This window comes from Anser brachyrhynchus, assembly GCF_964034855.1.
Source record: "Anser brachyrhynchus genome assembly, contig: SCAFFOLD_92, whole genome shotgun sequence".
NCBI lineage: Eukaryota > Metazoa > Chordata > Aves > Anseriformes > Anatidae > Anser > Anser brachyrhynchus.
In genome coordinates this window covers 62,329-350,686 of record NW_027663549.1, presented here as the reverse complement: position 1 = coordinate 350,686, position 288,358 = coordinate 62,329, and the positions used below count along the sequence as shown (strand labels likewise).

Below are 288,358 nucleotides of genomic sequence, written 5' to 3'. Positions count from 1 at the left end.
CTCCAGAGAGTGCACTGGCACCACTGGGGATGCAGTGCAGTGAGTCCAGAGAGTGCACTGGCACCACTGTGGATGCACTGCAGTGAGTCCAGAGAGTACACTGGCACCACTGGGGATGCACTGCAGTGAGTCCAGAGAGTGCACTGGCACCACTGGGGATGCAGTGCAGTGAGTCCAGAGAGTGCATTGGCACCACTGGGGATGCAGTGCAGTGAGTCCAGAGAGTACACTGGCTCCACTGGGGATGCACTGCAGTGAGTCCAGAGAGTGCACTGGCACCACTGGGGATGCACTGCAGTGAGTCCAGAAAGTGCACTGGCACCACTGGGGATGCAGTGCAGTGAGTCCAGAGAGTGCACTGGCACCACTGGGGATGCACTGCAGTGAGTCCAGAGAGTGCACTGGCACCACTGGGGATGCAGTGCAGTGAGTCCAGAGAGTGCACTGGCACCACTGGTGATGCACTGCAGTGAGTCCAGAGAGTGCACTGGCATCACTGGGGATGCACTGCAGTGAGTCCAGAGAGTGCATTGGCAAAATTGGGGATGCAGTGCAGTGAGTCCAGAGAGTGCACTGGCACCACTAAGGAAGCACTGCAGTGAGTCCACAGAGTGCAATGGCACCACTGGGGATGCAGTGCAGTGAGTCCACAGAGTGCATTGGCCCACACTGGGGATGCAGTACAGTGAGTCCAGAGAGTGCAGTGGCACCACTGGGGATGCAGTGCAGTGAGTCCAGAGAGTGCTGTGGCATCACTGGGGATGCAGTGCAGTGAGTCCAGAGAGTGCACTGGCACCTCTGGGGATGCAGTGCAGTGAGTCCAGAGAGTGCACTGGCACCACTGGGGATGCACTTCAGTGACTCCAGAGAGTGCTCTGGCACCACTGGGGATGCAGTGCAGTGAGTCCAGAGATTGCACTGGCACCACTGGGGATGCACTTCAGTGAGTCCACAGAGTGCACTGGCACCACTGGGGATGCACTGCAGTGAGTCCAGAGAGTGCACTGGCACCACTGGGGATGCAGTGCAGTGACTCCAGAGAGTGCACTGGCACCACTGGGGATGCAGTGCAGTGAGTCCAGAGAGTGCACTGGCACCACTGTGGATGCACTGCAGTGAGTCCAGAGAGTACACTGGCACCACTGGGGATGCACTGCAGTGAGTCCAGAGAGTGCACTGGCACCACTGGGGATGCACTGCAGTGAGTCTAGTGAACGCACTAGAACCACTGGGGATGCAGTGCAGTGAGTCCAGAGAGTACACTGGCTCCACTGGGGATGCACTGCAGTGAGTCCAGAGAGTGCACTGGCACCACTGGGGATGCACTGCAGTGAGTCCAGAAAGTGCACTGGCACCACTGGGGATGCAGTGCAGTGAGTCCAGAGAGTGCACTGGCACCACTGGGGATGCACTGCAGTGAGTCCAGAGAGTGCACTGGCACCACTGGGGATGCAGTGCAGTGAGTCCAGAGAGTGCACTGGCACCACTGGTGATGCACTGCAGTGAGTCCAGAGAGTGCACTGGCATCACTGGGGATGCACTGCAGTGAGTCCAGAGAGTGCATTGGCAAAATTGGGGATGCAGTGCAGTGAGTCCAGAGAGTGCACTGGCACCACTAAGGAAGCACTGCAGTGAGTCCACAGAGTGCAATGGCACCACTGGGGATGCAGTGCAGTGAGTCCACAGAGTGCATTGGCCCACACTGGGGATGCAGTACAGTGAGTCCAGAGAGTGCAGTGGCACCACTGGGGATGCAGTGCAGTGAGTCCAGAGAGTGCACTGGCACCACTGGGGATGCAGTGCAGTGAGTCCAGAGAGTGCACTGGCACCACTGGTGATGCGGTGCAGTGAGTCCAGAGAGTGCTTTGGCACCACTGGGGATGCACTGCAGATACTCCAGAGAGTGCACTGGCAACACTGGGGATGCACTGCAGTGAGTCCAGAGAGTGCACTGGCACCACTGGGGATGCACTGCAGTGACTCCAGAGAGTCCACTGGCACCACTGGGGATGCGGTTCAGTGAGTCCAGAGAGTGCACTGGCACCACTCAGGTTGCAGTGCGGTGAGTGCAGAGAATGCACTGGCACCAATTGGGATGCAGTGCAGTGAGTCCAGAGAGTGCACTGGCACCACTGGGGATGCACTGCAGTGAGTCCACAGAGTGCACTAGCACCACTGGGGATGCAGTGCAGTGAGTCCAGAGAGTGCACTGGCACCACTGGTGATGCACTGCAGTGAGTCCAGAGAGTGCACTGGCACCACAGTAGCTGCAGTGCAGTGACTCCAGAGAGTGCACTGGCACCACTGGGGATGCAGTGCAGTGAGTCCAGAGAGTGCACTGGCACCACTGGGGATGCAGTGCAGTGAGTCCAGAGAGTGCACTGGCACCACTGGGGATGCAGTGCAGTGAGTCCAGAGAGTGCACGGGCTCCACTGGGGATGCACTGCAGTGAGTCCAGAGAGTGCACTGGCACCACTGGGGATGCAGTGCAGTGAGTCCAGAGAGTGCACTGGCACCACTGGGGATGCACTGCAGTGAGTCCACAGTGTGCACTGGCACCAGTGGGGATGCAGTACAGTGAGTCCACAGAGTGCACTGGCACCACTGGGGATGTACTTCAGTGAGTCCAGAGAGTGCACTGGCACCACTGGGGATGCAGTGCAGTGAGTCCAGAGAGTGCACTGGCACCACTGGGGATGCAGTGCAGTGAGTCCAGAGAGTGCACGGGCTCCACTGGGGATGCACTGCAGTGAGTCCAGAGAGTGCACTGGCACCACTGGGGATGCAGTGCAGTGACTCCAGAGAGTGCACTGGCACCACTGGGGATGCACTGCAGTGAGTCCAGAGAGTGCACTGGCACCACTGGGGATGCAGTGCAGTGAGTCCAGAGATTGCACTGGCACCACTGGGGATGTACTTCAGTGAGTCCAGAGAGTGCACTGGCACCACTGGGGATGCAGTGCAGTGAGTCCAGAGAGTGCAGTGGCACCACTGGGGATGCAGTGCAGTGAGTCCAGAGAGTGCACTGGCACCACTGGGGATGCAGTGCATTGAGTCCAGTGAGTGTACTGTCAACACTGGGGATGCACTGCAGTGAGTCCAGAGAGTGCACTGGCACAACTGAGAATGCTCTTCAGTGAGTCCAGAGAGTGCACTGGCAACCCCGGGGATGCACTGCAGTGAGTCCAGAGAATGCACTAGCACCACTGGGGATGCAGTGCAGTGAATCCAGTGAGTGCACTGGCACCACTGGGGATGCAGTGCAGTGATTCCAGAGAGTGCACTGGCACCACTGGGGATGCATTGCAGTGAGCCCAGAGAGTGCACTTGCACCACTGGAGATGCAGTACAGTGAGTCTAGTGAATGCACTGGAACCACTGGGGATGCAGTGCAGTGAGTCCAGAGAGTGCACTGGCACCACTGGGGATGCAGTGAAGTGAGTCCAGAGAGTGCACTGGCAAAACTGGTGATGCACTGCAGTGAGTCCAGAGAGTGCACTGTCATCACTGGGGTGCAGTGCAGTGAGTCCAGAGAGTGCACTGGCACCACTGGGGATGCAGTGCAGTGAGTCCAGAGAGTGCACTGGCACCACTAGGGATGCAGTGCAGTGAGTCCAGAGAGTGCACTGGCACCACTGGGCATGCAGTACAGTGAGTCCAGAGAGTGCACTGGCACCACTGGGGATGCAGTGCAGTGAGTCCAGAGAGTGCTCTGGCACCACTGGGGATGCAGTGCAGTGAGTCCAGAGAGGGCACTGTCACCACTGGGGATGCAGTGCAGTGAGTCCAGAGAGTGCACTGGCACCACTGGGGATGCAGTGCAGTGAGTCCAGAGAGTGCACTGGCACCACTGGGGATGCAGTACAGTGAGTCCAGAGAGTGCACTGGAACCAATGGGGATGCAGTGCAGTGAGTCCAGAGAGTGCTCTGGCACCACTGGGGATGCAGTGCAGTGAGTCCAGAGAGTGCACTGGCACCACTGGGGATGCAGTGCAGTGAGTCCAGAGAGTGCACTGGCACCACTGGGGATGCAGTGCAGTGAGTCCAGAGAGTGCACTGGCACCACTGGGGATGCACTGCAGTGAGTCCAGAGAGTGTACTGGCACCACTGGGGATGCGGTTCAGTGAGTCCAGAGAGTGCACTGGCACCACTCAGGTTGCAGTGCGGTGAGTGCAGAGAATGCACTGGCACCAATTGGGATGCAGTGCAGTGAGTCCAGAGAGTGCACTGGCACCACTGGGGATGCACTGCAGTGAGTCCAGAGAGTGCACTGGCACCACTGAGAATGCACTTCAATGAGTCCAGGGAGTGTACTGGTACCACTGGGGATGCACTGCAGTGAGTCCACAGAGTGCACTAGCACCACTGGGGATGCACCTCAGTGAGTCCAGAGAGTGCACTGGCACCACTGGTGATGCACTGCAGTGAGTCCAGAGAGTGCACTGGCACCACTGGGGATGCACTGCAGTGAGTCCAGAGAGTGCACTGGCACCACTGGGGATGCAGTGACGCGAGTCCAGAGAGTGCACTGGCACCACTGGGGATGCACTGCAGTGAGTCCAGAGAGTGCACTGGAACCACTGGGGATGCAGTGCAGTGAGTCCAGAGAGTGCACGGGCTCCACTGGGGATGCACTGCAGTGAGTCCAGAGAGTGCACTGGCACCACTGGGGATGCAGTGCAGTGAGTCCAGAGAGTGCACTGGCACCACTGGGGACGCACTGCAGTGAGTGCAGAGAGTGCACTGGCACCACTGGGGATGCACTGCAGTGAGTCCACAGTGTGCACTGGCACCACTGGGGATGCAGTACAGTGAGTCCACAGAGTGCACTGGAACCACTGGGGATGCAGTGCAGTGAGTCCAGAGAGTGCTCTGGCACCACTTGGGATGCAGTGCAGTGAGTCCAGAGAGTGCACTGGCACCACTGGGGCTGCAGTGCAGTTAGTCCAGAGAGTGCACTGGCACCACTGGGGATGCAGTGCAGTGACTCCAGAGAGTGCACTGGCACCACTGGGGATGCACTGCAGTGAGTCCAGAGAGTGCACTGGCACCACTGGAGATGCAGTGCAGTGAGTCCAGAGATTGCACTGGCACCACTGGGGATGTACTTCAGTGAGTCCAGAGAGTGCACTGGCACCACTGGGGATGCAGTGCAGTGAATCCAGTGAGTGCACTGGCACAACTGAGAATGCACTTCAGTGAGTCCAGAGAGTGCACTGGCAACCCCGGGGATGCACTGCAGTGAGTCCAGAGAATGCACTAGCACCACTGGGGATGCAGTGCAGTGAATCCAGTGAGTGCACTGGCACCACTGGGGATGCAGTGCAGTGATTCCAGAGAGTGCACTGGCACCACTGGGGATGCACTGCAGTGAGCCCAGAGAGTGCACTTGCACCACTGGAGATGCAGTACAGTGAGTCCAGTGAATGCACTGGAACCACTGGGGATGCAGTGCAGTGAGTCCAGAGAGTGCACTGGCACCACTGGGGATGCAGTGCAGTGAGTCCAGAGAGTGCACTGGCAAAACTGGTGATGCACTGCAGTGAGTCCACAGAGTGCACTGGTACCACTGATGGTGCAGTACAGTGAGTCCAGGGAGTGCACTGGCACCACTGGGGATGCACTGCAGTGAGTCCAGAGAGTGCACTGGCACCACAGTTGATGCAGTGCAGTGAGTCCAGAGAGTGCACTGGCACCACTGGGGATGCACTGCAGTGAGTCCAGAGAGTGCACTGGCACCACTGGGGATGCAGTGCAGTGGGTCTAGTGAGTGCACTGGCACCACTGGGGATGCAGTGCAGTGAATCCACAGAGTGCACTGGCACCACTGGGGATGCAGTGCAGTGAGTCCAGAGAGTGCACTGGCAGCACTGATGATGCAGTGCAGTGAGTCCAGTGAGTGCACTGGCACCACTGGGGATGCAGTGCAGTGAGTCCAGAGAGTACACTAGCACCACTGGTGATGCACTGCAGTGAGTCCAGAGAGTGCACTGTCATCACTGGGGATGCAGTGCAGTGAGTCCAGAGAGTGCACTGGCACCACTGGGGATGCACTGCAGTGAGTCCAGAGAGTGCACTGGCACCACTGGGGATGCAGTGCAGTGAGTCCAGAGAGTGCACTGGCACCACTGGGCATGCAGTACAGTGAGTCCAGAGAGTGCACTGGCACCACTGGGGATGCAGTGCAGTGAGTCCAGAGAGTGCTCTGGCACCACTGGGGATGCAGTGCAGTGAGTCCAGAGAGGGCACTGTCACCACTGGGGATGCAGTGCAGTGAGTCCAGAGAGTGCACTGGCACCACTGGGGATGCAGTGCAGTGAGTCCACAGAGTGCACTGGCACCACTGGGGATGCAGTACAGTGAGTCCAGAGAATGCACTGGAACCAATGGGGATGCAGTGCAGTGAGTCCAGAGAGTGCTCTGGCACCACTGGGGATGCAGTGCAGTGAGTCCAGAGAGTGCACTGGCACCACTGGGGATGCAGTGCAGTGAGTCCAGAGAGTGCACTGGCACCACTGGGGATGCAGTGCAGTGAGTCCAGAGAGTGCACTGGCACCACTGGGGATGCACTGCAGTGAGTCCAGAGAGTGCACTGGCACCACAGGGGATGCAGTGCAGTGAGTCCAGAGATTGCACTGGCACCACTGGGGATGCACTTCAGTGAGTCCAGAGAGTGCACTGGCACCACTGGGGATGCACTGCAGTGAGTCCAGAGAGTGCACTGGCACCACTGAGGATGCCCTGCAGTGACTCCAGAGAGTGCACTGGCACCACTGGGGATGCAGTGCAGTGAGTCCAGAGAGTGCACTGGAACCAATGGGGATGCAGTGCAGTGAGTCCAGAGAGTGCTCTGGCACCACTGGGGATGCAGTGCAGTGAGTCCAGAAAGTGCACTGGCACCACTGGGGATGCAGTGCAGTGAGTCCAGAGAGTGCACTGGCACCACTGGGGATGCAGTGCAGTGAGTCCAGAGAGTGCACTGGCACCACTGGGGATGCACTGCAGTGAGTCCAGAGAGTGCACTGGCACCACAGGGGATGCAGTGCAGTGAGTCCAGAGGTTGCACTGGCACCACTGGGGATGCACTTCAGTGAGTCCAGAGAGTGCACTGGCACCACTGGGGATGCACTGCAGTGAGTCCAGAGAGTGCACTGGCACCACTGAGGATGCACTGCAGTGACTCCAGAGAGTGCACTGGCACCAGTGGGTATGCAGTGCAGTCAGTCCAGAGAGTGCACTGGCACCACTGGGGATGCACTGCAGTGAGTCCAGAGAGTACACTGGCACCACTGGGGATGCACTGCAGTGAGTCCAGAGAGTGCACTGGCACCACTGGGGATGCACTGCAGTGAGTCTAGTGAACGCACTAGAACCACTGGGGATGCAGTGCAGTGAGTCCAGAGAGTACACTGGCACCACTGGGGATGCACTTCAGTGAGTCCAGAGAGTGCACTGGCACCACTGGGGATGCACTGCAGTGAGTCCAGAAAGTGCACTGGCACCACTGGGGATGCAGTGCAGTGAGTCCAGAGAGTGCACTGGCACCACTGGGGATGCACTGCAGTGAGTCCAGAGAGTGCACTGGCACCACTGGGGATGCAGTGCAGTGAGTCCAGAGAGTGCACTGGCACCACTGGTGATGCACTGCAGTGAGTCCAGAGAGTGCACTGGCACCACTGGGGATGCAGTGCAGTGAGTCCAGAGAGTGCACTGGCACCACTGGGGATGCTGTACAGTGAGTCCACAGAGTGCACTGGCACCACTGGGGATGCAGTACAGTGAGTCCAGAGAGTGCACTGGCACCACTGGGCATGCAGTGCAGTGACTCCAGAGAGTACACTGGCACCACTGGGGATGCACTGCAGTGAGTCCAGAGAGTGCACTGGCACCACTGGGGATGCACTGCAGTGACTCCAGTGAGTGCACTGGCACCACTGGGGATGCAGTGCAGTGAGTCCACAGAGTGCACTGGCATCACTGGGGATGCACTGCAGTGAGTCTAGTGAACGCACTAGAACCACTGGGGATGCAGTGCAGTGAGTCCAGAGAGTACACTGGCACCAGTGGGGATGCACTTCAGTGAGTCCAGAGAGTGCACTGGCACCACTGGGGATGCAGTGACGCGAGTCCAGAGAGTGCACTGGCACCACTGGGGATGCAGTGCAGTGAGTCCAGAGAGTGCGCTGGAACCACTGGGGATGCACTGCAGTGACTCCAGAGAGTGCACTGGCACCACTGGGGATGCACTGCAGTGAGTCCAGAGAGTGCACTGGCAGCACTGGGGATGCAGTACAATGAGTCCAGAGAGTGCACTGGCACCACTGGGGGTGCACTGCAGTGAGTCCAGAGAGTGCACTGGCACCACTGGGGATGCAGTATAGTGAGTCCAGTGAGTGCACTGGCACCACTGGGGATGCAGTGCAGTGAGTCCAGAGAGTGCACTGGCACCATTGGGGATGCACTGCAGTGAGCCCAGAGAGTGCACTGGCACCACTGGAGATGCAGTACTGTGAGTCCAGTGAATGCACTGGCACCACTGGGGATGCAGTGCAGTGAGTCCAAAGAGTGCACTGGAAACACTGGGGATGCAGTGCAGTGAGTCCAGAGAGTGCACTGGCACCACTGGGGATGCACTGCAGTGAGTCCAGAGAGTGCACTGGCACCACTGATGATGCAGTACAGTGAGTCCAGAGAGTGCACTGGCACCACAAGAGATGTAGTGCAGGGACTCGAGAGAGTGCACTGGCACCACAGGTGATGCAGTGCAGTGAGTCCAGAGAGTACTCTGGCACCACTGGTGATGCACTGAAGTGAGTCCACAGAGTGCACTGGCACCACTGGGGATGCAGTGCAGTGGGTCCAGAGAGTGCACTGGCACAACTGGGGATGCAGTGCAGTGAGTACAGTGAGTGTACTGGCACCACTGGGGATGCACTGCAGTGAGTCCAGAGAGTGCACTAGCACCACTGGGGATGCAGTGCAGTGAATCCAGCGAGTGCACTGGCACCACAGGGGATGAAGTGCAGTGAGTCCAGAGAGTGCACTGGCACCACTGTTGATGCACTGCAGTGAGCCCAGAGAGTGCAGTGGCACCACTGGAGATGCAGTACAGTGAGTCCAGTGAATGCACTGGAACCACTGGGGATGCAGTGCAGTGAGTCCAGAGAGTGCACTGGCACCACTGGTGATGCAGTACAATGAGTCCAGTGAGTGCACTGGCACCACTGGGCATGCAGTGCAGTGAGTCCAGAGAGTGCACTGTCACCAATGGGGATGCACTTCAGTGAGTCCAGAGAGTGCACTGGCACCACTGATGATGCAGTCCAGTGAGTCCAGTGAGTGCACTGGCACAACTGGAGATGTAGTGCAGTGACTCGAGAGAGTGTACTGGCACCACTGGGAATGCACTGCAGTGAGTCCAGAGAGTACACTGGCACCACTGGGGATGCAGTGCAGTGAGTCCATTGAGTGCACTGGCACCACTGGGGATGCAGTGCAGTGAGTCCAGAGAGTGCAGTGGCACCACTGGGGATGCAGTGCAGTGAGTCCAGAGAGTGCACTGGCACCACTGGGGATGCGGTGCAGTGAGTGCAGAGAGTGCACTGGCACCACTGGGGATGCAGTGCAGTGAGTCCAGAGAGTGCACTGGCACCACTGGGGAAGCAGTGCAGTGAGTGCAGAGAGTGCACTGGCACCACTGCGGTTGCAGTGCAGTGAGTCCAGAGAGTGCACTGGCACCACTGGGGAAGCAGTGCAGTGAGTCCAGAGAGTGCAGTGGCACCACTGGGGATGCAGTGCAGTGAGTCCAGAGAGTGCACTGGCACCACTGGGGATGCAGTGCAGTGAGTCCAGAGAGTGCACTGGCACCACTGAGAATGTACTTCAGTGAGTCCAGAGAGTGCACTGGCACCACTGGGGATGCAGTGCAGTGAGTCCAGAGATTGCACTGGCACCACTGTGGATGCAGTGCTGTGACTCCAGAGAGCGCACTGGCACCACTGGGGATGCAGTGCAGTGAGTCCAGAGAGTGCACTGGCACCACTGGGGAAGCAGTGCAGTGAGTCCAGAGAGTGCACTGGCACCACTGGTGATGCACTGCAGTGAGTCCAGAGAGTGCACTGGCACCACTGGGGATACAGTGCAGTGAGTCCAGTGAGTGTACTGGCACCACTGGGGATGCACTGCAGTGAGTCCAGAGAGTGCACTGGCACCACTGAGAATGCACTTCAGTGAGTCCAGAGAGTGCACTGGAACCACTGGGGATGCACTGCAGTGAGTCCAGAGAGTGCAGTGGCACCACTGGGGATGCAGTGCAGTGAGTCCAGAGACTGCACTAGCACCAGAGGGAATGCACTGCAGTGAGTCCAGAGAGTGCACTGGCACCACTGGGGATGCGGTGCCGGGAGTCCAGAGATTGCACGGGCACCACTGGGGATGCAGTGACGCGAGTCCAGAGAGTGCACTGGCACCACTGGGAATGCACTGCAGTGAGTCCAGAGAGTGCACTGGCACCTCTGGGGCTGCAGTGCAGTGAGTCCAGAGAGTGCACTGACACCACTGGGGATGCAGTGCAGTGAGCCCAGAGAGTGCACTGGCACCACTGGGGATGCAGTGCTGTGACTCCAGAGAGTGCACTGGCACCACTGGGGATGCAGTTCCGTGAGTCCAGTGAGTGCACTGGCACCACTGGTGATGCAGTATAGTGAGTCCAGTGAGTGCACTGGCACCACTGGGGATGCAGTGCAGTGAGTCCACAGAGTGTACTGGCACCACCTATGATGCAGTGCAGTGAGTCCAGAGAGTGCACTGGCACCATTGGGGCTGCAGTGCAGTGAGTCCAGAGAGTGCACTGGCACCACTGGGGATGCACTGCAGTGACTCCAGAGAGTGCACTGGCACCACTGGGGATGCACTGCAGTGAGTCCAGAGAGTGCACTGGCACCACTGGGGATGCACTGCAGTGAGTCCAGAGAGTGCACTGGCACCACTGGGGATGCACTACAGTGAGTCCAGAGATTGCACTGGCACCACTGGGGATGCAGTGCAGTGAGTCCAGAGAGTGCACTGGCACCACTGGGGATGCAGTGCATTGAGTCCTGAGAGTGCACTGGCACAACTGGGGATGCACTTCAGTGAGTCCAGAGAGTGCACTGACACCACTGGGGATGCAGTGCAGTGAGTCCAGAGAGTGCACTGGCACCACTGGGGATGCACTGCAGTGAGTCCAGAGAGTACACTGGCACCACTGGGGATGCAGTGCAGTGTGTCCAGAGAGTGCACTGGCACCACTGGGGATGCACTTCAGTGACTCCAGAGAGTGCACTGGCACCACTGGGGATGCAGTACAGTGAGTCCAAAGACTTCACTGGCACCACTGGGGATGCAGTGCAGTGAGTCCAGAGAGTGCACTGGCACCACTGGGGATGCAGTGCAGTGAGTCCAGAGAGTGCACTGGCACCCCTGGGGATGCAGTGCAGTCAGTACAGTGAGTGCACTGGCACCACTGGGGGTGCAGTACAGTGAGTCCAGAGAGTGCACTGGCACCACTGGGGATGCAGTGCAGTGAGTCCAGAGAGTGCACTGGCACCACTGGGGATGCAGTGCAGTGAGTCCAGAGAGTGCGATGACACCACTGGGGATACAGTATAGTGAGTCCAGTGAGTGCACTGGCACCACTGGGGATGCAGTGCAGTGAGTCCAGAGAGTGCACTGGCACCACTGGGGATGCACTGCAGTGAGTCCAGAGAGTGCACTGGCACCACAGATGATGCAGTACAGTGAGTCCAGTGAGTGCACTGGCACCACTGGGGATGTAGTGCAGTGACTCGAGAGAGTGCACTTGCACCACTGGGGATGCACTGCAGTGAGTCCAGAGAGTGCACTGGCACCACTGGAGATGCACTGCAGTGAGTCCAGAGAGTGCACTGGCACCACTGGGGATGCAGTGCAGTGAGTCCAGAGAGTGCACTGGCACCACTGGGGATGCACTGCAGTGAGTCCAGAGAGTGCACTGGCGCCACTGGGGATGCAGTGCAGTGTGTCCAGAGAGCGCACTGGCACCACTGGGGATGCAGTGCAGTGAGACCAGAGAGTACACTGGCACCAGAGGGAATGCAGAGAAGTGAGTGCAGAGAGTGCACTGGCACCACTGGGGATGCAGTGCAGTGAGTCCAGAGAGTGCACTGGCACCATTGGGGATGCAGTGCAGTGAGTCCACAGAGTGTACTGGCACCACCCTTGATGCAGTGCAGTGAGTCCAGAGAGTGCACTGGCACCACTGGGGCTGCAGTGCAGTGAGTCCAGAGAGTGCACTGGCACCACTGGGGATGCAGTGCAGTGAGTCCAGAGAGTGCACTGGCACCACTGGGGATGCCCTGCAGTGAGTCCAGAGAGTGCACTGGCACCACTGGGGATGCAGTGCAGTGAGTCCACAGAGAGCACTGGCACCACTGGGGATGCAGTGCAGTGAGTCCAGAGATTGCACTGGCACCACTGGGGATGCAGTGCAGTGAGTCCAGAGAGTGCACTGCCACCACTGGGGATGCAGTGCATTGAGTCCAGAGAGTGCACTGGCACAACTGGGGATGCACTTCAGTGAGTCCAGAGAGTGCACTGACACCACTGGGGATGCAGTGCAGTGAGTCCAGAGAGTGCACTGGCACCACTGGGGATGCACTGCAGTGAGTCCAGAGAGTACACTGGCACCACTGGGGATGCAGTGCAGTGTGTCCAGAGAGTGCACTGGCACCACTGGGGATGCACTTCAGTGACTCCAGAGAGTGCACTGGCACCACTGGGGATGCAGTGCAGTGAGTCCAAAGACTTCACTGGCACCACTGGGGATGCAGTGCAGTGAGTCCAGAGAGTGCACTGGCACCACTGGGGATGCAGTGCTGTGACTCCAGAGAGCGCACTGGAACCACTGGGGATGCAGTGCAGTCAGTCCAGTGAGTGCACTGGCACCACTGGGGGTGCAGTACAGTGAGTCCAGAGAGTGCACTGGCACCACTGGGGATGCACTGTAGTGAGTCCAGACAGTGCACTGGCACCACTGGGGATGCAGTGCAGTGAGTCCAGAGAGTGCACTGGCACCACTGGGGATGCAGTGCAGTGAGTCCAGAGAGTGCACTGGCACCACTGGGAATGCAGTGCAGTGAGTCCAGAGAGTGCACTGGCACCACTGGGGCTTCAGTGCAGTGAGTCCAGAGAGTGCACTGGCACCACTGGGGATGCACTGCAGTGAGTCCAGAGAGTGCACTGGCACCACCGGGGATGCACTGCAGTGAGTCCAGAGAGTGCACTGTCACCACTGGGGATGCAGTACAGTGAGTCCACAGAGTTCACTGGCACGATTGGGGATGCAGTACAGTGAGTCCAGAGAGTGCACTGGCACCACTGGGCATGCAGTGCAGTGAGTCCAGAGAGTGCACTGGCACCACTGGGGATGCACTTCAGTGACTCCAGAGAGTGCACTGGCACCACTGGGGATGCAGTGCAGTGAGTCCAAAGACTTCACTGGCACCACTGGGGATGCAGTGCAGTGAGTGCAGAGAGTGCACTGGCAGCACTAGGGATGCAGTGAAGTGAGTGCAGAGAGTGCACTGGCACCACTGGGGATGCAGTGCAGTGAGTCCAGAGAGTGCACTGGCACCACTGGGGATGCACTACAGTGAGTCCAGAGAGTGCACTGGCACCACTGGGGATGCAGTGCAGTGAGTCCAGAGAGTGCACTGGCACCACTGGGAATGCAGTGCAGTGAGTCCAGTGAGTGTACTGGCACCACTGGGGATGCACTGCAGTTAGCCCAGAGAGTGCACTGGCACCACTGAGAATGCACTTCAGTGAGTCCAGAGAGTGCACTGGCACGACTGGGGATGCACTGCAGTGAGTCCAGAGAGTGCACTAGCACCACTGGGGATGCAGTGCAGTGAATCCTGTTAGGACACTGGCACCACTGGGGATGCAGTGCAGTGAGTCCAGAGAGCTCACTGGCACCACTGGGGATGCAGTGCAGTGAGTCCAGAGAGTGCAATGGCACCACTGGTGTGCAGTACAGTGAGTCCAGAGAATGCACTGGAACCACTGGGGATGCAGTGCAGTGAGTCCAGAGAGTGCACTGGCAGCACTGGTGATGCAGTACAGTGAGTCCAGTGAGTGCACTGGCACCACTGGGCCTGCAGTGCAGTGAGTCCAGAGAGTGCACTGGCACCACTGGGGATGCACTGCAGTGAGTCCAGAGAGTGCACTGACACCAACGATGATGCAGTACAGTGAGTCCAGTGAGTGCAATGGCACCACTGGGGATGTAGTGCAGTGACTCGAGAGTGTGCACTGGCACCACTGGGGATGCAGTGCAGTGAGTCCAGAGAGTACACTGGCACCACTGGGGATGCAGTGCAGTGAGTCCAGAGAGTGCACTGGCAGCAGTTGGGATGCAGTGCAGTGAGTCCAGAGAGTGCACTGGCACCACTGGGGATGGACTGCAGTGAGTCCAGAGAGTGCACAGGCAGTACTGGGGATGCAGTGCAGTGAGTCCAGAGAGTGCACTGGCACCACCGGGGATACAGTGCAGTGAGTCCAGAGAGTGCACTGGCACCACTGGGGATGCACTGCAGTGAGTCCAGAGAGTGCACTGGCACCACTGGGGATGCAGTGCAGTGAGTCCAGAGAGTGCACTGGCACCACTGGGGATGCAGTGCAGTGAGTCCAGAGAGTGCACTGGCACCACTGGGGATGCACTGCAGTGAGTCCAGTGAGTGCACTGGCACCACTGGGGATGCAGTGCAGTGAGTCCAGAGAGTGCACTGGCACCAGTGGGGATGCACTGCAGTGAGTCCAGTGAGTGCACTGGCTCCACTGGGGATGCAGTGCAGTGAGTCCAGAGAGTGCACTGGCACCACTGGGGAAGCAGTGCAGTGAGTCCAGAGAGTGCACTGGCACCACTGGGGATGTAGTGCAGTGAGTCCAGAGAGTGCACTGGCACCACTGGGGATGCACTGCAGTGAGTCCAGAGAGTGTACTGGCACCACTGGGGATGCAGTTCAGTGAGTCCAGAGAGTGCACTGGCACCACTGGGGATGCACTGCAGCGAGTCCAGAGAGTGCACTGGCACCACTGAGAATGCACTTCAGTGAGTCCAGAGAGTGCACTGGCACCACTGGGGATGCACTGCAGTGAGTCCAGAGATTGCACTGGCACCACTGGGGATGCTGTGCTGTGACTCCACAGAGTGCACTGGCACCCCTGGGGATGCAGTGCAGTGAGTCCAGAGAGTGCACTGGCACCACTGGGGATGCACTGCAGTGAGCCCAGAGAGTGCACTGGCACCAGTGGGGATGCACTGCAGTGAGTCCAGTGAGTGCACTGGCACCACTGGGGAAGCAGTGCAGTGAGTCCAGAGAGTGCACTGGCACCACTGGTGATGCAGTTTAGTGAGTCCAGAGAGTGCACTGGCACCACTGGGGATGCAGTGCAGTGAGTCCAGAGAGTGCACTGGCACCACTGGGGAAGCAGTGCAGTGAGTCCAGAGAGTGCACTAGCACCACTGGGGATGCACTGCAGTGAGTCCAGAGAGTGCACTGGCACCACTGGGGATACAGTGCAGTGAGTCCAGTGAGTGTACTGGCACCACTGGGGATGCACTGCAGTGAGTCCAGAGAGTGCACTGGCACCACTGAGAATGCACTTCAGTGAGTCCAGAGAGTGCACTGGCACGACTGGGGATGCACTGCAGTGAGTCCAGAGAGTGCACTAGCACCACTGGGGATGCAGTGCAGTGAATCCTGTTAGGACACGGGCACCACTGGGGATGCAGTGCAGTGAGTCCAGAGAGCTCACTGGCACCACTGGGGATGCAGTGCAGTGAGTCCAGAGAGTGCAATGGCACCACTGGTGTGCAGTACAGTGAGTCCAGAGAATGCACTGGAACCACTGGGGATGCAGTGCAGTGAGTCCAGAGAGTGCACTGGCACCACTGGGGATGCAGTACAGTGAGTCCAGTGAGTGCACTGGCACCACTGGGCCTGCAGTGCAGTGAGTCCAGAGAGTGCACTGGCACCACTGGGGATGCACTGCAGTGAGTCCAGAGAGTGCACTGACACCAACGATGATGCAGTACAGTGAGTCCAGTGAGTGCAATGGCACCACTGGGGATGTAGTGCAGTGACTCGAGAGTGTGCACTGGCACCACTGGGGATGCAGTGCAGTGAGTCCAGAGAGTACACTGGCACCACTGGGGATGCAGTGCAGTGAGTCCAGAGAGTGCACTGGCAGCAGTGGGGATGCAGTGCAGTGAGTCCAGAGAGTGCACTGGCACCACTGGGGATGCACTGCAGTGAGTCCAGAGAGTGCACTGGCATTACTGGGGATGCAGTGCAGTGAGTCCAGAGAGTGCACTGGCACCACCGGGGATACAGTGCAGTGAGTCCAGAGAGTGCACTGGCACCACTGGGGATGCAGTGCAGTGAGTCCAGAGAGTGCACTGGCACCACTGGGGATGCAGTGCAGTGAGTCCAGAGAGTGCACTGGCACCACTGGGGATGCAGTGCAGTGAGTCCAGAGAGTGCACTGGCACAACTGGGGATGCACTGCAGTGAGTCCAGTGAGTGCACTGGCACCACTGGGGATGCAGTGCAGTGAGTCCAGAGAGTGCACTGGCACCAGTGGGGATGCACTGCAGTGAGTCCAGTGAGTGCACTGGCTCCACTGGGGATGCAGTGCAGTGAGTCCAGAGAGTGCACTGGCACCACTGGGGAAGCAGTGCAGTGAGTCCAGAGAGTGCACTGGCACCACGAAGGATGCACTGCAGTGAGTCCAGAGAGTGCACTGGCACCACTGGGGATGCACTGCAGTGAGTCCAGTGAGTGTACTGGCACCACTGGGGATGCAGTTCAGTGAGTCCAGAGAGTGCACTGGCACCACTGGGGATGCACTGCAGCGAGTCCAGAGAGTGCACTGGCACCACTGAGAATGCAGTGCAGTGAGTCCAGAGAGTGCACTGGCACCACTGGGGATGCAGTGCAGTGAGTCCAGAGATTGCACTGGCACCACTGGGGATGCTGTGCTGTGACTCCACAGAGTTCACTGGCACCCCTGGGGATGCAGTGCAGTGAGTCCAGAGAGTGCACTGGCACCACTGGGGATGCACTGCAGTGAGCCCAGAGAGTGCACTGGCACCAGTGGGGATGCACTGCAGTGAGTCCAGAGAGTGCACTGGCACCACTGGGGAAGCAGTGCAGTGAGTCCAGAGAGTGCAGTGGCACCACTGGTGATGCAGTTTAGTGAGTCCAGAGAGTGCACTGGCACCACTGGGGATGCAGTGCAGTGAGTCCAGAGAGTGCACTGGCACCACTGGGGAAGCAGTGCAGTGAGTCCAGAGAGTGCACTAGCACCACTGGGGATGCACTGCAGTGAGTCCAGAGATTGCACTGGCACCACTGGGGATACAGTGCAGTGAGTCCAGTGAGTGTACTGGCACCACTGGGGATGCACTGCAGTGAGTCCAGAGAGTGCACTGGCACCACTGAGAATGCACTTCAGTGAGTCCAGAGAGTGCACTGGAACCACTGGGGATGCACTGCATTGAGTCCAGAGAGTGCAGTGGCACCACTGGGGATGCACTGCAGTGAGTCCAGAGAGTGCACTGGCACCACTGGGAATGCACTGCAGTGAGTCCAGAGAGTGCACTGGCACCTCTGGGGCTGCAGTGCAGTGAGTCCAGAGAGTGCACTGACACCACTGGGGATGCAGTGCAGTGAGCCCAGAGAGTGCACTGGCACCACTGGAGATGCAGTACAGTGAGTCCAGTGAATGCACTGGTAGCACTGGGGATGCAGTTCAGTGAGTCCAGTGAGTGCACTGGCACCACTGGTGATGCAGTATAGTGAGTCCAGTGAGTGCACTGGCACCACAGGGGATGCAGTGCAGTGAGTCCAGAGAGTGCACTGGCAACACTGGGGATGCACTGCAGTGAGTCCAGAGAGTGCACTGGCACCACAGATGATGCAGTACAGTGAGTCCAGTGAGTGCACTGGCACCACTGGGGATGTAGTGCAGTGACTCGAGAGAGTGCACTTGCACCACTGGGGATGCAGTGCAGTGAGTCCAGAGAGTGCACTGGCACCACTGGTGATGCACTGCAGTGAGTCCAGAGAGTGCACTGGCACCACTGGGGATGCAGTGCAGTGAGTCCAGAGAGTGCACTGGCACCACTGGGGATGCACTGCAGTGAGTCCAGAGAGTGCACTGGCGCCACTGGGGATGCAGTGCAGTGTGTCCAGAGAGTGCACTGGCACCACTGGGGATGCAGTGCAGTGAGTCCTGAGAGTGCACTGGCACCAGAGGGAATGCAGAGAAGTGAGTGCAGAGAGTGCACTGGCACCACTGGGGATGCACTGCAGTGAGTCCAGAGAGTGCACTGGCACCACTGGGGATGCAGTGCAGTGAGTCCACAGAGTGTACTGGCACCACCTGTGATGCAGTGCAGTGAGTCCAGAGAGTGCACTGGCACCATTGGGGCTGCAGTGCAGTGATTCCAGAGAGTGCACTGGCACCACTGGGGATGCACTGCAGTGAGTCCAGAGAGTGCACTGGCACCACTGGGGATGCACTGCAGTGAGTCCAGAGAGTGCACTGGCACCACTGGGGATGCACTGCAGTGAGTCCAGAGAGTGCACTGGCACCACTGGGGATGCACTACAGTGAGTCCAGAGATTGCACTGGCACCACTGGGGATGCAGTGCAGTGAGTCCAGAGAGTGCACTGGCACCACTGGGGTTGCAGTGCATTGAGTCCTGAGAGTGCACTGGCACCACTGGGAATGCACTGCAGTGAGTCCAGAGAGTGCACTGGCACCTCTGGGGCTGCAGTGCAGTGAGTCCAGAGAGTGCACTGACACCACTGGGGATGCAGTGCAGTGAGCCCAGAGAGTGCACTGGCACCACTGGAGATGCAGTACAGTGAGTCCAGTGAATGCACTGGTAGCACTGGGGATGCAGTTCAGTGAGTCCAGTGAGTGCACTGGCACCACTGGTGATGCAGTATAGTGAGTCCAGTGAGTGCACTGGCACCACAGGGGATGCAGTGCAGTGAGTCCAGAGAGTGCACTGGCAACACTGGGGATGCACTGCAGTGAGTCCAGAGAGTGCACTGGCACCACAGATGATGCAGTACAGTGAGTCCAGTGAGTGCACTGGCACCACTGGGGATGTAGTGCAGTGACTCGAGAGAGTGCACTTGCACCACTGGGGATGCAGTGCAGTGAGTCCAGAGAGTGCACTGGCACCACTGGTGATGCACTGCAGTGAGTCCAGAGAGTGCACTGGCACCACTGGGGATGCAGTGCAGTGAGTCCAGAGAGTGCACTGGCACCACTGGGGATGCACTGCAGTGAGTCCAGAGAGTGCACTGGCGCCACTGGGGATGCAGTGTAGTGTGTCCAGAGAGTGCACTGGCACCACTGGGGATGCAGTGCAGTGAGTCCTGAGAGTGCACTGGCACCAGAGGGAATGCAGAGAAGTGAGTGCAGAGAGTGCACTGGCACCACTGGGGATGCACTGCAGTGAGTCCAGAGAGTGCACTGGCACCACTGGGGATGCAGTGCAGTGAGTCCACAGAGTGTACTGGCACCACCTGTGATGCAGTGCAGTGAGTCCAGAGAGTGCACTGGCACCATTGGGGCTGCAGTGCAGTGATTCCAGAGAGTGCACTGGCACCACTGGGGATGCACTGCAGTGAGTCCAGAGAGTGCACTGGCACCACTGGGGATGCACTGCAGTGAGTCCAGAGAGTGCACTGGCACCACTGGGGATGCACTGCAGTGAGTCCAGAGAGTGCACTGGCACCACTGGGGATGCACTACAGTGAGTCCAGAGATTGCACTGGCACCACTGGGGATGCAGTGCAGTGAGTCCAGAGAGTGCACTGGCACCACTGGGGTTGCAGTGCATTGAGTCCTGAGAGTGCACTGGCACAACTGGGGATGCACTTCAGTGAGTCCACAGAGTGCACTGACACCACTGGGGATGCAGTGCAGTGAGTCCAGAGAGTGCACTGGCACCACTGGGGATGCACTGCAGTGAGTCCAGAGAGTACACTGGCACCACTGGGGATGCAGTGCAGTGTGTCCAGAGAGTGCACTGGCACCACTGGGGATGCACTTCAGTGACTCCAGAGAGTGCACTGGCACCACTGGGGATGCAGTGCAGTGAGTCCAAAGACTTCACTGGCACCACTGGGGATGCAGTGCAGTGAGTCCAGAGAGTGCACTGGCACCACTGGGGATGCAGTGCAGTGAGTCCAGAGAGTGCACTGGCACCACTGGGGATGTAGTGCAGTCAGTCCAGTGAGTGCACTGGCACCACTGGGGGTGCAGTACAGTGAGTCCAGAGAGTGCACTGGCACCACTGGGAATGCACTGTAGTGAGTCCAGACAGTGCACTGGCACCACTGTGGATGCAGTGCAGTGAGTCCAGAGAGTGCACTGGCACCACTGGGGATGCACTGCAGTGAGTCCAGAGAGTGCACTGGCACCACTGGGGATGCACTGCAGTGAGTCCAGAGAGTGCACTGGCACCACTGGGGATGCACTGCAGTGAGTCCAGAGAGTGCACTGGCACCACAGATGATGCAGTACAGTGAGTCCAGTGAGTGCACTGGCACCACTGGGGATGTAGTGCAGTGACTCGAGAGAGTGCACTTGCACCACTGGGGATGCACTGCAGTGAGTCCAGAGAGTGCACTGGCACCACTGGGGATGCACTGCAGTGAGTCCAGAGAGTGCACTGGCACCACTGGGGATGCAGTGCAGTGAGTCCAGAGAGTGCACTGGCACCACTGGGGATGCACTGCAGTGAGTCCAGAGAGTGCACTGGCGCTACTGGGGATGCAGTGCAGTGTGTCCAGAGAGTGCACTGGCACCACTGGGGTGCAGTGCAGTGAGACCAGAGAGTACACTGGCACCAGAGGGAATGCAGAGAAGTGAGTGCAGAGAGTGCACTGGCACCACTGGGGATGCAGTGCAGTGAGTCCAGAGAGTGCACTGGCACCACTGGGGATGCACTGCAGTGAGTCCACAGAGTGTACTGGCACCACCCTTGATGCAGTGCAGTGAGTCCAGAGAGTGCACTGGCACCACTGGGGATGCAGTGCTGTGACTCCAGAGAGCGCACTGGCACCACTGGGTATGCAGTGCAGTCAGTCCAGTGAGTGCACTGGCACCACTGGGGGTGCAGTGCAGTGAGTCCAGAGAGTGCATTGGCACCACTGGGGATGCACTGCAGTGAGTCCAGAGAGTGCACTGGCACCAACGATGATGCAGTACAGTGAGTCCAGTGAGTGCAATGGCACCACTGGGGATGTAGTGCAGTGAGTCCAGAGAGTGCACTGGCACCACTGGGGATGCACTGCAGTGAGTCCAGAGAGTGCACTGGCAGTACTGGGGATGCAGTGCAGTGAGTCCAGAGAGTGCACTGCCACCACCGGGGATACAGTGCAGTGAGTCCAGAGAGTGCACTGGCACCACTGGGGATGCACTGCAGTGAGTCCAGAGAGTGCACTGGCACCACTGGGGATGCACTGCAGTGAGTCCAGAGAGTGCACTGGCACCACTGGGGATGCACTGCAGTGAGTCCAGAGAGTGCACTGGCACCACTGGGGATGCACTGCAGTGAGTCCAGAGAGTGCACTGGCACCACTGGGGATGCACTACAGTGAGTCCAGAGATTGCACTGGCACCACTGGGGCTGCAGTGCAGTGAGTCCAGAGAGTGCACTGGCACCACTGGGGATGCAGTGCATTGAGTCCTGAGAGTGCACTGGCACAACTGGGGATGCACTTCAGTGAGTCCAGAGAGTGCACTGGCACCACTGGGGATGCAGTGCAGTGAGTCCAGAGAGTGCACTGGCACCACTGGGGATGCACTGCAGTGAGTCCAGAGAGTACACTGGCACCACTGGGGATGCAGTGCAGTGAGTCCAGAGAGTGCACTGGCACCACTGGGGATGCACTGCAGCGAGTCCAGAGAGTGCACTGGCACCACTGAGAATGCACTTCAGTGAGTCCAGAGAGTGCACTGGCACCACTGGGGATGCAGTGCAGTGAGTCCAGAGATTGCACTGGCACCACTGGGGATGCTGTGCTGTGACTCCACAGAGTGCACTGGCACCCCTGGGGATGCAGTGCAGTGAGTCCAGAGAGTGCACTGGCACCACTGGGGATGCACTGCAGTGAGCCCAGAGAGTGCACTGGCACCAGTGGCGATGCACTGCAGTGAGTCCAGTGAGTGCACTGGCACCACTGGGGAAGCAGTGCAGTGAGTCCAGAGAGTGCAGTGGCACCACTGGTGATGCAGTTTAGTGAGTCCAGAGAGTGCACTGGCACCACTGGGGATGCAGTGCAGTGAGTCCAGAGAGTGCACTGGCACCACTGGGGAAGCAGTGCAGTGAGTCCAGAGAGTGCAGTGGCACCACTGGAGATGCAGTGCAGTGAGTCCAGAGAGTGCACTGGCACCACTGGGGATGCAGTGCCGGGAGTCCACAGAGTGCACTGGCATGATTGGGGATGCAGTACAGTGAGTCCAGAGAGTGCACTGGCAGCACTGGGCATGCAGTGCAGTGAGTCCAGAGAGTGCACTGGCACCACTGGGGATGCACTTCAGTGACTCCAGAGAGTGCACTGGCACCACTGGGGATGCAGTGCAGTGAGTCCAAAGACTTCACTGGCACCACTGGGGATGCAGTGCAGTGAGTGCAGAGAGTGCACTGGCACCACTGGGGATGCAGTGAAGTGAGTGCAGAGAGTGCACTGGCACCACTGGGGATGCACTGCAGTGAGTCCAGAGAGTGCACTGGCACCACCGGGGATGCAGTGCAGTGAGTCCAGAGAGTGCACTGGCACCACTGGGGATGCAGTGCAGTGAGTCCACAGAGTGTACTGGCACCACCCTTGATGCAGTGCAGTGAGTCCAGAGAGTGCACTGGCACCATTGGGGCTGCAGTGCAGTGAGTCCAGAGAGTGCACTGGCACCACTGGGGATGCAGTGCAGTGAGTCCAGAGAGTGCTTTGGCAGCACTGGGGATGCACTGCAGTGAGTCCAGAGAGTGCACTGGCACCACTGGGGATGCAGTGCAGTGAGTCCAGAGAGTGCACTGGCACCACTGGGGATGCACTACAGTGAGTCCAGAGATTGCACTGGCACCACTGGGGATGCAGTGCAGTGAGTCCAGAGAGTGCACTGGCACCACTGGGGATGCAGTGCATTGAGTCCAGAGAGTGCACTGGCACAACTGGGGATGCACTTCAGTGAGTCCAGAGAGTGCACTGACACCACTGGGGATGCAGTTCAGTGAGTCCAGAGAGTGCACTGGCACCACTGGGGATGCACTGCAGTGAGTCCAGAGAGTACACTGGCACCACTGGGGATGCAGTGCAGTGTGTCCAGAGAGTGCACTGGCACCACTGGGGATGCACTTCAGTGACTCCAGAGAGTGCACTGGCACCACTGGGGATGCAGTGCAGTGAGTCCAAAGACTTCACTGGCACCACTGGGGATGCAGTGCAGTGAGTCCAGAGAGTGCACTGGCACCACTGGGGATGAAGTGCTGTGACTCCAGAGAGTGCACTGGCACCACTGGGGATGCAGTGCAGTGAGTCCAGAGATTGCACTGGCACCACTGGGGATGCTGTGCTGTGACTCCACAGAGTGCACTGGCACCCCTGGGGATGCAGTGCAGTGAGTCCAGAGAGTGCACTGGCACCACTGGGGATGCACTGCAGTGAGCCCAGAGAGTGCACTGGCACCACTGGGGATGCAGTGCAGTGAGTCCAGAGAGTGCACTGGCACCACTGGGAATGCAGTGCAGTGAGTCCAGAGAGTGCACTGGCACCACTGGGGCTTCAGTGCAGTGAGTCCAGAGAGTGCACTGGCACCACTGGGGATGCACTGCAGTGAGTCCAGAGAGTGCACTGGCACCACCGGGGATGCACTGCAGTGAGTCCAGAGAGTGCACTAGCACCACTGGGAATGCAGTGCAGTGAGTCCAGAGAGTGCACTGGCACCACTGGGGATGCACTTCAGTGACTCCAGAGAGTGCACTGGCACCACTGGGGATGCAGTGCAGTGAGTCCAAAGACTTCACTGGCACCACTGGGGATGCAGTGCAGTGAGTGCAGAGAGTGCACTGGCAGCACTGGGGATGCAGTGAAGTGAGTGCAGAGAGTGCACTGGCACCACTGGGGATGCACTGCAGTGAGTCCAGAGAGTGCACTGGCACCACTGGGGATGCACTACAGTGAGTCCAGAGAGTGCACTGGCACCACTGGGGATGCAGTGCAGTGAGTCCAGAGAGTGCACTGGCACCACTGGGAATGCAGTGCAGTGAGTCCAGTGAGTGTAATGGCACCACTGGGGATGCACTGCAGTTAGCCCAGAGAGTGCACTGGCACCACTGAGAATGCACTTCAGTGAGTCCAGAGAGTGCACTGGCACGACTGGGGATGCACTGCAGTGAGTCCAGAGAGTGCACTAGCACCACTGGGGATGCAGTGCAGTGAATCCTGTTAGGACACTGGCACCACTGGGGATGCAGTGCAGTGAGTCCAGAGAGCTCACTGGCATCACTTGGGATGCAGTGCAGTGAGTCCAGAGAGTGCAATGGCACCACTGGTGTGCAGTACAGTGAGTCCAGAGAATGCACTGGAACCACTGGGGATGCAGTGCAGTGGGTCCAGAGAGTGCACTGGCAGCACTGGTGATGCAGTACAGTGCGTCCAGTGAGTGCACTGGCACCACTGGGCCTGCAGTGCAGTGAGTCCAGAGAGTGCACTGGCAGCACTGGGGATGCACTGCAGTGAGTCCAGAGAGTGCACTGGCACCAACGATGATGCAGTACAGTGAGTCCAGTGAGTGCAATGGCACCACTGGGGATGTAGTGCAGTGACTCGAGAGTGTGCACTGGCACCACTGGGGATGCAGTGCAGTGAGTCCAGAGAGTACACTGGCACCACTGGGGATGCAGTGCAGTGAGTCCAGAGAGTGCACTGGCAGCAGTGGGGATGCAGTGCAGTGAGTCCAGAGAGTGCACTGGCACCACTGGGGATGCACTGCAGTGAGTCCAGAGAGTGCACTGGCAGTACTGGGGATGCAGTGCAGTGAGTCCAGAGAGTGCACTGGCACCACCGGGGATACAGTGCAGTGAGTCCAGAGAGTGCACTGGCACCACTGGCGATGCACTGCAGTGAGTCCAGAGAGTGCACTGGCACCACTGGGGATGCAGTGCAGTGAGTCCAGAGAGTGCACTGGCACCACTGGGGATGCAGTGCAGTGAGTCCAGAGAGTGTACTGGCACAACTGGGGATGCACTGCAGTGAGTCCAGTGAGTGCACTGGCACCACTGGGGATGCAGTGCAGTGAGTCCAGAGAGTGCACTGGCACCAGTGGGGATGCACTGCAGTGAGTCCAGTGAGTGCACTGGCTCCACTGGGGATGCAGTGCAGTGAGTCCAGAGAGTGCACTGGCACCACTGGGGAAGCAGTGCAGTGAGTCCAGAGAGTGCACTGGCACCACTGGGGATGCAGTGCAGTGAGTCCAGAGAGTGCACTGGCACCACTGGGGATGCACTGCAGTGAGTCCAGAGAGTGCACTGGTACAACTTGGGATGCAGTGCAGTGAGTCCAGAGAGTGCAGTGGCACCACTGGTGATGCAGTTTAGTGAGTCCAGAGAGTGCACTGGCACCACTGGGGATGCAGTGCAGTGAGTCCAGAGAGTGCACTGGCACCACTGGGGAAGCAGTGCAGTGAGTCCAGAGAGTGCAGTGGCATCACTGGGGATGCACTGCAGTGAGTCCAGAGAGTGCACTGGCACCACTGGGGATGCAGTGCCGGGAGTCCAGAGAGTGCTTTGGCACCACTAGGGATGCAATGCAGTGAGTCCAGAGAGTGCACTGGCACCACTGGGGATGCAGTGCAGTGAGTCCAGAGAGTGCGATGGCACCACTGGGGATGCAGTGCAGTGAGTCCAGAGAGTGCACTGGCACCACTGGGGATGCAGTTCAGTGAGTCCAGAGAGTGCACTGGCACCACTGGGGATGCAGTACAGTGAGTCCAGAGAGTGCACTGGCATGATTGGGGATGCAGTGCAGTGAGTCCAGAGAGTGCACTGGCACCACTGGGGATGCACTTCAGTGACTCCAGAGAGTGCACTGGCACCACTGGGGATGCAGTGCAGTGAGTCCAAAGACTTCACTGGCACCACTGGGGATGCAGTGCAGTGAGTCCAGAGAGTGCACTGGCACCACTGGGGATGCACTGCAGTGAGTCCAGAGAGTGCACTGGCACCACTGGGGATGCACTGCAGTGAGTCCAGAGAGTGCACTGGCACCACCGGGGATGCAGTGCAGTGAGTCCAGAGAGTGCACTGGCACCACTGGGGATGCACTGCAGTGAGTCCAGAGAGTGCACTGGCACCACTGGGGATGCAGTGCAGTGAGTCCAGAGAGTGCACTGGCACCACTGGGGATGCAGTGCAGTGAGTCCAGAGAGTGCACTGGCACCACTGGGGATGCACTGCAGTGAGTCCAGTGAGTGCACTGGCACCACTGGGGATGCAGTGCAGTGATTCCAGAGAGTGCACTGGCACCAGTGGGGATGCACTGCAGTGAGTCCAGTGAGTGCACTGGCTCCACTGGGGATGCAGTGCAGTGAGTCCAGAGAGTTCACTGGCACCACTGCGGAAGCAGTGCAGTGAGTCCAGAGAGTGCAGTGGCATCACTGGGGATGCAGTGCAGTGAGTCCAGAGAGTGCACTGGCACCACTGGGGATGCAGTGCAGGGAGTCCAGAGAGTGTACTGGCACCACTGGTGTTGCAGTTCAGTGAGTCCAGAGAGTGCAGTGGCACCACTGGGGATGCAGTGCAGTGAGTCCAGAGAGTGCACTGGCACCACTGAGAATGCACTTCAGTGAGTCCAGAGAGTGCACTGGCACCACTGGGGATGCAGTGCAGTGAGTCCAGAGAGTGCACTGGCACCACTGAGAATGCACTTCAGTGAGTCCAGAGAGTGCACTGGCACCACAGGGGAAGCAGTGCAGTGAGTCCAGAGAGTGCAGTGGCACCACTGGTGATGCAGTTTAGTGAGTCCAGAGAGTGCACTGGCACCACTGGGGATGCAGTGCAGTGAGTCCAGAGAGTGCACTGGCACCACTGGGGATGCAGTGCAGTGAGTCCAGAGAGTGCACTGGCACCACTGGGGATGCAGTACAGTGAGTCCACAGAGTGCACTGGCATGATTGGGGATGCAGTACAGTGAGTCCAGAGAGTGCAGTGGCACCACTGGGGATGCAGTGCAGTGAGTCCAGAGAGTGCACTGGCACCACTGGGGATGCACTTCAGTGAGTCCAGAGAGTGCACTGGCACCACTGGGGATGCACTGCAGTGAGTCCAGAGAGTGAACTAGCACCACTGGGGATGCAGTGCAGTGAATCCTGTTAGTACACTGGCACCACTGGGGATGCAGTGCAGTGAGTCCAGAGAGTGCACTGGCACCACTGGGGATGCAGTACAGTGAGTCCAGTGAATGCACTGGAACCACTGGGGATGCAGTGCAGTGAGTCCAGAGAGTGCACTGGCAGCACTGGTGATGCAGTACAGTGAGTCCAGTGAGTACACTGGCACCACTGGGGATGCAGTGCAGTGAGTCCAGAGAGTGCACTGGCACCACTGGGGATGCACTGCAGTGAGTCCTGAGAGTGCACTGGCACCAACGATTATGCAGAACAGTGAGTCCAGTGAGTGCAATGGCACCACTGGGGATGTAGTGCAGTGACTCGAGAGAGTGCACTGGCACCACTGGGGATGCACTGCAGTGAGTCCAGAGAGTACACTGGCACCACTGGTGATGCAGTGCAGTCAGTCCAGTGAGTGTACTGGCACCACTGGGGATGCACTGCAGTGAGTCCAGAGAGTGCACTGGCACCACTGAGAATGCACTTCAGTGAGTCCAGAGAGTGCACTGGCACCACTGGGGATGCACTGCAGTGAGTCCACAGAGTGCACTAGCACCACCCGGGGATGCAGTGCAGTGAGTCCAGAGAGTGCACTGGAACCACTGGGGATGCAGTGCAGTGAGTCCAGAGAGTGCACTGGCACCACTGGGGATGCACTGCAGTGAGTACAGAGATTGCACTGGCACCACTGGGGATGCACTGCAGTGAGCCCAGAGAGTGCACTGGCACCAGTGGGGATGCACTGCAGTGAGTCCAGTGAGTGCACTGGCACCACTGGGGAAGCAGTGCAGTGAGTCCAGAGAGTGCAGTGGCACCACTGGGGATGCACTGCAGTGAGTCCAGAGATTGCACTGGCACCACTGGGGATACAGTGCAGTGAGTCCAGAGAGTGTACTGGCACCACTGGGGATGCACTGCAGTGAGTCCAGAGAGTGCACTGGCACCACTGAGAATGCACTTCAGTGAGTCCAGAGAGTACACTGGCACCACTGGGGATGCACTGCAGTGAGTCCAGAGAGTGCACTGGCACCACTGGGGATGCACTGCAGTGAGTCCAGAGACTGCACTGGCACCAGAGGGAATGCACTGCAGTGAGTCCAGAGAGTGCACTGGCACCACTGGGGATGCAGTGCAGTGAGTCCAGAGAGAGCACTGGCACCACTGGGGATGCAGTGCAGTGAGTCCAGAGAGTCCACTGGCACCACTGGGGATGCAGTGCAGTGAGTCCAGAGAGTGCACTGGCACCAGTGGGGATGCACTGCAGTGAGTCCAGTGAGTGCACTGGCACCACTGGGGATGCAGTGCAGTGAGTCCAGAGAGTGCACTGGCACCACTGGGGAAGCAGTGCAGTGAGTCCAGAGAGTGCAGTGGCACCACTGGGGATGCAGTGCAGTGAGTCCAGAGAGTGCACTGGCACCACTGGGGATGCAGTGCAGTGAGTCCAGAGAGTGCACTGGCACCACTGGGGATGCAGTGCAGTGAGTCCAGAGAGTGCACTGGCACCACTGAGAATGCACTTCAGTGAGTCCAGAGAGTGCACTGGCACCACTGGTGATGCAGTGCAGTGAGTCCAGAGATTGCTCTGGCACCACTGTGGATTCAGTGCTGTGACTCCAGAGAGCGCACTGGCACCACTGGGGATGCACTGCAGTGAGTCCAGAGAGTGCACTGGCACCACTGGGGATGCACTGCAGTGAGTCCAGAGACTGCACTGGCACCAGAGGGAATGCACTGCAGTGAGTCCAGAGAGTGCACTAGCACCACTGGGGATGCACTGCAGTGAGTCCAGAGAGAGCACTGGCACCACTGGGGATGCAGTGCAGTGAGTCCAGAGAGTCCACTGGCACCACTGGGGATGCAGTGCAGTGCGTCCAGAGAGTGCACTGGCACCACTGGGGAAGCAGTGCAGTGAGTCCAGAGAGTGCAGTGGCACCACTGGGGATGCAGTGCAGTGAGTCCAGAGAGTGCACTGGCACCACTGGGGATGCAGTGCAGTGAGTCCAGAGAGTGCACTGGCACCACTGAGAATGCACTTCAGTGAGTCCAGAGAGTGCACTGGCACCACTGGTGATGCAGTGCAGTGAGTCCAGAGATTGCACTGGCACCACTGGGGATGCTGTGCTGTGACTCCACAGAGTGCACTGGCACCCCTGGGGATGCAGTGCAGTGAGTCCAGAGAGTGCACTGGCACCACTGGGGATGCACTGCAGTGAGCCCAGAGAGTGCACTGGCACCACTGGGGATGCAGTGCAGTGAGTCCAGAGAGTGCACTGGCACCACTGGGAATGCAGTGCAGTGAGTCCAGAGAGTGCACTGGCACCACTGGGGCTTCAGTGCAGTGAGTCCAGAGAGTGCACTGGCACCACTGGGGATGCACTGCAGTGAGTCCAGAGAGTGCACTGGCACCACCGGGGATGCACTGCAGTGAGTCCAGAGAGTGCACTAGCACCACTGGGAATGCAGTGCAGTGAGTCCAGAGAGTGCACTGGCACCACTGGGGATGCACTTCAGTGACTCCAGAGAGTGCACTGGCACCACTGGGGATGCAGTGCAGTGAGTCCAAAGACTTCACTGGCACCACTGGGGATGCAGTGCAGTGAGTGCAGAGAGTGCACTGGCAGCACTGGGGATGCAGTGAAGTGAGTGCAGAGAGTGCACTGGCACCACTGGGGATGCACTGCAGTGAGTCCAGAGAGTGCACTGGCACCACTGGGGATGCACTACAGTGAGTCCAGAGAGTGCACTGGCACCACTGGGGATGCAGTGCAGTGAGTCCAGAGAGTGCACTGGCACCACTGGGAATGCAGTGCAGTGAGTCCAGTGAGTGTAATGGCACCACTGGGGATGCACTGCAGTTAGCCCAGAGAGTGCACTGGCACCACTGAGAATGCACTTCAGTGAGTCCAGAGAGTGCACTGGCACGACTGGGGATGCACTGCAGTGAGTCCAGAGAGTGCACTAGCACCACTGGGGATGCAGTGCAGTGAATCCTGTTAGGACACTGGCACCACTGGGGATGCAGTGCAGTGAGTCCAGAGAGCTCACTGGCATCACTTGGGATGCAGTGCAGTGAGTCCAGAGAGTGCAATGGCACCACTGGTGTGCAGTACAGTGAGTCCAGAGAATGCACTGGAACCACTGGGGATGCAGTGCAGTGGGTCCAGAGAGTGCACTGGCAGCACTGGTGATGCAGTACAGTGCGTCCAGTGAGTGCACTGGCACCACTGGGCCTGCAGTGCAGTGAGTCCAGAGAGTGCACTGGCAGCACTGGGGATGCACTGCAGTGAGTCCAGAGAGTGCACTGGCACCAACGATGATGCAGTACAGTGAGTCCAGTGAGTGCAATGGCACCACTGGGGATGTAGTGCAGTGACTCGAGAGTGTGCACTGGCACCACTGGGGATGCAGTGCAGTGAGTCCAGAGAGTACACTGGCACCACTGGGGATGCAGTGCAGTGAGTCCAGAGAGTGCACTGGCAGCAGTGGGGATGCAGTGCAGTGAGTCCAGAGAGTGCACTGGCACCACTGGGGATGCACTGCAGTGAGTCCAGAGAGTGCACTGGCAGTACTGGGGATGCAGTGCAGTGAGTCCAGAGAGTGCACTGGCACCACCGGGGATACAGTGCAGTGAGTCCAGAGAGTGCACTGGCACCACTGGCGATGCACTGCAGTGAGTCCAGAGAGTGCACTGGCACCACTGGGGATGCAGTGCAGTGAGTCCAGAGAGTGCACTGGCACCACTGGGGATGCAGTGCAGTGAGTCCAGAGAGTGTACTGGCACAACTGGGGATGCACTGCAGTGAGTCCAGTGAGTGCACTGGCACCACTGGGGATGCAGTGCAGTGAGTCCAGAGAGTGCACTGGCACCACTGGGGATGCACTGCAGTGAGTCCAGTGAGTGCACTGGCTCCACTGGGGATGCAGTGCAGTGAGTCCAGAGAGTGCACTGGCACCACTGGGGAAGCAGTGCAGTGAGTCCAGAGAGTGCACTGGCACCACTGGGGATGCAGTGCAGTGAGTCCAGAGAGTGCACTGGCACCACTGGGGATGCACTGCAGTGAGTCCAGAGAGTGCACTGGTACAACTTGGGATGCAGTGCAGTGAGTCCAGAGAGTGCAGTGGCACCACTGGTGATGCAGTTTAGTGAGTCCAGAGAGTGCACTGGCACCACTGGGGATGCAGTGCAGTGAGTCCAGAGAGTGCACTGGCACCACTGGGGAAGCAGTGCAGTGAGTCCAGAGAGTGCAGTGGCATCACTGGGGATGCACTGCAGTGAGTCCAGAGAGTGCACTGGCACCACTGGGGATGCAGTGCCGGGAGTCCAGAGAGTGCTTTGGCACCACTAGGGATGCAATGCAGTGAGTCCAGAGAGTGCACTGGCACCACTGGGGATGCAGTGCAGTGAGTCCAGAGAGTGCGATGGCACCACTGGGGATGCAGTGCAGTGAGTCCAGAGAGTGCACTGGCACCACTGGGGATGCAGTTCAGTGAGTCCAGAGAGTGCACTGGCACCACTGGGGATGCAGTACAGTGAGTCCAGAGAGTGCACTGGCATGATTGGGGATGCAGTGCAGTGAGTCCAGAGAGTGCACTGGCACCACTGGGGATGCACTTCAGTGACTCCAGAGAGTGCACTGGCACCACTGGGGATGCAGTGCAGTGAGTCCAAAGACTTCACTGGCACCACTGGGGATGCAGTGCAGTGAGTCCAGAGAGTGCACTGGCACCACTGGGGATGCACTGCAGTGAGTCCAGAGAGTGCACTGGCACCACTGGGGATGCACTGCAGTGAGTCCAGAGAGTGCACTGGCACCACCGGGGATGCAGTGCAGTGAGTCCAGAGAGTGCACTGGCACCACTGGGGATGCACTGCAGTGAGTCCAGAGAGTGCACTGGCACCACTGGGGATGCAGTGCAGTGAGTCCAGAGAGTGCACTGGCACCACTGGGGATGCAGTGCAGTGAGTCCAGAGAGTGCACTGGCACCACTGGGGATGCACTGCAGTGAGTCCAGTGAGTGCACTGGCACCACTGGGGATGCAGTGCAGTGATTCCAGAGAGTGCACTGGCACCAGTGGGGATGCACTGCAGTGAGTCCAGTGAGTGCACTGGCTCCACTGGGGATGCAGTGCAGTGAGTCCAGAGAGTTCACTGGCACCACTGGGGAAGCAGTGCAGTGAGTCCAGAGAGTGCAGTGGCATCACTGGGGATGCAGTGCAGTGAGTCCAGAGAGTGCACTGGCACCACTGGGGATGCAGTGCAGGGAGTCCAGAGAGTGTACTGGCACCACTGGTGTTGCAGTTCAGTGAGTCCAGAGAGTGCAGTGGCACCACTGGGGATGCAGTGCAGTGAGTCCAGAGAGTGCACTGGCACCACTGAGAATGCACTTCAGTGAGTCCAGAGAGTGCACTGGCACCACTGGGGATGCAGTGCAGTGAGTCCAGAGAGTGCACTGGCACCACTGAGAATGCACTTCAGTGAGTCCAGAGAGTGCACTGGCACCACAGGGGAAGCAGTGCAGTGAGTCCAGAGAGTGCAGTGGCACCACTGGTGATGCAGTTTAGTGAGTCCAGAGAGTGCACTGGCACCACTGGGGATGCAGTGCAGTGAGTCCAGAGAGTGCACTGGCACCACTGGGGATGCAGTGCAGTGAGTCCAGAGAGTGCACTGGCACCACTGGGGATGCAGTACAGTGAGTCCACAGAGTGCACTGGCATGATTGGGGATGCAGTACAGTGAGTCCAGAGAGTGCAGTGGCACCACTGGGGATGCAGTGCAGTGAGTCCAGAGAGTGCACTGGCACCACTGGGGATGCACTTCAGTGAGTCCAGAGAGTGCACTGGCACCACTGGGGATGCACTGCAGTGAGTCCAGAGAGTGAACTAGCACCACTGGGGATGCAGTGCAGTGAATCCTGTTAGTACACTGGCACCACTGGGGATGCAGTGCAGTGAGTCCAGAGAGTGCACTGGCACCACTGGGGATGCAGTACAGTGAGTCCAGTGAATGCACTGGAACCACTGGGGATGCAGTGCAGTGAGTCCAGAGAGTGCACTGGCAGCACTGGTGATGCAGTACAGTGAGTCCAGTGAGTACACTGGCACCACTGGGGATGCAGTGCAGTGAGTCCAGAGAGTGCACTGGCACCACTGGGGATGCACTGCAGTGAGTCCTGAGAGTGCACTGGCACCAACGATTATGCAGAACAGTGAGTCCAGTGAGTGCAATGGCACCACTGGGGATGTAGTGCAGTGACTCGAGAGAGTGCACTGGCACCACTGGGGATGCACTGCAGTGAGTCCAGAGAGTACACTGGCACCACTGGTGATGCAGTGCAGTCAGTCCAGTGAGTGTACTGGCACCACTGGGGATGCACTGCAGTGAGTCCAGAGAGTGCACTGGCACCACTGAGAATGCACTTCAGTGAGTCCAGAGAGTGCACTGGCACCACTGGGGATGCACTGCAGTGAGTCCACAGAGTGCACTAGCACCACCCGGGGATGCAGTGCAGTGAGTCCAGAGAGTGCACTGGAACCACTGGGGATGCAGTGCAGTGAGTCCAGAGAGTGCACTGGCACCACTGGGGATGCACTGCAGTGAGTACAGAGATTGCACTGGCACCACTGGGGATGCACTGCAGTGAGCCCAGAGAGTGCACTGGCACCAGTGGGGATGCACTGCAGTGAGTCCAGTGAGTGCACTGGCACCACTGGGGAAGCAGTGCAGTGAGTCCAGAGAGTGCAGTGGCACCACTGGGGATGCACTGCAGTGAGTCCAGAGATTGCACTGGCACCACTGGGGATACAGTGCAGTGAGTCCAGAGAGTGTACTGGCATCACTGGGGATGCACTGCAGTGAGTCCAGAGAGTGCACTGGCACCACTGAGAATGCACTTCAGTGAGTCCAGAGAGTACACTGGCACCACTGGGGATGCACTGCAGTGAGTCCAGAGAGTGCACTGGCACCACTGGGGATGCACTGCAGTGAGTCCAGAGACTGCACTGGCACCAGAGGGAATGCACTGCAGTGAGTCCAGAGAGTGCACTGGCACCACTGGGGATGCAGTGCAGTGAGTCCAGAGAGAGCACTGGCACCACTGGGGATGCAGTGCAGTGAGTCCAGAGAGTCCACTGGCACCACTGGGGATGCAGTGCAGTGAGTCCAGAGAGTGCACTGGCACCAGTGGGGATGCACTGCAGTGAGTCCAGTGAGTGCACTGGCACCACTGGGGATGCAGTGCAGTGAGTCCAGAGAGTGCACTGGCACCACTGGGGAAGCAGTGCAGTGAGTCCAGAGAGTGCAGTGGCACCACTGGGGATGCAGTGCAGTGAGTCCAGAGAGTGCACTGGCACCACTGGGGATGCAGTGCAGTGAGTCCAGAGAGTGCACTGGCACCACTGGGGATGCAGTGCAGTGAGTCCAGAGAGTGCACTGGCACCACTGAGAATGCACTTCAGTGAGTCCAGAGAGTGCACTGGCACCACTGGTGATGCAGTGCAGTGAGTCCAGAGATTGCTCTGGCACCACTGTGGATTCAGTGCTGTGACTCCAGAGAGCGCACTGGCACCACTGGGGATGCACTGCAGTGAGTCCAGAGAGTGCACTGGCACCACTGGGGATGCACTGCAGTGAGTCCAGAGACTGCACTGGCACCAGAGGGAATGCACTGCAGTGAGTCCAGAGAGTGCACTAGCACCACTGGGGATGCACTGCAGTGAGTCCAGAGAGAGCACTGGCACCACTGGGGATGCAGTGCAGTGAGTCCAGAGAGTCCACTGGCACCACTGGGGATGCAGTGCAGTGCGTCCAGAGAGTGCACTGGCACCACTGGGGAAGCAGTGCAGTGAGTCCAGAGAGTGCAGTGGCACCACTGGGGATGCAGTGCAGTGAGTCCAGAGAGTGCACTGGCACCACTGGGGATGCAGTGCAGTGAGTCCAGAGAGTGCACTGGCACCACTGAGAATGCACTTCAGTGAGTCCAGAGAGTGCACTGGCACCACTGGTGATGCAGTGCAGTGAGTCCAGAGATTGCTCTGGCACCACTGTGGATGCAGTGCTGTGACTCCAGAGAGCGCACTGGCACCACTGTGGATGCAGTGCTGTGACTCCAGAGAGCGCACTGGCACCACTGGGGATGCACTGCAGTGAGCCCAGAGAGTGCACTGGCACCAGTGGGGATGCACTGCATTGAGTCCAGTGAGTGCACTGGCACCACTCGTGAAGCAGTGCAGTGAGTCCAGAGAGTGCACTCGCACCACTGGGGATGCACTGCAGTGAGTCCAGAGAGTGCACTGGCACCACTGGGGATACAGTGCAGTGAGTTCAGTGAGTGTACTGGCACCACTGGGGATGCACTGCAGTGAGTCCAGAGAGTGCACTGGCACCACTGAGAATGCACTTCAGTGAGTCCAGAGAGTGCACTGGCACCACTGGGGATGCACTGCAGTGAGTCCAGAGAGTGCAGTGGCACCACTGGGGATGCACTGCAGTGAGTCCAGAGACAGCACTGGCACCAGAGGGAATGCACTGCAGTGAGTCCAGAGAGTGCACTGGCACCACTGGGGATGCGGTGCCGGGAGTCCAGAGAGTGCACTGGCACCACTGGGGATGCAGTGCAGTGAATCCAGTGAGTGCACTGGCACCACTGGGGCTGCAGTGCAGTGAGTCCAGAGAGTGCACTGGCACCACCGGGGATGCAGTCCAGTGAGTCCAGAGAGTGCAGTGGCACCACTGGGGATGCAGTGCAGTGAGTCCAGAGAGTGCACTGGCACCACTGAGAATGCACTTCAGTGAGTCCAGAGAGTGCACTGGCACCACTGGGGATGCACTGCAGTGAGTCCAGAGAGTGCAGTGGCACCACTGGGGATGCACTGCAGTGAGTCCAGAGACAGCACTGGCACCAGAGGGAATGCACTGCAGTGAGTCCAGAGAGTGCACTGGCACCACTGGGGATGCGGTGCCGGGAGTCCAGAGAGTGCACTGGCACCACTGGGGATGCAGTGCAGTGAATCCAGTGAGTGCACTGGCACCACTGGGGCTGCAGTGCAGTGAGTCCAGAGAGTGCACTGGCACCACTGGGGATGCAGTCCAGTGAGTCCAGAGAGTGCACTGGCACCACTGGGGATGCAGTGCAGTGAGTCCAGAGAGTGCACTGGCACCACTGGGGATGCTCTGCAGTGAGTCCAGAGAGTGCACTGGCACCACTGGGGATGCAGTACAGTGAGTCCACAGAGTGCACTGGCACCACTGGGGATGCAGTGCAGTGAGTCCAGAGAGTGCACTGGCACCACTGCGGATGCACTGCAGTGAGTCCAGAGAGTGCACTGGCTCCACTGGGGATGCAGTGCAGTGAGTCCAGAGAGTGCACTGGCACCACTGGGGATGCAGTGCAGTGAGTCCGGAGAGTGCACTGGCACCACTGGGGATGCAGTGCAGTGAGTCCAGAGAGTGCTCTGGCACCACGGGGGATGCGGTGCCGGGAGTCCAGAGAGTGCTTTGGCACCACTAGGGATGCACTGCAGTTACTCCAGAGACTGCACTGGCACCACTGGGGATGCAGTGCAGTGAGTCCAGAGAGTGCACTGGCACCACTGGGGATGCAGTGCAGTGAGTCCAGAGAGTGCACTGGCACCACTGGGGATGCAGTGCAGTGAGTCCAGAGAGTGCACTGGCACCACTTGGGATGCAGTACAGTGAGTCCACAGAGTGCACTGGCACCACTGGGGATGCAGTGCAGTGAGTCCAGAGAGTGCACTGGCACCACTGGGGATGCAGTACAGTGAGTCCACAGAGTGCACTGGCACCACTGGGGATGCAGTACAGTGAGTCCACAGAGTGCACTGGCACCACTGGGGATGCAGTGCAGTGAGTCCAGAGAGTGCACTGGCACCACTGGGGATGCAGTGCAGTGAGTCCAGAGAGTGCACTGGCCCCACTGGGGATGCACTGCAGTTACTCCAGAGACTGCACTGGCACCACTGGGGGTGCAGCGCAGTGACTCCAGAGAGTGCACTGGCACCACTGGGGATGCGGTGCAGTGAGTCCAGAGAGTGCACTGGCACCACTCAGGGTGCAGTGCGTTGAGTCCAGAGAATGCACTGGGACCAATGTGGATGCACTGCAGTGAGTCCACAGAGTGCACTGGCACCACCTGTGTTGCAGTGCAGTGAGTCCAGAGAGTGCACTGGCACCACTGGGGATGCACTGCAGTGAGTCCAGAGATTGCACTGGCACCACTGGGGATGCAGTGCAGTGAGTCCAGAGAGTGCAGTGGCACCACTGGGGATGCAGTGCAGTGAGTCCAGAGAGTGCACTGGCACCACTGGGGATGCAGTGCCGGGAGTCCAGAGAGTGCTTTGGCACCACGAGGGATGCACTGCAGTTACTCCAGAGAGTGCACTGGCACCACTGGGGATGCAGTGCAGTGAGTCCAGAGAGTGCGATGGCACCACTGGGGATGCAGTGCAGTGAGTCCAGAGAGTGCACTGGCACCACTGGGGATGCAGTTCAGTGAGTCCAGAGAGTGCACTGGCACCACTGGGGATGCAGTACAGTGAGTCCACAGAGTGCACTGGCATGATTGGGGATGCAGTACAGTGAGTCCAGAGAGTGCAGTGGCACCACTGGGGATGCAGTGCAGTGAGTCCAGAGAGTGCACTGGCACCACTGGGGATGCACTTCAGTGACTCCAGAGAGTGCACTGGCACCACTGGGGATGCACTGCAGTGAGTCCAAAGACTTCACTGGCACCACTGGGGATGCAGTGCAGTGAGTGCAGAGAGTGCACTGGCACCACTGGGGATGCAGTGAAGTGAGTGCAGAGAGTGCACTGGCACCACTGGTGATGCAGTTTAGTGAGTCCAGAGAGTGCACTGGCACCACTGGGAATGCAGTGCAGTGAGTCCAGTGAGTGTACTGGCACCACTGGGGATGCACTGCAGTTAGCCCAGAGAGTGCACTGGCACCACTGAGCATGCACTTCAGTGAGTCCAGAGAGTGCACTGGCACGACTGGGGATGCACTGCAGTGAGTCCAGAGAGTGAACTAGCACCACTGGGGATGCAGTGCAGTGAATCCTGTTAGTACACTGGCACCACTGGGGATGCAGTGCAGTGAGTCCAGAGAGCTCACTGGCACCACTGGGGATGCAGTGCAGTGAGTCCAGAGAGTGCACTGGCACCACTGGGGATGCAGTACAGTGAGTCCAGTGAATGCACTGGAACCACTGGGGATGCAATGCAGTGAGTCCAGAGAGTGCACTGGCAGCACTGGTGATGCAGTACAGTGAGTCCAGTGAGTACACTGGCACCACTGGGGATGCAGTGCAGTGAGTCCAGAGAGTGCACTGGCACCACTGGGGATGCACTGCAGTGAGTCCAGAGAGTGCACTGTCACCACTGGGGATGCAGTACAGTGAGTCCACAGAGTGCACTGGCACGATTGGGGATGCAGTACAGTGAGTCCAGTGAGTGCACTGGCACCACTGGGGATGCAGTGCAGTGAGTCCAGAGAGTGCACTGGCACCACTGGGGATGCACTTCAGTGACTCCAGAGAGTGCACTGGCACCACTGGAGATGCAGTGCAGTGAGTCCAAAGACTTCACTGGCACCACTGGGGATGCAGTGCAGTGAGTGCAGAGAGTGCACTGGCACGATTGGGGATGCAGTACAGTGAGTCCAGAGAGTGCACTGGCACCACTGGTGATGCAGTATAGTGAGTCCAGTGAGTGCACTGGCACCACTGGGGATGCACTGCAGTGAGTCCAGAGAGTGCACTGGCAGCACTGGGGATGCACTGCAGTGAGTCCAGAGAGTGCACTGGCACCACAGATGATGCAGTACAGTGAGTCCAGTGAGTGCACTGGCACCACTGGGGTTGTAGTGCAGTGACTCGAGAGAGTGCACTTGCACCACTGGGGATGCAGTGCAGTGAGTCCAGAGAGTGCACTGGCACCACTGGGGATGCACTGCAGTGAGTCCAGAGAGTGCACTGGCACCACTGGGGATGCAGTGCAGTGAGTCCAGAGAGTGCACTGGCACCACCAAGGATGCACTGCAGTGAGTCCAGAGAGTGCACTGACACCACTGGGGATGCAGTGCAGTGTGTCCAGAGAGTGCACTGGCACCACTGGGGATGCAGTGCAGTGAGTCCAGAGAGTGCACTGGCACCAGAGGGAATGCACTGCAGTGAGTCCAGAGACTTCACTGGCACCACTGGGGATGCACTGCAGTGAATCCAGAGAGTGCACTGGCACCACCTGTGATGCAGTGCAGTGAGTCCAGAGAGTGCACTGGCACCACTGGGGATGCACTGCAGTGAGTCCAGAGAGTGCACTGGCACCACTGGGGATGCAGTACAGTGAGTCCAGAGAGTGCACTGGCACCACTGGGGATGCACTGCAGTGAGTCCAGAGAGTGCACTGGCACCACTGGGGATGCAGTGCAGTGTGTCCAGAGAGTGCACTGGCACCACCTGTGATGCAGTGCAGTGAGTCCAGAGAGCGCACTGGCACCACTGGGGATGCAGTGCAGTGAGTCCACAGAGTGCACTGGCACCACCTGTGATGCAGTGCAGTGAGTCCAGAGAGTGCACTGGCACCACTGGGGATGCACTGCAGTGAGTCCAGAGAGTGCACTGGCACCACTGGGGATGCACTGCAGTGAGTCCAGAGAGTGCACTGGCACCACCTGTGATGCAGAGAAGTGAGTGCAGAGAGTGCACTGGCACCACTGGGGATGCAGTGCAGTGAGTCCACAGAGTGCACTGGCACCACCTGTGATGCAGTGCAGTGAGTCCAGAGCGTGCACTGGCACCACTGGGGATGCACTGCAGTGAGTCCAGAGAGTGCACTGGCACCACTGGGGATGCACTGCAGTGAGTCCAGAGAGTGCACTGGCACCACTGGGGATGCACTGCAGTGAGTCCAGAGAGTGCAATGGCACCACTGGGGATGCACTGCAGTGAGTCCAGAGAGTGCACTGGCAGCACTGGGGATGCACTACAGTGAGTCCAGAGATTTCACTGGCACCACTGGGGATGCAGTGCAGTGAGTCCAGAGAGTGCACTGGCACCACTGGGGATGCAGTGCAGTGAGTCCAGAGAGTGCACTGGCACAACTGGGGATGCACTTCAGTGAGTCCAGAGAGTGCACTGACACCACTGGGGATGCAGTGCAGTGAGTCCAGAGAGTGCACTGGCACCACTGGGGATGCAATGCAGTGAGTCCAGAGAGTACACTGGCACCACTGGGTATGCAGTGCAGTGTGTCCAGAGAGTGCACTGGCACCACTGGGGATGCAGTGCAGTGTGTCCAGAGAGTGCACTTGCACCACTGGGGATGCAGTGCAGTGACTGCAGAGAGTACACTGGCACCACCGGGGATTCACTGCAGTTAGTCCAGAGAGTGCACTGGCACCACCTGTGATGCAGTACTGTGAGTCCAGTGAGTGCACTGGCACCACTGGGGATGCAGTGCTGTGACTCCAGAGAGCGCACTGGCACCACTGGGGATGCACTGCAGTGAGTCCAGAGAGTGCACTGGCACCACTGGGGATGCAGTGCAGTGAGTCCAGAGAGTGCACTGGCACCACTGGGGATGCAGTTCAGTGAGTCCAGAGAGTGCACTGGCACCACTGGGTATGCAGTACAGTGAGTCCACAGAGTGCACTGGCATGATTGGGGATGCAGTACAGTGAGTCCAGAGAGTGCACTGGCACAACTGGGGATGCACTTCAGTGAGTCCAGAGAGTGCACTGGCACCACTGGGGATGCACTTCAGTGACTCCAGAGACTGCACTGGCACCACTGGGGATGCAGTGCAGTGAGTCCAAAGACTTCACTGGCACCACTGGGGATGCAGTGCAGTGAGTCCAGAGAGTGCACTGGCACCACTGGGGATGCAGTGAAGTGAGTGCAGAGAGTGTACTGGCACCACTGGGGATGCACTGCAGTGAGTCCAGAGAGTGCACTGGCACCACCGGGGATGCAGTGCAGTGAGTCCAGAGAGTGCACTGGCACCACTGGGGATGCACTGCAGTGAGTCCAGAGAGTGCACTGGCACCACTGGGGATGCAGTGCAGTGAGTCCAGAGAGTGCACTGGCACCACTGGGGATGCAGTGCAGTGAGTCCAGAGAGTGCACTGGCACCACTGGGGATGCACTGCAGTGAGTCCAGTGAGTGCACTGGCACCACTGGGGATGCAGTGCAGTGAGTCCAGAGAGTGCACTGGCACCAGTGGGGATGCACTGCAGTGAGTCCAGTGAGTGCACTGGCTCCACTGGGGATGCAGTGCAGTGAGTCAAGAGAGTGCACTGGCACCACTGGGGAAGCAGTGCAGTGAGTCCAGAGAGTGCAGTGGCACCACTTGGGATGCAGTGCAGTGAGTCCAGAGAGTGCACTGGCACCACTGGGGATGCAGTGCAGTGAGTCCAGAGAGTGTACTGGCACCACTGGGGATGCAGTTCAGTGAGTCCAGAGAGTGCACTGGCACCACTGGGGATGCAGTGCAGTGAGTCCAGAGAGTGCACTGGCACCACTGAGAATGCAGTTCAGTGAGTCCAGAGAGTGCACTGGCACCACTGGGGATGCAGTGCAGTGAGTCCAGAGAGTGCACTGGCACCACTGGGGATGCAGTGCCGGGAGTCCAGAGAGTGCTTTGGCACCACTAGGGATGCACTGCAGTTACTCCAGAGAGTGCACTGGCACCACTGGGGATGCAGTGCAGTGAGTCCAGAGAGTGCGATGGCACCACTGGGGATGCAGTGCAGTGAGTCCAGAGAGTGCACTGGCACCACTGGGGATGCAGTTCAGTGAGTCCAGAGAGTGCACTGGCACCACTGGGGATGCAGTACAGTGAGTCCACAGAGTGCACTGGCATGATTGGGGATGCAGTACAGTGAGTCCAGAGAGTGCACTGGCAGCACTGGGCATGCAGTGCAGTGAGTCCAGAGATTGCACTGGCACCACTGGGGATGCACTTCAGTGACTCCAGAGAGTGCACTGGCACCACTGGGGATGCAGTGCAGTGAGTCCAAAGACTTCACTGGCACCACTGGGGATGCAGTGCAGTGAGTGCAGAGAGTGCACTGGCACCACTGGGGATGCAGTGAAGTGAGTGCAGAGAGTGCACTGGCACCACTGGGGATGCACTGCAGTGAGTCCAGAGAGTGCACTGGCACCACTGGGAATGCAGTGCAGTGAGTCCAGTGAGTGTACGGGCACCACTGGGGATGCACTGCAGTTAGCCCAGAGAGTGCACTGGCACCACTGAGCATGCACTTCAGTGAGTCCAGAGAGTGCACTGGCACGACTGGGGATGCACTGCAGTGAGTCCAGAGAGTGAACTAGCACCACTGGGGATGCAGTGCAGTGAATCCTGTTAGTACACTGGCACCACTGGGGATGCAGTGCAGTGAGTCCAGAGAGCTCACTGGCACCACTGGGGATGCAGTGCAGTGAGTCCAGAGAGTGCACTGGCAACACTGGGGATGCAGTACAGTGAGTCCAGTGAATGCACTGGAACCACTGGAGATGCAGTGCAGTGAGTCCAGAGAGTGCACTGGCAGCACTGGTGATGCAGTACAGTGAGTCCAGTGAGTACACTGGCACCACTGGGGATGCAGTGCAGTGAGTCCAGAGAGTGCACTGGCACCACTGGGGATGCACTGCAGTGAGTCCTGAGAGTGCACTGGCACCAACGATGATGCAGTACAGTGAGTCCAGTGAGTGCAATGGCACCACTGGGGATGTAGTGCAGTGACTCGAGAGAGTGCACTGGCACCACTGGGGATGCAGTGCAGTGAGTCTAGAGAGTACACTGGCACCACTGGTGATGCAGTGCAGTGAGTCCAGAGAGTGCACTGGCACCACTGGGGATGCAGTGCAGTCAGTCCAGTGAGTGTACTGGCACCACTGGGGATGCACTGCAGTGAGTCCAGAGAGTGCACTGGCACCACTGAGAATGCACTTCAGTGAGTCCAGAGAGTGCACTGGCACCACTGGGGATGCACTGCAGTGAGTCCAGAGACTGCACTGGCACCACTGGGGATGCAGTGCAGTGAGTCCAGAGAGTGCACTGGCACCACTGGGGATGCACTGCAGTGAGTCCAGAGATTGCACTGGCACCACTGTGGATGCAGTGCAGTGAGTCCAGAGACTTCACTGGCACCACTGGGAATGCAGAGAAGTGAGTGCAGAGAGTGCACTGGCACCACTGGGGATGCAGTGCAGTGAGTCCAGAGAGTGCACTGGCACCACTGGGGATGCAGTGCAGTGAGTCCAGAGAGTGCACTGGCACCACCTGTGATGCAGTGCAGTGAGTCCAGAGAGTGCACTGGCACCAATGGGGCTGCAGTGCAGTGAGTCCAAAGAGTGCACTGGCACCACTGGGAATGCACTGCAGTGAGTCCAGAGAGTGCACTGGCACCACTGGTGATGCAGTACAGTGAGTCCAGAGAGTGCACTGGCACCAGTGGGGATGCACTGCAGTGAGTCCAGAGAGTGCACTGGCACCACTGGGGATGCACTTCAGTGAGTCCAGAGATTGCACTGGCACCACTGGGGATGCAGTGCAGTGAGTCCAGAGAGTGCACTGGCACCACTGGGGATACAGTGCATTGAGTCCAGAGAGTGCACTGGCACAACTGGGGATGCACTTCAGTGAGTCCAGAGAGTGCACTGACACCACTGGGGATGCAGTGCAGTGAGTCCAGAGAGTGCACTGGCACCACTGGGGATGCACTGCAGTGAGTCCAGAGAGTGCACTAGCACCACTGGGGATGTGTCCAGTGAGTCCAGTGAGTGCACTGGCACCACTGTGGATGCAGTGCAGTGAGTCCAGAGAGTACACTGGCACCAGTGGGGATGCAGTGCAGTGAGTCCAGAGAGTGCACTGGCACCACTGGGGATGCAGTGCAGTCAGTCCAGTGAGTGCACTGGCACCACTGGGGGTGCAGTACAGTGAGTCCAGAGAGTGCACTGGCACCACTGGGGATGCACTGCAGTGAGTCCACAGAGTGCACTGGCACCACTGGGGATGCAGTGCAGTGAGTCCAGAGAGTGCGCTGGAACCACTGGGGATGCAGTGCAGTGAGTCCAGAGAGTGCACTGGCACCACTGGGGATGCAGTGCAGTGAGTCCAGAGAGTGCACTGGCACCAGTGGGGATGCACTGCAGTGAGTCCAGTGAGTGCACTGGCACCACTGGGGATGCAGTGCAGTGAGTCCAGAGAGTGCACTGGCACCACTGGTGATGCAGTGGAGTGAGTCCAGAGAGTGCAGTGGCACCACTAGGGATGCAGTGCAGTGAGTCCAGAGAGTGCACTGGCAGCACTGGGGATGCAGTGCAGTGAGTCCAGAGAGTGCACTGGCACCACTGGGGATGCAGTTCAGTGAGTCCAGAGAGTGCACTGGCACCACTGGGGATGCAGTGCAGTGAGTCCAGAGAGTGCACTGGCACCACTGAGAATGCACTTCAGTGAGTCCAGAGAGTGCACTGGCACCACTGGGGATGCAGTGCAGTGAGTCCAGAGATTGCACTGGCACCACTGGGGATGCAGTGCTGTGACTCCAGAGAGCGCACAGGCACCACTGGGGATGCAGTGCAGTGAGTCCAGAGAGTGCACTGGCACCACTGGGGATGCACTGCAGTGAGCCCAGAGAGTGCACTGGCACCAGTGGGGATGCACTGCAGTGAGTCCAGTGAGTGCACTGGCACCACTGGGGAAGCAGTGCAGTGAGTCCAGAGAGTGCAGAGGCACCACTGGTGATGCAGTTTAGTGAGTCCAGAGAGTGCACTGGCACCACTGGGGATGCACTGCAGTGAGTCCAGAGAGTGCACTGGCACCACTGAGAATGCACTTCAGTGAGTCCAGAGAGTGCACTGGCACCACTGGGGATGCACTTCAGTGAGTCCAGAGAGTGCACTGGCACCACTGGGGATGCACTGCAGTGAGTCCAGAGAGTGCACTGGCACCACTGGGGATGCAGTGCTGTGACTCAAGAGAGTGCACTGGCACCACTGGGGATGCTAGGCCTAGGAAGTGCTGGGGAAAGAACGTTAGGTTTACTCCTGTAAATATTACCCCGAAGTGGGCTTTTGCTCATGTTTGGTGTAGGGTAAACCCAGTGAGTAGTGGGAATCAGTGAGTAAATCCTGCTAGAATGGCAAAGACGGCGCCTATGGATAGGACGTAGTGGAAGTGGGCAACTACGTAGTACGTGTCGTGCAGGGCGATGTCTAGGGAAGAGTTTGCAAGAACGATTCCTGTTAATCCTCCGATGGTAAATAGGAAGATAAATCCTAGAGCTCATAGTATTGGGGGGGTCTCATTTGATTGTTCCTCCGTGCAGGGTGGCTAGTCAGCTAAATACTTTGATTCCGGTAGGGATGGCAATGATTATAGTGGCTGATGTAAAGTAGGCTCGGGTATCAACGTCTATTCCTACTGTAAACATGTGGTGAGCTCAGACGATGAATCCTAGGAAGCCGATGGATAGTATGGCTCAGACTATTCCCATGTAGCCGAAGGGCTCCTTTTTGCCTGAGTAGTACGTGACTACGTGTGAGATGATTCCGAACCCCGGTAGGATCAGAATATAGACTTCTGGGTGTCCGAAGAATCAGAATAGGTGTTGGTACAGGATTGGGTCTCCTCCTCCAGCGGGGTCGAAGAATGTGGTGTTTAGGTTTCGATCAGTTAGTAATATTGTAATACCGGCGGCGAGTACGGGGAGTGATAGAAGGAGTAGGATGGCGGTAATTAGTACGGATCAGACAAATAGTGGGGTTTGGTATTGTGAGAGTGCGGGGGGTTTTATGTTGATGGCTGTGGTGATAAAGTTGATGGCCCCAAGGATGGAGGAGATACCGGCTAAGTGGAGTGAGAAGATAGCCAGGTCTACTGAAGCTCCGGCGTGGGCAAGGTCACCTGCTAGGGGAGGGTAGACAGTTCAGCCTGTGCCGGCGCCAGCTTCTACAGTGGATGAGGCTAGTAGGAGGAGGAATGATGGGGGGAGGAGTCAAAAGCTTATGTTGTTTATTCGCGGGAATGCTATGTCGGGGGCACCGATTATGAGGGGGACTAATCAGTTGCCGAATCCTCCGATCATGATGGGTATGACTATAAAGAAGCTTATTACAAAGGCGTGAGCGGTAACGATTACATTGTAAATTTGGTCGTCGCCTAGGAGAGTTCCTGGTTGTCCTAGTTCTGCGCGGATTAATAGGCTGAGTGCGGTGCCGACTATTCCTGCTCATGCCCCGAAGATGAGGTACAGGGTGCCAATATCCTTATGGTTAGTGGAAAATAGTCATCGGTTGATGAAGGTGACGGGTAAGATGGCTGAGTGTTGAAGCGTTAGGCTGTAGTCCTTTTTACAGAGGTTTAATTCCTCTTCTTATCGGCTCTGTAGTGAAATTCATGTTGAGTTGCAAGCTCATCGATGCGCACTAGGGTGCGTCAGGGTCTTTGTAGGCAGAAGCCAATTGGTTTAGGCATTTAGCTGTTAACTAGAGTTTTGTGGGATCGAAGCCCATCTGTCTAGGGAGGCTTTAGCTTAATTAAAGCGTCTGACTTGCATTCAGAAGATACAGGTTAATATTCTGTAAGTCTTAATGTGCAGAAACTAAGAGGGTTTAACTCTTATTTAAGGCTTTGAAGGCCTTCGGTTTGGGGTGTTATCCTAAGTTTCTAGACAATGGCATGTATTATTGGGGACAGGGGAAGTAAGAGGATTGATAGTGAGGCAAGGACCGCAGTAGGTGTGCTTGGGGCTTTGCTAGTGTATCATTGTTTTATGTGGTTAGAGGAGTTGGGGGGAAGGGTAATTGTTGAGTGGTATGCGAGGCGTAGGTAGAAGAAGAGGCTGAGCAGTGATAGCATGGCAATTGCCATGGCTGCTGGTGTTATTTCCTGTTTAGTTAGTTCTTGGATGATAAGTCACTTTGGTATAAAGCCTGTTAATGGGGGGAGGCCTGCTAGGGATAAAAGTACTAGTATTAGGGTGGCGTTTAGCACTGGGGTTTTTGTTCATGAGGTTGTGATCATGGATAGGTTAAGGGCTTTGATTTTGTTAAGGGCTAGGAATACGGCTGATGTTATGATTGTGTATAGGTAGAAGGTAAGTAAGGCCAATTTGGGGCTGTAAACTAGGATGATGGCGATTCAGCCTAAGTGGGAGATGGACGAGAAGGCTAGGATTTTGCGTGTTTGTGTTTGGTTCCGTCCTATTCAGCCTCCTAGTGCTGTTGAGGCTAGGGCCATGGCGGTGAGTAGAGCTGGGTCGAGGGATTTGGATGTTAGTAGGAGCAGGGTTAGTGGGGGGAATTTTATGAGGGTCGAGAGTAGCAGGGCTGTTATTAGTGGCGATCCTTGTAGTACTTCTGGGAATCAGAAGTGAAATGGCACTAGGCCCAGTTTAATAGCGATTGCTGCTGTCAGTAGTAGACAGGAGGTTGGGTGGTTTATTTGTGTGATGTCTCATTGGCCGGTGACTCAGGCATTGGTTATGCTAGAGAATAGGACCAGGGCGGAAGCAGCTGCTTGGGTTAGGAAGTATTTCGTTGCGGCTTCTACTGCTCGTGGGTGGTGGGATTTGGCAATTAGGGGAATGATGGCTAGTGCGTTGATCTCCAGTCCTGTCCAGGCCAGAACTCAGTGGTTGCTGGAAATTGTGATTGTGGTGCCCAAGATGAGGCTGAAGGTTATGATTGGGGTCGCGTAAGGGTTCATTAGTAGAGGAGGGGGTTAAACCATCATTTTCGGGGTATGGGCCCGATAGCTTGATTAGCTGACTCTACTAGAAAATAATATAAGGGAAGTATGGAGAATTTTGATTTCTCTTGTGTGGGTTCAATTCCTACTTTTCTAAGGTCAACAGGAAATGAGAGGGCTGTTATACCTCTATGTTCACTTTATCATAGTGACCCTTTGTAGTTCAGGCACATTTCCTTATGTAAGGAGGTAGGCCTGCATAGCAGATAGGTATGCTGATGTGTCAGAGGCACAGAGCTAGTGTGAGGGGTAGGAAGTTTTTTCATAGTAGGTGCATTAGTTGGTCATATCGGAATCGTGGGTATGAAGCTCGGACCCATAAGAAACCAGAAGATAGTAGGAGGACTTTTGTGGCTAGGATGACGGGGAATAGTTCTGTGGGTGGCCCTAGGGCGCTTGGGTTTAGGAATATGATGGCTGTAAGTGTATTTATTAGCATAATGTTCGCATATTCAGCTAGGAAGAATAAGGCGAAGGGTCCTGCGGCGTATTCAACGTTAAACCCTGAGACTAGCTCAGATTCGCCCTCTGTGAGGTCAAAAGGAGCTCGGTTTGTCTCTGCTGGGGTGGATACGTATCATATTATTGCTAGGGGTCATGAGGAGAAAATGAAGTATAGAGGCTCCTGTGCGACGGCAAAGGAGCTGAGTGTGTAGCTTCCGCTTAGTATGATTATTGATAGCAGGATTATGGCCAGTGTCACTTCGTATGAAATGGTCTGTGCTACTGCCCGTAGGGCTCCGATTAGTGCGTATTTTGAGTTCGAGGCTCAGCCTGATCATAGGACTGAGTAGACGGCTAGGCTTGACATGGCTATTAGGAAGAGAACTCCGAGGTTTAGATCTGCTAGGGGAAATGGGAGTGGTAGTGGTGCTCAAGTGGTGAGGGCTAGGACAAGGGCTAGTATTGGTATCAGAATGAATAGAAGTGGGGAAGAGGTAGAGGGTCGGATGGGCTCTTTGGTAAATAGTTTCAGTCCGTCCGCAAATGGTTGAAGTAGGCCAAAAGGCCCGACAACGTTAGGGCCTTTGCGGGATTGTATGTAGCTTAGGATTTTCCGTTCTACTAGGGTTAGGAAGGCTACGGCAATCAGGATTGGGATGATGTATAGGAGGGATATAACGAGGCAGCTTAGTGTTGTTATTTGAATCATGGGTGAAGCTAGGGAGAGGATTTGAACCTCTGGGGAAAGGGCTTAAGCCTTCTGCACTTGCCGGGCTCTGCCACTCTAGCTGGTCCTTTTCTAGGATTGAAAGTGGTGGGGGAAGGCCCTCTTCACGGTTTAGTTGGTTTCACTGCTTAGAGGGGGGGGGGGCGTGCTTGTGGTATTGGCCCCACTTTCCCGGTCCTTTCGTACTGGGGAGAGTGTGTCATAGATAGAAACCGACCTGGATTGCTCCGGTCTGAACTCAGATCACGTAGGACTGTTAATCGTTGAACAAACGAACCCTTAATAGCGGCTGCACCATTAGGATGTCCTGATCCAACATCGAGGTCGTAAACCCCCCTGTCGATATGGGCTCTTGAGGGGGATTGCGCTGTTATCCCTGGGGTAGCTTGGTCCATTAATCAATTATATTGGGTCTGGTCACTGTTAGCACTTTGAGGGGTAGCTCTAGGTAAAGAGGTATGGTCTTGTTTTTGGAGGATTTGTTCTCCTCCAAGGTCGCCCCAACCGAAAAATATCGACCAGGCTCTGCGATGGTAGTGGCCCCAGTGGGGTTGATTGAGGATTCGCGGTGGTCGTTGATTTTTAAGTTCCACAGGGTCTTCTCGTCTTATGTTCACATCCCCGCTTTTGCACGGGGAGATCAATTTCACTGATTATCTGTGAGAGACAGTTAAGACCTCGTTTAGCCATTCATACAAGTCTCGATTTATGGGACAATTGATTGCGCTACCTTTGCACGGTTAGGATACCGCGGCCGTTAAACCTAAGTCACCGGGCAGGCATCACCTTCAATACTTGTTTAATTTGCTGAAGGCTATGTTTTTGGTAAACAGTCGGGCCTTATTAATTTGCCGAGTTCCTTTCACAGATTTTAATCGCTCTTATAGGCGCTCCTGAGTCGGGTTAACAGGGTTAGTTAATACGTGGTCTTGTAGGGGTTTTTGTATCTGTCTAGGTCTGTTAATAATGTTTCTATGTAAGCTTGCGCCGTTAGAGGGGTGTGGCCCTGTACATGAGGGGCCTAGGATGATTCCTAGGATTGTTATGAGGATGGCAGCGGTTTTGGTGATAAGGGGTATGGTTATTGGGGGGGTTTTGGTTGGTGTGATGAAAGAGGTAATGATTATTCCTGCTGTAATGCTGCCTAGGGCGAGTCGGGTTAGGGGGGCGGTGATTAGTGGGTTGTTTTCGTTTATTGATACTATTGGGGGGATTCGGGTTTGTCCAGCTTGGACTAGGATGGTTATGCGGATGCTGTAGGTTGCGGTGAATGCTGTGGCTATAAGGGTTAGGAGTAGGGCTCAAGTATTTAGGTATGATGTGTTTAAGCTTTCGATGATGAGGTCTTTTGAGTAGAATCCGGCTAGGAATGGGGTTCCTATCAGCGCCAGGTTTCCGATGGTTAGGCAGGAAGTAGTGACTGGGAGTATTTTCTGTAGGCCTCCTATCTTTCGGATATCTTGTTCTCCGTTTAGGTTGTGGATGATAGACCCTGAGCATAGGAATAGTATGGCTTTAAAGAAGGCATGGGTTGAGATGTGTAGGAAGGCTAGTTGTGGGAGGTTTAGTCCGATAGTGACTATTATTAGTCCTAGTTGGCTGGATGTTGAGAAAGCAATGATTTTTTTGATGTCATTTTGGGTTAGGGCGCATGTGGCAGCGAATAGGGTTGATAGAGCACCTAGGCATAGGCAGGCAGTTAGGGCTGTCTGGTTGGTGGCTAGCAGGGGGTGCATGCGGATGAGCAGGAAGATTCCGGCTACTACTATGGTACTGGAGTGCAGTAGGGCTGATACTGGGGTGGGGCCTTCTATTGCTGCGGGCAGTCATGGGTGGAGTCCAAATTGGGCGGATTTTCCTGCGGCTGCGAGGATTAATCCTATGAGGGGGAGGATTGGGGTTTGGTGGGGGTGTACGGCTTGTTGGATCTCTCAGGTGTTGAATGTTGAAGCTAGTCATGCTATGCTCAGGATCAGTCCGATGTCTCCGATTCGGTTGTAGATTACGGCTCGTAGGGCGGCGGTGTTGGCATCTGCTCGGCCTTGTCATCAGCCGATGAGAAGGAAGGACATGATTCGTACTCCTTCCCAGCCTACGAATAGGAGGAATATGTTGTTTGCGGTTGTTAGGAGGAGTATGGCGACTAGGAATGTCAGTAGGTAGGTGAAAAATTTTGTTACGTATGGCTCTGAGGCCATGTATCATATGGCGAATTGTAGGATTGATCATGTTACAAATAGGGCGATTGGAAGAAATGTTATTGAGTATTGGTCTATTTTTAGGCTCAGGGGGATTTTAAAGTTTATAATGAATTTTCACTCCCAGTGGCAGGTGACAGATTCTACTCCCGAGTAGATGAATGCGGTTGTAGGGGCTAGGCTAATTAGGAATGCGGTTTTAACAGCGCGGGTGGTGGCTTGTGGGGTGTTTTTAAAGTTTTTAAATAGAAATGGCAGGATGATTGGGGTTAGGAGGATTGTCAGCGTGAGTAGTGTGAGGGAGTTGATTAGTAGTGTGGGGTTCACTACTTTTACTTGGATTTGCACCAAGATGGGTGGTTCCTAAGACCAGTGGATTGCTGTTATCCTTTAAAAGTAAGGGGGCTGAGGTTTTAGGCTCAGATGTAAGAGTTAGCAGCTCTTGTTGGTTAAACCCTCCCCTCGGCAGGTAAGAAGGTTTGAACTTCTATTCTTAGAATCACAGTCTAATGTTTGGTTTAAACTATACTTGCATGAGGGGATTCCGGAGATCAGTTCGGGTTTGAGGATTAGGAGGAATATTGGGATAATGTGGAGTGTTATGAGCAGGTGTTCTCGCGTGGTTGAGTTTTGCATAGATGTGATGTGGGAGGGGATTGAGCCTCGTTGGGTCATTAGTAGTATGAATAAGGTGTAGGAGGCGGTTAGTAGGGTTGCGATTCCTGTTAGGATGATCGTGAAGGCAGATCAGTTGAATAAGGTGATTATAATGGTTAGCTCTGCTATGAGGTTTGTTGTTGGGGGTAAGGCTATGTTTGTTAGATTGGCCAGCAATCATCAGGTAGCTATGAGTGGTAGGAGAGGTTGTAGGCCTCGTGTGAGTAGTAGAATTCGGCTGTGCGTACGTTCATAGTTTGTGTTGGCTAGGCAGAATAGTATGGAGGAAGTTAGTCCATGGGAAATTATTAGGATCATTGCCCCTGAGAATGATCAGTGGGTTTGGATTATTCCTGCGGCGATAACTAGGCCTATGTGGCTAACGGATGAATAAGCGATTAGTGATTTTAGGTCTGTCTGTCGTAGGCAGATTGAGCTAGTCATTAGGGCGCCTCATAGGGCCAGGGTTAGGAAGGGGTAGTGCAGGAGGTTGGACAGTGGGCCCATAAATAGAGTGACTCGTATAATTCCGTATCCTCCTAGCTTTAGTAGTAGGGCGGCGAGGAGTATTGAGCCTGCGATGGGTGCTTCTACGTGGGCTTTTGGCAGTCAGAGGTGTAGGCCGTATAGTGGGGCTTTTACTATGAATGCTATGAGCAGTGCTAGACCTGATAGTATTCCTGTCCATGAGGTGGATAGGGTTGGGTGGGTTAGTTGTAGGGTTGGCAGGTGCAGGGTGCCAATTTTCACGTATAGGTGTATGATTGTGATTAGCAGGGGTAGAGAGCTTACTGGCGTGTAGAATAGCAGGTAGATGCCAGCGCTTAGGCGTTCTGGTTGGTTCCCCCATCGGGTGATTAAGATTAGGGTGGGAATGAGGGTTGCTTCAAATGAGATGTAAAATAGTGCTAGTTCTGTGGTGGAAAAGGCTAGTAGGATGAATGGCTGGACTGCGACTAAGGTTGAGATAAAGATTCGTTTGCGTTGTAGGGGTTCTTGTTGCAGGTGGTTTTGGCTTGCTATGATTATGAGTGGGAGTAGTCAGCAGGATAGTACTAGGAGGGGGGATGAGATTTGGTCAATTCCTGTTCAGTTGGATAAAAATTTGTAGGGGTAGTAGGTTGGGATTAATCACTGTAGGCTTAGGGCAGCGATTAGGAGGCTGTATAAGGTGGTGTTAGTCCATAGAAATTTTGGTGGAGACAGCAGGGCTGTTGGAAGAAGTATGATTGTGGGTAGGATGATTTTTAGCATTGCAGGAGGTTTAGGTTGTGTAGATGGTCGGAGCCATGTGTGCGGGTGGAGGCTACTAGGATGGCCAGGCCTGTGCCCGCCTCACACGCTGAGAAGGTTAGCATGAGAATTGGTACCATGGTGAATGAGGAGACTTGGTTTTCGATGGATCATATTGATAGGCCTACGAATATCGATAATATTATGCTTTCAAGGCATAGTAGGGCGGATACTAGGTGGGTTCGGTGGAAGGCTAGTCCTAGTCCGCTGAAAATGAAGGCTGAGTAGAAGCTTAAATGTAGGGGCGACATAAGAAAGTCACAGGGTTGGCTGTAATCTGCTGGGTCGAAACCAGCTATCTTTTTGGTTAGACTAACTTTCTGTTATTCTGCTCATTCTAGGCCCCCTTGAATTCACTCGTAGGCCAGTCCGAGTGTTAGGAGAAGGAGGATCACTACAGTTCAGGTGAGGGTCATTAGGGGGGATTGGAGTTGGACGGCTCATGGCAGGGGGAGTAGGAGGGCGATTTCTAGGTCGAATAGGACGAACAGGATGGCTACTGAGGAAGAATCGGACTGAGAATGGTAATCGAGCAGATCCAAGTGGGTCGAATCCACATTCGTACGGTGAGAGTTTCTCTGAGTCGGGGTTTATTTGGGCGAGTCAGAAGTTTAATGCGGTTAGGGCGGCGCTTAGGATTGATGATAGGGCGAATATGAACATGAGTGCGTTCATTGCTCTCCTCTGGGTTTATACCAGATTCTAGAGATTGGAAGTCAATTGTAATTAATATACTAGAAGAGCAAGATCCTCATCAGTAGATGGTTATGTAGAGGAATAGTCAGATGACGTCTACGAAGTGTCAGTATCAGGCTGCTGCCTCGAATCCGAAGTGGTGGTCTGATGTAAAGTGGAACTTGATCAGTCGGAAGAGGCAGACGGTCAGGAAGGAGGATCCGATGATTACGTGGAGTCCGTGGAATCCAGTGGCAACGAAGAAGGTAGATCCGTAGACGCTATCGGCGATTGAGAATGGGGCTTCGTGGTATTCTATTGCTTGTAGGGCTGTGAAGTAGAATCCCAGGAGGATCGTTAGGGTTAGGGCGTGGATGGCGTGTTTTCGGTTTCCTTCTGTGATGCTGTGATGGGCTCACGTTACGGTAACGCCTGAGGCTAGTAGGATGGCTGTGTTTAGTAGGGGGACTTCTATCGGGTTGAGTGGTTTAATTCCTGTTGGGGGTCATTGGCCTCCTAGTTCTGGGGTTGGGGCCAGGCTCGAGTGGAAGAACGCTCAGAAGAACCCTAAGAAGAAGAATGCTTCGGATGTGATGAAAAGGATTATGCCGTATCGTAGGCCTTTTTGGACTGTGGGAGTGTGATGGCCTTGGAAGGTGCTTTCTCGTACAATGTCTCGTCATCATTGGAGTATTACTAGGAGTATTGAGATGAGGCCTAGGGTTAGTAGTATGGATGAGTTGTAGTGGAATCACATGATTAATCCTGAGGTTGTGAGTAGGGCGGCGGCTGCCCCGAAGATTGGTCAAGGGCTTGGGTCAACTATGTGGTATGAGTGTGCTTGGTGTGCCATTAGATGTTTTCTTGTAAGTATAGGCTTAGAAGGAGCACGAAGACGTAGGCCTGGATTATGGCTACTGCTACTTCTAGGATGGTTAGGAGTAGTAGGATGATTATTGTTAGGATGGATACTGCAGGAAGGGTGGGTATTAATGCAATGGAGGCTGTAGAGATGAGTTGGATGAGTAAGTGTCCTGCTGTAAGGTTGGCTGTAAGGCGGACTCCGAGGGCTAGGGGGCGGATTAGTAGGCTGGTTGTTTCGATCAGGGTTAGTGCGGGGATTAGGGGTGTAGGGGTACCTTCGGGTAATAGGTGGGCTAAAGAGGCTGATGGTTGGTTTCGTAGGCCTGTTAGTAGTGTGGCGAGCCATAGTGGGAAGGCTAGGGCTATGTTCATAGATAGTTGGGTGGTTGGGGTGAATGTATATGGAAGGAGGCCTAGAAGGTTGATTGTAAGAAGTATGATTATTAGGGATGTAAATATTATGGCTCATTTGTGGCCATTTTTGTTGAGTGGGACTATTAGTTGTTTTGTGATTAGGTGAAGGAGTCATGTTTGGATAGTAGAAAGGCGGTTGTTGATTCATCGGTTGTTTGGGTACGGGAATAGTAGGGCTGGGAAGAGTAGGGATAGTAGGATTAAGGGGATGCCGAATAGATTGGGGCTGGAAAATTGGTCAAAGAAGCTTAGGTTCATGGTCAGGATCATGGTGTGGGTTTGGTAGTGAGGGAGGTCTTATTTGATGGGGGGTTGGTTGTGGTGAAGGCTAGTAGTTTTGGTTGGATGAGGAGTGCTAGGGTTAATCAGGTTATAATTATGATTGAAAATCATGGTGCGGGGTTAAGCTGTGGCATATCATTAAGGAGGGGGAAGTCCCTCTTTGGCTAGCTTAAAAGGCTAGTGCTGTTGCATAGCTTCTTAATGATTAGGATGATGATAGAAGGGACGATCAGGCCTCGAAATGTGGGAGTGGGGTTGATTCTACTACAATGGGTATGTAGCTGTGATTAGCCCCGCAAATTTCTGAGCATTGTCCGTAAAAAATCCCAGGCCGGGTGGTAATGAATGAAGTTTGGTTTAGTCGGCCTGGGATTGCGTCTGTTTTAACTCCGAGCGTTGGGACTGCTCAGGAGTGGAGTACGTCTCCTGCAGTAATGATCACGCGGATGGGGGATTCTATTGGGATAACTACGCGGTGGTCAACTTCTAGCAGTCGGAAGTGGCCGTTGGGTAAGTCTGGGGTGGGCACTATGTAGGAGTCGAATGATAGGTCTTTGAAGTCTGTGTATTCGTAGCTTCAGTATCATTGGTGGCCGATGGCTTTTAGGGTGAGGTCTGGTTCATCGATTTTGTCCATTATGTAGAGGATTTGTAGGGATGGGAGGGCGAGGAGTACCAGGACGATAGCAGGTAGGATTGTCCAGATCAGCTCTACTTCTTGGGCGTCTACAGCATTGGACGAGAGTTTTTCTGTTAGTATGTGGGCTAAAAGGTAGAGAACTAGGCTGCAGATAGCTAGGGCAACGATTAGGGCGTGGTCGTGGAATTCAACGAGTTCTTCTATGATGGGTGATGAGGCGTCTTGGAATCCTAGTTGGGAGTGGTTGGCCACATGAGATGTACAGGATTTTTACCTGTGATTTAGTCTTGACAAGGCTATGTAATTGGTTTACTAACGTCTCATAAGAAAGAAGCATGAGCGGTTAATGCAGTTGGCTTGAAACCAGCATGTGAGGGTTCGATTCCTTCCTTTCTTGTACTTGGACGAAGGCCGGTTCCTCGAAAGTATGGTATGGGGGAGGGCAGCCGTGGATTCATTCAACGTTTGTGGTAGTTAGTTCTGGTTGTAGGACTTTTCGTTTGGCCGGAAAGGCTTCTCAGATGATGAATATTAGTATGATTACGGCTACTATTGAGATTAGGGAGCCGATGGAGGAAATGGTGTTTCATAGTGTGTAGGCGTCGGGATAGTCCGAGTATCGTCGGGGTATTCCTGCTAGGCCTAGGAAGTGCTGGGGGAAGAACGTTAGGTTTACTCCTGTAAATATTACCCCGAAGTGGGCTTTTGCTCATGTTTGGTGTAGGGTAAACCCAGTGAGTAGTGGGAATCAGTGAGTAAATCCTGCTAGAATGGCAAAGACGGCGCCTATGGATAGGACGTAGTGGAAGTGGGCAACTACGTAGTACGTGTCGTGCAGGGCGATGTCTAGGGAAGAGTTTGCAAGAACGATTCCTGTTAATCCTCCGATGGTAAATAGGAAGATAAATCCTAGAGCTCATAGTATTGGGGGGGTCTCATTTGATTGTTCCTCCGTGCAGGGTGGCTAGTCAGCTAAATACTTTGATTCCGGTAGGGATGGCAATGATTATAGTGGCTGATGTAAAGTAGGCTCGGGTATCAACGTCTATTCCTACTGTAAACATGTGGTGAGCTCAGACGATGAATCCTAGGAAGCCGATGGATAGTATGGCTCAGACTATTCCCATGTAGCCGAAGGGCTCCTTTTTGCCTGAGTAGTACGTGACTACGTGTGAGATGATTCCGAACCCCGGTAGGATCAGAATATAGACTTCTGGGTGTCCGAAGAATCAGAATAGGTGTTGGTACAGGATTGGGTCTCCTCCTCCAGCGGGGTCGAAGAATGTGGTGTTTAGGTTTCAATCAGTTAGTAATATTGTAATACCGGCGGCGAGTACGGGGAGTGATAGAAGGAGTAGGATGGCGGTAATTAGTACGGATCAGACAAATAGTGGGGTTTGGTATTGTGAGAGTGCGGGGGGTTTTATGTTGATGGCTGTGGTGATAAAGTTGATGGCCCCAAGGATGGAGGAGATACCGGCTAAGTGGAGTGAGAAGATAGCCAGGTCTACTGAAGCTCCGGCGTGGGCAAGGTTACCTGCTAGGGGAGGGTAGACAGTTCAGCCTGTGCCGGCGCCAGCTTCTACAGTGGATGAGGCTAGTAGGAGGAGGAATGATGGGGGGAGGAGTCAAAAGCTTATGTTGTTTATTCGCGGGAATGCTATGTCGGGGGCACCGATTATGAGGGGGACTAATCAGTTGCCGAATCCTCCGATCATGATGGGTATGACTATAAAGAAGCTTATTACAAAGGCGTGAGCGGTAACGATTACATTGTAAATTTGGTCGTCGCCTAGGAGAGTTCCTGGTTGTCCTAGTTCTGCGCGGATTAATAGGCTGAGTGCGGTGCCGACTATTCATGCTCATGCCCCGAAGATGAGGTACAGGGTGCCAATATCCTTATGGTTAGTGGAAAATAGTCATCGGTTGATGAAGGTGACGGGTAAGATGGCTGAGTGTTGAAGCGTTAGGCTGTAGTCCTTTTTACAGAGGTTTAATTCCTCTTCTTATCGGCTCTGTAGTGAAATTCATGTTGAGTTGCAAGCTCATCGATGCGCACTAGGGTGCATCAGGGTCTTTGTAGGCAGAAGCCAATTGGTTTAGGCATTTAGCTGTTAACTAGAGTTTTGTGGGATCGAAGCCCATCTGTCTAGGGAGGCTTTAGCTTAATTAAAGCGTCTGACTTGCATTCAGAAGATACAGGTTAATATTCTGTAAGTCTTAATGTGCAGAAACTAAGAGGGTTTAACTCTTATTTAAGGCTTTGAAGGCCTTCGGTTTGGGGTGTTATCCTAAGTTTCTAGACAATGGCATGTATTATTGGGGACAGGGGAAGTAAGAGGATTGATAGTGAGGCAAGGACCGCAGTAGGTGTGCTTGGGGCTTTGCTAGTGTATCATTGTTTTATGTGGTTAGAGGAGTTGGGGGGAAGGGTAATTGTTGAGTGGTATGCGAGGCGTAGGTAGAAGAAGAGGCTGAGCAGTGATAGCATGGCAATTGCCATGGCTGCTGGTGTTATTTCCTGTTTAGTTAGTTCTTGGATGATAAGTCACTTTGGTATAAAGCCTGTTAATGGGGGGAGGCCTGCTAGGGATAAAAGTACTAGTATTAGGGTGGCGTTTAGCACTGGGGTTTTTGTTCATGAGGTTGTGATCATGGATAGGTTAAGGGCTTTGATTTTGTTAAGGGCTAGGAATACGGCTGATGTTATGATTGTGTATGGGTAGAAGGTAAGTAAGGCCAATTTGGGGCTGTAAACTAGGATGATGGCGATTCAGCCTAAGTGGGAGATGGACGAGAAGGCTAGGATTTTGCGTGTTTGTGTTTGGTTCAGTCCTATTCAGCCTCCTAGTGCTGTTGAGGCTAGGGCCATGGCGGTGAGTAGAGCTGGGTCGAGGGATTTGGATGTTAGTAGGAGCAGGGTTAGTGGGGGGAATTTTATGAGGGTCGAGAGTAGCAGGGCTGTTATTAGTGGCGATCCTTGTAGTACTTCTGGGAATCAGAAGTGAAATGGCACTAGGCCCAGTTTAATAGCGATTGCTGCTGTCAGTAGTAGACAGGAGGTTGGGTGGTTTATTTGTGTGATGTCTCATTGGCCGGTGACTCAGGCATTGGTTATGCTAGAGAATAGGACCAGGGCGGAAGCAGCTGCTTGGGTTAGGAAGTATTTCGTTGCGGCTTCTACTGCTCGTGGGTGGTGGGATTTGGCAATTAGGGGAATGATGGCTAGTGCGTTGATCTCCAGTCCTGTCCAGGCCAGAACTCAGTGGTTGCTGGAAATTGTGATTGTGGTGCCCAAGATGAGGCTGAAGGTTATGATTGGGGTCGCGTAAGGGTTCATTAGTAGAGGAGGGGGTTAAACCATCATTTTCGGGGTATGGGCCCGATAGCTTGATTAGCTGACTCTACTAGAAAATAATATAAGGGAAGTATGGAGAATTTTGATTTCTCTTGTGTGGGTTCAATTCCTACTTTTCTAAGGTCAACAGGAAATGAGAGGGCTGTTATACCTCTATGTTCACTTTATCATAGTGACCCTTTGTAGTTCAGGCACATTTCCTTATGTAAGGAGGTAGGCCTGCATAGCAGATAGGTATGCTGATGTGTCAGAGGCACAGAGCTAGTGTGAGGGGTAGGAAGTTTTTTCATAGTAGGTGCATTAGTTGGTCATATCGGAATCGTGGGTATGAAGCTCGGACCCATAAGAAACCAGAAGATAGTAGGAGGACTTTTGTGGCTAGGATGACGGGGAATAGTTCTGTGGGTGGCCCTAGGGCGCTTGGGTTTAGGAATATGATGGCTGTAAGTGTATTTATTAGCATAATGTTCGCATATTCAGCTAGGAAGAATAAGGCGAAGGGTCCTGCGGCGTATTCAACGTTAAACCCTGAGACTAGCTCAGATTCGCCCTCTGTGAGGTCAAAAGGAGCTCGGTTTGTCTCTGCTAGGGTGGATACGTATCATATTATTGCTAGGGGTCATGAGGAGAAAATGAAGTATAGAGGCTCCTGTACGACGGCAAAGGAGCTGAGTGTGTAGCTTCCGCTTAGTATGATTATTGATAGCAGGATTATGGCCAGTGTCACTTCGTATGAAATGGTCTGTGCTACTGCCCGTAGGGCTCCGATTAGTGCGTATTTTGAGTTCGAGGCTCAGCCTGATCATAGGACTGAGTAGACGGCTAGGCTTGACATGGCTATTAGGAAGAGAACTCCGAGGTTTAGATCTGCTAGGGGAAATGGGAGTGGTAGTGGTGCTCAAGTGGTGAGGGCTAGGACAAGGGCTAGTATTGGTATCAGAATGAATAGAAGTGGGGAAGAGGTAGAGGGTCGGATGGGCTCTTTGGTAAATAGTTTCAGTCCGTCCGCAAATGGTTGAAGTAGGCCAAAAGGCCCGACAACGTTAGGGCCTTTGCGGGATTGTATGTAGCTTAGGATTTTCCGTTCTACTAGGGTTAGGAAGGCTACGGCAATCAGGATTGGGATGATGTATAGGAGGGATATAACGAGGCAGCTTAGTGTTGTTATTTGAATCATGGGTGAAGCTAGGGAGAGGATTTGAACCTCTGGGGAAAGGGCTTAAGCCTTCTGCACTTGCCGGGCTCTGCCACTCTAGCTGGTCCTTTTCTAGGATTGAAAGTGGTGGGGGAAGGCCCTCTTCACGGTTTAGTTGGTTTCATTGCTTAGAGGGGGGGGGCGTGCTTGTGGTATTGGCCCCACTTTCCCGGTCCTTTCGTACTGGGGAGAGTGTGTCATAGATAGAAACCGACCTGGATTGCTCCGGTCTGAACTCAGATCACGTAGGACTGTTAATCGTTGAACAAACGAACCCTTAATAGCGGCTGCACCATTAGGATGTCCTGATCCAACATCGAGGTCGTAAACCCCCCTGTCGATATGGGCTCTTGAGGGGGATTGCGCTGTTATCCCTGGGGTAGCTTGGTCCATTAATCAATTATATTGGGTCTGGTCACTGTTAGCACTTTGAGGGGTAGCTCTAGGTAAAGAGGTATGGTCTTGTTTTTGGAGGATTTGTTCTCCTCCAAGGTCGCCCCAACCGAAAAATATCGACCAGGCTCTGCGATGGTAGTGGCCCCAGTGGGGTTGATTGAGGATTCGCGGTGGTCGTTGATTTTTAAGTTCCACAGGGTCTTCTCGTCTTATGTTCACATCCCCGCTTTTGCACGGGGAGATCAATTTCACTGATTATCTGTGAGAGACAGTTAAGACCTCGTTTAGCCATTCATACAAGTCTCGATTTATGGGACAATTGATTGCGCTACCTTTGCACGGTTAGGATACCGCGGCCGTTAAACCTAAGTCACCGGGCAGGCATCACCTTCAATACTTGTTTAATTTGCTGAAGGCTATGTTTTTGGTAAACAGTCGGGCCTTATTAATTTGCCGAGTTCCTTTCACAGATTTTAATCGCTCTTATAGGCGCTCCTGAGTCGGGTTAACAGGGTTAGTTAATACGTGGTCTTGTAGGGGTTTTTGTATCTGTCTAGGTCTGTTAATAATGTTTCTATGTAAGCTTGCGCCGTTAGAGGGGTGTGGCCCTGAGTTACTTATTTTAGCATTAATTCTCCTATATTCATAGGTTGACCTGTTTGTGATAAGGGAATCATCTTATTTTGGTATTTTTAGGTGGTGGAGCTTTGACGCACTCTTTTTTGATGGCTGCTTTAGGGCCCACGGTAGGATCAGTAGTAAGAATTATCCGCTAGTCGAGGTTGTGTCCTTTTTTAATGGAGCTGTCCCTCCATTAAATAGCTCTTAATCATCTCATTAGGGTTCAGGATGTCCGGTAGGGAGGATTAAGGGGGAACTTAGATTCGTTTCACAGGTAACCAGCTATCACCCAGCTCGGTTGGCTTTTCACCTCTACTGACAAGTCATCCCACTCTTTTGCAACAGAGACGGGTTCGCTCTCTTTAACTGCTTGAAAGTAGCTCGCTTGGGTTTCGGGGGGGCAAACTTTAGTTCACTTTGCTTGGTTGTTCTCGCTAAACCATGATGCAAAAGGTACAAGGGTTGATCTTTGCTGTCTGTCGCTTTGATTGTTTCACTGCTATTTCATCTTTCCCTTACGGTACTGGGGTCTCTATCGCGTCTAAGTGTCTTTTCTATCGCCTATACTAAGACTGTAAAATGCTTTAGTTTAATTAGTTTAGTAAATTCTTTAGTTTTGGTGTACTATTTGTGTGGTTGAGCTAGAGGGGGGGCTTCAAGACGATCCGGTCTAGTAGATATCTTTCAGGTGTAAGCTGAGTGCTTTGGTGTTATAGCTACGTCTTGATATTCTAAGTACACCTTCCGGTACACTTACCTTGTTACGACTTACCTCATCTTCAGCGTATTTATGGTATTAGTTATGTGGGATGTGGCTTTTGAGGAGGGTGACGGGCGGTATGTACGTGCCCCAGGGCCGGCTTAAAGTAGGCTCTATTGTCCCACTTTACTGCTAAATCCGCCTTCCAGAAGTGGTTTCACGCTTCTTTCCGTGTGCCCTATGAATGGGGAATGTAGCCCATTTCTTCCACTCCATAGGCTATACCTTGACCTGTCTTATTAGCGGGGTGCTATTGTGTCCACTGTTGTGCTCTCATTCGAGGTGGGCTGGCGACGGCGGTATGTAGGCTGTGTTGGCAAGGGGTGGTTGGGTTAATCGGGGATTATCGATTGTAGAACAGGCTCCTCTAGGTGGGTTTGGGGCACCGCCAAGTCCTTAGAGTTTTAAGCGTTTGTGCTCGTAGTTCTCTGGCGGATACTTCGGTAAAGTAAGTATCAAGATTTAGGGCCAGGCATAGTGGGGTATCTAATCCCAGTTTGGGCCCTGGCTTTCGTGGGTTTAAATCAGTCGTTAGTTCCTAAGATCATCTTAATGGTGTGTTTAGGTGCATCTTGGGCTTATGACAGCTCAGTTGCATTTTGATCTTAGTTAGCTAGGATAGGCATTTTACCACTCTTTACGCCGTGTCAATAGGACGGTTGATTTGGGTTTCTTGTATGACCGCGGTGGCTGGCACAAGATTTACCAACCCTTGAAGTTAGGCTGTTGCTATAACTAAGTCAAGTTTGCACTCATTGCTTAATGTTAATTACTGCTGAATACCCGTGGGGGCGTGGCTTAGCGAGGCGTCTTGGGCTACTACTTGGGTGTGCCTGATACCCGCTCCTCAAGGCCTGTATGGGGGTAGGTGGTCGAGGGCGTTTACACTGGGGCGCGGATACTTGCATGTATATATTTAGCAAAAACCAACCGTAAGGTTAGGACTAAGTCTTTTGTCCGCAGGCATGTTTTATGCCATCTTGGCAACTTCAGTGCCATGCTTTGTGTTAAGCTATGTGGACGGGGGTGTGGTTAGCTGATAGTTGAGTGGTGAGTGAGAGTGAAGTATATGAAATTATTGCTTGTGTTTACTATTTTTAGTACTGGAGTTTCTCTAATAAGTTTAAGTTATTTTGTATGTGTTTGTGTGTATATATACATCGTTCCGATGATGTCATGGAAGGGATGATTAATGGAGTTTTAGAGGTAGTTTGCTGGGATTGGGCGATGAAGGTTTATGCTACATGGTGGTTAGCGAAAGTTTACTGGTTTAGTTTGTGAAGCGCAGGGGTTGCGCTTAATGATTTGTTGTTTTGTGCTATGTCCAACGAGCATTCATCCAATAGCCCCATTTAACCCGGAGGGTGGAGGTAACATTAACTGAATGTGGTCAAAGTGCATCAGTGTCAGGATGATTCCCCATATACGCCAACCGTCTCATCGAGGGACCCTTGAAATATAGGATAGGCCGTGAGGCAGGTGTGTCCAGGCTTAGATTGTGGGACCCCCGAGATCACTGGGAATAGCCACCTGTGAGGTAACCCCGGAAAAAATAAGAGGAACCAGAGGCGCCAAAAAGCTGGAACATGCCGCGATTACGCATTGAGAAGGTGAAAGTACTCACAGATGCCACTTTGAAGGGCAAGGAGGGGTGAGTGAACCCAATGGATGGCCCTGACCGAGGAACCAGAGGCGCAAAAATGTGAGGAGGGCGAGGGGTTTAGGGGGAACGTATGGGCCTGAAGCTAGTCATACCGGACATTATGTGCAACGGGTTGCTGATTTCACGTGAGGAGTACGATTAATAAATCCGTCTGATACGAACTGCATGAGATATGTGGTGGAGAGTTGTTGTTGGAGCATGTCCTGTGAGCATTCATTAAAATGGGGTCTTGTTATGCGCTTGAGTGGAGTTGTATTGGGTGTTGTGGGGTATGGTCCTAGAACATTCATGCCGGGTGGTTTGGTAGGAGTGTGTTTAAGGGTTTAATGGCCGTGTACATGTATGGGTTTAGCACCTGCTTATAAGATAGTCCGTATATAATGTATATTACTGGTACTATAGTATGTATGTATATGGGGTATATAAATTTATGCACGAATATGCATAACCAAATACCCCCGCCTCGGGGGGGGAGGGAGGGGGGGTTAAGCATAATGGCATAGATGGGGTAGAATTATTGGGGGCTTGCGGTTAGTTCCTGTAGTTGAGAACAATGGCGGCTTTTCGAGCCGCAGGCCTCGGGTAGTGTCCGGGCAGGAATAATGACTTATTTTATGTTTTTTTTAGGGATTTGCTTTGCGGTGGGTGTTTTGGGTGTGGCGTCGAATCCTTCGCCGTATTATGGGGTTGTTGGTTTGGTGTTAGCGTCTGTGGCGGGGTGCGGGTGGTTGCTGGGCCTTGGGGTTTCGTTCGTGGCTTTAGTGCTGTTTATGGTGTATTTGGGGGGTATGCTGGTGGTGTTTGTTTATTCAGTAGCTTTAGCAGCGGAGCCTTTCCCTGGGGCTTGGGGGGATTGACGGGTGATTGGATGTGCAGTAGCGTTTGTGGCAATTGTTTTTGGGGGGTTGGTGTTTGGGGGTTTATGGGGGCTTGGAAGTTCGGGGTTTCTACTGTGAATAATGTTGGGGTGTTTGTTGTTCGGTCGGATTTTAGTGGAGTTTCCATGTTTTATTCACATGGGGCAGGGATGTTTTTAGTGGCGGGTTGGGGGCTGTTGTTGACTTTGTTTGTTGTATTGGAGCTTGTGCGGGGGTTGTCACGGGGTGCTATTCGGGCGGTTTAGGGATTAGGGTCAGAGAATAGTTTATTGAAAATGCCAGCTTTGGGAGCTGGAGATAAAGGTTTGAGTCCTTTTTTTCTGAGTTTGGGGTACTCTAAGAAGTGGTAAGTCTTCAATCTTTGGTTTACAAGACCAATGTTTTTATAAACTATTAGAGTATTTAGCAGTTGAGTATTTTGTTTTCTAGGGCGCTTGCGGCGGGGAGGAGAAATAGGAGGATAGTGAAGTAGGCGATTGAAGCGAGTTGGCCGATGATGATGAATGGGTGTTCGACGGGTTGGCTTCCTACTCATGTTAGGACGAGGAGGTCGGCGACTAGTACTCAGAATAGGAGCTGGGAGAGTGGTCGGAATGTTATTGCTCGTTGTTTTGATTTGTGCAGGAATGGGATTAGGAATAGGATCAGTACGGAGGCGGCCAGTGCTAATACGCCTCCTAGTTTATTTGGGATTGAACGTAGGATGGCGTAGGCGAATAGGAAGTATCATTCTGGCTTGATGTGTGGTGGGGTTACTAGCGGGTTTGCTGGGGTGAAGTTTTCTGGGTCTCCCAGGAGGTTAACCGCTCATGCTTCTTTCTTATGAGACGTTAGTAAACCAATTACATAGCCTTGTCAAGACTAAATCACAGGTAAAAATCCTGTACATCTCATGTGGCCAACCACTCCCAACTAGGATTCCAAGACGCCTCATCACCCATCATAGAAGAACTCGTTGAATTCCACGACCACGCCCTAATCGTTGCCCTAGCTATCTGCAGCCTAGTTCTCTACCTTTTAGCCCACATACTAACAGAAAAACTCTCGTCCAATGCTGTAGACGCCCAAGAAGTAGAGCTGATCTGGACAATCCTACCTGCTATCGTCCTGGTACTCCTCGCCCTCCCATCCCTACAAATCCTCTACATAATGGACGAAATCGATGAACCAGACCTCACCCTAAAAGCCATCGGCCACCAATGATACTGAAGCTACGAATACACAGACTTCAAAGACCTATCATTCGACTCCTACATAGTGCCCACCCCAGACTTACCCAACGGCCACTTCCGACTGCTAGAAGTTGACCACCGCGTAGTTATCCCAATAGAATCCCCCATCCGCGTGATCATTACTGCAGGAGACGTACTCCACTCCTGAGCAGTCCCAACGCTCGGAGTTAAAACAGACGCAATCCCAGGCCGACTAAACCAAACTTCATTCATTACCACCCGGCCTGGGATTTTTTACGGACAATGCTCAGAAATTTGCGGGGCTAATCACAGCTACATACCCATTGTAGTAGAATCAACCCCACTCCCACATTTCGAGGCCTGATCGTCCCTTCTATCATCATCCTAATCATTAAGAAGCTATGCAACAGCACTAGCCTTTTAAGCTAGCCAAAGAGGGACTTCCCCCTCCTTAATGATATGCCACAGCTTAACCCCGCACCATGATTTTCAATCATAATTATAACCTGATTAACCCTAGCACTCCTCATCCAACCAAAACTACTAGCCTTCACCACAACCAACCCCCCATCAAATAAGACCTCCCTCACTACCAAACCCACACCATGATCCTGACCATGAACCTAAGCTTCTTTGACCAATTTTCCAGCCCCAATCTATTCGGCATCCCCTTAATCCTACTATCCCTACTCTTCCCAGCCCTACTATTCCCGTCCCCAAACAACCGATGAATCAACAACCGCCTTTCTACTATCCAAACATGACTCCTTCACCTAATCACAAAACAACTAATAGTCCCACTCAACAAAAATGGCCACAAATGAGCCATAATATTTACATCCCTAATAATCATACTTCTTACAATCAACCTTCTAGGCCTCCTTCCATATACATTCACCCCAACCACCCAACTATCTATGAACATAGCCCTAGCCTTCCCACTATGGCTCGCCACACTACTAACAGTCATGTTTAACCATGTACGTGCCCCAGGGCCGGCTTAAAGTAGGCTCTATTGTCCCACTTTACTGCTAAATCCGCCTTCCAGAAGTGGTTTCACGCTTCTTTCCGTGTGCCCTATGAATAGGGAATGTAGCCCATTTCTTCCACTCCATAGGCTATACCTTGACCTGTCTTATTAGCGGGGTGCTATTGTGTCCACTGTTGTGCTCTCATTCGAGGTGGGCTGGCGACGGTGGTATGTAGGCTGTGTTGGCAAGGGGTGGTTGGGTTAATCGGGGATTATCGATTGTAGAACAGGCTCCTCTAGGTGGGTTTGGGGCACCGCCAAGTCCTTAGAGTTTTAAGCGTTTGTGCTCGTAGTTCTCTGGCGGATACTTCGGTAAAGTAAGTATCAAGATTTAGGGCCAGGCATAGTGGGGTATCTAATCCCAGTTTGGGCCCTGGCTTTCGTGGGTTTAAATCAGTCGTTAGTTCCTAAGATCATCTTAATGGTGTGTTTAGGTGCATCTTGGGCTTATGACAGCTCAGTTGCATTTTGATCTTAGTTAGCTAGGATAGGCATTTTACCACTCTTTACGCCGTGTCAATAGGACGGTTGATTTGGGTTTCTTGTATGACCGCGGTGGCTGGCACAAGATTTACCAACCCTTGAAGTTAGGCTGTTGCTATAACTAAGTCAAGTTTGCACTCATTGCTTAATGTTAATTACTGCTGAATACCCGTGGGGGCGTGGCTTAGCGAGGCGTCTTGGGCTACTACTTGGGTGTGCCTGATACCCGCTCCTCAAGGCCTGTATGGGGGTAGGTGGTCGAGGGCGTTTACACTGGGGCGCGGATACTTGCATGTATATATTTAGCAAAAACCAACCGTAAGGTTAGGACTAAGTCTTTTGTCCGCAGGCATGTTTTATGCCATCTTGGCAACTTCAGTGCCATGCTTTGTGTTAAGCTATGTGGACGGGGGTGTGGTTAGCTGATAGTTGAGTGGTGAGTGAGAGTGAAGTATATGAAATTATTGCTTGTGTTTACTATTTTTAGTACTGGAGTTTCTCTAAGTCCTAGGACTAGGAGGAAATGGTGTTTCATAGTGTGTAGGCGTCGGGATAGTCCGAGTATCGTCGGGGTATTCCTGCTAGGCCTAGGAAGTGCTGGGGGAAGAACGTTAGGTTTACTCCTGTAAATATTACCCCGAAGTGGGCTTTTGCTCATGTTTGGTGTAGGGTAAACCCAGTGAGTAGTGGGAATCAGTGAGTAAATCCTGCTAGAATGGCAAAGACGGCGCCTATGGATAGGACGTAGTGGAAGTGGGCAACTACGTAGTACGTGTCGTGCAGGGCGATGTCTAGGGAAGAGTTTGCAAGAACGATTCCTGTTAATCCTCCGATGGTAAATAGGAAGATAAATCCTAGAGCTCATAGTATTGGGGGGGTCTCATTTGATTGTTCCTCCGTGCAGGGTGGCTAGTCAGCTAAATACTTTGATTCCGGTAGGGATGGCAATGATTATAGTGGCTGATGTAAAGTAGGCTCGGGTATCAACGTCTATTCCTACTGTAAACATGTGGTGAGCTCAGACGATGAATCCTAGGAAGCCGATGGATAGTATGGCTCAGACTATTCCCATGTAGCCGAAGGGCTCCTTTTTGCCTGAGTAGTACGTGACTACGTGTGAGATGATTCCGAACCCCGGTAGGATCAGAATATAGACTTCTGGGTGTCCGAAGAATCAGAATAGGTGTTGGTACAGGATTGGGTCTCCTCCTCCAGCGGGGTCGAAGAATGTGGTGTTTAGGTTTCGATCAGTTAGTAATATTGTAATACCGGCGGCGAGTACGGGGAGTGATAGAAGGAGTAGGATGGCGGTAATTAGTACGGATCAGACAAATAGTGGGGTTTGGTATTGTGAGAGTGCGGGGGGTTTTATGTTGATGGCTGTGGTGATAAAGTTGATGGCCCCAAGGATGGAGGAGATACCGGCTAAGTGGAGTGAGAAGATAGCCAGGTCTACTGAAGCTCCGGCGTGGGCAAGGTCACCTGCTAGGGGAGGGTAGACAGTTCAGCCTGTGCCGGCGCCAGCTTCTACAGTGGATGAGGCTAGTAGGAGGAGGAATGATGGGGGGAGGAGTCAAAAGCTTATGTTGTTTATTCGCGGGAATGCTATGTCGGGGGCACCGATTATGAGGGAGACTAATCAGTTGCCGAATCCTCCGATCATGATGGGTATGACTATAAAGAAGCTTATTACAAAGGCGTGAGCGGTAACGATTACATTGTAAATTTGGTCGTCGCCTAGGAGAGTTCCTGGTTGTCCTAGTTCTGCGCGGATTAATAGGCTGAGTGCGGTGCCGACTATTCCTGCTCATGCCCCGAAGATGAGGTACAGGGTGCCAATATCCTTATGGTTAGTGGAAAATAGTCATCGGTTGATGAAGGTGACGGGTAAGATGGCTGAGTGTTGAAGCGTTAGGCTGTAGTCCTTTTTACAGAGGTTTAATTCCTCTTCTTATCGGCTCTGTAGTGAAATTCATGTTGAGTTGCAAGCTCATCGATGCGCACTAGGGTGCGTCAGGGTCTTTGTAGGCAGAAGCCAATTGGTTTAGGCATTTAGCTGTTAACTAGAGTTTTGTGGGATCGAAGCCCATCTGTCTAGGGAGGCTTTAGCTTAATTAAAGCGTCTGACTTGCATTCAGAAGATACAGGTTAATATTCTGTAAGTCTTAATGTGCAGAAACTAAGAGGGTTTAACTCTTATTTAAGGCTTTGAAGGCCTTCGGTTTGGGGTGTTATCCTAAGTTTCTAGACAATGGCATGTATTATTGGGGACAGGGGAAGTAAGAGGATTGATAGTGAGGCAAGGACCGCAGTAGGTGTGCTTGGGGCTTTGCTAGTGTATCATTGTTTTATGTGGTTAAAGGAGTTGGGGGGAAGGGTAATTGTTGAGTGGTATGCGAGGCGTAGGTAGAAGAAGAGGCTGAGCAGTGATAGCATGGCAATTGCCATGGCTGCTGGTGTTATTTCCTGTTTAGTTAGTTCTTGGATGATAAGTCACTTTGGTATAAAGCCTGTTAATGGGGGGAGGCCTGCTAGGGATAAAAGTACTAGTATTAGGGTGGCGTTTAGCACTGGGGTTTTTGTTCATGAGGTTGTGATCATGGATAGGTTAAGGGCTTTGATTTTGTTAAGGGCTAGGAATACGGCTGATGTTATGATTGTGTATAGGTAGAAGGTAAGTAAGGCCAATTTGGGGCTGTAAACTAGGATGATGGCGATTCAGCCTAAGTGGGAGATGGACGAGAAGGCTAGGATTTTGCGTGTTTGTGTTTGGTTCCGTCCTATTCAGCCTCCTAGTGCTGTTGAGGCTAGGGCCATGGCGGTGAGTAGAGCTGGGTCGAGGGATTTGGATGTTAGTAGGAGCAGGGTTAGTGGGGGGAATTTTATGAGGGTCGAGAGTAGCAGGGCTGTTATTAGTGGCGATCCTTGTAGTACTTCTGGGAATCAGAAGTGAAATGGCACTAGGCCCAGTTTAATAGCGATTGCTGCTGTCAGTAGTAGACAGGAGGTTGGGTGGTTTATTTGTGTGATGTCTCATTGGCCGGTGACTCAGGCATTGGTTATGCTAGAGAATAGGACCAGGGCGGAAGCAGCTGCTTGGGTTAGGAAGTATTTCGTTGCGGCTTCTACTGCTCGTGGGTGGTGGGATTTGGCAATTAGGGGAATGATGGCTAGTGCGTTGATCTCCAGTCCTGTCCAGGCCAGAACTCAGTGGTTGCTGGAAATTGTGATTGTGGTGCCCAAGATGAGGCTGAAGGTTATTATTGGGGCCGCGTAAGGGTTCATTAGTAGAGGAGGGGGTTAAACCATCATTTTCGGGGTATGGGCCCGATAGCTTGATTAGCTGACTCTACTAGAAAATAATATAAGGGAAGTATGGAGAATTTTGATTTCTCTTGTGTGGGTTCAATTCCTACTTTTCTAAGGTCAACAGGAAATGAGAGGGCTGTTATACCTCTATGTTCACTTTATCATAGTGACCCTTTGTAGTTCAGGCACATTTCCTTATGTAAGGAGGTAGGCCTGCATAGCAGATAGGTATGCTGATGTGTCAGAGGCACAGAGCTAGTGTGAGGGGTAGGAAGTTTTTTCATAGTAGGTGCATTAGTTGGTCATATCGGAATCGTGGGTATGAAGCTCGGACCCATAAGAAACCAGAAGATAGTAGGAGGACTTTTGTGGCTAGGATGACGGGGAATAGTTCTGTGGGTGGCCCTAGGGCGCTTGGGTTTAGGAATATGATGGCTGTAAGTGTATTTATTAGCATAATGTTCGCATATTCAGCTAGGAAGAATAAGGCGAAGGGTCCTGCGGCGTATTCAACGTTAAACCCTGAGACTAGCTCAGATTCACCCTCTGTGAGGTCAAAAGGAGCTCGGTTTGTCTCTGCTAGGGTGGATACGTATCATATTATTGCTAGGGGTCATGAGGAGAAAATGAAGTATAGAGGCTCCTGTGCGACGGCAAAGGAGCTGAGTGTGTAGCTTCCGCTTAGTATGATTATTGATAGCAGGATTATGGCCAGTGTCACTTCGTATGAAATGGTCTGTGCTACTGCCCGTAGGGCTCCGATTAGTGCGTATTTTGAGTTCGAGGCTCAGCCTGATCATAGGACTGAGTAGACGGCTAGGCTTGACATGGCTATTAGGAAGAGAACTCCGAGGTTTAGATCTGCTAGGGGAAATGGGAGTGGTAGTGGTGCTCAAGTGGTGAGGGCTAGGACAAGGGCTAGTATTGGTATCAGAATGAATAGAAGTGGGGAAGAGGTAGAGGGTCGGATGGGCTCTTTGGTAAATAGTTTCAGTCCGTCCGCAAATGGTTGAAGTAGGCCAAAAGGCCCGACAACGTTAGGGCCTTTGCGGGATTGTATGTAGCTTAGGATTTTCCGTTCTACTAGGGTTAGGAAGGCTACGGCAATCAGGATTGGGATGATGTATAGGAGGGATATAACGAGGCAGCTTAGTGTTGTTATTTGAATCATGGGTGAAGCTAGGGAGAGGATTTGAACCTCTGGGGAAAGGGCTTAAGCCTTCTGCACTTGCCGGGCTCTGCCACTCTAGCTGGTCCTTTTCTAGGATTGAAAGTGGTGGGGGAAGGCCCTCTTCACGGTTTAGTTGGTTTCATTGCTTAGAGGGGGGGGGCGTGCTTGTGGTATTGGCCCCACTTTCCCGGTCCTTTCGTACTGGGGAGAGTGTGTCATAGATAGAAACCGACCTGGATTGCTCCGGTCTGAACTCAGATCACGTAGGACTGTTAATCGTTGAACAAACGAACCCTTAATAGCGGCTGCACCATTAGGATGTCCTGATCCAACATCGAGGTCGTAAACCCCCCTGTCGATATGGGCTCTTGAGGGGGATTGCGCTGTTATCCCTGGGGTAGCTTGGTCCATTAATCAATTATATTGGGTCTGGTCACTGTTAGCACTTTGAGGGGTAGCTCTAGGTAAAGAGGTATGGTCTTGTTTTTGGAGGATTTGTTCTCCTCCAAGGTCGCCCCAACCGAAAAATATCGACCAGGCTCTGCGATGGTAGTGGCCCCAGTGGGGTTGATTGAGGATTCGCGGTGGTCGTTGATTTTTAAGTTCCACAGGGTCTTCTCGTCTTATGTTCACATCCCCGCTTTTGCACGGGGAGATCAATTTCACTGATTATCTGTGAGAGACAGTTAAGACCTCGTTTAGCCATTCATACAAGTCTCGATTTATGGGACAATTGATTGCGCTACCTTTGCACGGTTAGGATACCGCGGCCGTTAAACCTAAGTCACCGGGCAGGCATCACCTTCAATACTTGTTTAATTTGCTGAAGGCTATGTTTTTGGTAAACAGTCGGGCCTTATTAATTTGCCGAGTTCCTTTCACAGATTTTAATCGCTCTTATAGGCGCTCCTGAGTCGGGTTAACAGGGTTAGTTAATACGTGGTCTTGTAGGGGTTTTTGTATCTGTCTAGGTCTGTTAATAATGTTTCTATGTAAGCTTGCGCCGTTAGAGGGGTGTGGCCCTGAGTTACTTATTTTAGCATTAATTCTCCTATATTCATAGGTTGACCTGTTTGTGATAAGGGAATCATCTTATTTTGGTATTTTTAGGTGGTGGAGCTTTGACGCACTCTTTTTTGATGGCTGCTTTAGGGCCCACGGTAGGATCAGTAGTAAGAATTATCCGCTAGTCGAGGTTGTGTCCTTTTTTAATGGAGCTGTCCCTCCATTAAATAGCTCTTAATCATCTCATTAGGGTTCAGGATGTCCGGTAGGGAGGATTAAGGGGGAACTTAGATTCGTTTCACAGGTAACCAGCTATCACCCAGCTCGGTTGGCTTTTCACCTCTACTGACAAGTCATCCCACTCTTTTGCAACAGAGACGGGTTCGCTCTCTTTAACTGCTTGAAAGTAGCTCGCTTGGGTTTCGGGGGGGCAAACTTTAGTTCACTTTGCTTGGTTGTTCTCGCTAAACCATGATGCAAAAGGTACAAGGGTTGATCTTTGCTGTCTGTCGCTTTGATTGTTTCACTGCTATTTCATCTTTCCCTTACGGTACTGGGGTCTCTATCGCGTCTAAGTGTCTTTTCTATCGCCTATACTAAGACTGTAAAATGCTTTAGTTTAATTAGTTTAGTAAATTCTTTAGTTTTGGTGTACTATTTGTGTGGTTGAGCTAGAGGGGGGGCTTCAAGACGATCCGGTCTAGTAGATATCTTTCAGGTGTAAGCTGAGTGCTTTGGTGTTATAGCTACGTCTTGATATTCTAAGTACACCTTCCGGTACACTTACCTTGTTACGACTTACCTCATCTTCAGCGTATTTATGGTATTAGTTATGTGGGATGTGGCTTTTGAGGAGGGTGACGGGCGGTATGTACGTGCCCCAGGGCCGGCTTAAAGTAGGCTCTATTGTCCCACTTTACTGCTAAATCCGCCTTCCAGAAGTGGTTTCACGCTTCTTTCCGTGTGCCCTATGAATGGGGAATGTAGCCCATTTCTTCCACTCCATAGGCTATACCTTGACCTGTCTTATTAGCGGGGTGCTATTGTGTCCACTGTTGTGCTCTCATTCGAGGTGGGCTGGCGACGGCGGTATGTAGGCTGTGTTGGCAAGGGGTGGTTGGGTTAATCGGGGATTATCGATTGTAGAACAGGCTCCTCTAGGTGGGTTTGGGGCACCGCCAAGTCCTTAGAGTTTTAAGCGTTTGTGCTCGTAGTTCTCTGGCGGATACTTCGGTAAAGTAAGTATCAAGATTTAGGGCCAGGCATAGTGGGGTATCTAATCCCAGTTTGGGCCCTGGCTTTCGTGGGTTTAAATCAGTCGTTAGTTCCTAAGATCATCTTAATGGTGTGTTTAGGTGCATCTTGGGCTTATGACAGCTCAGTTGCATTTTGATCTTAGTTAGCTAGGATAGGCATTTTACCACTCTTTACGCCGTGTCAATAGGACGGTTGATTTGGGTTTCTTGTATGACCGCGGTGGCTGGCACAAGATTTACCAACCCTTGAAGTTAGGCTGTTGCTATAACTAAGTCAAGTTTGCACTCATTGCTTAATGTTAATTACTGCTGAATACCCGTGGGGGCGTGGCTTAGCGAGGCGTCTTGGGCTACTACTTGGGTGTGCCTGATACCCGCTCCTCAAGGCCTGTATGGGGGTAGGTGGTCGAGGGCGTTTACACTGGGGCGCGGATACTTGCATGTATATATTTAGCAAAAACCAACCGTAAGGTTAGGACTAAGTCTTTTGTCCGCAGGCATGTTTTATGCCATCTTGGCAACTTCAGTGCCATGCTTTGTGTTAAGCTATGTGGACGGGGGTGTGGTTAGCTGATAGTTGAGTGGTGAGTGAGAGTGAAGTATATGAAATTATTGCTTGTGTTTACTATTTTTAGTACTGGAGTTTCTCTAATAAGTTTAAGTTATTTTGTATGTGTTTGTGTGTATATGTACATCGTTCCGATGATGTCATGGAAGGGATGATTAATGGAGTTTTAGAGGTAGTTTGCTGGGATTGGGCGATGAAGGTTTATGCTACATGGTGGTTAGCGAAAGTTTACTGGTTTAGTTTGTGAAGCGCAGGGGTTGCGCTTAATGATTTGTTGTTTTGTGCTATGTCCAACGAGCATTCATCCAATAGCCCCATTTAACCCGGAGGGTGGAGGTAACATTAACTGAATGTGGTCAAAGTGCATCAGTGTCAGGATGATTCCCCATATACGCCAACCGTCTCATCGAGGGACCCTTGAAATATAGGATAGGCCGTGAGGCAGGTGTGTCCAGGCTTAGATTGTGGGACCCCCGAGATCACTGGGAATAGCCACCTGTGAGGTAACCCCGGAAAAAATAAGAGGAACCAGAGGCGCCAAAAAGCTGGAACATGCCGCGATTACGCATTGAGAAGGTGAAAGTACTCACAGATGCCACTTTGAAGGGCAAGGAGGGGTGAGTGAACCCAATGGATGGCCCTGACCGAGGAACCAGAGGCGCAAAAATGTGAGGAGGGCGAGGGGTTTAGGGGGAACGTATGGGCCTGAAGCTAGTCATACCGGACATTATGTGCAACGGGTTGCTGATTTCACGTGAGGAGTACGATTAATAAATCCGTCTGATACGAACTGCATGAGATATGTGGTGGAGAGTTGTTGTTGGAGCATGTCCTGTGAGCATTCATTAAAATGGGGTCTTGTTATGCGCTTGAGTGGAGTTGTATTGGGTGTTGTGGGGTATGGTCCTAGAACATTCATGCCGGGTGGTTTGGTAGGAGTGTGTTTAAGGGTTTAATGGCCGTGTACATGTATGGGTTTAGCACCTGCTTATAAGATAGTCCGTATATAATGTATATTACTGGTACTATAGTATGTATGTATATGGGGTATATAAATTTATGCACGAATATGCATAACCAAATACCCCCGCCTCGGGGGGGGAGGGAGGGGGGGTTAAGCATAATGGCATAGATGGGGTAGAATTATTGGGGGCTTGCGGTTAGTTCCTGTAGTTGAGAACAATGGCGGCTTTTCGAGCCGCAGGCCTCGGGTAGTGTCCGGGCAGGAATAATGACTTATTTTATGTTTTTTTTAGGGATTTGCTTTGCGGTGGGTGTTTTGGGTGTGGCGTCGAATCCTTCGCCGTATTATGGGGTTGTTGGTTTGGTGTTAGCGTCTGTGGCGGGGTGCGGGTGGTTGCTGGGCCTTGGGGTTTCGTTCGTGGCTTTAGTGCTGTTTATGGTGTATTTGGGGGGTATGCTGGTGGTGTTTGTTTATTCAGTAGCTTTAGCAGCGGAGCCTTTCCCTGGGGCTTGGGGGGATTGACGGGTGATTGGATGTGCAGTAGCGTTTGTGGCAATTGTTTTTGGGGGGTTGGTGTTTGGGGGTTTATGGGGGCTTGGAAGTTCGGGGTTTCTACTGTGAATAATGTTGGGGTGTTTGTTGTTCGGTCGGATTTTAGTGGAGTTTCCATGTTTTATTCACATGGGGCAGGGATGTTTTTAGTGGCGGGTTGGGGGCTGTTGTTGACTTTGTTTGTTGTATTGGAGCTTGTGCGGGGGTTGTCACGGGGTGCTATTCGGGCGGTTTAGGGATTAGGGTCAGAGAATAGTTTATTGAAAATGCCAGCTTTGGGAGCTGGAGATAAAGGTTTGAGTCCTTTTTTTCTGAGTTTGGGGTACTCTAAGAAGTGGTAAGTCTTCAATCTTTGGTTTACAAGACCAATGTTTTTATAAACTATTAGAGTATTTAGCAGTTGAGTATTTCGTTTTCTAGGGCGCTTGCGGCGGGGAGGAGAAATAGGAGGATAGTGAAGTAGGCGATTGAAGCGAGTTGGCCGATGATGATGAATGGGTGTTCGACGGGTTGGCTTCCTACTCATGTTAGGACGAGGAGGTCGGCGACTAGTACTCAGAATAGGAGCTGGGAGAGTGGTCGGAATGTTATTGCTCGTTGTTTTGATTTGTGCAGGAATGGGATTAGGAATAGGATCAGTACGGAGGCGGCCAGTGCTAATACGCCTCCTAGTTTATTTGGGATTGAACGTAGGATGGCGTAGGCGAATAGGAAGTATCATTCTGGCTTGATGTGTGGTGGGGTTACTAGCGGGTTTGCTGGGGTGAAGTTTTCTGGGTCTCCCAGGAGGTTAACCGCTCATGCTTCTTTCTTATGAGACGTTAGTAAACCAATTACATAGCCTTGTCAAGACTAAATCACAGGTAAAAATCCTGTACATCTCATGTGGCCAACCACTCCCAACTAGGATTCCAAGACGCCTCATCACCCATCATAGAAGAACTCGTTGAATTCCACGACCACGCCCTAATCGTTGCCCTAGCTATCTGCAGCCTAGTTCTCTACCTTTTAGCCCACATACTAACAGAAAAACTCTCGTCCAATGCTGTAGACGCCCAAGAAGTAGAGCTGATCTGGACAATCCTACCTGCTATCGTCCTGGTACTCCTCGCCCTCCCATCCCTACAAATCCTCTACATAATGGACGAAATCGATGAACCAGACCTCACCCTAAAAGCCATCGGCCACCAATGATACTGAAGCTACGAATACACAGACTTCAAAGACCTATCATTCGACTCCTACATAGTGCCCACCCCAGACTTACCCAACGGCCACTTCCGACTGCTAGAAGTTGACCACCGCGTAGTTATCCCAATAGAATCCCCCATCCGCGTGATCATTACTGCAGGAGACGTACTCCACTCCTGAGCAGTCCCAACGCTCGGAGTTAAAACAGACGCAATCCCAGGCCGACTAAACCAAACTTCATTCATTACCACCCGGCCTGGGATTTTTTACGGACAATGCTCAGAAATTTGCGGGGCTAATCACAGCTACATACCCATTGTAGTAGAATCAACCCCACTCCCACATTTCGAGGCCTGATCGTCCCTTCTATCATCATCCTAATCATTAAGAAGCTATGCAACAGCACTAGCCTTTTAAGCTAGCCAAAGAGGGACTTCCCCCTCCTTAATGATATGCCACAGCTTAACCCCGCACCATGATTTTCAATCATAATTATAACCTGATTAACCCTAGCACTCCTCATCCAACCAAAACTACTAGCCTTCACCACAACCAACCCCCCATCAAATAAGACCTCCCTCACTACCAAACCCACACCATGATCCTGACCATGAACCTAAGCTTCTTTGACCAATTTTCCAGCCCCAATCTATTCGGCATCCCCTTAATCCTACTATCCCTACTCTTCCCAGCCCTACTATTCCCGTCCCCAAACAACCGATGAATCAACAACCGCCTTTCTACTATCCAAACATGACTCCTTCACCTAATCACAAAACAACTAATAGTCCCACTCAACAAAAATGGCCACAAATGAGCCATAATATTTACATCCCTAATAATCATACTTCTTACAATCAACCTTCTAGGCCTCCTTCCATATACATTCACCCCAACCACCCAACTATCTATGAACATAGCCCTAGCCTTCCCACTATGGCTCGCCACACTACTAACAGTCATGTTTAACCATGTACGTGCCCCAGGGCCGGCTTAAAGTAGGCTCTATTGTCCCACTTTACTGCTAAATCCGCCTTCCAGAAGTGGTTTCACGCTTCTTTCCGTGTGCCCTATGAATAGGGAATGTAGCCCATTTCTTCCACTCCATAGGCTATACCTTGACCTGTCTTATTAGCGGGGTGCTATTGTGTCCACTGTTGTGCTCTCATTCGAGGTGGGCTGGCGACGGCGGTATGTAGGCTGTGTTGGCAAGGGGTGGTTGGGTTAATCGGGGATTATCGATTGTAGAACAGGCTCCTCTAGGTGGGTTTGGGGCACCGCCAAGTCCTTAGAGTTTTAAGCGTTTGTGCTCGTAGTTCTCTGGCGGATACTTCGGTAAAGTAAGTATCAAGATTTAGGGCCAGGCATAGTGGGGTATCTAATCCCAGTTTGGGCCCTGGCTTTCGTGGGTTTAAATCAGTCGTTAGTTCCTAAGATCATCTTAATGGTGTGTTTAGGTGCATCTTGGGCTTATGACAGCTCAGTTGCATTTTGATCTTAGTTAGCTAGGATAGGCATTTTACCACTCTTTACGCCGTGTCAATAGGACGGTTGATTTGGGTTTCTTGTATGACCGCGGTGGCTGGCACAAGATTTACCAACCCTTGAAGTTAGGCTGTTGCTATAACTAAGTCAAGTTTGCACTCATTGCTTAATGTTAATTACTGCTGAATACCCGTGGGGGCGTGGCTTAGCGAGGCGTCTTGGGCTACTACTTGGGTGTGCCTGATACCCGCTCCTCAAGGCCTGTATGGGGGTAGGTGGTCGAGGGCGTTTACACTGGGGCGCGGATACTTGCATGTATATATTTAGCAAAAACCAACCGTAAGGTTAGGACTAAGTCTTTTGTCCGCAGGCATGTTTTATGCCATCTTGGCAACTTCAGTGCCATGCTTTGTGTTAAGCTATGTGGACGGGGGTGTGGTTAGCTGATAGTTGAGTGGTGAGTGAGAGTGAAGTATATGAAATTATTGCTTGTGTTTACTATTTTTAGTACTGGAGTTTCTCTAAGTCCTAGGACTAGGAGGAAATGGTGTTTCATAGTGTGTAGGCGTCGGGATAGTCCGAGTATCGTCGGGGTATTCCTGCTAGGCCTAGGAAGTGCTGGGGGAAGAACGTTAGGTTTACTCCTGTAAATATTACCCCGAAGTGGGCTTTTGCTCATGTTTGGTGTAGGGTAAACCCAGTGAGTAGTGGGAATCAGTGAGTAAATCCTGCTAGAATGGCAAAGACGGCGCCTATGGATAGGACGTAGTGGAAGTGGGCAACTACGTAGTACGTGTCGTGCAGGGCGATGTCTAGGGAAGAGTTTGCAAGAACGATTCCTGTTAATCCTCCGATGGTAAATAGGAAGATAAATCCTAGAGCTCATAGTATTGGGGGGGTCTCATTTGATTGTTCCTCCGTGCAGGGTGGCTAGTCAGCTAAATACTTTGATTCCGGTAGGGATGGCAATGATTATAGTGGCTGATGTAAAGTAGGCTCGGGTATCAACGTCTATTCCTACTGTAAACATGTGGTGAGCTCAGACGATGAATCCTAGGAAGCCGATGGATAGTATGGCTCAGACTATTCCCATGTAGCCGAAGGGCTCCTTTTTGCCTGAGTAGTACGTGACTACGTGTGAGATGATTCCGAACCCCGGTAGGATCAGAATATAGACTTCTGGGTGTCCGAAGAATCAGAATAGGTGTTGGTACAGGATTGGGTCTCCTCCTCCAGCGGGGTCGAAGAATGTGGTGTTTAGGTTTCGATCAGTTAGTAATATTGTAATACCGGCGGCGAGTACGGGGAGTGATAGAAGGAGTAGGATGGCGGTAATTAGTACGGATCAGACAAATAGTGGGGTTTGGTATTGTGAGAGTGCGGGGGGTTTTATGTTGATGGCTGTGGTGATAAAGTTGATGGCCCCAAGGATGGAGGAGATACCGGCTAAGTGGAGTGAGAAGATAGCCAGGTCTACTGAAGCTCCGGCGTGGGCAAGGTCACCTGCTAGGGGAGGGTAGACAGTTCAGCCTGTGCCGGCGCCAGCTTCTACAGTGGATGAGGCTAGTAGGAGGAGGAATGATGGGGGGAGGAGTCAAAAGCTTATGTTGTTTATTCGCGGGAATGCTATGTCGGGGGCACCGATTATGAGGGAGACTAATCAGTTGCCGAATCCTCCGATCATGATGGGTATGACTATAAAGAAGCTTATTACAAAGGCGTGAGCGGTAACGATTACATTGTAAATTTGGTCGTCGCCTAGGAGAGTTCCTGGTTGTCCTAGTTCTGCGCGGATTAATAGGCTGAGTGCGGTGCCGACTATTCCTGCTCATGCCCCGAAGATGAGGTACAGGGTGCCAATATCCTTATGGTTAGTGGAAAATAGTCATCGGTTGATGAAGGTGACGGGTAAGATGGCTGAGTGTTGAAGCGTTAGGCTGTAGTCCTTTTTACAGAGGTTTAATTCCTCTTCTTATCGGCTCTGTAGTGAAATTCATGTTGAGTTGCAAGCTCATCGATGCGCACTAGGGTGCGTCAGGGTCTTTGTAGGCAGAAGCCAATTGGTTTAGGCATTTAGCTGTTAACTAGAGTTTTGTGGGATCGAAGCCCATCTGTCTAGGGAGGCTTTAGCTTAATTAAAGCGTCTGACTTGCATTCAGAAGATACAGGTTAATATTCTGTAAGTCTTAATGTGCAGAAACTAAGAGGGTTTAACTCTTATTTAAGGCTTTGAAGGCCTTCGGTTTGGGGTGTTATCCTAAGTTTCTAGACAATGGCATGTATTATTGGGGACAGGGGAAGTAAGAGGATTGATAGTGAGGCAAGGACCGCAGTAGGTGTGCTTGGGGCTTTGCTAGTGTATCATTGTTTTATGTGGTTAGAGGAGTTGGGGGGAAGGGTAATTGTTGAGTGGTATGCGAGGCGTAGGTAGAAGAAGAGGCTGAGCAGTGATAGCATGGCAATTGCCATGGCTGCTGGTGTTATTTCCTGTTTAGTTAGTTCTTGGATGATAAGTCACTTTGGTATAAAGCCTGTTAATGGGGGGAGGCCTGCTAGGGATAAAAGTACTAGTATTAGGGTGGCGTTTAGCACTGGGGTTTTTGTTCATGAGGTTGTGATCATGGATAGGTTAAGGGCTTTGATTTTGTTAAGGGCTAGGAATACGGCTGATGTTATGATTGTGTATAGGTAGAAGGTAAGTAAGGCCAATTTGGGGCTGTAAACTAGGATGATGGCGATTCAGCCTAAGTGGGAGATGGACGAGAAGGCTAGGATTTTGCGTGTTTGTGTTTGGTTCCGTCCTATTCAGCCTCCTAGTGCTGTTGAGGCTAGGGCCATGGCGGTGAGTAGAGCTGGGTCGAGGGATTTGGATGTTAGTAGGAGCAGGGTTAGTGGGGGGAATTTTATGAGGGTCGAGAGTAGCAGGGCTGTTATTAGTGGCGATCCTTGTAGTACTTCTGGGAATCAGAAGTGAAATGGCACTAGGCCCAGTTTAATAGCGATTGCTGCTGTCAGTAGTAGACAGGAGGTTGGGTGGTTTATTTGTGTGATGTCTCATTGGCCGGTGACTCAGGCATTGGTTATGCTAGAGAATAGGACCAGGGCGGAAGCAGCTGCTTGGGTTAGGAAGTATTTCGTTGCGGCTTCTACTGCTCGTGGGTGGTGGGATTTGGCAATTAGGGGAATGATGGCTAGTGCGTTGATCTCCAGTCCTGTCCAGGCCAGAACTCAGTGGTTGCTGGAAATTGTGATTGTGGTGCCCAAGATGAGGCTGAAGGTTATGATTGGGGCCGCGTAAGGGTTCATTAGTAGAGGAGGGGGTTAAACCATCATTTTCGGGGTATGGGCCCGATAGCTTGATTAGCTGACTCTACTAGAAAATAATATAAGGGAAGTATGGAGAATTTTGATTTCTCTTGTGTGGGTTCAATTCCTACTTTTCTAAGGTCAACAGGAAATGAGAGGGCTGTTATACCTCTATGTTCACTTTATCATAGTGACCCTTTGTAGTTCAGGCACATTTCCTTATGTAAGGAGGTAGGCCTGCATAGCAGATAGGTATGCTGATGTGTCAGAGGCACAGAGCTAGTGTGAGGGGTAGGAAGTTTTTTCATAGTAGGTGCATTAGTTGGTCATATCGGAATCGTGGGTATGAAGCTCGGACCCATAAGAAACCAGAAGATAGTAGGAGGACTTTTGTGGCTAGGATGACGGGGAATAGTTCTGTGGGTGGCCCTAGGGCGCTTGGGTTTAGGAATATGATGGCTGTAAGTGTATTTATTAGCATAATGTTCGCATATTCAGCTAGGAAGAATAAGGCGAAGGGTCCTGCGGCGTATTCAACGTTAAACCCTGAGACTAGCTCAGATTCACCCTCTGTGAGGTCAAAAGGAGCTCGGTTTGTCTCTGCTAGGGTGGATACGTATCATATTATTGCTAGGGGTCATGAGGAGAAAATGAAGTATAGAGGCTCCTGTGCGACGGCAAAGGAGCTGAGTGTGTAGCTTCCGCTTAGTATGATTATTGATAGCAGGATTATGGCCAGTGTCACTTCGTATGAAATGGTCTGTGCTACTGCCCGTAGGGCTCCGATTAGTGCGTATTTTGAGTTCGAGGCTCAGCCTGATCATAGGACTGAGTAGACGGCTAGGCTTGACATGGCTATTAGGAAGAGAACTCCGAGGTTTAGATCTGCTAGGGGAAATGGGAGTGGTAGTGGTGCTCAAGTGGTGAGGGCTAGGACAAGGGCTAGTATTGGTATCAGAATGAATAGAAGTGGGGAAGAGGTAGAGGGTCGGATGGGCTCTTTGGTAAATAGTTTCAGTCCGTCCGCAAATGGTTGAAGTAGGCCAAAAGGCCCGACAACGTTAGGGCCTTTGCGGGATTGTATGTAGCTTAGGATTTTCCGTTCTACTAGGGTTAGGAAGGCTACGGCAATCAGGATTGGGATGATGTATAGGAGGGATATAACGAGGCAGCTTAGTGTTGTTATTTGAATCATGGGTGAAGCTAGGGAGAGGATTTGAACCTCTGGGGAAAGGGCTTAAGCCTTCTGCACTTGCCGGGCTCTGCCACTCTAGCTGGTCCTTTTCTAGGATTGAAAGTGGTGGGGGAAGGCCCTCTTCACGGTTTAGTTGGTTTCATTGCTTAGAGGGGGGGGGCGTGCTTGTGGTATTGGCCCCACTTTCCCGGTCCTTTCGTACTGGGGAGAGTGTGTCATAGATAGAAACCGACCTGGATTGCTCCGGTCTGAACTCAGATCACGTAGGACTGTTAATCGTTGAACAAACGAACCCTTAATAGCGGCTGCACCATTAGGATGTCCTGATCCAACATCGAGGTCGTAAACCCCCCTGTCGATATGGGCTCTTGAGGGGGATTGCGCTGTTATCCCTGGGGTAGCTTGGTCCATTAATCAATTATATTGGGTCTGGTCACTGTTAGCACTTTGAGGGGTAGCTCTAGGTAAAGAGGTATGGTCTTGTTTTTGGAGGATTTGTTCTCCTCCAAGGTCGCCCCAACCGAAAAATATCGACCAGGCTCTGCGATGGTAGTGGCCCCAGTGGGGTTGATTGAGGATTCGCGGTGGTCGTTGATTTTTAAGTTCCACAGGGTCTTCTCGTCTTATGTTCACATCCCCGCTTTTGCACGGGGAGATCAATTTCACTGATTATCTGTGAGAGACAGTTAAGACCTCGTTTAGCCATTCATACAAGTCTCGATTTATGGGACAATTGATTGCGCTACCTTTGCACGGTTAGGATACCGCGGCCGTTAAACCTAAGTCACCGGGCAGGCATCACCTTCAATACTTGTTTAATTTGCTGAAGGCTATGTTTTTGGTAAACAGTCGGGCCTTATTAATTTGCCGAGTTCCTTTCACAGATTTTAATCGCTCTTATAGGCGCTCCTGAGTCGGGTTAACAGGGTTAGTTAATACGTGGTCTTGTAGGGGTTTTTGTATCTGTCTAGGTCTGTTAATAATGTTTCTATGTAAGCTTGCGCCGTTAGAGGGGTGTGGCCCTGAGTTACTTATTTTAGCATTAATTCTCCTATATTCATAGGTTGACCTGTTTGTGATAAGGGAATCATCTTATTTTGGTATTTTTAGGTGGTGGAGCTTTGACGCACTCTTTTTTGATGGCTGCTTTAGGGCCCACGGTAGGATCAGTAGTAAGAATTATCCGCTAGTCGAGGTTGTGTCCTTTTTTAATGGAGCTGTCCCTCCATTAAATAGCTCTTAATCATCTCATTAGGGTTCAGGATGTCCGGTAGGGAGGATTAAGGGGGAACTTAGATTCGTTTCACAGGTAACCAGCTATCACCCAGCTCGGTTGGCTTTTCACCTCTACTGACAAGTCATCCCACTCTTTTGCAACAGAGACGGGTTCGCTCTCTTTAACTGCTTGAAAGTAGCTCGCTTGGGTTTCGGGGGGGCAAACTTTAGTTCACTTTGCTTGGTTGTTCTCGCTAAACCATGATGCAAAAGGTACAAGGGTTGATCTTTGCTGTCTGTCGCTTTGATTGTTTCACTGCTATTTCATCTTTCCCTTACGGTACTGGGGTCTCTATCGCGTCTAAGTGTCTTTTCTATCGCCTATACTAAGACTGTAAAATGCTTTAGTTTAATTAGTTTAGTAAATTCTTTAGTTTTGGTGTACTATTTGTGTGGTTGAGCTAGAGGGGGGGCTTCAAGACGATCCGGTCTAGTAGATATCTTTCAGGTGTAAGCTGAGTGCTTTGGTGTTATAGCTACGTCTTGATATTCTAAGTACACCTTCCGGTACACTTACCTTGTTACGACTTACCTCATCTTCAGCGTATTTATGGTATTAGTTATGTGGGATGTGGCTTTTGAGGAGGGTGACGGGCGGTATGTACGTGCCCCAGGGCCGGCTTAAAGTAGGCTCTATTGTCCCACTTTACTGCTAAATCCGCCTTCCAGAAGTGGTTTCACGCTTCTTTCCGTGTGCCCTATGAATGGGGAATGTAGCCCATTTCTTCCACTCCATAGGCTATACCTTGACCTGTCTTATTAGCGGGGTGCTATTGTGTCCACTGTTGTGCTCTCATTCGAGGTGGGCTGGCGACGGCGGTATGTAGGCTGTGTTGGCAAGGGGTGGTTGGGTTAATCGGGGATTATCGATTGTAGAACAGGCTCCTCTAGGTGGGTTTGGGGCACCGCCAAGTCCTTAGAGTTTTAAGCGTTTGTGCTCGTAGTTCTCTGGCGGATACTTCGGTAAAGTAAGTATCAAGATTTAGGGCCAGGCATAGTGGGGTATCTAATCCCAGTTTGGGCCCTGGCTTTCGTGGGTTTAAATCAGTCGTTAGTTCCTAAGATCATCTTAATGGTGTGTTTAGGTGCATCTTGGGCTTATGACAGCTCAGTTGCATTTTGATCTTAGTTAGCTAGGATAGGCATTTTACCACTCTTTACGCCGTGTCAATAGGACGGTTGATTTGGGTTTCTTGTATGACCGCGGTGGCTGGCACAAGATTTACCAACCCTTGAAGTTAGGCTGTTGCTATAACTAAGTCAAGTTTGCACTCATTGCTTAATGTTAATTACTGCTGAATACCCGTGGGGGCGTGGCTTAGCGAGGCGTCTTGGGCTACTACTTGGGTGTGCCTGATACCCGCTCCTCAAGGCCTGTATGGGGGTAGGTGGTCGAGGGCGTTTACACTGGGGCGCGGATACTTGCATGTATATATTTAGCAAAAACCAACCGTAAGGTTAGGACTAAGTCTTTTGTCCGCAGGCATGTTTTATGCCATCTTGGCAACTTCAGTGCCATGCTTTGTGTTAAGCTATGTGGACGGGGGTGTGGTTAGCTGATAGTTGAGTGGTGAGTGAGAGTGAAGTATATGAAATTATTGCTTGTGTTTACTATTTTTAGTACTGGAGTTTCTCTAATAAGTTTAAGTTATTTTGTATGTGTTTGTGTGTATATGTACATCGTTCCGATGATGTCATGGAAGGGATGATTAATGGAGTTTTAGAGGTAGTTTGCTGGGATTGGGCGATGAAGGTTTATGCTACATGGTGGTTAGCGAAAGTTTACTGGTTTAGTTTGTGAAGCGCAGGGGTTGCGCTTAATGATTTGTTGTTTTGTGCTATGTCCAACGAGCATTCATCCAATAGCCCCATTTAACCCGGAGGGTGGAGGTAACATTAACTGAATGTGGTCAAAGTGCATCAGTGTCAGGATGATTCCCCATATACGCCAACCGTCTCATCGAGGGACCCTTGAAATATAGGATAGGCCGTGAGGCAGGTGTGTCCAGGCTTAGATTGTGGGACCCCCGAGATCACTGGGAATAGCCACCTGTGAGGTAACCCCGGAAAAAATAAGAGGAACCAGAGGCGCCAAAAAGCTGGAACATGCCGCGATTACGCATTGAGAAGGTGAAAGTACTCACAGATGCCACTTTGAAGGGCAAGGAGGGGTGAGTGAACCCAATGGATGGCCCTGACCGAGGAACCAGAGGCGCAAAAATGTGAGGAGGGCGAGGGGTTTAGGGGGAACGTATGGGCCTGAAGCTAGTCATACCGGACATTATGTGCAACGGGTTGCTGATTTCACGTGAGGAGTACGATTAATAAATCCGTCTGATACGAACTGCATGAGATATGTGGTGGAGAGTTGTTGTTGGAGCATGTCCTGTGAGCATTCATTAAAATGGGGTCTTGTTATGCGCTTGAGTGGAGTTGTATTGGGTGTTGTGGGGTATGGTCCTAGAACATTCATGCCGGGTGGTTTGGTAGGAGTGTGTTTAAGGGTTTAATGGCCGTGTACATGTATGGGTTTAGCACCTGCTTATAAGATAGTCCGTATATAATGTATATTACTGGTACTATAGTATGTATGTATATGGGGTATATAAATTTATGCACGAATATGCATAACCAAATACCCCCGCCTCGGGGGGGGAGGGGGGGGGGGGTTAAGCATAATGGCATAGATGGGGTAGAATTATTGGGGGCTTGCGGTTAGTTCCTGTAGTTGAGAACAATGGCGGCTTTTCGAGCCGCAGGCCTCGGGTAGTGTCCGGGCAGGAATAATGACTTATTTTATGTTTTTTTTAGGGATTTGCTTTGCGGTGGGTGTTTTGGGTGTGGCGTCGAATCCTTCGCCGTATTATGGGGTTGTTGGTTTGGTGTTAGCGTCTGTGGCGGGGTGCGGGTGGTTGCTGGGCCTTGGGGTTTCGTTCGTGGCTTTAGTGCTGTTTATGGTGTATTTGGGGGGTATGCTGGTGGTGTTTGTTTATTCAGTAGCTTTAGCAGCGGAGCCTTTCCCTGGGGCTTGGGGGGATTGACGGGTGATTGGATGTGCAGTAGCGTTTGTGGCAATTGTTTTTGGGGGGTTGGTGTTTGGGGGGTTTATGGGGGCTTGGAAGTTCGGGGTTTCTACTGTGAATAATGTTGGGGTGTTTGTTGTTCGGTCGGATTTTAGTGGAGTTTCCATGTTTTATTCACATGGGGCAGGGATGTTTTTAGTGGCGGGTTGGGGGCTGTTGTTGACTTTGTTTGTTGTATTGGAGCTTGTGCGGGGGTTGTCGCGGGGTGCTATTCGGGCGGTTTAGGGGTTAGGGTCAGAGAATAGTTTATTGAAAATGCCAGCTTTGGGAGCTGGAGATAAAGGTTTGAGTCCTTTTTTTCTGAGTTTGGGGTACTCTAAGAAGTGGTAAGTCTTCAATCTTTGGTTTACAAGACCAATGTTTTTATAAACTATTAGAGTATTTAGCAGTTGAGTATTTTGTTTTCTAGGGCGCTTGCGGCGGGGAGGAGAAATAGGAGGATAGTGAAGTAGGCGATTGAAGCGAGTTGGCCGATGATGATGAATGGGTGTTCGACGGGTTGGCTTCCTACTCATGTTAGGACGAGGAGGTCGGCGACTAGTACTCAGAATAGGAGCTGGGAGAGTGGTCGGAATGTTATTGCTCGTTGTTTTGATTTGTGCAGGAATGGGATTAGGAATAGGATCAGTACGGAGGCGGCCAGTGCTAATACGACTCCTAGTTTATTTGGGATTGAACGTAGGATGGCGTAGGCGAATAGGAAGTATCATTCTGGCTTGATGTGTGGTGGGGTTACTAGCGGGTTTGCTGGGGTGAAGTTTTCTGGGTCTCCCAGGAGGTTAACCGCTCATGCTTCTTTCTTATGAGACGTTAGTAAACCAATTACATAGCCTTGTCAAGACTAAATCACAGGTAAAAATCCTGTACATCTCATGTGGCCAACCACTCCCAACTAGGATTCCAAGACGCCTCATCACCCATCATAGAAGAACTCGTTGAATTCCACGACCACGCCCTAATCGTTGCCCTAGCTATCTGCAGCCTAGTTCTCTACCTTTTAGCCCACATACTAACAGAAAAACTCTCGTCCAATGCTGTAGACGCCCAAGAAGTAGAGCTGATCTGGACAATCCTACCTGCTATCGTCCTGGTACTCCTCGCCCTCCCATCCCTACAAATCCTCTACATAATGGACGAAATCGACGAACCAGACCTCACCCTAAAAGCCATCGGCCACCAATGATACTGAAGCTACGAATACACAGACTTCAAAGACCTATCATTCGACTCCTACATAGTGCCCACCCCAGACTTACCCAACGGCCACTTCCGACTGCTAGAAGTTGACCACCGCGTAGTTATCCCAATAGAATCCCCCATCCGCGTGATCATTACTGCAGGAGACGTACTCCACTCCTGAGCAGTCCCAACGCTCGGAGTTAAAACAGACGCAATCCCAGGCCGACTAAACCAAACTTCATTCATTACCACCCGGCCTGGGATTTTTTACGGACAATGCTCAGAAATTTGCGGGGCTAATCACAGCTACATACCCATTGTAGTAGAATCAACCCCACTCCCACATTTCGAGGCCTGATCGTCCCTTCTATCATCATCCTAATCATTAAGAAGCTATGCAACAGCACTAGCCTTTTAAGCTAGCCAAAGAGGGACTTCCCCCTCCTTAATGATATGCCACAGCTTAACCCCGCACCATGATTTTCAATCATAATTATAACCTGATTAACCCTAGCACTCCTCATCCAACCAAAACTACTAGCCTTCACCACAACCAACCCCCCATCAAATAAGACCTCCCTCACTACCAAACCCACACCATGATCCTGACCATGAACCTAAGCTTCTTTGACCAATTTTCCAGCCCCAATCTATTCGGCATCCCCTTAATCCTACTATCCCTACTCTTCCCAGCCCTACTATTCCCGTCCCCAAACAACCGATGAATCAACAACCGCCTTTCTACTATCCAAACATGACTCCTTCACCTAATCACAAAACAACTAATAGTCCCACTCAACAAAAATGGCCACAAATGAGCCATAATATTTACATCCCTAATAATCATACTTCTTACAATCAACCTTCTAGGCCTCCTTCCATATACATTCACCCCAACCACCCAACTATCTATGAACATAGCCCTAGCCTTCCCACTATGGCTCGCCACACTACTAACAGGCCTACGAAACCAACCATCAGCCTCTTTAGCCCACCTATTACCCGAAGGTACCCCTACACCCCTAATCCCCGCACTAATCCTGATCGAAACAACCAGCCTACTAATCCGCCCCCTAGCCCTCGGAGTCCGCCTTACAGCCAACCTTACAGCAGGACACTTACTCATCCAACTCATCTCTACAGCCTCCATTGCATTAATACCCACCCTTCCTGCAGTATCCATCCTAACAATAATCATCCTACTACTCCTAACCATCCTAGAAGTAGCAGTAGCCATAATCCAGGCCTACGTCTTCGTGCTCCTTCTAAGCCTATACTTACAAGAAAACATCTAATGGCACACCAAGCACACTCATACCACATAGTTGACCCAAGCCCTTGACCAATCTTCGGGGCAGCCGCCGCCCTACTCACAACCTCAGGATTAATCATGTGATTCCACTACAACTCATCCATACTACTAACCCTAGGCCTCATCTCAATACTCCTAGTAATACTCCAATGATGACGAGACATTGTACGAGAAAGCACCTTCCAAGGCCATCACACTCCCACAGTCCAAAAAGGCCTACGATACGGCATAATCCTTTTCATCACATCCGAAGCATTCTTCTTCTTAGGGTTCTTCTGAGCGTTCTTCCACTCGAGCCTGGCCCCAACCCCAGAACTAGGAGGCCAATGACCCCCAACAGGAATTAAACCACTCAACCCGATAGAAGTCCCCCTACTAAACACAGCCATCCTACTAGCCTCAGGCGTTACCGTAACGTGAGCCCATCACAGCATCACAGAAGGAAACCGAAAACACGCCATCCACGCCCTAACCCTAACGATCCTCCTGGGATTCTACTTCACAGCCCTACAAGCAATAGAATACCACGAAGCCCCATTCTCAATCGCCGATAGCGTCTACGGATCTACCTTCTTCGTTGCCACTGGATTCCACGGACTCCACGTAATCATCGGATCCTCCTTCCTGACCGTCTGCCTCTTCCGACTGATCAAGTTCCACTTTACATCAGACCACCACTTCGGATTCGAGGCAGCAGCCTGATACTGACACTTCGTAGACGTCATCTGACTATTCCTCTACATAACCATCTACTGATGAGGATCTTGCTCTTCTAGTATATTAATTACAATTGACTTCCAATCTCTAGAATCTGGTATAAACCCAGAGGAGAGCAATGAACGCACTCATGTTCATATTCGCCCTATCATCAATCCTAAGCGCCGCCCTAACCGCATTAAACTTCTGACTCGCCCAAATAAACCCCGACTCAGAGAAACTCTCACCGTACGAATGTGGATTCGACCCACTTGGATCTGCTCGATTACCATTCTCAGTCCGATTCTTCCTCAGTAGCCATCCTGTTCGTCCTATTCGACCTAGAAATCGCCCTCCTACTCCCCCTGCCATGAGCCGTCCAACTCCAATCCCCCCTAATGACCCTCACCTGAACTGTAGTGATCCTCCTTCTCCTAACACTCGGACTGGCCTACGAGTGAATTCAAGGGGGCCTAGAATGAGCAGAATAACAGAAAGTTAGTCTAACCAAAAAGATAGCTGGTTTCGACCCAGCAGATTACAGCCAACCCTGTAACTTTCTTATGTCGCCCCTACATTTAAGCTTCTACTCAGCCTTCATTTTCAGCGGACTAGGACTAGCCTTCCACCGAACCCACCTAGTATCCGCCCTACTATGCCTTGAAAGCATAATATTATCGATATTCGTAGGCCTATCAATATGATCCATCGAAAACCAAGTCTCCTCATTCACCATGGTACCAATTCTCATGCTAACCTTCTCAGCGTGTGAGGCGGGCACAGGCCTGGCCATCCTAGTAGCCTCCACCCGCACACATGGCTCCGACCATCTACACAACCTAAACCTCCTGCAATGCTAAAAATCATCCTACCCACAATCATACTTCTTCCAACAGCCCTGCTGTCTCCACCAAAATTTCTATGGACTAACACCACCTTATACAGCCTCCTAATCGCTGCCCTAAGCCTACAGTGATTAATCCCAACCTACTACCCCTACAAATTTTTATCCAACTGAACAGGAATTGACCAAATCTCATCCCCCCTCCTAGTACTATCCTGCTGACTACTCCCACTCATAATCATAGCAAGCCAAAACCACCTGCAACAAGAACCCCTACAACGCAAACGAATCTTTATCTCAACCTTAGTCGCAGTCCAGCCATTCATCCTACTAGCCTTTTCCACCACAGAACTAGCACTATTTTACATCTCATTTGAAGCAACCCTCATTCCCACCCTAATCTTAATCACCCGATGGGGGAACCAACCAGAACGCCTAAGCGCTGGCATCTACCTGCTATTCTACACGCCAGTAAGCTCTCTACCCCTGCTAATCACAATCATACACCTATACGTGAAAATTGGCACCCTGCACCTGCCAACCCTACAACTAACCCACCCAACCCTATCCACCTCATGGACAGGAATACTATCAGGTCTAGCACTGCTCATAGCATTCATAGTAAAAGCCCCACTATACGGCCTACACCTCTGACTGCCAAAAGCCCACGTAGAAGCACCCATCGCAGGCTCAATACTCCTCGCCGCCCTACTACTAAAGCTAGGAGGATACGGAATTATACGAGTCACTCTATTTATGGGCCCACTGTCCAACCTCCTGCACTACCCCTTCCTAACCCTGGCCCTATGAGGCGCCCTAATGACTAGCTCAATCTGCCTACGACAGACAGACCTAAAATCACTAATCGCTTATTCATCCGTTAGCCACATAGGCCTAGTTATCGCCGCAGGAATAATCCAAACCCACTGATCATTCTCAGGGGCAATGATCCTAATAATTTCCCATGGACTAACTTCCTCCATACTATTCTGCCTAGCCAACACAAACTATGAACGTACGCACAGCCGAATTCTACTACTCACACGAGGCCTACAACCTCTCCTACCACTCATAGCTACCTGATGATTGCTGGCCAATCTAACAAACATAGCCTTACCCCCAACAACAAACCTCATAGCAGAGCTAACCATTATAATCACCTTATTCAACTGATCTGCCTTCACGATCATCCTAACAGGAATCGCAACCCTACTAACCGCCTCCTACACCTTATTCATACTACTAATGACCCAACGAGGCTCAATCCCCTCCCACATCACATCTATGCAAAACTCAACCACGCGAGAACACCTGCTCATAACACTCCACATTATCCCAATATTCCTCCTAATCCTCAAACCCGAACTGATCTCCGGAATCCCCTCATGCAAGTATAGTTTAAACCAAACATTAGACTGTGATTCTAAGAATAGAAGTTCAAACCTTCTTACCTGCCGAGGGGAGGGTTTAACCAACAAGAGCTGCTAACTCTTACATCTGAGCCTAAAACCTCAGCCCCCTTACTTTTAAAGGATAACAGCAATCCACTGGTCTTAGGAACCACCCATCTTGGTGCAAATCCAAGTAAAAGTAGTGAACCCCACACTACTAATCAACTCCCTCACACTACTCACGCTGACAATCCTCCTAACCCCAATCATCCTGCCATTTCTATTTAAAAACTTTAAAAACACCCCACAAGCCACCACCCGCGCTGTTAAAACCGCATTCCTAATTAGCCTAGCCCCTACAACCGCATTCATCTACTCGGAATCTGTCACCTGCCACTGGGAGTGAAAATTCATTATAAACTTTAAAATCCCCCTGAGCCTAAAAATAGACCAATACTCAATAACATTTCTTCCAATCGCCCTATTTGTAACATGATCAATCCTACAATTCGCCATATGATACATGGCCTCAGAGCCATACGTAACAAAATTTTTCACCTACCTACTGACATTCCTAGTCGCCATACTCCTCCTAACAACCGCAAACAACATATTCCTCCTATTCGTAGGCTGGGAAGGAGTACGAATCATGTCCTTCCTTCTCATCGGCTGATGACAAGGCCGAGCAGATGCCAACACCGCCGCCCTACGAGCCGTAATCTACAACCGAATCGGAGACATCGGACTGATCCTGAGCATAGCATGACTAGCTTCAACATTCAACACCTGAGAGATCCAACAAGCCGTACACCCCCACCAAACCCCAATCCTCCCCCTCATAGGATTAATCCTCGCAGCCGCAGGAAAATCCGCCCAATTTGGACTCCACCCATGACTGCCCGCAGCAATAGAAGGCCCCACCCCAGTATCAGCCCTACTGCACTCCAGTACCATAGTAGTAGCCGGAATCTTCCTGCTCATCCGCATGCACCCCCTGCTAGCCACCAACCAGACAGCCCTAACTGCCTGCCTATGCCTAGGTGCTCTATCAACCCTATTCGCTGCCACATGCGCCCTAACCCAAAATGACATCAAAAAAATCATTGCTTTCTCAACATCCAGCCAACTAGGACTAATAATAGTCACTATCGGACTAAACCTCCCACAACTAGCCTTCCTACACATCTCAACCCATGCCTTCTTTAAAGCCATACTATTCCTATGCTCAGGGTCTATCATCCACAACCTAAACGGAGAACAAGATATCCGAAAGATAGGAGGCCTACAGAAAATACTCCCAGTCACTACTTCCTGCCTAACCATCGGAAACCTGGCGCTGATAGGAACCCCATTCCTAGCCGGATTCTACTCAAAAGACCTCATCATCGAAAGCTTAAACACATCATACCTAAATACTTGAGCCCTACTCCTAACCCTTATAGCCACAGCATTCACCGCAACCTACAGCATCCGCATAACCATCCTAGTCCAAGCTGGACAAACCCGAATCCCCCCAATAGTATCAATAAACGAAAACAACCCACTAATCACCGCCCCCCTAACCCGACTCGCCCTAGGCAGCATTACAGCAGGAATAATCATTACCTCTTTCATCACACCAACCAAAACCCCCCCAATAACCATACCCCTTATCACCAAAACCGCTGCCATCCTCATAACAATCCTAGGAATCATCCTAGGCCCCTCATGTACAGGGCCACACCCCTCTAACGGCGCAAGCTTACATAGAAACATTATTAACAGACCTAGACAGATACAAAAACCCCTACAAGACCACGTATTAACTAACCCTGTTAACCCGACTCAGGAGCGCCTATAAGAGCGATTAAAATCTGTGAAAGGAACTCGGCAAATTAATAAGGCCCGACTGTTTACCAAAAACATAGCCTTCAGCAAATTAAACAAGTATTGAAGGTGATGCCTGCCCGGTGACTTAGGTTTAACGGCCGCGGTATCCTAACCGTGCAAAGGTAGGGCAATCAATTGTCCCATAAATCGAGACTTGTATGAATGGCTAAACGAGGTCTTAACTGTCTCTCACAGATAATCAGTGAAATTGATCTCCCCGTGCAAAAGCGGGGATGTGAACATAAGACGAGAAGACCCTGTGGAACTTAAAAATCAACGACCACCGCGAATCCTCAATCAACCCCACTGGGGCCACTACCATCGCAGAGCCTGGTCGATATTTTTCGGTTGGGGCGACCTTGGAGGAGAACAAATCCTCCAAAAACAAGACCATACCTCTTTACCTAGAGCTACCCCTCAAAGTGCTAACAGTGACCAGACCCAATATAATTGATTAATGGACCAAGCTACCCCAGGGATAACAGCGCAATCCCCCTCAAGAGCCCATATCGACAGGGGGGTTTACGACCTCGATGTTGGATCAGGACATCCTAATGGTGCAGCCGCTATTAAGGGTTCGTTTGTTCAACGATTAACAGTCCTACGTGATCTGAGTTCAGACCGGAGCAATCCAGGTCGGTTTCTATCTATGACACACTCTCCCCAGTACGAAAGGACCGGGAAAGTGGGGCCAATACCACAAGCACGCCCCCCCCCTCTAAGCAGTGAAACCAACTAAACCGTGAAGAGGGCCTTCCCCCACCACTTTCAATCCTAGAAAAGGACCAGCTAGAGTGGCAGAGCCCGGCAAGTGCAGAAGGCTTAAGCCCTTTCCCCAGAGGTTCAAATCCTCTCCCTAGCTTCACCCATGATTCAAATAACAACACTAAGCTGCCTCGTTATATCCCTCCTATACATCATCCCAATCCTGATTGCCGTAGCCTTCCTAACCCTAGTAGAACGGAAAATCCTAAGCTACATACAATCCCGCAAAGGCCCTAACGTTGTCGGGCCTTTTGGCCTACTTCAACCATTTGCGGACGGACTGAAACTATTTACCAAAGAGCCCATCCGACCCTCTACCTCTTCCCCACTTCTATTCATTCTGATACCAATACTAGCCCTTGTCCTAGCCCTCACCACTTGAGCACCACTACCACTCCCATTTCCCCTAGCAGATCTAAACCTCGGAGTTCTCTTCCTAATAGCCATGTCAAGCCTAGCCGTCTACTCAGTCCTATGATCAGGCTGAGCCTCGAACTCAAAATATGCACTAATCGGAGCCCTACGGGCAGTAGCACAGACCATTTCATACGAAGTGACACTGGCCATAATCCTGCTATCAATAATCATACTAAGCGGAAGCTACACACTCAGTTCCTTTGCCGTCGCACAGGAGCCTCTATACTTCATTTTCTCCTCATGACCCCTAGCAATAATATGATACGTATCCACCCTAGCAGAGACAAACCGAGCTCCTTTTGACCTCACAGAGGGTGAATCTGAGCTAGTCTCAGGGTTTAACGTTGAATACGCCGCAGGACCCTTCGCCTTATTCTTCCTAGCTGAATATGCGAACATTATGCTAATAAATACACTTACAGCCATCATATTCCTAAACCCAAGCGCCCTAGGGCCACCCACAGAACTATTCCCCGTCATCCTAGCCACAAAAGTCCTCCTACTATCTTCTGGTTTCTTATGGGTCCGAGCTTCATACCCACGATTCCGATATGACCAACTAATGCACCTACTATGAAAAAACTTCCTACCCCTCACACTAGCTCTGTGCCTCTGACACATCAGCATACCTATCTGCTATGCAGGCCTACCTCCTTACATAAGGAAATGTGCCTGAACTACAAAGGGTCACTATGGTAAAGTGAACATAGAGGTATAACAGCCCTCTCATTTCCTGTTGACCTTAGAAAAGTAGGAATTGAACCCACACAAGAGAAATCAAAATTCTCCATACTTCCCTTATATTATTTTCTAGTAGAGTCAGCTAATCAAGCTATCGGGCCCATACCCCGAAAATGATGGTTTAACCCCCTCCTCTACTAATGAACCCTTACGCGACCCCAATCATAACCTTCAGCCTCATCTTGGGCACCACAATCACAATTTCCAGCAACCACTGAGTTCTGGCCTGGACAGGACTGGAGATCAACGCACTAGCCATCATTCCCCTAATTGCCAAATCCCACCACCCACGAGCAGTAGAAGCCGCAACGAAATACTTCCTAACCCAAGCAGCTGCTTCCGCCCTGGTCCTATTCTCTAGCATAACCAATGCCTGAGTCACCGGCCAATGAGACATCACACAAATAAACCACCCAACCTCCTGTCTACTACTGACAGCAGCAATCGCTATTAAACTGGGCCTAGTGCCATTTCACTTCTGATTCCCAGAAGTACTACAAGGATCGCCACTAATAACAGCCCTGCTACTCTCGACCCTCATAAAATTCCCCCCACTAACCCTGCTCCTACTAACATCCAAATCCCTCGACCCAGCTCTACTCACCGCCATGGCCCTAGCCTCAACAGCACTAGGAGGCTGAATAGGACTGAACCAAACACAAACACGCAAAATCCTAGCCTTCTCGTCCATCTCCCACTTAGGCTGAATCGCCATCATCCTAGTTTACAGCCCCAAATTGGCCTTACTTACCTTCTACCTATACACAATCATAACATCAGCCGTATTCCTAGCCCTTAACAAAATCAAAGCCCTTAACCTATCCATGATCACAACCTCATGAACAAAAACCCCAGTGCTAAACGCCACCCTAATACTAGTACTTTTATCCCTAGCAGGCCTCCCCCCATTAACAGGCTTTATACCAAAGTGACTTATCATCCAAGAACTAACTAAACAGGAAATAACACCAGCAGCCATGGCAATTGCCATGCTATCACTGCTCAGCCTCTTCTTCTACCTACGCCTCGCATACCACTCAACAATTACCCTTCCCCCCAACTCCTCTAACCACATAAAACAATGATACACTAGCAAAGCCCCAAGCACACCTACTGCGGTCCTTGCCTCACTATCAATCCTCTTACTTCCCCTGTCCCCAATAATACATGCCATTGTCTAGAAACTTAGGATAACACCCCAAACCGAAGGCCTTCAAAGCCTTAAATAAGAGTTAAACCCTCTTAGTTTCTGCACATTAAGACTTACAGAATATTAACCTGTATCTTCTGAATGCAAGTCAGACGCTTTAATTAAGCTAAAGCCTCCCTAGACAGATGGGCTTCGATCCCACAAAACTCTAGTTAACAGCTAAATGCCTAAACCAATTGGCTTCTGCCTACAAAGACCCTGACGCACCCTAGTGCGCATCGATGAGCTTGCAACTCAACATGAATTTCACTACAGAGCCGATAAGAAGAGGAATTAAACCTCTGTAAAAAGGACTACAGCCTAACGCTTCAACACTCAGCCATCTTACCCGTCACCTTCATCAACCGATGACTATTTTCCACTAACCATAAGGATATTGGCACCCTGTACCTCATCTTCGGGGCATGAGCAGGAATAGTCGGCACCGCACTCAGCCTATTAATCCGCGCAGAACTAGGACAACCAGGAACTCTCCTAGGCGACGACCAAATTTACAATGTAATCGTTACCGCTCACGCCTTTGTAATAAGCTTCTTTATAGTCATACCCATCATGATCGGAGGATTCGGCAACTGATTAGTCCCCCTCATAATCGGTGCCCCCGACATAGCATTCCCGCGAATAAACAACATAAGCTTTTGACTCCTCCCCCCATCATTCCTCCTCCTACTAGCCTCATCCACTGTAGAAGCTGGCGCCGGCACAGGCTGAACTGTCTACCCTCCCCTAGCAGGTGACCTTGCCCACGCCGGAGCTTCAGTAGACCTGGCTATCTTCTCACTCCACTTAGCCGGTATCTCCTCCATCCTTGGGGCCATCAACTTTATCACCACAGCCATCAACATAAAACCCCCCGCACTCTCACAATACCAAACCCCACTATTTGTCTGATCCGTACTAATTACCGCCATCCTACTCCTTCTATCACTCCCCGTACTCGCCGCCGGTATTACAATATTACTAACTGATCGAAACCTAAACACCACATTCTTCGACCCCGCTGGAGGAGGAGACCCAATCCTGTACCAACACCTATTCTGATTCTTCGGACACCCAGAAGTCTATATTCTGATCCTACCGGGGTTCGGAATCATCTCACACGTAGTCACGTACTACTCAGGCAAAAAGGAGCCCTTCGGCTACATGGGAATAGTCTGAGCCATACTATCCATCGGCTTCCTAGGATTCATCGTCTGAGCTCACCACATGTTTACAGTAGGAATAGACGTTGATACCCGAGCCTACTTTACATCAGCCACTATAATCATTGCCATCCCTACCGGAATCAAAGTATTTAGCTGACTAGCCACCCTGCACGGAGGAACAATCAAATGAGACCCCCCCAATACTATGAGCTCTAGGATTTATCTTCCTATTTACCATCGGAGGATTAACAGGAATCGTTCTTGCAAACTCTTCCCTAGACATCGCCCTGCACGACACGTACTACGTAGTTGCCCACTTCCACTACGTCCTATCCATAGGCGCCGTCTTTGCCATTCTAGCAGGATTTACTCACTGATTCCCACTACTCACTGGGTTTACCCTACACCAAACATGAGCAAAAGCCCACTTCGGGGTAATATTTACAGGAGTAAACCTAACGTTCTTCCCCCAGCACTTCCTAGGCCTAGCATCCCCAGTGGTGCCAGTGCACTCTCTTGAGTCACAGCACTGCATCCCCAGTGATGCCAGTGCACTCTCTGGACTCACTGCAGTGCATCCCCAGTGGTGCCAGTGCACTCTCTGGACTCACTGAAGTGCATCCCCAGTGGTGCCAGTGCACTCTCTGGACTCACTGAAGTGCATTCTCAGTGGTGCCAGTGCACTCTCTGGACTCACTGCAGTGCATCCCCAGTGGTGCCAGTACACTCACTGGACTCACTGCACTGCATCCCCAGTGGTGCCAGTGCACTCTCTGGACTCACTAAACTGCATCACCAGTGGTGCCTCTGCACTCTCTGGACTCACTGCACTGCTTCCCCAGTGGTGCCAGTGCACTCACTGGACTCACTGCAGTGCATCCCCACTGGTGCCAGTGCACTCTCTGGGATCACTGCAGTGCATCCCCAGTCGTGCCAGTGCACTCTCTGGACTCACTGCACTGCATCCCCAGTGGTGCCTGTGCGCTCTCTGGAGTCACAGCACTGCATCCCCAGTGGTGCCAGTGCAATCTCTGGACTCACTGCACTGCATCCCCAGTGGTGCCAGTGCACTCTCTGGACTCACTGAAGTGCATTCTCAGTGGTGCCAGTGCACTCTCTGGACTCACTGCACTGCATCCCCAGTGGTGCCAGTGCACTCTCTGGACTCACTGAACTGCATCCCCAGTGGTGCCAGTGCACTCTCTGGACTCACTGCACTGCATCCCCAGTGCTGCCAGTGCACTCTCTGGACTCACTGCACTGCATCCCTAGTGGTGCCACTGCACTCTCTGGACTCACTGCACTGCATCACCAGTGGTGCCAGTGCACTCTCTGGACTCACTGCACTGCATCCCCAGTGGTGCCAGTGCACTCACTGGACTCACTGCAGTGCATCCCCACTGGTGCCAGTGCACTCTCTGGACTCACTGCACTGCATCCCCAGTGGTGCCAGTGCACTCTCTGGACTCACTGCACTGCATCCCCAGTGGTTCCAGCGCACTCTCTGGACTCACTGCACTGCATCCCCAGTGGTGCTAGTGCACTCTGTGGACTCACTGCAGTGCATCCCCAGTGGTGCCAGTGCACTCTCTGGACTCACTGTACTGCACCCCCAGTGGTGCCAGTGCACTCACTGGACTGACTGCACTGCATCCCCAGTGGTGCCAGTGCACTCTCTGGACTCACTGCACTGCATCACCACTGGTGCCAGTGTACTCTCTGGACTCACTGCACTGCATCCCCAGTGGTGCCAGTGCACTCACTGGACTCACTGGACACATCCCCAGTGGTGCCAGTGCACTCTCTGGACTCACTGCAGTGCATCCCCAGTGGTGCCAGTGCACTCTCTGGACTCACTGCACTGCATCCCCAGTGGTGCCAGTGTACTCTCTGGACTCACTGCAGTGCATCCCCAGTGGTGCCAGTGCACTCTCTGGACTCACTGCACTGCATCCCCAGTGGTGTCAGTGCACTCTCTGGACTCACTGAAGTGCATCCCCAGTTGTGCCAGTGCACTCTCTGGACTCAATGCACTGTATCCCCAGTGGTGCCAGTGCACTCTCTGGACTCACTGCACTGCATCCCCAGTGGTGCCAGTGCAATCTCTGGACTCACTGAAGTGCATCCCCAGTGGTGCCAGTGCACTCTCTGGACTCACTGCAGTGCATCCCCAGTGGTGCCAGTGCACTCTCTGGACTCACTGTACTGCATCACCAGTGGTGCCAGTGCACTCTCTGGACTCACTGCAGTGCATTCCCAGTGGTGCCAGTGCACTCTTTGGACTCACTGCACTGCATCACAGGTGGTGCCAGTGCACTCTCTGGACTCACTGCACTGCATCCCCAGTGGTGCCAGTGCACTCTCTGGACTCACTGCACTGCATCCCCAGTGGTGCCAGTGCACTCTCTGCACTCACTTCTCTGCATTCCCAGTGGTGCCAGTGAAGTCTCTGGACTCACTGCACTGCATCCACAGTGGTGCCAGTGCAATCTCTGGACTCACTGCAGTGCATCCCCAGTGGTGCCAGTGCACTCTCTGGACTCACTGCACTGCATCCCCAGTGGTGCCAGTGCACTCTCTGGACTCACTGCAGTGCATCCCCAGTGGTGCCAGTGCACTCTCTGGACTCACTGCACTGCATCCCCAGTGGTGCAAGTGCACTCTCTCGAGTCACTGCACTACATCCCCAGTGGTGCCAGTGCACTCACTGGACTCACTGTACTGCATCCCCAGTGGTGCCAGTGCACTCTCTGGACTCACTGCAATGCATCCCCAGTGGTGCCAGTGCACTCTCTGGACTCACTGCACTGCATCCCCAGTGGTGCCAGTGCACTCTCTGGACTCACTGCACTGTATCCCCAGTGGTGCCAGTGCACTCACTGGATTCACTGCAGTGCATCCCCAGTGGTGCCAGTGCACTCTCTGGACTCACTGCACTGCATCCCCAGTGGTGCCAGTGCACTCTGTGGACTCACTGCACTGCATCCCCAGTGGTGACAGTGCACTCTCTGGACTCACTGAAGTGCATCCCCCGTGGTGCCAGTGCGATCTCTGGACTCACTGCACTGCATTCCCAGTGGTGCCAGTGCACACTCTGGACTCACTGCACTGCATCCCCAGTGGTGCCAGTGCACTCTCTGGACTCACTGCAGTGCATCCCCAGTGGTGCCAGTGCACTCTCTGGACTCACTGCACTGCAAACCCAGTGGTGCCAGAGCACTCTCTGGACTCACTGCACTGCATCCCCAGTGGAGCCAGTGCACTCTCTGGACTCACTGCACTGCATCCCCAGTGGTGCCAGTGCACTCTGTGGACTCACTGCAGTGCATCCCCAGTGGAGCCCGTGCACTCTCTGGACTCACTGAAGTGCATCCCCAGTGGTGCCAGTGCACTCTCTGGACTCACTGCAGTGCATCCCCAGTGGTGCCACTGCACTCTGTGGACTCACTGCAGTGCATCCCCAGTGGTGCCAGTGTACTCTCTGGACTCACTGAAGTGCATTCTCAGTGGTGCCAGTGCACTCTCTGGACTCACTGCAGTGCATCCCCAGTGGTGCCAGTACACTCACTGGACTGACTGCACTGCATCCCCAGTGGTGCTAGTGCACTCTCTGGACTCACTGCACTGCATCGCCAGTGGTGCCAGAGCACTCTCTGGGCTCACTGCAGTGCATCACCAGTGGTGCCAGTGCACTCTCTGGACTCACTGTACTGCATCCCCAGTGGTGCCAGTGCACTCTGTGGACTCACTGCTGTGCATCCCCATTGGTGCCAGTGCACTCTCTGGACTCACTGCACTGCATCCCCAGTGGTGCCGGTGCACTCTCTGGACTCACTGCACTGCATCCCCAGTGGTGCAAGTGCACTCTCTGGACTCACTGTACTGCATCCCCAGTGGTGCCAATGCACTCTCTGGACTCACTGCAGTGCATCCCCAGTGGTGCCAGTACACTCACTGGACTCACTGCACTGCATCCCCAGTGGTGCCAGTGCAGTCTCTGCACTCACTGAAGTGCATCCCCAGTGGTGCCAGTGAACTCTCTGGACTCACTGCAGTGCATCCCCAGTGGTGCCAGTGCACTCTCTGGACTCACTGAAGTGCATTCTCAGTGGTGCCAGTGCACTCTCTGGACTCACTGCAGTGCATCCCCAGTGGTGCCAGTACACTCACTGGACTCACTGCACTGCATCCCCAGTGGTGCCAGTGCACTCTCTGGACTCACTAAACTGCATCACCAGTGGTGCCTCTGCACTCTCTGGACTCACTGCACTGCTTCCCCAGTGGTGCCAGTGCACTCACTTGGCTCACTGCAGTGCATCCCCACTGGTGCCAGTGCACTCTCTGGGCTCACTGCAGTGCATCCCCAGTGGTGCCAGTGCACTCTCTGGACTCACTGCACTGCATCCCCAGTGGTGCCTGTGCGCTCTCTGGAGTCACAGCACTGCATCCCCAGTTGTGCCAGTGCAATCTCTGGACTCACTGCACTGCATCCCCAGTGGTGCCAGTGCACTCTCTGGACTCACTGAAGTGCATTCTCAGTGGTGCCAGTGCACTCTCTGGACTCACTGCACTGCATCCCCAGTGGTGCCAGTGCACTCTCTGGACTCACTGAACTGCATCCCCAGTGGTGCCAGTGCACTCTCTGGACTCACTGCACTGCATCCCCAGTGCTGCCAGTGCACTCTCTGGACTCACTGCACTGCATCCCTAGTGGTGCCACTGCACTCTCTGGACTCACTGCACTGCATCACCAGTGGTGCCAGTGCACTCTCTGGACTCACTGCACTGCATCCCCAGTGGTGCCAGTGCACTCACTGGACTGACTGCACTGCATCCCCACTGGTGCCAGTGCACTCTCTGGACTCACTGCACTGCATCCCCAGTGGTGCCAGTGCACTCTCTGGACTCACTGCACTGCATCCCCAGTGGTTCCAGCGCACTCTCTGGACTCACTGCACTGCATCCCCAGTGGTGCTAGTGCACTCTTTGGATTCACTGCAGTGCATCCCCAGTGGTGCCAGTGCACTCTCTGGACTCACTGTACTGCACCCCCAGTGGTGCCAGTGCACTCACTGGACTGACTGCACTGCATCCCCAGTGGTGCCAGTGCACTCTCTGGACTCACTGCACTGCATCCCCACTGGTGCCAGTGTACTCTCTGGACTCACTGCACTGCATCCCCAGTGGTGCCAGTGCACTCTCTGGACTCACTGAAGTGCATTCTCAGTGGTGCCAGTGCACTCTCTGGACTCACTGCACTGCATCCCCAGTGGTGCCAGTGCACTCTCTGGACTCACTGAACTGCATCCCCAGTGGTGCCAGTGCACTCTCTGGACTCACTGCACTGCATCCCCAGTGCTGCCAGTGCACTCTCTGGACTCACTGCACTGCATCCCTAGTGGTGCCACTGCACTCTCTGGACTCACTGCACTGCATCACCAGTGGTGCCAGTGCACTCTCTGGACTCACTGCACTGCATCCCCAGTGGTGCCAGTGCACTCACTGGACTCACTGCAGTGCATCCCCAGTGGTGCCAGTGCACTCTCTGGACTCACTGCACTGCATCCCCAGTGGTTCCAGCGCACTCTCTGGACTCACTGCACTGCATCCCCTGTGGTGTTAGTGCACTCTTTGGACTCACTGCAGTGCACCCCCAGTGGTGCCAGTGCACTCACTGGACTGACTGCACTGCATCCCCAGTGGTGCCAGTGCACTCTCTGGACTCACTGCACTGCATCCCCACTGGTGCCAGTGTACTCTCTGGACTCACTGCACTGCATCCCCAGTGGTGCCAGTGCACTCTCTGGACTCACTGCAGTGCATCCCCAGTGGTGCCAGTGCACTCTCTGGACTCACTGCACTGCATCCCCAGTGGTGCCAGTGCACTCTCTGGACTCACTGCACTGCATCCCCACTGGTGCCAGTGTACTCTCTGGACTCACTGCAGTGCATCCCCAGTGGTGCCAGTGCACTCTCTGGACTCACTGCACTGCATCCCCAGTGGTGTCAGTGCACTCTCTGGACTCACTGAAGTGCATCCCCAGTTGTGCCAGTGCACTCTCTGGACTCAATGCACTGTATCCCCAGTGGTGCCAGTGCACTCTCTGGACTCACTGCACTGCATCCCCAGTGGTGCCAGTGCAATCTCTGGACTCACTGAAGTGCATCCCCAGTGGTGCCAGTGCACTCTCTGGACTCACTGCAGTGCATCCCCAGTGGTGCCAGTGCACTCTCTGGACTCACTGTACTGCATCACCAGTGGTGCCAGTGCACTCTCTGGACTCACTGCAGTGCATTCCCAGTGGTGCCAGTGCACTCTTTGGACTCACTGCACTGCAGCCCCATTGGTGCCAGTGCACTCTCTGGACTCACTGCACTGCATCACAGGTGGTGCCAGTGCACTCTCTGGACTCACTGCACTGCATCCCCAGTGGTGCCAGTGCACTCTCTGGACTCACTGCACTGCATCCCCAGTGGTGCCAGTGCACTCTCTGCACTCACTTCTCTGCATTCCCAGTGGTGCCAGTGAAGTCTCTGGACTCACTGCACTGCATCCACAGTGGTGCCAGTGCAATCTCTGGACTCACTGCAGTACATCCCCAGTGGTCTCAGTGCACTCTCTGGACTCACTGCACTGCATCCCCAGTGGTGCCAGTGCACTCTCTGGACTCACTGCAGTGCATCCCCAGTGGTGCCAGTGCACTCTCTGGACTCACTGCACTGCATCCCCAGTGGTGCAAGTGCACTCTCTCGAGTCACTGCACTACATCCCCAGTGGTGCCAGTGCACTCACTGGACTCACTGTACTGCATCATCTGTGGTGCCAGTGCACTCTCTGGACTCACTGCAAGGCATCCCCAGTGGTGCCAGTGCACTCTCTGGACTCACTGCACTGCATCCCCAGTGGTGCCAGTGCACTCTCTGGACTCACTGCACTGTATCCCCAGTGGTGCCAGTGCACTCACTGGATTCACTGCAGTGCATCCCCAGTGGTGCCAGTGCACTCTCTGGACTCACTGCACTGCATCCCCCGTGGTGCCAGTGCGATCTCTGGACTCACTGCACTGCATCCCCAGTGGTGCCAGTGCACTCTCTGGACTCACTGCAGTGCATCCCCAGTTTTGCCAGTGCACTCTCTGGACTCACTGCACTGCATACCCAGTGGTGCCAGAGCACTCTCTGGACTCACTGCACTGCATCCCCAGTGGAGCCAGTGCACTCTCTGGACTCACTGCACTGCATCCCCAGTGGTGCCAGTGCACTCTCTGGACTCACTGCACTGCATCCCCAGTGGTGCCAGTGCACTCTCTGGACTCACTGCACTGCATCCCCAGTGGTGCCTGTGCACTCTCTGGACTCACTGAAGTGCATCCCCCGTGGTGCCAGTGCGATCTCTGGACTCACTGCACTGCATTCAAAGTGGTGCCAGTGCACACTCTGGACTCACTGCACTGCATCCCCAGTGGTGCCAGTGCACTCTCTGGACTCACTGCACTGCATCCCCAGTTTTGCCAGTGCACTCTCTGGACTCACTGCACTGCATACCCAGTGGTGCCAGAGCACTCTCTGGACTCACTGCAGTGCATCCCCAGTGGAGCCAGTGCACTCTCTGGACTCACTAAACTGCATCCCCAGTGGTGCCAGTGCACTCTGTGGACTCACTGCAGTGCATCCCCAGTGGAGCCCGTGCACTCTCTGGACTCACTGAAGTGCATCCCCAGTGGTGCCAGTGCACTCTCTGGACTCACTGCAGTGCATCCCCAGTGGTGCCACTGCACTCTGTGGACTCACTGCAGTGCATCCCCAGTGGTGCCAGTGCACTCTCTGGACTCACTGAAGTGCATTCTCAGTGGTGCCAGTGCACTCTGTGGACTCACTGCAGTGCATCCCCAGTGGTGCCAGTACACTCACTGGACTGACTGCACTGCATCCCCAGTGGTGCTAGTGCACTCTCTGGAGTCACTGCACTGCATCGCCAGTGGTGCCAGTGCACTCTCTGGACTCACTGCACTGCATCCCCAGTGGTGCCAGTACACTCACTGGACTCACTGCACTGCATCCCCAGTGGTGCCAGTGCACTCTCTGGACTCACTGCACTGCATCTCCAATGGTGCCAGTGCACTCTCTGGACTCACTGCAGTGCATCCCCAGTGGAGCCAGTGCACTCTGTGGACTCACTGAAGTGCATCCCCATTGGTGCCAGTGCACTCTGTGGACTCACTGCAGTGCATCCCCAGTGGAGCCCGTGCACTCTCTGGACTCACTGAAGTGCATCCCCAGTGGTGCCAGTGCACTCACTGGACTGACTGCACTGCATCCCCAGTGGTGCTAGTGCACTCTCTGGACTCACTGCACTGCATCGCCAGTGGTGCCAGTGCACTCTCTGGACTCACTGCACTGCATCCCCAGTGGTGCCAGTACACTCACTGGACTCACTGCAGTGCATCCCCAGTTTTGCCAGTGCACTCTCTGGACTCACTGCACTGCATACCCAGTGGTGCCAGAGCACTCTCTGGACTCACTGCAGTGCATCCCCAGTGGAGCCAGTGCACTCTCTGGACTCACTGCACTGCATCCCCAGTGGTGCCAGTGCACTCTGTGGACTCACTGCAGTGCATCCCCAGTGGAGCCCGTGCACTCTCTGGACTCACTGAAGTGCATCCCCAGTGGTGCCAGTGCACTCTCTGGACTCACTGCAGTGCATCCCCAGTGGTGCCACTGCACTCTGTGGACTCACTGCAGTGCATCCCCAGTGGTGCCAGTGCACTCTCTGGACTCACTGAAGTGCATTCTCAGTGGTGCCAGTGCACTCTCTGGACTCACTGCAGTGCATCCCCAGTGGTGCCAGTACACTCACTGGACTGACTGCACTGCATCCCCAGTGGTGCTAGTGCACTCTCTGGACTCACTGCACTGCATCGCCAGTGGTGCCAGTGCACTCTCTGGACTCACTGCACTGCATCCCCAGTGGTGCCAGTACACTCACTGGACTCACTGCACTGCATCCCCAGTGGTGCCAGTGCACTCTCTGGACTCACTGCACTGCATCTCCAATGGTGCCAGTGCACTCTCTGGACTCACTGCAGTGCATCCCCAGTGGAGCCAGTGCACTCTGTGGACTCACTGAAGTGCATCCCCATTGGTGCCAGTGCACTCTCTGGACTCACTGCACTGCATCCCCAGTGGTGCAAGTGCACTCTCTGGACTCACTGCAGTGCATCCCCAGTGGAGCCAGTGCACTCTGTGGACTCACTGAAGTGCATCCCCAGTGGTGCCAGTGCACTCTCTGGACTCACTGCACTGCATCCCCAGTGGTGCCAGTGCACTCTCTGGACTCACTGCACTGCATCCCCAGTGGAGCCAATGCACTCTCTGGACTCACTGCAGTGCATCCCTAGTGGTGCCAGTACACTCACTGGACTCACTGCACTGCATCCCCAGTGGTGCCAGTGCAGTCTCTGCACTCACTGAAGTGCATCTCCAGTGGTGCCAGTGAACTCTCTGGACTCACTGCAGTGCATCCCCAGTGGTGCCAGTGCACTCTCTGGACTCACTGCACTGCATCCCCAGTGGTGCCAGTGCACTCTCTGGACTCACTGCACTGCATCTCCAATGGTGCCAGTGCACTCTCTGGACTCACTGAACTGCATCCCCAGTGGTGCCAATGCACTCTCTGGACTCACTGCTGTGCATCCCCAGTGGTGCCAGTGCACTCTCTGGACTCACTCTACTGCATCCCCAGTGGTGCCAGTGCACTCTCTGGACTCACTGCAGTGCATCCCAAGTGGTGCCAATGCACTCTCTGGACTCACTGCAGTGCATCCCCAGTGGTGCCAGTACACTCACTGGACTCACTGCACTGCATCCCCAGTAGTGCCAGTGCAGTCTCTGCACTCACTGAAGTGCATCTCCAGTGGTGCCAGTGAACTCTCTGGACTCACTGCAGTGCATCCCCAGTGGTGCCAGTGCACTCTCTGGACTCACTGCACTGCATCCCCATTGGTGCCAGTTCACTCTCTGGACTCACTGCACTGCATCCCCAGTGGTGCCAGTGCACTCTCTGGACTCACTGCACTGCATCTCCAATGGTGCCAGTGCACTCTCTGGACTCACTGCACTGCATCCCCAGTGGTGCCAATGCACTCTCTGGACTCACTGCTGTGCATCCCCAGTGGTGCCAGTGCACTCTCTGGACTCACTGTACTGCATCCCCAGTGGTGCCAGTGCACTCTCTGGACTCACTGCACTGCATCCCCAGTGGTGCCAGTGCACTCTGTGGACTCACTGCTGTGCATCCCCATTGGTGCCAGTGCACTCTCTGGACTCACTGCACTGCATCCCCAGTGGTGTCAGTGCACTCTCTGGACTCACTGCACTGCATCCCCAGTGGTGCAAGTGCACTCTCTGGACTCACTGCAGTGCATCCCAAGTGGTGCCAATGCACTCTCTGGACTCACTGCAGTGCATCCCCAGTGGTGCCAGTACACTCACTGGACTCACTGCACTGCATCCCCAGTGGTGCCAGTGCAGTCTCTGCACTCACTGAAGTGCATCTCCAGTGGTGCCAGTGAACTCTCTGGACTCACTGCAGTGCATCCCCAGTGGTGCCAGTGCACTCTCTGGACTCACTGCACTGCATCCCCATTGGTGCCAGTACACTCTCTGGACTCACTGCACTGCATCCCCAGTGGTGCCAGTGCACTCTCTGGACTCACTGCACTGCATCCCCAGTGGTGCCAGTGTACTCTCTGGACTCACTGCACTGCATCCCCAGTGGTGCCAATGCACTCTCTGGACTCACTGCTGTGCATCCCCAGTGGTGCCAGTGCACTCTCTGGACTCACTGTACTGCAACCCCAGTGGTGCCAGTGCACTCTCTGGACTCACTGCACTGCATCCCCATTGGTGCCAGTGCACTCTCTGGACTCACTGCACTGCATCCCCAGTGGTGCCAGTGCACTCTCTGGACTTGCTCCACTGCATCCCCTGTGGTGCCAGTGCACTCTCTGGACTCACTGCACTGCATCCCCAGTGTTGCCAGTGCACTCTCTGGACTCACTGCACTGCATCCCCAGTGGAGCCTGTGCACTCTCTGGACTCACTGAAGTGCATCCCCAGTGGTGCCAGTGCACTCTCTGGACTCACTGCATTGCATCCCCAGTGGTGCCAGTACACTCTTTGGACTCACTGAAGTGCATTCTCAGTGGTGCAAGTGCACTCTCTGGACTCACTGCACTGCATCCCCAGTGGTGCCAGTGCGCTCTCTGGACTCACTGAAGTGCATCCCCAGTGGTGCCAGTACACTCTCTGGACTCACTGAAGGGCATTCTCAGTGGTGCCAGTGCACTCTCTGGACTCACTGCAGTGCATCCCCAGTGGTGCCAGTGCACTCTCTGGACTCACCGCACCGCATCCCCAGTGGTGCCTGTGCACTCTCTGGAGTAACTGCAGTGCATCACCAGTGGTGCCACTGCACTCTCTGGACTCACTGCACTGCATCCCCAGTGGTGCCAGAGCACTCTCTGGACTCACTGCACTGCATCCCCAGTGGTGCCAGTGCACTCTCTGGACTCACTGCACTGCATCCCCAGTGGTGCCAGAGCACTCTCTGGACTCACTGCACTGCATCCCCAGTGGAGCCAGTGCGATCTCTGGACTCACTGCACTGCATCCCCAGTGGTGCCAGTGCACTCTGTGGACTCACTTCAGTGCATCCCCAGTGGAGCCCGTGCACTCTGTGGACTCACTGCAGTGCATCCCCAGTGGTGCCAGTGAACTCTCTGGACTCACTGAAGGGCATCCCCAGTGGTGCCAGTACACTCACTGGACTGACTGCACTGCATCCCCAGTGGTGCCAGTGCACTCTCTGGACTCACTGCACTGCATCTCCAGTGGTGCCAGAGCACTTTCTGGACTCACTGCAGTGCATCCCCAGTGGTGCCAGTGCACTCTCTGGACTCACTGCGCTGCATCCCCAGTGGTGCCAGTGCACTCTGTGGACTCACTGCTGTGCATCCCCATTGGTGCCAGTGCACTCTCTGGACTCACTGCAATGCATCCCCAGTGGTGCCAGTGCACTCTGTGGACTCACTGCAGTGCATCCCCAGTGGTGCTAGTGAACTCTCTGGACTTGCTGCACTGCATCCCCAGTGGTGCCAGTGCACTCTCTGGACCTCCGGCACCGCATCCCCAGTGGAGCCAGTGCACTCTCTGGACTCGCGGCACTGCATCCCCAGTGGTTCCAGTGCACTGTCTCGAGTCACTGCACTACGTCCCCAGTTGTGCCAGTGCACTCACTGGACTCACTGTACTGCATCATCAGTGGTGCCAGTGCACTCTCTGGACTCACTGCACTGCATCCCCAGTGGTGCCAGTGCACTCTCTGGACTCACTGCACTGCATCCCCAGTGGTGCCAGTGCTATCCCTGGACTCACTGTAGTGCATCCCCAGTGGAGCCAGTGCACTCTCTGGACTCACTGCAGTGCATCCCCAGTGGTGCCAGTGCACTCTCTGGACTCACTGAAGTGCATTCTCTGTGGTGCCAGTGCACTCTCAGGACTCACTGCAGTTCATCCCCAGTGGTGCCAGTGCACTCACTGGACTCACTGTACTGCATCCCCAGTGGTGCCAGTGCACTCTCTGGGCTCACTGCAGGGCATCCCCAGTGGTGCCAGAGCACTCTATGGACTCACTGCACTGCATCCCCAGTGGTGCCAGTGCTATCCCTGGACTCACTGTAGTGCATCCCCAGTGGTGCCAGTGCACTCTCTGGACTCACTGCAGTGCATCCCCAGTGGTGCCAGTGCACTCTCTGGACTCACTGCGCTGCATCCCCAGTGGTGCCAGTGCACTCTCTGGACTCACTGCACTGCATCCCCAGTGCTGCCATTGCACTCTCTGGACTCACTGCAGTGCATCCCCGGTGGAGCCAGTGTACTCTCAGGACTCACTGCAGTGCATCCCCAGTGGTGCCAGTGCACTCTCTGGCGTCACTGCACTGCATCCCCCGTGGTGCAAGTGCACTCTCTGGACTCACTGGAGTGCATCACCTATGGTGCCAGTGCACTCTCTGGACTCACTGCACTGCATCACCAGTGCTGCCAGTGCACTCTCTGGACTCACTGTACTGCATCCGCAGTGGTGCCAGTGCACTCTCTGGACTCGCGTCACTGCATACCCAGTGGTGCCAGTGCACTCTCTGGACTCACTGAAGTGCATCCCCAGTGCTGCCAGTGCACTCTCTGGACTCACTGCAGTGCATTCCCGGTGGTGCCAGTGCACTCTCTGGACTCACTGCAGTGCATCCCCAGTGGTGCTATTGCACTCTGGACTCACTGCAGTGCATCCCCAGTGGTGCCAGTGCACTCTCTGGACTCACTGCACTGCATCCCCAGTGGTGCCAGTGCACTCTCTGGACTCACTGCAGTGCATTCCCGGTGGTGCCAGTGCACTCTCTGGACTCACTGCAGTGCATCCCCAGTGGTGCTAGTGCACTCTGGACTCACTGCAGTGCATCCCCAGTGGTGCCAGTGCACTCTCTGGACTCACTGCACTGCATCCCCAGTGGTGCCAGTGCACTCTCTGGACTCACTGTACTGCATCCCCAGAGGTGCCAGTGCACTCTCTGGGCTCACCGCACTGCACCCTGAGTGGTGCCAGTGCACTCTCTGGACTCACTGCACCGCATCCCCAGTGGTGCCAGTGCACTCTCTAGAGTCACTGCGCTGCATCCCAAGTGGTGCCAGTGCACTCTCTGGACTCACTGTACTGCATCCCCAGTGGTGCCAAAGCACTCTCTGGACTCCCGCCACCGCATCCCCAGTGGTTCCAGTGCACTCTCTGGACTCACTGCACTGCATCCCCAGTGGTGCCAGTGCACTCTCTGGACTCACTGCACCGCATCCCCAGTGGTGCCAGTGCACTCTCTGGAGTGACTGCAGTGCATCCCCAGTGGTGCCAGTGCACTCTCTGGACTCACTGCACTGCATCCCCAGTGCTGCCAGTGCACTCTCTGGACTCACTGCAGGGCATCCCAGGTGGAGCCAGTGTACTCTCAGGACTCACTGCACTGCATCCCCAGTGGTGCCAGTGCACTCTCTGGACTCACTGCACTGCATCCCCAGTGGTGCCAATGTACTCTCAGGACTCACTGCACTGCATCCGCAGTGGTGCCAGAGCACTCTCTAGAGTCACTGCGCTGCATCCCCAGTTGTGCCAGTGCACTCTCTGGACTCACTGCAGTGCATCCCCAGTGGTGCCAGTGCACTCTCTGGAGTGACTGCAGTGCATCCCCAGTGGTGCCAGTGCACTCTCTGGACTCGCGTCACTGCATCCCCAGTGGTGCCAGTGCACTCTCTGGACTCGCGTCACTGCATCCCCAGTGGTGCCAGTGCACTCTCTGGACTCACTGCAGTGCATTCCCGGTGGTGCCAGTGCACTCTCTGGACTCACTGCACTGCATCCCCAGTGGTGCTAGTGCACTCTGGACTCACTGCAGTGCATCCCCAGTGGTGCCAGTGCACTCTCTGGACTCACTGCACTGCATCCCCAGTGGTGCCAGTGCACTCTCTGGACTCACTGCAGTGCATTCCCGGTGGTGCCAGTGCACTCTCTGGACTCACTGCAGTGCATCCCCAGTGGTGCTAGTGCACTCTGGACTCACTGCAGTGCATCCCCAGTGGTGCCAGTGCACTCTCTGGACTCACTGCACTGCATCCCCAGTGGTGCCAGTGCACTCTCTGGACTCACTGCAGTGCATCCCCGTGGTGCCAGTGCACTCTCTGGGCTCACCGCACTGCACCCTGAGTGGTGCCAGTGCACTCTCTGGACTCACTGCAGTGCATCCCCAGTGGTGCCAGTGCACTCTCTAGAGTCACTGCGCTGCATCCCCAGTGGTGCCAGTGCACTCTCTGGACTCACTGTACTGCATCCCCAGTGGTGCCAAAGCACTCTCTGGACTCCCGCCACCGCATCCCCAGTGGTTCCAGTGCACTCTCTGGACTCACTGCACTGCATCCCCAGTGGTGCCAGTGCACTCTCTGGACTCACTGCACCGCATCCCCAGTGGTGCCAGTGCACTCTCTGGAGTGACTGCAGTGCATCCCCAGTGGTGCCAGTGCACTCTCTGGACTCACCGCACTGCACCCTGAGTGGTGCTAGTGCACTCTCTGGACTCACTGCACTGCATCCCCAGTCGTGCCAGTGCACTCTCTAGAGTCACTGTACTGCATCCCCAGTGGTGCCAGTGCACTCTCTGGACTCCCGCCACCGCATCCCCAGTGGTTCCAGTGCACTCTCTGGACTCACTGCACCGCATCCCCAGTGGTGCCAGTGCACTCTCTGGACTCGCGTCAATGCATCCCCAGTGGTGCTAATGCACTCTCTGGACTCACTGCACTGCATCCCGAGTGGTGCCAGTGCACTCTCTGGACTCACTGCAGTGCATCCCCAGTGGTGCCAGTGCACTCTCTGGACTCACTGCACTGCATCCCCAGTGCTGCCAGTGCTCTCTCTGGACTCACTGCACTGCATCCACAGTGGTGCCAGTGCACTCTCTGGACTCACTGCAGTGCATCACCAGTGCTGCCAGTGCACTCTCTGGACACACTGAAGTGCATCCCGAGTGGTGCCAGTGCTCTCTCTGGACTCACTGCACTGCATCCCCAGTGGTTCCTGTGCAGTCTCTGCACTCACTGAAGTGCATCTCCAGTGGTGCCAGTGAACTCTCTGGACTCACTGCACTGCATCCCCAGTGCTGCCAGTGCACTCTCTGGACTCACTGCAGTGCATCCCCGGTGGAGCCAGTGTACTCTCAGGACTCACTGCAGTGCATCCCCAGTGGTGCCAGTGCACTCTCTGGCGTCACTGCACTGCATCCCCCGTGGTGCAAGTGCACTCTCTGGACTCACTGGAGTGCATCACCTATGGTGCCAGTGCACTCTCTGGACTCACTGCACTGCATCACCAGTGCTGCCAGTGCACTCTCTGGACTCACTGTACTGCATCCGCAGTGGTGCCAGTGCACTCTCTGGACTCGCGTCACTGCATACCCAGTGGTGCCAGTGCACTCTCTGGACTCACTGAAGTGCATCCCCAGTGCTGCCAGTGCACTCTCTGGACTCACTGCAGTGCATTCCCGGTGGTGCCAGTGCACTCTCTGGACTCACTGCAGTGCATCCCCAGTGGTGCTATTGCACTCTGGACTCACTGCAGTGCATCCCCAGTGGTGCCAGTGCACTCTCTGGACTCACTGCAGTGCATTCCCGGTGGTGCCAGTGCACTCTCTGGACTCACTGCAGTGCATCCCCAGTGGTGCTAGTGCACTCTGGACTCACTGCAGTGCATCCCCAGTGGTGCCAGTGCACTCTCTGGACTCACTGCACTGCATCCCCAGTGGTGCCAGTGCACTCACTGGACTCACTGTACTGCATCCCCAGAGGTGCCAGTGCACTCTCTGGGCTCACCGCACTGCACCCTGAGTGGTGCCAGTGCACTCTCTGGACTCACTGCACCGCATCCCCAGTGGTGCCAGTGCACTCTCTAGAGTCACTGCGCTGCATCCCAAGTGGTGCCAGTGCACTCTCTGGACTCACTGTACTGCATCCCCAGTGGTGCCAAAGCACTCTCTGGACTCCCGCCACCGCATCCCCAGTGGTTCCAGTGCACTCTCTGGACTCACTGCACTGCATCCCCAGTGGTGCCAGTGCACTCTCTGGACTCACTGCACCGCATCCCCAGTGGTGCCAGTGCACTCTCTGGAGTGACTGCAGTGCATCCCCAGTGGTGCCAGTGCACTCTCTGGACTCACTGCACTGCATCCCCAGTGCTGCCAGTGCACTCTCTGGACTCACTGCAGGGCATCCCCGGTGGAGCCAGTGTACTCTCAGGACTCACTGCACTGCATCCCCAGTGGTGCCAGTGCACTCTCTGGACTCACTGCACTGCATCCCCAGTGGTGCCAATGTACTCTCAGGACTCACTGCACTGCATCCGCAGTGGTGCCAGAGCACTCTCTAGAGTCACTGCGCTGCATCCCCAGTTGTGCCAGTGCACTCTCTGGACTCACTGCAGTGCATCCCCAGTGGTGCCAGTGCACTCTCTGGAGTGACTGCAGTGCATCCCCAGTGGTGCCAGTGCACTCTCTGGACTCGCGTCACTGCATCCCCAGTGGTGCCAGTGCACTCTCTGGACTCGCGTCACTGCATCCCCAGTGGTGCCAGTGCACTCTCTGGACTCACTGCAGTGCATTCCCGGTGGTGCCAGTGCACTCTCTGGACTCACTGCACTGCATCCCCAGTGGTGCTAGTGCACTCTGGACTCACTGCAGTGCATCCCCAGTGGTGCCAGTGCACTCTCTGGACTCACTGCACTGCATCCCCAGTGGTGCCAGTGCACTCTCTGGACTCACTGCAGTGCATCCCCGTGGTGCCAGTGCACTCTCTGGGCTCACCGCACTGCACCCTGAGTGGTGCCAGTGCACTCTCTGGACTCACTGCAGTGCATCCCCAGTGGTGCCAGTGCACTCTCTAGAGTCACTGCGCTGCATCCCCAGTGGTGCCAGTGCACTCTCTGGACTCACTGTACTGCATCCCCAGTGGTGCCAAAGCACTCTCTGGACTCCCGCCACCGCATCCCCAGTGGTTCCAGTGCACTCTCTGGACTCACTGCACTGCATCCCCAGTGGTGCCAGTGCACTCTCTGGACTCACTGCACCGCATCCCCAGTGGTGCCAGTGCACTCTCTGGAGTGACTGCAGTGCATCCCCAGTGGTGCCAGTGCACTCTCTGGACTCACCGCACTGCACCCTGAGTGGTGCTAGTGCACTCTCTGGACTCACTGCACTGCATCCCCAGTGGTGCCAGTGCACTCTCTAGAGTCACTGTACTGCATCCCCAGTGGTGCCAGTGCACTCTCTGGACTCCCGCCACCGCATCTCCAGTGGTTCCAGTGCACTCTCTGGACTCACTGCACCGCATCCCCAGTGGTGCCAGTGCACTCTCTGGACTCGCGGCAATGCATCCCCAGTCGTGCTAATGCACTCTCTGGACTCACTGCACTGCATCCCGAGTGGTGCCAGTGCACTCTCTGGACTCACTGCACTGCATCCCCAGTGGTGCCAGTGCACTCTCTGGACTCACTGCACTGCATCCCCAGTGCTGCCAGTGCTCTCTCTGGACTCACTGCACTGCATCCCCAGTGGTGCCAGTGCACTCTCTGGACTCACTGCAGTGCATCACCAGTGCTGCCAGTGCACTCTCTGGACACACTGAAGTGCATCCCGAGTGGTGCCAGTGCTCTCTCTGGACTCACTGCACTGCATCCCCAGTGGTTCCTGTGCAGTCTCTGCACTCACTGAAGTGCATCTCCAGTGGTGCCAGTGAACTCTCTGGACTCACTGCACTGCATCCCCAGTGCTGCCAGTGCACTCTCTGGACTCACTGCAGTGCATCCCCGGTGGAGCCAGTGTACTCTCAGGGCTCACTGCAGTGCATCCCCAGTGGTGCCAGTGCACTCTCTGGCGTCACTGCACTGCATCCCCCGTGGTGCAAGTGCACTCTCTGGACTCACTGGAGTGCATCACCTATGGTGCCAGTGCACTCTCTGGACTCACTGCACTGCATCACCAGTGCTGCCAGTGCACTCTCTGGACTCACTGTACTGCATCCGCAGTGGTGCCAGTGCACTCTCTGGACTCGCGTCACTGCATACCCAGTGGTGCCAGTGCACTCTCTGGACTCACTGAAGTGCATCCCCAGTGCTGCCAGTGCACTCTCTGGACTCACTGCAGTGCATTCCCGGTGGTGCCAGTGCACTCTCTGGACTCACTGCAGTGCATCCCCAGTGGTGCTATTGCACTCTGGACTCACTGCAGTGCATCCCCAGTGGTGCCAGTGCACTCTCTGGACTCACTGCACTGCATCCCCAGTGGTGCCAGTGCACTCTCTGGACTCACTGCAGTGCATTCCCGGTGGTGCCAGTGCACTCTCTGGACTCACTGCAGTGCATCCCCAGTGGTGCTAGTGCACTCTGGACTCACTGCAGTGCATCCCCAGTGGTGCCAGTGCACTCTCTGGACTCACTGCACTGCATCCCCAGTGGTGCCAGTGCACTCTCTGGACTCACTGTACTGCATCCCCAGAGGTGCCAGTGCACTCTCTGGGCTCACCGCACTGCACCCTGAGTGGTGCCAGTGCACTCTCTGGACTCACTGCACCGCATCCCCAGTGGTGCCAGTGCACTCTCTAGAGTCACTGCGCTGCATCCCAAGTGGTGCCAGTGCACTCTCTGGACTCACTGTACTGCATCCCCAGTGGTGCCAAAGCACTCTCTTTACTCCCGCCACCGCATCCCCAGTGGTTCCAGTGCACTCTCTGGACTCACTGCACTGCATCCCCAGTGGTGCCAGTGCACTCTCTGGACTCACTGCACCGCATCCCCAGTGGTGCCAGTGCACTCTCTGGAGTGACTGCAGTGCATCCCCAGTGGTGCCAGTGCACTCTCTGGACTCACTGCACTGCATCCCCAGTGCTGCCAGTGCACTCTCTGGACTCACTGCAGGGCATCCCCGGTGGAGCCAGTGTACTCTCAGGACTCACTGCACTGCATCCCCAGTGGTGCCAGTGCACTCTCTGGACTCACTGCACTGCATCCCCAGTGGTGCCAATGTACTCTCAGGACTCACTGCACTGCATCCGCAGTGGTGCCAGAGCACTCTCTAGAGTCACTGCGCTGCATCCCCAGTTGTGCCAGTGCACTCTCTGGACTCACTGCAGTGCATCCCCAGTGGTGCCAGTGCACTCTCTGGAGTGACTGCAGTGCATCCCCAGTGGTGCCAGTGCACTCTCTGGACTCGCGTCACTGCATCCCCAGTGGTGCCAGTGCACTCTCTGGACTCGCGTCACTGCATCCCCAGTGGTGCCAGTGCACTCTCTGGACTCACTGCACTGCATCCCCAGTGGTGCCAGTGCACTCTCTGGACTCACTGCAGTGCATCCCCGTGGTGCCAGTGCACTCTCTGGGCTCACCGCACTGCACCCTGAGTGGTGCCAGTGCACTCTCTGGACTCACTGCAGTGCATCCCCAGTGGTGCCAGTGCACTCTCTAGAGTCACTGCGCTGCATCCCCAGTGGTGCCAGTGCACTCTCTGGACTCACTGTACTGCATCCCCAGTGGTGCCAAAGCACTCTCTGGACTCCCGCCACCGCATCCCCAGTGGTTCCAGTGCACTCTCTGGACTCACTGCACTGCATCCCCAGTGGTGCCAGTGCACTCTCTGGACTCACTGCACCGCATCCCCAGTGGTGCCAGTGCACTCTCTGGAGTGACTGCAGTGCATCCCCAGTGGTGCCAGTGCACTCTCTGGACTCACCGCACTGCACCCTGAGTGGTGCTAGTGCACTCTCTGGACTCACTGCACTGCATCCCCAGTGGTGCCAGTGCACTCTCTAGAGTCACTGTACTGCATCCCCAGTGGTGCCAGTGCACTCTCTGGACTCCCGCCACCGCATCCCCAGTGGTTCCAGTGCACTCTCTGGACTCACTGCACCGCATCCCCAGTGGTGCCAGTGCACTCTCTGGACTCGCGTCAATGCATCCCCAGTGGTGCTAATGCACTCTCTGGACTCACTGCGCTGCATCCCCAGTGGTGCCAGTGCACTCTCTGGACTCACTGTACTGCATCCCCAGTGGTGCCAAAGCACTCTCTGGACTCCCGCCACCGCATCCCCAGTGGTTCCAGTGCACTCTCTGGACTCACTGCACTGCATCCCCAGTGGTGCCAGTGCACTCTCTGGACTCACTGCACCGCATCCCCAGTGGTGCCAGTGCACTCTCTGGAGTGACTGCAGTGCATCCCCAGTGGTGCCAGTGCACTCTCTGGACTCACCGCACTGCACCCTGAGTGGTGCTAGTGCACTCTCTGGACTCACTGCACTGCATCCCCAGTGGTGCCAGTGCACTCTCTAGAGTCACTGTACTGCATCCCCAGTGGTGCCAGTGCACTCTCTGGACTCCCGCCACCGCATCCCCAGTGGTTCCAGTGCACTCTCTGGACTCACTGCACCGCATCCCCAGTGGTGCCAGTGCACTCTCTGGACTCGCGGCAATGCATCCCCAGTCGTGCTAATGCACTCTCTGGACTCACTGCACTGCATCCCGAGTGGTGCCAGTGCACTCTCTGGACTCACTGCAGTGCATCCCCAGTGGTGCCAGTGCACTCTCTGGACTCACTGCACTGCATCCCCAGTGCTGCCAGTGCTCTCTCTGGACTCACTGCACTGCATCCCCAGTGGTGCCAGTGCACTCTCTGGACTCACTGCAGTGCATCACCAGTGCTGCCAGTGCACTCTCTGGACACACTGAAGTGCATCCCGAGTGGTGCCAGTGCTCTCTCTGGACTCACTGCACTGCATCCCCAGTGGTTCCTGTGCAGTCTCTGCACTCACTGAAGTGCATCTCCAGTGGTGCCAGTGAACTCTCTGGACTCACTGCACTGCATCCCCAGTGCTGCCAGTGCACTCTCTGGACTCACTGCAGTGCATCCCCGGTGGAGCCAGTGTACTCTCAGGGCTCACTGCAGTGCATCCCCAGTGGTGCCAGTGCACTCTCTGGCGTCACTGCACTGCATCCCCCGTGGTGCAAGTGCACTCTCTGGACTCACTGGAGTGCATCACCTATGGTGCCAGTGCACTCTCTGGACTCACTGCACTGCATCACCAGTGCTGCCAGTGCACTCTCTGGACTCACTGTACTGCATCCGCAGTGGTGCCAGTGCACTCTCTGGACTCGCGTCACTGCATACCCAGTGGTGCCAGTGCACTCTCTGGACTCACTGAAGTGCATCCCCAGTGCTGCCAGTGCACTCTCTGGACTCACTGCAGTGCATTCCCGGTGGTGCCAGTGCACTCTCTGGACTCACTGCAGTGCATCCCCAGTGGTGCTATTGCACTCTGGACTCACTGCAGTGCATCCCCAGTGGTGCCAGTGCACTCTCTGGACTCACTGCACTGCATCCCCAGTGGTGCCAGTGCACTCTCTGGACTCACTGCAGTGCATTCCCGGTGGTGCCAGTGCACTCTCTGGACTCACTGCAGTGCATCCCCAGTGGTGCTAGTGCACTCTGGACTCACTGCAGTGCATCCCCAGTGGTGCCAGTGCACTCTCTGGACTCACTGCACTGCATCCCCAGTGGTGCCAGTGCACTCTCTGGACTCACTGTACTGCATCCCCAGAGGTGCCAGTGCACTCTCTGGGCTCACCGCACTGCACCCTGAGTGGTGCCAGTGCACTCTCTGGACTCACTGCACCGCATCCCCAGTGGTGCCAGTGCACTCTCTAGAGTCACTGCGCTGCATCCCAAGTGGTGCCAGTGCACTCTCTGGACTCACTGTACTGCATCCCCAGTGGTGCCAAAGCACTCTCTTTACTCCCGCCACCGCATCCCCAGTGGTTCCAGTGCACTCTCTGGACTCACTGCACTGCATCCCCAGTGGTGCCAGTGCACTCTCTGGACTCACTGCACCGCATCCCCAGTGGTGCCAGTGCACTCTCTGGAGTGACTGCAGTGCATCCCCAGTGGTGCCAGTGCACTCTCTGGACTCACTGCACTGCATCCCCAGTGCTGCCAGTGCACTCTCTGGACTCACTGCAGGGCATCCCCGGTGGAGCCAGTGTACTCTCAGGACTCACTGCACTGCATCCCCAGTGGTGCCAGTGCACTCTCTGGACTCACTGCACTGCATCCCCAGTGGTGCCAATGTACTCTCAGGACTCACTGCACTGCATCCGCAGTGGTGCCAGAGCACTCTCTAGAGTCACTGCGCTGCATCCCCAGTTGTGCCAGTGCACTCTCTGGACTCACTGCAGTGCATCCCCAGTGGTGCCAGTGCACTCTCTGGAGTGACTGCAGTGCATCCCCAGTGGTGCCAGTGCACTCTCTGGACTCGCGTCACTGCATCCCCAGTGGTGCCAGTGCACTCTCTGGACTCGCGTCACTGCATCCCCAGTGGTGCCAGTGCACTCTCTGGACTCACTGCACTGCATCCCCAGTGGTGCCAGTGCACTCTCTGGACTCACTGCAGTGCATTCCCGGTGGTGCCAGTGCACTCTCTGGACTCACTGCAGTGCATCCCCAGTGGTGCTAGTGCACTCTGGACTCACTGCAGTGCATCCCCAGTGGTGCCAGTGCACTCTCTGGACTCACTGCACTGCATCCCCAGTGGTGCCAGTGCACTCTCTGGACTCACTGCAGTGCATCCCCGTGGTGCCAGTGCACTCTCTGGGCTCACCGCACTGCACCCTGAGTGGTGCCAGTGCACTCTCTGGACTCACTGCAGTGCATCCCCAGTGGTGCCAGTGCACTCTCTAGAGTCACTGCGCTGCATCCCCAGTGGTGCCAGTGCACTCTCTGGACTCACTGTACTGCATCCCCAGTGGTGCCAAAGCACTCTCTGGACTCCCGCCACCGCATCCCCAGTGGTTCCAGTGCACTCTCTGGACTCACTGCACTGCATCCCCAGTGGTGCCAGTGCACTCTCTGGACTCACTGCACCGCATCCCCAGTGGTGCCAGTGCACTCTCTGGAGTGACTGCAGTGCATCCCCAGTGGTGCCAGTGCACTCTCTGGACTCACCGCACTGCACCCTGAGTGGTGCTAGTGCACTCTCTGGACTCACTGCACTGCATCCCCAGTGGTGCCAGTGCACTCTCTAGAGTCACTGTACTGCATCCCCAGTGGTGCCAGTGCACTCTCTGGACTCCCGCCACCGCATCCCCAGTGGTTCCAGTGCACTCTCTGGACTCACTGCACCGCATCCCCAGTGGTGCCAGTGCACTCTCTGGACTCGCGTCAATGCATCCCCAGTGGTGCTAATGCACTCTCTGGACTCACTGCACTGCATCCCGAGTGGTGCCAGTGCACTCTCTGGACTCACTGCAGTGCATCCCCAGTGGTGCCAGTGCACTCTCTGGACTCACTGCACTGCATCCCCAGTGCTGCCAGTGCTCTCTCTGGACTCACTGCACTGCATCCACAGTGGTGCCAGTGCACTCTCTGGACTCACTGCAGTGCATCACCAGTGCTGCCAGTGCACTCTCTGGACACACTGAAGTGCATCCCGAGTGGTGCCAGTGCTCTCTCTGGACTCACTGCACTGCATCCCCAGTGGTTCCTGTGCAGTCTCTGCACTCACTGAAGTGCATCTCCAGTGGTGCCAGTGAACTCTCTGGACTCACTGCACTGCATCCCCAGTGGTGCCAGTGCACTCTCTGGACTCACTGCACTGCATTCCCAGTGGTGACAGTGAAGTCTTTGGACTCACTGCACTCCATCCCCACTGGTGCCTTTGCACTCCCTGGACTCACTGCACTGCTCCAGCCGCGGCAGCCGCTCCAGCCGCGGTAGCCCTGCAGCCGTGGCAGCCGCTCCACTCGGTAGCGGCTGGAGCGGCTGCCGCGGCTGGAGCGGCTGGAGCGGCTGCCGCGGCTGGAGCGGCTGCCGCGGTTGGAGCGGCTGCCGCGGCTGGAGCGGCTGGAGCGGATGCCGCGGCTGGAGCGGCTGGAGCGGCTGCCGCGGCTGGAGCGGCTGGCGCGGCTGGAGGAGCTACCGCGGCTGGAGCGGTTAACGCGGCTGGAGCGGATGCCGAGGCTGGAGCGGATGCCGCGGCTGGTGCGGCTGGAGAGGCTGCCGCGGCTGGAGCAGTGCAGTGAGTCCAGAGAGTGCACTTGCACCACTGGGGATGCAGTGCAGTGAGTAAAGAGAGTGCACTGGCACCATTGGGGATGCAGTGCAGTGAGTCCAGAGAGTGCACTGGCACCACTGGGGATGCAGTGCAGTGAGTCCAGAGAGTGCACTGGCACCACTGGGGATGCAATGCAGTGAGTCCAGAGAGTGCACTGGCACCACTGGGCATGCATTGCTGTGAGTCCAGAGAGCGCCCCGGCACCACTGGGAATGCACTACAGTGACTGCAGAGACTGCACTGACACCACTGGGGATGCGGTGCCTGGAGTCCAGAGAGTGCTTTGGCACCACTGGGGATGAACTGCAGTGAGTCCACAGAGTGCACTGACACCAGTGGGAATGCGGTGCAGTGAGTCCAGAGATTGCAGTGGCACCACTGGGGATGCACTGCAGTTAGTCCAGAGAGTGCACTGGCACCACTGGGGATGCAGTGCAGTGAGTCCAGAGAATGCACTGGCACCACTGGGGATACGGTGCCGGGAGTCCAGAGAGTGCACAGACACCACTGGGGATGCGGTGCCTGGAGTCCAGAGAGTGCATTGGCACCACTGGGGATGCAGTGCAGTGAGACCACAGAGTGCACTGACACCAGTGGGAATGCGGTGCAGTGAGTCCAGAGTGTGCACTGGCACCACTGAGAATGCACTTCAGTGAGTCCAGAGAGTGCACTGGCACCACTGGGGATGCAGTGCAGTGAGTCAACAGAGTGCACTGGCAGGACTGGGGATGCAGTGCAGTGAGTCCAGAGAGTGCACTGGCACCACTGGGGATGCCCTGCAGTGAGTCCAGAGAGTGCTTTGGCACCACTGTGGATGCAGTACAGTGAGTCCAGAGAGTGCACTGGCACCACTGAGAATGCATTTCAGTGAGTCCAGAGAGTGCCGTTCCAGCCTCGGCATCCGCTCCAGCCGAGTCAACCCCGCGGTAGTCCCTCCAGCCGCGGCAGACGCTCCAGCCGCGGCAGCCGCTCCAGCCGCGGCAGCCGCTCCAGCACGTCCAGCCGCGCCAGCCTCTCCATCCGCGGCAGCCGCTCCAGCCGCGGCAGCCGCTCCAGCCGCTCCAACCGCGGCAGCCGCTCCAGCCGCTGCCGAGAGGAGCGGCTGCCACGGCTGGAGGGCTACCGCGGCTGGAGCGGCTGCCGCGGCTGTAGCAGTGCAGTGAGTCCAGGGAGTGCAAAGGCACCAGTGGGGATGGAGTGCAGTGAGTCCAAAGACTTCACTGTCACCACTGGGGATGCAGTGCAGTGAGTCCAGGGAGTGCACTTGCACCACTGGGGATGCAGCGCAGTGACTCCAGAGAGTGCACTGACACCACTGGGGATGCACTTCAGTCAGTCCAGTGAGTGTACTGGCACCAGTGGGGATGCACTGCAGTGAGTCCAGAGAGTGCACTGGCTCAACTGAGATTGCACTTCAGTGAGTCCAGAGAGTGCACTGGCACCACTGGGGATGCAGTGCAGTGAGTCAAGAGAGTGTACTGGCAGGACTGGGGATGCAGTGCAGTGAGTCCAGAGAGTGCACTGGCACCACTGGGGATGTCCTGCAGTGAGTCCAGAGAGTGCTTTGGCACCTCTGGGGATGCAGTACAGTGAGTCCAGAGAGTGCACTAGCTCCACTGGGGATGCAGTGCAGTGAGTCCAGAGAGTGCACTGGCACCACTGGGGATGCAGTGCAGTGAGTCCAGTGAGTGCACTGGCACCACTGGTGATGCAGTACAGTGAGTCCAGAGAGTGGCGCTCCAGCCTCGGTTTCCGCTCCAGCCGCGTCAACCGCTCCAGCCGCGGTAGCCCCTCCAGCCGCGGCAGACGCTCTAGACGCTCCAACCGCGTCAGCCTCTCCAGCCGCGTTAGCACCTCCAGCCGCGGCAGCCGCTCCAGCCGCGGCGCCCCTGCTCCAGCCGGTCCAGCCGCGGTAACCGCTCCAAACGCGGCAGGAGCTCCAGCCGCGGCAGCCGCTCCAGCCGCGGCAGCCGCTCCAGCCGCTACCGAGTGGAGCGGCTGCCACGGCTGGAGCGGTTGCCGCGGTTGGAGCGCCTGCCGCGTTTGGAGCGGCTGCCGCGGCTTCCGCGGCTGGTGCGGCTGCCGCGGTTGGAGAGTCTGCCGCGTATGACGCGGACGGAGCGGCTGCCACGGCTGGAGCTGCTTCCGCGGCTGCCGCGGCTGCCGAGGCTGGAGGGCTACAGCGGCTGGAGCGACTGCCGCGGCTGGAGTAGTCCAGTGAGTCCAGAGAGTGCACTGGCACCACTGGGGATGCACTGCAGTGAGTCCAGAGAGTGCACTGTCACCTTTGGGGATGCACTGCAGTGTCTGCAGAGAGTGCCCTGGCACCACTAGGGATGCAGTGCACTGAGACCAGAGAGTGCACTGGCACCACTGGTGATGCACTGCAGTGAGTCCAGAGAGTGCACTGGCACCACTGTGGATGCAGTGCAGTGAGTCCAGAGAGAGCACTGGCAGCACAGGGGATGCAGTGCAGTGAGTGCAGAGAGTGCACTGGCACCACTAGGGATGCACTGCAGTGAGTCCAGAGAGTGCACTGGCACCACTGGGGATGCACTGCAGTGAGTCCAGAGAGTGCACTGGCACCATTCGGGATGCAGTGCAGTGAGTCCAGAGTGCATTAGCTCCACTGGGGATGCATTGACGCGAGTCCAGAGAGTGCACTGGCACCACTGGGGATGCAGTGCAGTGAGTCCAGAGAGTGCACTGGAACCACTAGGAATGCGGTGGCGGGAGTCCAGAGAGTGCTTTGGCACCACTGGGGATGCAGTACAGTGAGTCCAGAGAGTGCACTGGCACCACTGGGTATGCAGTGCAGTGAGTCCAGAGAGTGCACTGGCACCACTGGGGATGCACTGCAGTGAGTCCAGAGTGCACTAGCACCACTGGGGATGCACTGCAGTGAGTCCAGAGAGTGCACTGGCCCCACCCGGAATGCACTGCAGTGAGTCCAGAGAGTGCACTGGCACCACTGGGGATGCAGTGACGCGAGTCCAGAGAGTGCACTGGCACCACTGGGGATGCAGTGACGCGAGTGCAGAGAGTGCACTGGCACCACTGGGGATGCACTGCATTCACTCCAGAGAGCGCACTGGCACCACTGGGGATGCGCTGCAGTGAGTCCAGAGAGTGCACTGGCACAACTGGGGATGCAGCGCAGTGACTCTAGAGAGTGCACTGGCACCACTGCGGATGCGGTGCAGTGAGTCCAGAGAGTGCACTGGCACCACAGGTGTTGCAGTGCAGTGAGTCCAGAGAGTGCACTGGCAGCACTGGGGATGCAGTGCAGTGAGTCCAGAGAGTGCACTGGCACCACAGGTGATGCACTCCAGTGAGTCCAGAGAGTGCACTTGCACCACGGGGGATGCAGTGCAGTGACGCCAGAGAGTGCACTGGCAGCATTGGGGTGCAGTGCAGTGAGTCCAGAGAGTGCACTGGCACCACTGGGGATGCAGTGCAGTGAGTCCAGAGAGTGCACTGGCACCACTGGGGATGCACTGCAGTGAGCCCAGAGAGTGCACTGGCTCCACCGGGGATGCCCTGCAGTGAGTCCAGAGAGTGCACTGGCGATGCAGTGCAGTGAGTCAAGAGAGTGCACTGGCACCACTGGGGATGCAGCGCAGTGAGTCCAGAGAGTGCACTGGCCCCACTGGGGATGCACTGCAGTGAGTCCAGAGACTGCACTTGCACCACTGGGGATGCAGTGCAGTGAGTCCAGAGAGTGCACTGGCACCACTGATAATGCACTTCAGTGAGTCCAGAGAGTGCACTGGCACCACTGGGGATGCACTGCACTGAGTCCAGAGATTGCACTGGCACCACTGGGGATGCAGTGCAGAGAGTCCAGAGAGTGCACTGGCACCACTGAGAATGCACTTCAAGTGAGTCCAGAGAGTACACTGGCACCACTGGGGATGCAGTGCAGAGAGTCCAGAGAGTGCACTGGCACCACTGGGGATGCAGTGCTGTGACTCCAGAGAGAGCACTGGCACCACTGGGGTTGCACTGCAGTGAGTCCAGAGAGTGCACTGGCACCACTGGGGATGCACTGCAGTGTTTCCAGAGAGTGCACTGGCACCACTGGGGATGCACTGCAGTGACTCGAAAGAGTGCACTGTCACTACTGGGGATGCAGTGCAGTGAGTCCAGAGAGTGCACTGGCACCACTGAGAATGCACTTCATTGAGTCCAGAGAGTGCACTGGCACCACTGGGGATGCACTGCAGTGAGTCCAGAGATTGCACTGGCACCACTGGGGATGCAGTACAGTGAGTCCACACAGTGCACTAGCACCACTGGGGAAGCAGTGCAGTGAGTCCACACAGTGCACTGGCACCACTGGGGATGCAGTGCAGTGAGTCCAGAGAGTGCACTGGCACCACTGGGGATGCAGTGCAGTGAGTCCAGAGAGTGCACTGGCACCACTGGGGATGCACTGCAGTGAGTCCAGAGAGTGCAATGGCACCACTGGGGATGCAGTGCAATGAGTCCAGAGAGTGCACTGGCTCCACTGGGGATGCACTGCAGTGAGTCCAGAGAGTGCACTGGCACCACTGGGGATGCACTGCATTGAGTCCAGAGAGTGTACTGGCACCACTGGGGATGCACTGAAGTGAGTCCAGAGAGTGCACTGGCACCACTGAGAATGCACTTCAGTGCGTCCAGAGAGTGCACTGGCACCACTGGGGATGCACTGAAGTGAGTCCACAGAGTGCACTAGCACTACTGGGCATGCAGTGCAGTGAGTCCAGAGAGTGCGCTGGAACCACTGGGGATGCAGTGCAGTGAGTCCAGAGAGTGCACTAGCACCACTGGGGATGCAGTGCAGTGACTCCAGAGAGTGCACTGGCACCACTGGGGATGCACTGCAGTGAGTCCAGTGAGTGCACTGGCACCACTGGGGATGCAGTGCAGTGAGTCCAGACAGTGCACTGGCACCACTGGGGAAGCAGTGCAGTGAGTCCAGAGAATGCAGTGGCACTACTGGGGATGCAGTGCAGTGAGTCCAGAGAGTACACTGGCAGCACTGGGGATGCAGTGCAGTGAGTCCAGAGAGTGCACTGGCACCACTGGGGATGCAGTTCAGTGAGTCCAGAGAGTGCACTGGCACCACTGGGGATGCACTGCAGTGAGCCCAGAGAGTGCACTGGCAACAGTGGGGATGCACTGCAGTGAGTCCAGTGAGTGCACTGGCACCACTGGGGAAGCAGTGCACTGAGTCCAGTGAGTGCACTGGCACCACTGGGGATGCACTGCAGTGAGTCCAGAGAGTGCACTGGCACCACAGAGAATGCACTTCAGTGAGTCCAGAGAGTGCAGTGGCACCACTGGGGATGCAGTTTAGTGAGTCCAGAGAGTGCACTGGCATCACTGGGGATGCAGTGCAGTGAGTCCAGTGAGTGTACTGGCACCACTGGGGATGCAGTGCAGTGAGTCCAGAGAGTGCACTGGCACCACTGAGAATGCACTTCAATGAGTCCAGAGAGTGCACTGGCACCACTGGGGATGCACTGCAGTGAGTCCAGAGAGTGCACTGTCACCACTGGGGATGCACTGCAGTGAGTCCACAGAGTGCACTGGCACCACTGGGGATGCAGTGCAGTGAGTCCAGAGAGTGCACTGGCACCACTGGGGATGCAGTGCAGTGAGTCCAGAGAGTGCACTGGCACCAGTGGGGATGCACTGCAGTGAGTCCAGAGAGTGCACTGGCACCACTGGGGATGCACTGCAGTGAGTCCAGAGAGTGCACTGTCACCACTGGGGATGCAGTACAGTGAGTCCACAGAGTGCACTGGCACCACTGGGGATGCAGTGCAGTGAGTCCAGAGAGTGCACAGGCACCACTGGGGATGCAGTGCAGTGAATCCAGTGAGTGCACTGGCACCACTGGGGATGCAGTGCAGTGAGTCCAGAGAGTGCACTGGCACTACTGGGGATGTAGTGCAGTGAGTCCAGAGAGTGCACTGGCACCACTGGGGATGCACTGCAGTGAGTCCAGAGAGTGCACTGTCAGCAATGGGGATGCAGTGCAGTGAGTCCAGAGAGTGCACTGGCACCACTGGGGATGCAGTGCAGTGAGTCCTGAGAGTGCACTGGCACCACTGGGGATGCACTGCAGTGAGTCCAGAGATTGCACTGGCACCACTGGGGATGCAGCGTAGTGAGTCCAGAGAGTGCACTGGCCCCACTGGGGATGCAGTGCAGTGAGTCCAGAGATTGCACTGGCACCACTGGGGATGCAGTGCTGTGACTCCAGAGAGCGCACTGGCACCACTGGGGATGCACTGCAGTGAGTCCAGAGAGTGCACTGGCTCCACTGGGGATGCACTGCAGTGAGTCCAGAGAGTGCACTGGCACCACTGGGGATGCACTGCAGTGAGTCCAGAGAGTGCACTGGCACCACTGGGGATGCACTGCAGTGAGTCCAGAGAGTGCACTGTCACCACTGGGGATGCAGTGCAGTGAGTCCAGAGAGTGCAGTGGCACCACTGAGAATGCACTTCAGTGAGTCCAGAGAGTGCACTGGCACCACTGGGGATGCACTGCAGTGAGTCCAGAGATTGCACTGGCACCACTGGGGATGCAGTACAGTGAGTCCAGAGAGTGCACTGGCACCACAGGTGATGCACTGCTGTGAGTCCAGAGAGTGCTCTTGCACCACAGGGGATGCAGTGCAGTGACTCAAGAGAGTGCACTGGCAGCACTGGGAATGCAGTGCAGTGAGTCCAGAGAGTGCACTGGCACCACTGGGGATGCAGTGCAGTGAGTCCAGAGAGTGCAATGGCACCACTGCGGATGCACTGCAGTGAGTCCAGAGAGTGCACTGGCTCCACTGGGGATGCACTGCAGTGAGTCCAGAGAGTGTACTGGCACCACTGGGGATGCACTGCAGTGAGTCCAAAGAGTGTACTGGCACCACTGGGGATGCACTGAAGTGAGTCCAGAGAGTGCACTGGCACCACTGGGGATGCACTGAAGTGAGTCCAGAGAGTGCGCTGGAACCACTGGGGATGCAGTGCAGTGAGTCCAGAGAGTGCACTGGCACCACTGGGGATGCAGTGCAGTGACTCCAGAGAGTGCACTGGCACCACTGGGGATGCAGTGCAGTGAGTCCAGTGAGTGCACTGGCACCACTGGGGATGCAGTGCAGTGAGTCCAGACAGTGCACTGGCACCACTGGGGAAGCAGTGCAGTGAGTCCAGAGAGTGCAGTGGCACCACTGGGGATGCAGTGCAGTGAGTCCAGACAGTGCACTGGCACCACTGGGGATGCAGTGCAGTGAGTCCAGAGAGTGCACTGGCACCAGTGGGGATGCAGTTCAGTGAGTCCAGAGAGTGCACTGGCACCACTGCGGATGCAGTGCAGTGAGTCCAGAGAGTGCACTGGCACCACTGGGGATGCACTGCAGTGAGCCCAGAGAGTGCACTGGCACCAGTGGGGATGCACTGCAGTCAGTCCAGTGAGTGCACTGGCACCACTGGGGAAGCAGTGCAGTGAGTCCAGAGAGTGCACTGGCACCACTGGGGATGCAGTGCAGTGAGTCCAGTGAGTGTACTGGCACCACTGGGGATGCACTGCAGTGAGTCCAGAGAGTGCACTGGCACCACTGAGAATGCACTTCAGTGAGTCCAGAGAGTGCACTGGCACCACTGGGGATGCACTGCAGTGAGTCCAGAGAGTGCAGTGGCACCACTGGGGATGCACTGCAGTGAGTCCAGAGAGTGCACAGGCACCACTGGGGATGCAGTGCAGTGAATCCAGTGAGTGCACTGGCACCACTGGGGATGCAGTGCAGTGAGTCCAGAGAGTGCACTGGCACTACTGGGGATGTAGTGCAGTGAGTCCAGAGAGTGCACTGGCACCACTGGGGATGCACTGCAGTGAGTCCAGAGAGTGCACTGTCAGCAATGGGGATGCAGTGCAGTGAGTCCAGAGAGTGCACTGGCACCACTGGGGATGCAGTGCAGTGAGTCCTGAGAGTGCACTGGCACCACTGGGGATGCACTGCAGTGAGTCCAGAGATTGCACTGGCACCACTGGGGATGCAGCGCAGTGAGTCCAGAGAGTGCACTGGCCCCACTGGGGATGCACTGCAGTGAGTCCAGAGACTGCACTGGCACTACTGGGGATGCACTGCAGTGAGTCCAGAGAGTGCACTGGCACCACTAATAATGCACTTCAGTGAGTCCAGAGAGTGCACTGGCACCACTGGGGATGCACTGCACTGAGTCCAGAGATTGCACTGGCACCACTGGGGATGCAGTTCAGTGAGTCCAGAGAGTGCACTGGCACCACTGGGGATGCAGTGATGTGAGTCCAGAGAGTGCACTGGCACCACTGGGGATGCACTGCAGTGAGTGCAGAGAGTGCACTGGCACCACTGGGGATGCAGTGCAGAGAGTCCAGAGATTGCACTGGCACCACTGGGGATGCAGTGCTGTGACTCCAGAGAGCGCACTGGCACCACTGGGGATGCACTGCAGTGAGTCCAGAGAGTGCACTGGCTCCACTGGGGATGCACTGCAGTGAGTCCAGAGAGTGCACTGGCACCACTGGGGATGCACTGCAGTGAGTCCAGAGAGTGCACTGTCACCACTGGGGATGCAGTGCAGTGAGTCCAGAGAGTGCAGTGGCACCACTGAGAATGCAGTTCAGTGAGTCCAGAGAGTGCACTGGCACCACTGGGGATGCACTGCAGTGAGTCCAGAGATTGCACTGGCACCACTGGGGATGCAGTACAGTGAGTCCAGAGAGTGCACTGGCACCACAGGTGATGCACTGCTGTGAGTCCAGAGAGTGCTCTTGCACCACAGGGGATGCAGTGCAGTGACTCAAGAGAGTGCACTGGCAGCACTGGGGATGCAGTGCAGTGAGTCCAGAGAGTGCACTGGCACCACTGGGGATGCAGTGCAGTGAGTCCAGAGAGTGCAATGGCACCACTGCGGATGCACTGCAGTGAGTCCAGAGAGTGCACTGGCTCCACTGGGGATGCACTGCAGTGAGTCCAGAGAGTGTACTGGCACCACTGGGGATGCACTGCAGTGAGTCCAGAGAGTGTACTGGCACCACTGGGGATGCACTGAAGTGAGTCCAGAGAGTGCACTGGCACCACTGAGAATGCACTTCAGTGAGTCCAGAGAGTGCACTGGCACCACTGGGGATGCACTGCAGTGAGTCCACAGAGTGCACTAGCACTACTGGGGATGCACTTCAGTGAGTCCAGAGAGTGCGCTGGAACCACTGGGGATGCAGTGCAGTGAGTCCAGAGAGTGCACTGGCACCACTGGGGATGCAGTGCAGTGACTCCAGAGAGTGCACTGGCACCACTGGGGATGCAGTGCAGTGAGTCCAGTGAGTGCACTGGCACCACTGGGGATGCAGTGCAGTGAGTCCAGACAGTGCACTGGCACCACTGGGGAAGCAGTGCAGTGAGTCCAGAGAGTGCAGTGGCACCACTGGGGATGCAGTGCAGTGAGTCCAGACAGTGCACTGGCACCACTGGGGATGCAGTGCAGTGAGTCCAGAGAGTGCACTGGCACCACTGGGGATGCAGTTCAGTGAGTCCAGAGAGTGCACTGGCACCACTGCGGATGCAGTGCAGTGAGTCCAGAGAGTGCACTGGCACCACTGGGGATGCACTGCAGTGAGCCCAGAGAGTGCACTGGCACCAGTGGGGATGCACTGCAGTCAGTCCAGTGAGTGCACTGGCACCACTGGGGAAGCAGTGCAGTGAGTCCAGAGAGTGCACTGGCACCACTGGGGATGCAGTGCAGTGAGTCCAGTGAGTGTACTGGCACCACTGGGGATGCACTGCAGTGAGTCCAGAGAGTGCACTGGCACCACTGAGAATGCACTTCAGTGAGTCCAGAGAGTGCACTGGCACCACTGGGGATGCACTGCAGTGAGTCCAGAGAGTGCAGTGGCACCACTGGGGATGCACTGCAGTGAGTCCAGAGAGTGCACTGGCACCACTGGGGATGCAGTGCAGTGAGTCCAGAGAGTGCACTGGCACCACTGGGGATGCAGTGCAGTGAGTCCAGAGAGTGCACTGGCACCACTGGGGATGCGGTGCTGGGAGTCCAGAGAGTGCTTTGGCACCAGTGGGGATGCAGTGCAGTTACTCCAGAGACTGCACTGGCACCACCGGGGATGCAGTGCAGTGAGTCCAGAGAGTGCACTGGCACCACTGGGGATGCAGTGCAGTGAGTCCAGAGATTGAACTGGCAGCACTGGGGATGCAGTGCTGTGACTCCAGAGAGCGCACTGACACCACTGGGGATGCAGTGCAGTGAGTCCAGAGAGTGCACTGGCACCACTGGGGATGCACTGCAGTGAGCCCAGAGAGTGCACTGGCACCAGTGGGGATGCACTGCAGTGAGTCTAGTGAGTGCACTGGCACCACTGGGGAAGCAGTGCAGTGAGTCCAGAGAGTGCAGTGGCACCACTGGGGATGCAGTTTAGTGAGTCCAGAGAGTGCACTGGCACCATTGGGGATGCAGTGCAGTGAGTCCAGAGAGTGTACTGGCACCACTGGGGATGCACTGCAGTGAGTCCAGAGAGTGCAGTGGCACCACTGGGGATGCACTGCAGTGAGTCCAGAGAGTGCTTTGGCACCAGTGGGGATGCACTGCAGTTACTCCAGAGACTGCACTGGCACCGCTGGGGATGCAGTGCAGTGAGTCCAGAGAGTGCACTGGCACCAGTGGGGATGCACTGCAGTGAGTCCAGAGAGTGCACTGGCACCACTGGGGATGCACTGCAGTGAGTCCACAGAGTGCACTGTCACCACTGGGGATGCAGTACAGTGAGACCACAGAGTGCACTGGCACCACTGGGGATGCAGTGCAGTGAGTCCAGAGAGTGCACTGGCACCACTGGGGATGCAGTGCAGTGAATCCAGTGAGTGCACTGGCACCACTGGGGATGCAGTGCAGTGAATCCAGAGAGTGCACTGGCACTACTGGGGATGCAGTGCAGTGAGTCCAGAGAGTGCACTGGCACCACTCTGGATGCACTGCAGTGAGTCCAGAGAGTGCACTGTCACTACTGGGGATGCAGTGCAGTGAGCCCAGAGAGTGCACTGGCTCCACCGGGGATGCCCTGCAGTGAGTCCAGAGAGTGCACTGGCGATGCAGTGCAGTGAGTCCAGAGAGTGCACTGGCACCACTGGGGATGCAGCGCAGTGAGTCCAGAGAGTGCACTGGCCCCACTGGGGATGCACTGCAGTGAGTCCAGAGACTGCACTTGCACCACTGGGGATGCAGTGCAGTGAGTCCAGAGAGTGCACTGGCACCACTGATAATGCACTTCAGTGAGTCCAGAGAGTGCACTGGCACCACTGGGGATGCACTTCACTGAGTCCAGAGATTGCACTGGCACCACTGGGGATGCAGTTCAGTGAGTCCAGAGAGTGCACTGGCACCACTGAGAATGCACTGCAGTGAGTCCAGAGAGTGCACTGGCACCACTGGGGATGCACTGCAGTGAGTCCAGAGAGTGCACTGGCACCACTGGGGATGCACTGCAGTGACTCGAAAGAGTGCACTGGCACCACTGGGGAAGCAGTGCAGTGAGTCCAGAGAGTGCACTGGCACCACTGGGGATGCACTGCAGTGAGTCCAGAGAGTGCACTGTCACTACTGGGGATGCAGTGCAGTGAGTCCAGAGAGTGCACTGGCACCACTGGGGATGCACTGCAGTGAGTCCAGAGATTGCACTGGCACCACTGGGGATGCAGTACAGTGAGTCCACACAGTGCATTAGCACCACTGGGGATGCAGTGCAGTGAGTCCAGAGAGTGCACTGGCACCACTGGGGATGCAGTGCAGTGAGTCCAGAGAGTGCACTGGCACTACTGGTGATGCACTGCTGTGAGTCCAGAGAGTGCTCTTGCACCACAGGGGATGCAGTGCAGTGACTCAAGAGAGTGCACTGGCAGCACTGGGGATGCAGTGCAGTGAGTCCAGAGAGTGCACTGGCACCACTGGGGATGCAGTGCAGTGAGTCCAGAGAGTGCACTGGCTCCACTGGGGATGCACTGCAGTGAGTCCAGAGAGTGCACTGGCACCACTGGGGATGCACTGCAGTGAGTCCAGAGAGTGTACTGGCACCACTGGGGATGCACTGAAGTGAGTCCAGAGAGTGCACTGGCACCACTGAGAATGCACTTCAGTGCGTCCAGAGAGTGCAGTGGCACTACTGGGGATGCAGTGCAGTGAGTCCAGAGAGTGCACTGGCAGCACTGGGGAGGCAGTGCAGTGAGTCCAGAGAGTGCACTGGCACCACTGGGGATGCAGTTCAGTGAGTCCAGAGAGTGCACTGGCACCACTGGGGATGCAGTGCAGTGAGTCCAGAGAGTGCACTGGCACCACTGGGGATGCACTGCAGTGAGCCCAGAGAGTGGACTGGCACCACTGGGGATGCACTGCAGTCAGTCCAGAGAGTGCACTGGCACCACTGGGGAAGCAGTGCAGTGAGTCCAGAGAGTGCACTGGCACCACTGGGGATGCAGTGCAGTGAGTCCAGTGAGTGTACTGGCACCACTGGGGATGCACTGCAGTGAGTCCAGAGAGTGCACTGGCACCACTGAGAATGCAGTTCAGTGAGTCCAGAGAGTGCACTGGCACCACTGGGGATGCACTGCAGTGAGTCCAGAGAGTGCAGTGGCACCACTGGGGATGCACTGCAGTGAGTCCAGAGAGTGCACTGGCACCACCGGGGATGCAGTGCAGTGAGTCCAGAGAGTGCACTGGCACCACTGGGGATGCAGTGCAGTGAGTCCAGAGATTGCACTGGCACCACTGGGGATGCAGTGCTGTGACTCCAGAGAGCGCACTGGCACCACTGGGGATGCAGTGCAGTGAGTCCAGAGAGTGCACTGGCACCACTGGGGATGCACTGCAGTGAGCCCAGAGAGTGCACTGGCACCACTGGGGATGCACTGCAGTGAGTCCAGTGAGTGCACTGGCACCACTGGGGAAGCAGTGCACTGAGTCCAGTGAGTGCACTGGCACCACTGGGGATGCACTGCAGTGAGTCCAGAGAGTGCACTGGCACCACAGAGAATGCACTTCAGTGAGTCCAGAGAGTGCACTGGCACCACTGGGGATGCAGTTTAGTGAGTCCAGAGAGTGCACTGGCATCACTGGGGATGCAGTGCAGTGAGTCCAGTGAGTGTACTGGCACCACTGGGGATGCACTGCAGTGAGTCCAGAGAGTGCACTGGCACCACTGAGAATGCACTTCAATGAGTCCAGAGAGTGCACTGGCACCACTGGGGATGCACTGCAGTGAGTCCAGAGAGTGCACTGTCACCACTGGGGATGCACTGCAGTGAGTCCACAGAGTGCACTGGCACCACTGGGGATGCAGTGCAGTGAGTCCAGAGAGTGCACTGGCACCACTGGGGATGCAGTGCAGTGAGTCCAGAGAGTGCACTGGCACCACTGGGGATGCAGTGCTGTGACTCCAGAGAGAGCACTGGCACCACTGGGGATGCACTGCAGTGAGTCCAGAGAGTGCACTGGCACCACTGGGGATGCAGCGCAGTGAGTCCAGAGAGTGCACTGGCCCCACTGGGGATGCACTGCAGTGAGTCCAGAGACTGCACTTGCACCACTGGGGATGCAGTGCAGTGAGTCCAGAGAGTGCACTGGCACCACTGATAATGCACTTCAGTGAGTCCAGAGAGTGCACTGACACCACTGGGGATGCACTGCACTGAGTCCAGAGATTGCACTGGCACCACTGGGGATGCAGTTCAGTGAGTCCAGAGAGTGCACTGGCACCACTGAGAATGCACTTCAAGTGAGTCCAGAGAGTACACTGGCACCACTGGGGATGCAGTGCAGAGAGTCCAGAGAGTGCACTGGCACCACTGGGGATGCAGTGCTGTGACTCCAGAGAGAGCACTGGCACCACTGGGGATGCACTGCAGTGAGTCCAGAGAGTGCACTGGCACCACTGGGGATGCACTGCAGTGAGTCCAGAGAGTGCACTGGCACCACTGGGGATGCACTGCAGTGACTCGAAAGAGTGCACTGTCACTACTGGGGATGCAGTGCAGTGAGTCCAGAGAGTGCACTGGCACCACTGAGAATGCACTTCATTGAGTCCAGAGAGTGCACTGGCACCACTGGGGATGCACTGCAGTGAGTCCAGAGATTGCACTGGCACCACTGGGGATGCAGTACAGTGAGTCCACACAGTGCACTAGCACCACTGGGGAAGCAGTGCAGTGAGTCCACACAGTGCACTGGCACCACTGGGGATGCAGTGCAGTGAGTCCAGAGAGTGCACTGGCACCACTGGGGATGCAGTGCAGTGAGTCCAGAGAGTGCACTGGCACCACTGGGGATGCAGTGCAGTGAGTCCAGAGAGTGCAATGGCACCACTGGGGATGCAGTGCAGTGAGTCCAGAGAGTGCACTGGCTCCACTGGGGATGCACTGCAGTGAGTCCAGAGAGTGCACTGGCACCACTGGGGATGCACTGCAGTGAGTCCAGAGAGTGTACTGGCACCACTGGGGATGCACTGAAGTGACTCCAGAGAGTGCACTGGCACCACTGAGAATGCACTTCAGTGCGTCCAGAGAGTGCACTGGCACCACTGGGGATGCACTGAAGTGAGTCCACAGAGTGCACTAGCACTACTGGGCATGCAGTGCAGTGAGTCCAGAGAGTGCGCTGGAACCACTGGGGATGCAGTGCAGTGAGTCCAGAGAGTGCACTAGCACCACTGGGGATGCAGTGCAGTGACTCCAGAGAGTGCACTGGCACCACTGGGGATGCACTGCAGTGAGTCCAGTGAGTGCACTGGCACCACTGGGGATGCAGTGCAGTGAGTCCAGACAGTGCACTGGCACCACTGGGGAAGCAGTGCAGTGAGTCCAGAGAATGCAGTGGCACTACTGGGGATGCAGTGCAGTGAGTCCAGAGAGTACACTGGCAGCACTGGGGATGCAGTGCAGTGAGTCCAGAGAGTGCACTGGCACCACTGGGGATGCAGTGCAGTGAGTCCAGAGAGTGCACTGGCACCACTGGGGATGCAGTGCAGTGAGTCCAGAGAGTGCACTGGCACCACTGGGGATGCACTGCAGTGAGCCCAGAGAGTGGACTGGCACCAGTGGGGATGCACTGCAGTCAGTCCAGAGAGTGCACTGGCACCACTGGTTTAGCAGTGCAGTGAGTCCAGAGAGTGCACTGGCATCACTGGGGATGCAGTGCAGTGAGTCCAGTGAGTGTACTGGCACCACTGGGGATGCACTGCAGTGAGTCCAGAGAGTGCACTGTCACCACTGAGAATGCACTTCAGTGAGTCCAGAGAGTGCACTGGCACCACTCGGGATGCACTGCAGTGAGTCCAGAGAGTGCAGTGGCACCACTGGGGATGCAGTGCAGTGAGTCCAGAGAGTGCACTGGCACCACTGGGGATGCGGTGCTGGGAGTCCAGAGAGTGCTTTGGCACCACTGGGGATGCAGTGCAGTTAGTCCAGAGACTGCACTGGCACCACCGGGGATGCAGTGCAGTGAGTCCAGAGAGTGCACTGGCACCACTGGGGATGCAGTGCAGTGAGTCCAGAGATTGCACTGGCACCACTGGGGATGCAGTGCTGTGACTCCAGAGAGCGCACTGGCACCACTGGGGATGCAGTGCAGTGAGTCCAGAGAGTGCACTGGCACCACTGGGGATGCACTGCAGTGAGCCCAGAGAGTGCACTGGCACCAGTGGGGATGCACTGCAGTGAGTCCAGTGAGTGCACTGGCACCACTGGGGAAGCAGTGCACTGAGTCCAGTGAGTGCACTGGCACCACTGGGGATGCACTGCAGTGAGTCCAGAGAGTGCACTGGCACCACAGAGAATGCACTTCAGTGAGTCCAGAGAGTGCAGTGGCACCACTGGGGATGCAGTTTAGTGAGTCCAGAGAGTGCACTGGCATCACTGGGGATGCAGTGCAGTGAGTCCAGTGAGTGTACTGGCACCACTGGGGATGCAGTGCAGTGAGTCCAGAGAGTGCACTGGCACCACTGAGAATGCACTTCAATGAGTCCAGAGAGTGCACTGGCACCACTGGGGATGCACTGCAGTGAGTCCAGAGAGTGCACTGTCACCACTGGGGATGCACTGCAGTGAGTCCACAGAGTGCACTGGCACCACTGGGGATGCAGTGCAGTGAGTCCAGAGAGTGCACTGGCACCACTGGGGATGCAGTGCAGTGAGTCCAGAGAGTGCACTGGCACCAGTGGGGATGCACTGCAGTGAGTCCAGAGAGTGCACTGGCACCACTGGGGATGCACTGCAGTGAGTCCAGAGAGTGCACTGTCACCACTGGGGATGCAGTACAGTGAGTCCACAGAGTGCACTGGCACCACTGGGGATGCAGTGCAGTGAGTCCAGAGAGTGCACAGGCACCACTGGGGATGCAGTGCAGTGAATCCAGTGAGTGCACTGGCACCACTGGGGATGCAGTGCAGTGAGTCCAGAGAGTGCACTGGCACTACTGGGGATGTAGTGCAGTGAGTCCAGAGAGTGCACTGGCACCACTGGGGATGCACTGCAGTGAGTCCAGAGAGTGCACTGTCAGCAATGGAGATGCAGTGCAGTGAGTCCAGAGAGTGCACTGGCACCACTGGGGATGCAGTGCAGTGAGTCCTGAGAGTGCACTGGCACCACTGGGGATGCACTGCAGTGAGTCCAGAGATTGCACTGGCACCACTGGGGATGCAGCGTAGTGAGTCCAGAGAGTGCACTGGCCCCACTGGGGATGCAGTGCAGTGAGTCCAGAGATTGCACTGGCACCACTGGGGATGCAGTGCTGTGACTCCAGAGAGCGCACTGGCACCACTGGGGATGCACTGCAGTGAGTCCAGAGAGTGCACTGGCTCCACTGGGGATGCACTGCAGTGAGTCCAGAGAGTGCACTGGCACCACTGGGGATGCAGTGCAGTGAGTCCAGAGAGTGCACTGGCACCACTGGGGATGCACTGCAGTGAGTCCAGAGAGTGCACTGTCACCACTGGGGATGCAGTGCAGTGAGTCCAGAGAGTGCAGTGGCACCACTGAGAATGCACTTCAGTGAGTCCAGAGAGTGCACTGGCACCACTGGGGATGCACTGCAGTGAGTCCAGAGATTGCACTGGCACCACTGGGGATGCAGTACAGTGAGTCCAGAGAGTGCACTGGCACCACAGGTGATGCACTGCTGAGAGTCCAGAGAGTGCTCTTGCACCACAGGGGATGCAGTGCAGTGACTCAAGAGAGTGCACTGGCAGCACTGGGAATGCAGTGCAGTGAGTCCAGAGAGTGCACTGGCACCACTGGGGATGCAGTGCAGTGAGTCCAGAGAGTGCAATGGCACCACTGCGGATGCACTGCAGTGAGTCCAGAGAGTGCACTGGCTCCACTGGGGATGCACTGCAGTGAGTCCAGAGAGTGTACTGGCACCACTGGGGATGCACTGCAGTGAGTCCAGAGAGTGTACTGGCACCACTGGGGATGCACTGAAGTGAGTCCAGAGAGTGCACTGGCACCACTGAGAATGCACTTCAGTGAGTCCAGAGAGTGCACTGGCACCACTGGGGATGCACTGCAGTGAGTCCACAGAGTGCACTAGCACTACTGGGGATGCACTTCAGTGAGTCCAGAGAGTGCGCTGGAACCACTGGGGATGCAGTGCAGTGAGTCCAGAGAGTGCACTGGCACCACTGGGGATGCAGTGCAGTGACTCCAGAGAGTGCACTGGCACCACTGGGGATGCAGTGCAGTGAGTCCAGTGAGTGCACTGGCACCACTGGGGATGCAGTGCAGTGAGTCCAGACAGTGCACTGGCACCACTGGGGAAGCAGTGCAGTGAGTCCAGAGAGTGCAGTGGCACCACTGGGGATGCAGTGCAGTGAGTCCAGACAGTGCACTGGCACCACTGGGGATGCAGTGCAGTGAGTCCAGAGAGTGCACTGGCACCACTGGGGATGCAGTTCAGTGAGTCCAGAGAGTGCACTGGCACCACTGCGGATGCAGTGCAGTGAGTCCAGAGAGTGCACTGGCACCACTGGGGATGCACTGCAGTGAGCCCAGAGAGTGCACTGGCACCAGTGGGGATGCACTGCAGTCAGTCCAGTGAGTGCACTGGCACCACTGGGGAAGCAGTGCAGTGAGTCCAGAGAGTGCACTGGCACCACTGGGGATGCAGTGCAGTGAGTCCAGTGAGTGTACTGGCACCACTGGGGATGCACTGCAGTGAGTCCAGAGAGTGCACTGGCACCACTGAGAATGCACTTCAGTGAGTCCAGAGAGTGCACTGGCACCACTGGGGATGCACTGCAGTGAGTCCAGAGAGTGCAGTGGCACCACTGGGGATGCACTGCAGTGAGTCCAGAGAGTGCACAGGCACCACTGGGGATGCAGTGCAGTGAATCCAGTGAGTGCACTGGCACCACTGGGGATGCAGTGCAGTGAGTCCAGAGAGTGCACTGGCACCACTGGGGATGCACTGCAGTGAGTCCAGAGAGTGCACTGTCAGCAATGGGGATGCAGTGCAGTGAGTCCAGAGAGTGCACTGGCACCACTGGGGATGCACTGCAGTGAGTCCAGAGAGTGCACTGTCAGCAATGGGGATGCAGTGCAGTGAGTCCAGAGAGTGCAGTGGCACCACTGGGGATGCAGCGCAGTGAGTCCAGAGAGTGCACTGGCCCCACTGGGGATGCACTGCAGTGAGTCCAGAGACTGCACTGGCACTACTGGGGATGCACTGCAGTGAGTCCAGAGAGTGCACTGGCACCACTGATAATGCACTTCAGTGAGTCCAGAGAGTGCACTGGCACCACTGGGGATGCACTGCACTGAGTCCAGAGATTGCACTGGCACCACTGGGGATGCAGTTCAGTGAGTCCAGAGAGTGCACTGGCACCACTGGGGATGCAGTGATGTGAGTCCAGAGAGTGCACTGGCACCACTGGGGATGCACTGCAGTGAGTGCAGAGAGTGCACTGGCACCACTGGGGATGCAGTGCAGAGAGTCCAGAGATTGCACTGGCACCACTGGGGATGCAGTGCTGTGACTCCAGAGAGCGCACTGGCACCACTGGGGATGCACTGCAGTGAGTCCAGAGAGTGCACTGGCTCCACTGGGGATGCACTGCAGTGAGTCCAGAGAGTGCACTGGCACCACTGGGGATGCACTGCAGTGAGTCCAGAGAGTGCACTGTCACCACTGGGGATGCAGTGCAGTGAGTCCAGAGAGTGCAGTGGCACCACTGAGAATGCACTTCAGTGAGTCCAGAGAGTGCACTGGCACCACTGGGGATGCACTGCAGTGAGTCCAGAGATTGCACTGGCACCACTGGGGATGCAGTACAGTGAGTCCAGAGAGTGCACTGGCACCACAGGTGATGCACTGCTGTGAGTCCAGAGAGTGCTCTTGCACCACAGGGGATGCAGTGCAGTGACTCAAGAGAGTGCACTGGCAGCACTGGGAATGCAGTGCAGTGAGTCCAGAGAGTGCACTGGCACCACTGGGGATGCAGTGCAGTGAGTCCAGAGAGTGCAATGGCACCACTGCGGATGCACTGCAGTGAGTCCAGAGAGTGCACTGGCTCCACTGGGGATGCACTGCAGTGAGTCCAGAGAGTGTACTGGCACCACTGGGGATGCTCTGCAGTGAGTCCAGAGAGTGTACTGGCACCACTGGGGATGCACTGAAGTGAGTCCAGAGAGTGCACTGGCACCACTGAGAATGCACTTCAGTGAGTCCAGAGAGTGCACTGGCACCACTGGGGATGCACTGCAGTGAGTCCACAGAGTGCACTAGCACTACTGGGGATGCACTTCAGTGAGTCCAGAGAGTGCGCTGGAACCACTGGGGATGCAGTGCAGTGAGTCCAGAGAGTGCACTGGCACCACTGGGGATGCAGTGCAGTGACTCCAGAGAGTGCACTGGCACCACTGGGGATGCAGTGCAGTGAGTCCAGTGAGTGCACTGGCACCACTGGGGATGCAGTGCAGTGTTCCAGACAGTGCACTGGCACCACTGGGGAAGCAGTGCAGTGAGTCCAGAGAGTGCAGTGGCACCACTGGGGATGCAGTGCAGTGAGTCCAGACAGTGCACTGGCACCACTGGGGATGCAGTGCAGTGAGTCCAGAGAGTGCACTGGCACCACTGGGGATGCAGTTCAGTGAGTCCAGAGAGTGCACTGGCACCACTGCGGATGCAGTGCAGTGAGTCCAGAGAGTGCACTGGCACCACTGGGGATGCACTGCAGTGAGCCCAGAGAGTGCACTGGCACCAGTGGGGATGCACTGCAGTCAGTCCAGTGAGTGCACTGGCACCACTGGGGAAGCAGTGCAGTGAGTCCAGAGAGTGCACTGGCACCACTGGGGATGCAGTGCAGTGAGTCCAGTGAGTGTACTGGCACCACTGGGGATGCACTGCAGTGAGTCCAGAGAGTGCACTGGCACCACTGAGAATGCACTTCAGTGAGTCCAGAGAGTGCACTGGCACCACTGGGGATGCAGTGCAGTGAGTCCAGAGAGTGCAGTGGCACCACTGGGGATGCACTGCAGTGAGTCCAGAGAGTGCACTGGCACCACTGGGGATGCAGTGCAGTGAGTCCAGAGAGTGCACTGGCACCACTGGGGATGCAGTGCAGTGAGTCCAGAGAGTGCACTGGCACCACTGGGGATGCGGTGCTGGGAGTCCAGAGAGTGCTTTGGCACCAGTGGGGATGCAGTGCAGTTACTCCAGAGACTGCACTGGCACCACCGGGGATGCAGTGCAGTGAGTCCAGAGAGTGCACTGGCACCACTGGGGATGCAGTGCAGTGAGTCCAGAGATTGAACTGGCACCACTGGGGATGCAGTGCTGTGACTCCAGAGAGCGCACTGACACCACTGGGGATGCAGTGCAGTGAGTCCAGAGAGTGCACTGGCACCACTGGGGATGCACTGCAGTGAGCCCAGAGAGTGCACTGGCACCAGTGGGGATGCACTGCAGTGAGTCTAGTGAGTGCACTGGCACCACTGGGGAAGCAGTGCAGTGAGTCCAGAGAGTGCAGTGGCACCACTGGGGATGCAGTTTAGTGAGTCCAGAGAGTGCACTGGCACCATTGGGGATGCAGTGCAGTGAGTCCAGAGAGTGTACTGGCACCACTGGGGATGCACTGCAGTGAGTCCAGAGAGTGCAGTGGCACGACTGGGGATGACCTGCAGTGAGTCCAGAGAGTGCTTTGGCACCAGTGGGGATGCACTGCAGTTACTCCAGAGACTGCACTGGCACCACTGGGGATGCAGTGCAGTGAGTCCAGAGAGTGCACTGGCACCAGTGGGGATGCACTGCAGTGAGTCCAGAGAGTGCACTGGCACCACTTGGGATGCACTGCAGTGAGTCCACAGAGTGCACTGTCACCACTGGGGATGCAGTACAGTGAGACCACAGAGTGCACTGGCACCACTGGGGATGCAGTGCAGTGAGTCCAGAGAGTGCACTGGCACCACTGGGGATGCAGTGCAGTGAATCCAGTGAGTGCACTGGCACCACTGGGGATGCAGTGCAGTGAATCCAGAGAGTGCACTGGCACTACTGGGGATGCAGTGCAGTGAGTCCAGAGAGTGCACTGGCACCACTCTGGATGCACTGCAGTGAGTCCAGAGAGTGCACTGTCACTACTGGGGATGCAGTGCAGTGAGCCCAGAGAGTGCACTGGCTCCACCGGGGATGCCCTGCAGTGAGTCCAGAGAGTGCACTGGCGATGCAGTGCAGTGAGTCCAGAGAGTGCACTGGCACCACTGGGGATGCAGCGCAGTGAGTCCAGAGAGTGCACTGGCCCCACTGGGGATGCACTGCAGTGAGTCCAGAGACTGCACTTGCACCACTGGGGATGCAGTGCAGTGAGTCCAGAGAGTGCACTGGCACCACTGATAATGCACTTCAGTGAGTCCAGAGAGTGCACTGGCACCACTGGGGATGCACTTCACTGAGTCCAGAGATTGCACTGGCACCACTGGGGATGCAGTTCAGTGAGTCCAGAGAGTGCACTGGCACCACTGAGAATGCACTTCAGTGAGTCCAGAGAGTACACTGGCACCACTGGGGATGCAGTGCAGAGAGTCCAGAGATTGCACTGGCACCACTGGGGATGCAGTGCTGTGACTCCAGAGAGAGCACTGGCACCACTGGGGATGCACTGCAGTGAGTCCAGAGAGTGCTCTGGCACCACTGGGGATGCACTGCAGTGAGTCCAGAGAGTGCACTGGCACCACTGGGGATGCACTGCAGTGACTCGAAAGAGTGCACTGGCACCACTGGGGAAGCAGTGCAGTGAGTCCAGAGAGTGCACTGGCACCACTGGGGATGCAGTGCAGTGAGTCCAGAGAGTGCACTGGCACCACTGAGAATGCACTTCATTGAGTCCAGAGAGTGCACTGGCACCACTGGGGATGCAGTTCAGTGAGTCCAGAGATTGCACTGGCACCACTGGGGATGCAGTACAGTGAGTCCACACAGTGCACTAGCACCACTGGGGATGCAGTGCAGTGAGTCCAGAGAGTGCACTGGCACCACTGGGGATGCAGTGCAGTGAGTCCAGAGAGTGCACTGGCACTACTGGTGATGCACTGCTGTGAGTCCAGAGAGTGCTCTTGCACCACAGGGGATGCAGTGCAGTGACTCTAGAGAGTGCACTGGCAGCACTGGGGATGCAGTGCAGTGAGTCCAGAGAGTGCACTGGCACCACTGGGGATGCAGTGCAGTGAGTCCAGAGAGTGCAATGGCACCACTGGGGATGCAGTGCAGTGAGTCCAGAGAGTGCACTGGCTCCACTGGGGATGCACTGCAGTGAGTCCAGAGAGTGCACTGGCACCACTGGGGATGCACTGCAGTGAGTCCAGAGAGTGTACTGGCACCACTGGGGATGCACTGAAGTGAGTCCAGAGAGTGCACTGGCACCACTGAGAATGCACTTCAGTGCGTCCAGAGAGTGCAGTGGCACTACTGGGGATGCAGTGCAGTGAGTCCAGAGAGTGCACTGGCAGCACTGGGGATGCAGTGCAGTGAGTCCAGAGAGTGCACTGGCACCACTGGGGATGCAGTTCAGTGAGTCCAGAGAGTGCACTGGCACCACTGGGGATGCAGTGCAGTGAGTCCAGAGAGTGCACTGGCACCACTGGGGATGCACTGCAGTGAGCCCAGAGAGTGGACTGGCACCACTGGGGATGCACTGCAGTCAGTCCAGAGAGTGCACTGGCACCACTGGGGAAGCAGTGCAGTGAGTCCAGAGAGTGCACTGGCACCACTGGGGATGCAGTGCAGTGAGTCCAGTGAGTGTACTGGCACCACTGGGGATGCACTGCAGTGAGTCCAGAGAGTGCACTGGCACCACTGAGAATGCAGTTCAGTGAGTCCAGAGAGTGCACTGGCACCACTGGGGATGCAGTGCAGTGAGTCCAGTGAGTGCACTGGCACCACCGGGGATGCAGTACAGTGAGTCCACAGAGTGCACTGGCACCACTGGGGATGCAGTGCAGTGAGTCCAGAGAGTGCACTGGCACCACTGGGGATGCAGTGCAGTGAATCCAGTGAGTGCACTGGCACCACTGGGGATGCAGTGCAGTGAGTCCAGAGAGTGCACTGGCACTACTGGGGATGTAGTGCAGTGAGTCCAGAGAGTGCACTGGCACCACTGGGGATGCACTGCAGTGAGTCCAGAGAGTGCACTGTCACTACTGGGGATGCAGTGCAGTGAGTCCAGAGAGTGCACTGGCACCACTGGGGATGCAGTGCAGTGAGTCCTGAGAGTGCACTGGCACCACTGGGGATGCACTGCAGTGAGTCCAGAGATTGCACTGGCACCACTGGGGATGCAGCGCAGTGAGTCCAGAGAGTGCACTGGCACCACTGGGGATGCAGTGCAGTGAGTCCAGAGACTGCACTGGCACTACTGGGGATGCAGTGCAGTGAGTCCAGAGAGTGCACTGGCACCACTGATAATGCAATTCAGTGAGTCCAGAGAGTGCACTGGCACCACTGGGGATGCACTGCACTGAGTCCAGAGATTGCACTGGCACCACTGGGGATGCAGTTCAGTGAGTCCAGAGAGTGCACTGGCACCACTGGGGATGCAGTGATGTGAGTCCAGAGAGTGCACTGGCACCACTGGGGATGCACTGCAGTGAGTGCAGAGAGTGCACTGGCACCACTGGGGATGCAGTGCAGAGAGTCCAGAGATTGCACTGGCACCACTGCGGATGCAGTGCTGTGACTCCAGAGAGCGCACTGGCACCACTGGGGATGCACTGCAGTGAGTCCAGAGAGTGCACTGGCTCCACTGGGGATGCAGTGCAGTGAGTCCAGAGAGTGCACTGGCACCACTGGGGATGCACTGCAGTGAGTCCAGAGAGTGCACTGGCACCACTGGTGATGCACTGCAGTGAGTCCAGAGAGTGCACTGTCACCACTGGGGATGCAGTGCAGTGAGTCCAGAGAGTGCAGTGGCACCACTGAGAAAGCACTTCAGTGAGTCCAGAGAGTGCACTGGCACCACTGGGGATGCACTGCAGTGAGTCCAGAGATTGCACTGGCACCACTGGGGATGCAGTACAGTGAGTCCAGAGAGTGGACTGGCACCACAGGTGATGCACTGCTGTGAGTCCAGAGAGTGCTCTTGCACCACAGGGGATGCAGTGCAGTGACTCAAGAGAGTGCACTGGTAGCACTGGGAATGCAGTGCAGTGAGTCCAGAGAGTGCACTGGCACCACTGGGGATGCAGTGCAGTGAGTCCAGAGAGTGCAATGGCACCACTGCGGATGCACTGCAGTGAGTCCAGAGAGTGCACTGGCTCCACTGGGGATGCACTGCAGTGAGTCCAGAGAGTGTACTGGCACCACTGGGGATGCACTGCAGTGAGTCCAGAGAGTGTACTGGCACCACTGGGGATGCACTGAAGTGAGTCCAGAGAGTGCACTGGCACCACTGAGAATGCACTTCAATGAGTCCAGAGAGTGCACTGGCACCACTGGGGATGCACTGCAGTGAGTCCACAGAGTGCACTAGCACTACTGGGGATGCACTTCAGTGAGTCCAGAGAGTGCGCTGGAACCACTGGGGATGCAGTGCAGTGAGTCCAGAGAGTGCACTGGCACCACTGGGGATGCAGTGCAGTGACTCCAGAGAGTGCACTGGCACCACTGGGGATGCAGTGCAGTGAGTCCAGTGAGTGCACTGGCACCACTGGGGATGCAGTGCAGTGAGTCCAGACAGTGCACTGGCACCACTGGGGAAGCAGTGCAGTGAGTCCAGAGAGTGCAGTGGCACCACTGGGGATGCAGTGCAGTGAGTCCAGAGAGTGCACTGGCAGCACTGGGGATGCTGTGCAGTGAGTCCAGAGAGTGCACTGGCACCACTGGGGATGCAGTTCAGTGAGTCCAGAGAGTGCACTGGCACCACAGGGGATGCAGTGCAGTGAGTCCAGAGAGTGCACTGGCACCACTGGGGATGCACTGCAGTGAGCCCAGAGAGTGCACTGGCACCAGTGGGGATGCACTGCAGTCAGTCCAGTGAGTGCACTGGCACCACTGGGGAAGCAGTGCAGTGAGTCCAGAGAGTGCACTGGCACCACTGGGGATGCAGTGCAGTGAGTCCAGTGAGTGTACTGGCACCACTGGGGATGCACTGCAGTGAGTCCAGAGAGTGCACTGGCACCACTGAGAATGCACTTCAGTGAGTCCAGAGAGTGCACTGGCACCACTGGGGATGCACTGCAGTGAGTCCAGAGAGTGCAGTGGCACCACTGGGGATGCACTGCAGTGAGTCCAGAGAGTGCACTGGCACCAGTGGGGATGCACTGCAGTGAGTCTAGTGAGTGCACTGGCACAACTGGGGAAGCAGTGCAGTGAGTCCAGAGATTGCAGTGGCACCACTGGGGATGCAGTTTAGTGAGTCCAGAGAGTGCACTGGCACCACTGGGGATGCAGTGCAGTGAGTCCAGAGAGTGTACTGGCACCACTGGGGATGCACTGCAGTGAGTCCAGAGAGTGCAGTGGCACCACTGGGGATGCACTGCAGTGAGTCCAGAGAGTGCTTTGGCACCAGTGGGGATGCACTGCAGTTACTCCAGAGACTGCACTGGCACCACTGGGGATGCAGTGCAGTGAGTCCAGAGAGTGCACTGGCACCAGTGGGGATGCACTGCAGTGAGTCCAGAGAGTGCACTGGCACCACTGGGGATGCACTGCAGTGAGTCCACAGAGTGCACTGTCACCACTGGGGATGCAGTACAGTGAGACCACAGAGTGCACTGGCACCACTGGGGATGCAGTGCAGTGAGTCCAGAGAGTGCACTGGCACCACTGGGGATGCAGTGCGGTGAATCCAGTGAGTGCACTGGCACCACTGGGGATGCAGTGCAGTGAATCCAGAGAGTGCACTGGCACTACTGGGGATGCAGTGCAGTGAGTCCAGAGAGTGCACTGGCACCACTGGGGATGCACTGCAGTGAGTCCAGAGAGTGCACTGTCACTACTGGGGATGCAGTGCAGTGAGTCCAGAGAGTGCACTGGCACCACTGGGGATGCAGTGCAGTGAGTCCTGAGAGTGCACTGGCACCACTGGGGATGCACTGCAGTGAGTCCAGAGAGTGCACTGGCACCACTGGGGATGCACTGCAGTGAGTCCAGAGAGTGCACTGGCACCACTGAGAATGCACTTCAGTGAGTCCAGAGAGTGCACTGGCACCACTGGGGATGCACTGCAGTGAGTCCAGAGAGTGCAGTGGCACCACTGGGGATGCACTGCAGTGAGTCCAGAGAGTGCACTGGCACCACTGGGGATGCGGTGCTGGGAGTCCAGAGAGTGCTTTGGCACCAGTGGGGATGCAGTGCAGTTACTCCAGAGACTGCACTGGCACCACCGGGGATGCAGTGCAGTGAGTCCAGAGAGTGCACTGGCACCACTGGGGATGCAGTGCAGTGAGTCCAGAGATTGCACTGGCACCACTGGGGATGCAGTGCTGTGACTCCAGAGAGCGCACTGGCACCACTGGGGATGCAGTGCAGTGAGTCCAGAGAGTGCACTGGCACCACTGGGGATGCAGTGCAGTGAGCCCAGAGAGTGCACTGGCACCAGTGGGGATGCACTGCAGTGAGTCCAGTGAGTGCACTGGCACCACTGGGGAAGCAGTGCACTGAGTCCAGTGAGTGCACTGGCACCACTGGGGATGCACTGCAGTGAGTCCAGAGAGTGCACTGGCACCACAGAGAATGCACTTCAGTGAGTCCAGAGAGTGCAGTGGCACCACTGGGGATGCAGTTTAGTGAGTCCAGAGAGTGCACTGGCATCACTTGTGATGCAGTGCAGTGAGTCCAGTGAGTGTACTGGCACCACTGGGGATGCACTGCAGTGAGTCCAGAGAGTGCACTGGCACCACTGAGAATGCACTTCAATGAGTCCAGAGAGTGCACTGGCACCACTGGGGATGCACTGCAGTGAGTCCAGAGAGTGCACTGTCACCACTGGGGATGCACTGCAGTGAGTCCACAGAGTGCACTGGCACCACTGGGGATGCAGTGCAGTGAGTCCAGAGAGTGCACTGGCACCACCGGGAATGCACTGCAGTGAGTCCAGAGAGTGCACTGGCACCACTGGGGATGCAGTGCAGTGAGTCCAGAGAGTGCACTGGCACCACTGGGGATGCACTGCAGTGAGTCCAGAGAGTGCACTGGCACCACTGGGGATGCAGTACAGTGAGTCCACAGAGTGCACTGGCACCACTGGGGATGCAGTGCAGTGAGTCCAGAGAGTGCACTGGCACCACTGGGGATGCACTGCACTGAGTCCAGAGATTGCACTGGCACCACTGGGGATGCAGTTCAGTGAGTCCAGAGAGTGCACTGGCACCACTGGGGATGCAGTGCAGTGAGTCCTGAGAGTGCACTGGCACCACTGGGGATGCACTGCAGTGAGTGCAGAGAGTGCACTGGCACCACTGGGGATGCAGTGCAGAGAGTCCAGAGATTGCACTGGCACCACTGGGGATGCAGTGCTGTGACTCCAGAGAGCGCACTGGCACCACTGGGGATGCACTGCAGTGAGTCCAGAGAGTGCACTGGCTCCACTGGGGATGCACTGCAGTGAGTCCAGAGAGTGCACTGGCACCACTGGGGATGCACTGCAGTGAGTCCAGAGAGTGCACTGGCACCAGTGGGGATGCACTGCAGTCAGTCCAGTGAGTGCACTGGCACCACTGGGGAAGCAGTGCAGTGAGTCCAGAGAGTGCACTGGCACCACTGGGGATGCAGTGCAGTGAGTCCAGTGAGTGTACTGGCACCACTGGGGATGCACTGCAGTGAGTCCAGAGAGTGCACTGGCACCACTGAGAATGCACTTCAGTGAGTCCAGAGAGTGCACTGGCACCACTGGGGATGCACTGCAGTGAGTCCAGAGAGTGCAGTGGCACCACTGGGGATGCACTGCAGTGAGTCCAGAGAGTGCACTGGCACCACTGGGGATGCAGTGCAGTGAGTCCAGAGAGTGCACTGGCACCACTGGGGATGCAGTGCAGTGAGTCCAGAGAGTGCACTGGCACCACTGGGGATGCGGTGCTGGGAGTCCAGAGAGTGCTTTGGCACCAGTGGGGATGCAGTGCAGTTACTCCAGAGACTGCACTGGCACCACCGGGGATGCAGTGCAGTGAGTCCAGAGAGTGCACTGGCACCACTGGGGATGCAGTGCAGTGAGTCCAGAGATTGCACTGGCACCACTGGGGATGCAGTGCTGTGACTCCAGAGAGCGCACTGACACCACTGGGGATGCAGTGCAGTGAGTCCAGAGAGTGCACTGGCACCACTGGGGATGCACTGCAGTGAGCCCAGAGAGTGCACTGGCACCAGTGGGGATGCACTGCAGTGAGTCTAGTGAGTGCACTGGCACCACTGGGGAAGCAGTGCAGTGAGTCCAGAGAGTGCAGTGGCACCACTGGGGATGCAGTTTAGTGAGTCCAGAGAGTGCACTGGCACCACTGGGGATGCAGTGCAGTGAGTCCAGAGAGTGTACTGGCACCACTGGGGATGCACTGCAGTGAGTCCAGAGAGTGCAGTGGCACCACTGGGGATGCACTGCAGTGAGTCCAGAGAGTGCTTTGGCACCAGTGGGGATGCACTGCAGTTACTCCAGAGACTGCACTGGCACCACTGGGGATGCAGTGCAGTGAGTCCAGAGAGTGCACTGGCACCAGTGGGGATGCACTGCAGTGAGTCCAGAGAGTGCACTGTCACCACTGGGGATGCAGTACAGTGAGACCACAGAGTACACTGGCACCACTGGGGATGCAGTGCAGTGAGTCCAGAGAGTGCACTGGCACCACTGGGGATGCAGTGCAGTGAATCCAGTGAGTGCACTGGCACCACTGGGGATGCAGTGCAGTGAATCCAGAGAGTGCACTGGCACTACTGGGGATGCAGTGCAGTGAGTCCAGAGAGTGCACTGGCACCACTGGGGATGCACTGCAGTGAGTCCAGAGAGTGCACTGTCACTACTGGGGATGCAGTGCAGTGAGTCCAGAGAGTGCACTGGCACCACTGGGGATGCAGTGCAGTGAGTCCTGAGAGTGCACTGGCACCACTGGGGATGCACTGCAGTGAGTCCAGAGAGTGCACTGGCACCACTGGTGATGCACTGCTGTGAGTCCAGAGAGTGCTCTTGCACCACAGGGGATGCAGTGCAGTGACTCAAGAGAGTGCACTGGCAGCACTGGGGATGCAGTGCAGTGAGTCCAGAGAGTGCACTGGCACCACTGGATATGCAGTGCAGTGAGTCCAGAGAGTGCAATGGCACCACTGCGGATGCACTGCAGTGAGTCCAGAGAGTGCACTGGCTCCACTGGGGATGCACTGCAGTGAGTCCAGAGAGTGCACTGGCACCACTGGGGATGCACTGCAGTGAGTCCAGAGAGTGTACTGGCACCACTGGGGATGCACTGAAGTGAGTCCAGAGACTGCACTGGCACCACTGAGAATGCACTTCAGTGAGTCCAGAGAGTGCACTGGCACCACTGGGGATGCACTGCAGTGAGTCCAGAGAGTGCACGAGCACCACTGGGGATGCAGTGCAGTGAGTCCAGAGAGTGCGCTGGAACCACTGGGGATGCAGGGCAGTGAGTCCAGAGAGTGCACTGGCACCACTGGGGATGCACTGCAGTGAGTCCAGAGAGTGCACTGGCACCAGTGGGGATGCACTGCAGTGAGTCCAGTGAGTGCACTGGCACCACTGGGGATGCAGTGCAGTGAGTCCAGAGAGTGCACTGGCACCACTGGGGAAGCAGTGCAGTGAGTCCAGAGAGTGCAGTGGCACCACTAGGGATGCAGTGCAGTGAGTCCAGAGAGTGCACTGGCAGCACTGGGGATGCAGTGCAGTGAGTCCAGAGAGTGCACTGGCACCACTGGGGATGCACTTCAGTGAGTCCAGAGAGTGCACTGGCACCACTGGGGATGCAGTGCTGTGACTCCAGAGAGTGCACTGGCACCACTGGGGATGCAGTGCAGTGAGTCCAGAGAGTGCACTGGCACCACTGAGGATGCGGTGTCGGGAGTCCAGAGAGTGCTTTGGCACCAGTGGGGATGCACTGCAGTTACTCCAGAGACTGCACTGGCACCACTGGTGATGCAGTGCAGTGAGTCCAGAGGGTGCACTGGCACCACTGGGGATGCACTGCAGTGAGTCCAGAGAGTGCACTGTCACCACTGGGGATGCACTGCAGTGAGTCCAGAGAGTGCACTGTCACCACTGGGGATGCAGTGCAGTGAGTCCAGTGAGTGCACTGGCACCACTGGGGATGCAGTGCAGTGAGTCCAGAGAGTGCACTGGCACCACTGGGGATGCATTGCAGTGAGTCCAGAGAGTGCACTGGCACCACAGATGATGCAGTACAGTGAGTCCAGTGAGTGCACTGGCACCACTGGGGATGTAGTGCAGTGAGTCCAGAGAGTGCACTTTCACCACTGGGGATGCAGTGCAGTGAGTCCAGAGAGTGCACTGGCACCACTGGGGATGCAGTGCAGTGAGTCCAGAGAGTGCACTGGCACCACTGGGGATGCAGTGCAGTGAGTCCAGAGAGTGCACTGGCACCACCTGTGATGCAGTGCAGTGAGTCCAGAGAGTGCACTGGCACCAATGGGGCTTCAGTGCAGTGAGTCCAAAGAGTGCACTGGCACCACTGGGAATGCACTGCAGTGAGTCCAGAGAGTGCACTGGCACCAGTGGGGATGCAGTGCAGTGAGTCCAGAGAGTGCACTGGCACCACTGGGGATGCACTGCAGTGAGTCCAGAGAGTGCACTGGCACCACTGGGGATGTGTCCAGTGAGTCCAGAGAGTGCACTGGCACCACTGGGGTTGCAGTGCAGTGAGTCCAGGGAGTACACTGGCACCAGTGGGGATGCACTGCAGTGAGTCCAGAGAGTGCACTGGCACCACTGGGGATGCAGTGCAGTCAGTCCAGTGAGTGCACTGGCACCACTGGGGGTGCAGTACAGTGAGTCCAGAGAGTGCACTGGCACCACTGGGGATGCCCTGCAGTGAGTCCAGAGAGTGCACTGGCACCACTGGGGATGCAGTGCAGTGAGTCCAGAGAGTGCACTGGCACCACTGGGGATGCAGTGCAGTGAGTCCAGAGAGTGCACTGGCACCACTGGGGCTTCAGTGCAGTGAGTCAAGAGAGTGCACTGGCACCACTGGGGATGCACTACAGTGAGTCCAGAGAGTGCACTGGCACCACTGGGGATGCACTGCAGTGAGTCCAGAGAGTGCACTGTCACCACTGCGGATGCAGTACAGTGAGTCCACAGAGTGCACTGGCACCAGTGGGTATGCAGTACAGTGAGTCCAGAGAGTGCACTGGCACCACTGGGCATGCAGTGCAGTGAGTCCAGAGAGTGCACTGGCACCACTGGGGATGCGGTGCTGGGAGTCCAGAGAGTGCTTTGGCACCACTGGGGATGCAGTGCAGTTACTCCAGAGACTGCACTGGCACCACCGGGGATGCAGTGCAGTGAGTCCAGAGAGTGCACTGGCACCACTGGGGATGCATTGCAGTGAGTCCAGAGAGTGCACTGGCACCACAGATGATGCAGTACAGTGAGTCCAGTGAGTGCACTGGCACCACTGGGGATGTAGTGCAGTGAGTCCAGAGAGTGCACTTTCACCACTGGGGATGCAGTGCAGTGAGTCCAGAGAGTGCACTGGCACCACTGGGGATGCACTGCAGTGAGTCCAGAGAGTGCACTGGCACCACTGGGGATGCACTGCAGTGAGTCCAGAGAGTGCACTGTCACCACTGGGGATGCACTGCAGTGAGTCCAGAGAGTGCACTGTCACCACTGGGGATGCACTGCAGTGAGTCCACAGAGTGCACTGGCACCACTGGGGATGCAGTGCAGTGAGTCCAGAGAGTGCACTGGCACCACTGGGGATGCACTGCAGTGAATCCAGTGAGTGCACTGGCACCACTGGGGATGCAGTGCAGTGAGTCCAGAGAGTGCACTGGCACCACTGGGGATGCATTGCAGTGAGTCCAGAGAGTGCACTGGCACCACAGATGATGCAGTACAGTGAGTCCAGTGAGTGCACTGGCACCACTGGGGATGTAGTGCAGTGAGTCCAGAGAGTGCACTTTCACCACTGGGGATGCAGTGCAGTGAGTCCAGAGAGTGCACTGGCACCACTGGGGATGCAGTGCAGTGAGTCCAGAGAGTGCACTGGCACCACTGGGGATGCAGTGCAGTGAGTCCAGAGAGTGCACTGGCACCACCTGTGATGCAGTGCAGTGAGTCCAGAGAGTGCACTGGCACCAATGGGGCTTCAGTGCAGTGAGTCCAAAGAGTGCACTGGCACCACTGGGAATGCACTGCAGTGAGTCCAGAGAGTGCACTGGCACCAGTGGGGATGCAGTGCAGTGAGTCCAGAGAGTGCACTGGCACCACTGGGGATGCACTGCAGTGAGTCCAGAGAGTGCACTGGCACCACTGGGGATGTGTCCAGTGAGTCCAGAGAGTGCACTGGCACCACTGGGGTTGCAGTGCAGTGAGTCCAGGGAGTACACTGGCACCAGTGGGGATGCACTGCAGTGAGTCCAGAGAGTGCACTGGCACCACTGGGGATGCAGTGCAGTCAGTCCAGTGAGTGCACTGGCACCACTGGGGGTGCAGTACAGTGAGTCCAGAGAGTGCACTGGCACCACTGGGGATGCCCTGCAGTGAGTCCAGAGAGTGCACTGGCACCACTGGGGATGCAGTGCAGTGAGTCCAGAGAGTGCACTGGCACCACTGGGGATGCAGTGCAGTGAGTCCAGAGAGTGCACTGGCACCACTGGGGCTTCAGTGCAGTGAGTCAAGAGAGTGCACTGGCACCACTGGGGATGCACTACAGTGAGTCCAGAGAGTGCACTGGCACCACTGGGGATGCACTGCAGTGAGTCCAGAGAGTGCACTGTCACCACTGCGGATGCAGTACAGTGAGTCCACAGAGTGCACTGGCACCAGTGGGTATGCAGTACAGTGAGTCCAGAGAGTGCACTGGCACCACTGGGCATGCAGTGCAGTGAGTCCAGAGAGTGCACTGGCACCACTGGGGATGCGGTGCTGGGAGTCCAGAGAGTGCTTTGGCACCACTGGGGATGCAGTGCAGTTACTCCAGAGACTGCACTGGCACCACCGGGGATGCAGTGCAGTGAGTCCAGAGAGTGCACTGGCACCACTGGGGATGCAGTGCAGTGAGTCCAGAGATTTGCACTGGCACCACTGGGGATGCAGTGCTGTGACTCCAGAGAGCGCACTGGCACGACTGGGGATGCAGTGCAGTGAGTCCAGAGAGTGCACTGGCACCACTGGGGATGCACTGCAGTGAGCCCAGAGAGTGCACTGGCACCAGTGGGGATGCACTGCAGTGAGTCCAGTGAGTGCACTGGCACCACTGGGGAAGCAGTGCAGTGAGTCCAGAGAGTGCAGTGGCACCACTGGTGATGCAGTTTAGTGAGTCCAGAGAGTGCACTGGCACCACTGGGGATGCAGTGCAGTGAGTCCAGTGAGTGTACTGGCACTACTGGGGATGCACTGCAGTGAGTCCAGAGAGTGCACTGGCACCACTGAGAATGCACTTCAATGAGTCCAGAGAGTGTACTGGCACCACTGGGGATGCACTGCAGTGAGTCCAGAGAGTGCACTGGCACCACTGGGGATGCACTGCAGTGAGTCCAGAGAGTGCTTTGGCACCAGTGGGGATGCACTGCAGTTACTCCAGAGACTGCACTGGCACCACTGGGGATGCACTGCAGTGAGTCCAGAGAGTGCACTGGCACCAGTGGGGATGCACTGCAGTGAGTCCAGAGAGTGCACTGGCACCACTGGGGATGCACTGCAGTGAGTCCAGAGAGTGCACTGTCACCACTGGGGATGCAGTACAGTGAGTCCACAGAGTGCACTGGCACCACTGGGGATGCAGTGCAGTGAGTCCAGAGAGTGCACTGGCACCACTGGGGATGCAGTGCAGTGAGTCCAGTGAGTGCACTGGCACCACTGAGAATGCACTTCAATGAGTCCAGAGAGTGCAGTGGCACCACTGGGGATGCAGTGCAGTGAGTCCAGAGAGTGCACTGGCACCACTGGGGAAGCAGTGCAGTGAGTCCAGAGAGTGCAGTGGCACCACTAGGGATGCAGTGCAGTGAGTCCAGAGAGTGCACTGGCAGCACTGGGGATGCAGTGCAGTGAGTCCAGAGAGTGCACTGGCACCACTGGGGATGCACTTCAGTGAGTCCAGAGAGTGCACTGGCACCACTGGGGATGCAGTGCAGTGAGTCCAGAGAGTGCACTGGCACCACTGAGAATGCACTTCAGTGAGTCCAGAGAGTGCACTGGCACCACTGGGGATGCAGTGCAGTGAGTCCAGAGATTGCACTGGCACCACTGGGGATGCAGTGCAGTGAGTCGAGAGATTGCACTGGCACCACCGGGGATGCAGTGCAGTGAGTCCAGAGAGTGCACTGGCACCACTGGGGATGCAGTGCAGTGAGTCCAGTGAGTGCACTGGCACCACTGAGAATGCACTTCAATGAGTCCAGAGAGTGCACTGGCACCACTGGGGATGCACTGCAGTGAGTCCAGAGAGTGCAGTGGCACCACTGGGGATGCACTGCAGTGAGTCCAGAGAGTGCTTTGGCACCAGTGGGGATGCACTGCAGTTACTCCAGAGACTGCACTGGCACCACTGGGGATGCAGTGCAGTGAGTCCAGAGAGTGCACTGGCACCAGTGGGGATGCACTGCAGTGAGTCCAGAGAGTGCACTGGCACCACTGGGGATGCACTGCAGTGAGTCCAGAGAGTGCACTGTCACCACTGGGGATGCAGTACAGTGAGTCCACAGAGTGCACTGGTACCACTGGGGATGCAGTGCAGTGAGTCCAGAGAGTGCACTGGCACCACTGGGGATGCAGTGCAGTGAGTCCAGTGAGTGCACTGGCACCACTGAGAATGCACTTCAATGAGTCCAGAGAGTGCACTGGCACCACTGGGGATGCAGTGCAGTGAGTCCAGAGAGTGCACTGGCACCACTGGGGATGCAGTGCAGTGAGTCCAGAGAGTGCAGTGGCACCACTAGGGATGCAGTGCAGTGAGTCCAGAGAGTGCACTGGCAGCACTGGGGATGCAGTGCAGTGAGTCCAGAGAGTGCACTGGCACCACTGGGGATGCACTTCAGTGAGTCCAGAGAGTGCACTGGCACCACTGGGGATGCAGTGCAGTGAGTCCAGAGAGTGCACTGGCACCACTGAGAATGCACTTCAGTGAGTCCAGAGAGTGCACTGGCACCACTGGGGATGCAGTGCAGTGAGTCCAGAGATTGCACTGGCACCACTGGGGATGCAGTGCTGTGACTCCAGAGAGCGCACAGGCACCACTGGGGATGCAGTGCAGTGAGTCCAGAGAGTGCACTGGCACCACTCGGGATGCACTGCAGTGAGCCCAGAGAGTGCACTGGCACCAGTGGGGATGCAATGCAGTGAGTCCAGTGATTGCACTGGCACCACTGGGGAAGCAGTGCAGTGAGTCCAGAGAGTGCAGAGGCACCACTGGGGGTGCAGTACAGTGAGTCCAGAGAGTGCACTGGCACCACTGGGGATGCAGTGCAGTCAGTCCAGTGAGTGTACTGGCACCACTGGGGATGCACTGCAGTGAGTCCAGAGAGTGCACTGGCACCACTGAGAATGCACTTCAGTGAGTCCAGAGAGTGCACTGGCACCACTGGGGATGCACTTCAGTGAGTCCAGAGAGTGCACTGGCACCACTGGGGATGCACTGCAGTGAGTCCAGAGAGTGCACTGGCACCACTGGGGATGCAGTGCTGTGACTCCAGAGAGTGCACTGGCACCACTGGGGATGCAGTGCAGTGAGTCCAGAGAGTGCACTGGCACCACTGGGGATGCGGTGCCGGGAGTCCAGAGAGTGCTTTGGCACCAGTGGGGATGCACTGCAGTTACTCCAGAGACTGCACTGGCACCACTGGGGATGCAGTGCAGTGAGTCCAGAGAGTGCACTGTCACCACTGGGGATGCAGTGCAGTGAGTCCACAGAGTGCACTGGCACCACTGGGGATGCAGTGCAGTGAGTCCAGAGAGTGCACTGGCACCACTGGGGATGCACTGCAATGAATCCAGTGAGTGCACTGGCACCACTGGGGATACAGTGCAGTGAGTCCAGAGAGTGCACTGGCACCACTGGGGATGCAGTGCAGTGAGTCCAGAGAGTGCTCTTGCACCACAGGGGATGCAGTGCAGTGACTCAAGAGAGTGCATTGGCAGCACTGGGGATGCAGTGCAGTGAGTCCAGAGAGCGCACTGGCACCACTGGATATGCAGTGCAGTGAGTCCAGAGAGTGCAATGGCACCACTGGGGATGCACTGCAGTGAGTCCAGAGAGTGCACTGGCACCACTGGGGATGCACTGCAGTGAGTCCAGAGAGTGTACTGGCACCACTGGGGATGCACTGAAGTGAGTCCAGAGAGTGCACTGGCACCACTGAGAATGCACTTCAGTGAGTCCAGAGAGTGCACTGGCACCACTGGGGATGCACTGCAGTGAGTCCACAGAGTGCACGAGCACCACTGGGGATGCAGTGCAGTGAGTCCAGAGAGTGCGCTGGAACCACTGGGGATGCAGTGCAGTGAGTCCAGAGAGTGCACTGGCACCACTGGGGATGCAGTGCAGTGAGTCCAGAGAGTGCACTGGCACCAGTGGGGATGCACTGCAGTGAGTCCAGTTTGTGCACTGGCACCACTGGGGATGCAGTGCAGTGAGTCCAGTGAGTGCACTGGCACCACTGGGGAAGCAGTGCAGTGAGTCCAGAGAGTGCAGTGGCACCACTAGGGATGCAGTGCAGTGAGTCCACAGAGTGCACTGGCAGCACTGGGGATGCAGTGCAGTGAGTCCAGAGAGTGCACTGGCACCACTGGGGATGCAGTTCAGTGAGTCCAGAGAGTGCACTGGCACCACTGGGGATGCAGTGCAGTGAGTCCAGAGAGTGCACTGGCACCACTGAGAATGCACTTCAGTGAGTCCAGAGAGTGCACTGGCACCACTGGGGATGCACTTCAGTGAGTCCAGAGAGTGCACTGGCACCACTGGGGATGCAGTGCTGTGAGTCCAGAGAGTGCACTGGCACCACTGGGGATGCAGTGCAGTGAGTCCAGAGAGTGCACTGGCAGCACTGGGGATGCGGTGCCGGGAGTCCAGAGAGTGCTTTGGCACCAGTGGGGATGCACTGCAGTTACTCCAGAGACTGCACTGGCACCACTGGGGATGCAGTGCAGTGAGTCCAGAGAGTGCACTGGCACCACTGGGGATGCACTGCAGTGAGTCCAGAGAGTGCACTGTCACCACTGGGGATGCACTGCAGTGAGTCCAGAGAGTGCACTGTCACCACTGGGGATGCACTGCAGTGAGTCCACAGAGTGCACTGGCACCACTGGGGATGCAGTGCAGTGAGTCCAGAGAGTGCACTGGCACCACTGGGGATGCACTGCAGTGAATCCAGTGAGTGCACTGGCACCACTGGGGATACAGTGCAGTGAGTCCAGAGACTGCACTGGCACCACTGGGGATGCACTGCAGTGAGTCCAGAGAGTGCACTGGCACCACTGGGGATGCAGTGCAGTGAGTCCAGAGACTTCACTGGCACCACTGGGAATGCAGAGAAGTGAGTGCAGAGAGTGCACTGGCACCACTGGGGATGCAGTGCAGTGAGTCCAGAGAGTGCACTGGCACCACTGGGGATGCAGTGCAGTGAGTCCAGAGAGTGCACTGGCACCACCTGTGATGCAGTGCAGTGAGTCCAGAGAGTGCACTGGCACCAATGGGGCTTCAGTGCAGTGAGTCCAAAGAGTGCACTGGCACCACTGGGAATGCACTGCAGTGAGTCCAGAGAGTGCACTGGCACCACTGGGGATGCAGTGCATTGAGTCCAGAGAGTGCACTGGCACAACTGGGGATGCACTTCAGTGAGTCCAGAGAGTGCACTGGCACCAGTGGGGATGCAGTGCAGTGAGTCCAGAGAGTGCACTGGCACCAGTGGGGATGCACTGCAGTGAGTCCAGAGAGTGCACTGGCACCACTGGGGATGCAGTGCAGTGAGTCCAGAGAGTGCACTGGCACCACTGGGGATGCACTGCAGTGAGTCCAGAGAGTGCACTGGCACCACTGGGGATGTGTCCAGTGAGTCCAGAGAGTGCACTGGCACCACTGGGGATGCAGTGCAGTGAGTCCAGAGAGTACACTGGCACCAGTGGGGATGCAGTGCAGTGAGTCCAGAGAGTGCACTGGCACCACTGGGGATGCAGTGCAGTCAGTCCAGTGAGTGCACTGGCAAAACTGGGGGTGCAGTACAGTGAGTCCAGAGAGTGCACTGGCACCACTGGGGATGCACTGCAGTGAGTCCAGAGAGTGCACTGGCACCACTGGGGATGCCCTGCAGTGAGTCCAGAGAGTGCACTGGCACCACTGGGGATGCAGTGCAGTGAGTCCAGAGAGTGCAGTGGCACCACTGGGGATGCAGTGCAGTGAGTCCAGAGAGTGCACTGGCACCACTGCGGCTTCAGTGCAGTGAGTCAAGAGAGTGCACTGGCACCACTGGGGATGCAGTGCTGTGAGTCCAGAGAGTGCACTGGCACCACTGGGGATGCACTGCAGTGAGTCCAGAGAGTGCACTGTCACCACTGGGGATGCAGTACAGTGAGTCCACAGAGTGCACTGGCACCAGTTGCTATGCAGTACAGTGAGTCCAGAGAGTGCACTGGCACCACTGGGCATGCAGTGCAGTGAGTCCAGAGAGTGCACTGGCACCACTGGGGATGCGGTGCTGGGAGTCCAGAGAGTGCTTTGGCACCAGTGGGGATGCAGTGCAGTTACTCCAGAGACTGCACTGGCACCACCGGGGATGCAGTGCAGTGAGTCCAGAGAGTGCACTGGCACCACTGGGGATGCAGTGCAGTGAGTCCAGAGATTTGCACTGGCACCACTGGGGATGCAGTGCTGTGACTCCAGAGAGCGCACTGGCACCACTGGGGATGCAGTGCAGTGAGTCCAGAGAGTGCACTGGCACCACTGGGGATGCACTGCAGTGAGCCCAGAGAGTGCACTGGCACCAGTGGGGATGCACTGCAGTGAGTCCAGTGAGTGCACTGGCACCACTGGGGAAGCAGTGCAGTGAGTCCAGAGAGTGCAGTGGCACCACTGGTGATGCAGTTTAGTGAGTCCAGAGAGTGCACTGGCACCACTGGGGATGCAGTGCAGTGAGTCCAGTGAGTGTACTGGCACCACTGGGGATGCACTGCAGTGAGTCCAGAGAGTGCACTGGCACCACTGAGAATGCACTTCAATGAGTCCAGAGAGTGTACTGGCACCACTGGGGATGCACTGCAGTGAGTCCAGAGAGTGCAGTGGCACCACTGGGGATGCACTGCAGTGAGTCCAGAGAGTGCTTTGGCACCAGTGGGGATGCACTGCAGTTACTCCAGAGACTGCACTGGCACCACTGGGGATGCAGTGCAGTGAGTCCAGAGAGTGCACTGGCACCAGTGGGGATGCACTGCAGTGAGTCCAGAGAGTGCACTGGCACCACTGGGGATGCACTGCAGTGAGTCCAGAGAGTGCACTGTCACCACTGGGGATGCAGTACAGTGAGTCCACAGAGTGCACTGGCACCACTGGGGATGCAGTGCAGTGAGTCCAGAGAGTGCACTGGCACCACTGGGGATGCAGTGCAGTGAATCCAGTGAGTGCACTGGCACCACTGGGTATGCAGTGCAGTGAGTCCAGAGAGTGCACTGGCACTACTGGGGATGCAGTGCAGTAAGTCCAGAGTGTGCACTGGCACCACTGGGGATGCACTGCAGTGAGTCCAGAGAGTGCACTGTCACTACTGGGGATGCAGTGCAGTGAGTCCAGAGAGTGCACTGGCACCACTGGGGATGCAGTGCAGTGAGTCCTGAGAGTGCACTGGCACCACTGGGGTTGCACTGCAGTGAGTCCAGAGATTGCACTGGCACCACTGGGGATGCAGTACAGTGAGTCCACACAGTGCACTAGCACCACTGGGGATACAGTGCAGTGAGTCCAGAGAGTGCTCATGCACCACAGGTAATGCAGTGCAGTGACTCAAGAGAGTGCACTGGCAGCACTGGGGATGCAGTGCAGTGAGTCCAGAGAGTGCACTGGCACCACTGGAGATGCAGTGCAGTGAGTCCAGAGAGTGCAATGGCACCACTGCGGATGCACTCCAGTGAGTCCAGAGAGTGCACTGGCTCCACTGGGGATGCACTGCAGTGAGTCCAGAGAGTGCACTGGCACCACTGGGGATGCAGTGCAGTGAGTCCAGAGAGTGTACTGGCACCAGTGGGGATGCACTGCAGTGAGTCCAGTGAGTGCACTGGCACCACTGGGGATGCAGTGCAGTGAGTCCAGAGAGTGCACTGGCACCACTGGGGAAGCAGTGCAGTGAGTCCAGAGAGTGCAGTGGCACCACTAGGGATGCAGTGCAGTGAGTCCAGAGAGTGCACTGGCAGCACTGGGGATGCAGTGCAGTGAGTCCAGAGAGTGCACTGGCACCACTGGGGATGCACTTCAGTGAGTCCAGAGAGTGCACTGGCACCACTGGGGATGCAGTGCAGTGAGTCCAGAGAGTGCACTGGCACCACTGAGAATGCACTTCAGTGAGTCCAGAGAGTGCACTAGCACCACTGGGGATGCAGTGCAGTGAGTCCAGAGATTGCACTGGCACCACTGGGGATGCAGTGCTGTGACTCCAGAGAGCGCACAGGCACCACTGGGGATGCAGTGCAGTGAGTCCAGAGAGTGCACTGTCACCACTCGGGATGCACTGCAGTGAGCCCAGAGAGTGCACTGGCACCAGTGGGGATGCACTGCAGTGAGTCCAGTGAGTGCACTGGCACCACTGGGGAAGCAGTGCAGTGAGTCCAGAGAGTGCAGAGGCACCACTGGGGGTGCAGTACAGTGAGTCCAGAGACTGCACTGGCACCACTGGGGATGCAGTGCAGTGAGTCCAGTGAGTGTACTGGCACCACTGGGGATGCACTGCAGTGAGTCCAGAGAGTGCACTGGCACCACTGAGAATGCACTTCAGTGAGTCCAGAGAGTGCACTGGCACCAGTGGGGATGCAGTGCAGTGAGTCCAGAGAGTGCACTGGCACCACTGGGGATGCACTGCAGTGAGTCCAGAGAGTGCACTGGCACCACTGGGGATGTGTCCAGTGAGTCCAGAGAGTGCACTGGCACCACTGGGGTTGCAGTGCAGTGAGTCCAGGGAGTACACTGGCACCAGTGGGGATGCACTGCAGTGAGTCCAGAGAGTGCACTGGCACCACTGGGGATGCAGTGCAGTCAGTCCAGTGAGTGCACTGGCACCACTGGGGGTGCAGTACAGTGAGTCCAGAGAGTGCACTGGCACCACTGGGGATGCCCTGCAGTGAGTCCAGAGAGTGCACTGGCACCACTGGGGATGCAGTGCAGTGAGTCCAGAGAGTGCACTGGCACCACTGGGGATGCAGTGCAGTGAGTCCAGAGAGTGCACTGGCACCACTGGGGCTTCAGTGCAGTGAGTCAAGAGAGTGCACTGGCACCACTGGGGATGCACTACAGTGAGTCCAGAGAGTGCACTGGCACCACTGGGGATGCACTGCAGTGAGTCCAGAGAGTGCACTGTCACCACTGCGGATGCAGTACAGTGAGTCCACAGAGTGCACTGGCACCAGTGGGTATGCAGTACAGTGAGTCCAGAGAGTGCACTGGCACCACTGTGCATGCAGTGCAGTGAGTCCAGAGAGTGCACTGGCACCACTGGGGATGCGGTGCTGGGAGTCCAGAGAGTGCTTTGGCACCACTGGGGATGCAGTGCAGTTACTCCAGAGACTGCACTGGCACCACCGGGGATGCAGTGCAGTGAGTCCAGAGAGTGCACTGGCACCACTGGGGATGCATTGCAGTGAGTCCAGAGAGTGCACTGGCACCACAGATGATGCAGTACAGTGAGTCCAGTGAGTGCACTGGCACCACTGGGGATGTAGTGCAGTGAGTCCAGAGAGTGCACTTTCACCACTGGGGATGCAGTGCAGTGAGTCCAGAGAGTGCACTGGCACCACTGGGGATGCACTGCAGTGAGTCCAGAGAGTGCACTGGCACCACTGGGGATGCACTGCAGTGAGTCCAGAGAGTGCACTGTCACCACTGGGGATGCACTGCAGTGAGTCCAGAGAGTGCACTGTCACCACTGGGGATGCACTGCAGTGAGTCCACAGAGTGCACTGGCACCACTGGGGATGCAGTGCAGTGAGTCCAGAGAGTGCACTGGCACCACTGGGGATGCAGTGCAGTGAGTCCAGAGAGTGCACTGGCACCACTGGGGATGCAGTGCAGTGAGTCCAGAGAGTGCACTGGCACCACTGGGGATGCATTGCAGTGAGTCCAGAGAGTGCACTGGCACCACAGATGATGCAGTACAGTGAGTCCAGTGAGTGCACTGGCACCACTGGGGATGTAGTGCAGTGAGTCCAGAGAGTGCACTTTCACCACTGGGGATGCAGTGCAGTGAGTCCAGAGAGTGCACTGGCACCACTGGGGATGCAGTGCAGTGAGTCCAGAGAGTGCACTGGCACCACTGGGGATGCAGTGCAGTGAGTCCAGAGAGTGCACTGGCACCACCTGTGATGCAGTGCAGTGAGTCCAGAGAGTGCACTGGCACCAATGGGGCTTCAGTGCAGTGAGTCCAAAGAGTGCACTGGCACCACTGGGAATGCACTGCAGTGAGTCCAGAGAGTGCACTGGCACCAGTGGGGATGCAGTGCAGTGAGTCCAGAGAGTGCACTGGCACCACTGGGGATGCACTGCAGTGAGTCCAGAGAGTGCACTGGCACCACTGGGGATGTGTCCAGTGAGTCCAGAGAGTGCACTGGCACCACTGGGGTTGCAGTGCAGTGAGTCCAGGGAGTACACTGGCACCAGTGGGGATGCACTGCAGTGAGTCCAGAGAGTGCACTGGCACCACTGGGGATGCAGTGCAGTCAGTCCAGTGAGTGCACTGGCACCACTGGGGGTGCAGTACAGTGAGTCCAGAGAGTGCACTGGCACCACTGGGGATGCCCTGCAGTGAGTCCAGAGAGTGCACTGGCACCACTGGGGATGCAGTGCAGTGAGTCCAGAGAGTGCACTGGCACCACTGGGGATGCAGTGCAGTGAGTCCAGAGAGTGCACTGGCACCACTGGGGCTTCAGTGCAGTGAGTCAAGAGAGTGCACTGGCACCACTGGGGATGCACTACAGTGAGTCCAGAGAGTGCACTGGCACCACTGGGGATGCACTGCAGTGAGTCCAGAGAGTGCACTGTCACCACTGCGGATGCAGTACAGTGAGTCCACAGAGTGCACTGGCACCAGTGGGTATGCAGTACAGTGAGTCCAGAGAGTGCACTGGCACCACTGGGCATGCAGTGCAGTGAGTCCAGAGAGTGCACTGGCACCACTGGGGATGCGGTGCTGGGAGTCCAGAGAGTGCTTTGGCACCACTGGGGATGCAGTGCAGTTACTCCAGAGACTGCACTGGCACCACCGGGGATGCAGTGCAGTGAGTCCAGAGAGTGCACTGGCACCACTGGGGATGCAGTGCAGTGAGTCCAGAGATTTGCACTGGCACCACTGGGGATGCAGTGCTGTGACTCCAGAGAGCGCACTGGCACGACTGGGGATGCAGTGCAGTGAGTCCAGAGAGTGCACTGGCACCACTGGGGATGCACTGCAGTGAGCCCAGAGAGTGCACTGGCACCAGTGGGGATGCACTGCAGTGAGTCCAGTGAGTGCACTGGCACCACTGGGGAAGCAGTGCAGTGAGTCCAGAGAGTGCAGTGGCACCACTGGTGATGCAGTTTAGTGAGTCCAGAGAGTGCACTGGCACCACTGGGGATGCAGTGCAGTGAGTCCAGTGAGTGTACTGGCACTACTGGGGATGCACTGCAGTGAGTCCAGAGAGTGCACTGGCACCACTGAGAATGCACTTCAATGAGTCCAGAGAGTGTACTGGCACCACTGGGGATGCACTGCAGTGAGTCCAGAGAGTGCACTGGCACCACTGGGGATGCACTGCAGTGAGTCCAGAGAGTGCTTTGGCACCAGTGGGGATGCACTGCAGTTACTCCAGAGACTGCACTGGCACCACTGGGGATGCACTGCAGTGAGTCCAGAGAGTGCACTGGCACCAGTGGGGATGCACTGCAGTGAGTCCAGAGAGTGCACTGGCACCACTGGGGATGCACTGCAGTGAGTCCAGAGAGTGCACTGTCACCACTGGGGATGCAGTACAGTGAGTCCACAGAGTGCACTGGCACCACTGGGGATGCAGTGCAGTGAGTCCAGAGAGTGCACTGGCACCACTGGGGATGCAGTGCAGTGAGTCCAGTGAGTGCACTGGCACCACTGAGAATGCACTTCAATGAGTCCAGAGAGTGCACTGGCACCACTGGGGATGCAGTGCAGTGAGTCCAGAGAGTGCACTGGCACCACTGGGGAAGCAGTGCAGTGAGTCCAGAGAGTGCAGTGGCACCACTAGGGATGCAGTGCAGTGAGTCCAGAGAGTGCACTGGCAGCACTGGGGATGCAGTGCAGTGAGTCCAGAGAGTGCACTGGCACCACTGGGTATGCACTTCAGTGAGTCCAGAGAGTGCACTGGCACCACTGGGGATGCAGTGCAGTGAGTCCAGAGAGTGCACTGGCACCACTGAGAATGCACTTCAGTGAGTCCAGAGAGTGCACTGGCACCACTGGGGATGCAGTGCAGTGAGTCCAGAGATTGCACTGGCACCACTGGGGATGCAGTGCAGTGAGTCGAGAGATTGCACTGGCACCACCGGGGATGCAGTGCAGTGAGTCCAGAGAGTGCACTGGCACCACTGGGGATGCAGTGCAGTGAGTCCAGTGAGTGCACTGGCACCACTGAGAATGCACTTCAATGAGTCCAGAGAGTGCACTGGCACCACTGGGGATGCACTGCAGTGAGTCCAGAGAGTGCAGTGGCACCACTGGGGATGCACTGCAGTGAGTCCAGAGAGTGCTTTGGCACCAGTGGGGATGCACTGCAGTTACTCCAGAGACTGCACTGGCACCACTGGGGATGCAGTGCAGTGAGTCCAGAGAGTGCACTGGCACCAGTGGGGATGCACTGCAGTGAGTCCAGAGAGTGCACTGGCACCACTGGGGATGCACTGCAGTGAGTCCAGAGAGTGCACTGTCACCACTGGGGATGCAGTACAGTGAGTCCACAGAGTGCACTGGTACCACTGGGGATGCAGTGCAGTGAGTCCAGAGAGTGCACTGGCACCACTGGGGATGCAGTGCAGTGAGTCCAGTGAGTGCACTGGCACCACTGAGAATGCACTTCAATGAGTCCAGAGAGTGCACTGGCACCACTGGGGATGCAGTGCAGTGAGTCCAGAGAGTGCACTGGCACCACTGGGGATGCAGTGCAGTGAGTCCAGAGAGTGCAGTGGCACCACTAGGGATGCAGTGCAGTGAGTCCAGAGAGTGCACTGGCAGCACTGGGGATGCAGTGCAGTGAGTCCAGAGAGTGCACTGGCACCACTGGGGATGCACTTCAGTGAGTCCAGAGAGTGCACTGGCACCACTGGGGATGCAGTGCAGTGAGTCCAGAGAGTGCACTGGCACCACTGAGAATGCACTTCAGTGAGTCCAGAGAGTGCACTGGCACCACTGGGGATGCAGTGCAGTGAGTCCAGAGATTGCACTGGCACCACTGGGGATGCAGTGCTGTGACTCCAGAGAGCGCACAGGCACCACTGGGGATGCAGTGCAGTGAGTCCAGAGAGTGCACTGGCACCACTCGGGATGCACTGCAGTGAGCCCAGAGAGTGCACTGGCACCAGTGGGGATGCAATGCAGTGAGTCCAGTGATTGCACTGGCACCACTGGGGAAGCAGTGCAGTGAGTCCAGAGAGTGCAGAGGCACCACTGGGGGTGCAGTACAGTGAGTCCAGAGAGTGCACTGGCACCACTGGGGATGCAGTGCAGTCAGTCCAGTGAGTGTACTGGCACCACTGGGGATGCACTGCAGTGAGTCCAGAGAGTGCACTGGCACCACTGAGAATGCACTTCAGTGAGTACAGAGAGTGCACTGGCACCACTGGGGATGCACTTCAGTGAGTCCAGAGAGTGCACTGGCACCACTGGGGATGCACTGCAGTGAGTCCAGAGAGTGCACTGGCACCACTGGGGATGCAGTGCTGTGACTCCAGAGAGTGCACTGGCACCACTGGGGATGCAGTGCAGTGAGTCCAGAGAGTGCACTGGCACCACTGGGGATGCGGTGCCGGGAGTCCAGAGAGTGCTTTGGCACCAGTGGGGATGCACTGCAGTTACTCCAGAGACTGCACTGGCACCACTGGGGATGCAGTGCAGTGAGTCCAGAGAGTGCACTGTCACCACTGGGGATGCAGTGCAGTGAGTCCACAGAGTGCACTGGCACCACTGGGGATGCAGTGCAGTGAGTCCAGAGAGTGCACTGGCACCACTGGGGATGCACTGCAATGAATCCAGTGAGTGCACTGGCACCACTGGGGATACAGTGCAGTGAGTCCAGAGAGTGCACTGGCACCACTGGGGATGCAGTGCAGTGAGTCCAGAGAGTGCTCTTGCACCACAGGGGATGCAGTGCAGTGACTCAAGAGAGTGCATTGGCAGCACTGGGGATGCAGTGCAGTGAGTCCAGAGAGTGCACTGGCACCACTGGATATGCAGTGCAGTGAGTCCAGAGAGTTCAATGGCACCACTGGGGATGCACTGCAGTGAGTCCAGAGAGTGCACTGGCTCCACTGGTGATGCACTGCAGTGAGTCCAGAGAGTGCACTGGCACCACTGGGGATGCACTGCAGTGAGTCCAGAGAGTGTACTGGCACCACTGGGGATGCACTGAAGTGAGTCCAGAGAGTGCACTGGCACCACTGAGAATGCACTTCAGTGAGTCCAGAGAGTGCACTGGCACCACTGGGGATGCACTGCAGTGAGTCCACAGAGTGCACGAGCACCACTGGGGATGCAGTGCAGTGAGTCCAGAGAGTGCGCTGGAACCACTGGGGATGCAGTGCAGTGAGTCCAGAGAGTGCACTGGCACCACTGGGGATGCAGTGCAGTGAGTCCAGAGAGTGCACTGGCACCAGTGGGGATGCACTGCAGTGAGTCCAGTTTGTGCACTGGCACCACTGGGGATGCAGTGCAGTGAGTCCAGTGAGTGCACTGGCACCACTGGGGAAGCAGTGCAGTGAGTCCAGAGAGTGCAGTGGCACCACTAGGGATGCAGTGCAGTGAGTCCACAGAGTGCACTGGCAGCACTGGGGATGCAGTGCAGTGAGTCCAGAGAGTGCACTGGCACCACTGGGGATGCAGTTCAGTGAGTCCAGAGAGTGCACTGGCACCACTGGGGATGCAGTGCAGTGAGTCCAGAGAGTGCACTGGCACCACTGAGAATGCACTTCAGTGAGTCCAGAGAGTGCACTGGCACCACTGGGGATGCACTTCAGTGAGTCCAGAGAGTGCACTGGCACCACTGGGGATGCAGTGCTGTGAGTCCAGAGAGTGCACTGGCACCACTGGGGATGCAGTGCAGTGAGTCCAGAGAGTGCACTGGCAGCACTGGGGATGCGGTGCCGGGAGTCCAGAGAGTGCTTTGGCACCAGTGGGGATGCACTGCAGTTACTCCAGAGACTGCACTGGCACCACTGGGGATGCAGTGCAGTGAGTCCAGAGAGTGCACTGGCACCACTGGGGATGCACTGCAGTGAGTCCAGAGAGTGCACTGTCACCACTGGGGATGCACTGCAGTGAGTCCAGAGAGTGCACTGTCACCACTGGGGATGCACTGCAGTGAGTCCACAGAGTGCACTGGCACCACTGGGGATGCAGTGCAGTGAGTCCAGAGAGTGCACTGGCACCACTGGGGATGCACTGCAGTGAATCCAGTGAGTGCACTGGCACCACTGGGGATACAGTGCAGTGAGTCCAGAGACTGCACTGGCACCACTGGGGATGCACTGCAGTGAGTCCAGAGAGTGCACTGGCACCACTGGGGATGCAGTGCAGTGAGTCCAGAGACTTCACTGGCACCACTGGGAATGCAGAGAAGTGAGTGCAGAGAGTGCACTGGCACCACTGGGGATGCAGTGCAGTGAGTCCAGAGAGTGCACTGGCACCACTGGGGATGCAGTGCAGTGAGTCCAGAGAGTGCACTGGCACCACCTGTGATGCAGTGCAGTGAGTCCAGAGAGTGCACTGGCACCAATGGGGCTTCAGTGCAGTGAGTCCAAAGAGTGCACTGGCACCACTGGGAATGCACTGCAGTGAGTCCAGAGAGTGCACTGGCACCACTGGGGATGCAGTGCATTGAGTCCAGAGAGTGCACTGGCACAACTGGGGATGCACTTCAGTGAGTCCAGAGAGTGCACTGGCACCAGTGGGGATGCAGTGCAGTGAGTCCAGAGAGTGCACTGGCACCAGTGGGGATGCACTGCAGTGAGTCCAGAGAGTGCACTGGCACCACTGGGGATGCAGTGCAGTGAGTCCAGAGAGTGCACTGGCACCACTGGGGATGCACTGCAGTGAGTCCAGAGAGTGCACTGGCACCACTGGGGATGTGTCCAGTGAGTCCAGAGAGTGCACTGGCACCACTGGGGATGCAGTGCAGTGAGTCCAGAGAGTACACTGGCACCAGTGGGGATGCAGTGCAGTGAGTCCAGAGAGTGCACTGGCACCACTGGGGATGCAGTGCAGTCAGTCCAGTGAGTGCACTGGCAAAACTGGGGGTGCAGTACAGTGAGTCCAGAGAGTGCACTGGCACCACTGGGGATGCACTGCAGTGAGTCCAGAGAGTGCACTGGCACCACTGGGGATGCCCTGCAGTGAGTCCAGAGAGTGCACTGGCACCACTGGGGATGCAGTGCAGTGAGTCCAGAGAGTGCAGTGGCACCACTGGGGATGCAGTGCAGTGAGTCCAGAGAGTGCACTGGCACCACTGCGGCTTCAGTGCAGTGAGTCAAGAGAGTGCACTGGCACCACTGGGGATGCAGTGCTGTGAGTCCAGAGAGTGCACTGGCACCACTGGGGATGCACTGCAGTGAGTCCAGAGAGTGCACTGTCACCACTGGGGATGCAGTACAGTGAGTCCACAGAGTGCACTGGCACCAGTGGGTATGCAGTACAGTGAGTCCAGAGAGTGCACTGGCACCACTGGGCATGCAGTGCAGTGAGTCCAGAGAGTGCACTGGCACCACTGGGGATGCGGTGCTGGGAGTCCAGAGAGTGCTTTGGCACCAGTGGGGATGCAGTGCAGTTACTCCAGAGACTGCACTGGCACCACCGGGGATGCAGTGCAGTGAGTCCAGAGAGTGCACTGGCACCACTGGGGATGCAGTGCAGTGAGTCCAGAGATTTGCACTGGCACCACTGGGGATGCAGTGCTGTGACTCCAGAGAGCGCACTGGCACCACTGGGGATGCAGTGCAGTGAGTCCAGAGAGTGCACTGGCACCACTGGGGATGCACTGCAGTGAGCCCAGAGAGTGCACTGGCACCAGTGGGGATGCACTGCAGTGAGTCCAGTGAGTGCACTGGCACCACTGGGGAAGCAGTGCAGTGAGTCCAGAGAGTGCAGTGGCACCACTGGTGATGCAGTTTAGTGAGTCCAGAGAGTGCACTGGCACCACTGGGGATGCAGTGCAGTGAGTCCAGTGAGTGTACTGGCACCACTGGGGATGCACTGCAGTGAGTCCAGAGAGTGCACTGGCACCACTGAGAATGCACTTCAATGAGTCCAGAGAGTGTACTGGCACCACTGGGGATGCACTGCAGTGAGTCCAGAGAGTGCAGTGGCACCACTGGGGATGCACTGCAGTGAGTCCAGAGAGTGCTTTGGCACCAGTGGGGATGCACTGCAGTTACTCCAGAGACTGCACTGGCACCACTGGGGATGCAGTGCAGTGAGTCCAGAGAGTGCACTGGCACCAGTGGGGATGCACTGCAGTGAGTCCAGAGAGTGCACTGGCACCACTGGGGATGCACTGCAGTGAGTCCAGAGAGTGCACTGTCACCACTGGGGATGCAGTACAGTGAGTCCACAGAGTGCACTGGCACCACTGGGGATGCAGTGCAGTGAGTCCAGAGAGTGCACTGGCACCACTGGGGATGCAGTGCAGTGAATCCAGTGAGTGCACTGGCACCACTGGGTATGCAGTGCAGTGAGTCCAGAGTGTGCACTGGCACCACTGGGGATGCACTGCAGTGAGTCCAGAGAGTGCACTGTCACTACTGGGGATGCAGTGCAGTGAGTCCAGAGAGTGCACTGGCACCACTGGGGATGCAGTGCAGTGAGTCCTGAGAGTGCACTGGCACCACTGGGGTTGCACTGCAGTGAGTCCAGAGATTGCACTGGCACCACTGGGGATGCAGTACAGTGAGTCCACACAGTGCACTAGCACCACTGGGGATACAGTGCAGTGAGTCCAGAGAGTGCTCATGCACCACAGGTAATGCAGTGCAGTGACTCAAGAGAGTGCACTGGCAGCACTGGGGATGCAGTGCAGTGAGTCCAGAGAGTGCACTGGCACCACTGGAGATGCAGTGCAGTGAGTCCAGAGAGTGCAATGGCACCACTGCGGATGCACTCCAGTGAGTCCAGAGAGTGCACTGGCTCCACTGGGGATGCACTGCAGTGAGTCCAGAGAGTGCACTGGCACCACTGGGGATGCAGTGCAGTGAGTCCAGAGAGTGTACTGGCACCAGTGGGGATGCACTGCAGTGAGTCCAGTGAGTGCACTGGCACCACTGGGGATGCAGTGCAGTGAGTCCAGAGAGTGCACTGGCACCACTGGGGAAGCAGTGCAGTGAGTCCAGAGAGTGCAGTGGCACCACTAGGGATGCAGTGCAGTGAGTCCAGAGAGTGCACTGGCAGCACTGGGGATGCAGTGCAGTGAGTCCAGAGAGTGCACTGGCACCACTGGGGATGCACTTCAGTGAGTCCAGAGAGTGCACTGGCACCACTGGGGATGCAGTGCAGTGAGTCCAGAGAGTGCACTGGCACCACTGAGAATGCACTTCAGTGAGTCCAGAGAGTGCACTAGCACCACTGGGGATGCAGTGCAGTGAGTCCAGAGATTGCACTGGCACCACTGGGGATGCAGTGCTGTGACTCCAGAGAGCGCACAGGCACCACTGGGGATGCAGTGCAGTGAGTCCAGAGAGTGCACTGTCACCACTCGGGATGCACTGCAGTGAGCCCAGAGAGTGCACTGGCACCAGTGGGGATGCACTGCAGTGAGTCCAGTGAGTGCACTGGCACCACTGGGGAAGCAGTGCAGTGAGTCCAGAGAGTGCAGAGGCACCACTGGGGGTGCAGTACAGTGAGTCCAGAGACTGCACTGGCACCACTGGGGATGCAGTGCAGTGAGTCCAGTGAGTGTACTGGCACCACTGGGGATGCACTGCAGTGAGTCCAGAGAGTGCACTGGCACCACTGAGAATGCACTTCAGTGAGTCCAGAGAGTGCACTGGCACCACTGGGGATGCACTTCAGTGAGTCCAGAGAGTGCACTGGCACCACTGGGGATGCACTGCAGTGAGTCCAGAGAGTGCACTGGCACCACTGGGGATGCAGTGCTGTGACTCCAGAGAGTGCACTAGCACCACTGGGGATGCAGTGCAGTGAGTCCAGAGAGTGCACTGGCACCACTGGGGATGCGGTGCCGGGAGTCCAGAGAGTGCTTTGGCACCAGTGGGGATGCACTGCAGTTACTCCAGAGACTGCACTGGCACCACTGGGGATGCAGTGCAGTGAGTCCAGAGAGTGCACTGGCACCACTGGGGATGCACTGCAGTGAGTCCAGAGAGTGCACTGTCACCACTGGGGATGCAGTGCAGTGAGTCCACAGAGTGCACTGGCACCACTGGGGATGCACTGCAATGAATCCAGTGAGTGCACTGGCACCACTGGGGATGCACTGCAATGAATCCAGTGAGTGCACTGGCACCACTGGGGATACAGTGCAGTGAGTCCAGAGAGTGCACTGGCACCACTGGGGATGCAGTGCAGTGAGTCCAGAGAGTGCTCTTGCACCACAGGGGATGCAGTGCAGTGACTCAAGAGAGTGCACTGGCAGCACTGTGGATGCAGTGCAGTGAGTCCAGAGAGTGCACTGGCACCACTGGATATGCAGTGCAGTGAGTCCAGAGAGTGCAATGGCACCACTGCGGATGCACTGCAGTGAGTCCAGAGAGTGCACTGGCTCCACTGGGGATGCACTGCAGTGAGTCCAGAGAGTGCACTGGCACCAGTGGGGTGCACTGCAGTGAGTCCAGAGAGTGTACTGGCACCACTGGGGATGCACTGAAGTGAGTCCAGAGAGTGCACTGGCACCACTGAGAATGCACTTCAGTGAGTCCAGAGAGTGCACTGGCACCACTGGGGATGCACTGCAGTGAGTCCACAGAGTGCACGAGCACCACTGGGGATGCAGTGCAGTGAGTCCAGCGAGTGCGCTGGAACCACTGGGGATGCAGTGCAGTGAGTCCAGAGAGTGCACTGGCAACACTGGGGATGCAGTGCAGTGAGTCCAGAGAGTGCACTGGCACCAGTGGGGATGCACTGCAGTGAGTCCAGTGAGTGCACTGGCACCACTGGGGATGCAGTGCAGTGAGTCCAGAGAGTGCACTGGCACCACTGGGGAAGCAGTGCAGTGAGTCCAGAGAGTGCAGTGGCACCACTGGTGATGCAGTTTAGTGAGTCCAGAGAGTGCACTGGCACCACTGGGGATGCAGTGCAGTGAGTCCAGTGAGTGTACTGGCACCACTGGGGATGCACTGCAGTGAGTCCAGAGAGTGCACTGGCACCACTGAGAATGCACTTCAATGAGTCCAGAGAGTGTACTGGCACCACTGGGGATGCACTGCAGTGAGTCCAGAGAGTGCAGTGGCACCACTGGGGATGCACTGCAGTGAGTCCAGAGAGTGCTTTGGCACCAGTGGGGATGCACTGCAGTTACTCCAGAGACTGCACTGGCACCACTGGGGATGCAGTGCAGTGAGTCCAGAGAGTGCACTGGCACCAGTGGGGATGCACTGCAGTGAGTCCAGAGAGTGCACTGGCACCACTGGGGATGCACTGCAGTGAGTCCAGAGAGTGCACTGTCACCACTGGGGATGCAGTACAGTGAGTCCACAGAGTGCACTGGCACCACTGGGGATGCAGTGCAGTGAGTCCAGAGAGTGCACTGGCACCACTGGGGATGCAGTGCAGTGAATCCAGTGAGTGCACTGGCACCACTGGGTATGCAGTGCAGTGAGTCCAGAGAGTGCACTGGCACTACTGGGGATGCAGTGCAGTAAGTCCAGAGTGTGCACTGGCACCACTGGGGATGCACTGCAGTGAGTCCAGAGAGTGCACTGTCACTACTGGGGATGCAGTGCAGTGAGTCCAGAGAGTGCACTGGCACCACTGGGGATGCAGTGCAGTGAGTCCTGAGAGTGCACTGGCACCACTGGGGTTGCACTGCAGTGAGTCCAGAGATTGCACTGGCACCACTGGGGATGCAGTACAGTGAGTCAACACAGTGCACTAGCACCACTGGGGATACAGTGCAGTGAGTCCAGAGAGTGCTCATGCACCACAGGTAATGCAGTGCAGTGACTCAAGAGAGTGCACTGGCAGCACTGGGGATGCAGTGCAGTGAGTCCAGAGAGTGTACTGGCACCACTGGAGATGCAGTGCAGTGAGTCCAGAGAGTGCAATGGCACCACTGCGGATGCACTGCAGTGAGTCCAGAGAGTGCACTGGCTCCACTGGGGATGCACTGCAGTGAGTCCAGAGAGTGCACTGGCACCACTGGGGATGCAGTGCAGTGAGTCCAGAGAGTGTACTGGCACCAGTGGGGATGCACTGCAGTGAGTCCAGTGAGTGCACTGGCACCACTGGGGATGCAGTGCAGTGAGTCCAGAGAGTGCACTGGCACCACTGGGGAAGCAGTGCAGTGAGTCCAGAGAGTGCAGTGGCACCACTAGGGATGCAGTGCAGTGAGTCCAGAGAGTGCACTGGCAGCACTGGGGATGCAGTGCAGTGAGTCCAGAGAGTGCACTGGCACCACTGGGGATGCACTTCAGTGAGTCCAGAGAGTGCACTGGCACCACTGGGGATGCAGTGCAGTGAGTCCAGAGAGTGCACTGGCACCACTGAGAATGCACTTCAGTGAGTCCAGAGAGTGCACTAGCACCACTGGGGATGCAGTGCAGTGAGTCCAGAGATTGCACTGGCACCACTGGAGATGCAGTGCAGTGAGTCCAGAGAGTGCAATGGCAGCACTGCGGATGCACTGCAGTGAGTCCAGAGAGTGCACTGGCTCCACTGGGGATGCACTGCAGTGAGTCCAGAGAGTGCACTGGCACCACTGGGAATGCACTGCAGTGAGTCCAGAGAGTGTACTGGCACCAGTGGGGATGCACTGCAGTGAGTCCAGTGAGTGCACTGGCACCACTGGGGATGCAGTGCAGTGAGTCCAGAGAGTGCACTGGCACCACTGGGGAAGCAGTGCAGTGAGTCCAGAGAGTGCAGTGGCACCACTAGGGATGCAGTGCAGTGAGTCCAGAGAGTGCACTGGCAGCACTGGGGATGCAGTGCAGTGAGTCCAGAGAGTGCACTGGCACCACTGGGGATGCACTTCAGTGAGTCCAGAGAGTGCACTGGCACCACTGGGGATGCAGTGCAGTGAGTCCAGAGAGTGCACTGGCACCACTGAGAATGCACTTCAGTGAGTCCAGAGAGTGCACTGGCACCACTGGGGATGCAGTGCAGTGAGTCCAGAGATTGCACTGGCACCACTGGGGATGCAGTGCTGTGACTCCAGAGAGCGCACAGGCACCACTGGGGATGCAGTGCAGTGAGTCCAGAGAGTGCACTGTCACCACTCGGGATGCACTGCAGTGAGCCCAGAGAGTGCACTGGCACCAGTGGGGATGCACTGCAGTGAGTCCAGTGAGTGCACTGGCACCACTGGGGAAGCAGTGCAGTGAGTCCAGAGAGTGCAGAGGCACCACTGGGGGTGCAGTACAGTGAGTCCAGAGAGTGCACTGGCACCACTGGGGATGCAGTGCAGTGAGTCCAGTGAGTGTACTGGCACCACTGGGGATGCACTGCAGTGAGTCCAGAGAGTGCACTGGCACCACTGAGAATGCACTTCAGTGAGTCCAGAGAGTGCACTGGCACCACTGGGGATGCACTTCAGTGAGTCCAGAGAGTGCACTGGCACCACTGGGGATGCACTGCAGTGAGTCCAGAGAGTGCACTGGCACCACTGGGGATGCAGTGCTGTGACTCCAGAGAGTGCACTAGCACCACTGGGGATGCAGTGCAGTGAGTCCAGAGAGTGCACTGGCACCACTGGGGATGCGGTGCCGGGAGTCCAGAGAGTGCTTTGGCACCAGTGGGGATGCACTGCAGTTACTCCAGAGACTGCACTGGCACCACTGGGGATGCAGTGCAGTGAGTCCAGAGAGTGCACTGGCACCACTGGGGATGCACTGCAGTGAGTCCAGAGAGTGCACTGTCACCACTGGGGATGCAGTGCAGTGAGTCCACAGAGTGCACTGGCACCACTGGGGATGCAGTGCAGTGAGTCCAGAGAGTGCACTGGCACCACTGGGGATGCACTGCAATGAATCCAGTGAGTGCACTGGCACCACTGGGGATACAGTGCAGTGAGTCCAGAGAGTGCACTGGCACCACTGGGGATGCAGTGCAGTGAGTCCAGAGAGTGCTCTTGCACCACAGGGGATGCAGTGCAGTGACTCAAGAGAGTGCACTGGCAGCACTGTGGATGCAGTGCAGTGAGTCCAGAGAGTGCACTGGCACCACTGGATATGCAGTGCAGTGAGTCCAGAGAGTGCAATGGCACCACTGCGGATGCACTGCAGTGAGTCCAGAGAGTGCACTGGCTCCACTGGGGATGCACTGCAGTGAGTCCAGAGAGTGCACTGGCACCAGTGGGGATGCACTGCAGTGAGTCCAGAGAGTGTACTGGCACCACTGGGGATGCACTGAAGTGAGTCCAGAGAGTGCACTGGCACCACTGAGAATGCACTTCAGTGAGTCCAGAGAGTGCACTGGCACCACTGGGGATGCACTGCAGTGAGTCCACAGAGTGCACGAGCACCACTGGGGATGCAGTGCAGTGAGTCCAGCGAGTGCGCTGGAACCACTGGGGATGCAGTGCAGTGAGTCCAGAGAGTGCACTGGCAACACTGGGGATGCAGTGCAGTGAGTCCAGAGAGTGCACTGGCACCAGTGGGCATGCACTGCAGTGAGTCCAGTGAGTGCACTGGCACCACTGGGGATGCAGTGCAGTGAGTCCAGAGAGTGCACTGGCACCACTGGGGAAGCAGTGCAGTGAGTCCAGAGAGTGCAGTGGCACCACTAGGGATGCAGTGCAGTGAGTCCAGAGAGTGCACTGGCAGCACTGGGGATGCAGTGCAGTGAGTCCAGAGAGTGCACTGGCACCAGTGGGGATTCAGTTCAGTGAGTCCAGAGAGTGCACTGGCACCACTGGGGATGCAGTGCAGTGAGTCCAGAGAGTGCACTGGCACCACTGAGAATGCACTTCAGTGAGTCCAGAGAGTGCAGTGGCACCACTGGGGATGCACTTCAGTGAGTCCAGAGAGTGCACTGGCACCACTGGGGATGCAGTGCTGTGACTCCAGAGAGTGCACTGGCACCACTTGGGATGCAGTGCAGTGAGTCCAGAGAGTGCACTGCCACCACTGGGGATGCGGTGCCGGGAGTCCAGAGAGTGCTTTGGCACCAGTGGGGATGCACTGCAGTTACTCCAGAGACTGCACTGGCACCACTGGGGATGCAGTGCAGTGAGTCCAGAGAGTGCACTGGCACCACTGGGGATGCACTGCAGTGAGTCCAGAGAGTGCACTGTCACCACTGGGGATGCACTGCAGTGAGTCCAGAGAGTGCACTGTCACCACTGGGGATGCACTGCAGTGAGTCCACAGAGTGCACTGGCACCACTGGGGATGCAGTGCAGTGAGTCCAGAGAGTGCACTGGCACCACTGGGGATGCACTGCAGTGAATCCAGTGAGTGCACTGGCACCACTGGGGATACAGTGCAGTGAGTCCAGAGAGTGCACTGGCACCACTGGGGATGCAGTGCAGTGAGTCCAGAGAGTGCACTGGCACCACTGGGGATGCACTGCAGTGAGTCCAGAGAGTGCACTGGCACCACTGGGGATGCAGTGCATTGAGTCCAGAGAGTGCACTGGCACAACTGGGGATGCACTTCAGTGAGTCCAGAGAGTGCACTGGCACCAGTGGGGATGCAGTGCAGTGAGTCCAGAGAGTGCACTGGCACCACTGGGGATGCACTGCAGTGAGTCCAGAGAGTGCACTGGCACCAGTGGGGATGCAGTGCAGTGAGTCCTCAGAGTGCACTGGCACCACTGGGGATGCACTGCAGTGAGTCCAGAGAGTGCACTGGCACCACTGGGGATGTGTCCAGTGAGTCCAGTGAGTGCACTGGCACCACTGGGGATGCAGTGCAGTGAGTCCAGAGAGTACACTGGCACCAGTGGGGATGCAGTGCAGTGAGTCCAGAGAGTGCACTGGCACCACTGGGGATGCAGTGCAGTCAGTCCAGTGAGTGCACTGGCACCACTGGGGATGCACTGCAGTGAGTCCACAGAGTGCACTGGCACCACTGGGGATGCACTGCAGTGAGTCCAGACAGTGCACTGGCACCACTGGGGATGCCCTGCAGTGAGTCCAGAGAGTGCACTGGCACCACTGGGGATGCAGTGCAGTGAGTCCAGAGAGTGCACTGGCACCACTGGGGATGCAGTGCAGTGAGTCCAGAGAGTGCACTGGCACCACCTGTGATGCAGTGCAGTGAGTCCAGAGAGTGCACTGGCACCAATGGGGCTGCAGTGCAGTGAGTCCAAAGAGTGCACTGGCACCACTGGGAATGCACTGCAGTGAGTCCAGAGAGTGCACTGGCACCACTGGTGATGCAGTACAGTGAGTCCAGAGAGTGCACTGGCACCACTGGGGATGCACTGCAGTGAGTCCAGAGATTGCACTGGCACCACTGGGGATGCACTTCAGTGAGTCCAGAGATTGCACTGGCACCACTGGGGATGCAGTGCAGTGAGTCCAGAGAGTGCACTGGCACCACTGGGGATGCAGTGCATTGAGTCCAGAGAGTGCACTGGCACAACTGGGGATGCACTTCAGTGAGTCCAGAGAGTGCACTGACACCACTGGGGATGCAGTGCAGTGAGTCCAGAGAGTGCACTGGCACCACTGGGGATGCACTGCAGTGAGTCCAGAGAGTACACTGGCACCAGTGGGGATGCAGTGCAGTGAGTCCAGAGAGTGCACTGGCACCACTGGGGATGCACTGCAGTGAGTCCAGAGAGTGCACTGGCACCACTGGGGATGTGTCCAGTGAGTCCAGTGAGTGCACTGGCACCACTGGGGATGCAGTGCAGTGAGTCCAGAGAGTACACTGGCACCAGTGGGGATGCAGTGCAGTGAGTCCAGAGAGTGCACTGGCACCACTGGGGATGCAGTGCAGTCAGTCCAGTGAGTGCACTGGCACCACTGGGGGTGCAGTACAGTGAGTCCAGAGAGTGCACTGGCACCACTGGGGATGCACTGCAGTGAGTCCACAGAGTGCACTAGCACCACTGGGGATGCAGTGCAGTGAGTCCAGAGAGTGCGCTGGAACCACTGGGGATGCAGTGCAGTGAGTCCAGAGAGTGCACTGGCACCACTGGGGATGCACTGCAGTGAGTCCAGAGAGTGCACTGGCACCACTGGGGATGCACTGCAGTGAGTCCAGTGAGTGCACTGGCACCACTGGGGATGCAGTGCAGTGAGTCCAGAGAGTGCACTGGCACCACTGGGGATGCAGTACAGTGAATCCAGAGAGTGCAGTGGCACCACTGGGGATGCAGTGCAGTGAGTCCAGAGAGTGCACTGGCAGCACTGGGGATGCAGTGCAGTGAGTCCAGAGAGTGCACTGGCACCACTGGGGATGCACTGCAGTGAGTCCAGAGAGTGCACTGGCACCACTGGGGATGCAGTGCAGTGAGTCCAGAGAGTGCACTGGCACCACTGAGAATGCACTTCAGTGAGTCCAGAGAGTGCACTGGCACCACTGGGGATGCAGTGCAGTGAGTCCAGAGAGTGCAGAGGCACCACTGGTGATGCAGTTTAGTGAGTCCAGAGAGTGCACTGGCACCACTGGGGATGCAGTGCAGTGAGTCCAGTGAGTGTACTGGCACCACTGGGGATGCACTGCAGTGAGTCCAGAGAGTGCACTGGCACCACTGAGAATGCACTTCAGTGAGTCCAGAGAGTGCACTGGCACCACTGGGGATGCACTTCAGTGAGTCCAGAGAGTGCACTGGCACCACTGGGGATGCACTGCAGTGAGTCCAGAGAGTGCACTGGCACCACTGGGGATGCAGTGCTGTGACTCAAGAGAGTGCACTGGCACCACTGGGGATGCTAGGCCTAGGAAGTGCTGGGGGAAGAACGTTAGGTTTACTCCTGTAAATATTACCCCGAAGTGGGCAGGGTTAGTGGGGGGAATTTTATGAGGGTTGAGAGTAGCAGGGCTGTTATTAGTGGCGATCCTTGTAGTACTTCTGGGAATCAGAAGTGAAATGGCACTAGGCTCAGTTTAATAGCGATTGCTGCTGTCAGTAGTAGACAGGAGGTTGGGTGGTTTATTTGTGTGATGTCTCATTGGCCGGTGACTCAGGCATTGGTTATGCTAGAGAATAGGACCAGGGCGGAAGCAGCTGCTTGGGTTAGGAAGTATTTCGTTGCGGCTTCTACTGCTCGTGGGTGGTGGGATTTGGCAATTAGGGGAATGATGGCTAGTGCGTTGATCTCCAGTCCTGTCCAGGCCAGAACTCAGTGGTTGCTGGAAATTGTGATTGTGGTGCCCAAGATGAGGCTGAAGGTTATGATTGGGGTCGCGTAAGGGTTCATTAGTAGAGGAGGGGGTTAAACCATCATTTTCGGGGTATGGGCCCGATAGCTTGATTAGCTGACTCTACTAGAAAATAATATAAGGGAAGTATGGAGAATTTTGATTTCTCTTGTGTGGGTTCAATTCCTACTTTTCTAAGGTCAACAGGAAATGAGAGGGCTGTTATACCTCTATGTTCACTTTATCATAGTGACCCTTTGTAGTTCAGGCACATTTCCTTATGTAAGGAGGTAGGCCTGCATAGCAGATAGGTATGCTGATGTGTCAGAGGCACAGAGCTAGTGTGAGGGGTAGGAAGTTTTTTCATAGTAGGTGCATTAGTTGGTCATATCGGAATCGTGGGTATGAAGCTCGGACCCATAAGAAACCAGAAGATAGTAGGAGGACTTTTGTGGCTAGGATGACGGGGAATAGTTCTGTGGGTGGCCCTAGGGCGCTTGGGTTTAGGAATATGATGGCTGTAAGTGTATTTATTAGCATAATGTTCGCATATTCAGCTAGGAAGAATAAGGCGAAGGGTCCTGCGGCGTATTCAACGTTAAACCCTGAGACTAGCTCAGATTCACCCTCTGTGAGGTCAAAAGGAGCTCGGTTTGTCTCTGCTAGGGTGGATACGTATCATATTATTGCTAGGGGTCATGAGGAGAAAATGAAGTATAGAGGCTCCTGTACGACGGCAAAGGAGCTGAGTGTGTAGCTTCCGCTTAGTATGATTATTGATAGCAGGATTATGGCCAGTGTCACTTCGTATGAAATGGTCTGTGCTACTGCCCGTAGGGCTCCGATTAGTGCGTATTTTGAGTTCGAGGCTCAGCCTGATCATAGGACTGAGTAGACGGCTAGGCTTGACATGGCTATTAGGAAGAGAACTCCGAGGTTTAGATCTGCTAGGGGAAATGGGAGTGGTAGTGGTGCTCAAGTGGTGAGGGCTAGGACAAGGGCTAGTATTGGTATCAGAATGAATAGAAGTGGGGAAGAGGTAGAGGGTCGGATGGGCTCTTTGGTAAATAGTTTCAGTCCGTCCGCAAATGGTTGAAGTAGGCCAAAAGGCCCGACAACGTTAGGGCCTTTGCGGGATTGTATGTAGCTTAGGATTTTCCGTTCTACTAGGGTTAGGAAGGCTACGGCAATCAGGATTGGGATGATGTATAGGAGGGATATAACGAGGCAGCTTAGTGTTGTTATTTGAATCATGGGTGAAGCTAGGGAGAGGATTTGAACCTCTGGGGAAAGGGCTTAAGCCTTCTGCACTTGCCGGGCTCTGCCACTCTAGCTGGTCCTTTTCTAGGATTGAAAGTGGTGGGGGAAGGCCCTCTTCACGGTTTAGTTTGTTTCATTGCTTAGAGGGGGGGGGCGTGCTTGTGGTATTGGCCCCACTTTCCCGGTCCTTTCGTACTGGGGAGAGTGTGTCATAGATAGAAACCGACCTGGATTGCTCCGGTCTGAACTCAGATCACGTAGGACTGTTAATCGTTGAACAAACGAACCCTTAATAGCGGCTGCACCATTAGGATGTCCTGATCCAACATCGAGGTCGTAAACCCCCCTGTCGATATGGGCTCTTGAGGGGGATTGCGCTGTTATCCCTGGGGTAGCTTGGTCCATTAATCAATTATATTGGGTCTGGTCACTGTTAGCACTTTGAGGGGTAGCTCTAGGTAAAGAGGTATGGTCTTGTTTTTGGAGGATTTGTTCTCCTCCAAGGTCGCCCCAACCGAAAAATATCGACCAGGCTCTGCGATGGTAGTGGCCCCAGTGGGGTTGATTGAGGATTCGCGGTGGTCGTTGATTTTTAAGTTCCACAGGGTCTTCTCGTCTTATGTTCACATCCCCGCTTTTGCACGGGGAGATCAATTTCACTGATTATCTGTGAGAGACAGTTAAGACCTCGTTTAGCCATTCATACAAGTCTCGATTTATGGGACAATTGATTGCGCTACCTTTGCACGGTTAGGATACCGCGGCCGTTAAACCTAAGTCACCGGGCAGGCATCACCTTCAATACTTGTTTAATTTGCTGAAGGCTATGTTTTTGGTAAACAGTCGGGCCTTATTAATTTGCCGAGTTCCTTTCACAGATTTTAATCGCTCTTATAGGCGCTCCTGAGTCGGGTTAACAGGGTTAGTTAATACGTGGTCTTGTAGGGGTTTTTGTATCTGTCTAGGTCTGTTAATAATGTTTCTATGTAAGCTTGCGCCGTTAGAGGGGTGTGGCCCTGAGTTACTTATTTTAGCATTAATTCTCCTATATTCATAGGTTGACCTGTTTGTGATAAGGGAATCATCTTATTTTGGTATTTTTAGGTGGTGGAGCTTTGACGCACTCTTTTTTGATGGCTGCTTTAGGGCCCACGGTAGGATCAGTAGTAAGAATTATCCGCTAGTCGAGGTTGTGTCCTTTTTTAATGGAGCTGTCCCTCCATTAAATAGCTCTTAATCATCTCATTAGGGTTCAGGATGTCCGGTAGGGAGGATTAAGGGGGAACTTAGATTCGTTTCACAGGTAACCAGCTATCACCCAGCTCGGTTGGCTTTTCACCTCTACTGACAAGTCATCCCACTCTTTTGCAACAGAGACGGGTTCGCTCTCTTTAACTGCTTGAAAGTAGCTCGCTTGGGTTTCGGGGGGGCAAACTTTAGTTCACTTTGCTTGGTTGTTCTCGCTAAACCATGATGCAAAAGGTACAAGGGTTGATCTTTGCTGTCTGTCGCTTTGATTGTTTCACTGCTATTTCATCTTTCCCTTACGGTACTGGGGTCTCTATCGCGTCTAAGTGTCTTTTCTATCGCCTATACTAAGACTGTAAAATGCTTTAGTTTAATTAGTTTAGTAAATTCTTTAGTTTTGGTGTACTATTTGTGTGGTTGAGCTAGAGGGGGGGCTTCAAGACGATCCGGTCTAGTAGATATCTTTCAGGTGTAAGCTGAGTGCTTTGGTGTTATAGCTACGTCTTGATATTCTAAGTACACCTTCCGGTACACTTACCTTGTTACGACTTACCTCATCTTCAGCGTATTTATGGTATTAGTTATGTGGGATGTGGCTTTTGAGGAGGGTGACGGGCGGTATGTACGTGCCCCAGGGCCGGCTTAAAGTAGGCTCTATTGTCCCACTTTACTGCTAAATCCGCCTTCCAGAAGTGGTTTCACGCTTCTTTCCGTGTGCCCTATGAATGGGGAATGTAGCCCATTTCTTCCACTCCATAGGCTATACCTTGACCTGTCTTATTAGCGGGGTGCTATTGTGTCCACTGTTGTGCTCTCATTCGAGGTGGGCTGGCGACGGCGGTATGTAGGCTGTGTTGGCAAGGGGTGGTTGGGTTAATCGGGGATTATCGATTGTAGAACAGGCTCCTCTAGGTGGGTTTGGGGCACCGCCAAGTCCTTAGAGTTTTAAGCGTTTGTGCTCGTAGTTCTCTGGCGGATACTTCGGTAAAGTAAGTATCAAGATTTAGGGCCAGGCATAGTGGGGTATCTAATCCCAGTTTGGGCCCTGGCTTTCGTGGGTTTAAATCAGTCGTTAGTTCCTAAGATCATCTTAATGGTGTGTTTAGGTGCATCTTGGGCTTATGACAGCTCAGTTGCATTTTGATCTTAGTTAGCTAGGATAGGCATTTTACCACTCTTTACGCCGTGTCAATAGGACGGTTGATTTGGGTTTCTTGTATGACCGCGGTGGCTGGCACAAGATTTACCAACCCTTGAAGTTAGGCTGTTGCTATAACTAAGTCAAGTTTGCACTCATTGCTTAATGTTAATTACTGCTGAATACCCGTGGGGGCGTGGCTTAGCGAGGCGTCTTGGGCTACTACTTGGGTGTGCCTGATACCCGCTCCTCAAGGCCTGTATGGGGGTAGGTGGTCGAGGGCGTTTACACTGGGGCGCGGATACTTGCATGTATATATTTAGCAAAAACCAACCGTAAGGTTAGGACTAAGTCTTTTGTCCGCAGGCATGTTTTATGCCATCTTGGCAACTTCAGTGCCATGCTTTGTGTTAAGCTATGTGGACGGGGGTGTGGTTAGCTGATAGTTGAGTGGTGAGTGAGAGTGAAGTATATGAAATTATTGCTTGTGTTTACTATTTTTAGTACTGGAGTTTCTCTAATAAGTTTAAGTTATTTTGTATGTGTTTGTGTGTATATATACATCGTTCCGATGATGTCATGGAAGGGATGATTAATGGAGTTTTAGAGGTAGTTTGCTGGGATTGGGCGATGAAGGTTTATGCTACATGGTGGTTAGCGAAAGTTTACTGGTTTAGTTTGTGAAGCGCAGGGGTTGCGCTTAATGATTTGTTGTTTTGTGCTATGTCCAACGAGCATTCATCCAATAGCCCCATTTAACCCGGAGGGTGGAGGTAACATTAACTGAATGTGGTCAAAGTGCATCAGTGTCAGGATGATTCCCCATATACGCCAACCGTCTCATCGAGGGACCCTTGAAATATAGGATAGGCCGTGAGGCAGGTGTGTCCAGGCTTAGATTGTGGGACCCCCGAGATCACTGGGAATAGCCACCTGTGAGGTAACCCCGGAAAAAATAAGAGGAACCAGAGGCGCCAAAAAGCTGGAACATGCCGCGATTACGCATTGAGAAGGTGAAAGTACTCACAGATGCCACTTTGAAGGGCAAGGAGGGGTGAGTGAACCCAATGGATGGCCCTGACCGAGGAACCAGAGGCGCAAAAATGTGAGGAGGGCGAGGGGTTTAGGGGGAACGTATGGGCCTGAAGCTAGTCATACCGGACATTATGTGCAACGGGTTGCTGATTTCACGTGAGGAGTACGATTAATAAATCCGTCTGATACGAACTGCATGAGATATGTGGTGGAGAGTTGTTGTTGGAGCATGTCCTGTGAGCATTCATTAAAATGGGGTCTTGTTATGCGCTTGAGTGGAGTTGTATTGGGTGTTGTGGGGTATGGTCCTAGAACATTCATGCCGGGTGGTTTGGTAGGAGTGTGTTTAAGGGTTTAATGGCCGTGTACATGTATGGGTTTAGCACCTGCTTATAAGATAGTCCGTATATAATGTATATTACTGGTACTATAGTATGTATGTATATGGGGTATATAAATTTATGCACGAATATGCATAACCAAATACCCCCGCCTCGGGGGGGGAGGGAGGGGGGGTTAAGCATAATGGCATAGATGGGGTAGAATTATTGGGGGCTTGCGGTTAGTTCCTGTAGTTGAGAACAATGGCGGCTTTTCGAGCCGCAGGCCTCGGGTAGTGTCCGGGCAGGAATAATGACTTATTTTATGTTTTTTTTAGGGATTTGCTTTGCGGTGGGTGTTTTGGGTGTGGCGTCGAATCCTTCGCCGTATTATGGGGTTGTTGGTTTGGTGTTAGCGTCTGTGGCGGGGTGCGGGTGGTTGCTGGGCCTTGGGGTTTCGTTCGTGGCTTTAGTGCTGTTTATGGTGTATTTGGGGGGTATGCTGGTGGTGTTTGTTTATTCAGTAGCTTTAGCAGCGGAGCCTTTCCCTGGGGCTTGGGGGGATTGACGGGTGATTGGATGTGCAGTAGCGTTTGTGGCAATTGTTTTTGGGGGGTTGGTGTTTGGGGGTTTATGGGGGCTTGGAAGTTCGGGGTTTCTACTGTGAATAATGTTGGGGTGTTTGTTGTTCGGTCGGATTTTAGTGGAGTTTCCATGTTTTATTCACATGGGGCAGGGATGTTTTTAGTGGCGGGTTGGGGGCTGTTGTTGACTTTGTTTGTTGTATTGGAGCTTGTGCGGGGGTTGTCACGGGGTGCTATTCGGGCGGTTTAGGGATTAGGGTCAGAGAATAGTTTATTGAAAATGCCAGCTTTGGGAGCTGGAGATAAAGGTTTGAGTCCTTTTTTTCTGAGTTTGGGGTACTCTAAGAAGTGGTAAGTCTTCAATCTTTGGTTTACAAGACCAATGTTTTTATAAACTATTAGAGTATTTAGCAGTTGAGTATTTTGTTTTCTAGGGCGCTTGCGGCGGGGAGGAGAAATAGGAGGATAGTGAAGTAGGCGATTGAAGCGAGTTGGCCGATGATGATGAATGGGTGTTCGACGGGTTGGCTTCCTACTCATGTTAGGACGAGGAGGTCGGCGACTAGTACTCAGAATAGGAGCTGGGAGAGTGGTCGGAATGTTATTGCTCGTTGTTTTGATTTGTGCAGGAATGGGAATAGGAATAGGATCAGTACGGAGGCGGCCAGTGCTAATACGCCTCCTAGTTTATTTGGGATTGAACGTAGGATGGCGTAGGCGAATAGGAAGTATCATTCTGGCTTGATGTGTGGTGGGGTTACTAGCGGGTTTGCTGGGGTGAAGTTTTCTGGGTCTCCCAGGAGGTTAACCGCTCATGCTTCTTTCTTATGAGACGTTAGTAAACCAATTACATAGCCTTGTCAAGACTAAATCACAGGTAAAAATCCTGTACATCTCATGTGGCCAACCACTCCCAACTAGGATTCCAAGACGCCTCATCACCCATCATAGAAGAACTCGTTGAATTCCACGACCACGCCCTAATCGTTGCCCTAGCTATCTGCAGCCTAGTTCTCTACCTTTTAGCCCACATACTAACAGAAAAACTCTCGTCCAATGCTGTAGACGCCCAAGAAGTAGAGCTGATCTGGACAATCCTACCTGCTATCGTCCTGGTACTCCTCGCCCTCCCATCCCTACAAATCCTCTACATAATGGACGAAATCGATGAACCAGACCTCACCCTAAAAGCCATCGGCCACCAATGATACTGAAGCTACGAATACACAGACTTCAAAGACCTATCATTCGACTCCTACATAGTGCCCACCCCAGACTTACCCAACGGCCACTTCCGACTGCTAGAAGTTGACCACCGCGTAGTTATCCCAATAGAATCCCCCATCCGCGTGATCATTACTGCAGGAGACGTACTCCACTCCTGAGCAGTCCCAACGCTCGGAGTTAAAACAGACGCAATCCCAGGCCGACTAAACCAAACTTCATTCATTACCACCCGGCCTGGGATTTTTTACGGACAATGCTCAGAAATTTGCGGGGCTAATCACAGCTACATACCCATTGTAGTAGAATCAACCCCACTCCCACATTTCGAGGCCTGATCGTCCCTTCTATCATCATCCTAATCATTAAGAAGCTATGCAACAGCACTAGCCTTTTAAGCTAGCCGAAGAGGGACTTCCCCCTCCTTAATGATATGCCACAGCTTAACCCCGCACCATGATTTTCAATCATAATTATAACCTGATTAACCCTAGCACTCCTCATCCAACCAAAACTACTAGCATACATCCCCACTGGTGCCAAAGCACTCTCTGGACTCCCAGCACCGCATCCCCAGTGGTGCCAGTGCACTCTCTGGGCTCACTGCACTGCATGCCCAGTGGTGCCAGTGCACTCTCTGGACTCACTGTACTGCATACCCACTGGTGCCAGTGCACTCTGTGGACTCACTGTACTGCATCCCCAGTGGTGACAGTGCACTCTCTGGACTCACTGCAGTGCATCCCCAGTGGTGCCAGTGCACTCTCTGGACTCACTGCAGTGCATCCCCAGTGGTGCCAGTGCACTCTCTGGACTCACTGCACTGAAGCCCCAGTGGTGCCAGTGCACTCTCTGGACTCACTGCACTGCATCCCCAGTGGTGCCAGTGCACTCTCTGGACTCACTGCAGGGCATCCCCAGTGGTGCCAGTGCACTGTCTGGACTCACTGCAGTGCATCCCCAGTGGTGCCAGTGCACTCTCTGGACTCACTGTACTGCACCCCCAGTGGTGCCAGTGCACTCACTGGACTGACTGCACTGCATCCCCAGTGGTGCCAGTGCACTCTCTGGACTCACTGCACTGCATCCCCACTGGTGCCAGTGTATTCTCTGGACTCACTGCACTGCATCCCCAGTGGTGCCAGTGCACTCACTGGACTCACTGGACACATCCCCAGTGGTGCCAGTGCACTCTCTGGACTCACTGCAGTGCATCCCCAGTGGTGCCAGTGCACTCTCTGGACTCACTGCACTGCATCCCCACTGGTGCCAGTGTACTCTCTGGACTCACTGGAGTGCATCCCCAGTGCTGCCAGTGCACTCTCTGGACTCACTGCACTGCATCCCCAGTGGTGCCACTGCACTCTCTGGACTCACTGAAGTGCATCCCCAGTTGTGCCAGTGCACTCTCTGGACTCAATGCACTGCATCCCCAGTGGTGCCACTGCACTCTCTGGACTCACTGCACTGCATCCCCAGTGGTGCCAGTGCAATCTCTGGACTCACTGTAGTGCATCCCCAGTGGTGCCGGTGCACTCTCTGGACTCACTGCAGTGCATCCCCAGTGGTGCCAGTGCACTCTCTGGACTCACTGCACTGCATCACCAGTGGTGCCAGTGCACTCTCTGGACTCACTGCAGTGCATTCCCAATGGTGCCAGTGCACTCTTTGGACTCACTGCACTGCAGCCCCATTGGTGCCAGTGCACTCTCTGGACTCACTGCACTGCATCACAGGTGGTGCCAGTGCACTCTCTGGACTCACTGCACTGCATCCCCAGTGGTGCCAGTGCACTCTCTGGACTCACTGCACTGCATCCCCAGTGGTGCCAGTGCACTCTCTGCACTCACTTCTCTGCATTCCCAGTGGTGCCAGTGAAGTCTCTGGACTCACTGCACTGCATCCACAGTGGTGCCAGTGCAATCTCTGGACTCACTGCAGTGCATCACCAGTGGTGCCAGTGCACTCTCTGGACTCACTGCACTGCATCCCCAGTGGTGCCAGTGCACTCTCTGGACTCACTGCAGTGCATCCCCAGTGGTGCCAGTGCACTCTCTGGACTCACTGCACTGCATCCCCAGTGGTGCAAGTGCACTCTCTCGAGTCACTGCACTACATACCCAGTGGTGCCAGTGCACTCACTGGACTCACTGTACTGCATCATCTGTGGTGCCAGTGCACTCTCTGGACTCACTGCAATGCATCTCCAGTGGTGCCAGTGCACTCTCTGGACTCACTGCACTGCATCCCCAGTGGTGCCAGTGCACTCTCTGGACTCACTGCACTGTATCCCCAGTGGTGCCAGTGCACTCACTGGATTCACTGCAGTGCATCCCCAGTGGTGCCAGTGCACTCTTTGGACTCACTGCACTGCAGCCCCATTGGTGCCAGTGCACTCTCTGGACTCACTGCACTGCATCATAGGTGGTGCCAGTGAACTCTCTGGACTCACTGCACTGCATCCCCAGTGGTGCCAGTGCACTCTCTGGACTCACTGCACTGCATCCCCAGTGGTGCCAGTGCACTCTCTGCACTCACTTCTCTGCATTCCCAGTGGTGCCAGTGAAGTCTCTGGACTCAATGCACTGCATCCACAGTGGTGCCAGTGCAATCTCTGAACTCACTGCAGTGCATCACCAGTGGTGCCAGCGCACTCTCTGGACTCACTGCACTGCATCCCCAGTGGTGCCAGTGCACTCTCTGGAGTAACTGCAGTGCATCCCCAGTGGTGCCAGTGCACTCTCTGGACTCACTGCAGTGCATCCCCACTGGTGCCAGTGCACTCTCTCGAGTCACTGCACTACATACCCAGTGGTGCCAGTGCACTCACTGGACTCACTGTACTGCATCATCTGTGGTGCCAGTGCACTCTCTGGACTCACTGCAATGCATCTCCAGTGGTGCCAGTGCACTCTCTGGACTCACTGCACTGCATCCCCAGTGGTGCCAGTGCACTCTCTGGACTCACTGCACTGTATCCCCAGTGGTGCCAGTGCACTCACTGGATTCACTGCAGTGCATCCCCAGTGGTGCCAGTGCACTCTCTGGACTCACTGCACTGCATCCCGAGTGGTGCCAGTGCACTCTCTGGACTCACTGCACTGCATCCCCAGTGGTGCCAGTGCACTCTCTGGACTCACTGCAGTGCATCCCCAGTGGTGACAGTGCACTCTCTGGACTCACTGCAGTGCATGCCCAGTGGTGCCAGTGCACTCTCTGGACTCACTGCACTGCATCCCCAGTGGTGCCAGTGCAGTCTCTGGAGTAACTGCAGTGCATCCCCACTGGTGCCAAAGCACTCTCTGGACTCCCGGAACCGCATACCCAGTGGTGCCAGTGCACTCTCTGGACTCACTACACTGCATCCCCAGTGGTGCCAGTGCACTCTCTGGAGTCACAGCACTGCATCCCCAGTGGTGCCAGTGCACTCTCTGGACTCACTGAAGTGCATCCCCAGTGGTGCCAGTGCACTCTCTGGACTCACTGAAGTTCATTCTCAGTGGTGCCAGTGCACTCTCTGGACTCACTGCAGTGCATCCCCAGTGGTGCCAGTACACTCACTGGACTCACTGCACTGCATCCCCAGTGGTGCCAGTGCACTCTCTGGACTCACTAAACTGCATCACCAGTGGTGCCTCTGCACTCTCTGGACTCACTGCACTGCTTCCCCAGTGGTGCCAGTGCACTCACTGGACTCACTGCAGTGCATCCCCACTGGTGCCAGTGCACTCTCTGGGCTCACTGCAGTGCATCCCCAGTGGTGCCAGTGCACTCTCTGGACTCACTGCACTGCATCCCCAGTGGTGCCTGTGCGCTCTCTGGAGTCACAGCACTGCATCCCCAGTGGTGCCAGTGCAATCTCTGGACTCACTGCAGTGCATCCCCAGTGGTGCCAGTGCACTCTCTGGACTCACTGAAGTGCATTCTCAGTGGTGCCAGTGCACTCTCTGGACTCACTGCAGTGCATCCCCAGTGGTGCCAGTGCACTCTCTGGACTCACTGAACTGCATCCCCAGTGGTGCCAGTGCACTCTCTGGACTCACTGCACTGCATCCCCAGTGCTGCCAGCGCACTCTCTGGAGTCACTGCACGGCATCCCTAGTGGTGCCACTGCACTCTCTGGACTCACTGCACTGCTTCCCCAGTGGTGCCAGTGCACTCTCTGGACTCACTGCACTGCATCCCCAGTGGTGCCAGTACACTCACTGGACTCACTGAAGTGCATCCCCACTGGTGCCAGTGCACTCTCTGGAGTCACTGCACTGCATCCCCAGTGGTGCCAGTGCACTCTCTGGACTCACTGCACTGCATCCCCAGTGGTTCCAGCGCACTCTCTGGACTCACTGCAGTGCATCCCCAGTGGTGCCAGTGCACTCTCTGGACTCACTGCACTGCATCCCCAGTGGTGCCAGTGCACTCTCTGGACTCACTGAAGTGCATTCTCAGTGGTGCCAGTGCACTCTCTGGACTCACTTCAGTGCATCCCCAGTGGTGCCAGTACACTCTCTGGACTCACTGCAGTGCATCCCCAGTGGTGCCAGTGCACTCTCTGGACTCACTGCACTGCATCCCCAGTGGTGCCAGTGCACTCTCTGGACTCACTGCAGTGCATCCCCAGTGGTGCCTGTGCGCTCTCTGGAGTCACAGCACTGCATCCCCAGTGGTGCCAGTGCAATCTCTGGACTCACTGCAGTGCATCCCCAGTGGTGCCAGTGCACTCTCTGGACTCACTGAAGTGCATTCTCAGTGGTGCCAGTGCACTCTCTGGACTCACTGCAGTGCATCCCCAGTGGTGCCAGTGCACTCTCTGGACTCACTGCACTGCATCCCCAGTGCTGCCAGCGCACTCTCTGGAGTCACTGCACGGCATCCCTAGAGGTGCCACTGCACTCTCTGGACTCACTGCACTGCTTCCCCAGTGGTGCCAGTGCACTCTCTGGACTCACTGCACTGCATCCCCAGTGGTGCCAGTACACTCACTGGACTCACTGAAGTGCATCCCCACTGGTGCCAGTGCACTCTCTGGAGTCACTGCACTGCATCCCCAGTGGTGCCAGTGCACTCTCTGGACTCACTGCACTGCATCCCCAGTGGTTCCAGCGCACTCTCTGGACTCACTGCAGTGCATCCCCAGTGGTGCCAGTGCACTCTCTGGACTCACTGCACTGCATCCCCAGTGTTGCCAGTGCACTCTCTGGACTCACTGAAGTGCATTCTCAGTGGTGCCAGTGCACTCCCTGGACTCACTTCAGTGCATCCCCAGTGGTGCCAGTACACTCTCTGGACTCACTGCAGTGCATCCCCAGTGGTGCCAGTGCACTCTCTGGACTCACTGCACTGCATCCCCAGTGGTGCCAGTGCACTCTCTGGACTCACTGCAGTGCATCCCCAGTGGTGCCTGTGCGCTCTCTGGAGTCACAGCACTGCATCCCCAGTGGTGCCAGTGCAATCTCTGGACTCACTGCAGTGCATCCCCAGTAGTGCCAGTGCACTCTCTGGACTCACTGAAGTGCATTCTCAGTGGTGCCAGTGCACTCTCTGGACTCACTGCAGTGCATCCCCAGTGGTGCCAGTGCACTCTCTGGACTCACTGAACTGCATCCCCAGTGGTGCCAGTGCACTCTCTGGACTCACTGCACTGCATCCCCAGTGCTGCCAGCGCACTCTCTGGAGTCACTGCACGGCATCCCTAGAGGTGCCACTGCACTCTCTGGACTCACTGCACTGCTTCCCCAGTGGTGCCAGTGCACTCTCTGGACTCACTGCACTGCATCCCCAGTGGTGCCAGTACACTCACTGGACTCACTGAAGTGCATCCCTACTGGTGCCAGTGCACTCTCTGGAGTCACTGCACTGCATCCCCAGTGGTGCCAGTGCACTCTCTGGACTCACTGCACTGCATCCCCAGTGGTTCCAGCGCACTCTCTGGACTCACTGCAGTGCATCCCCAGTGGTGCCAGTGCACTCTCTGGACTCACTGCACTGCATCCCCAGTGGTGCCAGTGCACTCTCTGGACTCACTGAAGTGCATTCTCAGTGGTGCCAGTGCACTCTCTGGACTCACTTCAGTGCATCCCCAGTGGTTCCAGTACACTCTCTGGACTCACTGCAGTGCATCCCCAGTGGTGCCAGTGCACTCTCTGGACTCACTGTACTGCATCCCCAGTGGTGCCAGTGCAATCTCTGGACTCACTGCAGTGCATCCCCAGTGGTGCCAGTGCACTCTCAGGACTCACTGCACTGCATCCCCAGTGGTGCCAGTGCACTCTCTGGACTCACTGCACTGCATCCCCAGTAGTGACAATGCACTCTCTGGACCCACTGCAGTGCATCCCCAGTGGTGCCAGTGCACTCTCTGGACTCACTGCACTGCATCCCCAGTAGTGCCAGTGCACTCTCTGGACTCACTGCACTGCATCCCCAGTGGTGCCAGTGCACTCACTGGATTCACTGCACTGCATCCCCAGTGGTGCCAGTGCACTCTCTGGACTCACTGCACTGCATCCCCAGTGGTGCCAGTGCACTCTGTGGACTCACTGTACTGCATCCCCAGTGGTGACAGTGCACTCTCTGGACTCACTGCAGTGCAGCCCCAGTGGTGCCAGTGCACTCTCTGGACTCACTGCAGTGCATCCCCACTGGTGCCAGTGCACTCTCTGGACTCACTGCACTGCATCCCCAGTGGTGCCAGTGCAGTCTCTGGAGTAACTGCAGTGCATCCCCACTGGTGCCAAAGCACTCTCTGGACTCACTGCAGTACATCCCCAGTGGTGCCACTGCACTCTCTGGACTCACTGCAGTGCATCCCCAGTGGTGCCAGTGCACTCTCTGGACTCACTGAAGTGCATTCTCAGTGGTGCCAGTGCACTCTCTGGACTCACTGCACTGCATCCCCAGTGGTGCCAGTGCGCTCTCTGGAGTCACAGCACTGCATCCCCAGTGGTGCCAGTGCAATCTCTCGACTCACTGCACTGCATCCCCAGTGGTGCCAGTGCACTCTCTGGACTCACTGCACTGCATCCCCGGTGGTGCCAGTGCAGTCTCTGGAGTAACTGCACTGCATCCCCCTTGTGCCAAAGCACTCTCTGGACTCCCAGCACCGCATCCCCAGTGGTGCCAGTGCACTCTCTGGACTCACTGCACTGCATCCCCAGTGGTGCCAGTGCACTCTCTGGACTCACTGCACTGCATCCCCAGTGGTGCCAGTGCACTCTCTGCACTCACTTCTCTGCATTCCCAGTGGTGCCAGTGAAGTCTCTGGACTCACTGCACTGCATCCACAGTGGTGCCAGTGCAATCTCTGGACTCACTGCACTGCATCACCAGTGGTGCCAGTGCACTCTCTGGACTCACTGCACTGCATCCCCAGTGGTGCCAGTGCACTCTCTGGACTCACTGCAGTGCATCCCCAGTGGTGCCAGTGCACTCTCTGGACTCACTGCACTGCATCCCCAGTGGTGCAAGTGCACTCTCTCGAGTCACTGCACTACATACCCAGTGGTGCCAGTGCACTCACTGGACTCACTGTACTGCATCATCTGTGGTGCCAGTGCACTCTCTGGACTCACTGCAATGCATCTCCAGTGGTGCCAGTGCACTCTCTGGACTCACTGCACTGCATCCCCAGTGGTGCCAGTGCACTCTCTGGACTCACTGCACTGTATCCCCAGTGGTGCCAGTGCACTCACTGGATTCACTGCAGTGCATCCCCAGTGGTGCCAGTGCACTCTTTGGACTCACTGCACTGCAGCCCCAGTGGTGCCAGTGCACTCTCTGGACTCACTGCACTGCATCATAGGTGGTGCCAGTGAACTCTCTGGACTCACTGCACTGCATCCCCAGTGGTGCCAGTGCACTCTCTGGACTCACTGCACTGCATCCCCAGTGGTGCCAGTGCACTCTCTGCACTCACTTCTCTGCATTCCCAGTGGTGCCAGTGAAGTCTCTGGACTCAATGCACTGCATCCACAGTGGTGCCAGTGCAATCTCTGAACTCACTGCAGTGCATCACCAGTGGTGCCAGCGCACTCTCTGGACTCACTGCACTGCATCCCCAGTGGTGCCAGTGCACTCTCTGGAGTAACTGCAGTGCATCCCCAGTGGTGCCAGTGCACTCTCTGGACTCACTGCAGTGCATCCCCACTGGTGCCAGTGCACTCTCTCGAGTCACTGCACTACATACCCAGTGGTGCCAGTGCACTCACTGGACTCACTGTACTGCATCATCTGTGGTGCCAGTGCACTCTCTGGACTCACTGCAATGCATCTCCAGTGGTGCCAGTGCACTCTCTGGACTCACTGCACTGCATCCCCAGTGGTGCCAGTGCACTCTCTGGACTCACTGCACTGTATCCCCAGTGGTGCCAGTGCACTCACTGGATTCACTGCAGTGCATCCCCAGTGGTGCCAGTGCACTCTCTGGACTCACTGCACTGCATCCCGAGTGGTGCCAGTGCACTCTCTGGACTCACTGCACTGCATCCCCAGTGGTGCCAGTGCACTCTCTGGACTCACTGCAGTGCATCCCCAGTGGTGACAGTGCACTCTCTGGACTCACTGCAGTGCATGCCCAGTGGTGCCAGTGCACTCTCTGGACTCACTGCACTGCATCCCCAGTGGTGCCAGTGCAGTCTCTGGAGTAACTGCAGTGCATCCCCACTGGTGCCAAAGCACTCTCTGGACTCCCGGCACCGCATCCCCAGTGGTGCCAGTGCACTCTCTGGACTCACTACACTGCATCCCCAGTGGTGCCAGTGCACTCTCTGGAGTCACAGCACTGCATCCCCAGTGGTGCCAGTGCACTCTCTGGACTCACTGAAGTGCATCCCCAGTGGTGCCAGTGCACTCTCTGGACTCACTGAAGTTCATTCTCAGTGGTGCCAGTGCACTCTCTGGACTCACTGCAGTGCATCCCCAGTGGTGCCAGTACACTCACTGGACTCACTGCACTGCATCCCCAGTGGTGCCAGTGCACTCTCTGGACTCACTAAACTGCATCACCAGTGGTGCCTCTGCACTCTCTGGACTCACTGCACTGCTTCCCCAGTGGTGCCAGTGCACTCACTGGACTCACTGCAGTGCATCCCCACTGGTGCCAGTGCACTCTCTGGGCTCACTGCAGTGCATCCCCAGTGGTGCCAGTGCACTCTCTGGACTCACTGCACTGCATCCCCAGTGGTGCCTGTGCGCTCTCTGGAGTCACAGCACTGCATCCCCAGTGGTGCCAGTGCAATCTCTGGACTCACTGCAGTGCATCCCCAGTGGTGCCAGTGCACTCTCTGGACTCACTGAAGTGCATTCTCAGTGGTGCCAGTGCACTCTCTGGACTCACTGCAGTGCATCCCCAGTGGTGCCAGTGCACTCTCTGGACTCACTGAACTGCATCCCCAGTGGTGCCAGTGCACTCTCTGGACTCACTGCACTGCATCCCCAGTGCTGCCAGCGCACTCTCTGGAGTCACTGCACGGCATCCCTAGTGGTGCCACTGCACTCTCTGGACTCACTGCACTGCTTCCCCAGTGGTGCCAGTGCACTCTCTGGACTCACTGCACTGCATCCCCAGTGGTGCCAGTACACTCACTGGACTCACTGAAGTGCATCCCCACTGGTGCCAGTGCACTCTCTGGAGTCACTGCACTGCATCCCCAGTGGTGCCAGTGCACTCTCTGGACTCACTGCACTGCATCCCCAGTGGTTCCAGCGCACTCTCTGGACTCACTGCAGTGCATCCCCAGTGGTGCCAGTGCACTCTCTGGACTCACTGCACTGCATCCCCAGTGGTGCCAGTGCACTCTCTGGACTCACTGAAGTGCATTCTCAGTGGTGCCAGTGCACTCTCTGGACTCACTTCAGTGCATCCCCAGTGGTGCCAGTACACTCTCTGGACTCACTGCAGTGCATCCCCAGTGGTGCCAGTGCACTCTCTGGACTCACTGCACTGCATCCCCAGTGGTGCCAGTGCACTCTCTGGACTCACTGCAGTGCATCCCCAGTGGTGCCTGTGCGCTCTCTGGAGTCACAGCACTGCATCCCCAGTGGTGCCAGTGCAATCTCTGGACTCACTGCAGTGCATCCCCAGTGGTGCCAGTGCACTCTCTGGACTCACTGAAGTGCATTCTCAGTGGTGCCAGTGCACTCTCTGGACTCACTGCAGTGCATCCCCAGTGGTGCCAGTGCACTCTCTGGACTCACTGCACTGCATCCCCAGTGCTGCCAGCGCACTCTCTGGAGTCACTGCACGGCATCCCTAGAGGTGCCACTGCACTCTCTGGACTCACTGCACTGCTTCCCCAGTGGTGCCAGTGCACTCTCTGGACTCACTGCACTGCATCCCCAGTGGTGCCAGTACACTCACTGGACTCACTGAAGTGCATCCCCACTGGTGCCAGTGCACTCTCTGGAGTCACTGCACTGCATCCCCAGTGGTGCCAGTGCACTCTCTGGACTCACTGCACTGCATCCCCAGTGGTTCCAGCGCACTCTCTGGACTCACTGCAGTGCATCCCCAGTGGTGCCAGTGCACTCTCTGGACTCACTGCACTGCATCCCCAGTGTTGCCAGTGCACTCTCTGGACTCACTGAAGTGCATTCTCAGTGGTGCCAGTGCACTCCCTGGACTCACTTCAGTGCATCCCCAGTGGTGCCAGTACACTCTCTGGACTCACTGCAGTGCATCCCCAGTGGTGCCAGTGCACTCTCTGGACTCACTGCACTGCATCCCCAGTGGTGCCAGTGCACTCTCTGGACTCACTGCAGTGCATCCCCAGTGGTGCCTGTGCGCTCTCTGGAGTCACAGCACTGCATCCCCAGTGGTGCCAGTGCAATCTCTGGACTCACTGCAGTGCATCCCCAGTAGTGCCAGTGCACTCTCTGGACTCACTGAAGTGCATTCTCAGTGGTGCCAGTGCACTCTCTGGACTCACTGCAGTGCATCCCCAGTGGTGCCAGTGCACTCTCTGGACTCACTGAACTGCATCCCCAGTGGTGCCAGTGCACTCTCTGGACTCACTGCACTGCATCCCCAGTGCTGCCAGCGCACTCTCTGGAGTCACTGCACGGCATCCCTAGAGGTGCCACTGCACTCTCTGGACTCACTGCACTGCTTCCCCAGTGGTGCCAGTGCACTCTCTGGACTCACTGCACTGCATCCCCAGTGGTGCCAGTACACTCACTGGACTCACTGAAGTGCATCCCTACTGGTGCCAGTGCACTCTCTGGAGTCACTGCACTGCATCCCCAGTGGTGCCAGTGCACTCTCTGGACTCACTGCACTGCATCCCCAGTGGTTCCAGCGCACTCTCTGGACTCACTGCAGTGCATCCCCAGTGGTGCCAGTGCACTCTCTGGACTCACTGCACTGCATCCCCAGTGGTGCCAGTGCACTCTCTGGACTCACTGAAGTGCATTCTCAGTGGTGCCAGTGCACTCTCTGGACTCACTTCAGTGCATCCCCAGTGGTTCCAGTACACTCTCTGGACTCACTGCAGTGCATCCCCAGTGGTGCCAGTGCACTCTCTGGACTCACTGTACTGCATCCCCAGTGGTGCCAGTGCAATCTCTGGACTCACTGCAGTGCATCCCCAGTGGTGCCAGTGCACTCTCAGGACTCACTGCACTGCATCCCCAGTGGTGCCAGTGCACTCTCTGGACTCACTGCACTGCATCCCCAGTAGTGACAATGCACTCTCTGGACCCACTGCAGTGCATCCCCAGTGGTGCCAGTGCACTCTCTGGACTCACTGCACTGCATCCCCAGTAGTGCCAGTGCACTCTCTGGACTCACTGCACTGCATCCCCAGTGGTGCCAGTGCACTCACTGGATTCACTGCACTGCATCCCCAGTGGTGCCAGTGCACTCTCTGGACTCACTGCACTGCATCCCCAGTGGTGCCAGTGCACTCTGTGGACTCACTGTACTGCATCACCAGTGGTGACAGTGCACTCTCTGGACTCACTGCAGTGCATCCCCAGTGGTGCCAGTGCACTCTCTGGACTCACTGCAGTGCATCCCCACTGGTGCCAGTGCACTCTCTGGACTCACTGCACTGCATCCCCAGTGGTGCCAGTGCAGTCTCTGGAGTAACTGCAGTGCATCCCCACTGGTGCCAAAGCACTCTCTGGACTCACTGCAGTACATCCCCAGTGGTGCCACTGCACTCTCTGGACTCACTGCAGTGCATCCCCAGTGGTGCCAGTGCACTCTCTGGACTCACTGAAGTGCATTCTCAGTGGTGCCAGTGCACTCTCTGGACTCACTGCACTGCATCCCCAGTGGTGCCAGTGCGCTCTCTGGAGTCACAGCACTGCATCCCCAGTGGTGCCAGTGCAATCTCTCGACTCACTGCACTGCATCCCCAGTGGTGCCAGTGCACTCTCTGGACTCACTGCACTGCATCCCCGGTGGTGCCAGTGCAGTCTCTGGAGTAACTGCACTGCATCCCCCTTGTGCCAAAGCACTCTCTGGACTCCCAGCACCGCATCCCCAGTGGTGCCAGTGCACTCTCTGGACTCACTGCACTGCATCCCCAGTGGTGCCAGTGCACTCTCTGGACTCACTGCACTGCATCCCCAGTGGTGCCAGTGCACTCTCTGGACTCACTGCACTGCATCCCCAGTGGTGCCAGTGCACTCTCTGGACTCACTGCAGTGCATCCCCAGTGGTGCCACTGCACTCTCTGGACTCACTGCAGTGCATCCCCAGTGGTGCCAGTGCACTCTCTGGACTCACTGCAGTGCATCCCCAGTGGTGCCAGTACACTCACTGGACTCACTGCACTGCATCCCCAGTGGTGCCAGTGCACTCTCTGGACTCACTAAACTGCATCACCAGTGGTGCCACTGCACTCTCTGGACTCACTGCACTGCTTCCCCAGTGGTGCCAGTGCACTCACTGGACTGACTGCAGTGCATCCCCAGTGGTGCCAGTGCACTCACTGGACTCACTGCAGTGCATCCCCAGTGGTGCCAGTGCACTCTCTGGAGTCACTGCACTGCATCCCCAGTGGTGAAAGTGCACTCTCTGGACTCACTGCACTGCATCCCCAGTGGTTCCAGCGCACTCTCTGGACTCACTGCACTGCATCCCCAGTAGTGCTAGTGCACTCTGTGGACTCACTGCAGTGCATCCCCAGTGGTGCCAGTGCACTCTCTGGACTCACTGAAGTGCATTCTCAGTGGTGCCAGTGCACTCTCTGGACTCACTTCAGTGCATCCCCAGTGGTGCCAGTACACTCTCTGGACTCACTGCAGTGCATCCCCAGTGGTGCCAGTGCACTCTCTGGACTCACTGCAGTGCATCCCCAGTGGAGCCAGTGCACTCTCTGGACTCACTGCAGTGCATCCGCAGTGGTGCCAGTGCACTCTCTGGACTCACTGCACTGCATCCCCAGTGGTGCCAGTGCACTCTCTGGACTCACTGCACTGCATCCCCAGTGGTGCCAGTGCACTCTCTGGACTCACTGCACTGCATCCCCAGTGGTGCCAGTGCACTGTGTGGACTCACTGTACTGCATCCCCAGTGGTGCCAGTGCAATCTCTGGACTCACTGCAGTGCATCCCCAGTGGTGCCAGTGCACTCTCTGGACTCACTGAAGTGCATTCTCAGTGGTGCCAGTGCACTCTCTGGACTCACTGCACTGCATCCCCAGTATTGCCAGTGCACTCTCTGGACTCACTGCACTGCATCCCCAGTGGTGCCAGTGCACTCTCTGGACTCACTGCAGTGCATCTCCAGTGGTGCCAGTGCGCTCTCTGGAGTCACAGCACTGCATCCCCAGTGGTGCCAGTGCAATCTCTGGACTCACTGTACTGCATCACCAGTGGTGCCAGTGCAGTCTCTGGAGTAACTGCAGTGCATCCCCACTGGTGCCAAAGCACTCTCTGGACTCACTGCAGTACATCCCCAGTGGTGCCACTGCACTCTCTGGACTCACTGCAGTGCATCCCCAGTGGTGCCAGTGCACTCTCTGGACTCACTGAAGTGCTTTCTCAGTGGTGCCAGTGCACTCTCTGGAGTCACAGCACTGCATCCCCAGTGGTGCCAGTGCAATCTCTCGACTCACTGCACTGCATCCCCAGTGGTGCCAGTGCACTCTCTGGACTCACTGCACTGCATCCCCGGTGGTGCCAGTGCAGTCTCTGGAGTAACTGCACTGCATCCCCCTTGTGCCAAAGCACTCTCTGGACTCCCAGCACCGCATCCCCAGTGGTGCCAGTGCACTCTCTGGACTCACTGCACTGCATCCCCAGTGGTGCCAGTGCACTCTCTGGACTCACTGCAGTGCATCCCCAGTGGTGCCAGTGCACTCTCTGGACTCACTGCACTGCATCCCCAGTGGTGCCAGTGCACTCTCTGGACTCACTGCAGTGCATCCCCAGTGGTGCCACTGCACTCTCTGGACTCACTGCAGTGCATCCCCAGTGGTGCCAGTGCACTCTCTGGACTCACTGCAGTGCATCCCCAGTGGTGCCAGTACACTCACTGGACTCACTGCACTGCATCCCCAGTGGTGCCAGTGCACTCTCTGGACTCACTAAACTGCATCACCAGTGGTGCCACTGCACTCTCTAAACTCACTGCACTGCTTCCCCAGTGTTGCCAGTGCACTCACTGGACTGACTGCAGTGCATCCCCAGTGGTGCCAGTGCACTCACTGGACTCACTGCAGTGCATCCCCAGTGGTGCCAGTGCACTCTCTGGAGTCACTGCACTGCATCCCCAGTGGTGAAAGTGCACTCTCTGGACTCACTGCACTGCATCCCCAGTGGTTCCAGCGCACTCTCTGGACTCACTGCACTGCATCCCCAGTAGTGCTAGTGCACTCTGTGGACTCACTGCAGTGCATCCCCAGTGGTGCCAGTGCACTCTCTGGACTCACTTCAGTGCATCCCCAGTGGTGCCAGTACACTCTCTGGACTCACTGCAGTGCATCCCCAGTGGTGCCAGTGCACTCTCTGGACTCACTGCAGTGCATCCCCAGTGGAGCCAGTGCACTCTCTGGACTCACTGCAGTGCATCCGCAGTGGTGCCATTGCACTCTCTGGACTCACTGCACTGCATCCCCAGTGGTGCCAGTGCACTCTCTGGACTCACTGCACTGCATCCCCAGTGGTGCCAGTGCACTCTCTGGACTCACTGCACTGCATCCCCAGTGGTGCCAGTGCACTGTGTGGACTCACTGCACTGCTTCCCCAGTGGTGCCAGTGCAATCTCTGGACTCACTGCAGTGCATCCCCAGTGGTGCCAGTGCACTCTCTGGACTCACTGAAGTGCATTCTCAGTGGTGCCAGTGCACTCTCTGGACTCACTGCACTGCATCCCCAGTATTGCCAGTGCACTCTCTGGACTCACTGCACTGCATCCCCAGTGGTGCCAGTGCACTCTCTGGACTCACTGCAGTGCATCTCCAGTGGTGCCAGTGCGCTCTCTGGAGTCACAGCACTGCATCCCCAGTGGTGCCAGTGCAATCTCTGGACTCACTGCACTGCATCCCCAGTGGTGCCAGTGCACTCACTGGATTCACTGCACTGCATCCCCAGTGGTGCCAGTGCACTCTCTGGACTCACTGCACTGCATCCCCAGTGGTGCCAGTGCACTCTGTGGACTCACTGTACTGCATCCCCGGTGGTGCCAGTGCACTCTCTGGACTCACTGCACTGCATCCCCAGTGGTGCCAGTGCACTCTCTGGACTCACTGCACTGCATCCCCACTGGTGCCAGTGCACTCTCTGGACTCACTGCACTGCATCCCCAGTGGTGCCAGTGCAGTCTCTGGAGTAACTGCAGTGCATCCCCACTGGTGCCAAAGCACTCTCTGGACTCACTGCAGTGCATCCCCAGTGGTGCCACTGCACTCTCTGGACTCACTGCAGTGCATCCCCAGTGGTGCCATTGCACTCTCTGGACTCACTGCACTGCATCCCCAGTGGTGCCAGTGCACTCTCTGGACTCACTGCACTGCATCCCCAGTGGTGCCAGTGCACTCTCTGGACTCACTAAACTGCATCCCCAGTGGTGCCAGTGCACTCTCTGGACTCACTGCAGTGCATCCCCAGTGGTGCCACTGCACTCTCTGGACTCACTGCAGTGCATCCCCAGTGGTGCCAGTGCACTCTCTGGACTCACTGCAGTGCATCCCCAGTGGTGCCAGTACACTCACTGGACTCACTGCACTGCATCCCCAGTGGTGCCAGTGCACTCTCTGGACTCACTAAACTGCATCACCAGTGGTGCCACTGCACTCTCTGGACTCACTGCACTGCTTCCCCAGTGGTGCCAGTGCACTCACTGGACTGACTGCAGTGAATCCCCACTGGTGCCAGTGCACTCTCTGGGCTCACTGCAGTGCATCCCCAGTGGTGCCAGTGCACTCTCTGGACTCACTGCACTGCATCCCCAGTGGTGCCTGTGCGCTCTCTGGAGTCACAGCACTGCATTCTCAGTGGTGCCAGTGCACTCTCTGGACTCACTGCACTGCATCCCCAGTGGTGCCAGTGCACTCTCTGGACTCACTGAACTGCATCCCCAGTGGTGCCAGTGCACTCTCTGGACTCACTGCACTGCATCCCCAGTGCTGCCAGTGCACTCTCTGGACTCACTGCACTGCATCCCCAGTGGTGCCACTGCACTCTCTGGACTCACTGCACTGCTTCCCCAGTGGTGCCAGTGCACTCTCTGGACTTACTGCACTGCATCCCCAGTGGTGCCAGTGCACTCACTGGACTCACTGCAGTGCATCCCCAGTGGTGCCAGTGCACTCTCTGGACTCACTGCACTGCATCCCCAGTGGTGCCAGTGCACTCACTGGACTCACTGCACTGCATCCCCAGTGGTTCCAGCGCACTCTCTGGACTCACTGCACTGCATCCCCAGTAGTGCTAGTGCACTCTGTGGACTCACTGCAGTGCATCCCCAGTGGTGCCAGTGCACTCTCTGGACTCACTGAAGTGCATTCTCAGTGGTGCCAGTACACTCTCTGGACTCACTGCAGTGCATCCGCAATGGTGCCATTGCACTCTCTGGACTCACTGCAGTGCATCCCCAGTGGTGCCAGTGCACTCTCTGGACTCACTGCAGTGCATCCCCAGTGGTGCCAGTGCACTCTCTGGACTCACTGCAGTGCATCCCCAGTGGTGCCAGTGCACTCTCTGGACTCACTGCAGTGCATCCCCAGTGGTGCCAGTACACTCACTGGACTCACTGCACTGCTTCCCCAGTGGTGCCAGTTCACTCACTGGACTGACTGCAGTGCATCCCCACTGGTGCCAGTGCACTCTCTGGGCTCACTGCAGTGCATCCCCAGTGGTGCCAGTGCACTCTCTGGACTCACTGCACTGCATCCCCAGTGGTGCCTGTGCGCTCTCTGGAGTCACAGCACTGCATTCTCAGTGGTGCCAGTGCACTCTCTGGACTCACTGCACTGCATCCCCAGTGGTGCCAGTGCACTCTCTGGACTCACTGAACTGCATCCCCAGTGGTGCCAGTGCACTCTCTGGACTCACTGCACTGCATCCCCAGTGCTGCCAGTGCACTCTCTGGACTCACTGCACTGCATCCCCAGTGGTGCCACTGCACTCTCTGGACTCACTGCAGTGCATCCCCAGTGGTGCCAGTGCACTCTCTGGACTTACTGCACTGCATCCCCAGTGGTGCCAGTGCACTCACTGGACTCACTGCAGTGCATCCCCAGTGGTGCCAGTGCACTCTCTGGAGTCACTGCACTGCATCCCCAGTGGTGAAAGTGCACTCTCTGGACTCACTGCACTGCATCCCCAGTGGTTCCAGCGCACTCTCTGGACTCACTGCACTGCATCCCCAGTAGTGCTAGTGCACTCTGTGGACTCACTGCAGTGCATCCCCAGTGGTGCCAGTGCACTCTCTGGACTCACTGAAGTGCATTCTCAGTGGTGCCAGTGCACTCTCTGGACTCACTGCAGTGCATCCCCAGTGGTGCCAGTGCACTCTCTGGACTCACTGCAGTGCATCCCCAGTGGAGCTAGTGCACTCTCTGGACTCACTGCAGTGCATCCGCAGTGGTGCCATTGCACTCTCTGGACTCACTGCAGTGCATCCGCAGTGGTGCCAGTGCACTCTCTGGACTCACTGCACTGCATCCCCAGTGGTGCCAGTGCACTCTCTGGACTCACTGCACTGCATCCCCAGTGGTGCCAGTGCAGTGTGTGGACTCACTGTACTGCATCCCCACTGGTGCCAGTGCAATCTCTGGACTCACTGCAGTGCATCCCCAGTGGTGCCAGTGCACTCTCTGGACTCACTGAAGTGCATTCTCAGTGGTGCCAGTGCACTCTCTGGACTCACTGCACTGCATCCCCAGTATTGCCAGTGCACTCTCTGGACTCACTGCAGTGCATCACCAGTGGTGCCAGTGCACTCTCTGGACTCACTGCACTGCTTCCCCAGTGGTGCCAGTGCACTCTTTCGAGTCACTGCAGTGCATCCCCAGTGGTGCCAGTGCACTCTCTGGACTCACTGCAGTGCATCCCCAGTGGTGCCAGTGCACTCTCTGGACTCACTGCAGTGCATCTCCAGTGGTGCCAGTGCGCTCTCTGGAGTCACAGCACTGCATCCCCAGTGGTGCCAGTGCACTCTCTGGACTCACTGCACTGCATCCCCAGTGGTGCCAGTGCACTCTGTGGACTCACTGTACTGCATCCCCAGTGGTGACAGTGCACTCTCTGGACTCACTGCAGTGCATCCCCAGTGGTGCCAGTGCACTCTCTGGACTCACTGCAGTGCATCCCCACTGGTGCCAGTGCACTCTCTGGACTCACTGCACTGCATCCCCAGTGGTGCCAGTGCAGGCTCTGGAGTAACTGCAGTGCATCCCCACTGGTGCCAAAGCACTCTCTGGACTCACTGCAGTGCATCCCCAGTGGTGCCACTGCACTCTCTGGACTCACTGCAGTGCATCCCCAGTGGTGCCAGTGCACTCTCTGGACTCATTGAAGTGCATTCTCAGTGGTGCCAGTGCACTCTCTGGACTCACTGCAGTGCATCCCCAGTGGTGCCAGTACACTCACTGGACTCACTGCACTGCATCCCCAGTGGTGCCAGTGCACTCTCTGGACTCACTAAACTGCATCCCCAGTGGTGCCACTGCACTCTCTGGACTCACTGCACTGCTTCCCCAGTGGTGCCAGTGCACTCTCTGGGCTCACTGCAGTGCATCCCCAGTGTTGCCAGTGCACTCTCTGGACTCACTGCACTGCATCCCCAGTGCTGCCAGTGCGCTCTCTGGAGTCACAGCACTGCATCCCCAGTGGTGCCAGTGAAATCTCTGGACTCACTGCACTGCATCCCCAGTGGTGCCAGTGCACTCTCTGGACTCACTGCACTGCATCCCCAGTGGTGCCAGTGCACTCTCTGGACTCACTGCACTGCATCCCCAGTGGTGCCAGTGCACTCTCTGGACTCACTGCAGTGCATCCCCAGTGGTGCCACTGCACTCTCTGGACTCACTGCAGTGCATCCCCAGTGGTGCCACTGCACTCTCTGGACTCACTGCAGTGCATCCCCAGTGGTGCCAGTGCACTCTCTGGACTCACTGCAGTGCATCCCCAGTGGTGTCAGTACACTCACTGGACTCACTGCACTGCATCCCCAGTGGTTCCAGTGCACTCTCTGGACTCACTAAACTGCATCACCAGTGGTGCCACTGCACTCTCTGGACTCACTGCACTGCTTCCCCAGTGGTGCCAGTGCACTCACTGGACTGACTGCAGTGCATCCCCACTGGTGCCAGTGCACTCTCTGGGCTCACTGCAGTGCATCCCCAGTGGTGCCAGTGCACTCTCTGGACTCACTGCACTGCATCCCCAGTGGTGCCTGTGCGCTCTCTGGAGTCACAGCACTGCATTCTCAGTGGTGCCAGTGCACTCTCTGGACTCACTGCACTGCATCCCCAGTGGTGCCAGTGCACTCTCTGGACTCACTGAACTGCATCCCCAGTGGTGCCAGTGCACTCTCTGGACTCACTGCACTGCATCCCCAGTGCTGCCAGTGCACTCTCTGGACTCACTGCACTGCATCCCCAGTGGTGCCACTGCACTCTCTGGACTCACTGCACTGCTTCCCCAGTGGTGCCAGTGCACTCTCTGGACTTACTGCACTGCATCCCCAGTGGTGCCAGTGCACTCACTGGACTCACTGCAGTGCATCCCCAGTGGTGCCAGTGCACTCTCTGGACTCACTGCACTGCATCCCCAGTGGTGCCAGTGCACTCTCTGGACTCACTGCACTGCATCCCCAGTGGTTCCAGCGCACTCTCTGGACTCACTGCACTGCATCCCCAGTAGTGCTAGTGCACTCTGTGGACTCACTGCAGTGCATCCCCAGTGGTGCCAGTGCACTCTCTGGACTCACTGAAGTGCATTCTCAGTGGTGCCAGTACACTCTCTGGACTCACTGCAGTGCATCCGCAATGGTGCCATTGCACTCTCTGGACTCACTGCACTGCATCCCCAGTGGTGCCAGTGCACTCTCTGGACTCACTGCACTGCATCCCCAGTGGTGCCAGTGCACTCTCTGGACTCACTGCACTGCATCCCCAGAGGTGCTAGTGCACTGTGTGGACTCACTGTACTGCATCCCCAGTGGTGCCAGTGCAATCTCTGGACTCACTGCAGTGCATCCCCAGTGGTGCCAGTGCACCCTCTGGACTCACTGAAGTGCATTCTCAGTGGTGCCAGTGCACTCTCTGGACTCACTGCAGTGCATCCCCAGTATTGCCAGTGCACTCTCTGGACTCACTGCAGTGCATCCCCAGTGGTGCCAGTGCACTCTCTGGACTCACTGCACTGCTTCCCCAGTGGTGCCAGTGCACTCTTTCGAGTCACTGCATTGCATCCCCAGTGGTGCCAGTGCACTCTCTGGACTCACTGCAGTGCATCCCCAGTGGTGCCAGTGCACTCTCTGGACTCACTGCAGTGCATCCCCAGTGGTGCCAGTGCGCTCTCTGGAGTCACAGCACTGCATCCCCAGTGGTGCCAGTGCAATCTCTGGACTCACTGCACTGCATCCCCAGTGGTGCCAGTGCGCTCTCTGGACACACTGCAGTGCATTCTCAGTGGTGCCAGTGCACTCTCTGGACTCACTGCACTGCATCCCCAGTGGTGCCAGTGCACTCTCTGGACTCACTGAACTGCATCCCCAGTGGTGCCAGTGCACTCTCTGGACTCACTGCAGTGCATCCCCAGTAATGCCAGTGCACTCTCTGGACTCACTGAAGTGCATTATCAGTGGTGCCAGTGCACTCTCTGGACTCACTGAAATGCATCCCCAGTAGTGACAGTGCACTCTCTGGACTCACTGCAGTGCATCCCCAGTGGGGCCAGTGCACTCTCTGGACTCACTGCGCTGCATCCCCAGTGGTGCCAGTGCACTCTCTGGACTCACTGCACTGCATCGCCAGTGCACTCTCTGGACTCACTGCAGGGCATCCCCGGTGGAGCCAGTGTACTCTCAGGACTCACTGCACTGCATCCCCAGTGCTGCCAGTGCACTCTCTTGAGTCACTGCACTGCATCCCCTGTGGTGCAAGAGCACTCTCTGGACTCACAGCAGTGCATCACCAGTGGTGCCAGTGCACTCTCTGGACTCACTGCACTGCATCCCCAGTGGTGCCAGTGCACTCTCTGGACTCACTGCACTGCATCCCCAGTGGTGCTAGTGCACTGTGTGGACTCACTGTACTGCATCCCCAGTGGTGCCAGTGCAATCTCTGGACTCACTGCACTGCATCCCCAGTGGTGCCAGTGCACTCTCAGGACTCACTGCACTGCATCCCCAGTGGTGCCAGTGCACTCTCTGGACTCACTGCACTGCATCCCCAGTAGTGACAGTGCACTCTCTGGACTCACAGCAGTGCATCCCCAGTGGTGCCAGTGCACTCTCTGGACTCACTGCACTGCATCCCCAGTGGTGCCAGTGCACTCTCTGGACTCACTGCACTGCATCCCCAGTGGTGCCAGTGCACTCACTGGATTCACTGCACTGCATCCCCAGTGGTGCCTGTGCACGCTCTGGACTCACTGCACTGCATCCCCAGTGGTGCCAGTGCACTCTGTGGACTCACTGTACTGCATCCCCAGTGGTGACAGTGCACTCTCTGGACTCACTGCAGTGCACCCCCAGTGGTGCCAGTGCACTCTCTGGACTCACTGCAGTGCATCCCCACTGGTGCTAGTGCACTCTCTGCACTCACTGCTCTGCATCCCCATTGGTGCCAGTGCAGTCTCTGGAGTAACTGCAGTGCATCCCCACTGGTGCCAAAGCACTCTCTGGACTCACTGCAGTGCATCCCCAGTGGTGCCACTGCACTCTCTGGACTCACTGCAGTGCATCCCCAGTGGTGCCAGTGCACTCTCTGGACTCATTGAAGTGCATTCTCAGTGGTGCCAGTGCACTCTCTGGACTCACTGCAGTGCATCCCCAGAGGTGCCAGTACACTCACTGGACTCACTGCACTGCATCCCCAGTGGTGCCAGTGCACTCTCTGGACTCACTAAACTGCATCCCCAGTGGTGCCACTGCACTCTCTGGACTCACTGCACTGCTTCCCCAGTGGTGCCAGTGCACTCACTGGACTGACTGCAGTGCATCCCCACTGGTGCCAGTGCACTCTCTGGACTCACTGCAGTGCATCCCCAGTGGTGCCAGTGCACTCTCTGGACTCACTGCACTGCATCCGGAGTGGTGCCAGTGCGCTCTCTGGAGTCACAGCACTGCATCCCCAGTGGTGCCAGTGCACTCTGTGGACTCACTGTACTGCATCCCCAGTGGTGCCAGTGCACTCTCTGGACTCACTGCACTGCATCCCCAGTGCTGCCAGTGCACTCTCTGGACTCACTGCACTGCATCCCCAGTGGTGCCAAAGCACTCTCTGGACTCCCAGCACCGCATCCCCAGTGGTGCCAGTGCACTCTCTGGACTCACTGCACTGCATCCCCAGTGGTGCCAGTGCACTCTCTGGACTCACTGCACTGCATCCCCAGTGGTGCCAGTGCACTCTCTGGACTCACTGCACTGCATCCCCAGTGGTGCCAGTGCACTCTCTGGACTCACTGCACTGCATCCCCAGTGGTGCCACTGCACTCTCTGGACTCACTGCAGTGCATCCCCAGTGATGCCAGGGCACTTTCTGGACTCACTGCAGTGCATCCCCAGTGGTGCCAGTACACTCACTGGACTCACTGCACTGCATCCCCAGTGGTGCCAGTGCACTCTCTGGACTCACTAAACTTCATCACCAGTGGTGCCACTGCACTCTCTGGACTCACTGCACTGCTTCCCCAGTGGTGCCAGTGCACTCACTGGACTGACTGCAGTGCAACCCCACTGGTGCCAGTGCACTCTCTGGGCTCACTGCAGTGCATCCCCAGTGGTGCCAGTGCACTCTCTGGACTCACTGCACTGCATCCCCAGTGGTGCCTGTGCGCTCTCTGGAGTCACAGCACTGCATTCTCAGTGGTGCCAGTGCACTCTCTGGACTCACTGCACTGCATCCCCACTGGTGCCAGTGCACTCTCTGGACTCACAGAACTGCATCCCCAGTGGTGCCAGTGCAATCTCTGGACTCACTGCACTGCATCCCCAGTGCTGCCAGTGCACTCTCTGGACTCACTGCACTGCATCCCCAGTGGTGCCACTGCACTCTCTGGACTCACTGCACTGCATCCACAGTGGTGCCACTGCACTATCTGGACTCACTGCAGTGCATCACCGGTGGTGCCAGTGTACTCTCTCAACTCACTGCACTGCATCCCCAGTGCTGCCAGTGCACTCTCTCGAGTCACTGCACTACATCCCCAGTGGTGCCAGTGCTATCCCTGGACTCACTGTAGTGCATCCCCAGTGGTGCCAGTGCACTCTCTGGACTCACTGCAGTGCATCCCCAGTGGTGCCAGTGCACTCTCTGGACTCACTGCGCTGCATCCCCAGTGGTGCCAGTGCACTCTCTGGACTCACTGCACTGCATCCCCAGTGCTGCCAGTGCACTCTCTGGACTCACTGCAGTGCATCCCCGGTGGAGCCAGTGTACTCTCAGGACTCACTGCAGTGCATCCCCAGTGGTGCCAGTGCACTCTCTGGCGTCACTGCACTGCATCCCCAGTGGTGCAAGTGCACTCTCTGGACTCACTGGAGTGCATCACCTATGGTGCCAGTGCACTCTCTGGACTCACTGCACTGCATCACCAGTGCTGCCAGTGCACTCTCTGGACTCACTGTACTGCATCCGCAGTGGTGCCAGTGCACTCTCTGGACTCGCGTCACTGCATACCCAGTGGTGCCAGTGCACTCTCTGGACTCACTGAAGTGCATCCCCAGTGCTGCCAGTGCACTCTCTGGACTCACTGCAGTGCATTCCCCGTGGTGCCAGTGCACTCTCTGGACTCACTGCAGTGCATCCCCAGTGGTGCTATTGCACTCTGGACTCACTGCAGTGCATCCCCAGTGGTGCCAGTGCACTCTCTGGACTCACTGCACTGCATCCCCAGTGGTGCCAGTGCACTCTCTGGACTCACTGCAGTGCATTCCCGGTGGTGCCAGTGCACTCTCTGGACTCACTGCAGTGCATCCCCAGTGGTGCTAGTGCACTCTGGACTCACTGCAGTGCATCCCCAGTGGTGCCAGTGCACTCTCTGGACTCACTGAAGTGCATTCTCAGTGGTGCCAGTGCACTCTCTGGACTCACTGTACTGCATCCCCAGAGGTGCCAGTGCACTCTCTGGGCTCACCGCACTGCACCCTGAGTGGTGCCAGTGCACTCTCTGGACTCACTGCACCGCATCCCCAGTGGTGCCAGTGCACTCTCTGGACTCACTGTACTGCATCCCCAGTGGTGCCAAAGCACTCTCTGGACTCCCGCCACCGCATCCCCAGTGGTTCCAGTGCACTCTCTGGACTCACTGCACTGCATCCCCAGTGGTGCCAGTGCACTCTCTGGACTCACTGCACCGCATCCCCAGTGGTGCCAGTGCACTCTCTGGAGTGACTGCAGTGCATCCCCAGTGGTGCCAGTGCACTCTCTGGACTCACTGCACTGCATCCCCAGTGCTGCCAGTGCACTCTCTGGACTCACTGCAGGGCATCCCCGGTGGAGCCAGTGTACTCTCAGGACTCACTGCACTGCATCCCCAGTGGTGCCAGTGCACTCTCTGGACTCACTGCACTGCATCCCCAGTGCTGCCAGTGCACTCTCTGGACTCACTGCAGGGCATCCCCGGTGGAGCCAGTGTACTCTCAGGACTCACTGCACTGCATCCCCAGTGGTGCCAGTGCACTCTCTGGACTCACTGCACTGCATCCCCAGTGGTGCCAATGTACTCTCAGGACTCACTGCACTGCATCCGCAGTGGTGCCAGAGCACTCTCTAGAGTCACTGCGCTGCATCCCCAGTTGTGCCAGTGCACTCTCTGGACTCACTGCAGTGCATCCCCAGTGGTGCCAGTGCACTCTCTGGAGTGACTGCAGTGCATCCCCAGTGGTGCCAGTGCACTCTCTGGACTCGCGTCACTGCATCCCCAGTGGTGCCAGTGCACTCTCTGGACTCGCGTCACTGCATCCCCAGTGGTGCCAGTGCACTCTCTGGACTCACTGCAGTGCATTCCCGGTGGTGCCAGTGCACTCTCTGGACTCACTGCACTGCATCCCCAGTGGTGCTAGTGCACTCTGGACTCACTGCAGTGCATCCCCAGTGGTGCCAGTGCACTCTCTGGACTCACTGCACTGCATCCCCAGTGGTGCCAGTGCACTCTCTGGACTCACTGCAGTGCATTCCCGGTGGTGCCAGTGCACTCTCTGGACTCACTGCAGTGCATCCCCAGTGGTGCTAGTGCACTCTGGACTCACTGCAGTGCATCCCCAGTGGTGCCAGTGCACTCTCTGGACTCACTGCACTGCATCCCCAGTGGTGCCAGTGCACTCTCTGGACTCACTGCAGTGCATCCCCGTGGTGCCAGTGCACTCTCTGGGCTCACCGCACTTCACCCTGAGTGGTGCCAGTGCACTCTCTGGACTCACTGCAGTGCATCCCCAGTGGTGCCAGTGCACTCTCTAGAGTCACTGCGCTGCATCCCCAGTGGTGCCAGTGCACTCTCTGGACTCACTGTACTGCATCCCCAGTGGTGCCAAAGCACTCTCTGGACTCCCGCCACCGCATCCCCAGTGGTTCCAGTGCACTCTCTGGACTCACTGCACTGCATCCCCAGTGGTGCCAGTGCACTCTCTGGACTCACTGCACCGCATCCCCAGTGGTGCCAGTGCACTCTCTGGAGTGACTGCAGTGCATCCCCAGTGGTGCCAGTGCACTCTCTGGACTCACCGCACTGCACCCTGAGTGGTGCTAGTGCACTCTCTGGACTCACTGAACTGCATCCCCAGTGGTGCCAGTGCACTCTCTAGAGTCACTGTACTGCATCCCCAGTGGTGCCAGTGCACTCTCTGGACTCCCGCCACCGCATCCCCAGTGGTTCCAGTGCACTCTCTGGACTCACTGCACCGCATCCCCAGTGGTGCCAGTGCACTCTCTGGACTCGCGTCAATGCATCCCCAGTGGTGCTAATGCACTCTCTGGACTCACTGCACTGCATCCCGAGTGGTGCCAGTGCACTCTCTGGACTCACTGCAGTGCATCCCCAGTGGTGCCAGTGCACTCTCTGGACTCACTGCAGTGCATCCCCAGTGCTGCCAGTGCTCTCTCTGGACTCACTGCACTGCATCCACAGTGGTGCCAGTGCACTCTCTGGACTCACTGCAGTGCATCACCAGTGCTGCCAGTGCACTCTCTGGACACACTGAAGTGCATCCCGAGTGGTGCCAGTGCTCTCTCTGGACTCACTGCACTGCATCCCCAGTGGTTCCTCTGCAGTCTCTGCACTCACTGAAGTGCATCTCCAGTGGTGCCAGTGAACTCTCTGGACTCACTGCACTGCATCCCCAGTGGTGCCAGTGCACTCTCTGGACTCACTGCACTGCATTCCCAGTGGTGACAGTGAAGTCTTTGGACTCACTGCACTCCATCCCCACTGGTGCCTTTGCACTCCCTGGACTCACTGCACTGCTCCAGCCGCGGCAGCCGCTCCAGCCGCGGTAGCCCTCCAGCCGTGGCAGCCGCTCCACTCGGTAGCGGCTGGAGCGGCTGCCGCGGCTGGAGCGGCTGGAGCGGCTGCCGCGGCTGGAGCGGCTGCCGCGGTTGGAGCGGCTGCCGCGGCTGGAGCGGCTGGAGCGGATGCCGCGGCTGGAGCGGCTGGAGCGGCTGCCGCGGCTGGAGCGGCTGGAGCGGCTGGAGGAGCTACCGCGGCTGGAGCGGTTAACGCGGCTGGAGCGGATGCCGAGGCTGGAGCGGATGCCGCGGCTGGTGCGGCTGGAGAGGCTGCCGCGGCTGGAGCAGTGCAGTGAGTCCAGAGAGTGCACTTGCACCACTGAGGATGCAGTGCAGTGAGTAAAGAGAGTGCACTGGCACCATTGGGGATGCAGTGCAGTGAGTCCAGAGAGTGCACTGGCACCACTGGGGATGCAGTGCAGTGAGTCCAGAGAGTGCACTGGCACCACTGGGGATGCAATGCAGTGAGTCCAGAGAGTGCACTGGCACCACTGGGCATGCATTGCTGTGAGTCCAGAGAGCGCCCCGGCACCACTGGGAATGCACTACAGTGACTGCAGAGACTGCACTGACACCACTGGGGATGCGGTGCCTGGAGTCCAGAGAGTGCTTTGGCACCACTGGGGATGAACTGCAGTGAGTCCACAGAGTGCACTGACACCAGTGGGAATGCGGTGCAGTGAGTCCAGAGATTGCAGTGGCACCACTGGGGATGCACTGCAGTTAGTCCAGAGAGTGCACTGGCACCACTGGGGATGCAGTGCAGTGAGTCCAGAGAATGCACTGGCACCACTGGGGATACGGTGCCGGGAGTCCAGAGAGTGCACAGACACCACTGGGGATGCGGTGCCTGGAGTCCAGAGAGTGCATTGGCACCACTGGGGATGCAGTGCAGTGAGTCCACAGAGTGCACTGACACCAGTGGGAATGCGGTGCAGTGAGTCCAGAGATTGCAGTGGCACCACTGGGGATGCACTGCAGTTAGTCCAGAGAGTGCACTGGCACCACTGGGGATGCACTGCAGTGAGTCCAGAGAGTGCACTGGCACCACTGGGGATGCAGTGCAGTGAGTCCAGAGAGTGCACTGGCACCACTGGGGATGCGGTGCTGGGAGTCCAGAGAGTGCTTTGGCACCAGTGGGGATGCAGTGCAGTTACTCCAGAGACTGCACTGGCACCACCGGGGATGCAGTGCAGTGAGTCCAGAGAGTGCACTGGCACCACTGGGGATGCACTGCAGTGAGTCCAGAGTGCACTAGCACCACTGGGGATGCACTGCAGTGAGTCCAGAGAGTGCACTGGCCCCACCCGGAATGCACTGCAGTGAGTCCAGAGAGTGCACTGGCACCACTGGGGATGCAGTGACGCGAGTCCAGAGAGTGCACTGGCACCACTGGGGATGCAGTGACGCGAGTGCAGAGAGTGCACTGGCACCACTGGGGATGCACTGCATTCACTCCAGAGAGCGCACTGGCACCACTGGGGATGCGCTGCAGTGAGTCCAGAGAGTGCACTGGCACCACTGGGGATGCAGCGCAGTGACTCTAGAGAGTGCACTGGCACCACTGCGGATGCGGTGCAGTGAGTCCAGAGAGTGCACTGGCACCACAGGTGTTGCAGTGCAGTGAGTCCAGAGAGTGCACTGGCAGCACTGGGGATGCAGTGCAGTGAGTCCAGAGAGTGCACTGGCACCACAGGTGATGCACTCCAGTGAGTCCAGAGAGTGCACTTGCACCACGGGGGATGCAGTGCAGTGACGCCAGAGAGTGCACTGGCAGCATTGGGGTGCAGTGCAGTGAGTCCAGAGAGTGCACTGGCACCACTGGGGATGCAGTGCAGTGAGTCCAGAGAGTGCACTGGCACCACTGGGGATGCACTGCAGTGAGCCCAGAGAGTGCACTGGCTCCACCGGGGATGCCCTGCAGTGAGTCCAGAGAGTGCACTGGCGATGCAGTGCAGTGAGTCCAGAGAGTGCACTGGCACCACTGGGGATGCAGCGCAGTGAGTCCAGAGAGTGCACTGGCCCCACTGGGGATGCACTGCAGTGAGTCCAGAGACTGCACTTGCACCACTGGGGATGCAGTGCAGTGAGTCCAGAGAGTGCACTGGCACCACTGATAATGCACTTCAGTGAGTCCAGAGAGTGCACTGGCACCACTGGGGATGCACTGCACTGAGTCCAGAGATTGCACTGGCACCACTGGGGATGCAGTTCAGTGAGTCCAGAGAGTGCACTGGCACCACTGAGAATGCACTTCAAGTGAGTCCAGAGAGTACACTGGCACCACTGGGGATGCAGTGCAGAGAGTCCAGAGATTGCACTGGCACCACTGGGGATGCAGTGCTGTGACTCCAGAGAGAGCACTGGCACCACTGGGGATGCACTGCAGTGAGTCCAGAGAGTGCACTGGCACCACTGGGGATGCACTGCAGTGAGTCCAGAGAGTGCACTGGCACCACTGGGGATGCACTGCAGTGACTCGAAAGAGTGCACTGGCACCACTGGGGAAGCAGTGCAGTGAGTCCAGAGAGTGCACTGGCACCACTGGGGATGCACTGCAGTGAGTCCAGAGAGTGCACTGTCACTACTGGGGATGCAGTGCAGTGAGTCCAGAGAGTGCACTGGCACCACTGAGAATGCACTTCATTGAGTCCAGAGAGTGCACTGGCACCACTGGGGATGCACTGCAGTGAGTCCAGAGATTGCACTGGCACCACTGGGGATGCAGTACAGTGAGTCCACACAGTGCACTAGCACCACTGGGGATGCAGTGCAGTGAGTCCAGAGAGTGCACTGGCACCACTGGGGATGCAGTGCAGTGAGTCCAGAGAGTGCACTGGCACCACTGGGGATGCAGTGCAGTGAGTCCAGAGAGTGCAATGGCACCACTGGGGATGCAGTGCAGTGAGTCCAGAGAGTGCACTGGCTCCACTGGGGATGCACTGCAGTGAGTCCAGAGAGTGCACTGGCACCACTGGGGATGCACTGCAGTGAGTCCAGAGAGTGTACTGGCACCACTGGGGATGCACTGAAGTGAGTCCAGAGAGTGCACTGACACCACTGAGAATGCACTTCAGTGCGTCCAGAGAGTGCACTGGCACCACTGGGGATGCACTGAAGTGAGTCCACAGAGTGCACTAGCACTACTGGGCATGCAGTGCAGTGAGTCCAGAGAGTGCGCTGGAACCACTGGGGATGCAGTGCAGTGAGTCCAGAGAGTGCACTAGCACCACTGGGGATGCAGTGCAGTGACTCCAGAGAGTGCACTGGCACCACTGGGGATGCACTGCAGTGAGTCCAGTGAGTGCACTGGCACCACTGGGGATGCAGTGCAGTGAGTCCAGACAGTGCACTGGCACCACTGGGGAAGCAGTGCAGTGAGTCCAGAGAGTGCAGTGGCACTACTGGGGATGCAGTGCAGTGAGTCCAGAGAGTACACTGGCAGCACTGGGGATGCAGTGCAGTGAGTCCAGAGAGTGCACTGGCACCACTGGGGATGCAGTTCAGTGAGTCCAGAGAGTGCACTGGCACCACTGGGGATGCAGTGCAGTGAGTCCAGAGAGTGCACTGGCACCACTGGGGATGCACTGCAGTGAGCCCAGAGAGTGGACTGGCACCAGTGGGGATGCACTGCAGTCAGTCCAGAGAGTGCACTGGCACCACTGGTTTAGCAGTGCAGTGAGTCCAGAGAGTGCACTGGCATCACTGGGCATGCAGTGCAGTGAGTCCAGTGAGTGTACTGGCACCACTGGGGATGCACTGCAGTGAGTCCAGAGAGTGCACTGGCACCACTGAGAATGCACTTCAGTGAGTCCAGAGAGTGCACTGGCACCACTCGGGATGCACTGCAGTGAGTCCAGAGAGTGCAGTGGCACCACTGGGGATGCAGTGCAGTGAGTCCAGAGAGTGCACTGGCACCACTGGGGATGCGGTGCTGGGAGTCCAGAGAGTGCTTTGGCACCACTGGGGATGCAGTGCAGTTAGTCCAGAGAGTGCACTGGCACCACCGGGGATGCAGTGCAGTGAGTCCAGAGAGTGCACTGGCACCACTGGGGATGCAGTGCAGTGAGTCCAGAGATTGCACTGGCACCACTGGGGATGCAGTGCTGTGACTCCAGAGAGCGCACTGGCACCACTGGGGATGCAGTGCAGTGAGTCCAGAGAGTGCACTGGCACCACTGGGGATGCACTGCAGTGAGCCCAGAGAGTGCACTGGCACCAGTGGGGATGCACTGCAGTGAGTCCAGTGAGTGCACTGGCACCACTGGGGAAGCAGTGCACTGAGTCCAGTGAGTGCACTGGCACCACTGGGGATGCAGTGCATTGAGTCCAGAGAGTGCACTGGCACCACAGAGAATGCACTTCAGTGAGTCCAGAGAGTGCAGTGGCACCACTGGGGATGCAGTTTAGTGAGTCCAGAGAGTGCACTGGCATCACTGGGGATGCAGTGCAGTGAGTCCAGTGAGTGTACTGGCACCACTGGGGATGCAGTGCAGTGAGTCCAGAGAGTGCACTGGCACCACTGAGAATGCACTTCAATGAGTCCAGAGAGTGCACTGGCACCACTGGGGATGCACTGCAGTGAGTCCAGAGAGTGCACTGTCACCACTGGGGATGCACTGCAGTGAGTCCACAGAGTGCACTGGCACCACTGGGGATGCAGTGCAGTGAGTCCAGAGAGTGCACTGGCACCACTGGGGATGCAGTGCAGTGAGTCCAGAGAGTGCACTGGCACCAGTGGGGATGCACTGCAGTGAGTCCAGAGAGTGCACTGGCACCACTGGGGATGCAGTGCAGTGAGTCCAGAGAGTGCACAGGCACCACTGGGGATGCAGTGCAGTGAATCCAGTGAGTGCACTGGCACCACTGGGGATGCAGTGCAGTGAGTCCAGAGAGTGCACTGGCACTACTGGGGATGTAGTGCAGTGAGTCCAGAGAGTGCACTGGCACCACTGGGGATGCACTGCAGTGAGTCCAGAGAGTGCACTGTCAGCAATGGGGATGCAGTGCAATGAGTCCAGAGAGTGCACTGGCACCACTGGGGATGCAGTGCAGTGAGTCCTGAGAGTGCACTGGCACCACTGGGGATGCACTGCAGTGAGTCCAGAGATTGCACTGGCACCACTGGGGATGCAGCGCAGTGAGTCCAGAGAGTGCACTGGCCCCACTGGGGATGCACTGCAGTGAGTCCAGAGACTGCACTGGCACTACTGGGGATGCACTGCAGTGAGTCCAGAGAGTGCACTGGCACCACTGATAATGCACTTCAGTGAGTCCAGAGAGTGCACTGGCACCACTGGGGATGCACTGCACTGAGTCCAGAGATTGCACTGGCACCACTGGGGATGCAGTTCAGTGAGTCCAGAGAGTGCACTGGCACCACTGGGGATGCAGTGATGTGAGTCCAGAGAGTGCACTGGCACCACTGGGGATGCACTGCAGTGAGTGCAGAGAGTGCACTGGCACCACTGGGGATGCAGTGCAGAGAGTCCAGAGATTGCACTGGCACCACTGGGGATGCAGTGCTGTGACTCCAGAGAGCGCACTGGCACCACTGGGGATGCACTGCAGTGAGTCCAGAGAGTGCACTGGCTCCACTGGGGATGCACTGCAGTGAGTCCAGAGAGTGCACTGGCACCACTGGGGATGCAGTGCAGTGAGTCCAGAGAGTGCACTGGCACCACTGGGGATGCACTGCAGTGAGTCCAGAGAGTGCACTGGCACCACTGGGGATGCACTGCAGTGAGTCCAGAGAGTGCACTGGCACCACTGAGAATGCACTTCAGTGAGTCCAGAGAGTGCACTGGCACCACTGGGGATGCACTGCAGTGAGTCCAGAGATTGCACTGGCACCACTGGGGATGCAGTACAGTGAGTCCAGAGAGTGCACTGGCACCACAGGTGATGCACTGCTGTGAGTCCAGAGAGTGCTCTTGCACCACAGGGGATGCAGTGCAGTGACTCAAGAGAGTGCACTGGCAGCACTGGGAATGCAGTGCAGTGAGTCCAGAGAGTGCACTGGCACCACTGGGGATGCAGTGCAGTGAGTCCAGAGAGTGCAATGGCACCACTGCGGATGCACTGCAGTGAGTCCAGAGAGTGCACTGGCTCCACTGGGGATGCACTGCAGTGAGTCCAGAGAGTGTACTGGCACCACTGGGGATGCACTGCAGTGAGTCCAGAGAGTGTACTGGCACCACTGGGGATGCACTGAAGTGAGTCCAGAGAGTGCACTGGCACCACTGAGAATGCACTTCAGTGAGTCCAGAGAGTGCACTGGCACCACTGGGGATGCACTGCAGTGAGTCCACAGAGTGCACTAGCACTACTGGGGATGCACTTCAGTGAGTCCAGAGAGTGCGCTGGAACCACTGGGGATGCAGTGCAGTGAGTCCAGAGAGTGCACTGGCACCACTGGGGATGCAGTGCAGTGACTCCAGAGAGTGCACTGGCACCACTGGGGATGCAGTGCAGTGAGTCCAGTGAGTGCACTGGCACCACTGGGGATGCAGTGCAGTGAGTCCAGACAGTGCACTGGCACCACTGGGGAAGCAGTGCAGTGAGTCCAGAGAGTGCAGTGGCACCACTGGGGATGCAGTGCAGTGAGTCCAGACAGTGCACTGGCACCACTGGGGATGCAGTGCAGTGAGTCCAGAGAGTGCACTGGCACCACTGGGGATGCAGTTCAGTGAGTCCAGAGAGTGCACTGGCACCACTGCGGATGCAGTGCAGTGAGTCCAGAGAGTGCACTGGCACCACTGGGGATGCACTGCAGTGAGCCCAGAGAGTGCACTGGCACCAGTGGGGATGCACTGCAGTCAGTCCAGTGAGTGCACTGGCACCACTGGGGAAGCAGTGCAGTGAGTCCAGAGAGTGCACTGGCACCACTGGGGATGCAGTGCAGTGAGTCCAGTGAGTGTACTGGCACCACTGGGGATGCACTGCAGTGAGTCCAGAGAGTGCACTGGCACCACTGAGAATGCACTTCAGTGAGTCCAGAGAGTGCACTGGCACCACTGGGGATGCACTGCAGTGAGTCCAGAGAGTGCAGTGGCACCACTGGGGATGCACTGCAGTGAGTCCAGAGAGTGCACAGGCACCACTGGGGATGCAGTGCAGTGAATCCAGTGAGTGCACTGGCACCACTGGGGATGCAGTGCAGTGAGTCCAGAGAGTGCACTGGCACTACTGGGGATGTAGTGCAGTGAGTCCAGAGAGTGCACTGGCACCACTGGGGATGCACTGCAGTGAGTCCAGAGAGTGCACTGTCAGCAATGGGGATGCAGTGCAGTGAGTCCAGAGAGTGCACTGGCACCACTGGGGATGCAGTGCAGTGAGTCCTGAGAGTGCACTGGCACCACTGGGGATGCACTGCAGTGAGTCCAGAGATTGCACTGGCACCACTGGGGATGCAGCGCAGTGAGTCCAGAGAGTGCACTGGCCCCACTGGGGATGCACTGCAGTGAGTCCAGAGACTGCACTGGCACTACTGGGGATGCACTGCAGTGAGTCCAGAGAGTGCACTGGCACCACTGATAATGCACTTCAGTGAGTCCAGAGAGTGCACTGGCACCACTGGGGATGCACTGCACTGAGTCCAGAGATTGCACTGGCACCACTGGGGATGCAGTTCAGTGAGTCCAGAGAGTGCACTGGCACCACTGGGGATGCAGTGATGTGAGTCCAGAGAGTGCACTGGCACCACTGGGGATGCACTGCAGTGAGTGCAGAGAGTGCACTGGCACCACTGGGGATGCAGTGCAGAGAGTCCAGAGATTGCACTGGCACCACTGGGGATGCAGTGCTGTGACTCCAGAGAGCGCACTGGCACCACTGGGGATGCACTGCAGTGAGTCCAGAGAGTGCACTGGCTCCACTGGGGATGCACTGCAGTGAGTCCAGAGAGTGCACTGGCACCACTGGGGATGCACTGCAGTGAGTCCAGAGAGTGCACTGGCACCACTGGGGATGCACTGCAGTGAGTCCAGAGAGTGCACTGTCACCACTGGGGATGCAGTGCAGTGAGTCCAGAGAGTGCAGTGGCACCACTGAGAATGCACTTCAGTGAGTCCAGAGAGTGCACTGGCACCACTGGGGATGCACTGCAGTCAGTCCAGAGATTGCACTGGCACCACTGGGGATGCAGTACAGTGAGTCCAGAGAGTGCACTGGCACCACAGGTGATGCACTGCTGTGAGTCCAGAGAGTGCTCTTGCACCACAGGGGATGCAGTGCAGTGACTCAAGAGAGTGCACTGGCAGCACTGGGAATGCAGTGCAGTGAGTCCAGAGAGTGCACTGGCACCACTGGGGATGCAGTGCAGTGAGTCCAGAGAGTGCAATGGCACCACTGCGGATGCACTGCAGTGAGTCCAGAGAGTGCACTGGCTCCACTGGGGATGCACTGCAGTGAGTCCAGAGAGTGTACTGGCACCACTGGGGATGCACTGCAGTGAGTCCAGAGAGTGTACTGGCACCACTGGGGATGCACTGAAGTGAGTCCAGAGAGTGCACTGGCACCACTGAGAATGCACTTCAGTGAGTCCAGAGAGTGCACTGGCACCACTGGGGATGCACTGCAGTGAGTCCACAGAGTGCACTAGCACTACTGGGGATGCACTTCAGTGAGTCCAGAGAGTGCGCTGGAACCACTGGGGATGCAGTGCAGTGAGTCCAGAGAGTGCACTGGCACCACTGGGGATGCAGTGCAGTGACTCCAGAGAGTGCACTGGCACCACTGGGGATGCAGTGCAGTGAGTCCAGTGAGTGCACTGGCACCACTGGGGATGCAGTGCAGTGAGTCCAGACAGTGCACTGGCACCACTGGGGAAGCAGTGCAGTGAGTCCAGAGAGTGCAGTGGCACCACTGGGGATGCAGTGCAGTGAGTCCAGACAGTGCACTGGCACCACTGGGGATGCACTGCAGTGAGCCCAGAGAGTGGACTGGCACCAGTGGGGATGCACTGCAGTCAGTCCAGAGAGTGCACTGGCACCACTGGTTTAGCAGTGCAGTGAGTCCAGAGAGTGCACTGGCATCACTGGGCATGCAGTGCAGTGAGTCCAGTGAGTGTACTGGCACCACTGGGGATGCACTGCAGTGAGTCCAGAGAGTGCACTGGCACCACTGAGAATGCACTTCAGTGAGTCCAGAGAGTGCACTGGCACCACTCGGGATGCACTGCAGTGAGTCCAGAGAGTGCAGTGGCACCACTGGGGATGCAGTGCAGTGAGTCCAGAGAGTGCACTGGCACCACTGGGGATGCGGTGCTGGGAGTCCAGAGAGTGCTTTGGCACCACTGGGGATGCAGTGCAGTTAGTCCAGAGAGTGCACTGGCACCACCGGGGATGCAGTGCAGTGAGTCCAGAGAGTGCACTGGCACCACTGGGGATGCAGTGCAGTGAGTCCAGAGATTGCACTGGCACCACTGGGGATGCAGTGCTGTGACTCCAGAGAGCGCACTGGCACCACTGGGGATGCAGTGCAGTGAGTCCAGAGAGTGCACTGGCACCACTGGGGATGCACTGCAGTGAGCCCAGAGAGTGCACTGGCACCAGTGGGGATGCACTGCAGTGAGTCCAGTGAGTGCACTGGCACCACTGGGGAAGCAGTGCACTGAGTCCAGTGAGTGCACTGGCACCACTGGGGATGCAGTGCATTGAGTCCAGAGAGTGCACTGGCACCACAGAGAATGCACTTCAGTGAGTCCAGAGAGTGCAGTGGCACCACTGGGGATGCAGTTTAGTGAGTCCAGAGAGTGCACTGGCATCACTGGGGATGCAGTGCAGTGAGTCCAGTGAGTGTACTGGCACCACTGGGGATGCAGTGCAGTGAGTCCAGAGAGTGCACTGGCACCACTGAGAATGCACTTCAATGAGTCCAGAGAGTGCACTGGCACCACTGGGGATGCACTGCAGTGAGTCCAGAGAGTGCACTGTCACCACTGGGGATGCACTGCAGTGAGTCCACAGAGTGCACTGGCACCACTGGGGATGCAGTGCAGTGAGTCCAGAGAGTGCACTGGCACCACTGGGGATGCAGTGCAGTGAGTCCAGAGAGTGCACTGGCACCAGTGGGGATGCACTGCAGTGAGTCCAGAGAGTGCACTGGCACCACTGGGGATGCAGTGCAGTGAGTCCAGAGAGTGCACAGGCACCACTGGGGATGCAGTGCAGTGAATCCAGTGAGTGCACTGGCACCACTGGGGATGCAGTGCAGTGAGTCCAGAGAGTGCACTGGCACTACTGGGGATGTAGTGCAGTGAGTCCAGAGAGTGCACTGGCACCACTGGGGATGCACTGCAGTGAGTCCAGAGAGTGCACTGTCAGCAATGGGGATGCAGTGCAATGAGTCCAGAGAGTGCACTGGCACCACTGGGGATGCAGTGCAGTGAGTCCTGAGAGTGCACTGGCACCACTGGGGATGCACTGCAGTGAGTCCAGAGATTGCACTGGCACCACTGGGGATGCAGCGCAGTGAGTCCAGAGAGTGCACTGGCCCCACTGGGGATGCACTGCAGTGAGTCCAGAGACTGCACTGGCACTACTGGGGATGCACTGCAGTGAGTCCAGAGAGTGCACTGGCACCACTGATAATGCACTTCAGTGAGTCCAGAGAGTGCACTGGCACCACTGGGGATGCACTGCACTGAGTCCAGAGATTGCACTGGCACCACTGGGGATGCAGTTCAGTGAGTCCAGAGAGTGCACTGGCACCACTGGGGATGCAGTGATGTGAGTCCAGAGAGTGCACTGGCACCACTGGGGATGCACTGCAGTGAGTGCAGAGAGTGCACTGGCACCACTGGGGATGCAGTGCAGAGAGTCCAGAGATTGCACTGGCACCACTGGGGATGCAGTGCTGTGACTCCAGAGAGCGCACTGGCACCACTGGGGATGCACTGCAGTGAGTCCAGAGAGTGCACTGGCTCCACTGGGGATGCACTGCAGTGAGTCCAGAGAGTGCACTGGCACCACTGGGGATGCAGTGCAGTGAGTCCAGAGAGTGCACTGGCACCACTGGGGATGCACTGCAGTGAGTCCAGAGAGTGCACTGGCACCACTGGGGATGCACTGCAGTGAGTCCAGAGAGTGCACTGGCACCACTGAGAATGCACTTCAGTGAGTCCAGAGAGTGCACTGGCACCACTGGGGATGCACTGCAGTGAGTCCAGAGATTGCACTGGCACCACTGGGGATGCAGTACAGTGAGTCCAGAGAGTGCACTGGCACCACAGGTGATGCACTGCTGTGAGTCCAGAGAGTGCTCTTGCACCACAGGGGATGCAGTGCAGTGACTCAAGAGAGTGCACTGGCAGCACTGGGAATGCAGTGCAGTGAGTCCAGAGAGTGCACTGGCACCACTGGGGATGCAGTGCAGTGAGTCCAGAGAGTGCAATGGCACCACTGCGGATGCACTGCAGTGAGTCCAGAGAGTGCACTGGCTCCACTGGGGATGCACTGCAGTGAGTCCAGAGAGTGTACTGGCACCACTGGGGATGCACTGCAGTGAGTCCAGAGAGTGTACTGGCACCACTGGGGATGCACTGAAGTGAGTCCAGAGAGTGCACTGGCACCACTGAGAATGCACTTCAGTGAGTCCAGAGAGTGCACTGGCACCACTGGGGATGCACTGCAGTGAGTCCACAGAGTGCACTAGCACTACTGGGGATGCACTTCAGTGAGTCCAGAGAGTGCGCTGGAACCACTGGGGATGCAGTGCAGTGAGTCCAGAGAGTGCACTGGCACCACTGGGGATGCAGTGCAGTGACTCCAGAGAGTGCACTGGCACCACTGGGGATGCAGTGCAGTGAGTCCAGTGAGTGCACTGGCACCACTGGGGATGCAGTGCAGTGAGTCCAGACAGTGCACTGGCACCACTGGGGAAGCAGTGCAGTGAGTCCAGAGAGTGCAGTGGCACCACTGGGGATGCAGTGCAGTGAGTCCAGACAGTGCACTGGCACCACTGGGGATGCAGTGCAGTGAGTCCAGAGAGTGCACTGGCACCACTGGGGATGCAGTTCAGTGAGTCCAGAGAGTGCACTGGCACCACTGCGGATGCAGTGCAGTGAGTCCAGAGAGTGCACTGGCACCACTGGGGATGCACTGCAGTGAGCCCAGAGAGTGCACTGGCACCAGTGGGGATGCACTGCAGTCAGTCCAGTGAGTGCACTGGCACCACTGGGGAAGCAGTGCAGTGAGTCCAGAGAGTGCACTGGCACCACTGGGGATGCAGTGCAGTGAGTCCAGTGAGTGTACTGGCACCACTGGGGATGCACTGCAGTGAGTCCAGAGAGTGCACTGGCACCACTGAGAATGCACTTCAGTGAGTCCAGAGAGTGCACTGGCACCACTGGGGATGCACTGCAGTGAGTCCAGAGAGTGCAGTGGCACCACTGGGGATGCACTGCAGTGAGTCCAGAGAGTGCACAGGCACCACTGGGGATGCAGTGCAGTGAATCCAGTGAGTGCACTGGCACCACTGGGGATGCAGTGCAGTGAGTCCAGAGAGTGCACTGGCACTACTGGGGATGTAGTGCAGTGAGTCCAGAGAGTGCACTGGCACCACTGGGGATGCACTGCAGTGAGTCCAGAGAGTGCACTGTCAGCAATGGGGATGCAGTGCAGTGAGTCCAGAGAGTGCACTGGCACCACTGGGGATGCAGTGCAGTGAGTCCTGAGAGTGCACTGGCACCACTGGGGATGCACTGCAGTGAGTCCAGAGATTGCACTGGCACCACTGGGGATGCAGCGCAGTGAGTCCAGAGAGTGCACTGGCCCCACTGGGGATGCACTGCAGTGAGTCCAGAGACTGCACTGGCACTACTGGGGATGCACTGCAGTGAGTCCAGAGAGTGCACTGGCACCACTGATAATGCACTTCAGTGAGTCCAGAGAGTGCACTGGCACCACTGGGGATGCACTGCACTGAGTCCAGAGATTGCACTGGCACCACTGGGGATGCAGTTCAGTGAGTCCAGAGAGTGCACTGGCACCACTGGGGATGCAGTGATGTGAGTCCAGAGAGTGCACTGGCACCACTGGGGATGCACTGCAGTGAGTGCAGAGAGTGCACTGGCACCACTGGGGATGCAGTGCAGAGAGTCCAGAGATTGCACTGGCACCACTGGGGATGCAGTGCTGTGACTCCAGAGAGCGCACTGGCACCACTGGGGATGCACTGCAGTGAGTCCAGAGAGTGCACTGGCTCCACTGGGGATGCACTGCAGTGAGTCCAGAGAGTGCACTGGCACCACTGGGGATGCACTGCAGTGAGTCCAGAGAGTGCACTGGCACCACTGGGGATGCACTGCAGTGAGTCCAGAGAGTGCACTGTCACCACTGGGGATGCAGTGCAGTGAGTCCAGAGAGTGCAGTGGCACCACTGAGAATGCACTTCAGTGAGTCCAGAGAGTGCACTGGCACCACTGGGGATGCACTGCAGTCAGTCCAGAGATTGCACTGGCACCACTGGGGATGCAGTACAGTGAGTCCAGAGAGTGCACTGGCACCACAGGTGATGCACTGCTGTGAGTCCAGAGAGTGCTCTTGCACCACAGGGGATGCAGTGCAGTGACTCAAGAGAGTGCACTGGCAGCACTGGGAATGCAGTGCAGTGAGTCCAGAGAGTGCACTGGCACCACTGGGGATGCAGTGCAGTGAGTCCAGAGAGTGCAATGGCACCACTGCGGATGCACTGCAGTGAGTCCAGAGAGTGCACTGGCTCCACTGGGGATGCACTGCAGTGAGTCCAGAGAGTGTACTGGCACCACTGGGGATGCACTGCAGTGAGTCCAGAGAGTGTACTGGCACCACTGGGGATGCACTGAAGTGAGTCCAGAGAGTGCACTGGCACCACTGAGAATGCACTTCAGTGAGTCCAGAGAGTGCACTGGCACCACTGGGGATGCACTGCAGTGAGTCCACAGAGTGCACTAGCACTACTGGGGATGCACTTCAGTGAGTCCAGAGAGTGCGCTGGAACCACTGGGGATGCAGTGCAGTGAGTCCAGAGAGTGCACTGGCACCACTGGGGATGCAGTGCAGTGACTCCAGAGAGTGCACTGGCACCACTGGGGATGCAGTGCAGTGAGTCCAGTGAGTGCACTGGCACCACTGGGGATGCAGTGCAGTGAGTCCAGACAGTGCACTGGCACCACTGGGGAAGCAGTGCAGTGAGTCCAGAGAGTGCAGTGGCACCACTGGGGATGCAGTGCAGTGAGTCCAGACAGTGCACTGGCACCACTGGGGATGCAGTGCAGTGAGTCCAGAGAGTGCACTGGCACCACTGGGGATGCAGTTCAGTGAGTCCAGAGAGTGCACTGGCACCACTGGGGATGCACTGCAGTGAGCCCAGAGAGTGCACTGGCACCAGTGGGGATGCACTGCAGTCAGTCCAGTGAGTGCACTGGCACCACTGGGGAAGCAGTGCAGTGAGTCCAGAGAGTGCACTGGCACCACTGGGGATGCAGTGCAGTGAGTCCAGTGAGTGTACTGGCACCACTGGGGATGCACTGCAGTGAGTCCAGAGAGTGCACTGGCACCACTGAGAATGCACTTCAGTGAGTCCAGAGAGTGCACTGGCACCACTGGGGAAGCAGTGCAGTGAGTCCAGAGAGTGCAGTGGCACCACTGGGGATGCACTGCAGTGAGTCCAGAGAGTGCACTGGCACCACTGGGGATGCAGTGCAGTGAGTCCAGAGAGTGCACTGGCACCACTGGGGATGCGGTGCTGGGAGTCCAGAGAGTGCTTTGGCACCAGTGGGGATGCAGTGCAGTTACTCCAGAGACTGCACTGGCACCACCGGGGATGCAGTGCAGTGAGTCCAGAGAGTGCACTGGCACCACTGGGGATGCAGTGCAGTGAGTCCAGAGATTGCACTGGCACCACTGGGGATGCAGTGCTGTGACTCCAGAGAGCGCACTGACACCACTGGGGATGCAGTGCAGTGAGTCCAGAGAGTGCACTGGCACCACTGGGGATGCACTGCAGTGAGCCCAGAGAGTGCACTGGCACCAGTGGGGATGCACTGCAGTGAGTCTAGTGAGTGCACTGGCACCACTGGGGAAGCAGTGCAGTGAGTCCAGAGAGTGCAGTGGCACCACTGGGGATGCAGTTTAGTGAGTCCAGAGAGTGCACTGGCACCATTGGGGATGCAGTGCAGTGAGTCCAGAGAGTGTACTGGCACCACTGGGGATGCAGTGCAGTGAGTCCAGAGAGTGCAGTGGCACCACTGGGGATGCACTGCAGTGAGTCCAGAGAGTGCTTTGGCACCAGTGGGGATGCACTGCAGTTACTCCAGAGACTGCACTGGCACCACTGGGGATGCAGTGCAGTGAGTCCAGAGAGTGCACTGGCACCAGTGGGGATGCACTGCAGTGAGTCCAGAGAGTGCACTGGCACCACTGGGGATGCACTGCAGTGAGTCCACAGAGTGCACTGTCACCACTGGGGATGCAGTACAGTGAGACCACAGAGTGCACTGGCACCACTGGGGATGCAGTGCAGTGAGTCCAGAGAGTGCACTGGCACCACTGGGGATGCAGTGCAGTGAATCCAGTGAGTGCACTGGCACCACTGGGGATGCAGTGCAGTGAATCCAGAGAGTGCACTGGCACTACTGGGGATGCACTGCAGTGAGTCCAGAGAGTGTACTGGCACCACTCTGGATGCACTGCAGTGAGTCCAGAGAGTGCACTGTCACTACTGGGGATGCAGTGCAGTGAGCCCAGAGAGTGCACTGGCTCCACCGGGGATGCCCTGCAGTGAGTCCAGAGAGTGCACTGGCGATGCAGTGCAGTGAGTCCAGAGAGTGCACTGGCACCACTGGGGATGCAGCGCAGTGAGTCCAGAGAGTGCACTGGCCCCACTGGGGATGCACTGCAGTGAGTCCAGAGACTGCACTTGCACCACTGGGGATGCAGTGCAGTGAGTCCAGAGAGTGCACTGGCACCACTGATAATGCACTTCAGTGAGTCCAGAGAGTGCACTGGCACCACTGGGGATGCACTTCACTGAGTCCAGAGATTGCACTGGCACCACTGGGGATGCAGTTCAGTGAGTCCAGAGAGTGCACTGGCACCACTGAGAATGCACTTCAGTGAGTCCAGAGAGTACACTGGCACCACTGGGGATGCAGTGCAGAGAGTCCAGAGATTGCACTGGCACCACTGGGGATGCAGTGCTGTGACTCCAGAGAGAGCACTGGCACCACTGGGGATGCACTGCAGTGAGTCCAGAGAGTGCACTGGCACCACTGGGGATGCACTGCAGTGAGTCCAGAGAGTGCACTGGCACCACTGGGGATGCACTGCAGTGACTCGAAAGAGTGCACTGGCACCACTGGGGAAGCAGTGCAGTGAGTCCAGAGAGTGCACTGGCACCACTGGGGATGCACTGCAGTGAGTCCAGAGAGTGCACTGTCACTACTGGGGATGCAGTGCAGTGAGTCCAGAGATTGCACTGGCACCACTGAGAATGCACTTCATTGAGTCCAGAGAGTGCACTGGCACCACTGGGGATGCACTGCAGTGAGTCCAGAGATTGCACTGGCACCACTGGGGATGCAGTACAGTGAGTCCACACAGTGCACTAGCACCACTGGGGATGCAGTGCAGTGAGTCCAGAGAGTGCACTGGCACCACTGGGGATGCAGTGCAGTGAGTCCAGAGAGTGCACTGGCACTACTTGTGATGCACTGCTGTGAGTCCAGAGAGTGCTCTTGCACCACAGGGGATGCAGTGCAGTGACTCAAGAGAGTGCACTGGCAGCACTGGGGATGCAGTGCAGTGAGTCCAGAGAGTGCACTGGCACCACTGGGGATGCAGTGCAGTGAGTCCAGAGAGTGCAATGGCACCACTGGGGATGCAGTGCAGTGAGTCCAGAGAGTGCACTGGCACCACTGGGGATGCACTGCAGTGAGTCCAGAGAGTGCACTGGCACCACTGGGGATGCACTGCAGTGAGTCCAGAGAGTGTACTGGCACCACTGGGGATGCACTGAAGTGAGTCCAGAGAGTGCACTGGCACCACTGAGAATGCACTTCAGTGCGTCCAGAGAGTGCACTGGCACCACTGGGGATGCACTGAAGTGAGTCCACAGAGTGCACTAGCACTACTGGGGATGCACTTCAGTGAGTCCAGAGAGTGCGCTGGAACCACTGGGGATGCAGTGCAGTGAGTCCAGAGAGTGCACTAGCACCACTGGAGATGCAGTGCAGTGACTCCAGAGAGTGCACTGGCACCACTGGGGATGCACTGCAGTGAGTCCAGTGAGTGCACTGGCACCACTGGGTATGCAGTGCAGTGAGTCCAGACAGTGCACTGGCACCACTGGGGAAGCAGTGCAGTGAGTCCAGAGAGTGCAGTGGCACTACTGGGGATGCAGTGCAGTGAGTCCAGAGAGTGCACTGGCAGCACTGGGGATGCAGTGCAGTGAGTCCAGAGAGTGCACTGGCACCACTGGGGATGCAGTTCAGTGAGTCCAGAGAGTGCACTGGCACCACTGGGGATGCAGTGCAGTGAGTCCAGAGAGTGCACTGGCACCACTGGGGATGCACTGCAGTGAGCCCAGAGAGTGGACTGGCACCACTGAGGATGCACTGCAGTCAGTCCAGAGAGTGCACTGGCACCACTGGGGAAGCAGTGCAGTGAGTCCAGAGAGTGCACTGGCACCACTGGGGATGCAGTGTAGTGAGTCCAGTGAGTGTACTGGCACCACTGGGGATGCACTGCAGTGAGTCCAGAGAGTGCACTGGCACCACTGAGAATGCAGTTCAGTGAGTCCAGAGAGTGCACTGGCACCACTGGGGATGCACTGCAGTGAGTCCAGAGAGTGCAGTGGCACCACTGGGGATGCACTGCAGTGAGTCCAGAGAGTGCACTGGCACCACCGGGGATGCAGTGCAGTGAGTCCAGAGAGTGCACTGGCACCACTGGGGATGCAGTGCAGTGAGTCCAGAGATTGCACTGGCACCACTGGGGATGCAGTGCTGTGACTCCAGAGAGCGCACTGGCACCACTGGGGATGCAGTGCAGTGAGTCCAGAGAGTGCACTGGCACCACTGGGGATGCACTGCAGTGAGCCCAGAGAGTGCACTGGCACCAGTGGGGATGCACTGCAGTGAGTCCAGTGAGTGCACTGGCACCACTGGGGAAGCAGTGCACTGAGTCCAGTGAGTGCACTGGCACCACTGGGGATGCACTGCAGTGAGTCCAGAGAGTGCACTGGCACCACAGAGAATGCACTTCAGTGAGTCCAGAGAGTGCACTGGCACCACTGGGGATGCAGTTTAGTGAGTCCAGAGAGTGCACTGGCATCACTGGGGATGCAGTGCAGTGAGTCCAGTGAGTGTACTGGCACCACTGGGGATGCACTGCAGTGAGTCCAGAGAGTGCACTGGCACCACTGAGAATGCACTTCAATGAGTCCAGAGAGTGCACTGGCACCACTGGGGATGCACTGCAGTGAGTCCAGAGAGTGCACTGTCACCACTGGGGATGCACTGCAGTGAGTCCACAGAGTGCACTGGCACCACTGGGGATGCAGTGCAGTGAGTCCAGAGAGTGCACTGGCACCACTGGGGATGCAGTGCAGTGAGTCCAGAGAGTGCACTGGCACCAGTGGGGATGCACTGCAGTGAGTCCAGAGAGTGCACTGGCACCACTGGGGATGCACTGCAGTGAGTCCAGAGAGTGCACTGTCACCACTGGGGATGCAGTACAGTGAGTCCACAGAGTGCACTGGCACCACTGGGGATGCAGTGCAGTGAGTCCAGAGAGTGCACTGGCACCACTGGGGATGCAGTGCAGTGAATCCAGTGAGTGCACTGGCACCACTGGGGATGCAGTGCAGTGAGTCCAGAGAGTGCACTGGCACTACTGGGGATGTAGTGCAGTGAGTCCAGAGAGTGCACTGGCACCACTGGGGATGCACTGTAGTGAGTCCCGAGAGTGCACTGTCACTACTGGGGATGCAGTGCAGTGAGTCCAGAGAGTGCACTGGCACCACTGGGGATGCAGTGCAGTGAGTCCTGAGAGTGCACTGGCACCACTGGGGATGCACTGCAGTGAGTCCAGAGATTGCACTGGCACCACTGGGGATGCAGCGCAGTGAGTCCAGAGAGTGCACTGGCCCCACTGGGGATGCACTGCAGTGAGTCCAGAGACTGCACTGGCACTACTGGGGATGCAGTGCAGTGAGTCCAGAGAGTGCACAGGCACCACTGATAATGCACTTCAGTGAGTCCAGAGAGTGCACTGGCACCACTGGGGATGCACTGCACTGAGTCCAGAGATTGCACTGGCACCACTGGGGATGCAGTTCAGTGAGTCCAGAGAGTGCACTGGCACCACTGGGGATGCAGTGATGTGAGTCCAGAGAGTGCACTGGCACCACTGGGGATGCACTGCAGTGAGTGCAGAGAGTGCACTGGCACCACTGGGGATGCAGTGCAGAGAGTCCAGAGATTGCACTGGCACCACTGGGGATGCAGTGCTGTGACTCCAGAGAGCGCACTGGCACCACTGGGGATGCACTGCAGTGAGTCCAGAGAGTGCACTGGCTCCACTGGGGATGCACTGCAGTGAGTCCAGAGAGTGCACTGGCACCACTGGGGATGCACTGCAGTGAGTCCAGAGAGTGCACTGTCACCACTGGGGATGCAGTGCAGTGAGTCCAGAGAGTGCAGTGGCACCACTGAGAATGCACTTCAGTGAGTCCAGAGAGTGCAGTGGCACCACTGGGGATGCACTGCAGTGAGTCCAGAGATTGCACTGGCACCACTGGGGATGCAGTACAGTGAGTCCAGAGAGTGCACTGGCACCACAGGTGATGCACTGCTGTGAGTCCAGAGAGTGCTCTTGCACCACAGGGGATGCAGTGCAGTGACTCAAGAGAGTGCACTGGCAGCACTGGGAATGCAGTGCAGTGAGTCCAGAGAGTGCACTGGCACCACTGGGGATGCAGTGCAGTGAGTCCAGAGAGTGCAATGGCACCACTGCGGATGCACTGCAGTGAGTCCAGAGAGTGCACTGGCTCCACTGGGGATGCACTGCAGTGAGTCCAGAGAGTGTACTGGCACCACTGGGGATGCACTGCAGTGAGTCCAGAGAGTGTACTGGCACCACTGGGGATGCACTGAAGTGAGTCCAGAGAGTGCACTGGCACCACTGAGAATGCACTTCAGTGAGTCCAGAGAGTGCCCTGGCACCACTGGGGATGCACTGCAGTGAGTCCACAGAGTGCACTAGCACTACTGGGGATGCACTTCAGTGAGTCCAGAGAGTGCGCTGGAACCACTGGGGATGCAGTGCAGTGAGTCCAGAGAGTGCACTGGCACCACTGGGGATGCAGTGCAGTGACTCCAGAGAGTGCACTGGCACCACTGGGGATGCAGTGCAGTGAGTCCAGTGAGTGCACTGGCACCACTGGGGATGCAGTGCAGTGAGTCCAGACAGTGCACTGGCACCACTGGGGAAGCAGTGCAGTGAGTCCAGAGAGTGCAGTGGCACCACTGGGGATGCAGTGCAGTGAGTCCAGAGAGTGCACTGGCAGCACTGGGGATGCTGTGCAGTGAGTCCAGAGAGTGCACTGGCACCACTGGGGATGCAGTTCAGTGAGTCCAGAGAGTGCACTGGCACCACAGGGGATGCAGTGCAGTGAGTCCAGAGAGTGCACTGGCACCACTGGGGATGCACTGCAGTGAGCCCAGAGAGTGCACTGGCACCAGTGGGGATGCACTGCAGTCAGTCCAGTGAGTGTACTGGCACCACTGGGGATGCACTGCAGTGAGTCCAGAGAGTGCACTGGCACCACTGAGAATGCACTTCAGTGAGTCCAGAGAGTGCACTGGCACCACTGGGGATGCACTGCAGTGAGTCCAGAGAGTGCAGTGGCACCACTGGGGATGCACTGCAGTGAGTCCAGAGAGTGCACTGGCACCACTGGGGATGCAGTGCAGTGAGTCCAGAGAGTGCACTGGCACCACTGGGGATGCAGTGCAGTGAGTCCAGAGAGTGCACTGGCACCACTGGGGATGCGGTGCTGGGAGTCCAGAGAGTGCTTTGGCACCAGTGGGGATGCAGTGCAGTTACTCCAGAGACTGCACTGGCACCACCGGGGATGCAGTGCAGTGAGTCCAGAGAGTGCACTGGCACCACTGGGGATGCAGTGCAGTGAGTCCAGAGATTGCACTGGCACCACTGGGGATGCAGTGCTGTGACTCCAGAGAGCGCACTGACACCACTGGGGATGCAGTGCAGTGAGCCCAGAGAGTGCACTGGCACCAGTGGGGATGCACTGCAGTGAGTCTAGTGAGTGCACTGGCACCACTGGGGAAGCAGTGCAGTGAGTCCAGAGAGTGCAGTGGCACCACTGGGGATGCAGTTTAGTGAGTCCAGAGAGTGCACTGGCACCACTGGGGATGCAGTGCAGTGAGTCCAGAGAGTGTACTGGCACCACTGGGGATGCACTGCAGTGAGTCCAGAGAGTGCAGTGGCACCACTGGGGATGCACTGCAGTGAGTCCAGAGAGTGCTTTGGCACCAGTGGGGATGCACTGCAGTTACTCCAGAGACTGCACTGGCACCACTGGGGATGCAGTGCAGTGAGTCCAGAGAGTGCACTGGCACCAGTGGGGATGCACTGCAGTGAGTCCAGAGAGTGCACTGGCACCACTGGGGATGCACTGCAGTGAGTCCACAGAGTGCACTGTCACCACTGGGGATGCAGTACAGTGAGACCACAGAGTGCACTGGCACCACTGGGGATGCAGTGCAGTGAGTCCAGAGAGTGCACTGGCACCACTGGGGATGCAGTGCGGTGAATCCAGTGAGTGCACTGGCACCACTGGGGATGCAGTGCAGTGAATCCAGAGAGTGCACTGGCACTACTGGGGATGCAGTGCAGTGAGTCCAGAGAGTGCACTGGCACCACTGGGGATGCACTGCAGTGAGTCCAGAGAGTGCACTGTCACTACTGGGGATGCAGTGCAGTGAGTCCAGAGAGTGCACTGGCACCACTGGGGATGCAGTGCAGTGAGTCCTGAGAGTGCACTGGCACCACTGGGGATGCACTGCAGTGAGTCCAGAGAGTGCACTGGCACCACTGGGGATGCACTGCAGTGAGTCCAGAGAGTGCACTGGCACCACTGAGAATGCACTTCAGTGAGTCCAGAGAGTGCACTGGCACCACTGGGGATGCACTGCAGTGAGTCCAGAGAGTGCAGTGGCACCACTGGGGATGCACTGCAGTGAGTCCAGAGAGTGCACTGGCACCACTGGGGATGCGGTGCTGGGAGTCCAGAGAGTGCTTTGGCACCAGTGGGGATGCAGTGCAGTTACTCCAGAGACTGCACTGGCACCACCGGGGATGCAGTGCAGTGAGTCCAGAGAGTGCACTGGCACCACTGGGGATGCAGTGCAGTGAGTCCAGAGATTGCACTGGCACCACTGGGGATGCAGTGCTGTGACTCCAGAGAGCGCACTGGCACCACTGGGGATGCAGTTCAGTGAGTCCAGAGAGTGCACTGGCACCACTGGGGATGCACTGCAGTGAGCCCAGAGAGTGCACTGGCACCAGTGGGGATGCACTGCAGTGAGTCCAGTGAGTGCACTGGCACCACTGGGGAAGCAGTGCACTGAGTCCAGTGAGTGCACTGGCACCACTGGGGATGCACTGCAGTGAGTCCAGAGAGTGCACTGGCACCACAGAGAATGCACTTCAGTGAGTCCAGAGAGTGCAGTGGCACCACTGGGGATGCAGTTTAGTGAGTCCAGAGAGTGCACTGGCATCACTTGTGATGCAGTGCAGTGAGTGCAGTGAGTGTACTGGCACCACTGGGGATGCACTGCAGTGAGTCCAGAGAGTGCACTGGCACCACTGAGAATGCACTTCAATGAGTCCAGAGAGTGCACTGGCACCACTGGGGATGCAGTGCAGTGAGTCCAGAGAGTGCACTGTCACCACTGGGGATGCACTGCAGTGAGTCCACAGAGTGCACTGGCACCACTGGGGATGCAGTGCAGTGAGTCCAGAGAGTGCACTGGCACCACTGGGGATGCAGTGCAGTGAGTCCAGAGAGTGCACTGGCACCAGTGGGGATGCACTGCAGTGAGTCCAGAGAGTGCACTGGCACCACTGGGGATGCACTGCAGTGAGTCCAGAGAGTGCACTGTCACCACTGGGGATGCAGTACAGTGAGTCCACAGAGTGCACTGGCACCACTGGGGATGCAGTGCAGTGAGTCCAGAGAGTGCACTGGCACCACTGGGGATGCACTGCACTGAGTCCAGAGATTGCACTGGCACCACTGGGGATGCAGTTCAGTGAGTCCAGAGAGTGCACTGGCACCACTGGGGATGCAGTGATGTGAGTCCAGAGAGTGCACTGGCACCACTGGGGATGCACTGCAGTGAGTGCACAGAGTGCACTGGCACCACGGGGGATGCAGTGCAGAGAGTCCAGAGATTGCACTGGCACCACTGGGGATGCAGTGCTGTGACTCCAGAGAACGCACTGGCACCACTGGGGATGCACTGCAGTGAGTCCAGAGAGTGCACTGGCTCCACTGGGGATGCATTGCAGTGACTCCAGAGAGTACACTGGCACCACTGGGGATGCACTGCAGTGAGTCCAGAGAGTGCACTGGCACCAGTGGGGATGCACTGCAGTCAGTCCAGTGAGTGCACTGGCACCACTGGGGAAGCAGTGCAGTGAGTCCAGAGAGTGCACTGGCACCACTGGGGATGCAGTGCAGTGAGTCCAGTGAGTGTACTGGCACCACTGGGGATGCACTGCAGTGAGTCCAGAGAGTGCACTGGCACCACTGAGAATGCACTTCAGTGAGTCCAGAGAGTGCACTGGCACCACTGGGGATGCACTGCAGTGAGTCCAGAGAGTGCACTGGCACCACTGGGGATGCACTGCAGTGAGTCCAGAGAGTGCACTGGCACCACTGGGGATGCAGTGCAGTGAGTCCAGAGAGTGCACTGGCACCACTGGGGATGCAGTGCAGTGAGTCCAGAGAGTGCACTGGCACCACTGGGGATGCGGTGCTGGGAGTCCAGAGAGTGCTTTGGCACCAGTGGGGATGCAGTGCAGTTACTCCAGAGACTGCACTGGCACCACCGGGGATGCAGTGCAGTGAGTCCAGAGAGTGCACTGGCACCACTGGGGATGCAGTGCAGTGAGTCCAGAGATTGCACTGGCACCACTGGGGATGCAGTGCTGTGACTCCAGAGAGCGCACTGACACCACTGGGGATGCAGTGCAGTGAGTCCAGAGAGTGCACTGGCACCACTGGGGATGCACTGCAGTGAGCCCAGAGAGTGCACTGGCACCAGTGGGGATGCACTGCAGTGAGTCTAGTGAGTGCACTGGCACCACTGGGGAAGCAGTGCAGTGAGTCCAGAGAGTGCAGTGGCACCACTGGGGATGCAGTTTCGTGAGTCCAGAGAGTGCACTGGCACCACTGGGGATGCAGTGCAGTGAGTCCAGAGAGTGTACTGGCACCACTGGGGATGCACTGCAGTGAGTCCAGAGAGTGCAGTGGCACCACTGGGGATGCACTGCAGTGAGTCCAGAGAGTGCTTTGGCACCAGTGGGGATGCACTGCAGTTACTCCAGAGACTGCACTGGCACCACTGGGGATGCAGTGCAGTGAGTCCAGAGAGTGCACTGGCACCAGTGGGGATGCACTGCAGTGAGTCCAGAGAGTGCACTGTCACCACTGGGGATGCAGTACAGTGAGACCACAGAGTACACTGGCACCACTGGGGATGCAGTGCAGTGAGTCCAGAGAGTGCACTGGCACCACTGGGGATGCAGTGCAGTGAATCCAGTGAGTGCACTGGCACCACTGGGGATGCAGTGCAGTGAATCCAGAGAGTGCACTGGCACTACTGGGGATGCAGTGCAGTGAGTCCAGAGAGTGCACTGGCACCACTGGGGATGCACTGCAGTGAGTCCAGAGAGTGCACTGTCACTACTGGGGATGCAGTGCAGTGAGTCCAGAGAGTGCACTGGCACCACTGGGGATGCAGTGCAGTGAGTCCTGAGAGTGCACTGGCACCACTGGGGATGCACTGCAGTGAGTCCAGAGAGTGCACTGGCACCACTGGTGATGCACTGCTGTGAGTCCAGAGAGTGCTCTTGCACCACAGGGGATGCAGTGCAGTGACTCAAGAGAGTGCACTGGCAGCACTGGGGATGCAGTGCAGTGAGTCCAGAGAGTGCACTGGCACCACTGGATATGCAGTGCAGTGAGTCCAGAGAGTGCAATGGCACCACTGCGGATGCACTGCAGTGAGTCCAGAGAGTGCACTGGCTCCACTGGGGATGCACTGCAGTGAGTCCAGAGAGTGCACTGGCACCACTGGGGATGCACTGCAGTGAGTCCAGAGAGTGTACTGGCACCACTGGGGATGCACTGAAGTGAGTCCAGAGACTGCACTGGCACCACTGAGAATGCACTTCAGTGAGTCCAGAGAGTGCACTGGCACCACTGGGGATGCACTGCAGTGAGTCCACAGAGTGCACGAGCACCACTGGGGATGCAGTGCAGTGAGTCCAGAGAGTGCGCTGGAACCACTGGGGATGCAGTGCAGTGAGTCCAGAGAGTGCACTGGCACCACTGGGGATGCACTGCAGTGAGTCCAGAGAGTGCACTGGCACCAGTGGGGATGCACTGCAGTGAGTCCAGTGAGTGCACTGGCACCACTGGGGATGCAGTGCAGTGAGTCCAGAGAGTGCACTGGCACCACTGGGGAAGCAGTGCAGTGAGTCCAGAGAGTGCACTGGCACCACTGGGGATGCAGTTCAGTGAGTCCAGAGAGTGCACTGGCACCACTGGGGATGCAGTGCAGTGAGTCCAGAGAGTGCACTGGCACCACCGGGGATTCACTGCAGTGAGTCCAGAGAGTGCACTGGCACCACTGGGGATGCACTTCAGTGAGTCCAGAGAGTGCACTGGCACCACTGGGGATGCAGTGCTGTGACTCCAGAGAGTGCACTGGCACCACTGGGGATGCAGTGCAGTGAGTCCAGAGAGTGCACTGGCACCACTGGGGATGCGGTGCTGGGAGTCCAGAGAGTGCTTTGGCACCAGTGGGGATGCACTGCAGTTACTCCAGAGACTGCACTGGCACCACTGGTGATGCAGTGCAGTGAGTCCAGAGGGTGCACTGGCACCACTGGGGATGCACTGCAGTGAGTCCAGAGAGTGCACTGTCACCACTGGGGATGCACTGCAGTGAGTCCAGAGAGTGCACTGTCACCACTGGGGATGCAGTGCAGTGAGTCCAGTGAGTGCACTGGCACCACTGGGTATGCAGTGCAGTGAGTCCAGAGAGTGCACTGGCACCACTGGGGATGCATTGCAGTGAGTCCAGTGAGTGCACTGGCACCACTGGGGATGCAGTGCAGTGAGTCCAGAGAGTGCACTGGCACCACTGGGGATGCATTGCAGTGAGTCCAGAGAGTGCACTGGCACCACAGATGATGCAGTACAGTGAGTCCAGTGAGTGCACTGGCACCACTGGGGATGTAGTGCAGTGAGTCCAGAGAGTGCACTTTCACCACTGGGGATGCAGTGCAGTGAGTCCAGAGAGTGCACTGGCACCACTGGGGATGCACTGCAGTGAGTCCAGAGAGTGCACTGGCACCACTGGGGATGCACTGCAGTGAGTCCAGAGAGTGCACTGTCACCACTGGGGATGCACTGCAGTGAGTCCAGAGAGTGCACTGTCACCACTGGGGATGCACTGCAGTGAGTCCACAGAGTGCACTGGCACCACTGGGGATGCAGTGCAGTGAGTCCAGAGAGTGCACTGGCACCACTGGGGATGCACTGCAGTGAATCCAGTGAGTGCACTGGCACCACTGGGGATGCAGTGCAGTGAGTCCAGAGAGTGCACTGGCACCACTGGGGATGCATTGCAGTGAGTCCAGAGAGTGCACTGGCACCACAGATGATGCAGTACAGTGAGTCCAGTGAGTGCACTGGCACCACTGGGGATGTAGTGCAGTGAGTCCAGAGAGTGCACTGGCATCACTGGGGATGCAGTGCAGTGAGTCCATTGAGTGTACTGGCACCACTGGGGATGCACTGCAGTGAGTCCAGAGAGTGCACTGGCACCACTGAGAATGCACTTCAATGAGTCCAGAGAGTGCACTGGCACCACTGGGGATGCAGTGATGTGAGTCCAGAGAGTGCACTGGCACCACTGGGGATGCACTGCACTGAGTCCAGAGATTGCACTGGCACCACTGGGGATGCAGTTCAGTGAGTCAAGAGAGTGCACTGGCACCACTGGGGATGCAGTGATGTGAGTCCAGAGAGTGCACTGGCACCACTGGGGATGCACTGCAGTGAGTGCAGAGAGTGCACTGGCACCACTGGGGATGCAGTGCAGAGAGTCCAGAGATTGCACTGGCACCACTGGGGATGCAGTGCTGTGACTCCAGAGAGCGCACTGGCACCACTGGGGATGCACTGCAGTGAGTCCAGAGAGTGCACTGGCTCCACTGGGGATGCACTGCAGTGAGTCCAGAGAGTGCACTGGCACCACTGGGGATGCACTGCAGTGAGTCCAGAGAGTGCACTGGCACCACTGGTGATGCACTGCAGTGAGTCCAGAGAGTGCACTGTCACCACTGGGGATGCAGTGCAGTGAGTCCAGAGAGTGCAGTGGCACCACTGAGAATGCACTTCAGTGAGTCCAGAGAGTGCAGTGGCACCACTGGGGATGCACTGCAGTGAGTCCAGAGATTGCACTGGCACCACTGGGGATGCAGTACAGTGAGTCCAGAGAGTGCACTGGCACCACAGGTGATGCACTGCTGTGAGTCCAGAGAGTGCTCTTGCACCACAGGGGATGCAGTGCAGTGACTCAAGAGAGTGCACTGGCAGCACTGGGAATGCAGTGCAGTGAGTCCAGAGAGTGCACTGGCACCACTGGGGATGCAGTGCAGTGAGTCCAGAGAGTGCAATGGCACCACTGCGGATGCACTGCAGTGAGTCCAGAGAGTGCACTGGCTCCACTGGGGATGCACTGCAGTGAGTCCAGAGAGTGTACTGGCACCACTGGGGATGCACTGCAGTGAGTCCAGAGAGTGTACTGGCACCACTGGGGATGCACTGAAGTGAGTCCAGAGAGTGCACTGGCACCACTGAGAATGCACTTCAGTGAGTCCAGAGAGTGCACTGGCACCACTGGGGATGCACTGCAGTGAGTCCACAGAGTGCACTAGCACTACTGGGGATGCACTTCAGTGAGTCCAGAGAGTGCGCTGGAACCACTGGGGATGCAGTGCAGTGAGTCCAGAGAGTGCACTGGCACCACTGGGGATGCAGTGCAGTGACTCCAGAGAGTGCACTGGCACCACTGGGGATGCAGTGCAGTGAGTCCAGTGAGTGCACTGGCACCACTGGGGATGCAGTGCAGTGAGTCCAGACAGTGCACTGGCACCACTGGGGAAGCAGTGCAGTGAGTCCAGAGAGTGCAGTGGCACCACTGGGGATGCAGTGCAGTGAGTCCAGAGAGTGCACTGGCAGCACTGGGGATGCTGTGCAGTGAGTCCAGAGAGTGCACTGGCACCACTGGGGATGCAGTTCAGTGAGTCCAGAGAGTGCACTGGCACCACAGGGGATGCAGTGCAGTGAGTCCAGAGAGTGCACTGGCACCACTGGGGATGCACTGCAGTGAGCCCAGAGAGTGCACTGGCACCAGTGGGGATGCACTGCAGTCAGTCCAGTGAGTGCACTGGCACCACTGGGGAAGCAGTGCAGTGAGTCCAGAGAGTGCACTGGCACCACTGGGGATGCAGTGCAGTGAGTCCAGTGAGTGTACTGGCACCACTGGGGATGCACTGCAGTGAGTCCAGAGAGTGCACTGGCACCACTGAGAATGCACTTCAGTGAGTACAGAGAGTGCACTGGCACCACTGGGGATGCACTGCAGTGAGTCCAGAGAGTGCAGTGGCACCACTGGGGATGCACTGCAGTGAGTCCAGAGAGTGCACTGGCACCACTGGGGATGCAGTGCAGTGAGTCCAGAGAGTGCACTGGCACCACTGGGGATGCAGTGCAGTGAGTCCAGAGAGTGCACTGGCACCACTGGGGATGCGGTGCTGGGAGTCCAGAGAGTGCTTTGGCACCAGTGGGGATGCAGTGCAGTTACTCCAGAGACTGCACTGGCACCACCGGGGATGCAGTGCAGTGAGTCCAGAGAGTGCACTGGCACCACTGGGGATGCAGTGCAGTGAGTCCAGAGATTGCACTGGCACCACTGGGGATGCAGTGCTGTGACTCCAGAGAGCGCACTGACACCACTGGGGATGCAGTGCAGTGAGCCCAGAGAGTGCACTGGCACCAGTGGGGATGCACTGCAGTGAGTCTAGTGAGTGCACTGGCACCACTGGGGAAGCAGTGCAGTGAGTCCAGAGAGTGCAGTGGCACCACTGGGGATGCAGTTTAGTGAGTCCAGAGAGTGCACTGGCACCACTGGGGATGCAGTGCAGTGAGTCCAGAGAGTGTACTGGCACCACTGGGGATGCACTGCAGTGAGTCCAGAGAGTGCAGTGGCACCACTGGGGATGCACTGCAGTGAGTCCAGAGAGTGCTTTGGCACCAGTGGGGATGCACTGCAGTTACTCCAGAGACTGCACTGGCACCACTGGGGATGCAGTGCAGTGAGTCCAGAGAGTGCACTGGCACCAGTGGGGATGCACTGCAGTGAGTCCAGAGAGTGCACTGGCACCACTGGGGATGCACTGCAGTGAGTCCACAGAGTGCACTGTCACCACTGGGGATGCAGTACAGTGAGACCACAGAGTGCACTGGCACCACTGGGGATGCAGTGCAGTGAGTCCAGAGAGTGCACTGGCACCACTGGGGATGCAGTGCGGTGAATCCAGTGAGTGCACTGGCACCACTGGGGATGCAGTGCAGTGAATCCAGAGAGTGCACTGGCACTACTGGGGATGCAGTGCAGTGAGTCCAGAGAGTGCACTGGCACCACTGGGGATGCACTGCAGTGAGTCCAGAGAGTGCACTGTCACTACTGGGGATGCAGTGCAGTGAGTCCAGAGAGTGCACTGGCACCACTGGGGATGCAGTGCAGTGAGTCCTGAGAGTGCACTGGCACCACTGGGGATGCACTGCAGTGAGTCCAGAGAGTGCACTGGCACCACTGGGGATGCACTGCAGTGAGTCCAGAGAGTGCACTGGCACCACTGGGGATGCACTTCAGTGAGTCCAGAGAGTGCACTGGCACCACTGGGGATGCAGTGCAGTGAGTCCAGACAGTGCACTGGCACCACTGGGGAAGCAGTGCAGTGAGTCCAGAGAGTGCAGTGGCACCACTGGGGATGCAGTGCAGTGAGTCCAGAGAGTGCACTGGCAGCACTGGGGATGCTGTGCAGTGAGTCCAGAGAGTGCACTGGCACCACTGGGGATGCAGTTCAGTGAGTCCAGAGAGTGCACTGGCACCACAGGGGATGCAGTGCAGTGAGTCCAGAGAGTGCACTGGCACCACTGGGGATGCACTGCAGTGAGCCCAGAGAGTGCACTGGCACCAGTGGGGATGCACTGCAGTCAGTCCAGTGAGTGCACTGGCACCACTGGGGAAGCAGTGCAGTGAGTCCAGAGAGTGCACTGGCACCACTGGGGATGCAGTGCAGTGAGTCCAGTGAGTGTACTGGCACCACTGGGGATGCACTGCAGTGAGTCCAGAGAGTGCACTGGCACCACTGAGAATGCACTTCAGTGAGTACAGAGAGTGCACTGGCACCACTGGGGATGCACTGCAGTGAGTCCAGAGAGTGCAGTGGCACCACTGGGGATGCACTGCAGTGAGTCCAGAGAGTGCACTGGCACCACTGGGGATGCAGTGCAGTGAGTCCAGAGAGTGCACTGGCACCACTGGGGATGCAGTGCAGTGAGTCCAGAGAGTGCACTGGCACCACTGGGGATGCGGTGCTGGGAGTCCAGAGAGTGCTTTGGCACCAGTGGGGATGCAGTGCAGTTACTCCAGAGACTGCACTGGCACCACCGGGGATGCAGTGCAGTGAGTCCAGAGAGTGCACTGGCACCACTGGGGATGCAGTGCAGTGAGTCCAGAGATTGCACTGGCACCACTGGGGATGCAGTGCTGTGACTCCAGAGAGCGCACTGACACCACTGGGGATGCAGTGCAGTGAGCCCAGAGAGTGCACTGGCACCAGTGGGGATGCACTGCAGTGAGTCTAGTGAGTGCACTGGCACCACTGGGGAAGCAGTGCAGTGAGTCCAGAGAGTGCAGTGGCACCACTGGGGATGCAGTTTAGTGAGTCCAGAGAGTGCACTGGCACCACTGGGGATGCAGTGCAGTGAGTCCAGAGAGTGTACTGGCACCACTGGGGATGCACTGCAGTGAGTCCAGAGAGTGCAGTGGCACCACTGGGGATGCACTGCAGTGAGTCCAGAGAGTGCTTTGGCACCAGTGGGGATGCACTGCAGTTACTCCAGAGACTGCACTGGCACCACTGGGGATGCAGTGCAGTGAGTCCAGAGAGTGCACTGGCACCAGTGGGGATGCACTGCAGTGAGTCCAGAGAGTGCACTGGCACCACTGGGGATGCACTGCAGTGAGTCCACAGAGTGCACTGGTACCACTGGGGATGCAGTACAGTGAGACCACAGAGTGCACTGGCACCACTGGGGATGCAGTGCAGTGAGTCCAGAGAGTGCACTGGCACCACTGGGGATGCAGTGCGGTGAATCCAGTGAGTGCACTGGCACCACTGGGGATGCAGTGCAGTGAATCCAGAGAGTGCACTGGCACTACTGGGGATGCAGTGCAGTGAGTCCAGAGAGTGCACTGGCACCACTGGGGATGCACTGCAGTGAGTCCAGAGAGTGCACTGTCACTACTGGGGATGCAGTGCAGTGAGTCCAGAGAGTGCACTGGCACCACTGGGGATGCAGTGCAGTGAGTCCTGAGAGTGCACTGGCACCACTGGGGATGCACTGCAGTGAGTCCAGAGAGTGCACTGGCACCACTGGGGATGCACTGCAGTGAGTCCAGAGAGTGCACTGGCACCACTGGGGATGCACTTCAGTGAGTCCAGAGAGTGCACTGGCACCACTGGGGATGCACTGCAGTGAGTCCAGAGAGTGCAGTGGCACCACTGCGGATGCACTGCAGTGAGTCCAGAGAGTGCACTGGCACCACTGGGGATGCGGTGCTGGGAGTCCAGAGAGTGCTTTGGCACCAGTGGGGATGCAGTGCAGTTACTCCAGAGACTGCACTGGCACCACCGGGGATGCAGTGCAGTGAGTCCAGAGAGTGCACTGGCACCACTGGGGATGCAGTGCAGTGAGTCCAGAGATTGCACTGGCACCACTGGGGATGCAGTGCTGTGACTCCAGAGAGCGCACTGGCACCACTGGGGATGCAGTGCAGTGAGTCCAGAGAGTGCACTGGCACCACTGGGGATGCACTGCAGTGAGCCCAGAGAGTGCACTGGCACCAGTGGGGATGCACTGCAGTGAGTCCAGTGAGTGCACTGGCACCACTGGGGAAGCAGTGCACTGAGTCCAGTGAGTGCACTGGCACCACTGGGGATGCACTGCAGTGAGTCCAGAGAGTGCACTGGCACCACAGAGAATGCACTTCAGTGAGTCCAGAGAGTGCAGTGGCACCACTGGGGATGCAGTTTAGTGAGTCCAGAGAGTGCACTGGCATCACTTGTGATGCAGTGCAGTGAGTGCAGTGAGTGTACTGGCACCACTGGGGATGCACTGCAGTGAGTCCAGAGAGTGCACTGGCACCACTGAGAATGCACTTCAATGAGTCCAGAGAGTGCACTGGCACCACTGGGGATGCAGTGCAGTGAGTCCAGAGAGTGCACTGTCACCACTGGGGATGCACTGCAGTGAGTCCACAGAGTGCACTGGCACCACTGGGGATGCAGTGCAGTGAGTCCAGAGAGTGCACTGGCACCACTGGGGATGCAGTGCAGTGAGTCCAGAGAGTGCACTGGCACCAGTGGGGATGCACTGCAGTGAGTCCAGAGAGTGCACTGGCAGCACTGGGGATGCAGTGCAGTGAGTCCAGAGAGTGCACTGTCACCACTGGGGATGCAGTACAGTGAGTCCACAGAGTGCACTGGCACCACTGGGGATGCAGTGCAGTGAGTCCAGAGAGTGCACTGGCACCACTGGGGATGCACTGCACTGAGTCCAGAGATTGCACTGGCACCACTGGGGATGCAGTTCAGTGAGTCCAGAGAGTGCACTGGCACCACTGGGGATGCAGTGATGTGAGTCCAGAGAGTGCACTGGCACCACTGGGGATGCACTGCAGTGAGTGCACAGAGTGCACTGGCACCACTGGGGATGCAGTGCAGAGAGTCCAGAGATTGCACTGGCACCACTGGGGATGCAGTGCTGTGACTCCAGAGAGCGCACTGGCACCACTGGGGATGCACTGCAGTGAGTCCAGAGAGTGCACTGGCTCCACTGGGGATGCACTGCAGTGAGTCCAGAGAGTGCACTGGCACCACTGGGGATGCACTGCAGTGAGTCCAGAGAGTGCACTGGCACCAGTGGGGATGCACTGCAGTCAGTCTAGTGAGTGCACTGGCACCACTGGGGAAGAAGTGCAGTGAGTCCAGAGAGTGCACTGGCACCACTGGGGATGCAGTGCAGTGAGTCCAGTGAGTGTACTGGCACCACTGGGGATGCACTGCAGTGAGTCCAGAGAGTGCACTGGCACCACTGAGAATGCACTTCAGTGAGTCCAGAGAGTGCACTGGCACCACTGGGGATGCACTGCAGTGAGTCCAGAGAGTGCACTGGCACCACTGGGGATGCACTGCAGTGAGTCCAGAGAGTGCACTGGCACCACTGGGGATGCAGTGCAGTGAGTCCAGAGAGTGCACTGGCACCACTGGGGATGCAGTGCAGTGAGTCCAGAGAGTGCACTGGCACCACTGGGGATGCGGTGCTGGGAGTCCAGAGAGTGCTTTGGCACCAGTGGGGATGCAGTGCAGTTACTCCAGAGACTGCACTGGCACCACCGGGGATGCAGTGCAGTGAGTCCAGAGAGTGCACTGGCACCACTGGGGATGCAGTGCAGTGAGTCCAGAGATTGCACTGGCACCACTGGGGATGCAGTGCTGTGACTCCAGAGAGCGCACTGACACCACTGGGGATGCAGTGCAGTGAGTCCAGAGAGTGCACTGGCACCACTGGGGATGCACTGCAGTGAGCCCAGAGAGTGCACTGGCACCAGTGGGGATGCACTGCAGTGAGTCTAGTGAGTGCACTGGCACCACTGGGGAAGCAGTGCAGTGAGTCCAGAGAGTGCAGTGGCACCACTGGGGATGCAGTTTCGTGAGTCCAGAGAGTGCACTGGCACCACTGGGGATGCAGTGCAGTGAGTCCAGTGAGTGCACTGGCACCACTGGGGATGTAGTGCAGTGAGTCCAGAGAGTGCACTTTCACCACTGGGGATGCAGTGCAGTGAGTCCAGAGAGTGCACTGGCACCACTGGGGATGCACTGCAGTGAGTCCAGAGAGTGCACTGGCACCACTGGGGATGCACTGCAGTGAGTCCAGAGAGTGCACTGTCACCACTGGGGATGCACTGCAGTGAGTCCAGAGAGTGCACTGGCACCACTGGGGATGCACTGCAGTGAGTCCACAGAGTGCACTGGCACCACTGGGGATGCAGTGCAGTGAGTCCAGAGAGTGCACTGGCACCACTGGGGATGCACTGCAGTGAATCCAGTGAGTGCACTGGCACCACTGGGGATGCAGTGCAGTGAGTCCAGAGAGTGAACTGGCAACACTGGGGATGCATTGCAGTGAGTCCAGAGAGTGCACTGGCACCACAGATAATGCAGTACAGTGAGTCCAGTGAGTGCACTGGCACCACTGGGGATGTAGTGCAGTGAGTCCAGAGAGTGCACTTTCACCACTGGGGATGCAGTGCAGTGAGTCCAGAGAGTGCACTGGCACCACTGGGGATGCACTGCAGTGAGTCCAGAGAGTGCACTGGCACCACTGGGGATGCAGTGCAGTGAGTCCAGAGAGTGCACTGGCACCACTGGTGATGCACTGCAGTGAGTCCAGAGATTGCACTGGCACCACTGTGGATGCAGTGCAGTGAGTCCAGAGAGTGCACTGACACCACTGGGGCTGCAGTGCAGTGAGTCTAGAGAGTGCACTGGCACCACCTGTGATGCAGTGCAGTGAGTCCAGAGAGTGCACTGGCACCAATGGGGCTTCAGTGCAGTGAGTCCAAAGAGTGCACTGGCACCACTGGGAATGCACTGCAGTGAGTCCAGAGAGTGCACTGGCACCAGTGGGAATGCAGTGCAGTGAGTCCAGAGAGTGCACTGGCACCACTGGGGATGCACTGCAGTGAGTCCAGAGAGTGCACTGGCACCACTGGGGATGTGTCCAGTGAGTCCAGAGAGTGCACTGGCACCACTGGGGTTGCAGTGCAGTGAGTCCAGGGAGTACACTGGCACCAGTGGGGATGCACTGCAGTGAGTCCAGAGAGTGCACTGGCACCACTGGGGATGCAGTGCAGTCAGTCCAGTGAGTGCACTGGCACCACTGGGGGTGCAGTACAGTGAGTCCAGAGAGTGCACTGGCACCACTGGGGATGCACAGCAGTGAGTCCAGAGAGTGCACTGGCACCACTGGGGATGCAGTGCAGTGAGTCCAGAGAGTGCAGTGGCACCACTGGGGATGCAGTGCAGTGAGTCCAGAGAGTGCACTGGCACCACTGGGGCTTCAGTGCAGTGAGTCAAGAGAGTGCACTGGCACCACTGGGGATGCACTGCAGTGAGTCCAGAGAGTGCACTGGCACCACTGGGGATGCACTGCAGTGAGTCCAGAGAGTGCACTGTCACCACTGCGGATGCAGTACAGTGAGTCCACAGAGTGCACTGGCACCAGTGGGTATGCAGTACAGTGAGTCCAGAGAGTGCACTGGCACCACTGGGCATGCAGTGCAGTGAGTCCAGAGAGTGCACTGGCACCACTGGGGATGCGGTGCTGGGAGTCCAGAGAGTGCTTTGGCACCAGTGGGGATGCAGTGCAGTTACTCCAGAGACTGCACTGGCACCACCGGGGATGCAGTGCAGTGAGTCCAGAGAGTGCACTGGCACCACTGGGGATGCAGTGCAGTGAGTCCAGAGATTTGCACTGGCACCACTGGGGATGCAGTGCTGTGACTCCAGAGAGCGCACTGGCACGACTGGGGATGCAGTGCAGTGAGTCCAGAGAGTGCACTGGCACCACTGGGGATGCACTGCAGTGAGCCCAGAGAGTGCACTGGCACCAGTGGGGATGCACTGCAGTGAGTCCAGTGAGTGCACTGGCACCACTGGGGAAGCAGTGCAGTGAGTCCAGAGAGTGCAGTGGCACCACTGGTGATGCAGTTTAGTGAGTCCAGAGAGTGCACTGGCACCACTGGGGATGCAGTGCAGTGAGTCCAGTGAGTGTACTGGCACCACTGGGGATGCACTGCAGTGAGTCCAGAGAGTGCACTGGCACCACTGAGAATGCACTTCAATGAGTCCAGAGAGTGTACTGGCACCACTGGGGATGCACTGCAGTGAGTCCAGAGAGTGCACTGGCACCACTGGGGATGCACTGCAGTGAGTCCAGAGAGTGCTTTGGCACCAGTGGGGATGCACTGCAGTTACTCCAGAGACTGCACTGGCACCACTGGGGATGCAGTGCAGTGAGTCCAGAGAGTGCACTGGCACCAGTGGGGATGCACTGCAGTGAGTCCAGAGAGTGCACTGGCACCACTGGGGATGCACTGCAGTGAGTCCAGAGAGTGCACTGTCACCACTGGGGATGCAGTACAGTGAGTCCACAGAGTACACTGGCACCACTGGGGATGCAGTGCAGTGAGTCCAGAGAGTGCACTGGCACCACTGGGGATGCAGTGCAGTGAGTCCAGTGAGTGCACTGGCACCACTGAGAATGCACTTCAATGAGTCCAGAGAGTGCACTGGCACCACTGGGGATGCAGTGCAGTGAGTCCAGAGAGTGCACTGGCACCACTGGGGAAGCAGTGCAGTGAGTCCAGAGAGTGCAGTGGCACCACTAGGGATGCAGTGCAGTGAGTCCAGAGAGTGCACTGGCAGCACTGGGGATGCAGTGCAGTGAGTCCAGAGAGTGCACTGGCACCACTGGGGATGCACTTCAGTGAGTCCAGAGAGTGCACTGGCACCACTGGGGATGCAGTGCAGTGAGTCCAGAGAGTGCACTGGCACCACTGAGAATGCACTTCAGTGAGTCCAGAGAGTGCACTGGCACCACTGGGGATGCAGTGCAGTGAGTCCAGAGATTGCACTGGCACCACTGGGGATGCAGTGCAGTGAGTCGAGAGATTGCACTGGCACCACCGGGGATGCAGTGCAGTGAGTCCAGAGAGTGCACTGGCACCACTGGGGATGCAGTGCAGTGAGTCCAGTGAGTGCACTGGCACCACTGAGAATGCACTTCAATGAGTCCAGAGAGTGCACTGGCACCACTGGGGATGCACTGCAGTGAGTCCAGAGAGTGCAGTGGCACCACTGGGGATGCACTGCAGTGAGTCCAGAGAGTGCTTTGGCACCAGTGGGGATGCACTGCAGTTACTCCAGAGACTGCACTGGCACCACTGGGGATGCAGTGCAGTGAGTCCAGAGAGTGCACTGGCACCAGTGGGGATGCACTGCAGTGAGTCCAGAGAGTGCACTGGCACCACTGGGGATGCACTGCAGTGAGTCCAGAGAGTGCACTGTCACCACTGGGGATGCAGTACAGTGAGTCCACAGAGTGCACTGGTACCACTGGGGATGCAGTGCAGTGAGTCCAGAGAGTGCACTGGCACCACTGGGGATGCAGTGCAGTGAGTCCAGTGAGTGCACTGGCACCACTGAGAATGCACTTCAATGAGTCCAGAGAGTGCACTGGCACCACTGGGGATGCAGTGCAGTGAGTCCAGAGAGTGCACTGGCACCACTGGGGATGCAGTGCAGTGAGTCCAGAGAGTGCAGTGGCACCACTAGGGATGCAGTGCAGTGAGTCCAGAGAGTGCACTGGCAGCACTGGGGATGCAGTGCAGTGAGTCCAGAGAGTGCACTGGCACCACTGGGGATGCACTTCAGTGAGTCCAGAGAGTGCACTGGCACCACTGGGGATGCAGTGCAGTGAGTCCAGAGATTGCACTGGCACCACCGGGGCTGCAGTGCAGTGAGTCCAGAGAGTGCACTGGCACCACTGGGGATGCACTGCAGTGAGTCCAGAGAGTGCACTGGCACCACTGGTGATGCAGTACAGTGAGTCCAGAGAGTGCACTGGCACCACTGGGGATGCACTGCAGTGTGTCCAGAGAGTGCACTGGCACCACTGGGGATGCACTACAGTGAGTCCAGAGATTGCACTGGCACCACTGGGGATGCAGTGCACTGAGTCCAGAGAGTGCACTGGCACCACTGGGGATGCAGTGCATTGAGTTCAGAGCGTGCACTGGCACAACTGGGTATGCACTTCAGTGAGTCCAGAGAGTGCACTGACACCACTGGGGATGCACTGCAGTGAGTCCAGAGAGTGCACTGGCACCACTGGGGATGCAGTGCAGTGAGTCCAGAGAGTGCTCTGGCACCACTGGGGATGCACTGCAGTGAGTCCAGAGAGTACACTGGCACCACTGGGGATGCAGTGCAGTGAGTCCAGAGAGTTCACTGGCACCACTGGGGATGCAGTCCAGTGAGTCCAGTGAGTGCACTGGCACCACTGGGGATGCAGTGCAGTGACTGCAGAGAGTACACTGGCACCACCGGGGATTCACTGCAGTGAGTCCAGAGAGTGCACTGGCACCACCTGTGATGCAGTGCAGTGAGTCCAGTGAGTGCACTGGCACCACTGGGGATGCAGTGCTGTGACTCCAGAGAGCGCACTGGCACCACTGGGGATGCAGTGCAGTCAGTCCAGTGAGTGCACTGGCACCACTGGGGGTGCAGTACAGTGAGTCCAGAGAGTGCACTGACACCACTGGGGATGCACTGCAGTGAGTCCAGACAGTGCACTGGCACCACTGGGGATGCAGTGCAGTGAGTCCAGAGAGTGCACTGGCACCACTGGGGATGCAGTGCAGTGAGTCCAGAGAGTGCACTGGCACCACTGGGGATGCACTGCAGTGAGTCCAGAGAGTGCACTGGCACCACTGGGGATGCACTGCAGTTAGTCCAGAGAGTGCACTGTCACCACTGGGGATGCAGTACAGTGAGTCCACATAGTACACTGGCACCACTGGGGATGCAGTACAGTGAGTCCAGAGAGTGCACTGGCACCACTGGGGATGCAGTGCAGTGAGTCCAGAGAGTGCACTGGCACCACTGGGGATGCACTTCAGTGACTCCACAGAGTGCTCTGGCACCACTGGGGATGCAGTGCAGTGAGTCCAAAGACTTCACTGGCACCACTGGGGATGCAGTGCAGTGAATCCAGAGAGTGCACTGGCACCACTGGGGATGCAGTGAAGTGAGTGCAGAGAGTGCACTGGCACCACTGGGGATGCACTGCAGTGAGTCCAGAGAGTGCACTGGCACCACTGGGGATGCGCTACAGTGAGTCCAGAGAGTGCACTGGCACCACTGGGGATGCAGTGCAGTGAGTCCAGAGAGTGCACTGGCACCACTGGGGATGCAGTGCAGTGAGTCCAGAGAGTGTACTGCCACCACTGGGGATGCACTTCAGTGAGCCCAGAGAGTGCACTGGCACCACTGAGGATGCACTTCAGTGAGTCCAGAGAGTGCACTGGCACCACTGGGGATGCACTGCAGTGAGTCCAGAGAGTGCACTAGCACCACTGGGGATGCAGTGCAGTGAATCCTGTGAGTACACTGGCACCACTGGGGATGCAGAGCAGTGAGTCCAGAGAGCTCACTGGCACCACTGGGGATACAGTGCAGTGAGTCCAGAGAGTGCACTGGCACCACTGGAGATGCAGTACAGTGAGTCCAGTGAATGCACTGGAACCACTGGTGATGCAGTGCAGTGAGTCCAGAGAGTGCACTGGCACCACTGGTGATGCAGTACAGTGAGTCCAGTGAGTGCACTGGTACCACTGGGCCTGCAGTGCAGTGAGTCCAGAGAGTGCACTGGCACCACTGGGGATGCAGTGAAGTGAGTCCAGAGAGTGCACTGGCACCACCGATGATGCAGTACAGTGAGTCCAGTGAGTGCACTGGCACTACTGGGGATGTAGTGCAGTGACTCGAGAGAGTGCACTGGCACCACTGGGGATGCAGTGCAGTGAGTCCAGAGAGTGCACTGGCACCACTGGGGATGCAGTGCAGTGAGTCCAGAGAGTGCACTGGCAATACTGGGGATGCAGTGCAGTGAGTCCAGAGAGTGCACTGGCACCACTGGGGCTGCAGTGCAGTGAGTCCAGAGAGTGCACTGGCACCACTGGGGATGCAGTGCAGTGAGTCCAGAGAGTGCTCTGGCACCACTGGGGATGCACTGAAGTGAGTCCAGAGAGTGCACTGGCACCACTGGGGATGCAGTGCAGTGAGTCCAGAGAGTGCACTGGCAACACTGGGGTTGCAGTGCAGTGAGTCCAGAGAGTGCACTGGCACCACTGGGGATGCAGTGCAGTGAGTCCAGAGAGTGCACTGGCACCACTGGGGATGCAGTGCAGTGAGTCCAGAGAGTGCACTGGCACCACTGGGGTTGCAGTGCAGTGAGTCCAGAGAGTGCACTGGCACCACTGGGGATGCAGTGCAGTGAGTCCAGAGAGTGCACTGGCACCACTGGGGATGCACTGCAGTGAGTCCAGAGAGTGCATTGGCACCACTGGGGATGCAGTGCAGTGAGTCCAGTGAGTGCACTGGCACCACTGGGGATGCAGTGCAGTGAGTCCAGAGAGTGCACTGGCAACACTGGGGATGCAGTGCAGTGAGTCCAGAGAGTGCACTGGCACCACTGGGGATGCAGTGCAGTGAGTCCAGTGAGTGCACTGGCACCACTGGGGATGCAGTGCAGTGAGTCCAGAGAGTGCACTAACAACACTGGGGTTGCAGTGCAGTGAGTCCAGAGAGTGCACTGGCACCACTGGGGATGCACTGCAGTGAGTCCAGAGAGTGCACTGGCACCACTGGGGATGCAGTGCAGTGAGTCCAGTGAGTGCACTGGCACCACTGGGGATGCAGTGCAGTGAGTCCAGAGAGTGCATTGGCACCACTGGGGATGCAGTGCAGTGAGTCCAGAGAGTGCACTGGCACCACTGGGGATGCACTGCAGTCACTCCAGAGAGTGCACTGGCACCACTGATGATGCAGTACAGTGAGTCCAGTGAGCGCACTGGCACCACTGGGGATGTAGTGCAGTGACTCGAGAGAGTGCACTGGCACCACTGGGGATGCAGTGCAGTGAGTCCAGAGAGTGCACTGGCACCACTGGGGATGCGGTGCCGGGAGTCCAGAGAGTGCACTGGCACCTCTGGGGATGCAGTGCAGTGAGTCCAGAGAGTGCACTGGCACCACTGGGGATGCAGTGCAGTGAGTCCAGAGAGTGCACTGGCACCACTGGGGATGCACTGCTGTGAGTCCAGAGAGTGCACTGGCAGCAGTGGGGATGCACTGCAGTGAGTCCAGAGAGTGCACTAGCACCACTGGGGAATGCAGTGCAGTGAGTCCAGTGAGTACACTGGCACCACTGGGGATGCAGTGCAGTGAGTCAAGAGAGTGCACTGGCACCACTGGGGATGCACTGCAGTGAGCCCAGAGAGTGCACTGGCACCACTGGGGATGCGGTGCCGGGAGTCAAGAGAGTGCTTTGGCACCACTGGGGATGCACTGCAGTTACTCCAGAGAGTGCACTGGCAACACTGGGGATGCACTGCAGTGAGTCCAGAGAGTGCACTGGCACCACTGGGGATGCACTGCAGTGAGTCCAGAGAGTGCACTGGCACCACTCAGGGTGCAGTGCGGTGAGTCCAGAGAATGCACTGGCACCAATGGGGATGCAGTGCAGTGAGTCCAGAGAGCGCACTGGCTCCACTGGGGATGCAGTGCAGTCAGTCCTGTGAGTGCACTGGCACCACTGGGGATGCAGTGCAGTGAGTCCAGAGAGTGCACTGGCACCACTGAGAATGCACTTCAGTGAGTCCAGAGAGTGCAGTGGCACCACAGGGGATGCACTGCAGTGAGTCCAGAGAGTGCACTGGCACCAACGGGGATGCACTGCAGTGAGTCCAGAGAGTGCACTGGCACCAATGGGGATGCACTTCAGTGAGTCCAGAGAGTGCACTGGCTCCACTGGGGATGCAGTGCAGTGAGTCCAGAGAGTGCACTGGCACCACTGGGGATGCAGTGCAGTGAGTCCAGAGAGTGCACTGACACCACTGGGGATGCAGTGCAGTGAGTCCAGAGAGTGCACTGGCACCACTGGGGATGCAGTGCAGTGAGTCCAGAGAGTGCACTGGCACCACTGGGGATGCAGTGTAGTGAGTGCAGAGAGTGCACTGTGAACACTGGGGATGCACTGCAGTGAGTCCAGAGAGTGCACTGGCACCACTGGGGATGCAGTGCAGTGAGTCCAGAGTGTGCACTGGCACCACTGGGGATGCACTGCAGTGAGTCCAGAGATTGCACTGGCACCACTGGGGATGCACCTCAGTGAGTCCAGAGAGTGCACTGGCACCACTGGTGATGCACTGCAGTGAGTCCAGAGAATGCACTGGCACCACTGGGGATGCAGTGCAGTGAGTCCAGAGAGTGCACTGGCACCACTGGGGATGCAGTGCAGTGAGTCCAGAGAGTGCACTGGCACCAGAGGGAATGCACTGCAGTGAGTCCAGTGAGTGCACTGGCACCACTGGGGATGCAGTGCAGTGAGTCCAGAGAGTGCACTGGCACCAGAGGGAATGCACTGCAGTGAGTCCAGTGAGTGCACTGGCACCACTGTGGATGCACTGCAGTGAGTCCAGAGAGTGCACTGGCACCACTGGGGATGCAGTGCAGTGAGTCCAGAGAGTGCACTGGCACTACTGGGGATGCACTGCAGTGAGTCCAGAGAGTGCACTGGCACCACTGGGGATGCACTGCAGTGAGTCCAGAGAGTGCACTGTCACCACTGGGAATGCAGTACAGTGAGTCCACAGAGTGCACTGGTACCAGTGGGGATGCTGTACAGTGAGTCCAGAGAGTGCAGTGGCACCACTGGGCATGCAGTGCCGTGAGTCCAGAGAGTGCACTGGCACCACTGGGGATGCACTTCAGTGACTCCAGAGAGTGCACTGGCACCACTGGGGATGCAGTGCAGTGAGTCCAAAGACTTCACTGGCAAAACTGGGGATGCAGTGCAGTGAGTCCAGAGAGTGCACTGGCACCACTGGGGATGCACTGCAGTGAGTCCAGAGAGTGCACTGGCACCACTGGGGATGCACTACAGTGAGTCCAGAGATTGCACTGGCACCACTGGGGATGCAGTGCACTGAGTCCAGAGAGTGCACTGGCACCGCTGGGGATGCAGTGCATTGAGTTCAGAGAGTGCTCTGGCACAACTGGGGATGCACTTCAGTGAGTCCAGAGAGTGCACTGACACCACTGGGGATGCAGTGCAGTAAGTCCAGAGAGTGCACTGGCACCACTGGGGATGCAGTGCAGTGAGTCCAGAGAGTGCTCTGGCACCACTGGGGATGCACTGCAGTGAGTCCAGAGAGTACACTGGCACCGCTGGGGATGCAGTGCAGTGAGTCCAGAGAGTTCACTGGCACCACTGGGGATGCAGTCCAGTGAGTCCAGTGAGTGCACTGGCACCACTGGGGATGCAGTGCAGTGACTGCAGAGAGTACACTGGCACCACCGGGGATTCACTGCAGTGAGTCCAGAGAGTGAACTGGCACCACCTGTGATGCAGTGCAGTGAGTCCAGTGAGTGCACTGGCACCACTGGGGATGCAGTGCTGTGACTCCAGAGAGCGCACTGGCACCACTGGGGATGCAGTGCAGTCAGTCCAGTGAGTGCACTGGCACCACTGGGGGTGCAGTACAGTGAGTCCAGAGAGTGCACTGACACCACTGGGGATGCACTGCAGTGAGTCCAGACAGTGCACTGGCACCACTGGGGATGCAGTGCAGTGAGTCCAGAGACTGCACTGGCACCACTGGGGATGCAGTGCAGTGAGACCAGAGAGTGCACTGGCACCACTGGGGATGCACTGCAGTGAGTCCAGAGAGTGCACTGGCACCACTGGTAATGCACTGCAGTTAGTCCAGAGAGTGCACTGTCACCACTGGGGATGCAGTACAGTGAGTCCACATAGTGCACTGGCACCAGTGGGGATGCAGTACAGTGAGTCCAGAGAGTGCACTGGCACCACTGGGGATGCAGTGCAGTGAGTCCAGAGAGTGCACTGGCACCACTGGGAATGCACTTCAGTGACTCCACAGAGTGCACTGGCACCACTGGGGATGCAGTGCAGTGAGTCCAAAGACTTCACTGGCACCACTGGGGATGCAGTGCAGTGAATCCAGAGAGTGCACTGGCACCACTGGGGATGCACTGAAGTGAGTGCAGAGAGTGCACTGGCACCACTGGGGATGCACTGCAGTGAGTCCAGAGAGTGCACTGGCACCACTGGGGATGCGCTACAGTGAGTCCAGAGAGTGCACTGGCACCACCTGGGATGCAGTGCAGTGAGTCCAGAGAGTGCACTGGCACCACTGGGGATGCAGTGCAGTGAGTCCAGTGAGTGTACTGGCACCACTGGGGATGCACTTCAGTGAGCCCAGAGAGTGCACTGGCACCACTGAGAATGCACTTCAGTGAGTCCAGAGAGTGCACTGGCACCACTGGGGATGCACTGCAGTGAGTCCAGAGAGTGCACTAGCACCACTGGGGATGCAGTGCAGTGAATCCTGTGAGTACACTGGCACCACTGGGGATGCAGAGCAGTGAGTCCAGAGAGCTCACTGGCACCACTGGGGATGCAGTACAGTGAGTCCAGAGAGTGCACTGGCACCACTGGAGATGCAGTACAGTGAGTCCAGTGAATGCACTGGAACCACTGGTGATGCAGTGCAGTGAGTCCAGAGAGTGCACTGGCACCACTGGGGATGCAGTACAGTGAGTCCAGTGAGTGCACTGGTACCACTGGGCCTGCAGTGCAGTGAGTCCAGAGAGTGCACTGGCACTACTGGGGATGTAGTGCAGTGACTCGAGAGAGTGCACTGGCACCACTGGGGATGCAGTGCAGTGAGTCCAGAGAGTGCACTGGCACCACTGGGGATGCAGTGCAGTGAGTCCAGAGAGTGCACTGGCAGCAGTGGGGATGCAGTGCAGTGAGTCCAGAGAGTGCACTGGCACCACTGGGGATGCAGTGCAGTGAGTCCAGAGACTTCACTGGCACCACTGGGAATGCAGTGCAGTGAGTGCAGAGAGTGCACTGGCACCACTGGGGATGCAGTGCAGTGAGTCCAGAGAGTGCACTGGCACCACTGGTGATGCAGTCCAGTGAGTCCAGTGAATGCACTGGCACCACTGGGGATGCTGTGCAGTGAGTGCAGAGAGTGCACTGGCACCACCTGTGATGCAGTACAGTGTGTCCAGTGAGTGCACTGGCACCACTGGGGATGCAGTGCTGTGACTCCGGAGAGCGCACTGGCACCACTGGGGATGCAGTGCAGTCAGTCCAGTGAGTGCACTGGCACCACTGGGGATGCAGTGCAGTGAGTGCAGAGAGTGCAATGGCACCAATGGGGATGCACTTCAGTGAGTCCAGAGAGTGCACTGGCGCCACTGGGGATGTAGTGCAGTGAGTCCAGAGATTGCACTGGCACCACTGGGGATGCAGTGCTGTGACTCCAGAGAGCGCACTGGCACCACTGGGGATGCAGTGCAGTGAGTCCAGAGAGTGCACTGGCACCACTGGGGATGCACTGCAGTGAGTCCAGAGAGTGCACTGGCACCACTGGGGATGCAGTGCAGTGAGTCCAGAGAGTGCACTGGCACCACTGGGGATGCAGTGCAGTGAGTCCAGAGAGTGCACTGGCACCACTGGGGATGCACTGCAGTGAGTCCAGAGATTGCACTGGCACCTCTGGGGATGCAGTGCAGTGAGTGCAGAGAGTGCACTGGCACCACTGGGGATGCACTTCAGTGAGTTCAGAGAGTGCACTTGCACCACTGGGGATGGGTTTCAAGCCAACTGCATTAACCGCTCATGCTTCTTTCTTATGAGACGTTAGTAAACCAGTTACATAGCCTTGTCAAGACTAAATCACAGGTAAAAATCCTGTACATCTCATGTGGCCAACCACTCCCAACTAGGATTCCAAGAACCAGGAGGTTCGGTGAAAATAGGGCTAGTGCTATTAGAGGGGTGATTATTAGGGTAAGCCCTAAGCTGTCTTTAATGGAGAAGTATGGGTGGAATGGGATTTTGTCGCAGTCTGATACGATTCCTAGTGGGTTATTTGAGCCTGATTCGTGTAGGAAGGTTAGGTGGACTAGGGTGATTCCTGCAATTAGGAAGGGCAGTAGGAAGTGGATGGCGAAGAATCGGGTTAAGGTTGGATTGTCTACTGAGAATCCTCCTCAGGCTCATTCTACTAGAGTTTGCCCAATGTACGGGATGGCTGAGAATAGGTTGGTGATTACGGTGGCCCCTCAGAATGACATTTGTCCTCATGGTAGGACATACCCTACGAAGGCAGTTGCTATTAGGGTGAGTAGGAGGATTACTCCTGTGTTTCAGGTTTCTTTGTATAGGTAGGAGCCGTAGTAGAGGCCTCGTCCGATGTGTAAGTAGATGCAGATAAAGAAGAGCGAAGCACCGTTGGCGTGGAGGTTGCGGATGAGCCATCCGTACTGGACGTCTCGGCATGTGTGAGCTACTGAGGAGAAGGCGAGTGAAGTGTCTGCGGTGTAGTGTATGGCTAGTAGCAGGCCTGTTAGGATTTGTGTGGCTAAGCAGATGGCTAGAAGGGAGCCGAAGTTTCATCAGGCAGAGATGTTGGAGGGGGCGGGTAGGTCGATTAGGGAGTTGTTGATTATTTTTAGTAGGGGATGGGATTTGCGGATGTTAGGGGCCATTAGTGAGTCTGTGTGTTATTAGGATTATTACCAGGATGGAGAGGGCGAAGGATCCTAGGTAGGCCTTAATTAGCCCTGTGTGTATTGAGGTTGCGGCTTTGCTTGCGGCTACTTGTAGTTCAGCAAGGCCCTCTGGCCCTATTTTTTTGAGCCAGGAGAGGTCGATCAAGTGTAGGGCAATGTTTTGTCCCTTTTCTAGTAGGTTTTTGGAGAAGAATCGGTGTACTAGGGGGTTGAAGTACCCTAATGCAGAGGAGAAGTTTATGAGGGGGGTTGGTTTGGGGTGAGTGAGGGTGTGTGTTATGTTCGATAGTTCTAGGGCTAGGATGATTCCTAGGATTGTTATGAGGATGGCAGCGGTTTTGGTGATAAGGGGTATGGTTATTGGGGGGGTTTTGGTTGGTGTGATGAAAGAGGTAATGATTATTCCTGCTGTAATGCTGCCTAGGGCGAGTCGGGTTAGGGGGGCGGTGATTAGTGGGTTGTTTTCGTTTATTGATACTATTGGGGGGATTCGGGTTTGTCCAGCTTGGACTAGGATGGTTATGCGGATGCTGTAGGTTGCGGTGAATGCTGTGGCTATAAGGGTTAGGAGTAGGGCTCAAGTATTTAGGTATGATGTGTTTAAGCTTTCGATGATGAGGTCTTTTGAGTAGAATCCGGCTAGGAATGGGGTTCCTATCAGCGCCAGGTTTCCGATGGTTAGGCAGGAAGTAGTGACTGGGAGTATTTTCTGTAGGCCTCCTATCTTTCGGATATCTTGTTCTCCGTTTAGGTTGTGGATGATAGACCCTGAGCATAGGAATAGTATGGCTTTAAAGAAGGCATGGGTTGAGATGTGTAGGAAGGCTAGTTGTGGGAGGTTTAGTCCGATAGTGACTATTATTAGTCCTAGTTGGCTGGATGTTGAGAAAGCAATGATTTTTTTGATGTCATTTTGGGTTAGGGCGCATGTGGCAGCGAATAGGGTTGATAGAGCACCTAGGCATAGGCAGGCAGTTAGGGCTGTCTGGTTGGTGGCTAGCAGGGGGTGCATGCGGATGAGCAGGAAGATTCCGGCTACTACTATGGTACTGGAGTGCAGTAGGGCTGATACTGGGGTGGGGCCTTCTATTGCTGCGGGCAGTCATGGGTGGAGTCCAAATTGGGCGGATTTTCCTGCGGCTGCGAGGATTAATCCTATGAGGGGGAGGATTGGGGTTTGGTGGGGGTGTACGGCTTGTTGGATCTCTCAGGTGTTGAATGTTGAAGCTAGTCATGCTATGCTCAGGATCAGTCCGATGTCTCCGATTCGGTTGTAGATTACGGCTCGTAGGGCGGCGGTGTTGGCATCTGCTCGGCCTTGTCATCAGCCGATGAGAAGGAAGGACGTGATTCGTACTCCTTCCCAGCCTACGAATAGGAGGAATATGTTGTTTGCGGTTGTTAGGAGGAGTATGGCGACTAGGAATGTCAGTAGGTAGGTGAAAAATTTTGTTACGTATGGCTCTGAGGCCATGTATCATATGGCGAATTGTAGGATTGATCATGTTACAAATAGGGCGATTGGAAGAAATGTTATTGAGTATTGGTCTATTTTTAGGCTCAGGGGGATTTTAAAGTTTATAATGAATTTTCACTCCCAGTGGCAGGTGACAGATTCTACTCCCGAGTAGATGAATGCGGTTGTAGGGGCTAGGCTAATTAGGAATGCGGTTTTAACAGCGCGGGTGGTGGCTTGTGGGGTGTTTTTAAAGTTTTTAAATAGAAATGGCAGGATGATTGGGGTTAGGAGGATTGTCAGCGTGAGTAGTGTGAGGGAGTTGATTAGTAGTGTGGGGTTCACTCCTTTTACTTGGATTTGCACCAAGATGGGTGGTTCCTAAGACCAGTGGATTGCTGTTATCCTTTAAAAGTAAGGGGGCTGAGGTTTTAGGCTCAGATGTAAGAGTTAGCAGCTCTTGTTGGTTAAACCCTCCCCTCGGCAGGTAAGAAGGTTTGAACTTCTATTCTTAGAATCACAGTCTAATGTTTGGTTTAAACTATACTTGCATGAGGGGATTCCGGAGATCAGTTCGGGTTTGAGGATTAGGAGGAATATTGGGATAATGTGGAGTGTTATGAGCAGGTGTTCTCGCGTGGTTGAGTTTTGCATAGATGTGATGTGGGAGGGGATTGAGCCTCGTTGGGTCATTAGTAGTATGAATAAGGTGTAGGAGGCGGTTAGTAGGGTTGCGATTCCTGTTAGGATGATCGTGAAGGCAGATCAGTTGAATAAGGTGATTATAATGGTTAGCTCTGCTATGAGGTTTGTTGTTGGGGGTAAGGCTATGTTTGTTAGATTGGCCAGCAATCATCAGGTAGCTATGAGTGGTAGGAGAGGTTGTAGGCCTCGTGTGAGTAGTAGAATTCGGCTGTGCGTACGTTCATAGTTTGTGTTGGCTAGGCAGAATAGTATGGAGGAAGTTAGTCCATGGGAAATTATTAGGATCATTGCCCCTGAGAATGATCAGTGGGTTTGGATTATTCCTGCGGCGATAACTAGGCCTATGTGGCTAACGGATGAATAAGCGATTAGTGATTTTAGGTCTGTCTGTCGTAGGCAGATTGAGCTAGTCATTAGGGCGCCTCATAGGGCCAGGGTTAGGAAGGGGTAGTGCAGGAGGTTGGACAGTGGGCCCATAAATAGAGTGACTCGTATAATTCCGTATCCTCCTAGCTTTAGTAGTAGGGCGGCGAGGAGTATTGAGCCTGCGATGGGTGCTTCTACGTGGGCTTTTGGCAGTCAGAGGTGTAGGCCGTATAGTGGGGCTTTTACTATGAATGCTATGAGCAGTGCTAGACCTGATAGTATTCCTGTCCATGAGGTGGATAGGGTTGGGTGGGTTAGTTGTAGGGTTGGCAGGTGCAGGGTGCCAATTTTCACGTATAGGTGTATGATTGTGATTAGCAGGGGTAGAGAGCTTACTGGCGTGTAGAATAGCAGGTAGATGCCAGCGCTTAGGCGTTCTGGTTGGTTCCCCCATCGGGTGATTAAGATTAGGGTGGGAATGAGGGTTGCTTCAAATGAGATGTAAAATAGTGCTAGTTCTGTGGTGGAAAAGGCTAGTAGGATGAATGGCTGGACTGCGACTAAGGTTGAGATAAAGATTCGTTTGCGTTGTAGGGGTTCTTGTTGCAGGTGGTTTTGGCTTGCTATGATTATGAGTGGGAGTAGTCAGCAGGATAGTACTAGGAGGGGGGATGAGATTTGGTCAATTCCTGTTCAGTTGGATAAAAATTTGTAGGGGTAGTAGGTTGGGATTAATCACTGTAGGCTTAGGGCAGCGATTAGGAGGCTGTATAAGGTGGTGTTAGTCCATAGAAATTTTGGTGGAGACAGCAGGGCTGTTGGAAGAAGTATGATTGTGGGTAGGATGATTTTTAGCATTGCAGGAGGTTTAGGTTGTGTAGATGGTCGGAGCCATGTGTGCGGGTGGAGGCTACTAGGATGGCCAGGCCTGTGCCCGCCTCACACGCTGAGAAGGTTAGCATGAGAATTGGTACCATGGTGAATGAGGAGACTTGGTTTTCGATGGATCATATTGATAGGCCTACGAATATCGATAATATTATGCTTTCAAGGCATAGTAGGGCGGATACTAGGTGGGTTCGGTGGAAGGCTAGTCCTAGTCCGCTGAAAATGAAGGCTGAGTAGAAGCTTAAATGTAGGGGCGACATAAGAAAGTTACAGGGTTGGCTGTAATCTGCTGGGTCGAAACCAGCTATCTTTTTGGTTAGACTAACTTTCTGTTATTCTGCTCATTCTAGGCCCCCTTGAATTCACTCGTAGGCCAGTCCGAGTGTTAGGAGAAGGAGGATCACTACAGTTCAGGTGAGGGTCATTAGGGGGGATTGGAGTTGGACGGCTCATGGCAGGGGGAGTAGGAGGGCGATTTCTAGGTCGAATAGGACGAACAGGATGGCTACTGAGGAAGAATCGGACTGAGAATGGTAATCGAGCAGATCCAAGTGGGTCGAATCCACATTCGTACGGTGAGAGTTTCTCTGAGTCGGGGTTTATTTGGGCGAGTCAGAAGTTTAATGCGGTTAGGGCGGCGCTTAGGATTGATGATAGGGCGAATATGAACATGAGTGCGTTCATTGCTCTCCTCTGGGTTTATACCAGATTCTAGAGATTGGAAGTCAATTGTAATTAATATACTAGAAGAGCAAGATCCTCATCAGTAGATGGTTATGTAGAGGAATAGTCAGATGACGTCTACGAAGTGTCAGTATCAGGCTGCTGCCTCGAATCCGAAGTGGTGGTCTGATGTAAAGTGGAACTTGATCAGTCGGAAGAGGCAGACGGTCAGGAAGGAGGATCCGATGATTACGTGGAGTCCGTGGAATCCAGTGGCAACGAAGAAGGTAGATCCGTAGACGCTATCGGCGATTGAGAATGGGGCTTCGTGGTATTCTATTGCTTGTAGGGCTGTGAAGTAGAATCCCAGGAGGATCGTTAGGGTTAGGGCGTGGATGGCATGTTTTCGGTTTCCTTCTGTGATGCTGTGATGGGCTCACGTTACGGTAACGCCTGAGGCTAGTAGGATGGCTGTGTTTAGTAGGGGGACTTCTATCGGGTTGAGTGGTTTAATTCCTGTTGGGGGTCATTGGCCTCCTAGTTCTGGGGTTGGGGCCAGGCTCGAGTGGAAGAACGCTCAGAAGAACCCTAAGAAGAAGAATGCTTCGGATGTGATGAAAAGGATTATGCCGTATCGTAGGCCTTTTTGGACTGTGGGAGTGTGATGGCCTTGGAAGGTGCTTTCTCATACAATGTCTCGTCATCATTGGAGTATTACTAGGAGTATTGAGATGAGGCCTAGGGTTAGTAGTATGGATGAGTTGTAGTGGAATCACATGATTAATCCTGAGGTTGTGAGTAGGGCGGCGGCTGCCCCGAAGATTGGTCAAGGGCTTGGGTCAACTATGTGGTATGAGTGTGCTTGGTGTGCCATTAGATGTTTTCTTGTAAGTATAGGCTTAGAAGGAGCACGAAGACGTAGGCCTGGATTATGGCTACTGCTACTTCTAGGATGGTTAGGAGTAGTAGGATGATTATTGTTAGGATGGATACTGCAGGAAGGGTGGGTATTAATGCAATGGAGGCTGTAGAGATGAGTTGGATGAGTAAGTGTCCTGCTGTAAGGTTGGCTGTAAGGCGGACTCCGAGGGCTAGGGGGCGGATTAGTAGGCTGGTTGTTTCGATCAGGATTAGTGCGGGGATTAGGGGTGTAGGGGTACCTTCGGGTAATAGGTGGGCTAAAGAGGCTGATGGTTGGTTTCGTAGGCCTGTTAGTAGTGTGGCGAGCCACAGTGGGAAGGCTAGGGCTATGTTCATAGATAGTTGGGTGGTTGGGGTGAATGTATATGGAAGGAGGCCTAGAAGGTTGATTGTAAGAAGTATGATTATTAGGGATGTAAATATTATGGCTCATTTGTGGCCATTTTTGTTGAGTGGGACTATTAGTTGTTTTGTGATTAGGTGAAGGAGTCATGTTTGGATAGTAGAAAGGCGGTTGTTGATTCATCGGTTGTTTGGGGACGGGAATATTAGGGCTGGGAAGAGTAGGGATAGTAGGATTAAGGGGATGCCGAATAGATTGGGGCTGGAAAATTGGTCAAAGAAGCTTAGGTTCATGGTCAGGATCATGGTGTGGGTTTGGTAGTGAGGGAGGTCTTATTTGATGGGGGGTTGGTTGTGGTGAAGGCTAGTAGTTTTGGTTGGATGAGGAGTGCTAGGGTTAATCAGGTTATAATTATGATTGAAAATCATGGTGCGGGGTTAAGCTGTGGCATATCATTAAGGAGGGGGAAGTCCCTCTTTGGCTAGCTTAAAAGGCTAGTGCTGTTGCATAGCTTCTTAATGATTAGGATGATGATAGAAGGGACGATCAGGCCTCGAAATGTGGGAGTGGGGTTGATTCTACTACAATGGGTATGTAGCTGTGATTAGCCCCGCAAATTTCTGAGCATTGTCCGTAAAAAATCCCAGGCCGGGTGGTAATGAATGAAGTTTGGTTTAGTCGGCCTGGGATTGCGTCTGTTTTAACTCCGAGCGTTGGGACTGCTCAGGAGTGGAGTACGTCTCCTGCAGTAATGATCACGCGGATGGGGGATTCTATTGGGATAACTACGCGGTGGTCAACTTCTAGCAGTCGGAAGTGGCCGTTGGGTAAGTCTGGGGTGGGCACTATGTAGGAGTCGAATGATAGGTCTTTGAAGTCTGTGTATTCGTAGCTTCAGTATCATTGGTGGCCGATGGCTTTTAGGGTGAGGTCTGGTTCGTCGATTTCATCCATTATGTAGAGGATTTGTAGGGATGGGAGGGCGAGGAGTACCAGGACGATAGCAGGTAGGATTGTCCAGATCAGCTCTACTTCTTGGGCGTCTACAGCATTGGACGAGAGTTTTTCTGTTAGTATGTGGGCTAAAAGGTAGAGAACTAGGCTGCAGATAGCTAGGGCAACGATTAGGGCGTGGTCGTGGAATTCAACGAGTTCTTCTATGATGGGTGATGAGGCGTCTTGGAATCCTAGTTGGGAGTGGTTGGCCACATGAGATGTACAGGATTTTTACCTGTGATTTAGTCTTGACAAGGCTATGTAATTGGTTTACTAACGTCTCATAAGAAAGAAGCATGAGCGGTTAATGCAGTTGGCTTGAAACCAGCATGTGAGGGTTCGATTCCTTCCTTTCTTGTACTTGGACGAAGGCCGGTTCCTCGAAAGTATGGTATGGGGGAGGGCAGCCGTGGATTCATTCAACGTTTGTGGTAGTTAGTTCTGGTTGTAGGACTTTTCGTTTGGCCGGAAAGGCTTCTCAGATGATGAATATTATTATGATTACGGCTACTATTGAGATTAGGGAGCCGATGGAGGAAATGGTGTTTCATAGTGTGTAGGTGTCGGGATAGTCCGAGTATCGTCGGGGTATTCCTGCTAGGCCTAGGAAGTGCTGGGGGAAGAACGTTAGGTTTACTCCTGTAAATATTACCCCGAAGTGGGCTTTTGCTCATGTTTGGTGTAGGGTAAACCAAGTGAGTAGTGGGAATCAGTGAGTAAATCCTGCTAGAATGGCAAAGACGGCGCCTATGGATAGGACGTAGTGGAAGTGGGCAACTACGTAGTACGTGTCGTGCAGGGCGATGTCTAGGGAAGAGTTTGCAAGAACGATTCCTGTTAATCCTCCGATGGTAAATAGGAAGATAAATCCTAGAGCTCATAGTATTGGGGGGGTCTCATTTGATTGTTCCTCCGTGCAGGGTGGCTAGTCAGCTAAATACTTTGATTCCGGTAGGGATGGCAATGATTATAGTGGCTGATGTAAAGTAGGCTCGGGTATCAACGTCTATTCCTACTGTAAACATGTGGTGAGCTCAGACGATGAATCCTAGGAAGCCGATGGATAGTATGGCTCAGACTATTCCCATGTAGCCGAAGGGCTCCTTTTTGCCTGAGTAGTACGTGACTACGTGTGAGATGATTCCGAACCCCGGTAGGATCAGAATATAGACTTCTGGGTGTCCGAAGAATCAGAATAGGTGTTGGTACAGGATTGGGTCTCCTCCTCCAGCGGGGTCGAAGAATGTGGTGTTTAGGTTTCGATCAGTTAGTAATATTGTAATACCGGCGGCGAGTACGGGGAGTGATAGAAGGAGTAGGATGGCGGTAATTAGTACGGATCAGACAAATAGTGGGGTTTGGTATTGTGAGAGTGCGGGGGGTTTTATGTTGATGGCTGTGGTGATAAAGTTGATGGCCCCAAGGATGGAGGAGATACCGGCTAAGTGGAGTGAGAAGATAGCCAGGTCTACTGAAGCTCCGGCGTGGGCAAGGTCACCTGCTAGGGGAGGGTAGACAGTTCAGCCTGTGCCGGCGCCAGCTTCTACAGTGGATGAGGCTAGTAGGAGGAGGAATGATGGGGGGAGGAGTCAAAAGCTTATGTTGTTTATTCGCGGGAATGCTATGTCGGGGGCACCGATTATGAGGGGGACTAATCAGTTGCCGAATCCTCCGATCATGATGGGTATGACTATAAAGAAGCTTATTACAAAGGCGTGAGCGGTAACGATTACATTGTAAATTTGGTCGTCGCCTAGGAGAGTTCCTGGTTGTCCTAGTTCTGCGCGGATTAATAGGCTGAGTGCGGTGCCGACTATTCCTGCTCATGCCCCGAAGATGAGGTACAGGGTGCCAATATCCTTATGGTTAGTGGAAAATAGTCATCGGTTGATGAAGGTGACGGGTAAGATGGCTGAGTGTTGAAGCGTTAGGCTGTAGTCCTTTTTAGAGAGGTTTAATTCCTCTTCTTATCGGCTCTGTAGTGAAATTCATGTTGAGTTGCAAGCTCATCGATGCGCACTAGGGTGCGTCAGGGTCTTTGTAGGCAGAAGCCAATTGGTTTAGGCATTTAGCTGTTAACTAGAGTTTTGTGGGATCGAAGCCCATCTGTCTAGGGAGGCTTTAGCTTAATTAAAGCGTCTGACTTGCATTCAGAAGATACAGGTTAATATTCTGTAAGTCTTAATGTGCAGAAACTAAGAGGGTTTAACTCTTATTTAAGGCTTTGAAGGCCTTCGGTTTGGGGTGTTATCCTAAGTTTCTAGACAATGGCATGTATTATTGGGGACAGGGGAAGTAAGAGGATTGATAGTGAGGCAAGGACCGCAGTAGGTGTGCTTGGGGCTTTGCTAGTGTATCATTGTTTTATGTGGTTAGAGGAGTTGGGGGGAAGGGTAATTGTTGAGTGGTATGCGAGGCGTAGGTAGAAGAAGAGGCTGAGCAGTGATAGCATGGCAATTGCCATGGCTGCTGGTGTTATTTCCTGTTTAGTTAGTTCTTGGATGATAAGTCACTTTGGTATAAAGCCTGTTAATGGGGGGAGGCCTGCTAGGGATAAAAGTACTAGTATTAGGGTGGCGTTTAGCACTGGGGTTTTTGTTCATGAGGTTGTGATCATGGATAGGTTAAGGGCTTTGATTTTGTTAAGGGCTAGGAATACGGCTGATGTTATGATTGTGTATAGGTAGAAGGTAAGTAAGGCCAATTTGGGGCTGTAAACTAGGATGATGGCGATTCAGCCTAAGTGGGAGATGGACGAGAAGGCTAGGATTTTGCGTGTTTGTGTTTGGTTCAGTCCTATTCAGCCTCCTAGTGCTGTTGAGGCTAGGGCCATGGCGGTGAGTAGAGCTGGGTCGAGGGATTTGGATGTTAGTAGGAGCAGGGTTAGTGGGGGGAATTTTATGAGGGTCGAGAGTAGCAGGGCTGTTATTAGTGGCGATCCTTGTAGTACTTCTGGGAATCAGAAGTGAAATGGCACTAGGCCCAGTTTAATAGCGATTGCTGCTGTCAGTAGTAGACAGGAGGTTGGGTGGTTTATTTGTGTGATGTCTCATTGGCCGGTGACTCAGGCATTGGTTATGCTAGAGAATAGGACCAGGGCGGAAGCAGCTGCTTGGGTTAGGAAGTATTTCGTTGCGGCTTCTACTGCTCGTGGGTGGTGGGATTTGGCAATTAGGGGAATGATGGCTAGTGCGTTGATCTCCAGTCCTGTCCAGGCCAGAACTCAGTGGTTGCTGGAAATTGTGATTGTGGTGCCCAAGATGAGGCTGAAGGTTATGATTGGGGTCGCGTAAGGGTTCATTAGTAGAGGAGGGGGTTAAACCATCATTTTCGGGGTATGGGCCCGATAGCTTGATTAGCTGACTCTACTAGAAAATAATATAAGGGAAGTATGGAGAATTTTGATTTCTCTTGTGTGGGTTCAATTCCTACTTTTCTAAGGTCAACAGGAAATGAGAGGGCTGTTATACCTCTATGTTCACTTTATCATAGTGACCCTTTGTAGTTCAGGCACATTTCCTTATGTAAGGAGGTAGGCCTGCATAGCAGATAGGTATGCTGATGTGTCAGAGGCACAGAGCTAGTGTGAGGGGTAGGAAGTTTTTTCATAGTAGGTGCATTAGTTGGTCATATCGGAATCGTGGGTATGAAGCTCGGACCCATAAGAAACCAGAAGATAGTAGGAGGACTTTTGTGGCTAGGATGACGGGGAATAGTTCTGTGGGTGGCCCTAGGGCGCTTGGGTTTAGGAATATGATGGCTGTAAGTGTATTTATTAGCATAATGTTCGCATATTCAGCTAGGAAGAATAAGGCGAAGGGTCCTGCGGCGTATTCAACGTTAAACCCTGAGACTAGCTCAGATTCACCCTCTGTGAGGTCAAAAGGAGCTCGGTTTGTCTCTGCTAGGGTGGATACGTATCATATTATTGCTAGGGGTCATGAGGAGAAAATGAAGTATAGAGGCTCCTGTGCGACGGCAAAGGAGCTGAGTGTGTAGCTTCCGCTTAGTATGATTATTGATAGCAGGATTATGGCCAGTGTCACTTCGTATGAAATGGTCTGTGCTACTGCCCGTAGGGCTCCAATTAGTGCGTATTTTGAGTTCGAGGCTCAGCCTGATCATAGGACTGAGTAGACGGCTAGGCTTGACATGGCTATTAGGAAGAGAACTCCGAGGTTTAGATCTGCTAGGGGAAATGGGAGTGGTAGTGGTGCTCAAGTGGTGAGGGCTAGGACAAGGGCTAGTATTGGTATCAGAATGAATAGAAGTGGGGAAGAGGTAGAGGGTCGGATGGGCTCTTTGGTAAATAGTTTCAGTCCGTCCGCAAATGGTTGAAGTAGGCCAAAAGGCCCGACAACGTTAGGGCCTTTGCGGGATTGTATGTAGCTTAGGATTTTCCGTTCTACTAGGGTTAGGAAGGCTACGGCAATCAGGATTGGGATGATGTATAGGAGGGATATAATGAGGCAGCTTAGTGTTGTTATTTGAATCATGGGTGAAGCTAGGGAGAGGATTTGAACCTCTGGGGAAAGGGCTTAAGCCTTCTGCACTTGCCGGGCTCTGCCACTCTAGCTGGTCCTTTTCTAGGATTGAAAGTGGTGGGGGAAGGCCCTCTTCACGGTTTAGTTGGTTTCACTGCTTAGAGCGGGGGGGGGGGCGTGCTTGTGGTATTGGCCCCACTTTCCCGGTCCTTTCGTACTGGGGAGAGTGTGTCATAGATAGAAACCGACCTGGATTGCTCCGGTCTGAACTCAGATCACGTAGGACTGTTAATCGTTGAACAAACGAACCCTTAATAGCGGCTGCACCATTAGGATGTCCTGATCCAACATCGAGGTCGTAAACCCCCCTGTCGATATGGGCTCTTGAGGGGGATTGCGCTGTTATCCCTGGGGTAGCTTGGTCCATTAATCAATTATATTGGGTCTGGTCACTGTTAGCACTTTGAGGGGTAGCTCTAGGTAAAGAGGTATGGTCTTGTTTTTGGAGGATTTGTTCTCCTCCAAGGTCGCCCCAACCGAAAAATATCGACCAGGCTCTGCGATGGTAGTGGCCCCAGTGGGGTTGATTGAGGATTCGCGGTGGTCGTTGATTTTTAAGTTCCACAGGGTCTTCTCGTCTTATGTTCACATCCCCGCTTTTGCACGGGGAGATCAATTTCACTGATTATCTGTGAGAGACAGTTAAGACCTCGTTTAGCCATTCATACAAGTCTCGATTTATGGGACAATTGATTGCGCTACCTTTGCACGGTTAGGATACCGCGGCCGTTAAACCTAAGTCACCGGGCAGGCATCACCTTCAATACTTGTTTAATTTGCTGAAGGCTATGTTTTTGGTAAACAGTCGGGCCTTATTAATTTGCCGAGTTCCTTTCACAGATTTTAATCGCTCTTATAGGCGCTCCTGAGTCGGGTTAACAGGGTTAGTTAATACGTGGTCTTGTAGGGGTTTTTGTATCTGTCTAGGTCTGTTAATAATGTTTCTATGTAAGCTTGCGCCGTTAGAGGGGTGTGGCCCTGAGTTACTTATTTTAGCATTAATTCTCCTATATTCATAGGTTGACCTGTTTGTGATAAGGGAATCATCTTATTTTGGTATTTTTAGGTGGTGGAGCTTTGACGCACTCTTTTTTGATGGCTGCTTTAGGGCCCACGGTAGGATCAGTAGTAAGAATTATCCGCTAGTCGAGGTTGTGTCCTTTTTTAATGGAGCTGTCCCTCCATTAAATAGCTCTTAATCATCTCATTAGGGTTCAGGATGTCCGGTAGGGAGGATTAAGGGGGAACTTAGATTCGTTTCACAGGTAACCAGCTATCACCCAGCTCGGTTGGCTTTTCACCTCTACTGACAAGTCATCCCACTCTTTTGCAACAGAGACGGGTTCGCTCTCTTTAACTGCTTGAAAGTAGCTCGCTTGGGTTTCGGGGGGGGCAAACTTTAGTTCACTTTGCTTGGTTGTTCTCGCTAAACCATGATGCAAAAGGTACAAGGGTTGATCTTTGCTGTCTGTCGCTTTGATTGTTTCACTGCTATTTCATCTTTCCCTTACGGTACTGGGGTCTCTATCGCGTCTAAGTGTCTTTTCTATCGCCTATACTAAGACTGTAAAATGCTTTAGTTTAATTAGTTTAGTAAATTCTTTAGTTTTGGTGTACTATTTGTGTGGTTGAGCTAGAGGGGGGGCTTCAAGACGATCCGGTCTAGTAGATATCTTTCAGGTGTAAGCTGAGTGCTTTGGTGTTATAGCTACGTCTTGATATTCTAAGTACACCTTCCGGTACACTTACCTTGTTACGACTTACCTCATCTTCAGCGTATTTATGGTATTAGTTATGTGGGATGTGGCTTTTGAGGAGGGTGACGGGCGGTATGTACGTGCCCCAGGGCCGGCTTAAAGTAGGCTCTATTGTCCCACTTTACTGCTAAATCTGCCTTCCAGAAGTGGTTTCACGCTTCTTTCCGTGTGCCCTATGAATGGGGAATGTAGCCCATTTCTTCCACTCCATAGGCTATACCTTGACCTGTCTTATTAGCGGGGTGCTATTGTGTCCACTGTTGTGCTCTCATTCGAGGTGGGCTGGCGACGGCGGTATGTAGGCTGTGTTGGCAAGGGGTGGTTGGGTTAATCGGGGATTATCGATTGTAGAACAGGCTCCTCTAGGTGGGTTTGGGGCACCGCCAAGTCCTTAGAGTTTTAAGCGTTTGTGCTCGTAGTTCTCTGGCGGATACTTCGGTAAAGTAAGTATCAAGATTTAGGGCCAGGCATAGTGGGGTATCTAATCCCAGTTTGGGCCCTGGCTTTCGTGGGTTTAAATCAGTCGTTAGTTCCTAAGATCATCTTAATGGTGTGTTTAGGTGCATCTTGGGCTTATGACAGCTCAGTTGCATTTTGATCTTAGTTAGCTAGGATAGGCATTTTACCACTCTTTACGCCGTGTCAATAGGACGGTTGATTTGGGTTTCTTGTATGACCGCGGTGGCTGGCACAAGATTTACCAACCCTTGAAGTTAGGCTGTTGCTATAACTAAGTCAAGTTTGCACTCATTGCTTAATGTTAATTACTGCTGAATACCCGTGGGGGCGTGGCTTAGCGAGGCGTCTTGGGCTACTACTTGGGTGTGCCTGATACCCGCTCCTCAAGGCCTGTATGGGGGTAGGTGGTCGAGGGCGTTTACACTGGGGCGCGGATACTTGCATGTATATATTTAGCAAAAACCAACCGTAAGGTTAGGACTAAGTCTTTTGTCCGCAGGCATGTTTTATGCCATCTTGGCAACTTCAGTGCCATGCTTTGTGTTAAGCTATGTGGACGGGGGTGTGGTTAGCTGATAGTTGAGTGGTGAGTGAGAGTGAAGTATATGAAATTATTGCTTGTGTTTACTATTTTTAGTACTGGAGTTTCTCTAATAAGTTTAAGTTATTTTGTATGTGTTTGTGTGTATATGTACATCGTTCCGATGATGTCATGGAAGGGATGATTAATGGAGTTTTAGAGGTAGTTTGCTGGGATTGGGCGATGAAGGTTTATGCTACATGGTGGTTAGCGAAAGTTTACTGGTTTAGTTTGTGAAGCGCAGGGGTTGCGCTTAATGATTTGTTGTTTTGTGCTATGTCCAACGAGCATTCATCCAATAGCCCCATTTAACCCGGAGGGTGGAGGTAACATTAACTGAATGTGGTCAAAGTGCATCAGTGTCAGGATGATTCCCCATATACGCCAACCGTCTCATCGAGGGACCCTTGAAATATAGGATAGGCCGTGAGGCAGGTGTGTCCAGGCTTAGATTGTGGGACCCCCGAGATCACTGGGAATAGCCACCTGTGAGGTAACCCCGGAAAAAATAAGAGGAACCAGAGGCGCCAAAAAGCTGGAACATGCCGCGATTACGCATTGAGAAGGTGAAAGTACTCACAGATGCCACTTTGAAGGGCAAGGAGGGGTGAGTGAACCCAATGGATGGCCCTGACCGAGGAACCAGAGGCGCAAAAATGTGAGGAGGGCGAGGGGTTTAGGGGGAACGTATGGGCCTGAAGCCAGTCATACCGGACATTATGTGCAACGGGTTGCTGATTTCACGTGAGGAGTACGATTAATAAATCCGTCTGATACGAACTGCATGAGATATGTGGTGGAGAGTTGTTGTTGGAGCATGTCCTGTGAGCATTCATTAAAATGGGGTCTTGTTATGCGCTTGAGTGGAGTTGTATTGGGTGTTGTGGGGTATGGTCCTAGAACATTCATGCCGGGTGGTTTGGTAGGAGTGTGTTTAAGGGTTTAATGGCCGTGTACATGTATGGGTTTAGCACCTGCTTATAAGATAGTCCGTATATAATGTATATTACTGGTACTATAGTATGTATGTATATGGGGTATATAAATTTATGCACGAATATGCATAACCAAATACCCCCGCCTCGGGGGGGGAGGGGGGGGGGGTTAAGCATAATGGCATAGATGGGGTAGAATTATTGGGGGCTTGCGGTTAGTTCCTGTAGTTGAGAACAATGGCGGCTTTTCGAGCCGCAGGCCTCGGGTAGTGTCCGGGCAGGAATAATGACTTATTTTATGTTTTTTTTAGGGATTTGCTTTGCGGTGGGTGTTTTGGGTGTGGCGTCGAATCCTTCGCCGTATTATGGGGTTGTTGGTTTGGTGTTAGCGTCTGTGGCGGGGTGCGGGTGGTTGCTGGGCCTTGGGGTTTCGTTCGTGGCTTTAGTGCTGTTTATGGTGTATTTGGGGGGTATGCTGGTGGTGTTTGTTTATTCAGTAGCTTTAGCAGCGGAGCCTTTCCCTGGGGCTTGGGGGGATTGACGGGTGATTGGATGTGCAGTAGCGTTTGTGGCAATTGTTTTTGGGGGGTTGGTGTTTGGGGGGTTTATGGGGGCTTGGAAGTTCGGGGTTTCTACTGTGAATAATGTTGGGGTGTTTGTTGTTCGGTCGGATTTTAGTGGAGTTTCCATGTTTTATTCACATGGGGCAGGGATGTTTTTAGTGGCGGGTTGGGGGCTGTTGTTGACTTTGTTTGTTGTATTGGAGCTTGTGCGGGGGTTGTCGCGGGGTGCTATTCGGGCGGTTTAGGGGTTAGGGTCAGAGAATAGTTTATTGAAAATGCCAGCTTTGGGAGCTGGAGATAAAGGTTTGAGTCCTTTTTTTCTGAGTTTGGGGTACTCTAAGAAGTGGTAAGTCTTCAATCTTTGGTTTACAAGACCAATGTTTTTATAAACTATTAGAGTATTTAGCAGTTGAGTATTTTGTTTTCTAGGGCGCTTGCGGCGGGGAGGAGAAATAGGAGGATAGTGAAGTAGGCGATTGAAGCGAGTTGGCCGATGATGATGAATGGGTGTTCGACGGGTTGGCTTCCTACTCATGTTAGGACGAGGAGGTCGGCGACTAGTACTCAGAATAGGAGCTGGGAGAGTGGTCGGAATGTTATTGCTCGTTGTTTTGATTTGTGCAGGAATGGGATTAGGAATAGGATCAGTACGGAGGCGGCCAGTGCTAATACGCCTCCTAGTTTATTTGGGATTGAACGTAGGATGGCGTAGGCGAATAGGAAGTATCATTCTGGCTTGATGTGTGGTGGGGTTACTAGCGGGTTTGCTGGGGTGAAGTTTTCTGGGTCTCCCAGGAGGTTAACCGCTCATGCTTCTTTCTTATGAGACGTTAGTAAACCAATTACATAGCCTTGTCAAGACTAAATCACAGGTAAAAATCCTGTACATCTCATGTGGCCAACCACTCCCAACTAGGATTCCAAGACGCCTCATCACCCATCATAGAAGAACTCGTTGAATTCCACGACCACGCCCTAATCGTTGCCCTAGCTATCTGCAGCCTAGTTCTCTACCTTTTAGCCCACATACTAACAGAAAAACTCTCGTCCAATGCTGTAGACGCCCAAGAAGTAGAGCTGATCTGGACAATCCTACCTGCTATCGTCCTGGTACTCCTCGCCCTCCCATCCCTACAAATCCTCTACATAATGGACGAAATCGATGAACCAGACCTCACCCTAAAAGCCATCGGCCACCAATGATACTGAAGCTACGAATACACAGACTTCAAAGACCTATCATTCGACTCCTACATAGTGCCCACCCCAGACTTACCCAACGGCCACTTCCGACTGCTAGAAGTTGACCACCGCGTAGTTATCCCAATAGAATCCCCCATCCGCGTGATCATTACTGCAGGAGACGTACTCCACTCCTGAGCAGTCCCAACGCTCGGAGTTAAAACAGACGCAATCCCAGGCCGACTAAACCAAACTTCATTCATTACCACCCGGCCTGGGATTTTTTACGGACAATGCTCAGAAATTTGCGGGGCTAATCACAGCTACATACCCATTGTAGTAGAATCAACCCCACTCCCACATTTCGAGGCCTGATCGTCCCTTCTATCATCATCCTAATCATTAAGAAGCTATGCAACAGCACTAGCCTTTTAAGCTAGCCAAAGAGGGACTTCCCCCTCCTTAATGATATGCCACAGCTTAACCCCGCACCATGATTTTCAATCATAATTATAACCTGATTAACCCTAGCACTCCTCATCCAACCAAAACTACTAGCCTTCACCACAACCAACCCCCCATCAAATAAGACCTCCCTCACTACCAAACCCACACCATGATCCTGACCATGAACCTAAGCTTCTTTGACCAATTTTCCAGCCCCAATCTATTCGGCATCCCCTTAATCCTACTATCCCTACTCTTCCCAGCCCTACTATTCCCGTCCCCAAACAACCGATGAATCAACAACCGCCTTTCTACTATCCAAACATGACTCCTTCACCTAATCACAAAACAACTAATAGTCCCACTCAACAAAAATGGCCACAAATGAGCCATAATATTTACATCCCTAATAATCATACTTCTTACAATCAACCTTCTAGGCCTCCTTCCATATACATTCACCCCAACCACCCAACTATCTATGAACATAGCCCTAGCCTTCCCACTGTGGCTCGCCACACTACTAACAGGCCTACGAAACCAACCATCAGCCTCTTTAGCCCACCTATTACCCGAAGGTACCCCTACACCCCTAATCCCCGCACTAATCCTGATCGAAACAACCAGCCTACTAATCCGCCCCCTAGCCCTCGGAGTCCGCCTTACAGCCAACCTTACAGCAGGACACTTACTCATCCAACTCGTCTCTACAGCCTCCATTGCATTAATACCCACCCTTCCTGCAGTATCCATCCTAACAATAATCATCCTACTACTCCTAACCATCCTAGAAGTAGCAGTAGCCATAATCCAGGCCTACGTCTTCGTGCTCCTTCTAAGCCTATACTTACAAGAAAACATCTAATGGCACACCAAGCACACTCATACCACATAGTTGACCCAAGCCCTTGACCAATCTTCGGGGCAGCCGCCGCCCTACTCACAACCTCAGGATTAATCATGTGATTCCACTACAACTCATCCATACTACTAACCCTAGGCCTCATCTCAATACTCCTAGTAATACTCCAATGATGACGAGACATTGTATGAGAAAGCACCTTCCAAGGCCATCACACTCCCACAGTCCAAAAAGGCCTACGATACGGCATAATCCTTTTCATCACATCCGAAGCATTCTTCTTCTTAGGGTTCTTCTGAGCGTTCTTCCACTCGAGCCTGGCCCCAACCCCAGAACTAGGAGGCCAATGACCCCCAACAGGAATTAAACCACTCAACCCGATAGAAGTCCCCCTACTAAACACAGCCATCCTACTAGCCTCAGGCGTTACCGTAACGTGAGCCCATCACAGCATCACAGAAGGAAACCGAAAACACGCCATCCACGCCCTAACCCTAACGATCCTCCTGGGATTCTACTTCACAGCCCTACAAGCAATAGAATACCACGAAGCCCCATTCTCAATCGCCGATAGCGTCTACGGATCTACCTTCTTCGTTGCCACTGGATTCCACGGACTCCACGTAATCATCGGATCCTCCTTCCTGACCGTCTGCCTCTTCCGACTGATCAAGTTCCACTTTACATCAGACCACCACTTCGGATTCGAGGCAGCAGCCTGATACTGACACTTCGTAGACGTCATCTGACTATTCCTCTACATAACCATCTACTGATGAGGATCTTGCTCTTCTAGTATATTAATTACAATTGACTTCCAATCTCTAGAATCTGGTATAAACCCAGAGGAGAGCAATGAACGCACTCATGTTCATATTCGCCCTATCATCAATCCTAAGCGCCGCCCTAACCGCATTAAACTTCTGACTCGCCCAAATAAACCCCGACTCAGAGAAACTCTCACCGTACGAATGTGGATTCGACCCACTTGGATCTGCTCGATTACCATTCTCAGTCCGATTCTTCCTCAGTAGCCATCCTGTTCGTCCTATTCGACCTAGAAATCGCCCTCCTACTCCCCCTGCCATGAGCCGTCCAACTCCAATCCCCCCTAATGACCCTCACCTGAACTGTAGTGATCCTCCTTCTCCTAACACTCGGACTGGCCTACGAGTGAATTCAAGGGGGCCTAGAATGAGCAGAATAACAGAAAGTTAGTCTAACCAAAAAGATAGCTGGTTTCGACCCAGCAGATTACAGCCAACCCTGTAACTTTCTTATGTCGCCCCTACATTTAAGCTTCTACTCAGCCTTCATTTTCAGCGGACTAGGACTAGCCTTCCACCGAACCCACCTAGTATCCGCCCTACTATGCCTTGAAAGCATAATATTATCGATATTCGTAGGCCTATCAATATGATCCATCGAAAACCAAGTCTCCTCATTCACCATGGTACCAATTCTCATGCTAACCTTCTCAGCGTGTGAGGCGGGCACAGGCCTGGCCATCCTAGTAGCCTCCACCCGCACACATGGCTCCGACCATCTACACAACCTAAACCTCCTGCAATGCTAAAAATCATCCTACCCACAATCATACTTCTTCCAACAGCCCTGCTGTCTCCACCAAAATTTCTATGGACTAACACCACCTTATACAGCCTCCTAATCGCTGCCCTAAGCCTACAGTGATTAATCCCAACCTACTACCCCTACAAATTTTTATCCAACTGAACAGGAATTGACCAAATCTCATCCCCCCTCCTAGTACTATCCTGCTGACTACTCCCACTCATAATCATAGCAAGCCAAAACCACCTGCAACAAGAACCCCTACAACGCAAACGAATCTTTATCTCAACCTTAGTCGCAGTCCAGCCATTCATCCTACTAGCCTTTTCCACCACAGAACTAGCACTATTTTACATCTCATTTGAAGCAACCCTCATTCCCACCCTAATCTTAATCACCCGATGGGGGAACCAACCAGAACGCCTAAGCGCTGGCATCTACCTGCTATTCTACACGCCAGTAAGCTCTCTACCCCTGCTAATCACAATCATACACCTATACGTGAAAATTGGCACCCTGCACCTGCCAACCCTACAACTAACCCACCCAACCCTATCCACCTCATGGACAGGAATACTATCAGGTCTAGCACTGCTCATAGCATTCATAGTAAAAGCCCCACTATACGGCCTACACCTCTGACTGCCAAAAGCCCACGTAGAAGCACCCATCGCAGGCTCAATACTCCTCGCCGCCCTACTACTAAAGCTAGGAGGATACGGAATTATACGAGTCACTCTATTTATGGGCCCACTGTCCAACCTCCTGCACTACCCCTTCCTAACCCTGGCCCTATGAGGCGCCCTAATGACTAGCTCAATCTGCCTACGACAGACAGACCTAAAATCACTAATCGCTTATTCATCCGTTAGCCACATAGGCCTAGTTATCGCCGCAGGAATAATCCAAACCCACTGATCATTCTCAGGGGCAATGATCCTAATAATTTCCCATGGACTAACTTCCTCCATACTATTCTGCCTAGCCAACACAAACTATGAACGTACGCACAGCCGAATTCTACTACTCACACGAGGCCTACAACCTCTCCTACCACTCATAGCTACCTGATGATTGCTGGCCAATCTAACAAACATAGCCTTACCCCCAACAACAAACCTCATAGCAGAGCTAACCATTATAATCACCTTATTCAACTGATCTGCCTTCACGATCATCCTAACAGGAATCGCAACCCTACTAACCGCCTCCTACACCTTATTCATACTACTAATGACCCAACGAGGCTCAATCCCCTCCCACATCACATCTATGCAAAACTCAACCACGCGAGAACACCTGCTCATAACACTCCACATTATCCCAATATTCCTCCTAATCCTCAAACCCGAACTGATCTCCGGAATCCCCTCATGCAAGTATAGTTTAAACCAAACATTAGACTGTGATTCTAAGAATAGAAGTTCAAACCTTCTTACCTGCCGAGGGGAGGGTTTAACCAACAAGAGCTGCTAACTCTTACATCTGAGCCTAAAACCTCAGCCCCCTTACTTTTAAAGGATAACAGCAATCCACTGGTCTTAGGAACCACCCATCTTGGTGCAAATCCAAGTAAAAGTAGTGAACCCCACACTACTAATCAACTCCCTCACACTACTCACGCTGACAATCCTCCTAACCCCAATCATCCTGCCATTTCTATTTAAAAACTTTAAAAACACCCCACAAGCCACCACCCGCGCTGTTAAAACCGCATTCCTAATTAGCCTAGCCCCTACAACCGCATTCATCTACTCGGGAGTAGAATCTGTCACCTGCCACTGGGAGTGAAAATTCATTATAAACTTTAAAATCCCCCTGAGCCTAAAAATAGACCAATACTCAATAACATTTCTTCCAATCGCCCTATTTGTAACATGATCAATCCTACAATTCGCCATATGATACATGGCCTCAGAGCCATACGTAACAAAATTTTTCACCTACCTACTGACATTCCTAGTCGCCATACTCCTCCTAACAACCGCAAACAACATATTCCTCCTATTCGTAGGCTGGGAAGGAGTACGAATCACGTCCTTCCTTCTCATCGGCTGATGACAAGGCCCAGCAGATGCCAACACCGCCGCCCTACGAGCCGTAATCTACAACCGAATCGGAGACATCGGACTGATCCTGAGCATAGCATGACTAGCTTCAACATTCAACACCTGAGAGATCCAACAAGCCGTACACCCCCACCAAACCCCAATCCTCCCCCTCATAGGATTAATCCTCGCAGCCGCAGGAAAATCCGCCCAATTTGGACTCCACCCATGACTGCCCGCAGCAATAGAAGGCCCCACCCCAGTATCAGCCCTACTGCACTCCAGTACCATAGTAGTAGCCGGAATCTTCCTGCTCATCCGCATGCACCCCCTGCTAGCCACCAACCAGACAGCCCTAACTGCCTGCCTATGCCTAGGTGCTCTATCAACCCTATTCGCTGCCACATGCGCCCTAACCCAAAATGACATCAAAAAAATCATTGCTTTCTCAACATCCAGCCAACTAGGACTAATAATAGTCACTATCGGACTAAACCTCCCACAACTAGCCTTCCTACACATCTCAACCCATGCCTTCTTTAAAGCCATACTATTCCTATGCTCAGGGTCTATCATCCACAACCTAAACGGAGAACAAGATATCCGAAAGATAGGAGGCCTACAGAAAATACTCCCAGTCACTACTTCCTGCCTAACCATCGGAAACCTGGCGCTGATAGGAACCCCATTCCTAGCTGGATTCTACTCAAAAGACCTCATCATCGAAAGCTTAAACACATCATACCTAAATACT

The 288,358-nt window shown here is 55.5% G+C and overlaps 1 long non-coding RNA gene across 1 annotated transcript; it reads right to left on the bottom strand.

The window, feature by feature from the left end:
• Nucleotides 1-66,176: 66,176 nt before the first annotated feature.
• Nucleotides 66,177-285,089, bottom strand: LOC308187287. The gene is made up of 4 exons (XR_013944581.1): nucleotides 283,796-285,089; nucleotides 90,128-90,841; nucleotides 78,030-78,822; nucleotides 66,177-66,570 (listed from the first exon to the last, which is right to left on the bottom strand). It is a non-coding gene; the product is annotated as an uncharacterized lncRNA (long non-coding RNA).
• Between the last annotated feature and the right edge of the window lie 3,269 nt (nucleotides 285,090-288,358).